The sequence below is a fragment of the Saccopteryx leptura genome, chromosome 1, assembly GCF_036850995.1.
Source record: "Saccopteryx leptura isolate mSacLep1 chromosome 1, mSacLep1_pri_phased_curated, whole genome shotgun sequence".
NCBI classification, from domain to species: Eukaryota; Metazoa; Chordata; class Mammalia; order Chiroptera; family Emballonuridae; genus Saccopteryx; species Saccopteryx leptura.
This window is the reverse complement of record NC_089503.1, coordinates 346,188,985-346,477,342: the sequence shown is the minus strand read 5'-3', so window position 1 is coordinate 346,477,342 and position 288,358 is coordinate 346,188,985. Positions and strand designations below refer to the sequence as shown.

The following is a 288,358-nucleotide window of genomic DNA, read 5'->3' as shown; positions in this document are numbered from 1 at the left end:
TTTCCGATATGGATGCCTTTTATTTCTTTGTCTTGTCTGATTGCTCTGGCTAGAACCTCTAGTACCACATTAAATAAGAGTGGAGAGAGTGGACAACCCTGTCTTGTTCCTGATTTAAGGGGGAAAGCCTTCAGTTTAGTGCCATTTAATATGATGTTAGCTGATGGTTTATCATATATGGCCTTTATCATGTTGAGATATTTTCCTTCTATACCCATTTTGTTGAGAGTCTTAAACATAAAATTGTGTTGTATTTTATCGAAAGCCTTTTCTGCGTCTATTAATAAGATCATGTGGTTTTTGTTCTTTGTTTTGTTGATATGGTGTATTACGTTAACCGTTTTACGTATGTTGAACCATCCTTGAGATTCTGGGATGAATCCCACTTGATCATGATGTATTATTTTTTTAATATGTTGTTGTATTCGATTTGCTAGTATTTTGTTTAGTATTTTAGCATCTGTATTCATTAGAGATATTGGTCTGTAGTTTTCTTTTTTTGTGCCATCCTTGCCTGGTTTTGGTATGAGGGTTATGTTGGCCTCATAAAATGTGTTTGGAAGTATTGCTTCTTCTTCAATTTTTTGGAAGACTTTGAGTAGAATAGGAACCAAGTCTTCTTTGGATGTTTGATAAAATTCGCTGGTATAGCCGTCAGGGCCTGGACTTTTATTTTTGGGGAGGTTTTTAATGGTTTTTTCTATTTCTTCTCTACTGATAGGTCTGTTTAGGCTTTCTGCTTCTTCTTGACTCAGTCTAGGAAGGTTGTATTGTTCTAGGAATTTATCCATTTCTTCTAGGTTGTTGAATTTAGTGGCATAAAGTTTTTCATAGTATTCTACAATAATTCTTTGTATATCTACGGTGTACGTGGTGATTTCTCCTCTTTCATTTTGGATTTTGTTTATATGAGTTCTTTCTCTTTTTTCCTTGGTAAGTCTTGCCAAGGGTTTGTCAATTTTGTTGATCTTTTCAAAGAACCAGCTCCTTGTTCTATTAATTTTTTCTATAGTTTTTCTGTTCTCTAATTCATTTATTTCTGCTCTGATTTTTATTATCTCCTTTCTTCGGCTGGTTTTGGTTTGTCTTTGTTCTTCTTTTTCTAGTTCCTTAAGGTGGGAAGTTAAGTGGTTCACTTGGGCTCTCTCTTGTTTGTTCATATATGCCTGAAGTGATATGAACTTCCCTCTTATCACTGCTTTTGCTGCATCCCATAGATTCTGATATGTTGTATTGTCATTTTCATTAGTCTGTATATATCTTTTGATCTCTGCACTTATTTCTTCTTTGACCCATTCATTTTTTAAAAGTATGTTGTTTAGTTTCCACATTTTTGTGGGATTTTTTTCCTCTTTTTTGCAGTTGAATTCTAGTTTCAAGGCTTTATGATCAGAAAAGATGCTTGGTACAACTTCAATTTTTCTGAATTTGCTGATGTTGTTTTTGTGGCCCAACATATGGTCAATTCTTGAGAATGATCCATGTACACTGGAGAAAAATGTATACTCAGTCACTTTGGGATGAAATGTCCTGTAGATGTCTATCATATCCAGGTGCTCTAGTGTTTTGTTTAAGGCCACTATGTCTTTGTTGATTCTCTGTTTGGATGACCGATCTAGAGCCGTCAGCAGTGTATTGAGGTCTCCAAGTATGATTGTGTTTTTGTCAGTTTTTGTTTTAAGATCAATAAGTAGCTGTCTTATATATTTTGATGCTCCTTGGTTTGGTGCATATATATTAAGAATTGTTATGTCTTCTTGATTCAGTGTCCCCTTAGCCATTATGAAATGGCCATTTTTGTCTCTGAGTACTTTTCCTGTCTTGTAGTCAGCATTATCCGATATGAGTATTGCTACACCTGCTTTTTTTTGGATGTTATTTGCTTGGAGTATTGTTTTCCAACCTTTCACTTTGAATTTGTTTTTATCCTTGTTACTTAGATGAGTTTCCTGTAGGCAGCATACAGTTGGATTTTCTTTTTTAATCCATTCTGCTACTCTGTGCCTTTTTATTGGTGAGTTTAATCCGTTTACACTTAGTGTAATTATTGATACTTGTGAGTTCCCTATTGCCATTTTATATCTTGCTTTCTGTTAGTTTTGTGTCTTGTTTGATCCTTCTCTTTCGTTTTTCTATCTTTTGTTTTTATTTGGTTGTATTCCATACATCTTTCCTCTGTTGCTATCTTTTTTATCTCATGTGCTTCCGTGGTGGTTTTTTCAATGGTGGTTACCTTTGAGTAATGAAAAGGGTCCCTACCCTGTTCATTGTAGCGAACTATTTTGTGAGTACTTTTGCACTCCATCGTCCTTTGCTACTGTTAATCTCCATCTTCTCCCTCTCTTTCTTTTTGTTGTTGTCACAGTTTAAATTTGGTTTTATTGTGTTCTTCTTGGAGCTTTTACTTGTGGCTCTGTTTTTTTTTTTGTTGTTCTTTGTATCTGATTGGAGAACCCCCTTTAGTAATTCCTGGAGTGGGGGTTTTCTGATGATAAATTCCCTCATCATTTCTGTATCTGTGAATGTTTTTATTTCTCCCTCATATTTGAAGGATTGCTTTGATGGGTATAGTATTCTTGGCTGAAAGTTCCTCTCTTTCAGGACTTTATATATTGGGGTCCACTCTCTTCTAGCTTGTAGAGTTTCTGCTGAGAAATCTGATGATAATCTAATGGGCCTTCCTTTATATGTTGTATTCTTCTTTTCCCTGGCTGCCTTGAGAATTTTTTCTTTGCTGTTGGTTTGTGTCAATTTCATTATGATATGCCTTGGAGTAGGTTTGTTGGGGTTAAGAAAACTCGGAGTTCTGTTTGCTTCTTGAACTTGAGGCTTTAGTTCTTTCCACAGGCTTGGGAAGTTCTCATCTATTATTTGTTTGAGTATGTTCTCCATTCCATTTTCTCCCTCTTCTCCCTCTGATATACCTATTATTCTTATGTTATTCTTTTTGATGGAGTCAGATAATTCCTGTAGGGCTATCTCATTTTTTTAAATTTTTGAGTCTCTTTCTTCTTCTCTCTGTTGTGCCTCAAGTTGCTTGTCTTCTATTTCACTAATCCTCTCTTCTATCTGACCTGTTCTATTAGCTAAGCTTGTTACTTCGTTTTTCAGCTCGTGAATTGAGTTTTTCATCTCTGTTTGATTTGTTTTTATAGTTTCAATTTCCTTGGACATATATTCTTTGTGTTCATTGAGTTGTTTTCTGAGCTCCCTAAATTGTCTTTCTGTGTTTTCTTGTATATCTCGGAGGATTTTTAGGATTTCTATCTTGAATTCTCTGTCATTTAGCTCCAAGGTTTCCAATATATTAAATTTTTTCTCCATAGATTTTTCCTCATCTAGCTGTGTTACCTCTCTTTCTTTTGTATCCATGATATTCGATTTTCTCTTCCTTAATGGCATCTGAGGGTGGTTTTGTTGATAGTATTAATGAGATTTAATAAAGAATAAAAAGTTTAAAAAAATAATAAAAAAATAAAAAATCAAAAAGTTTTTTTTTTTTTAATTAATAATGAAATAAAGAAAAATAAAATAAAAATTTTTTAAAAAGGAAATTATTCCCCCCCTCCTTTTTTCCTCTCCTCTCCTCTCCCCTCTTTCTTGAGAAAATCTTGTGGTGAACTGTGAATTATAACAAACAATGCCTGTGATGGAGGGCCTGAATTTGGGAAAAGTAATAAAGGGGCAAAAAAAAAAAAAAAAAAAAGGAAAAAAAAAAGAAAAACGAAAAAAAAAAAAAGAAAAAAAAGAAAAAAAAAAGAGCGTATGGACCCACAAAAAGCAAATAAGGAAAAAATTTGGGTCAAGAATAAAATGATTTGCTTTTAAGTGTTGGTTGTCTAAGAGATATGATGAGAGGAATAAGAGGAAAATGGAAAAATGGGGGGACAAATTAAAAAATTACTATTGTATTTAGTGGAACAAGAACTAGATAAAATGGAGAGCCAGGGATGGGAGCACTGCTAGTGAGTTAAAAAGGTGAAGTAAAAACCCCCCAAAATGCCACAAACATAAGTTTGAGTCCCAGATAAGATAATTTGTTTGTTATTGAGGTTTGAATGAGAGGAGATGTAAAGGAGAAAGGAAGAAACTAATATAGAGGGAGAAAAGAAAGAGAGAGAGAGAAAAAAAGAGGGAACCACTAAAAGAAGAAAAAAGAAAGGAGAGAGAGAGAGAGAGAGAGTTAAGGGTTTTGGAGTGCAACCCTCATAGAGAGAAAGGAAGAGAAGAGAAAAGATAATGGGAGATGTAACACTTATGGGTAGTGTAATTCAAGGAGAGGAGAGAGTAAGACTGGCAGAGAGTTAATCGGCCAAATTGGAGGGGGGAAAAAAAGTATCAAGAATGAAGATAAGAGAAACAAACGAACAAATATAATAAAATGGGATAGGTTATAAAGTCTGCATATTATTCTTGATTTTGAGAGGTTATCTTCTTGCTTTTTCTTTTCTCTCCCTCTTCCTGGTCGGTGACTCTGTACCCCGGGTTCTGCCCCTTTGGCACGCTCAGGTAGAGGTTTGCAGTTGATAAGTCTCTATGGCAATGTCATGTATTGTGCTTTAGTCTCGTTGGCAGTCGAGGCTCCGACAGTGAGAGAGTCCGTGTTCCTTCCTCAATTAGTAGCCTGATAATCCAGCTATGGGGTTGCTGCTGCCTCTGCCTGGATAGTAAGAGGTTCAAAGAGCTGGCAACTCCCCACTCTATTTCCACTCAGCACAGGGCTCTGGGTAAGGCTCAGTCAGTCAGAGCTGCTAGCATAATCAGGCGAGCTTTCCGCCCACTCATAGACCTCTGGCTCTGTCTGCCACTCTGTCCGGTAACATAGGCGGGCGCCCACTTCCAGGGCGCTTGGAGGAAACTCTCACTCACTGGCTGCGCGCGCAGACCAGGATATCCGGCCAGCAGTCTCACGCTCTGAGTGAAACCCCCAACCGCAGGGAAAAGTTGTAGCATTGGAATTGAGTCTCGCTCCGTCCCCGTGCGCGGCTTTTGCAAGGCGCTGGGGCGGCCCGAGATTCTGCTTTGGCCCACACAAAGGCCCCTGACTCTGCCCCTCTGTGCGATAACACGGGCGCGCACTGCCGAGGCACTCGGAGGAATCTCTCATTCACTATCTGCGCGCGCAAACCAGGATATGAGGCCGGCCGCGTTTTCCTCTGAGTGAAAGCCCTTACAGCACGGAAAATCTCCACCGTTGGAATTAGTTCTCCCTCCCGTGCGTGGCTTTCCCAGGGCACTGGGGCTGCCCAGAGACTCTGCCCTCGGCCCACAGAAAGGCCTCTGAACCTGCCTCTCCGTGGGGTAACATGGGCACCCACTCTCGGGGCCTAGGAAGAAATCTCTCGCCCACTAACTGCGCACCGACCAGGGTAAAATGGCTGCCCCGCTTGTCTTTCTTTGTTTGGGTTTGGCGCGAGTGTTAGCTTGTATTGCCCGGGTTGCCACAGGATCAGTTTTTCCTTGGCTTGGATCTCTGTGCCACAGCCTGGTTCGGCCGTTTGTGCCACGGCCTGGATCTATTCACCCCCTTTGCCCGCCTCAGTTTCTATATTCACAGTTACCAGAGAAAGCCGCCCTGTTTAGGTTAGTGAGGAAGGCGGAGCATTTCTTACTCCCTATTTCCTTCGGGGTTTGGTTATATATTTAGCCAATTTTTTTTTTTTTTTCATTTTTCTGAAGCTGGAAACGGGGAGAGACAGTCAGACAGACTCCCGCATGCGCCCGACCGGGATCCACCCGGCACGCCCACCATGGGGCGACGCTCTGCCCACCAGGGGGCGATGCTCTGCCCATCCTGGGCGTTGCCATATTGCGACCAGAGCCACTCTAGCGCCTGGGGCAGAGGCCACAGAGCCATCCCCAGCGCCCGGGCCATCTTTGCTCCAATGGAGCCTTGGCTGTGGGAGGGGAAGAGAGAGACAGAGAGGAAAGTGCGGCGGAGGGGTGGAGAAGCAAATGGGCGCTTCTCCTGTGTGCCCTGGCCAGGAATATTTAGCCAATTTTTCACTCAACCATACCTTTGGGTGTATTGCGAAGCATCTGGAGGCTCCAAGTATAGGTTTTTCTGTTTCTGGTTGAAGATCTTGTTGAGTTTTGGGGGAGATTTATCGGTATCGCTTCCTACCCCGCCATTACTCTGACGTCATCCTAAAACACATTTAAATCAATGACTTCATTATGATTTTAGAAATGACTAGGTCACCATTGAAAAAAATACTAATATGGCAGAGGAAGTTAATGAGGGTGGAAAAAATAACATTACTATGAGTTGGTAATTGTTGAAACTGGGTAAAGATGGTACATGGGTGTACACTGTGGATATTCTATTTATTCTTGTATATATCTTAAATTTTCAAAATAAAATGTTAAAAGAATTTAATTTTTCCCCTGAAAGTACTTTCAAAAGTTTCTAAAGAAAAATTTGTAGTAAAGAATGTTGAAAGCAACAACAAAAAATGGCATGAAAGATAAGAATCCTGGTTCCAATGCTGTTATACTTAAATCAGAGTTAAATAATCAGAAGTAAGAGAGGCAATGGGTTTATTATTCTAAACATGATGCCAGCAGGAACAAGGCAGGGGTGCCCCTTTTCATCACTCTTATTCAATATAGTTCTAGAAGTCCTAGCCAGAGCAATCATACAAAAAGTAAAATAAAAGGCATCCAAATTGGGGAAAAAAAGATATAAAACTGTCATTATTTGCTGATGACATGATACTATACATAGAAAACCCTAAAGTCTCAATCAAAAACTACTTGACCTGATAAATGAATTCAGCAAGGTGGCAAAATATACAATCAATATTCAGAAATCAGTGGCCTTTTTATACACCAACAATAAATTGTCAGAAACAGAAATTAAGGAAACAATCTCCTTTACTCTTGCAACAACAACAAAAAAGTAAGGTATGTAGGAATAAATTTAACCAAGGAGATAAAACACCTATACTCAGAAAATTGTAAGACATTGAAAAAAGGAACTGAAAGCATATATCATGTTCATGGATAGGAAAAACTATTATTAAAATATATATCTATACCACCCAAAGCAATCTATAGATTCAACACAATTCCTATTAAAATACCAATGGCATTCTTTAAAGATAAAGAACAAATATTCCAAAAATTTATATGGAACCAAAAAAGAACCCAAACAGCCTCAGCAATCTTGAAATTAAGAACAAAGTGGGAGGTATCACACTTCTTGATCTCAAGTTATACTACAAGGCCATTGTAATCAAAACAGCTTGATACTGGCATAAGAACAGGCATACAGATCAATGGAACAGAACAGAGAACCCAGAAATAAACCCACACCTTTACAGTCAATTGATATTTGACAATGGAGGCAAGAGTATATATGGAGTAGAGACAGTCTCCTTAATACATGGTGTTAGAAAGATTGCACAGGTACATGCCAAAAAAGGAAACAAGACCACCAACTTACACCATTCATGAAAACAAAGTCAAAGTGAATAAAATCTTAAATGTATGTCATGAAACCATAAAAATATTGGAAGAAAACATAGAAATCTCTCTGATATGCCTAGTAGCAATATTTTTGCCAATATATCCCCATGGGCAAGTGAAATAAAGGACAAAATAAACAAATGGGACTGTATCAAAATAAAAAGCTTTTGTACAGCTAAAGACACCATTAACAAAATAAAAAGACTACCCTCACAATGGGAGAACATATTTGCCAATACATCTTGTAAGCAATTAATAACCAAAACTTACAAAGAACTTCTAAAACTCAACACCAGGAAAATTAAAAAATGGGCAGAGGAACTAAACAGACACTTCACTAAAGAGGACATACAGATTGCCAATAGGTATATGAAAAAATGTTCAGCATCACTAATTATTAGAGAAATGCAAATTAATACCACAATGAAATACCACCTCACACCTGTCAGAATGGCGCTCATTAACAAATTAACACACAAGTGCTGGTGAGGGTGTGGAATAGAAGGGAAACCTGCATTGCTAGTGGGAATGCAGACTGGTGCAGCCACTGTGGAAAGCAGGATGGTATTTCCTCAAAAAATTAAAAATGGAACTGCCTTTGACCCAGTTATCCCACTTTTAGGAATATATCCTAAAAATCCCAAAACACTGATTCAAAAGAAGAAATGCACCCCCATGTTTATGGCAGCATTGTCGACAATAGCCAAGATTTGAAACAGCCCAAGTATCCATCAGTGGACAAGTGGAAGAAAAAATGCGGTACATATAGACAATGGAATACATGGCCATAAAAAAGGTGTGATGGCATGGATGAACCAGGATTTTATTATGCTAAGTGAAATAAGCCAGGCAGAAAAAGACAAATATCATTTGACCTAGTTTATATGTGAAATCTAATCAACATGGTGAGCTGAGGAACAAAATAGAGGCAGAGGCAGGGTCATAGAAAACAGGGTCAGCTCTCAGAGGGAAGGGAGATAAGGGGACTGGATCAGAGAAGGTGAAGGGATTATATAGCTTTGGGTTTATTTTGAGCTATTATGTTCCATTGATCTATATGTCTGTTTTTATGCCAGCACCATGCTGTTTTGATTACCATGGCACTGTAGTATGTTTGATATCAGGTAGTGTGATATTTCTTTTTTTTTTTTTTTTTTTTTTTTTTTTCATTTTTCTGAAGCTGGAAACGGGGAGAGACAGTCAGACAGACTCCCGCATGCGCCCGACCGGGATCCACCCGGCACGCCCACCATGGGGCGACGCTCTGCCCACCAGGGGGCGATGCTCTGCCCATCCTGGGCGTCGCCATATTGCGACCAGAGCCACTCTAGCGCCTGGGGCAGAGGCCACAGAGCCATCCCCAGCGCCCGGGCCATCTTTGCTCCAATGGAGCCTTGGCTGCGGGAGGGGAAGAGAGAGACAGAGAGGAAAGTGCGGCGGAGGGGTGGAGAAGCAAATGGGCGCTTCTCCTGTGTGCCCTGGCCGGGAATCGAACCCGGGTCCTCCGCACGCTAGGCCGACGCTCTACCGCTGAGCCAACCGGCCAGGGCGTGTGATATTTCTGTGTTCATCTTTCTCAAGATTGCTGTGACTATTCAGTGTCTTCTGAGGTTCTGTATAAATTTTTTTTTTTTCATTTTTCTGAAGCTGGAAACGGGGAGAGACAGTCAGACAGACTCCCGCATGCGCCCGACCGGGATCCACCCGGAACGCCCACCAGGGGGCGATGCTCTGCCCATCCTGGGCATCGCCATGTTGTGACCAGAGCCACTCTAGCGCCTGAGGCAGAGGCCACAGAGCCATCCCCAGCGCCCGGGCCATCTTTGCTCCAATGGAGCCTTGGCTGAGGGAGGGGAAGAGAGAGACAGAGAGGAAAGCGCGGCGGAGGGGTGGAGAAGCAAATGGGCGCTTCTCCTGTGTGCCCTGGCCGGGAATCGAACCCGGGTCCTCCGCACGCTAGGCCGACGCTCTACCGCTGAGCCAACCGGCCAGGGCTCTGTATAAATTTTTGGAATATTTGTTCTAGCTTTGTGAAATATGCTATTGGTGTCTTGATAGGAATTGCATTGAATCTATAGATTGCTTTGGGTAGTATGGACATTTAATGATGTTAATTCTTCCTATCCATGAGCACAGTACATGCTTCCACTTACTTGTATCTTCTGATTTCTATCTTTAGTGTCTTATAATTTCCCAAGTACTGGTCTTTTATGTCCTTGGTTAATTTTATTCCTAGGTATTTTATTCTTTTTGAAGCAATTGTAAAAGGGACTGTTTTCTTAGTTTCATTTTTTGATAGTTAATTATTGGTATATAAAAATAAAACTAATTTTTAATGTTTTTAACCTGCTACTTTACTGAATTCATTTATCAGTTCTAGTAGATTTTGGGGGAATCTTTAGGTTCTCTCTGCAGTAGCATGTATCTGCAAATAATGACAGTTTTACCTCTTCCTTTCCAATTTGGGTGTCTTTTATTTCTTCTTCGTATCTAATTGCTGTGGTTAGGATTTCCAGTACTATATTGAATGAGAGTGGTGAAAGTGGATATCCCTCTCTTGTTTCTGAGAATATATTCTTTTTAACATTGACCATAGCACAATAGACCTAGAATTTAGGTATCTAGAATTGGCAGCTAAGGATATGATTACATATTTCATGCTCTATGAATAAATATGATAACTCTACATTAAAACTTTGAAGAGTTGGGGCAAACAACAATGAAAGTTCTATTGCTATGTCTTCTGGCTATCAAGGTTTTTCAGTATTGTCTGTCAGGAGACTCTGTGCAATCCACTCCTCCGTGTTTCAAGGGGCCAACTTCCAAGGGACCCAAAGCAAAACCAGGGAAGGAGTCACCCAAAGTAGTACTAAAGTTTTAGAACAGTGAACCAGTATTTTCATCCTATTTAAGTGCTTATCTTGATAATAAAAAAGCTACATTTCTGAGCAATTATATTACCTTAATTTTTACATATCTGTATTATTCTTGTTAAAGCCAATGAAGATACAAAAACATGATTAAAGAATTGAATTTTTATCTGTTGTAATAATTTATATAACATTTTCTTATAAAAAGTAACTTAAACATATTATTAATCTACCTAAAAGGGAAGGCAATTTTATCCAACAGGCAAAAGAGCTATAGTGCTCAAAGTAAAAGTTGACTTAATACAAAACCTTTATAACTTTCTTACACAAAACTTTGTTTTCCTAGTCACTTCAGAGAGAGAAAGAGAGAGAGACAGATACTAATTTAAAAGCAGAGGTTTCTATTATGTTAAGCATGGCTGTAATAATATAACAACATCAAGGGTGCTTTTTTTTATTTTTTTATTTTTCTGAAGTTAGAAATGGGGAGGCAGTCAAACAGACCACCGTATGCGCCCAACCGAGATCCATCGGGCATGCCCACCAGGGGGCAATGCTCTGCCTATCTGGGGCGTTGCTCTATTGCAACCAGGGCCATTCTAGTGCCTGAGACAGAGGCCATGGAGCCATCCTCAGCGCCCGGGCCAATTTTGCTCCAATGGAGCCTTGGCTGCGGAAGCGGAAGAGAGAGACAGAGAGGAAGGAGAGGGGGAGGGGTGGAGAAGCAGATGGGTGCTTCTCCTGTGTGCCCTGGCCGGAAATCGAACCTGGGACTCCTGCACACCAGGCCAATGCTCTACCACTGAGCCAATCGGCCAGGGCTTTTAAAGTCAGAATCACGTAATAGCTCTACAGTCTTTAAAATATCATTACTATAATTATAGAATGTGAAATTTTAATAAGTGTAATTTCTTGGTAAATCTTCCAAAATTAAAACATTGCAAAATCTATTCTAAGTCATCTAATGAGCCAACTACTAGATAGGCTAATAGCTACAACAAAGTTAAAAGCCAGGGAACACCTCCCCAAAGTGATGGCTTTGCTTTTGAATAGTTATTCTAAGTCCCATCACTCTTCTATCAGAAATAAAAGAGTTGAGCCAGTCCTCTATTTCCAATTTGTGACCATAAAGGAATGTTATTTACATTAAGAGAAAGCTTAGGCCCTGGCCAGTTGGCTCAGTGGTAGAGCATTGTCCTGGCGTGCAGGAGTCCTGGGTTCAATTCCTGGCCAGGGCACACAGGAGAAGTGCCCATCTGCTTCTCCACCCCTCCCCCTCTTCTTCCTCTCTGCCTCTCTCTTCCCCTCCCGCAGCCAAGGCTCAATTGGAGCAAAGATGGCCAGGGCGCTGAGGATGGCTCTATGGCCTCTGCCTCAGGCGCTAGAATGGCTCTGGTTGCAACAGAGCGATGCCCCAGATGGGCAGAGCATCGCCCCCTGGTGGGCATGCCAGGTGGATCCCAGTCGGGCGCCTGTGGGAGTCTATCTGACTGCCTCCCTGTTTCCAACTTCAGAAAAATACAAAAAAAAAAAAAGAGAGAGAGAGAGAGAAAATTTAGTCTTCAGTACTCCGCAGTGTGGTGGGTAAGTGGTATAGTGGAGAAATGGCAGTGAAGAAGTGGGATTACTGGATCAAATGTTAGTTGTATATTTAATAACTTCAATAATGGCTGTACTAATTTACATTTCCTATAACAATGCCATCTAACTTTTTTTTTTTTTTTTTTTTTTTTTTTACAGGGACAGGGAGAGAGTCAGAGAGAGGGACAGACAGGGACAAGCAGGAACGGAGAGAGATGAAAAGCATCAATCATCAGTTTTTCGTTGAGACACCTTAGTTTTCATTGATTGCCTTCTCATATGTGCCTTGACCGTGGGCCTTCAGCAGACCGAGTAACCCCTTGCTCGAGCCAGCGACCTTGCGTCCAAGCTGATGAGCTTGTGCTCAAACCAGATGAGCCCGCGCTCAAGCTGGCGACCTCAGGGTCTGGAACCTGGATCCTCTGCATCCCAGTCCGACGCTCTATCCACTGCGCCATTGTCTGGTCAGGCCATCTAACTTTAATATATAGTTATGATTGTAATACAAATAAGCACTGGAAAATCATATACAACATGAACACTATATATATTTGTTTTTTTGACTGAGACAGAGAGAGGGACAGATAGGGACAGACAGACTGGGAGAGAGATGTGAAGCATCAATTCTTCGTTGCAGCACCTTAGTTGTTCAGTAATTGCTTTCTCATATTTGCCTTAGCCAGGGGACTATAGCAGATTGAGTGATCCCTTGGTCAAGCCAGTGACCTTGGTTTTCAAGCCAGTGACCTTTGGGCTCAAGCTAGTGACCAGGGGGTCATGTTTATGATCCCACACTCAAGCTAGCCACCCCGTGCTCAAGCTGGTGAGCCTGTGCTCAAGCTGGCGAGCCTGTGCTCAAGCTGGCAACCTCTGGGTTTTGAACCTGGGTCCTCTGTATCCCAGTCTGACGCTCTATCCACTGCACCACTACCTGGTCAGGCAACAATATACTTTTTAAGTGACATCATGTTAAACATGACTTAATCTCTTTTCTTTTATCATTTAACAATCTGTATGTGTTATATATAGCTTTATTTTTCCTTTTATCATCAGATTTGTATATGTTACTTCCCCCCACCTGAATTTTCCTCAATTTGCCTTATATATCTAATCTTTCTATAATAGAAGAAAACAAAGTAATTACCTCTTTCTTAAAACCCTATCTTTTCTAACCATCAAATGTATCTCTGGTTTCTCTAGTATTAAATTTTCTTTTGGTGCTTTGAATATCAAAGACATCATTTCTTTTTCAAAAAATTACATTTGAATAATCCATTTTCTCTCAACCTTGCAACATATTATTTCCCTCCTAGGCGTGACTGCCTGTCATCTTTAAAGTAACCATACTATTCAAATGTTGTTTTCTATGATAAATCCAATGTCTTTGAACTAAACTCTGGTTTTCATTTTATATACTAGAAAATGACTTTCCATGCTTTCACTAAAACAAGAATAGATGTGCATTTCAGTATGCATTAATGGGTTTCTAAAAGTCTGTATTTTATACAATGAAATTAAATTTCCTTTGAAAACAGAGACCAGGAGTAATTAGTTTTTCTTGAAGAAAAAAGTAAGCTTTTTATTGCTATCTTAGATTTTTGTGGTAACTGTATTTTAGACTCTTGCATGTCCCCCCATAGCACATGAGATCATAGTATTAGTTTTCCTGTGAGTTAAAAATATTTTAGTATAAATTTATAAATGTTGAATATATAATTATATAAATATTGACCATACCCTTTGATGACTTTCACTAAAAACCTTCTATATACAAGTCTGCAATGAAGGGTCTGCATCTCCAGATAAATGATACCTCATAAGTAAAATGTTCATCTCCTGAACCTGGTGATGTGAACTTTTGCCCTCCCATGTCTACTCTTCCAGAACTGTAACAGTAATGCTATCCTCCTTCACAAAGAAAATGTGGCAAATGACGTTGAAGATATTTTTTTCTGAAGAGATGATATGTCTTTTATGGTTTGTCCAGTCCTGAGGTGTTCAATATAGCAGACATTATAAAAATGTGGTTATTTAACACATGGAATTTAGGCTAGTCTAAATCAAAATGTGCTGTCAATGTGAGGTACACACTGATTTCAAGAATCAGCATAAAAAATTCAAGCAATATTGATTACATGTTGAAATCATTTTTTTTTTTTTTGTATTTTTCTGAAGTTGGAAACGGGGAGGCAGTCAGACAGACTCCCACAAGCGCCCGACCGGGATCCACCCGGCATGCCCACCAGGGGGCGATGCTCTGCCCATCTGGGCCGTTGCTCTGTTGCATCCAGAGCCATTCTAGCACCTGAGGCAGAGGCCACAGAGCCATCCTCAGCGCCCGGGCCATCCTTGCTCCAATGGAGCCTCGGCTGTGGGAGGGGAAGAGAGAGACAGAGAGGAAGGAGAGGGGGAGGGGTGGAGAAGCAGATGGACGCCTCTCCTGTGTGCCCTGGCCGGGAATCGAACCCAGGACTTCCGCACGCCAGGCCGATGCTCTACCACTGAGCCAACCGGCCAGGGCCTGAAATAATATTTTGAATGTACAGGGTAGGACAAAAGTTAGGTTGTAAGTATGTGAAACAGTTTATTCTTGAATTATTATTTATTAATTATAATATCACAGTACAAATAATTGCAAATCTACTTTTGCCACACCCTGTAGTAGGTTAAATAATAAATTATTAAAATGAATTTCTTCTGGGTACTTTTTAAACTTTTATTAATGTAACTACTACTAGAAAATTTTAAGTTATGTTTGTGGCTCCCAAACATACTATTTTTTTTTTTTGTATATTTCCAAAGTGAAAAGCGGGGTGGGGGGGCAGGAGGCGGCAGACAGACTCCTGCATGTGCCTGACTGGGACCCACCCGGGCATTGCTCTGCTGCAGCCAGAGCCATCCTAGCACCTGAGGTGGAGGCCATGGAGCCATCCTCAGTGCCCAGGCCAACTTTGCTCCAATGGAGCCTTGGCTGCGGGAGGGGAAGGTGGAGAAGTAGATGGGTACTTCTCTTGTGTGTCCTGGACAGGAATCAAACCCAGGACTTCCACACACTGGGTGACACTCTACCACTGAGCCAACTGGCCAGGGCCTCCCATACAATTTCTATTGAACAACACTGGTCTAGTTTCTCTTCTGGGGCCTAAATGTAAAAATTATCGGTGTGCCTGACCAGGCAGTAGCACAGTGGGATGCAGAGGACCCAGGTTTGAAACGCTGAGGTCACTGGCTTGAGCGCAGGCTCATCCGGCTTGAGCGTAGGCTCACCAGCTTGAGCACGGGGTCGCTGGCTTGAACGTGGGATCATAGACATGACCCCATGGTTCTTGGCTTGAACCCAAAGGTTGCTTGCTGGCTTGAAGCCCAAGGTCGCTGGCTTGAGCCCAAGGTCACTGGCTTGAGCAAAGGGTCACTCACTCTGCTGTAGCCCCCCGGTCAAGGCACATATGAAAAAGCAATCAATGAAGAACTAAGGTGCTGCAATGAAGAATTGATGCTTCTCATCTCTCTCCCTTCCTGTCTGTCCCTCTCTCTGACTTTGTCTCTGTCAAAATAAAAATTGTAGGTGTAAAACATGATTTAAGTTATAATGATACAGAATAAATTTAATAGACCAACAAAAATATTAAATATGTGATGTCAAAATCTACAACTGGATATTAACTAGACATTGTGGTGATCATTTTGCTATAGTCATATCACATTCTATTGTGCTTCACTTTCTTGTGCTTCACAGATGTTGCATTTTTTACAAATTAAAGGCAAGACCCTCCACCAGCAAAAAGATTATGGCTCACTTTATTGTGATTCTCACTTTACTGAGGCGGTCTGGGACCATATTGACAATATCATCGAGGTATGTCTATAGACACAAATATCAAATCATTATGTTGTACACCTAAACCAAGATAATGTTATATCACAGTAACAAAAATATATAGCTAAAAGAATTAACCATCCACACCTCCAAAGAATCTGAGAGGTAACAATGGGTCTAACTATAAAACTAGTAGCGAGACCTCTGTCCTGAGAACTTAGGTCCTATCACTCTGGTCACTTCTAGCAATGCCTGGATGTTTACTTGTAAATGATAATGGCGATGATAACTGTCATTTATTCAACACTAAGTTATCTCAGACACTTTAGAAAGATTCCTCATGCAATCTTTATAATAATCCTAAAGGTGTATTAATCAAGGTAGGCTAACTGCTAAAACAAACACCTGCCAAGTTTCAGATTACGAAAATAGATGTTACATCTTGCTTATATTTGATGGAGGTGGCAAAGGAGTGGCAGCAGGCTCTTCTCCACACTCCCTCTTAGAGTTCTTATCTTTCTTATAACCCTGGAGTCCTTTCCAGTCAGCCCGAAAATGGGAAAAACGAGACATTAGCGCCCATGGCGGATATTTATGGGTCAAGCCAGGAAGTAGCACACTTTATTTCCACAGCATTCCATCGCCAGAACTCAGCCATGCACATACAAATCTACAAGGGAGGCTGAAAATACATAGTTTGTGCCCCCAAATAAAAAAAAACTGAAACATTGTAATTATTAGCAATCTCTGTAACAGGTACATATTATTATATTTATTTTACAGATGAGAAAACTGAGTCTCAGAAGTATTAAAATTAAATCCCCAAAATAAGATCTAGAAAATGACATTCAACCACAAGTCTATAGGAACTCAAAGCCTATTCTTTCTAGGTAACACTGCAGAACTCACTGGGATTGTCACCATGTCAGTATGTAACCTCAGTGGGAGGATTAAGCAAATGGTCAGTAGTTGACAAGGAACTGTCTGTCCTCTTCTGCCATTACAGAAGCGTAAGGTTGGGGAAATCTGTTTAGACCATAAAAATTTCACTTTGCATCATTAAAGAATATGTCAATATGACTTGAGATACATTTTCAACAAACAAAAAACATAGAACCAAAGAGGTGTGTTATTTCACTGCTGAAATGACATAGCGAAATACATAAATCCCCAGGATATCCCATAAATAATTATGGTCCAACAGGATTTAAATGAGAACCCCAAAGATGAATTGTTTTGAAGGCTAGAATAATCTACTTATCCAGAATCCAAAGACACCCAGAATACCTTAGTAATTATATTTATTCTATAGTGCTATTAAATAGTAATTCTTGCTTGTATTGGTGAGCCTAAACCACTCTAGATTATGCAATTTCATCTGTAGTATCAAAGAGAGATTTTATTATGTTTAGTTTAATCTTATCATTAAGAATCATATTGCCTGACAGGGTGGTGGCACAGTGGATAGAGCGTCGGGCTGGGATGTGGAGGACCCAGGTTCGAGACCCCGAGGTTGCCAGCTTGAGCGCGGGTTCATCTGGTTTGAGCAAAGCTCACCAGCTGAGAACCAAGGTCGCTGGCTCGAGCAAGGGATTACTTGGTCTGCTGCAGCCCCACGGTCAAGGCACATATAAGAAAACAATCGGCCCTGGCCGGTTGGCTCAGAAGTAGAGCGTCGGCCTGGCGTGCAGGAGTTCCAGGTTTGATTCCCGGCCAGGGCACACAGGAGAAGCGCCCATCTGCTTCTCCACCCCTCCCCCTCTCCTCCTTCTCTGTCTCTCTCTTCCCCTCCCGCAGCCAAGGCTCCATTGGAGTAAAGATGGCCAGGGCGCTGGGGATGGCTCTGTGGCCTCTGCCTCAGGCGCTAGAATGGCTCTGGATGCAACAGAGCGACGCCCCAGAGGGGCAGAACATCGCCCCCTGGTGGGCATGCCGGGTGGGTCCCGGTCAGGCGCATGTAGGAGTCTGTCTGACTGCCTCCCCGTTTCCAGCTTCGGAAAAATGAAAGAAAAAAAAAATTAAAAAAGAAAACAATCAATGAACAACTAAGGTGTCACAACAAAAAACTAATTATTGATGCTTCTCATCTCTCTCCGTTTCTGTCTGTTCCTGTCTATCCCTCTCTCTGACTCTCTCTCTGTGACTGTAAGAAAAAAAAAAAAAGAAAAAAAAAAAGAATCATATTGGCCCTGGCCAGTTGGCTCATTGGATAGAGCATCAGCCCAGCGTATTGACTTCCCGGGTTTGATCCCCAGCCAGGGCACACATGAGAATCGACCATCTGCTTCACTCATCGTCTCTCTCCCTTTTATTTTCCTCTTCTCCTCTTGCAGCCAGTGGCTCAATGATTCAAGCATCAGCCCTTAGACAAGAGTTGCCAGGTGGATCCCGGTCGGGTTGCATGCAGGAGTCTGTCTCACTATCTCCCCTCCTCTCACTTAAAAAAAATACTTTCACCTGGGTATAGTAAAATGCATTTATAAAAAAAGAGAGACTCATATTATAAAATAATTCATTTAAGGTTTATAATTCATGTAGGCTACTTATGTTAAACCAGCCACATTGTTCAAATATTTAGAACCATTTCATAAATTGATTGCAAATATGAAGTGATTAAGATGAAAATGGAGCATTTTCTTCACAGGTAGATAACTAGTGAGCTGTCTATGAAGTGTAAATAAAATTGTTAGGTGGGTGTGGAAATCATTAGGCTAATTTGGCTATAAATGAGATATAAATCAAGGCACATCAAAAGATTAGTTAGGCTAAAAATGCTGGAAGATCTCATAAGAAACTTTGAAGTTCACAGACTTGAAACTTTGATACAAAAGACTACCTTAGGTTCTCAGTTGCTGATGCAAAGGAACACATTTCTTTAGGTGGACATTGAATTATGCAGTTGGTTAGGGTGGGAAAGTCTGGAAGCCAACAGGCAGGAAAGCTGTCTAGAAAGATGTTAACGTGGTAGTAAAAAAGGTAGATCCAATTATGCTAGTCATTTGCTGTTTTTTTTCTATTTTTGTACGCACTGTATCTCAGTAACAATTTCATATCTTATTAGTATTCCTGACTCTACTGAATTCTATGAACATATATATATATATATATATATATATATATATATATATATATATATATATATATATATATAGTTCTGAGAGAGTACTGTCTTGTTTGTTTTTTTTCAGTTCTATTGCCATTGTCAGAATGCCATATTCAGAATGTTAGATAAACCTGAATCTCCTTGGGTTAATCTTTTACTGGTCTCACAATATATGATATTTTCTAAGCTTAATGTGACTTAAGCATATTTTCTACAAGTTTGGGCTGGGGGAGGGGAGATTACATGTCTTAACTTCATCATCATGAGGACGTGATCTGAGTTAAACCTTTTCCTATAATATGTACTCTCCTTAACTGGGTGAATGGTGTTTTCAGGTAAGTAGTTTTTCTCCATGGTCGATTAGGTACCATATAAAAATTCTCATCCATCAGAGCTGTCCTACTACTACCTGACTCCGAGATAATCCTCAAAGCCAAGGCTGTCTCAGCTCCAAAAGTGATGCAGGATGAAACAAGATGATTGAGGTTGAGGACTTACTTAAGTTTCTACTATGAAGTGTCAGGTATGGTGCTGCATACCTTCAAACAAGCCCACAGTTGTCCTGTAAATGCAGTCATCTGATTTGTCAACTGGAATCTCATCCTCTCTTTGAGAAAGGCTCCTATGAGAAATTCCATTGCCCTAATCCTGTGCACTTTCTAATGGTAAATTGTTGCTTCTATTTCTGCTGACCTCTTATATCACGTCTCAACTCTTGCAGATGCTTGATTCTTCTTGTTTTATACTCAGGTTCTTTCCTTGATTTCCCCCAAACCATATAGATAATGCAATGCTCTGAGTTATTGCACTGCTAAAATGCCAACAATTAACCCTTGGAATAGTACAAATGTTCATGTACATCCTTGTGCCTCCTGACCATCCAGAGTATGATCGTACAAAAATTTTTATTTTAAAAATGTGTAAGGCAACATTTAAAAAAGGCAAATGTATGTTCTTCTTGTTCCCATAAATTGGTTATCAAACAAACATGATTTTAAGTTAATAAAACTGGAACTGGAACTAATTTTATTTTTTGAAAAAACAACTCACTCCCGGGGGTCAGTGAGCATGAAAAAAATTAACTATTCAAAGGGTTAAAATTTTTAAATTAGATGTCTATGGTCTTTAAAGTTCTTGGTTATATGCCACCAGGGAATTTTTTTATCCTTCTCCACAAAATCCAGCCTGTTTTCTGTTATACGGCCTTTTCCCTAAGCCCATCCTTGTCTTTCATCCTGGCATTCCTCCTCCTACATCTATTCACACGTCTTTGTGCATAGCTCCTTAGTGCTTTGTATTGCAGTCTCCTTCAGACCTCACTCTCAAGGCCTCACTGTCCACACTCATGAAAATTTATCAAGGCATTTTTCTAAATGAAGATGGTTCTCTTGGTACAGCTATATTTTCTGAAATAGCTATATATATATATTGTGGACAAGTCCTGCCGGGGGTGAGGACGACGGAGATACAAAGACCCGACTCCGAGGACCAGGTTCAGTGACGCAGATCCAATTTATTCAAGAAGTAAGTTAGCTTATATACACAGGTTCAGCCTATAGGGTGTTACAGCGTGTCCTTCATAGCCAATGGCTGAAAAGATCAGGGAGCTGCGTGGTTGGCGCTAAGTCACTTCCTTATAGCGGCAAGCTTCCTTCCTGGGTATGCCCAGGAGGGTTCTGGGAGCTGGAGTATTCTCACAGCATTGCATCAGCCACAGCTGCTAGGAATGCGCCCTGTGCTCCACTCACAATATATAATTTATCTATAGGTATAATATATGTATTTATTTTAAAAAATAAAGACAACTAAGCCTCAAAGATAAATATCACAGCTCACATATCTTGACAATGAATATCATTTTACTTGAAATACCTGTCTTATTAACACACAATGATTTTTTTTTAGTTTAATTAACCCTTTGAGTTGTGAGTTTTTTCCATGCTCACTGACCCCCAGGAGTGAGGGTTTTTTTTTTTTTCAAAAAAATGAAATTAGTTCCAGGTACAGTTTTATTAACTTAAAATTATGTTTGTTTGATAACCAATTTATGGAAACAAGAAGAACATATATTTGCCTTTTTTTAATGTTTCCTTATACATTTTTAAAATAAAAATTTTTGTACGATCATACTGTGGATGGTCAGGAGGCACGAGGATGTACATGAATGTTCGTACTGCTCAAAGGGTTAATAAGCTATATTGTAGAGTAATTCTGGGCACCCAGCAAAATGGAGTAAAAAGAGTTTCCATATACCTTCAAACACAACTTCTCCTACTTTTGACACCCAGCACCACAGTGGTAAATTAGTTATAATTAATGAACCAACCTACTTTGACACATCATAATCACAAAAAGTTCATAGTTTTCATTAGGGTTCACTCTTGGTTTTGTGTATGTTATGTATTTGTACCATTTTGCATTCCCATGAATAATGACTGAGAATTCCTGTTGCTCCACATTCTTATCAGCATTTGGTGTTGTCAGAGTTTGGGATTTTGGCCATTCTAATACATGTGTAGAGGTATCTTGTTTTTTAATTTGCAGCTGCCTCAGGACATATAATGCTGAACATCTTTACATATGTTTACGTATCATCTGTATATCAGCTTTGCTCAATTTATTTATGCAGATAATACCGGTTTTTAAAATAAAGCATTTGTAACATTCATCATTTTGTACTGACACTGCTTTTAAAATTAACAAGAGGTTCCTCCAGTTCTCTCCTCTTCCAAATAAGAAAATTGAGTTGGTAGAAGTGAAAATTTAATCCATGAAGGTAGCTACAAATTTAGAGAGAGAAGCAGGCTGAGGACTGAGTCAGTCAGGGGAAAGGAGAAGTCAGTGAAACATGCAGTAAAAAGTGACCGGAGAGAAGGAAGGAGAATAAGAATAGAGTGTCATAAGAGCCAAAGGAGGCCAGAAGTGATCAGATGTATCATTTGTTCATTCGCACTGAGGAAGAGGTTTGGCAGCAGCAATGGGCCTGCATGTAGTCAAATAATCATTGATCACTGGGAGGCAGCAGGGCACAACGAAAAGAGCATTGCACTGCCACTGCCCCACAACCTGGGCACATAACTATAAAAACTTCTGGTCCATTCTAGTTTGTTCATCTGTAAAATGAGGCTATGTTTCTTCTAGCTTTCAAATTCCGTGCGTTCTTTCCCATGGTATTTCCTCTTTTATTTTAGCATAATTTTGAATATCATCATTTTTCTCTGACAGTTTCTATAATTTATTTAGCATCTACCTCACTGCTCCCTGTTAGATTTCTAATGATTGATCATTTAACCAAGATATTATAAGGATTTATAAAAGATAGCTAATAAAATATTTGTAAGAGGAAAAACAATTTATGTAAGTAGCCTTTTCTTATCTGAAACAACTTCATAATAATGTAGTATAAACTACCATTTCTTCTGGATAACTCAATAAATTAAATTAGATTTCCCCTTTAAGTCACTGATGTATCTGCAATGTCCTATGAGCTTGGATACTACTAGAATTTGAAATTAAATAATTTTTGAAGGTTAAAAGATCTATTGGCAAAGCTACCTCTAATCCACTGCTTTCAAAGGGAATTAATATCAAGAAGCAGTCTTTACTCCAGTGAGAGTTTTAGAGCTTAAATTTACAAACGAGCTGTCAAATATTTCTTACTCTCTTGGATACAAATAGTGTAAACTCTGTTAAGATTACAACTAAGAATTTTGTTACTATTTACTTTAATAGCATCATTTATAAAAATATTACTTCCCCCCTAATTGAAAGAGACATCCAGTGCTTTGCCTAAGTAATTAAAATGTAAGTAGTTATATTACGCAGCCAAACATGTGAAAGTTAAGACTGCTGCTCACAAACATTAAGGGATATTTTATCACTTCATAATCATTTTTTTTTTTTTTGTATTTTTCTGAAGCTGGAAATGGGGAAAGACAGTCAGACAGACTCCTGCATGCGCCCGACCGGGATCCACCTGGCGCGCCCACCAGGGGCGATGCTTTGCCCCTCCGGGGCGTCGCTCTGCCGCGACCAGAGCCACTCTAGCGCCTGGGGCAGAGGCCAAGGAGCCATCCCCAGCGCCTGGGCCATCTTTGCTCCAATGGAACCTCGGCTGCGGGAGGGGAAGAGAGAGACAGAGAGGAAGGAGGGGGTGGGGTGGAGAAGCAAATGGGCGCTTCTCCTATGTGCCCTGGCCAGGAATCGAACCCGGGTCCCCCGCACGCCAGGCCGACGCTCTACCGCTGAGCCAACCAGCCAGGGCCCACTTCATAATCATTTTGAAATATCCCCTAATGTTTGTGAGCAGTATATAAGCCAGATAATGTGAAAGGAAACCAGTGATGTGAAATGGACTGGGGATAAAATTAGTGAAAAAATATTTAAACCAAATTTTACCTGAAATATTAAAATGTCCAAGAGGTCAGTCAAGTATGTACACAGAGTCAGATGGTTTCCAATCCAGAAGCAAAATATAGGTCAGTCCTGCCTAACAACGAGATGATATAGTGGGAGGCAACCTCATTTTTATTTTTCCTCAGGGTAGAAATGTACTTGAGAATATTTTTTCTGGACTAATTTGTAACTTTCAAGGTGAAGATATAATCATTAGGCTCTGAAACTGCGTAAGTTGGCCCAGGGAAACAAGCAAATAAACCTGGCAGAAGTCCCCATACACACTACACTCCATTATACCCACTATCCTGTTCTACCTGCATCATAAAATAAACATCTGTAACCCAAAGAAAGTAAAAACAAACCTGGAAATAATGAAAAAAGACAAGATGATCTATTTCCAGTGTCTGGGGTATTTGTGAGGTAAGGTAGGATCTCATCTCCATTTCTGGAAACCCTGAATCCAGTTACTTTTTCAAACAACAACAATCTCACTTCAGACAATATTAACAAATATTTACCTCTTCCTACTTTTGCTAGTCATACAGTCATCATTTAACCCTTTGTTAACCAGTTCCCAAAGAAACAATTTTTTGAAGGTCACTAATATTCAATAAACAAATCTCCATTCTTTGTTTGTTTGTTTTTTAAGTGAGAGGAAAAGAAATAGACTCTCACATGCACCCTGACCGGGATCTACCTGGCAACCCCCGTCTGGGGCCAATGCTCGAATCAACTGAGATATTTTTAGCACCTGAGGCTGATGCTGCGACCAGGTGTGCTATCCTCAGCACCTAGGGCAATGCTTGAACTAATTGAGCCACTGACTGAGAGAGAGGAAGAGGGAGAGAAGGAGACGAAAGGGAAGAGAAGCAAGTAGTCGCTTCTTTTGTGTGCCCTGACCAGGAACCGAACCCAGGACATCCATATGCTGGGCCAATACTCTATCCACTGAGCCAGCCAGCCAGCCAGGGTCATCTCCATTTTTAAATGTTTTGTCTGTATCATTTGATGTTATTACTTTTACTTTTCCCTTTTTCAAAAACTTTATTTACATCTTGTGATTTCACAACATTGTGCTATTTTAATCTTCCTCCTCCCCTTGAGCCTTCTTTTCTGCCTCTGATTTCTTTGTTTACTTATACATATTTCCATAGGTAAACAACAAAGTCTAAAGCAATTCATTATCTCTAGCCTCTTTTTGTACAAGTCAAAGGACCTTAATAGTGTTTAGCCAAATGCAATGAATGTCTCCTCTCCTTAGTTATAAATGTCTAGAATTTTTTGTTTCAGTTTTTATTTACTCACTCATACAATTTTCATAAGTAGTTAAAATTCTGGACATGTGTTATCATTTCTGTGGTTATTGTTATTTCTCCTATACCATTGTAAGTCCTACTGGACTTACTATTATAATATTAGAGGCATACACTTTGAAAGTATTTTAGTAAGAGTCTGTAGGTCCCTTAAGTCTTTGTATGTGTGAAAATCTATTTTCCCCTCATTGTTGAGGGACAGTTAAATACCTACTTCTAGGTTATTTTTTTTCCCTTAGCACTTGGAATATATTGTGCCATTCTCTTTTGAAAAATTTTTGAGATATTTGGAATTGCCCATAAGATGGGGTCCTGTCAGATACCCCAAGTCATAGAGACAGATAGCCCAAATCCATCAAAATGTGAAAACAGTACATCTGAAACACCAAGTGGTGGGTAAACAAGTGCTTTTTCAGTTTGCTCACTTGTATTGGGACAGTGCCATGTACTAGTCTATGGAAGACTGTGGGTGCCTCGGGGCGGCAGATTGGAAATTGTAGATTGCCTCCCTGCATGGGAGGGACCCCTGTTTGCTAAACGTTGTTTTTTTTCCCCCCAGCCTGTTTTATGGGAGAGTCTGGAGAGTGAGTCCCGGAACTGGAGACCGAGGCTGGACGTGGGAGCCCTGATTTCCATCCGACATGTTTGGCGGAGGAGTGCTAAGGTTGGTGCAGGCCTGTTTGTCCTGTGAGTCCGTTGGGAGTTGGGGCTTTGAGAACCCTAAGTGAGAAGGAAGCGGCCTTCCCTTCCGGTTTGCTCATCCGCAGTTAGGAGACTTTATTAAGGGGGATGACCCACCATTTCTGGCTCCACAGTTCCTTTATCATTTACCCAAATCCAATGAGAACCTGCATCTGCATGGCCATGGAGGTGATAGCCACTGGCCTTACACCAAGCACGCACAAGATAAGAGAACGTAAGCAAGCTGCATGAGCAGGTAACCAAGACTCCCGTGCCACCCACCAAGGCTGCACAACACCATTCTCAGCTCACACCTATAGTTATATAGGGGTTCTTGATAAACAGCTAAGGGAAGAGAAAAAAGCCTGCGCTTTTATGGATAGGTTTATGAATGCGTTGGCCGGATAAGCAGGTTCCACTTGGAAATGGACTGCAGGTTCCACTTGGAAGTGGTCTGCAGCTTCATGACAGTATCACTCAGTGTCCTTGAATGACCATGGAAAGCAAAATTGTCTCAAAGGGTGAAGCTTTGAGCTGTGCACCTAATGATCCACTCTGCTGGGAGCTCTACAAATTCCTTAAGGCTGAAAGTTATGCAAGAGAGCTGGAATTCTCTTTCTCTATCATCCACTATTTTCAGTCAAATATTCTCAATTTTAAGATAACAAAAAACTGAGTCAAACTACGTATGCAAAAAAAAAAAAAAAGGATAGAATTTTATAGTGAGGATACCAACATTTTTAAAAACTGCAAGGCAGAAATGAAAGCAGGCCTAAGGAAATTTCCAGAAATGAGAGATTGGAGTTACATCCGGACTCCTATCTCATCTCTGTTCCTCTCTGAATGTATGTATGATTCCTCTCTCATTTTCCCTCCTTCTCTCTGTACACTAATATTTCCTGCTTCTCCACTAGAAATCAAAACAAGAAATATTATTTTATCTCAAATTATAAATATGAAATTTTTTAATGTTTTGAAACTAAAGTACCATAGTAATTTTTAGGTAACGGTAAACATCAAAATATAGACAAAATTACTTTAACCCAGTGATGTCAATAAAGGAGAGTACCATCTGATTTAGTTGAATTACCTTATTAGAAAAGAAAAATGGTAGAGAAGAAACTACTTGAGGATTAGCAGATGGCTTTTTCAGGCTTCTTTTGTAAGAATAGTCCTCTTTTAAAAAATTATTCAAGATTTCTTTTTTTTTTTTTTTTGAGGGACAGGAGGGCTTGATGTTTTTACATAATTAGTGGTAAGAAGAAAACCTACCTAATGGGGTCAGTGGGTTGAGGGTTGTGTTGTTCTCTCAAGAAAAGGGAAGAGACAAGATTAAGCCATACAGGCCAGCAACATCCACGTTGAACTCCAATTAAATCTCTCCAGTTCGTAGTCAAGGCCAATACAGTTCCAGGGACTTCAGAAAACAATTCCCGAGACTTGAAAACCCTGCCAAAGCCTTAGCTACTATTACCATCAGCTAGCCATTATTTGCAAGCACTTTCTAACGTCACTGCAAACGTGCGTTATCAACGTGGCTTTTCAGACGCCGAAAATGAGATGCGAGGACTCAAACTCCCGAAAATGAAACAGGCAAAAAACAATTCATCCCAACAGAAATCTCTCGCGAACCATGGCCCTGGCGCACCTGAGGAAGGTGTGCCAAGGCGGAACAGGGAGTCAGAGAAGACAGGGCTGCAGAAGCTGAGACACCCGCGTAGGGAACCGGACACACAGCGAAGCCCCGCCGCGCCGCCCGCCCCGCACGCAGCTCCGCGGAGCCACGAGGACGGTGGGCGCGGAAAGGCAGAGCGCGCTGAGAGGGAGGCCGCGGAGAAACCTTACTAACGCATCCGGAGGCCGTGAGATACAAGAGTTAAAAAACAAAACAAAACTGTAAACAACCCGTTCTGCCAACAGCGTGTAAAGACTACGTGGCAAAAAAAAAACCCCTCCAGGGAAGCTCCGGGACCTCCAGCTCCATCCCGGCATCCTTTGCGCCGCGTCGGAGAAAGCCCGGGCGCGCAGTGGCCCCTTCGGCCGCCGTCCGCTCGGAGTTGCTATGGTAACCCAGTCGCCTGCGTGATGTCGTTGCAACAGGCCTCTCAGTCTCGGGTGTTCGTGGAACTGGTTCCCTGGGCTGACCGGGGCCGGGAGAACAGTCAGGTCTCAGGCGGAGACACGTTGCTGGGACCCCGCCGGCCTCTCTGCTCAGCACAGGCCCAGTCTTCGACCCGCGAGGTGCACGTCAGCGGCAGCGCGGAGGTGTCTGCGAGCCCCGACCGGGCGCAGGTAACGGTGCGGGTGAGCAGCACCAAGGAGGCGGCGGTGGAGGCCAAGAAGAGTGTTTGCCGCCGCCTGGACTACATCACACAGAGCCTCCAGCAGCAGGGTCTGCAGGTGAGAGCTCCGTGCGGGAGGAACCTGGAGCCGGATCGCAAACCCGGGCCGCAGAGGCTCTGGCCTCCGAGGCGTCTGGAGCAGGGTGGCGGGGTAGAGGGTCTTGAGCAGCTGAGACACCTTTTGCTCAACGGCACTTCAGGGTGCCGGAGCCTGGCAGAGGGAAGGAAGCCTTGGCCCAGCCCTCTTCTAGAAAGATGAAAGTGATTATTGGTCGCAGTGACTTGTAAAATAAGCTAATGCAAATCGAGCAGGTAGGTGTTTATAGGCGATGTTAGCTGAAGTAATTTTGTTTTTAACCTTGAAATGAAGAGCTCTTAAACTTGAAACATTAGGTATAAATGATTGCCTGAGTAGAGTGCTATACACTAATAATTTTTTGTTTTAATATTGCACCATGCAATTGACAGGTGAAAAAGCATGGCTGGTTTCTTCACAGCTACGTAAAGTTTTGCCTGGAATGGCTCTTCAGTATTTTTGCAGACAGTAAGGGGGAGTCGGGGGTGGGGATTGAAGACTTCAAATTTTTCTCCAAATTTTTATTTTTATTTTGTATTTTTCTGAAGTGAGAAGCAGGGAGGCAGAGAGACAGACTCCCGCATGTGCCCAACTGGGATCCATCCAGCAAACTCATCAGGGGGCGATGCTCCATTGCAGCCGGAGCCATTCTAGCGCCTGAGGCGGAGGCCATGGAGCCATCCTCAGGCCTGGGCCATCTTTGCTCCAATGGAGCCTTGGCTGCGGGAGGGGAAGAGAGAGACAGAGGAAGGGGGGGGGAAGGGGGGGAGAAGCAGATGGGTGCGTCTCCTGTGTGCCCTTGCCGGGAATCGAACCCGGGACTTCCACGCACCGGCCAACGCTCTACCACTGAGCAAACCAGACAAGGCCTCTCCAAATATTTAATATTTAACTTCTGAAAAGTTAAGCCATTATATTGTAGATGCTGCATATATTGAATACCTCTGCTTACTAGAGATGTCCATGAAACAAATCACTAAATAAATCCAACCTTAAGCCTCCTTCTAAGAAAAGAACTTTAAAAATGAACCAGCCTTATTTAATCCATGCAACAGCCCTGTTAGGGAGGTTTTAATATCCTCATTTTCCAGATGTAAAGAGGTTAAATAATGACTATTGCTCTGAACTTCAGCCAGCGTAATATTTGAACTCCTGTATTCCTGAAAGCAAAATACAGGTTGCTTCCCACTATGCCAGGCTCCAGATAATTATAATGAAAGAAAATCAGAAATCAGAATGGGTCAGCTATCTCAGTTTTTTCATTTTATAAAATGGAACTCTAAATGCCAGAGTTGTGATTTATCTAGAGTAATGCTGTTTAAGAAAGTACTTTTAGTTTATTGTTAGAAATAACACCCCCTCAAGTCTTTAAGGAGGAAATATATTTGTACTGCATTTAAAAATATAGATATTTTAAAAGTCATTTGGAAAAGATGTCTCTAAATTTTATAGTTTAGAAGAATTCAAATGCTAATTAAAATAATGTGAATAAAGTTAGTTTAATATGTGTAATATGTGGAAAAATATTTCTTCAGAAAAACTGCTGGCAGGGCTGCAGTCTTGTTTGAATAATATTACTAATTTTTAAATTAGTTACATAAAATGTATACTACCTTACATGACTGTAACTTCTAAAATGTAATACAAAATGAATTACTTTGTCCAGATTACAGTTAAGATTACATTAAGATTCAGTGTTCAAGGCAAGACATGCAAAGATTAGTAATCTCCCAATTACCTATGCTAGTCATGTAGATTTGTTCAAAAGGAATTGCAGAAAATCATTTATATTACTTTGCAGGACATACTATAATGGGTCTTCATAAAGTCTTTATTCGTTTTGAACTGTGGACTCTTGGGTTTATAAACATCATTCCCCTGTTTAAAGGGCTCTTCATATTCCAAACTCCTTTGCTTTATAGATGGAGCCGAACTCTTATCACTTCCTGTCATCTCTCTCCCCCCTGGTTGACTAGCTGATTCTTTTTTTTTTTTTATAAATAAATTTTTATTTTAATGGGATGACATCAATAAATCAGGGTACATATATTCAAAGAAAACATTTCCAGGTTATCTTGTCATTTAGTTCTATTGCATATCCATCACCCAAAGAGAGATCGCCCTCTGTCACCCTCTATCCAGTTTTCTTTGTACTGTACCCCCTCTCTCTTCTTCCCTCTCCCCACCCCCCGTAACCACCACACTCCTGTCCATGTCTCTTAGTCTCGCTTTTATGTCCCACCAATGTATGGAATCCTGCAGTTCTTGTTTTTTTCTGATTCACTTATGTCACTCCACATAATGTTATCAAGATTCCACCATTCTGCTGTAAGTGATTCGATGTCATCATTTCTTCTAGCTGAATAGTATACCATGGTGTATATGTGTCCCATCTTCTTTATCCAGTCTTCTGGGTTTTTTTTTTACAGTGATTAAGAGCCTTTAAGCAAACTCTTGGCCAATACAGCAAGAATCCATAAAAGAGTAGCGTCCTTAACATGTTCACCAAGTCCAAGTTGGCCCCATCACCATGCCAAATCCCTGAAAAATGCAACCCAACCACAGTTCAGTCTGTTAGGAGCTGTCACAGGGAGCAGGAGTCCAGGAAAAGTCCGCATGGCACTGGAATTGTTGTCACCATTCTATACTTTGCAGCTCATGTCCAAGTCCCAATGACTGCTGCTTCTAGCTGGTAATGATTCAGGTAGACTGGAAAAGCCATCTACAGCATGTGTGGAGATGGAGCTTCTGTTCTCCTCTGCCTGGAAAGATGAGACCAGGTTGCTTTTCCCTGGAGCTCTGCGACTGTGGCATGGTAAAGAGAACCTTGGGGGACACTAAGCTGGGTGGCAAAGGTAGATTCATAATAGAAGTTGGCAAAAGGGGAAAAGAGAGCTCTAAATTAGGAGTAGGTCCCAGCCTGAAATATGAGTGGGGCATTGAGGTAGGAGGGATAAAGGAAACATTATATATTAAGCAAAGCAGCAGAAAAGAGGACTATCAGCACCCACAACAGAGATCTTTGAAGGAAGAATAAAAAACCTGACTATTCAGGCAAAACATAGTTAAGTGGCCCTTGTGCAAATGAGATCAGTTTACCTGCTTCTTGGAAGAAATACCCTAGGTTCGTCCACATCTTTTCTTTTTTCTTTTAAGAACTAGCCCAAGTTGCCTGACCAGACTGTGACGCAGTGAGGGGAGCATTGACCTAGGTCCTAGAATGCTAAGGACCCAGGTTTGAAACCCCAAGGTTGCCAGCTTGAGCGTAAGCTCTTCCAGCTTTAGCACAGGCTCATCAGCTTGAGTGCAGGGTTGCCGGCTTGAGCCTGGGATCATAGACATGACCCCATGGTTCCTGGCTTGAGCAAGGGGTCACTGGCTCGGTTGGAGCCCCTTGACTCAATGCATGTATGAGAAAGCATTCATTAACAACTAAGGTGCTGCAACTATGAGTTGATACTTTTCACCTCTCTTCCTTTCTGTCCCGCCCTCCCTCTCTCTCTTTTTTTAAATAAAGAACTAGCCCAAGTTCACTTCCTTGGCATTCCTTTCCTAGCATAACTCTAGTCCCTGTCATGCCACACTTCACGCCCCACTTTTTTTTCCCTTAAGTGAGAGGTGAGGAGGCAGAGAGACAGACTCCTTCCTGTATGTGCCCCAACCATGATCCACCCTGCAAGCCCCCTATGTGGCAATGCTCTGCCTATCTGGGGCTGTTGCTCAGCAGTCGAGCCATTTTAGCGCCTGAGGTGAGGCCATGGTGCCATCCTCAGCACCCAGGGCCAACTTGCTGGAATGAGCCATGTTTGTGGGAAGGGAGGAGAGAGAGAGAGAGAGAGAAAGAGAAAGAGAAGGGGGAGGGGTGGAGAAGCAGATGGTCGCTTCTCCTGTGTGCCCTGATTGGGTATTGAACCTGGGACATCCACATACCTGGCAGACACTCTACCACTGAGCCAACTGACGAGGCCAACACCCAGATCTTAGTTCTAAATACCAAATTCAAACAAAAGATAGCTTCTTGGAGAAAGGGCTGGGCAGGGAAACTGCAACATGAGCTTGTACATTTGTATCAGAAGGTAAGGAAGTGCTTAAAAAAGAATCGGGATATGTCAGAGTGAAATCATCCTGAAAGAATTCCCTGTAGCCAAAGCTAGAACAATTTGAGCAACAAAATGAATAATGTAGTATTTATTGAGTGAATGTTGGCTGGACTTAGTGACTTGCCTTCAATGAAGAAAGCATGGAAAGAGAAAAACAGTTAACTTCACAGTGGTGGAACCTGGCAGTCACTACCTTAACCAAGTGCTCAAGGGGTAATGTCATGTGCATATCATTTTCCACACGACATCTATGACAAGGGCACTTCAATTCTGTGGTATTCTTTCCTAAAACTTCCTATAACCCTGAATTGATCGTGAGAAAACCATAATACAAACCCAAATTGAGGAACATCCTGCAAAATAACTGACCAAAACTTTCAAGGTCATAAAAAAACAAAAGAATACTGAGAAACTATCGTAGAGCAGAAGAGGGTAAGGAGACAATGCAGTGTATCATAAATTGGATCCTGGAATAGTAAAAGAGCATTAATAGAAAAATAGCTGAAATCCAAATAAAGTTTGGAGTTTAGGTAATGCTAATGTTTCAGTGTTCGTTTTGTAGTTCTGACAGATGTGTCATGGTAATATAAGACAATAACATCAGAGAACTCTGAAACCAAGGTGTACAGGAACTCTGTGTATTATAGTGACTTTTTTTCTGTAAATTTAAAATTATTATTAAATTTTAAAAAATTATTAAAAGATTACAGAACAGCATGTAGAATGTAATTTCATTTATGAAAAAGCCCATACATAGACCTAGATATATTTATGTGCATGGATAGATGATTCAGTAAAATGTTCATTAAAGTACTAACAGTAATGGAATTTGTATGTATTGTTTCTTCTTTGTTTTTTCTCTAATATTAGATTTTCTTTAATTGGCAACACTTTTAAATGTAACAATAAAGGATACTTTCTTTCCAATTACCTTTCCTAAAATAATTTTTCTGATTTTTTCAGTCAGAAGTTTTATATGTAGGAACTGAAGTGGGGAAAAAAATGAAAAAAGAGATGAAAAAAATAGAAGATATGTTTATATGTCATAAATAATATTGACAGAAAAGTTTCATGTTAAAATGAAGAAAGCTGAGTACAGGAAATATATACAGCACTGCTTCTTTTAAACTTATTATTTCTAAATTTTCTACACTCAGCAGTTACTACCTTTATTATAAAACATGCATAAATATTTTCATGAGTGTGACCGACATCAGAACTATAATTGGAACTTCAAATCTTCAAGTTAAAGCTTTTGCAAATTCTCCTGGATAACAGAAACTGCTTGAACTTAATTTATAGCTTAAAATGCAGATGCAGTTAAGTCCCCTACAAAAGATTTTAAAATTAAATCATTATTGGACATAATCTTTATATTTTTTTAGCATATATTTTGAAGGGTACAGAAATTTTGTAAAATATAAGTTCTGCCTATTCCTAAAGATGAAAGTAGGTAAAGAGTTCATTTCACTAAATTTTAAAAACATTTGAAAAGTAAATAACATTTTTATTAGAATTGTGTATCCGTATTTACCCAGAGGCTCAGAAAGAATATTTTCTAAAAACAAACTGATCTGGGTCCCATATTTTAAGAAACTTTTATATCATAACAGTATAGCAAATACATTTGCTTAGTACCTTCTCTGTGTTAGGAACTTAATATACAACTTGCCATTAAATCCTCAAAACAATTCAATGTAGTATATACATGGTATTAATAAATGCAAAAACTAAGGCTCAAAAATGTTGAATAACTTGCCCAAAGTTGCACTCTATAGGTATTCAGTAAATTTGTATTAAATTATTTGTAAATTAAACATTTAAAATTTTTTAACACTTTTATACCATTCAGAATGTTTTGCATACGTATAATTTTTTTTTTTTTTTGTATTTTTCTGAAGCTGGAAGCGGGGAGGCAGTCAGACAGACTCCCGCATGTGCCCAACCGGGATCCACCCACCATGCCCACCAGGGCTGATGCTCTGCCCATCTGGGGCGTCGCTCTGTTGCAACCAGAGCCATTCTAGCGCCTGAGGCAGAGGCCATGGAGCCATCCTCAGTGCCTGGGCAAACTTTGCTTCAATGGAGCCTTGGCTGCGGGAGGGGAAGAGAGACAGAGAGGAAGGAGAGGGGGAGGGGTGGAGAAGCAGATGGGCGCTTCTCTGTGTGCCCTGGCCAGGATCGAACCCTGGACTCCTGCACACCAGGCTGACGCTCTACCACTGAGCCAACTGGCCACGGCCCATATAATTCTTTATATATGTACCAACCTAAGTTCATACTTTTTATACAAACTAATGTAAATATTGCTTCAAATGGAATTAAGATAAAAAATTTTAGCAACAATTTGTAGACTTCTGAATTTGTTACTTTTAGGGAAGTTTTAAAACAGCAATCAAACCAGTTCTTTCTGCATACTTTGTCATTCTGATTTTAATAGGTTGAAGTTTACTTCTCTTTAAAGTAATTCCACTTAGTAGCCAAACATTTAGTAATTATACCCTTGTACTTTCTGTTTCAGGCAGAAAACGTAACTGTGACAAAGGATTTTAGAAGAGTGGAAAATGCTTATCACATGGAGGCAGAGGTATGTACTTACTTTAACAAATAATTGGAAACAGCATGACTTTGTGGGGACAACTTGCATTTATTTTTATTCTTGAATTGAAATGTATAGAAGTGCTTCTCATGGTATTGACAAAAAATTATTTTCCTGAATATTATTTTTAGTGTTACATATCTGTGAGCTTTTAAAATAAATTAATGAGATGTATTTAAGTTGTTTTGAAATGGAATAAAAATATCAAGGGGGGTGTAGCAGTTAATTGCCACCTGTATAAAATTTTAGTAATATTATCATTACATAGTGAGCAGAAAACACTACAGGGGAGAAATTTCTTCTTAGATAAAAAGCATGTTAATGAAGTCATAACAAAGGATCGAAACACTTTAAAACATTCTTTTCGCAATGCAATTGACTATAAAATTAAAAAGAACAAAATAGTACATTAAGAAGAACAAAATATTTTTGTGCCTAACCAAGCAGTGGTGCAGTGGTTAGAGTGTCAGACTGGGACACGGAGGACCCAGGTTTGAAACCTCTAGGTTGCCTGCTTGAGTGTGGGCTCACCAGCTTGAGTGCAGAGTTGCTGGCTTGAGCATGGGATCATAAACATGACCCCATGGTCTCTGGCTTGAGCCCAATGGTCACTGGCTTGAATCCCAACATCGCTGACTTAAGCCCAGGGACACTGGCTTGAGCAAGGGGTCACTTACTCTACTGTGGCCTCCCCGGTCAAGGCACATATGAGAAAGCAATCAATGAACAACTAAGATGCTGCAACGAAGAGTTGATCCTTCTCATCTCTCTCCCTTCCTGTCTCTCTGTCCCTCTCTCAGACTCTTTCTCTGTCTCTGTCAAAAAAATAGCCCTGGCCGGTTGGCTTAGTGGTAGAGCATCGGCCTGGCGTGCAGGAGTCCCGGGTTCGATTCCCGGCCAGGGCACACAGGAGAAGTGCCCATCTGCTTCTCCACCCCTCCCCCTCTCCTTCCTCTCTGTCTCTCTCTTCCCCTCCCGCAGCCGAGGCTCCACTGGAGCAAAGATGGCCCGGGTGCTGGGGATGGCTCCTCGGCCTCTGCCCCAGGCACTAGAGTGGCTCTGGTTGCAACAGAGCGACACCCCGGAGGGGCAGAGCATCGCCCCCTGGTGGGCAGAGCCTCGCCCCCTGGTGGGCGTGCCAGGTGGATCCCGGTCGGGCGCATGTGGGAGTCTCTCTGACTGTCTCTCCCCGTTTCCGGCTTCAGAAAAATACTGAAAAAAATAAAAAATAATAAAAAGAACAAAATATTTTTGTATACTCAATTAATGACAACATTTAGTTCCTACAACTGCCTATACTTTTTACTTATCTTTAAAGATTTTATGACCAGGATTTTGTGAGATCAGAGTATGTAATAGTTGTGGTTAGGCTACAGGACTGCTGTCTGTTTCTGATTCCGAACATCTTGGGGTATGTGCTTGGTCCATGCTACTGCCTTGCCACAGGCAACAAGGATGGGCTAGAGTGGAATTTTGTTTAGCTATTCAGAGAATCTTTGTCTTTAGAGGTGGAAAATACCTCAAGAAATAACTTAGTCATACCTTCAGGCAGATAATTATTATTTTTCTATTCTTAAGAGTGTGACTTTAGGCTCAGACTTATCAAGGATCTTAGTACAAGAATTAGAATGGAATATATTAGAAACATGGCTCCTTACATCTGAGATAGTAATGTGCACAATATACTGTTGCCCCAATAATTACTCTAGCAGTTTTGTGATTTCTCCACTTAAAATTTAACTCTCACAAGGAATTTAAAAAATCACTCATGATTTTAGGGATTCTTTTGACAAAAGTTACTTTGCATTTTAGTGGAGACATAAAAGTACCTTTCAAAACAGGATGAAGAGCAGACTGGTAAGATTTCGTATAATAAAAGTCAAAAGCTGGGAGTTGTCCAGCATTTCTCCAGTGGCTATTACCATTTAGTAGTAGTGAACATAGAGAGGATCCGGTTATCTTAATGAGATTTATTGTGAGGGAGCACCAGGAAGGAAAGGGGAAAAGGAACCATCCCAGCAAACACCCAGCAAGGCTTCATGGGACACTGGAATGTTTTTCAGACTGAGCCGTAGTAGAGACTGACGCTCCAGGTACAGAAAGTGTTAGAGCTACTTGTTTTATTATAAGACATGACTAAGTGAGGACTTGGCTAAACTCTGTTCATCTTCTGCTGTACTTACCTTTTTAACATCTTGTATTCAGATTTCTTGAGAGAATCTGATTATATTTTGTGTAAGGCTCCGTGGTAGATAGAACTCATATCACACAATCCAGTACATGATTGCCCTTAGGTCAGCGTCAGCAGTCAGTAGAGATCAGGATGCTGGGCTCACAAGGTAAAGAACAATGTATGGCTTTATGGCTGTGGGTGTAGGGAACACTGAAACCTAATGTTTTACACATACCAGTATTCTCATGAACAGTTAAATGTATAGAATAAGATTAGACGGTAGAACGTTACTTTTTATGTAATATCAGAAATTTTCATCATGAAAGGCACTTTAAAGATTCTATATCTAACCTTCCACTTACCATTGCTACTTTTTCTTCTTTTAAAGATAAGTGTATTAAAAGTTAGAAATTATTTAAGTGACTTCTTTAGGGGTAGATAAGTGGTGGTTATGTGTGGGGAAGAGACTTGTATTAAAGTGTTGGCTTTGTAGTTTCTGTATCTGTAGTCCTACTTTTCATGTTAATTTATCATCATAATCTCAGTGTTAGAAGGGATTATAAAAGCCTGGGATATAACAGACATTCAGTAAATGTCTTTTGAATAGAAAAATTAGTATTATCTAATCTTTTTTTTAACTCTTCATTTTTGTTGTGGAATATATTATACATAAATAGGCATGAATATAAAAGACCCATTCCATTTTTAGACATCTAATTAATAAAGAATTTTCTGACATTAAACCAGGATTGACTCAAATATCTTTATTGTTGTTTTAGAGAGAAAGACAGGAAGGAAAAGCCATAAGCATCATTCATAGTTGCATCACTTTAGTTGTTCATTGATTGCTTCTCATACATGCCTTGACCAGGGGGCTCCAGCTGAGCCAGTGTCCCCTTCCTAAGGACAGATCTTGGGCTTCAAGCCAGTGATCTTTAGGCTCAAGCCAGTAACCATGGGATCATGTCTATGACCCTGCGCTCAAGCCAGCAACCTTGCACTCAAGCTGGCTAGCCTGCGCTCAAGCTGGATGAGCTCATGATAAAGCCAGCGACCTTGGGGTTTCAAACCTGGGACCTCAGCATTATCCACTGTGCCACCACTAGTCAGGGCAATAGACATATTTTAATAATAGTGTACCTCTCCAAAAACAAAGTAAGGCTAATACTTCTTCCTTGAAGTACACACATGAAGTTCAGTGTTTTATTGATGCTACTTTTTTCTTCTCCAGGGTAACAGTCTCCAGTTTCTTTGGTCATTTCTTATATGACAAACTCTTTCTTTAGTTAACCAATTTCTTCCTAAAGTATCTACAACTAGAGTGTCTTAATTGTGATTTACCCTCTCTATATTAGACAAAGATAATTATCTTCCTTCTTCTGGAATGTTTATTTCTAATAACACAAAAGACTGAATTAACTTTTTGGCACTTGCATCACACTGTTTCCTTCTATTGGGATTACAGTCATAATAATTACAACTAAAAAAGTGTCTTGGCCCTGGCCGGTTGGCTCAGTGATAGAGCGTCGGCCTGGCATGCGGAAGTCCCGGGTTCGATTCCCGGCCAGGGCACACAGGAGAGGCGCCCATTTGCTTCTCCACCCCCCCCTCCTTCCTCTCTGTCTCTCTCTTCCCCTCCCACAGCCGAGGCTCCATTGGAGCAAAGATAGCCCGGGCGCTGGGGATGGCTCCTTGGCCTCTGCCCCAGGCGCTGGAGTGGCTCTGGTCACGACAGAGTGGCGCCCCGGAAAGGCAGAGCATCGCCCCCTGGTGGGCAGAGCGTTGCCCCCTGGTGGGCGTGCCGGGTGGATCCCGGTCAGGCGCATGCGGGAGTCTGTCTGACTGTCTCTCCCCATTTCTAGCTTCAGAAAAATGCAAAGAATAAATAAATAAATAAATAAATAAATAAATAAATAAATAAAAATAAAAAAGTGTCTTTCTCATATGCTGCTTTTTTTTAAGTAAGAAGAGGGGAGACAGAGACAGACCTCTGCATGTGCCCCAACTGGGACCCACCTGGCAACCCTCTCTTGGGGCTAAAGCTCAAATCAACCAAGGTATTTTTAGTGCATTAGGCTGATGCTAGGACCAACCAAGCTATTCTCAGTGCCTGGGGACGATGCTTGAACAGTCAAGCCACTGGCTGAAAGAGGGGAAAAGAAAAAGAAGGGGGAAGAGGGTGGGGAAGAGAAGCACATGGCTGCCTCCTATGCGTGCTCTGACCGGGGATCATACCTGGATGTCCACATGTCATGCTGGCACTCCATCCACTGAGCCAACTGGCCAGGGCCTTATGCTGCTTTTAAATCATATCTCTCCTACCTTATACTTTGTTATTGCTGTTTCAAAATGAAGTATAAGATTTTACATTTATCTCTGGAAGATTTGACCTATTAGATTTGATCTATATATCCAACCTATTAGTATTTTTTTATCTTGATTTTATCAAGCAGTGTTTATTTTTAGTGCTACCAGCTTTATATCACCTGCTAATTTGATCATCAGTGTCCCATCTATGTAATCAATTAAAATGTTGAGTAGCATTAATCAACTATGACCCTAAGCAACAGTGTTGCCATGAAAACTGTATTTCAGTATATCCTAAGACTTGTCTAAATATCTAGGAAAATGATAAAGCCCCTATGGCTATAATATTTCCCTGGTAACTGACCATCTAGGAAGTCAAGTTTAGTATATCATGGCTTATTTTTAATGATCTCAAATTTGAATGCACAATATATTGCTTTTGGATAGAAATGATTTGGCAGTGGTTCAGAAGGTAGAGATTAGAAGAAGAGTATTATAGAATTGGTAAATTTCACTCTCAGGAATAAAAGCAAAGTTAGAAGTCAGATGGGTTTTCTACTTAATATCTTAGCAAAAAATTTTTTTTAGTAATTAGAGTCTGAATATACAATTCCAAGGACCTGACAAGATTTTAGTCTTAAATTCTTGTGTCCTTATTTTGTTATTTCTTGAAGACCTACCTGGAGGACTATTAGAATAAGAAAGCTCTGTATACTTTTCTTCAGAGACAGGAACAAGGAAGCCAGGGAGACTTAAGAAGGAAGAAAAAGAATAGGTTGTGGCAATACCAAAGACAAAAGAAACATGCAAAGTGCTTGAGGCCTATATGGTAAGGGAGCAAAATGAACCAAAAGGCCCTATTTTCTTTCTCATAGAAATCTTTTTTGTTTTCCTTATTTTAAAATACCCTGTTCTAGACTCTTGCCTGTGATTGAAAGTTACCTAGTCCACTAGACTGTAGTTTGTTCAGTTTTATCTGCTTACATTATTTAGAAATTAGAACTACACTTAATTTTAGTTTATGTTACTTTAGTTATGTTACTTAGTTTATATTACTTTAAGGTAATATAGATTAGCAATAATAGTTCAGAAGTCTCATCTGCAGAACATTTTAATAGCTGAGATTTGCTTTATCCAGGAGATGAATTCATTAAAAGCACTTAAAATTTCACCTATTTTGGAATTGTTTCTTCTTTAGCACTGAAATGCTAAACTGTTGGGGATTCTTCTTGACCAAAGATGTGAAGCATTTATATGATATTAACCTCTTTTGTAATTTAACCCTTTGAATAGTGAGTTTTCTGTTAACCCTTTGAGTGAGGACGTACATCGGGGGTCGGGAACCTATGGCTGGCGAGCCAGATGTGGCTCTTTTGATGGCCGCATCTGGCTCGCAGAAAAATCTTTAATAAAAAAATAATAACGTTAAAAATAGAAAACATTCTCATGTATTACAATCCATTCATTTCCTACCGCTCATATTCATGGTGTGGGTGGCTGGAGCCAATCACAGCTGTCCTCTGGGACAATACCAAATTTTTATTGGATAATGCGTAACGTACACGGGTCATTGTATGGCTCTCACGGAATTACATTTTAAAATATGTGGCGTTCATGGCTCTCTCAGCCAAAAAGTTTCCCGACCCCTGATGTACATGAGCGTTCGTACTACTCAAAGGGTTAATATAGGTAATATGTGAATATATATGTGTGTATATGTAATCAACACTATTTTACTTTGATGAAACATACAATGTAGACTTTGAATATAATACATTAATTTATCCTCAAAATATTATCTTTTGATGATATCAATTATTAGTTATGGTAAAAAAAATGTTTATCCATCATTTCTCTCTCTTTAAAAATTGTGATGTAACATGTCTGTTCTTTAGATAAGTGACTGCCTCATTCTATGTCTGTAAGCAAGGTGGCTACTCCAGTTCCCACTATCATACTATAATTGTATCCCACCCAGTAGAAAAGAAGAAAAGAAAGGGAGCATAAGCCCATTCCTTTTAAGGGCTTGACCCATCACTGCTGGCTTACAGATGGCTACCTTCTCACTGTGTCCTTACATGGTGGATGCAAGCAAACTCCCTGGTATCTCTCCTTATATAGACACTAATCCTGTTGCATCAGAGCCCAACTCTTAATAACTGCATTTAACCTTAATTTCCTCCAGAAAGGCCCAATCTCCAAATAGTCACATTGGGATTTCAACATGTGAATTTTGGGGAGATACAAATATTTAGTCCATAACACCAATTAGTATTCTCTGTCAAACCAACCCATTCAGGAATTAGATCTAGAATGTTGGTTTCATTGGCCCCCATTATACTGAATCATAGAGCTCTTGGTCATATAGACCCATAATAAATAATTAGACTTAATATATCTCAAGAACAACCTATGTTCTAGGTTGGAAAACATTGGAAGTTCTACATTGCAAAGTAAGTCACCAGTAGCAAGAATGACAAGATATTTGTGTTAAATGTTATAATTTATTGAGGAAATTTGTGGCATCTTTAACTCAAATTCAAGTCAAAGTTTTTACTTATTATTTTCAGAAATAGACATCATGAAGTCCAATTTTTGTTTATTTTTTCTGTGACAGAGAAGGACAGATAGAGACAGACAGACAGGAAGGGAGAGAGATGAGAAGTATCAATACTTTATTATGGCATGTTAGTTGTTCACTGATTGCTTTCTCATATGTGCCTTGACCATGGGCTACAGCAGGCTGAGTGACCCCTTGCTCAAGCCAGCGACCTTGGGCGCAAACTGGTGAGTCTTGCTCAAAGCAGATGAGCCTGCGCTTAAGCTGGCAACCTTGGGGTTTCAAACCTGGATCCTCCACGTCCCAGTCTGATGCTTTATCCACTGCGCTACCACCTGGTCAGGCCAATTTTTATCTTATATTCAGCTCTCCCATTATTTCTCTGTGTGTGTGTGTGTGTGTGTGTTTTCTGAAGTGAGAAGCAGGGAGGTGGAGAGACAGATTCCTGCATGCACCTGATCAGGATCCACCCGGAAAACCCACGAGGGGGCATGCTCTGTCCATCTGGGCTGTTGCTCTGTTGCAACTGGAGCCATTCCAGCGCCTGAGGTGGAGGCCATGGAGCCATCCTCAGCACCCGGGCCAACTTTGTTGCAACCAATAGAGCCTTGGTTGCAGGATGGAAAGAGAGAGATAGAGAGGAAGGAGACGGGGAAGGGTGGAGAAGCAGATGGGTGCCTCTCCTGTGTGCTCCGGCTGGGAATCAAACACCGGGCCAATGCTCTACCACTGAACCAGCCGGCAGGGCCTCTTCCATTATTTCTAATCTATTGGATAAAAAACGGAATGTTAACAATTTAGTAAAACTTATTAGTGTAATTTTTATTATTTTTGTTTTAAGATATCCATTACACTAGACAAAATACTTTTTAAAAATCAAATTGGCCCTGGCTGGTTGGCTCAGTTGTAGAGCATCAGCCTGGCATGTGAATGTCTAGGTTTCATTCCCAGTCAGGGCACACAGGAATAGCGACCATCTGCTTCTCCACCCCTTCTCTGTCTCCTCCTCTCCCGCAGCCATGGCTCTGTTGGAGCAAGTTGGCCCTGGGCACTGAGGATGGCTCCATGGCCTCCCTCAGGTGCTGAAATGGCTCAGTTGCGATGCAGTGGAGCAATGCCCCATATGGGTAGAGCATTGCCCAGTAGGGAGCTTGCTAGGTGGATCCTGGCTGGGGTGCATGTGGGCATCTTGTCTCTCTGCCTCCCTGCTTCTCACTTAAGGAAAAAAAAATTAAATTGATTTCAAGGGCACATGTATAGTAAGGAATTGCTTTTGTTGATACGTAGAACCTAAATGCTCAGTCACTTTGTAATCTGCATGTAGAGACAGCCTTTGCATTCTTAAATTTAGTTACCTTCCAGATTCCACAGAGGCACTGTAAAGCTTGCCATGTTGCATTATCTGTGAGGGACAAGACCAAGAATCAAATGGATCCAAGAGGAGAAGCTTCCATCTCTACTTCCTCTTTAAAAAAAAACCTCTCTTCTTCAGGAATTAGTTATAGATTCAATATTGCAGCAAAAGAAAGAGGATTTTTCCATATTTAAACAATGTAAATACGGAAAACTATAATATTGTCTATATTTCTTATTAGAGCTTTGAGTTTTAACCAGGAAAGAAGTGCAAATTTGGAAACTACCTGGAGGTAAAAAACTTGCAACCTGGGTGAACAGGAGAATTTGATTTTGACTAACAGAAAAGTTTAGCAATATATTTTTAAATACTATAAGATTTCTTTTCAAAAGATGCACCATATTTACCCTTCCACCTAAAACAACCAAAATATAGTGGTTCTCAAAAGAGTGAACACCAGGCAATGAATAAAAAGAAAACAAGAACCCTAAAATTGTCCTACTTCACTGTCTTAAGAGAGTATCCAGGCCACTGCACAGGGAAGGGAATCTAGAGAGTCTTGCAAATTCCTTGTGTGGAGGAAATGGAACTGAGAGCCCACAGAAGACAGCTAGAGTTTGTAGGATAGTGTACTACAGAATAGAAAGCTATACAGAGAAAGATATTTAGAGGACTACAGAGAGCCCCCCTGAAGTACTAAGTAAAATACTGATTGGCACATGTATATGAGGAAATGAGAAGAGGTTAAAAGAAGAACCACCCCCAAAATTAGAGAACAGGGTATAGGGCTCATACAAGACTGAGGCAGGGCACTAGCCAGACTAGAAAATCTCATGATTCATGGGACATGCGGAAGAGTATACAGAAAGGTCTTGCCTCATAAAGGAGATATAATTAGCCCTAGACGAAACAGTACTCTAATCCCATCTAACAAATCTTAAAAGCAAAATCAAAGTGATCACTTTTCAAGTAACTTAACTGACTTCTAGAACCAATAAAGAATATTTATAGAAATACAAAAATTTCAATACCTAGTAAAGTTAAATCCACAAGGATTACCTGGCATGCAGAATAGCAGAGAATAAAGCTCATGAGGAGAAAAGTCGATTCAAACCAACCCAGAACTAATATGCATATTAAATTAACAAACAAGATCATTAAAGTTATAACTGTATCTCATATGTTCAAAAGTTAAGTAGAGACATGGAAGGTATTAAAAAACCGACACTGAATTGCTTGCGAAGAAAATTACAATGTTTAACGTGAAAAATATAGCGGAGAGTGTTAAAATTAGACATAACTCAAGACAAGCTTAGTGAACTTAAAGACATAGGAATAAGAACTATTCAAAATGAAACACAGAAAGAAAAGACATGAAAACTAATCAAAGAGCTCTGAGACAACTTCAAGTGGCCTAATATAGATATAATTGGAGTTCCAGTGGAGAAGAGAATGGGGGATAAAAATATTGAATAATAATGGCCCCAGAATTTCTAAACTTGATGCCAATTATAAACTCACAAATCCAAGAAGTTCAAATAATCCTAAGTACAAATATACAGAAATTATACCAATGCTTATTATAACAGATTGCTCAAGATGAGTGCTAAATCTTAAAACAACTAAAGGAAAAAGATAATTATGTACAAAGGAGCAAATTTAAGATGACAGACTTGTCATCAAAAACAATGCAAGCATTAAGGCAGGTAGAGCAACATCTTTAAAGTACTAAAAGAAAAGAAAAAAACCTGTCAACTTATATCCAGGAAAAATATTGCTCAGTATCAAAGGCCAATCAAAGACTTTCAGAAAGCTGAAAGAATTTATTTCTTGTAGACATGCACTATAAGAAATGTTAAATGTAGTCTTTTTAGGAATAAGGATATGATACCAGAAAGGAACAGATGAAAGGAACAGAAGAGCACTACAAATGGTAACTACACAGATAAATATGTATTTCTTATATCATGTCTATATCTCTATAAAAAGGTAATTGGCTCTTTAAATAAACATGATGAACTGTAGGGATTAGAACATATGTAAAAGAAAATTATAATAGTAATAACATGAAGGTCAAGAAGAGAGGAGCAAAAGTATAATATTGTAAGGTTCTTATATATTCATTGGTATATCTCTTGAAATTAGATTGTGATAAATTAAACATATTTACTATTAAACCCCAAAGCAAATACTAAAATAATAAGAAAAGAAACTAAGCCAATGAAGGATGTCTAATAGAATAAAAATATACTAAATCCAAATAAAGGCTGAAAATGAGAAAAAAGGACACAAAGAAAATATGAGATAAACAGAAAATAAGTAGCAAGATCAGAGGTTTAAACTGAACCATTATCAATAATTACATTAAATATAAATGTTCTAAATACCTCCATTAAAAGGCAGCTGTTTCAGATTGTATTAAAAAAAAAACCTCACCTATAAGATGCCTGCGACACAAGTATACTTTACATAAGAAAACAATACGTTAATGACAAATGTATTTTATCTACAAAGACACCAGTTGTTTAAAAGTAATGGAAGACTTTCAGTTTCCTATTGTGCATGTAAGGAGCTTGAAAGTCCCCTCTGCCCTAACAAATAAAAAGTGGAACAAACTGAAAAGAAACAACTCTTCTAGGATCCATAAAAGAGGTGATGATACAGGGCATATCAGGGCCCCTAAAATTAGAGAGACAGACAGACACAGTGAGTCATGGCTTTCCAGAGCAGAGTCTCACAACAGAAACCACAAATGGAAACAGTGCCCAGGTAGGAAAATTTGAACTCTAATTAACAAATTCCTGGATGCTCAGTGTGGACAACCCTGAGAAGTAAAATTCTAGGGGACCTAGTCATAGAGGGGGGATTTACCTCTAATGAGCTCAATCAGGTTCTTATAGTAAATATTGGCAAAAACTTCCCTAGTATATCTGGCAGAGGGAGGGAAAAAGGAACCATTTTGAAATATGACAGAGTATAGTGTTTTAACATCTACCCTCAGAAGAAACTAGTTAACCAGAGCTTAACTACCCTAAAGGAGGGGGAAACACCCAACTCCAGCCCACTCTGCCCTTTCTGTAAGACAGGAGAAATAAAAACTAACAAACACAGTAAAGTTCACAGTCTGGAGACATTGGCTCACTAAAAAACTAAGACCAAATCAATGAACAACGGAACACTTCCTCTCCCTCCATACCTCACCACCACATTATTAAAGGCCTATTTACAGTAGTTCCTTTTTACCCAGTACCTCATGTCTAGCTATCAAGAAAAAATTATAATGAATATCAAAAAGCAAATAATACAATTTGAAAAGACAGAACAAACATCAGAACTAGACATGGCAAGGATGTTGGTATTACCAGACTAAGAATTTAACACACATGATTAATATGCTAAGAGCTGTAATGGATAAGTGGATACTGTGCAAGAACAGATGGACAATGTAAGCAGAGAGATTGAAATTTTAAGAAAGGACCAAAAAAAAAAAATTTGTGTGTGTATGTACACACACACACACACACACACACACACACTAGAGATCAAAAACACTGTAATAGAAATTAAGAATGCCTCTGATGGGCTTTTTTAGCAGACTACACGCAACGTAAAAATCTGTAGACTTACGGGTATTTCAATAGAAACCTCAAAAACTGAAAAGCAAAGAAAACAAAAACTGGAAAAAAAAAAACCCAGAACACAGTGTATCCTAGACCTGGGGGCAACTAAAGAAAGTAAAAAAGGAACAGAAAAAATAGTTGAAACAATAATGACTAAGAATTTTCCCAACTCAATGCCAGACACCAATCCATAGAGCCAGAAATTTCCAAAAGTACCAACCAGGATAAATGCCCAAAAAAACTACAGCTAGGCATATTATTTCCAAACTACAGAAAATCACAGATAAAGAAAAAATCCTCAAAAAAATAAGAAAATAAATACCTTACCTATAGAGGAATAAAGACAAGAATTATATTTGACTTCTCAGAAATCATGTAAGAAGAGAATGGAGTTAAAAAACCCATTCCTAGATTTCTCTACTCTGAAATTATCCTTAAAAAGTGGAGGAGAAGGGAACCCCTTCTCAGATCAAAAAAAATTTTTTGAGGGAATTTGTTGCCATTAGGCCTGCCCACCAACAAAAGTGAAGAGAAATTATTTAAAGAGAAGGAAAATAATATATATATGGATCTACATAAAGAGAGGAAGAGCATCAAAGAAGGAATAAGTGAAGGTAAAATAAAATTCATATTCTTAATTGATCTAACAGATAACGTTCAAAATAATATCAACAGTATAGTCAACTATGCTTGTGTATATTTCTATATATACTTACATATGAATAATAGTAATGATAAAAGAAGTAAGAAGGAGGAGTTAGGATTATTTTATTATTATAAGGTACTCTCAGTACCTGTTAAATTGTACAGTGTTATTTTTTTTATTGATTTTAATTTATGTTTACATAGATTCTAGTGTTGCCCCAAATGCATCTCCCTCCCCCGTATTCCCCTCAACATCTCCCTTGCCCCTCTCTCCATAACGCCCTCCCCCCTTCCCTTCAGGTTTATCCCATTCTATCATCCCCTTTCCCTCTGACCTCTTTTCCTCTAGTCCCTTTGATCTCTCCTCTGTCTTAATTCTTTTCTCAGTTCACATTGTTCATTAGATTCCTCAAATGAGTGAGGTCATAGGATATTTTTCTTTCTCTGCCTGGCTTATTTTACTTAACATAATAGTTTCCAGGTCCATCCATGTTGTCGCAAAAGGTAAGATTTCCTTCTTTTTCATGGCCCCATAGTATTCCATTGTATATATATATGTACCACTGCTTTTTAATCCACTCGTCCTCTGTCGGACACTTGGGCTATTTCCAGATCTTTGCTATTGTCAACAATGCTGCCATAAACATGGGGGTTGCATTTCTCTTTTTCAAACAGTGCTATGGTGTTCTTGGGTATATTCCAAAAATTGGGATAGCTGGGTCAAAAGGCAGTTCGATTTATAATTTTTTGAGGAATCTCCATACTGTTTTCCACACTGGCAGCACGAGTCTGCATTCCCACCAGCAGTGCAGGAGGGTTCCCTTTTCTCCACATCTTTGCCAACACTTATTCTGTGTTGTTTTGTTGATGAGCGCCATTCTGACTGGCGTGAAGTGATATCTCATTGTGGTTTTAATTTGCATTTCTCTTATGAATAGTGATGTTGAGCATTTTTTCATATGCCTGTTGGCAATCAGTATGTCCTCCTTGGAGAAGTGTCTATGCATTTCTTTTGCCCATTTTTTGATTGGATTGTTTATCTTCCTGGTGTTGCGTTTTACAAGTTCATTGCAAATCTTGGTTATTAACCCCTTATCAGACATACTGTCGAATATGTTCTCCCATTGTGTAGTTTCTTTTTATTCTGTTCTTATAGTCTATAGCTGTGCAAAAACATTTTAGTTTGATATAGTCCCATTTGTTTATCCCGTCTTTTATTTCCCTTGCCTGTGGAGACAAATCAGCAAATATATTGCTGTGAGGGATGTCAGAAAGCTTACTGCCTATGTTTTCTTCTAAGCTGCTTATGGTTTCATGCCTCACATTTAAATCTTTTATTCATTTTGAGTTTATTTTTGTGAATGGTGTAAGTTGGTGGTCTAGTTTCATATTTTTGCAGGTACCTGTCCAATTTTCCCAACACCGTTATTTAAAGAGGCTGTTTTTACTCCATTGTATGCTCTTACCTCTGTCAAATATCAGTTGTCCATAAAGGTGTGTATTTATTTCTGGGTTCTCTGTTCTATTCCATTGATCTATATACCTGTTGTTATGTCAATACTAGGCTGTTTTGAGTACAATGGCCTTGTAGTATAACTTGATGTCAGGAAATGTGATACCCCCCACTTTATTCTTTCTTTTCAAGATTACTGAGTCTATTCATGTTCTATTTTGGTTCCATATGAATTTTTGGAGTATGTGTTCTATATGTTTGAAGTATGTCATTGGTATTTTAATTGGTATTGCATTGAATTTATAAATTGCTTTGGGTTATATAGACATTTTAATGATGTTTATTCTTCTAAACCATGAGCACTGTATATGCTTCCACTTGTTTGTATCTTCCTTGATTTCTTTTATCAATGTTTTATAATTTTCTGAATACAAGTCTTTAATCTCCTTGGTTAAATTTACTTCTAGGTACTTTTATATTTTTGGTTGCAATAGTGAAGGGATTGTTTCCTTAATTTCTATTTCTGACACTTCATTGCTGGTGTATAAAAATGCCTCTAATTTCTAAGTATTAACTTTATATCCTTCCACCTTGCTGAATTCATTTATCAGGTCCAGTAGTTTTTTGACTGAGACTTTAGGGTTTTCTATAAACAATATCATAATCATCTGCAAATAATGATAGTTTTCCTTCTTTTTTTCCAATTTGAATGCCTTTTATTTCTTCTTCTTGTCTGATTGCTGTGGCTAGGTCTTCCAGGAATATGTTGAATAAGAGTGGTGAAAGGGGGCACCCCTGCCTTGTTCCTGATCTTAAGGGGATTGCTTTTAATTTTTGTCCATTGAGTATGATGTAGGCTATGGGTTGGTCATAGATGGCCTTTATCATATTTGAGGTATGTTCCCTGTATTCCCACTTTGCTGAGAGTTTTGATCATGAATGGGTGCTGGATTTTATCAAATATTTTTTCTGCATCTATTGAAATTATCATATGGTTTTTCTCCTTACTTTTGTTTATATGATGAATCACATACATTGATTTGCAAAAATTTACCAGCCTTGCCTCCCCCGAATAAATCCCACTTGATCATGGTGTATGATTTTTTTCATATATTGCTGGATCCGGTTTGCTAATATTTTGTTGAGGATTTTAGCATCTAGATTCATCAGGGATATTGACCTATAATTTTCTTTCTTTGTGTTGTCTTTGCCTGGTTTTGGAATCAGAATTATGCTCGCCTCATAAAAGGAGCTTGGAAGTCTTCCTTCCTCTTGAATTTTTTGAAATAGCTTGAGAAGGATAGGAGTTCTTCTTTGAATCTTTGGTAGAATTCACTTGTGAAGCCATCGGGCCCCGGGCTTTTGTTTGTTGGGAGTCTTTTGATAACTGTTTCGATCTCATTTGTTGTAATCGGTCTGTTTAGGTTTTCTGATTCTTCCAAATTGATTTTTAAAAGATTATATGTTTCAAGGAATTTGTCCATTTCATCTAGGTTGTCTAATTTTTTCGCATACAGTTCTTTATAGTATTTTCTTACAATCCTTTGTATTTTGTTGTGTCAGTTGTTATTTCTCCACTTTCATTTCTAATTTTATTTATTTGAGTCCTCTCTCTTTTTTTCTTGGTGAGTCTTGTTAAAGGTTTATCGATCTTGTTTACCTTTTCAGAGAACCAGCTCCTAGTTTCATTGATCCTCTGTATTGTTTTTTTAGCCTCTATGTCATTTATTTCCACTCTGATCTTTATTATTTCCTTCCTTTTACTACCTCTGGGCTTTACTTGCTGTTCTTTTTCTAGTTCTTTTAGATGCAGCGTTAAGTTGTTTATTTGAGCTTTTTCTATCTTCTTAAGGTATGCGTGTAATGCTATGAACTTCCCTCTCAGTACTGCTTTTCCTGTGTCCCATAAATTTTGAGTTGTATGCTCATTATCATTCCCTTCTAGGAATTTTTTTATTTCTTCTTTGATCTCATTGTTAACCCATTCGTTATTTAATAACATGCTATTTAGTTTCCAAGTGTTTGAGTACTTCTCAGTTTTTCTGTTGTCATTGACTTCTAGTTTCATGCCACTGTGATCAGAGAAAATGCTTGATATGATTTCAATCTTCTTAAATTTGTTGAGACTGCTTTTGTGCCCTAACATATGGTCAATCCTAGAGAATGTACCATGAGCACTTGAAAAGAATGTATATTGTGCTGCTCTAGGGTAAAAGGTTCTCAAGATATCTATTAACTCAAGTTGATCTAGTGTGTCCTTTAAGTCTGCTGTTTCTTTGTTAATTTTCTTTCTTGAGGACCTATCTAGGGATGTTAGTGGGGTATTGAAATCTCCTACTATTATAGTATTGCTGTTGATCTTGCCCTTTATATCCATCAAAATCTGCTTTATATATTTACAGGCTTCTATATTAGGTGCATAGATATTTTTAATGGTTATATCTTCCTGTTGGATTGCTCCCTTTATCATTATTTAGTGATCTTCTTTATCTCTTACTATAGCCTTTGTTTTAATGTCTATTTTCTCTGATATAAGTATTGCTACTCCAGCTTTTTTTTCATTTCCATTAGCATGAAATATTTTTTTCCTTCCTTTTACCTTCAATCTATATGCATCTTTTGTTTTAAGGTGTGTCTCTTGAGACAGCATATGTATGGGTCCTGTTTTCTTATCCACGCTGCCACCCTGTGTCTTTGGATTGGATTTAATCCATTTACATTTAAGGTTATTATTGATATCCAGTTTTTTATTGTCATTTTATTCTTCAAAGCTGTATTCCTCTTTTGCTATATTCTTTTCCCACTTTGATCTGTTTACAACAGGCCCCTTAGCATTTCTTGCAGCATTGGTTTGGTTGTAATGAATTCCTTGAGCTTTTTTTTGTCTGGGAAGCTTTTTATTTCTCTTTTAATATTAAATGATAGCCTTGCTGGATAAAGTAGTCTTGGTTGTAGGCACTTGTTCTGTGTTACTTTGAATATTTCTTTTCATTCCCTCTGCCCTCAAGTGTTCCTGTTGAGAAGTCTGATGTCATCCTTATGGCGGCTCCTTTGTAGCTGATAGCCTTTTTTTCTAGCAGCTTTTAATATTTTCTCTTTATCGCTTAACTTTGGTATTTTAATTATAATGTGTCTTGGTGTAGGTTTCTTTGGGTTTCTCTTTAATGGAGTTCTCTGTGCTTCTTGAACTTTTGAGACTTTTTCCTGCCTCAGTTGAGGGAAGTTTTCAGCTATGATTTGATTGAACAAAGTCTCTATCCCTTGTTCTTTTTCTTCTTCTTCAGGAACCCCTATGATGCGGATGTTATTTCTCTTCCATGTTGTCACAGAACTCTTTTAGAGTTTCCTCAGACTGTTTGAGTCTCTTTTTTTTTTTTTCTGCTCTGCTTCCATGCCTTCATTTATCTTGTCCTATAACTCGCTGATTCGATCCTCAGCTTCATCCATCCTGCTTTTAATTCCTTCCGTTGTGGTCTTCATTTCTGATATTGTATTTGTCATTTCTGACTGACTCTTTTTTTAATATTTCAATGTCCTTTTTTATACTTGCTATCTCTTTATTTAGGTGTTCATAATGACCATCTATTGTTGTTCTAAGATCTTTAAGCATTCTAACAATCGTTATTTTAAACTCTGCATCCAGTAATTTGGTTATATCTGACTCATTCAGGTCCTTTTCTGGGATTTCTCTTGATTCATTTGGGTTGCATTTATCTGCCTTCCCATTTTGTCTGTGTACAAGAAGGGTGTGGCCCCTGGAGTCCAATGGTTGTGGCATCTGTGTTCCCTAGGTGTGGTCTGTCTGGAGGCCAGCCACCCCCTCTACCGCTGCCTTGGGCGTTCTCATATGGGCGTTGCTGGCACCGGTGCACTGAGGCTGTGGCTGTGGTTTCCGCTCCTCCCTGGGATGGTCTGTGTTCACGTGCCTGGGTCTACAAGCCTCGGCTGACTTCAGCCTTCACCCCACCCCTATGGGTGGGGTTGTGCGCTGCACCCAGGGCCGCTAGCCTCTGCACTGAGGGCACAGGTGAGCAACTTTGCTCAGCTGCGGGTCTCTGCCCCATTCTTGGGCTTTCGCCCCACTACTGCAGGTGGAGGCAACTTGCTTCTTGGGCAGCAAGCCTAGCCTCTGTGGGCCGGGAAGGGTTGCGCACCCATGCTCAGTCATGGGTCTCTGCCTGTTTCCAGGCTTATGTCCCAATCCTATGGGCAAGCCGGCTCATGCTTTGGGCTGCAAGCCATGGCTCCACGTGCTGGGTGGTGTTGTGTGCCCGCGCTTGGTCTGGGGTCTCTGTCCCATTCCCGGGCTTTCACTTTCCCCTGCAAGCAGGATTGCAGGCGGGCCCACAGCCTGGCTTTACGTTTTTCGTGCCTCCCCCCGCCCCTGCCAGGTGAGACTGAGCTCATGTTGGGTCTCAGTCGTGGCCAGCCCTGCTTCCGCCCTCACCCACGGGACTGCGCTTCCAGCCTGCTGCTACCCACCCTTCAGTGAGCCCTCAGCAGTGTGGGTGGGGGCTCTGCAGCTCAGTCCCTAGCACTCAATACTGTTTTCCTGTAGGCTCCCTTCTTCTAAGCAACTCTGCTCTGAGTGTCGTGGGAGAGCTTGTTTGGCTGGTATCCTGCTTCCCTTTGCTGGTATTGCTGGTTCTAAGGGAAATATTCACTTCAGATTTGGGGAGTGACTCAGCCCAGGTGTTAGGGTGGCTGTCCCTCAATGTGTTTCTCCCTGTGTCTCCTAGATTACACTCTCTTCCTGCTACTCTGGTCCTCTTATCTCTCCCCATCCCCTGGAGCCCGGGAGAGTGGTTGTGAAAGAGGTTTTTCTGCACTATTCCTTTAAGAACAGTCCTGGGTCTGAGAAATCTGTCTTTCTCATAAACAGTATCTTGACTTGTTTCGCAGCTATATACTGTCCATACTCCTCTTCCTGGCTCTGGGGCTGCAGGCTGGGGCTTTGTTCCTTGGGCTCAGGACCCTCTCCTATCTGCTAACCCCGCTTCCTGCCATATGGGGCTGCCGTTCTCTCTGGGGAGCTGGGCAGCCCTCTCTGTGTTTCTGCTTTTCCTACTTGTTTCAGTGTGGTTTTTTCAGTGATATTTGGTTGAAGAGTCCTCTTAGTTTAGTGCAAAGTTGGTTTTTCCAGATGATGGTTCTTAAAATTAAGTTATAATCCGCATTGGTTCTGGGAGGTAGAAGTTCTTACGTCCGCCTATTCCATCACCATCTTGCCGTCCCCTGTATAGTGTTATTTAAAAGTGGACTTGGATTAGCTGTAAATAAATGTATACTGAAAACTTGAGCAACTACTAAAAAAATGTCTGTTTAAAAAAGAAGACATAATACTGATATGCTAAGAGAGAAAAGAAAGTCATAAAATGCTCACTTAAAATCAAATAGGTGCCTAAGCCGGTTGGCTCAGTGGTAGAGCATGAGTCCGGAGTGTGTATGTTCCGGGTTCAGTTTCCACCCAGAGCACACAGGAGAAGCGCCCATCTGCTTCTCCACTCTTCCCCCTCTTCTTTCTCTCTATCTTTCTCTTTCCCTCCTTCAGCCAAGGCTCCATTGGAGGAAAGTTGGCCCAGGCACCGACATTGGCTCCATGGCCTCCAACTCAGGTGCTGCAGTGGCTCCAGTGGCAACAGAGTAACACCCTAGATTTGAAGAGCATCTCCTCCTAGTGGGCTTGCCAGGTGGATCCCAGTCAGGCACATGTGGAAGTCTGTCTGCCTCCCCACTTCTCACTTAAGAAAAATACAAAAAAAAAATTACAAAAGGCAATTTCTAGAAAACAATAAGGAATATGGTGGATATTAATCCAAATATCAGTAATATTTTGAATATCATGTTCAAAATGCACCAGTTAAAAGAGAGATTATCAGAATAAATCAAAAAGCAAGTCCCAGCTATACTGTGTATAAAATATAGACACTTTAAATATAAAAACATATATATGTGTGTGTGTGTGTGTATATATATATGTATATATATAAAATAAATACATAGAGAAAAGTATACCATGCTAACACTATTCAAAAGAAAGCTAGAGTCTATATTAATTTCAGACAGCAGATTTTATAGTTAGGAAAGTTATTAGGGATAAAGAAAGGCATTACATAAATGATAAAGGGGCAATTCTCCAAGAGACGTAAAAATCCTTAATTTGTATTTACCTGACAACAGCTTGTCAAACTATATGAGGTAAAAACTACGTAACAGATCTGAAAGGAGAAATAGATGAATGCACTATCATTGTTGGAGACTCCATCCCACACTCTGAAATGGACAAATCCAACAGCAGAAAATCAACAAGGATGTAGCTGAACTCAACAATACCATCAGTTATCTGGATATAATGGATATTTATAGACTACTTCCTCCAAAAACAGCACATGTCTTCTCAAGCCCCCATGGAACATTCACCAAGATAGAAAATATTCTAGGCCAAAACACAACCTTAACAAATTTAAAAGGGTAAAACTCATAATGTCTGCTCTCAGACCACAGTGGAATTAACCTAGAAATCAATAACAGATAATTGGAAAATACATGGAGATTAAACAACACACTTCTAAATAACACATGAGTCAAAGAAATCTCAAGAGAAATTTTAAAATATTTGAAACTAAGTGAAAATGAAAATACAATTTCTTAAAATTTGTGGGATGCAGTAAAAGCAGTACTTACAGTGAAATTTTAACATTGAATGCATATATTTAAAAGAAAAATCTAAAACTGGTACTCTTAAGTTTTCACCTTAGAAAACTAGAAAAAGAAGAGCAAATTAAATACAAAGAAGAAGAAAATAAGCATTAAAGCAGAAATCAATTAAATTGAAACAGGAAATCAGTAATCAGTGAAAGCAAAAGCTAGATCTTTGAGAAGATCAATAAACTTCTAGACAAGGTAACTACAGAGAGAGAGTGAGAGAGAGAGAACAGATAAATTACTAATACCGGAACTGAAAAGGGAGACATCACTATAGTTCCTATGGAAATAAGGATAAGAAAACTACAGACCAATATCTCTTGTGAACACAGAAGCAAAAATGCTCAAAAAAAAAAATTATTTCCTGTATATCTGCCATTAACAAGTAGAATTTGAAATTAGAAAACACAATTTTCTATAGCACCCAAAACCATTGACAGGTATAAATCTGACAACATATGTACAAGATCTATATGAGGAAACTATAAAACTCTGATGAACTAAATCAGAGAAAAACTATATAAATGGCCATATATTCCATGTTCATGCTTAGGAAGACTCAAAATTGTCAAGATGTCAGTTATTCCCAACTACATATAGAGGTTCAATGAAACCCCAATCAGAATCCCAGCAAATTATTTTGGGGATATGGGAAAAATGATTCAAGTTATATGGAGAGGCAAAAGACCCAGAATAGCCAACACACTATTGAAGAAGAACTAAATTGGAGGATTGACAACACCTGACTTCAAGATTTACTATAAAGCTACAAAAATCAAGATGGGATAGTGTTTGAAGAATACACAAATTATCAATGGACAAGAGATAGACTCCCATGTAGTCAAATGATTTTTGAGAAAGGAACAAAGGGAGTATAATGGGGCAAATAGTCTTTTCAACAACTGGACATCTACATACAAAAAATAAAATCTAGATATAGACCTTATATGCTTCAAAAAATTAACTCAAAATGCATGAGAGAGCTAATAGTAAAACATAAAACTATAAAATTCCTAGAAGATAACATAGGAGAAAACCTAGATGACTTTGAGTATCACAGTGATTTTAGATATAGCACCAAAGGTGTGATCCATGAAAGAAATAATTGATAAGCCAGACTTCTAGCATAATTAAAAACTTCTACTCTGTGAAAGACAATGTCAAGAGAATGGTAAGACAAGCCACAGACTGGGAGAAAATATTTGCAAGACACTTATTTTAAAGGACTGTTATCCAAAAATATAAAGAACTCTTAAACTCAACAATAAGAAAATAAACAACCCAATATAAAAATGAACCAAAGACCTTAACATATCTCACTAAAAAAAGATATATAAGATAACAGGTAAGCATATGAAAAGATGTTCCACATCATGTTATTAAGCAATTGCAAATTAAAACAACTATGAAATGCCACTACACACCTATTAGAATGGCTAAAATCTGGAAAACTGACAACATGAAATGTGAAACAACAGGAACTCTCATTTATTCCTGGTAGGAATGCAAAATGGTACAGCTACTGTAGAAGACAAAGGTTATTATAAAACTGAACATACTCCTATGATCTGACCCAGCAAACTCCTTGGTATTTACCCTAAAGGAGTTGAAAGTTTATGTTCACATAGAAACCTGCACACAGATATTTATAGCGTCTTTATTCATAATTGTCAAACTTTGAAAGCAACTATGAAGCCAATAGCCACAGCCACCATCACAGCAGCCTGGCCCATGCAGGTTTGCATTGGATTCGGACAGTTGGTAAAGAAACAATGGAGCCAAAAACTGGTGGGCCATCATCTTTAATCCTAGCTTGCACCTGGCGGGCAAGTAAAACACACACTGGGCTCCAAAACCCACTCATTCAGTGCTCACAAAGCTACTGACTTTATCCGAGTTTCCTAGAATCAAAGGTTTCTAGCTCACCAGACTTATTCACCTCTGTTCCCCATCTCCTTCCTTCTCCCTGCACAAACTCTGCCCAAACTGGCTTCTCACTCAATACTCCGCCATCTTGGCTGCTTCTCCTGGCCTCTCCACATGGCCTTTCTCTGCTTTCTGCTGTCTCCTCTAATGCTAATCTCAGGAACTAAGAGAGCAAGTTCCTGTTCTGCACCCATTTTATAGTGTAGAAATCAAAACCTTTAATCCAATATACAGAATAAGGAAGTCTCTGATACAAAGTCACTTATCTGAGGCATAATTGGATTGTACCAACCCACATCAAAAAGGGTGGGAAAGGTTTAGTCCTAAAACCAAGCCCCAGGCTACAAGGATCCTGCTTGCCCACAACCCACTCCCAACACACATTAATATCACCTGGGCGACAGGCTTCCATGTGGGCAGTGCCATCTTTAACAAAGTGAGTATAATATATTTTATCTGCCCAACAGCAACCAAGATGTCCTTCAGTGAGTGAGTGGATAAACTGTGGTATATCCAGAAAATAAAATATTATTCAGCACTAAATAGAAATCCCCTCTCAAGTCATAAAAACAAGGAGGAATCTTAAATGCCTATTACTAAATGAAAGATGTAATTTGAAAAGTCTACATACTGTATGGTTCTAACTATATGACATTCTGGGAAAGACAAAACTTTAGGTCAGGAGCTACCAGGGGTTAAGAGGAAGGTGGTATGAATTGGGGGAGCAAGAGGAACTTTAGGGCAGTGAAAATACTCTGTGTGATACTGTTGGGCAGATAAAATATGTTATGCTCACTTTGTTAAAGATGGTGCTGCCCACATGAGGCCGTTGCCCAGGTGATATTAATGTGTGTTGGGGGCAGGCGGTGGGCAGGCAGAATCCTTGTAGCCTGGGGCTTGGTTTTGGGATTAAGCCTTTCCCACCCCTTTTGATGTGGGGTGGTACAATCCAATCATGCCTCAGAGAAGTGACTTTGTAGTAGAGACTTCCCTATTTTGTATATTGGATTAAAGGTTTGGATTTCTACACTAGGGGCAGAATGAGAGCTTGCTCTCTTGGTTCCTGGGATGATTAGCATGAGAGAGCAGAGGGAGCAGAGCAGAGAGCAGCGGAAAGAGGCCATGTGGCCAGGAGAAGCAGCCAAGATGGCGGAGTGCTGAGTGAGATGCCAGTTTGTGCAGAGTTTGTATCTGGGATAAGGAAGGAGTTGGGGAACTGAGGAGAATAAGGCTGGTGAGCTAGAAACCTTTGATTCTAGGAAACTCGGATAAGTCAGTAGCTTTGTGAGCACTGAATGTGAGTGGGTTTTGGAGCCCAGTGTGTGTTTTTACTTGCCCGCCGGGTGCAAGCTATCAATAGAATTAAAGATGACAGCCCATCAGTTCTTGGCTCCGTTGTTTCTTTACCAACTGTCCGAATCCAATACGAACCTGCATGGGCCAGGCTGCTGTGATAGTGGCCCTGGCTGTGCCTCCTGGCTTTACAGATACTATAATGATAGATACATTTGTCCAAACACACTGAAAATAAAGCACCAAGAGGGAACCCTAATGTATTCTATAGACTAGGGGTCCCCAAACTTTTTACACAGGGGGCCAGTTCACTGTCCCTCAGACCTCTGGAGGGCTGGACTATAAAAAAACTATGAACAAATCCCTATGCACACTGCACATATCTTATTTTAAAGTAAAAAAACAAAACGGGAACAAATACAATATTTAAAATAAAGAACAAGTAAATTTAAATCAACAAACTGACCAGTATTTCAATGGGAACTATGCTCCTCTCACTGACCACCAATGAAAGAGGTGCCCTTTCCGGAAGTGCGGTGGGGGCCGGATAAATGGCCTCAGGGGGCCGCATGCGGCCCGCGGGCTGTAGTTTGGGGACCCCTGCTATAAACATTGGGTCATTATGATGTGTCAATGTAGGTGCATGTGAAGAATGTGATTATGGTGGTGGTGTGTCCTGGAGACAGTGACTACTCAGAGACCAGATGGAGTGCACTGAGGGACCTAGGGGAGACTGCCTCACAATCCCCTACACAGGTTTTATGAGAATAGCCCAGACCCCCAGTTCTTAAGGGTATTTATTGATACACACAAAAATAGAAGCACAGATGAGAATGAGGAAGTCAAGAAGGGGAACTCCTTTGGAGCAGACAAAAGGGCAAGGGAAGTATATAAAAGTATATATACTTTAGAGATATCTGCCCCTCCTACTGATTAATCAAGATTGCTAATTCTGTCCCTGTTGTGCTGTGTTCAGCACAACATACAGTATATGCTATCAGTGATGCCACTGTGGCTTTTGCCTCAGGGCACTGAATTGTGTCCCTCCCTGTTCTGTGTTCCTATTCAGGGCCTCTCCAGAGGTGGTGGGGTGGGGGAGGTGCTGTGTATGTGTGAGAGCAGAAGCTATATGGAACTGCTCTAAAAATAAAGTTTAAAAAACAGATCACTAAGTGTACCAATAAAGAAAAAGGAGGAGAGAGCAAGACTCATGGACACAGAGAACACTGTAGTTGCCAGGGATGGGGGACGTGGACAGTTCAGCGGTAATAAATGGTGATGGATGAAGACTTGACTTGAGGGTGGGAGGTGGGCACACAATACAGTGTACAAATGATATGTTGTAGAATTGCTGCCCTAGAACCTGCATAATTATGTTAACCAGTGTCATTCCAATAAATTCAATGAAAAAAAAAAAAACAGTTTTCAGGGGCTGGGATGGGAGGAGCACAAAGGAATTGGGGAAGACTGATGGGATTCATAATAATGGTGACATTACTTAATGCATCTGTCACAATGCATTGAACATATACTAAAAAGAGTGTATTTAAGTTATATCTTAATAAGCCTGACTTTAAAAAAAATAGGAAGATAGACATACCAGGCTAATCTGAATCAAAGGAAAGCTGGAGTGGCATTGATAGTATTAGACAAAGTAGATTTCAAAGCAAAAACATTACCACAGATAAAGACGATTTTATAGTAAATGAAGCCAATCAAGAGAACATAACTCTAAACTTATATACATCTAATATCATAGTTTCAAAATACTAAAGTCAAAATGATAGAACTGACGAGAAATAAATAAGTCTACAGTTTTAGTTGAAGCTTTTGGTACTCAGTTCTTAAAAATGAAACAGCAAATCAGTACAATTATAAAATATTTAAATAACACTACTAACCAATATAACCAATTTCACCTGCTTGACACTCAATTCTAACAACAGCAGACGACACATTCCTTTTAAGCACACATGGGACATTTGCCAAGGTAGACTATATTCTGGGTCATGATACAAATCTTGATAAATTCAAAAGTATTTAAATCATACAAAATAAATTCTCTGACCACAGTATACTTTAATTTGAAATCCAGTAACAAAGATCTCAGAAAAATACCCTAAATGTTTGTAATTTAAGTAACATACTTCTCAGTATTCCATGGGTCAAAAGAAAAATTGAAAGAGAAATTAGTGCATAAATACAAGGGGAAAATAATGCCAATTTTATACAAACCTTTCCAGAAATGAAAAAGAGGGAATACTTAACACATAATTTGGGGCTAGAAGATAATAAAACCAAAAAGAAGAAACAAAAAACATTACCAGCAAAAAAAAAAAAATGCAGACAATATTCATTGTAAACATATGTGCAAAAACTATCAACAAAACTTAAGCAAATGAAATCTAGTTATAATCATTCAGGAGTGCCTTGACAAACAAGTTTCATTCATTTCATGGCCGAGCTCGTGACTCAGTTTGCTTTTGTGTCAAATTGAATTTTCTCATTTAAATTAATGGGAATGCAATTAATCTGTTTTGGCCCCCAAACACCACACGAATTTTTTGTTTATATGCTTTTTAATAAAATGTACTTTATAAATAACATATATCTATATATATATATATGCACATACTAAGAGAGAATGTAAAGAAATAAACTGGTTTATGACATGTATTTACCTTCAAGGTCAGGCAAAGATGCTGGCGGAGGGGGAGGAGACTGGCGGAGGAGGTTTTCCTTTCGTGTGCTATCACTTAACATAACTTACTCTCTACACACAACGCTACATTTAATTGCAAAATTTACTACGTATGATATGTAACTTGACCACTAAACTTAATTGCTATTTTTTTACTTTGCTTAATCATCATCATTTTCTTCACTGACTTTTGGCCCCACTTTCCTCACTTTTACTTAGAGGTGGTTTCAGCAAAATCCTTTCCATGAAAGTTTGTTTCTTCCTCCCTTTCAGAATGTTCGGCAGGCCATCTAGTGGAGTGTGGCGGAAGCTCATGCTTAAAATATCTGCTCATGACTTAAAGCAAAAAATCCCATGAGAATATAGTGATTGCTCATCTCTCAAATTGCTCGTGATTTAAAGTGCTTGTGTGTCAAGGTACCACTGTATAAATTATAATATAAAATGTAATATAAATTATATTACATAATATATAATCATATATATGAAATCCAGATATTCTGTTCACAAAAATTAGGGGATATTTTATAGCTTCATATCCATTTTGAATATCCCCTAATTTTTGTGAGCAGTATATATGAAAAAGAATAGCCACGTTTGGTTTATTCCAAGAATGAAAGGTTGGTTTAACATTAAAATATTGGCCAACCTAATTTGCCACATTAATAAAATAAAAAAGAAACACCGTATGATCATCTCAGTAGATGCAGAAAAAGCATTTAACAAAAATCCAACATCTATTCCTAATAAAAATTTTCAGCAAACTAGGAATAGTAGGGAACTTCCTCAAACTGAGAAAGGAAATCTGTGAAAAATCTACAGCTAACATCATATTTAATGGTGAAAAAACACTGAATGCTTTGTGCCTAAAATCAGGAACAAGACAAACATATCTACTCTTATGACTTGTATTCAGCATTGCACTTGAAGTTTTCTAACTAAAGCTTTTAGGCAAGAAAATGAAATAAAGGCATCCAGACTGGAAATGAGAAGTAAACTGTCTTTATTCATATACAACATGACTATCTTTGTAGAAAATCTGATGGAACCTACAAAGAAAAAAGCTGTTAGAATTAACAAACTGCAAAAAATATAAAATACCTAAAGATTTTAAAAATGTGAAAGAGCTGTACACTAGAAGTTTCAAATCATTGCTAAGAGAAATTAAAGAAGACCTAAGTAAATGGAGAAAAGTACCTTGTTTGTGGTTTGGAAGTTTCAATATCATTAAGATATCAGTTCTTCTTTAAGTGGTCTACTATGTATAGAGATTCATTGCAATCCCAGTCAGCTTTTTTAAAACATAGAAATTAACAAACTCATTATAAAATACGTGATTTACTTAGTATTGAAACCAGACAGAACATTAGTCTTCGCTAGATAACACTTATGATTAAAAGCAACTGTTCTCCTCATACACTGTTGGTGGGAATGTAAAGTAGTACAACCACTATGGAGGAAAGTATGGTGGTTCCTCAAAAAACTGCAAATAGAACTACCTTATGACCCAGCAATCCCTCTACTAGGTATATACCCCAAAACCCCAGAATCATTGATACGTAAAGACACATGTAGCCCCATGTTCATAGCAGCACTGTTCACAGTGGCCAAGACATGGAAACAACCAAAAAGCCCTTCAATAGAAGACTGGATAAAGAAGATGTGGCACATATACACTATGGAATACTACTCAGCCATAAGAAATGATGACATTAGATCATTTATAGCAAAATGGTGGGATCTTGATAACATTATACGGAGTGAAATAAGTAAATCAGAAAAAAACAAGAACTACATGATTCCATACATTGGTGGAACATAAAAACAAGACTAAGAGACATGGACAAGAGTGTGGTGGTTACCAGGGGTGGGGGGAGGGAGGACGCAGGAGGGAGGGAGGGAGAGATTTAGGGGGAGGGGGAGGGGCACAGAGAAAACTAGATAGAGGGTGACAGAGGACAATCTGACTCTGGGCGAGGGGTATGCAACATAATTTAATGAGAAGATAACCTAGACATGTTTTCTTTGAATATATGTACCCTGAATTATTAATGTCATCCCATTAACATTAATAAAAATTTATTAAAAAAAAAAAAAAAAAAAAGCAACTGTTCTGCTTTGTACAAGATGACTCAGAAGGTCTCCTCACTCTCTCTCTATCTTTGCTACTCCAGCCACCCCCAGTACCTGTACTTGAGTTTTACATACTGAGTTTCCTTAGAAGAAAGATGCAGTCTGCTCCCACATATTTAAAGGCAGAGGATATAAGGAAATAGATGAGTTTCCACATATAGACCTGAAAATAACCACTGTAAAAAGAAACATATACCTCATTGACAGCAGCAAAATATAATTACTGCTAATTGGGAAGTTAATGGCATAGATTTGACTGAGGAGTCATGAAAACTATCAGTTAGAATTCAGCCAAATAATAAAGTCGAAGGGAAAACCGCCAATTCTCCTTCATTAAAAAAAGAGTTTCTGACTGGTTTAAAATGTATTTTAAAATACTAAAGTTAATATAAGATGAATTATAACATTCATAAGCAAAAATTTAATAATAATTTAGTTATAAGAATCAAGTAGGCTTTTCATATCTGTTACATACTATAAAATGACCTTATTGTAATGTGGCTTTACTTTTTTAATTCACATTTAGAAAATTTTTTGAAATAATGTATCAGGCATGAAAATAATTTCAAGTGTTATTTCATTTACAGGTATGCATTACATTTACTGAATTTGGAAAAATGCAAAATATCTGTAACTTTCTTGTTGAAAAGCTAGACAGCTATGTTGTCATCAGCCAGCCCCAATACTATCATACTCCCGGTTCAGTTGAGAATCTTCGGTAAGCATATCTTTAACTAAATTATCAATTAATTAAACTATTGAGTGTTACAGTTCATTGAACAGCATATTAATCATCTCTGCATTTAATTCTAAGACGACGAGCCTGTCTTGTTGCTGTTGAGAATGCATGGCGCAAAGCTCAAGAAGTGTGCAACCTCGTTGGCCAGACTCTAGGAAAACCTTTATTAATCAAAGAAGAAGAAACGAAAGAATGGGAAGGCCAAAGAGATGATCACCAGTCATCCAGACTCTCAAGTTCATTAACTGTACAACAGAAAATCAAAAGTGCAACAATACATGCTGCTTCAAAAGTATTTATAACTTTTGAAGTAAAGGGAAAAGAGAAGAGAAACAAACATCTCTGAAATTCCAACCAGAATATATTGTGTTTGTATCTTTTTGTCTATTTTTATACTTTTTATAACATTTGCTTTTGTCCTGAATATATATATATATATCTCACAGAAATTAGAGGATATTTTATAGCTTCATATTCATTTTGAACTATTCCCTAATTTTTGTGAGCAGTATATATTGTATAGGATATAAAGTGTTTCTCCCAAAAAAATCAGTAAATCCTTGAATATGGTCCTACAGAATACTTACGTTTACTTTCTGTTTTTAAAACCTTATTGTAGGAAATACTCCTTGGAAATAAATACATTATGTGCACAATTGTATACTAAATTTGTATTAGTACATGTATAAGTAACATTTATATTTCTATTATAGGAAGAAATATTGACACAGTTATCAGCATGATTGTTAACATTAATAGAAGCAATGAAAAGCAAAACATAACTTTTGGTTAAAGGGTAAGGAAGTATATTATGAAAATATTTTGATGCCAGAAATAAAAGATAATATATAGACCAGACCCTCTTCAGCAGGGCTTCTCTGATCATACCAATAATCTCCAATACAAATATAATGCAAGCCACATACGTATTTTTAAATTTCCTAGTAGACACATTTTTAAAAAGTAAGAAATAAAAATCAGTTGAAACTAATTTTAATATTTTATTTAACAGTATATCTAAAATATATATTATCATTTCAGCATATTATCGTTTCAGCATATAATCAGTATTTTTAAAATAATGGGTATTTTATATTCATTTTTATACTAAATCTTCAAAACCCACTATATATCTTATAGCACATCTCAATTCAGATGCTAAATTTTCATCAGAAATACTTGATCTGTAGTTAAGTTTCCTAAAATTCAGGTGAAAGAATATATTCATACACCCAAGTTGTTCCAAATATGCCTAAAAGATCTAGTAACTAGATCAACTATCTGCTTTTTTTTTAATTAAATTTTTTTTTTTTTTTTTTTTTTTTTACAGAGACAGAGAGAGAGTCAGAGAGAGGGATAGATAGGGACAGACAGACAGGAACGAAGAGATGAGAAGCATCAATCATCAGTCCCTCGTTGCGCATTGCAATACCTGAGTTGTTCATTGATTGCTTTCTCACATGCGCCTTGACCGTGGGCCTTCAGCAGACCGAGCAACCCCTTGCTGGAGCCAGCAACCTTGGGTTCAAGCTGGTGAGCTTTTGCTCAAACCAGATGAGCCCACGCTCAATCTGGCGACCTCGGGGTCTCGAACCTGGGTCCTCCACATCCCAGTCCAACGCTCTATCCACTGCGCCACCGCCTGGTCAGGCTAATTAAAAATTTTTTTGAAAAATTTAAATTCACCTGACCCGTAGCACAGTAGATAGAGGTTCGACCTGGAATGTTGAGGCCTGAGGTTGCTGGTTTGAAACTCCTTAGGCTTGCTTGGTCAAGGCACACATGAGAAGCATGTACAGGGGTCCTCTGGTCATGAGAGTTTTGACATACAACATTTTGAGTTTACAACACTCCCGTAAAAACTTTAAAAAATTGAGACATGAGTGTTTAGGCTTACACCATTAGTGTCGTACTGACGGACTAATGTGGGCAAACTAGTGATACTATGGTTGTGTACAGCGAAAGAATATGCTGTAATGAGGGAGTTGGAGTCCCCAGTACACTTACCTACACCATTTTAGACTGTTAAAAGTGCAAGTGTTCCGTTTGTGTTGCTTTGGCGACTTTTTGGCCCTTATCATGGCTCCTAAATGAAAGAACCTTCAGATGGTAGTGCTTCAAAGAAGAGGAAAGCCATCATGATGTCACAGAGCTACTGGCATCACATGGAAAGGAGCTGTCTGCTGAGGACCTCATTCAGCTGGAGAAGCAGCTAATTAAAGAGGAAGAGATAGAAACCCCAGAACCCAAGAGATTTACTACCAAGGGTTTGGCAGAAGGTTTTTCTATGGTAGAGGATGGGTTGGCAAAATTTTAGGCTGAGAACCCCAGGGATGACAGATTCAGTAATGTCCACAGAGCTGTTATGGGTGTCTTGCAATGTTATAGGCATATTTTGGAGGAGGAGTTATCAACCTTTCAGACTAGCCTGGAACAATTCTTTAAGAAGGTAGAGAGGCCTCAACAGGTCCTCTACCCTGTGCATCAGCTGCTTCTCAAAATGAAACACCTGTAGTACAGGTAGAATCATCTCCAGCGTCTCCTGCATGTTCCTTGGGCAATCCTGATTCACCTGACCCAGTATCTCCAGCACCTTCTGCAGGTTTTCCTGCTTCTCCAGCTTCCTCCTCCCAATAGGTCACTCTCTCCCACCTTGCAATGCCCCTTCCAGTATGCAAGCCAACTACAGGAAGACAGGTAAGGAATTTTTCCACTCCTTTTTTGTTATTTTTTCTGTTAATACAGTACAGTGTACAGTAGAGCATATTTATGTCCTTTTCCTTTTTCTGTGGCTTACTGTTTTATGTTTTAGATCATGTTTTTACAACTGTGTTAGGATAGGTAAGTGACTCAGGCTAGGGTATGTTTTGACTTACACCAACATTTGGGTTACGTCACTAGTAGAAATATAACTACATCATAACCCGAGGACCTGCTATAGTGTGAGTTACACTTCCTGTTCCTTCTACTCACCTGTTCTCTCTCTCTCCTTTCTCTAAAGTAAATAAATAAAATCTTTAAAATAATTTATTTTAATTCAGGTCCTTGGATTTACTAGTCACATTGCAAGTACTCAAAAGCCTTAAGTGGCTAATGGCCACCAGGTTGACAGTGTAGGGTTACACACTGAGATAATACTGATCCTTAAGGTTATTCGAGATGTAATAGCACGCACATGTCATTGCCATTGCATTACACATTTTCCACTTAGGCTTTCCACTCCCCACCATACAGCTAAAGCTCCTTAGACATATCTTGATACTTATATGCCAATATTTCTTCCCTACAACATATCCCACTCACCTTTCATATATAGTTTCTAACCCCACCTTCTGTAAATTGCACTGCAAGTTTTATCGATCTCTTCTGTAGTGTCCTTGGCAGGAGAGAATGTGGAAGCTAAGATGAAAAGTTTAAGAATCTGACACCACTACGTTCAAATTCTGACTTTAGTCCTAGAGCGTAAGCTCCTGTAGATCTTGTCTTTCTTGTTCATAGCCGCATTCTCAGATCCAGCATACTGTCACGGCCAAGACAGAATGAGCTCTCAAATATTTACTGAGCAAATTTACCAGCTGTGTAAACTTGGTCAGGCACTTTAATCTCTTTAAGCTCCCCTTTCCTTACCAATGAAATTAAACTAATACTGCTATTATAAGATTAAAGTTGATAAATACAAGATCATGAAAATAATGCCTAGTATATACAAGAGTCACTCACTAAATGGTAACCATTATATCAGCTGCATTCTCTTTGTTGTCAACCCAATTAAAAGTTGGCTTTTCTAAGTCTAACATTAAGTTGAATTTCCAATCATATTAGAAATAAAGTTAGGTGAAAATCAGTTCAAGATATGTTGAATTTTGATTTTAAAAAATTATATCTTAGCTTTTATTTATCTGGCTGGGTATAAAAGTGCAACTGGTGTTGTACATCGAGAAAAAAATTTTTTTTATGTTCAATAAAAATTTAATCGTGGGTAGATTTTTCTTAGCCATGGCTTCATTATATTTTTGGTTCCGTCTTATTTGGTAAAGAAGATTATTAACATCACAAAAATAAACTAATTTTATGTCCTTATCAAACACTTTTTAGAATTTAAAGGAATTTTTAAAGATGTTGCTTCAAAAAATATCTGTAGTATGGACAGTTGTTCAACTCTATAGAGCAGCTGAGAAAAGAAATTATTCAAAGATTGGACTGGTTTTGTATGAGGTCCTGTGTACTAAGGGTGTCTCAAATTTTGTGAACAGTTGATAGGAATTTAATTTCTGACAAATGGCAAACACTGGATCCTCATGATGAATTACTGAGGGAAACTGTGCCACACAGCCTACTAGAATAAAACTATGCTGAACTTAATCCTAGCAAAGTTCCTTTCTTCTGAACCTCCTTTTTAAACATATTTTTCCAGAAAGCAGCAAATTATAATTGCTGTTTTCTGAAAGAAAAAATATTGTAACTAGGGTATAATCAAACAGAACCACTATATTCTATACTGATAAAATTTAGGATTCTATTCAATTACATGCTAAATTGCATTTTGTAGTAGCAATTTACCTTACTTTTATCAGTATTCTTATTTGACAGGTTAATTAGAATTCAATGTAAATAAATAAAACCTGGAAAAATAATTTGTAACTTAAGATGCTAAACCTCATATCCCGTAATTGTTTTTGTCCGCCCTGGGAATGTAGGTCATGGATATTCCAATTCTGTCAGACTTGATGACAGGAATTTGATTGTAAGGAATTCTCACTGGCCTAAAGAAATAAAAACGTGAATTATGAAGTCAAAAGTGGGAGTTAATATCTATTACCTATATTACAAAATCATATGAGAGGCAAATGCTTTATTATTCACTCCAGGAAAAAACCTTATATGGATTACAGTCAACCTTGAACAACATGTTTCAATAGTGCAGGTCCACTTATACGTGGATTTTTTTTTTCCAATAAATACCTGTACTGTTTTCACACAGCAGTTGGGAATCCACAGATGTGGAGAGGATATGCCATTTTATATAGGGGACCTGAGCATTCTCAGGAATCCTGGGACCAATCCTCAGTGGATACTGAGGGACAACTGAGTTCTGGGGGGACTCAAAAGTTATATGTGGATTTTCACTGTGTGGTGGAGGGTGGGGGTTTTCCTAACCCCCACCCTGTTCAAAGGTCAACTGAAGTTTAATTAAAATAACAAATATACTGTTTTTTATACATATTGTATTTCAGTCAAATAGCTTCTATTCATAATCTAATGTGGCCTATATTACTTTAACATAGTCGGTTATAGAATTCACAGTGGCTAATCCAACTCAAACACTGCTCTCAGGATGAGGTAATAATTTCCAAGAGGGATTATTTGTACTATTTTATTAAAAGAATAACACCCCTGTTTATAGGGAGGATATTTCTGTTCTAGCCACTTTTCTGGAGCTCTGCCTTCAACATCCCAACAAATACTCCCAGATAGTCTCGTTGCTTATGGATGGTCCCAGCTCAAAATGAACAAATGCTGGCTTTGGGTTTCAAATGCAAAATGGCTCTATTACAACAGAGAGAAAACAAACTAAGCAAAATCTTATATATTATTTGCTACATAGGATTGAAGATTTATCAGGGTTTCATATGCTCAGTACAATGAATAAGAGACAATAGTAAACCAAAACTAAAATCAGTTTATACACTAAGAGATGAAAATCCCAGATGGCAGGTGAAAGTGCTAATCTAAATAATCATGGAAAAGGTTAGCGATTCCTGAATTTTAAAAAAATCCTTTAAGTACCACATTACTTATCATCTGATGGTGGTGGTGGTGGTGGTGTGTGTGTCTATTTTTTTAATATAGAGGTTTTATCACTTATCCTCTGCTCCCTCCCAATTTTTTGCAAAGATCAAAAACAGGTAAATAGCTCCAATACTTTCATACATACATCCATTTTACTGATCACATTAATACATCCTGATTATTATTTTTTAAGCAAGAGAAACAGGAAAGAAGAGAGATGAGAAGCATCAACTTATAGTTGCAGCATTTTAGTTGTTTATTGATTGCTTTCTCATAAGTGCCTTGACCAGGGGGCCCCAGCTAAGCCAGTGGCCCCTTGCTCAAGCCAGTGACCTTGGGGTTCAAGCCAGTGACCATGGGGCCACTCTGTGATCCCATGCTCAAGCTGGCAACCCCACCCTTGTACATTGAGAAGGAGGAAAACTTTTAGGAAAGGAAAGCAGGCACATAACACAATGCCTTAAAGTTAGCACATCCATCTCTTTCCCTGAAATGTGAAGACTTGAACATAGCTTCTCTCAGCAAATTCACTGAATATAAATATATGTATAACAGTGGGTTTGTTTTATAAAGTCAATCAAGGATCCCTTGAATGAAAGCATAATTTAAAAGACTTGTATATATATGCTTTTTTCCACTTTCTGCTTCCAAGACAAAATACCAGGCTTTGAAGGCTTGAAAAATGCAGTTGAATTCCACAACTTTAAATGTGAACATCACTGGTGAGTTCATCATTTCACTGTCTAGGAGAAGGGCTTAAAAACTTATCATTTACTCCAGTAACATACAGAGGCAGAGATCAAGTCCAGATGGAAGGAGAGCCAAACCTACCAATTACTTAACATATAATAACAAATTACAACTTGTAGGGCTTATTTGGATCATGACTCAAAACTCAAAAACTTTCCAGAGCAGGAGACTGACTAGATGATTGATAATATTTCTAAATATTTGCTATTTTTTCATAATATGATTAAAAATGGCATCTTTCCAGTACAGTATGCCGTCTTTGATAAGTATTGTACAATAGAACAATGAAGACTTCGGTGGGTTACAAAGGATGACGAGCAGAGACTGAAAGGCAAGCCCAACCAAGATGTCCAAGCCTTGATTGACATTTATGAGTGATACTAAAGATAAGACTTAGGCGTTTCAGGGGAGAGAGAGGGTATGCTCGAGTATAATAGAAACGGAGTTGCTAGTTAGAAGAGCAGTGCAAGATCTACCGAGGGGAAGAGGGCATGTTTGGGTGGTGAGGGTGTGATGTGGTCACAAGAGAAATGAGTAAAACATGCTGCATAAAAGAGTGATAGATAATCAAGAATAGACTAGAAGTTTACCATGTGGCTACCACGGTCCTGGGCATTATGAATAATCAACAGGAAAACAAATCCCACAACTTAGTTCAAAATCAGTTTCAGAACAGAACCACCTGAGTAAATTATTCATAAAAAGTACAATAGCTTGATGATAACATTCAGGAGAAAAATCCATTTCTGGTAGAGTCAGCAGTAACTGAAAAATTATAAATATACAAATGTAAACCTAAAGTGTGTAATAGCTACAAAAACACCTAAAGAAATTGAAGAACAACAGGTAGTAACAAAGAGAGGAAACACGACTTTAACCAAAAAAAGAAAGGTGCAGCTGCTAAAACAAATCAAATCCAAACTAATCATGGTGAGTAAAAAACACTTGTTCTCCCCCTGGCCCAAAAAGAAGCAATAAATTATACATGTGACCTTCTTCCTCAACCCAAAATACCTAAAATAACACAAGGAAAAGGAGAAGCGGCGCCCTCGCCCTGGTTCCTCCTCAAGCCCGTTATCTGTCAGAAAGTCCGGGTGCTGAGGCACCTCGCCGGGCCTGCGCGGTTCCGGGGTCTCAACTCACACGCAGCTACCCGAATCTGCCTCCTGTTAAAGCCGGGATCGGGCGGGCGCGCAGGGACCGAGCCCCAGGAGGAGGAAGCGCAGTGGGTGCCGCGGCGGAGCCTCTCGGGGATGGGGAGGTGGATGGTCGAGGACCCAATCCTGACCCAGAGGCAGCACAGTCCACTGGGGCGCCCCTCGCTGGGTCTGTGCAGTCAGGTGCCCAAACCCGCTCCTCACCTCGGGGTAGGGTGCGGACGGCGGCTAGGAGAACAGCGGAGGCGAGAATCGCTCCCTGTTGCTGCGCAAGGGCCTGGTCTCTCCGTGCCCCCGCCCGGTCCTGGTCCCCAGCGCTCGGCGTGGTCTTCGCTGCTGGGTGCGCACTGCGTACAGGGAACACCCGCGCGCGCTCTGCCGGGCTGTCAACGCCGCTAAGGCACGGCGCGCACCGCGCGGGGGCCTGAGCCGCACGTTGTCGGCCTGGGGCACTTCAGACTCTCCCAGCTCTAGACAGAATCCACCGTAGTTCACCCAGAGCTTCATCTGTTGCTGTGAACCCCCCACCCCCATCCCTAGGCATGGCATTTTTCTTTGCCCACCGTTGGTGCCAAGGCTCAGAATGGCCTTCTGACCCGCATCACTTACTCTCATAGCGCCAAGGGCTCTAAATTTAACCACTTTCCCCCTTTCCTCTCAGGCCCCTACTCGGTTCCTAATTTTTCCTGAGACCAGGCTACCAGCCACCACTACGTAGGATTCAGCCACCCCACTTCTGGGTATGTAGCCAAAGGAAATTAGAGTAGTATTTCAAAACACTATCTGATTATCACAAACCCATGCCGGGAGGCAGTGGCCTAACTTAAACGCGACTCGGATCGTGTTCTTCTCAGTTTAAAACGTTTTAGTGGCTTCTGATAGCCAGCAGCTTGGAGGCCAACCTTCTCCGAGTAGTTTAAGGCCCCCTCAAGATCCGGCCCCAGTGCCCTCCTCAGTTTCATCCCTCTTCGCGTGCTCCAGGAGAATTGAACAGACTCCCTCCTCTGGGATATTCCTCACTCCCATTGCCTCCCTGGTTTGTCTAATTTACTCGCCTTTTGAATCAAAAACAGCTCTGACATCACATCCTCCAAGATGGCCATTTAGGCTGAGTTAGATCACCCTCTTGGGGATATTCAGAGCACCTGCATGTTTCTCTCCATTGTATTGTAGCAAGGATCTACTCCAGCTATGCAGTTACCTGTCGACTCCAGCTGTGTAGATTTTTCCTATTTTCCTACCATACTCCCAGCAGTTTATTACCTGCGTTTTCCGTACCGGGGTTAAGCAGGCGTCACGAATTATTTAATACAACTAACCTATGAAGCAGCTTCGTTTAGCCTCATCATATACATGCGGTATTGGCTAAGAGAACTTAAAAATTTTCATTTCTCATGGCTAGGACGAAGGAAATTCGGGCATCTATAATTTTAAAAATTCACAAGCCAGTTGTTTCCTGTGGACAGTCAGGATTGAGAACCGATGCTCTTTTCGGGCAAGGGGCCATGTATTTCATCTCTAAACCTAGTACAGTGATGGGGACGTAATAGGTGTTTGTGAAATGAGGTTTTATTTGACCCTACACAAGTGGTTTTCAACCGCCAGTCCGCGGTCCCTGGAAGATGTTGACTGAAGATTATAGACAGGTGGCTGGCTCTTTTGCAGACTAACACGAAATTTCTGGCGGGCGGTTGAAACCCCTGCTCTACATCACATGAGAAGTCATACTATTCAGGAATCATAAATGCCACCCCCTCCTTTTTAAAAAGATGTGCAGAGATCCAGAAAACTAAGAGAGAGAGAGAGAGAGAGAGAGTTTTTCTGATGTGAGAAGCAGGGAGGCAGAGAGAAAGACTCCAGCATGCGCCCCACCAGGATCCACCCAGCATGCCCATTGGGGGCGATGCTCTGCCCATCTGGGGAGTTGCTCGGATACAACCTGAACCATTCTAGTGCTTGAGGCAGAGGCCATGGAGCCGTCTCAGCACTCAGGCCAAGTTTGCTCCAATGGAGCCTTGTCCGCGGGAGGGGAAGAGAGAGACAGGAAGGAGAGGGGGAAGGGTGGAGAAGCAAATGGGTGCTTTTCCTGTGTGCCCTGGCCAGGAATCGAACCTGGGACTTCCACATGCCAGGCCAACACTCTACCGCTGAGCAAACTGGCCAGGGCCCTAAGAGACTTAATAGTTCATAAATGGCGGTGCCATGGTTGAAGACTAGGGTTATCTGACTTCTTCCATGCTCTTTTCATCATTGTAGCTTTTTCTGGGACAGCCTCCAAAAGGACGATTTCCTTTTGATTCTTCATGGAAAACTTGAGTGAAAACAGATTCATTTTCACATCTGACCAGATTTAGATTATCTGTAATACCAGATTACAGAGTAGAGAGGGACAAGGTAGGAGGTCCTGCTGAAAAATAAAGAGGAATAGCAAATAAACTGTGCAACATTGCTATTTTGATGTGTATTCTCAAGAGGAATTGCCAGAATTAAGGTAGTTATCCTGACATCATTCCAGGCCATCTGGACTATTATATCAAGTATTTATGCCAAGCCACTAGTCTGAAGGATTTTTAAGTAAAGTAGTAAGAGCCTGACCAGGCGGTGGCACAGTGGATAGAGTGAAGGACTGGGACGTGAAGGACCCAGGTTTGAAACCCCAAGGTCGCCAGCTTGAGCGAGGGGTCGCTGGCTTGAGTGTGGGATCATAGACATGACCCCATGGTTGCTGGCTTGAGCAAGGGGTCACTCACTCTGCTGTAGCCCCCCAGTCAAGGCACATACGCGAAAGCAATCACTGAATGACTATGGAGCTGCAACAAAGAATTGATGCTTCTCATCTCTCTCCCTTCCTGCCTGTCTGTCCCTATCTGTCCCTCTGATTCGGTCTCCGTAAAAAAAAAAAAGGGGCGGGGGGAGAGTAACATGATCAGAATTGGGTTTACTGATTGAAAACACACACAGACACGGATGCGTTTTCAAAAGCCAACACAGGAAATGATGTCCATACTAGGATTGTTCATAATAGCAAAAGGCTGGAAACAACCAGTGTCTACTGGAAGCAGAAGGTGGAAACAGAATGGATAGATTACGATATGTTAACACAATAAATATTATACAGAAGTGAATCATACCTTGTGTAAAATCATGAATCTCAAAAATATTACAAGATTGTTGTATAAAACCACTGTCAAATAGTATGCCCCCCAAAATAAAAGATATTAGATAGCACTCAGGATCCATTTTGTTACAGAGAAATATGATGTCCATGTTTACACTTGCATACAATATATACTTATTTCACAAATATTTGAGTGTTTACAATTCACAAGGTATCTAAAAGCACATGTACACATGTTAAGTAAGCACATTATACAAGTGGTATAAAATGGACTGTGAAAGCATACTTGATGGCACAATTATTGACATGATTTCATCTTTATCATCTTTAAAGTACAGTTTAGCAAGATGGAGGTTTCTTAAAAAATTAAAAATGAAACTATCATACAATTCAGCTATTCCACTTCTGGGTTTATATAAAAGAAATGAAATTAGTATCTCAGAGATATCTCTACTCTCATATTCATTGCAGAATTATTCACAATAGCCAATACGTGGAAACAAGCTAAGTGTCCATCTCAGGATGAATGCATTAAAAAAAAAGTGGTACCTACATCCACTGGGATATTTAGCTATTAAAAAAAGAAACTCTGCCGTTTGTGACAACATGGGTGAATCTGGAGAACAATAGACTAAGAGAAATAGACCAGAGAGAGAAGGACAAATATTGTATGATTTCACTTATATGTAGAATCTAACAAAGTTGAATTCATGGAACCAGACAGAACAGAGATTTCCAGGGACTGGTGGGGGAGGAGGAGAATAGGGAAAAGTTGGTTAAGGCAGCCAACCCCCGGGCCACAGACTGGTACCAGTCCACAGAGAAAGAATAAATAACTTACATTATTTTCGTTTTATTTATATAAGGTCTACTGGAAAGTTCAGTCCGTTTTTGGAATAAAACAAAATACAAATTTTTCTTACCGTCCATAAACTTTATTAAATAATATAATTGCCATTATTATTGATTTCTTGCCAGTGTGAGGGCAATTTGTATATCCCATTTTTGAAAAATGTTTTATCTTTTGATGCGAAAAACTGAACCAGTGCTTGTTTGATATCTTCTTCATTTTTGAATTTTTTGCCCTTCAAATAGTTTTGTAAGGACAAAAACAAGTGATAGTCGGTATTATTCCTTGACCAAACACTTTCAATAAATTTCTACATGCTTCTGTAGCATTTCTTCCTTGTTGAAATTCGTATACAATAGTGGCGTAAATGAACTTTATCAGTAGCCATGGGTACACTATCACTTCACACATAAGACTAATGTGAATCAACTTTGTTTTAGTTAATTTCTACATCAGTATGTATACATTAAGTGATAAAAATAGGCACACATGCGCCAAATAAACGTGCTTACATGTTAAAACTTGTGATAGAAACGGACAGAACTTTCCGGTAGACCTTATATTTAAGTCTGAAGGATGTTTTATTTTATTTTATTTTTTGTATTTTTCTGAAGCTGGAAACGGGGAGACAGACAGACTCCTGCATGCGCCCGACCGGGATCCACTCGGCACGCCCACCAGGGGGGCGACGCTCTGCCCACCAGGGGGCGATGCTCTGCCCCTCAGGGCGTCGCTCTGCTGCGACCAGAGCCACTCTAGCGCCTGGGGCATCTTTACTCCAATGGAGCCTCGCTGTGGGAGGGGAAGAGAGAGAGACAGAGAGGAAGGAGAGGGGGAGGGGTAGAGAAGCAGATGGGCGCTTCTCCTGTGTGCCCTGGCCGGGAATTGAACCCGGGACTTCTGCACGCCAGGCCAACGCTCTACCACTGAGCCAACTGGCCAGGGCCTGATGTTTTATTTTTAAAAAATGACCAGATTCCCTCTGTTACATCTGTCTAAGACTTACTCTTGACGCTTGTCTTGGTCACGTGATACATTTATCCATCCCACCTTAAAGGCCAGTCCGTGAAAATATTTTCTGACATTAAACCAGTCTATGGCCCCAAAAAAGGTTGGGAACCACTGGCTTAAAGGGTACAAACTCATTTATGAGATGAGTAAGTCCTGGGCTCTAATGAATGGCATAGTGATTATATCTAATAATACTGCATCGTGTACTTGAAATTTACTAAGAGAGATCTTCAGTGTTCCTACCACACCAAAAAGAAAAATAAAACGTAACTGGGTGAGGTGATGAAGGTATGAATTAACTTGATTGTGATAATCTTTTCAAATGTATATATCAAACCATATATTATACAACTTAAATACATACAATTTCTATTTGTCAATTATACCTTAATAAGTCTGGGAGGAAAATAAGCATTTTACAAAAAGTGATAAGAACTAATTGATATATACTCTAGTAATAGTTCAACAATTTCTGTTAAAGAAGTAAAAAAATGACACTTCTTAGATTTCTTGGAAAATACTGGTATTAGATAAAATAGGAAATAAAAAATAGAAGCAAATAAGAAGTTAGCAAATAGGTAATATAATCTTGTTTTCTGACACTTTCTAGCTGCTTTTTAGTAACCACGAGATAACAGCATTTAGAATCTGCATTTGTAATTGCATTATACTAAGCCAAAATGCTTTACTTACGTTTCAAAATTTCATTTGTAATATAGATCATACTAACCATTCCTCTAAATTGAAAAAATACTTGCTTTAGCTAGGGATTAACAAACTAATACATTTATTAACTAACTCTAGGCAATTTTAACAATTTGCAAGAGAACATGGAAAATTTTTCTTAAAATCCAAGAAAAAGAGTGTCTCTTAAACTGCCTTTCAACTTACAAGAATTATGGAAAGGTTAACACAGAGGGTAACTTCTTTTAGTCTTGACTAAAATGAATCTTAATTTTTAAGATAAGCCATTATCTGAGTTTTGGTACCTAACACATTAAAACATATAAGCTTTTGCACATCAAGGTTTTTGGTTAGACAGGTATCCAAATAGTCTCCCATGTAATATCTTCCTTCCAAACATTTCGGTCTGTCTGCTGCTTGCCCCATCTGTCTTCCCTTGATTTTAGGCAGCTGTGGCTTGTATATTTGCCTTTAAATGCTTTGGCAAACCCCACCCAGGGGACCACTTCAGCACTGAGAAGGTTTGGAGATAGAAGAGTGAAACAAAGGAAAGCCACAGAGCTGATCCCTCAAGGAGCCACTAAACAGGTCAAACTACAATTCTTTTACAACAAAGCCCATATGGTTCCCTACTAGGAATGCAAGCTGCCATCTTCAAGGTCCCTGCTGCTTTGCCAGAGTGGGGAATGGTGGGTAAGCCAAAGCACCACAACTCTTACTGAAACTCAGCAGCTTTTTTCATTAAACAGTCATTCCCCTGGTTATTTTCCATGAGATTCCAGAATTCTGAAAAAGTTGATTATGACATTTTGCCAGTTTAGTAGAGGGCTGGAGTTTTGAAATTCCCTATGCCACCATTTTTAGTGGCATAACTTCTCTAGCAATCTTAACATTAATATTAAATTATAAATACCTACCTTCTCAAATTCTCTTTGGTTCTGGATGAATGGACATATCCAGAGGGCCACTGGAAAATCACAAACTCTAGTACTTTTGATTGGTAGTAAACAAATATTTCAACTCACAATTTATAGATCTAAGGATTCAGAAGATCTCCCACTTACTATAATCAGGCCATGGCCACAAGATATAGCTTGCCTTGGAAGCTATAGAGTCAATGGCATATTTTCTTTAGGACTAAATAGAAAAGCCAAGATTGAATCATGAATACAGAGGACAGAAAACAAATTAGAAATAATCATAGGCTACTTAAATTGAACTGGACTCTGAAAATTATCTAATCAACATGTTTTTTACTTTACAGATGAGGAGAGTGAAGCTCAGAGATGACTCAATTCCAAGCTCCATTCATTGCACTGTGCTGCCAACATGTCTAGCTCTTTAGGCAGAAAAGGTATCTCACTGAATCCTTTGTGCTATTATTTTCCCAAACAAAACCAAAAAGTCATCACTATATGGTAAATGTGTTAAGTGAGAAAATATTACAAATGCAAGGTATTATACTGCAAGGAACAGAAGTTTTGTACTTTAATGTCTTTAAATAACAGAGAAACTTAGAACATAAAGTTGATGTTACTACTAAAAATAAACAAGAAAAAGTGGTTGCTGAAAATGGAATTTTTCTTGGCTGGTTCTTTAAGTATATCCTGCATAGTATTATCAGTCTACTTTTGAAAGAAACGTATTCACCAATGTTTTACCTGCTTTCCTCAACTTAGAAATTTATTTTATACAGTCATTTAAATAAAACTTCTTAGGAAAAAACGGTCATTAATAGCACGAAAATCACAGATCATCCCCCCACACTTGCTTACTCTGATTTTCATTAATTACACCTTTATGTACTCCTTATACTGAGTTGGGGTTCTCATAAAGTCAAGAAAAACGTATGCCTATCAGAACAAATTCCTAGGAAAACAACAATAGTTTTATAAATCTCACTTCACAAAACTGCTTAATAAGAAACTTTTTCATTGTTCCTCTATTTAATTTTTCCCCCTTCAGTTTTTCTCCACACTTTTGGGAAAATACTTATATGAACTGTTCCTTTTAAGTACACTGCTCACAAAAATTAGGGGATATTTCAAAATAAATATGAAGCAATAAAAAAGCATTTGATTTCTTTTCATTAAACAACATCAGAAAAGCAAATGACAGGTCAAAGAAAGTTTGATTATCCAAATGAGATGCAAAACCAACTTTTATTTCATTGGTGAAAATGCACTGTACAAAAGGCTGCAAGTACTGGATGAAGTATCTGCATGTTCCCTAATCACTTAACTTTTGTGAACAGAAATATCTAGCCTGATCAGGTAGGTGGTGGCACAGGGGACAGAGCAGTGGACTGGAACGCACAGGACGCAGGTCCAAGGCCCTGAGATCACAAGGTTGTGTGTGGGCTCACCAGCTTGAGTGCAGGGTTGCTGGCTTGAGCGTAGGATCATAGATATGACCCTATGGTCACTGGCTTGAGCCCAAAAGTTGCTGGCTTGAAGCCCAGGTTGCTTGGCTTGAGCCCAAGGTCACCGGGTTTAGCAAGGGGTCACTCACTCTGCTGTAGCTCCCCAGTCAATGCACAAACGAGAAGGCAATCAACAAACAATTAAGGTGCTGCAATGAATAAATGATACTTCTCATTTCTCTCCCTCCTTCCTGTCTGTCTGTTCTTATCTGTCCCTCTCTCTGTCTCTGTCACAAAAATAAAATCTGAATATCAAAGTATTTTATCACCTACTACAGTAATTTGCATAGTGGCAAATCAATAAAATTATTTCATTAAGTGTACACACTAAAAGGCAAATTATTTACATTTGCAAACAATTTATTTTTAACCTTCACATATTTTGGAATTAAAGTACATTAGGATGTCCCCAATCCTTTGACTAGTAATTACAACACTTTGCTAAGTAGACAGGGCATCAGAAACGTTAATATACCATCATTTCCCTAATAGCTTCTTTGGTATAGTGCCGGCTGAAATTATGTAGTGAGTGCTTCATGTTAGCAAAAAAGAAAAAAAAATCCAAATAATAAATCATGAGACTCTACAAAATAGTTTAGAAAAACAAGTTTTCTATTTATTTAAAAATAAGTTTGTAGTTACTACATTGCAGGGACAGGAATTCTTACACATACATTCTAGTTTGTATAAAAGGATTCAAAGAATTATGCATCAAAACTAACATAGAAAGTGTCCACATAACAGTAAAGAAAGGTCCAATCAATATGTACAAAAAGAAAGGGCACTGCTATTCTGGTGTGAGACTGCCATTTATAACATGATTCTCCAGGTTTCTGGAAGGAAAATAACAAAACTCTCAATAAAGCTAAATAATTTGTCTTTAAACTCTGTTACTTATTACATACAACAGATTTGCTTGTGTTGAACATTGTTTTCTGTACAAAATAAGCATAATTTTAATTTGAAAATGTGTCAGTTTCAACTTTAACCCTCTAGGTCAGTTACTTTTTAAAAATTGAACTACATTCTTCTACATGTCTAAATATTGCGTGACAGGATTTAAGTTTTCTAAAAAATCTTTAATAAGACCCCATGTCTTGCAGTTTTAATATGGTCCAAAAATGTAACTTTGTATTTTGTCTCAATTTATAGTTTATCATTGTGATGAATCAACACGCACAATCTTAAAAGTAACTAGCATACACATGTGCATCCTGCACCATATATGTGTACTATATATCACCTCAAACCCATTCTTTTTAATTTTTAGTTCCTTATATGAAGAAACTCATAGCCACCCACTGTCTATGTATTTGGTTTGTGCCACATAAGATTAATTTCCTGATGATTTTATCTGCATTAAAAAGTATTTCAACACAGAGCTATCAAAATTAAAAATAAGTATGTATTTGTAGCTCATTATAGTTTCTAACTTTTACTGCAGTGCATACGAAGTTCATCTCTGGAGCGTCAACAGTGGTACTTACAGGATTCTGACTCAATTTGACCTCTTCTTGGGTACTGTATTTACTACAAAATGACTTCATTTGGAGTGATTAGCTCAATATAATTAATAACAGAAATAGTTTCTTAGTAAATGTAGTACTTAGTTCAAATCACTTGGAACTCTGGGGAAGTGAGAAGTGCAAGGAGAAGAGAGAGTTTAAGGTTTATTTTTCCAATTTTAATAGGAAATTAATTCTCAACTAAATATAACTAAACCATTTCTCAACCTATTATATAAAAACTACTTTCTATGAATGGGAGTAAGTCACAGAACATAAAAGTACTTCCTCTATTATGACTTTTAAAATCATATATTTCCTGCATATAAGAACACATACAGCCCTTTACATACTCAAGTATCTTGGTCCTTTCTGTCAGTAAGTTTTAGGTGAACAAAAACATTCAGAATAATAATTTGGTTTCTTTAGACAGAAAACTGAAAATCAAATTGTCTCCAGTTAACATTTGATAAAGATATATAAATATGTATAAAATGGAATGCCTGAATTATGGTAAACACTATTAACTGGATAAACTAATTTATATTACAAATTTTATTTTAAAACAATGTAAATGTTGCTAATATCACATAAGCAAAAAATGTTACTTGAATATATCTGTTAAAATGTCTAATTAACCTGATGCACTGCAGATAAAGAAGAAGTCTAGACGTTAATACATACATGCCACATGAGGATTGGCCGATCAGTGCATCTTATATAATCCATTTTCAAGTGATACAAAATTTAGCCAAATTCATGTCTGAGATGTGACCCAATGAAGCTCACAAATATTCTATACAGTTATTTTAATTAAATTTAAGGAGTACGACAGATTCATGATAATAAAATGTTCTTCAAATTTGTGAAGCTGTGCTATATAAAAAAAGAAGAAACAATGGAAACAAACCCAACAAACTTTTAGTACATAAATATATGCAGAAAATAGTCCAATGCCGTAGAGCAGATGACAAAAGGTAATTGTTTTAAGAAAGTTTACCTCTATTGCCCTGTTGTGAGACTATCATTACACTAAATGTTTAAACTGCTCATTTGCAATGTTTTATAATTGTTGAAGATTTGATTGAAACTTGAGAACGTTGGAGTGAAGAGAGAGATTAGGGTTAGGTACTAAAAAACACATAAATTGCTTTACAATGTCCATGCACGTAATAGATATTTCCAAAATTTTCAGTAACCTTGAGTTTTTATAATTGCTCACCTAAGACAACTGCCAACATTCCCTTATGCTTACAAACAGTCATACATACATGGAGTCACTGTCTCAAAGAAGATATTTTCCAAGTGGTCAAACAAAACAAAAACATGGTGAAGACTCAAATTTCTCAATTCAACTTCTGCAATATATAGAAGCTAAATTATAAAAATATAAAATCTAAATATATCTGAGATTACTAATACATTTTTAAATGTTTCAATTACAAATAATCTCATCCAAGTCACTTTTGCTTTACTAAGAAACCAGTGTCTAATAATGTCCAAATAAGGTCATAAATATACAGTGTTTTTAGAACAGGAGTAATACATTTACTTGTTGCAGGTAAAATGGTAAATACTCATCTCTCTGCTCTAGAGTTAGAACTAATCCATACACCATACTAGAGGTATATTCCACCCTAAAACTGTGTACGAGCTTCCTTTTTCTGTACACACTTTAAACTGTACACATATTTTTTACAAAAATGGATTTATATCTATAATTTTTTTCTAACAATGCAGATAACATCAGGAAATTACATGTTTCAAATAGATTGCCTTCAAAAGCAACAATTACTTCAATGACAAATTTCAAACATATACACTATTATTTTCAATAATGATGTAACTGAAAGACTCATTTTACTATACAACCAAGCCATCCATTTCTGCATTATGAAGAGTTCAGCTACTGAATTTTAATTATATAGTAAATATATCTGTTAGAAAAAAATAAATATACAAAAAACCTGAAAAATTTGAAATTACTTTTCAACTGCAAAATCACAGCAATCCAGTTAAGATCTGGAAAATGGTTTACTTAATTTCACAGGATTTCTGTACAAATTTAGTTACAAATGATTTAAAAAGCCCAAATCCACTGCTTTCCATTCTTCTTCAAGACAATTAAATGACAGCTAACATTTATCCCTACCAGAATTAAGAAATAATTATGTAATGTATTTTGCCAAGGTTCAACTTAAAGACTTTATTTTTCTACATCAGTGTTATACTGATATTTTTTTTAATGTAGTATCTAAAAATTTTGGTTACATTTTTGTACCATACCAGTCCTTGGAAAATACTACATTCTTTCAATTTTTAAAAAAAATGGACAATAATTTTTAAACAATTGAAATGGTATTTATGTTGGTTTTTAAGGTATAAAATAAGTAACTGTACCATAAACAAATAAATAACTGCTTTCCTTTTCCATAGCAGTACATATAGCAATACATTCTCCTAAGTCATATAATTATCATTTACAATAGACAACTTAATTTTACTAAATGCACAAAAATAATAGAATACAAGGCACAATCATTAAATGGAATTCTTTAGGGTGTATACTGACATACCAGCATGATAAGGATACCGTAAAAAGTGCAGAAAAAACACAATGTGCAATGAGACCACTGTATAAAACATGATTGCATAAAAAGTGATTTGGCCTATTTTAACCTTTAATAATTGAAAATAACAAATCTTCCCCTTAAAATTAAACTATAAAGTATGACATTTTAAAATTATTTGTATTCTATCACTATCTAAAAAATCCTGAAAAAAAGAATTTATACCTGGGTAATAGTATATAAGTATGTGTTTGTATATATATTTAATTATACCCATTTATCAATATATACACATACACACACAGACACATTTCTTTGTAAGTCATTTTAGCCTATTAGATATGTCTAAAGTTTAGAAATGACATTAATCCAGATCAATAAGTAAACATCAAATCCCATACCTTTCCTGTATTTTCCTTGAATCCTTTAACCACTTAAACACTTTATCTAAAACATCTCTGTCAAAGGACCCACCAGTGCATTACTTTCCACTATTAGTTCCAAAAAAAAGATACATCTCAGCATAACTCTTTAATAAGTTGCTCTTTAGAATATATACCTTTCCACCACTGAAAAGTGTATGCTGTCCTGACAGTCAAAAACAGGCTTTCTACTGCACTGATTCTCAGTCTTTGGCACAATAAACAGAGATCAAGTGATTGATATAAGAATCAAGGTCTGAAAAATTAGACAGTCAAATGTTTTCCAATGTGGATATGTTTCCTTTCCATCAGTACATTTTCTCTTACGTTTGGCAGAAATGGAATACAGCAAAGCCTTCTCTAGGTTCTTTGTAAATGAACATTATATAATTAAAACTAAACTCTTCAGGGTATCAAATTGCAGGAATTTTCTATTTATCTTTAAAAGGAAACATTTCTTAATTTACTGCTGTTCTGGTATCATGTCTTCCTAGGGGACATAACTTCTCTATCATAGAAATGTACCTGGCTTGGTCAAAAATAATTCATTTTAACATGAAATGCTCTATCACTAGGAATATTATGCTCCTTAAAAATGTAGCAGAACCATCTTTTTCAGAAATAAACTAGAAATTCATTATAGGTCCTAATTTCTTTTTTTTCAAACAGTGAATGAAATGAATGTTGAAATGCATAACCTATCTAAGGGTAATAAATAGCAAACATTTAAAATATATATGTATATATTTATATATATATTCATTTAAAGAAGAAGTGTCTTGTAAGTTTGTTTCCTTTTTTTGCAAATCAAATCATAACATTCCCTAATCCATCACAGCAGCAAGGAAGCAGAAGAGCCTTACTTAGTTCTACGTATTCCTTAACTGTACTTGCTTTATGATTCTGAAGTAAAATAGTTTGGTACAAGTTACCAACCAATTAAATTAGCTTTTGCTTTTTCAGTCAACTTTCGGACTCGTCCTCTGCTAGAAGTTCCAAAAGTCAAAGAGGTGTCTTCAAACAACAGCTGCCTTTGCTCCTCCTCGGAATCATCCTCATTATAGAAAGCTGTCCTTCGACCTTGGTTTCTAGTTCTCATGTGGGGTTCAGAGCCTTTAAGTTCCTCAAACTCTTCTTCCTTATCCATAGGATCATCTGTCTTTTTTCGGTTACTTCTCCTTAGCATTTTAACACTTGTAGGAACTATGAGATCTGAGTCTAGTTTTTGGGTCATCTTCCTTTTGGGTTTTCTGCCTCCACGACTCTTTTTCTGTAACAAATCCTCTTTTACAGCATTAGTTTCAGGAATAAAATTGCATGTTGAAGAAGGAACTACTTCATCTCTGATAGGATGCATATTATCTTGCTCTGCATTTTCTGGCTTCGCATACTGAAGCCTTTTGGGTTTTCTACCCCTTTTCTTGTGTATAAGTTCACCACTATTAGTATTAATTTCTACCTTAGGTTTCCTTCCAGGTCCCCTCTTTGCAAGTTTAGGCGGCTGCCCTCCATGGCCATTTACTTGAATGCTTCCTGGTACAAGAGCATTATTCTTACAATCTGTTAAAATGGAACAACAGCACACTTAATATATGGAATTGCATTGCTTTTTTATTTAACCCTCAAACTAATCAGTAAGACCACTGCTATACTTATATATAACATAATCCTAGTGATTTTTTTTACTAACATAAGAAAAAGGACCGACAAAAGGCTAACAGGTTAATGATATTAGGCATACCTCAATTTATTGTACTTCACTTCATTGAGCTTCGCAGATATTGCTTTTAAAACAAAACAAAACAAAAAAACTGAAGGTCTGCATCAAGAAAGTCTATCAGCACCATTTTTCCAACAGGCTCAGATGATGGTGAGCATTTTTTTAAGCAACAAAGTACTTTTAAATTAAGGTATTTACAGTATTTTCTTTAGACATAATGCTATTGCACACTTAATAGACTACAGCATATTATAAACACAACTTATATCCACTGGGGAACCAAAATATTCATGTGATTTGCTTTATTGCCATATTAGCTTTGTTGAGTTGATCTGGAACCAAACCTGTAGTATCTCCAAAGTATGACTATATTTGTGCTACCAGTACCATGATTAAAATCCCACAGTAACAAACTCCATGATAAGGGTCATCATGCTTTTTAAATATTTTTAAGTGAGAGAAAGAAAGATAGAAAAGGAGAGAGATAAGAAATATCAACTCGTTGTGGCACTTTTATTGTTCACTGATTGCTTTCCTACAGGTTCCCTGACCGGGAGGAGAAGGAGGGCTCAAGCCAGCAACCTCAGGGCTTCAAAGCTGGGTCCTCAGTGTCCTAGGTCAGTGGTCGGCAAACTCATTAGTCAACAGAGCCAAATATCAATAGTACAACGATTGAAATTTCTTTTGAGAACTAAATTATTTTTTCTTTTGATAGAGACAGAGGGAAGAGAGAGAGAGGGACAGAGAGAGACAGGCAGGCAGAAAGGGAGATGAGAAGCATCAATTTTTCCTTGCAACACCTTAGTTGTTCATTGATTGCTTTCCCTTATGTGCCTTGACCATGGGGCTACAGCAGACCGAGTAACCCCTTGCTCAAGCCAGCGACCTTAGGTTCAAGCTGGTGAGCTTTGCTCAAACCAGATAAGCCTGCACTCAAGCTGGTGAGCTCGAGGTCTTGAACCTGGGTCCTTCGCATCCGAGTCTGATGCTCTATCCACTGCACCACTGTCTGGTCAGGTGAGAGAAAAATTTTTGAACTTAAACTATATATATAGGTAGGTACATTCCTTATCGAGGTAGCGCCTGCATGTGGTATTTTGTGGAAGAGCCACACTCAAGGGGCCAAAGAGCCGCATGTGGATCGTGAGCCGCAGTTTGCTAACGAAGGTCCTAGGTCAATGCTATCTATATTCATTGAGCAACCGCCTGGTCAGACCCATCATGCTTTATTAAAAAAAAAAAAAAGATAATTGAGGAAATCAAATTTTAAATATGTAGTATCTGAAGATCATGATGAACTGCTTTTGTGTGGTGTGAAAAAAAAATTCTATTACCCTTTCTGATGAAGAAAAAAAGATGACACACATGTACTACTACTAACTTTTTTGTGCCAAAATTCTGAAGTTTTTTGTTTGGTTGTGGTATGTGATCTGCAATCCAGTATTTTAAAGGAAATTGATAAAAAGATGGAAACTGCTTTTAAAAAGAATGCTTCTTCATAATGGTATTTTTTGCCATGGGTTCATATTTATGAGTTATACTTCATAAATATGAAGAAAAAGACCCAGCAACAGAGGGAGAAGCCAAAGCCCTAATTTCCTGACCCCAAAAGTACAAATGTTTTTCTTTAGTGTTTTTCTATAATGGGGGATGCATGGGCATGGGAGAAATGTACATGTATATATGTGTGTATAAAGTAGTTAAGCACTTTCTAACAAACAGTTAACACTTAACCTGCCTGAGAATTCTGTGTATTTTTTCATTTATTTTCTGTTAAGACTGACAAAGGTTCTAAATATCCAAGTCCACATACCCACTAGAAAAGTTCTACAGATTCCGTTCAAGGATTCCTGGAACTCCCTGAAATGGTCCAAATTTTGTGTGGATATGCCTATGTGCATTTTCTAGCAAAAAGACTACAGGTTTCATCCATTCCACAAAGTAATATATAACCTAAAATGGTTAAGAACTAATGCAGCTCTCTTAAAAAGGAATTCAAGGACTTAAATAAAAAAACCACTGACCTGGACCTGCGCTGCCCTGGTATTTGCTAACCATATGGCTATGGATACTTAAACTGTACCTATGCAACTGATGAACTAAATTTTTAATGAAATTTAAATGTAAAAACATAAGCAGTATACTTTTTGATTAACTTTAAATAATTTGAGTAATGATTACATTTTGAAATGGTAATATTTTGGGTATGATAAAATATATTATTAAAATGAGTAATTTCACCTTGTTCATTGTTACTAACAGAGAGATCACTTCTAGACAATTTAGAATTACATATCTGGATTATATTTTTACTGGACAGCACTGCTCTTGATTCTAGTAATTTTGTATCAATATTATATAAGTCACCATTAATGAGTCACTTAATAGCTAATTGTGTTTCTATACTGGTACTCTTATGTATTTGTAATATTAGAAAATTATAAATCAAATTGACTATTGGATTTCCTCTACGCATTGTAATGCTAGTACCAATTCATTATATACATTTAATTTCTCTAGGATTCAGGAGTGACAAAAGTAAGGCTAATATATTATTTAATACTTTTAATTAAGTTCAGAAAAGAAGAAAATGTTTAAAACACTGATACACAAAGTCACTTGCTTATTTCTTGAAATACTTATTGTCTACTATATGGAGGTGATTTAAAAATGAATAAACATAAAATTTTGCTTCTTCTAGAGAGACATATAAAAAAAGAATTCTATCAACAGTTTAAGTGCCAAAGGCGGCAAGAACATTGAAGATGAAATGGTTTAGATACAACTGGAAGTCATGATTCAAAATGCGTATTGTTGAGGGATCTGCTGCCAACAAGCTATAATAGTTTGAATATATCAGAGTGTATTTATAACACTGACTTTCACTTTTCAAACATAATGCTTTACAACGAAAATCTGCAGATGAAAGAAACTGGATGAATAACTGTAAAAGGCCAAAAGTTGTATACTAGAATATAGGCTCTCGCTGTAGACAACCTTGATGAATTATTTAGTGAAGGTTGATGTGTGTTGAATTTTATCATGTAGTAAGAACTAATTTTTCTAAACAACTGAAGACTACCCTGGTCTGGTAGCTCAATTGGTTAGAGCATCATCCCAACATGCTAAAGTTGCAGGTTCGAACCCAGGTCAGGGAACAAGTAAGAGTCAACCCATGAATGCATAAATAAGTGGAATAACAAATTAATGTTACTGTCTCCCTCTCCCTCTCTAAAAATTAATTTAAAAATTTTTTAAAAAGCAAAAACTGGCATACAGGTTAACTAAATCTAATTTAAACTTCTTTGATATAATTTTTAGGTTTTTGTCATAATGAAGTAAAAACTCATTTATACCCTTAAAAATCTTTGATTCTATAATTTGTTTTCATTTCCACATAAAGTTTCTTGGCCTTCCAAAATTTAATAATAGTTTGCTTTTTGACACAAAGCTGCAAATCAATTGTCTCACTAAATTTATCAACTAATGCAGAATGTGACTTAAATGAACAAACTAAACAGCTGATATATGTGCTAACTCCAACGATAGCATCATTTTTAAGAAAGACCTACTGTATCTTGAAAATACAAATAACACCTTACCTTGCTCAATGACAGTTGATGACTTTGAAAAAGAGGATGTCTTTGAGAGTACAGATGATTTCATTTTACGTTTGACTGGCTTTTCCTTATCCAAGTTTTCCTTTGCAGAATTATTCCTAGTGCCATGACTAAAATTGGATTGACCAGGACTTGAAAGAGTATTCAAGGTTTTGGAATGTTTCACAGAATTCTCTAGAACTAAAACAAACACACAAAGAAACATTAAAAACTAAGAGTTATTTAACCTAAAAACAAGCAAGAAGCCTGGGATTATTGCTAACTATAATTGCTTGAATTGGCCAAAAGAACAAAACCTGGGAGATGTGTAAAGCTTCTTTAGGAAATCTTTTAAAATGGGAAAAAGGCAAAAACAAACTCTTAATTTTAGACCTTTTAGAAACTGTCCAGTCACTTCAAGATTATGAAGGCCAACTCTTGGCAAACTGCTAGCAAGTCTGGATACTAGGACTCAAATATTGGTAGTTTGGGTCAGAGTTACCATTTTTAAAGCATTATACACTGACATTCCCTAACCTCATTTTTCTTTTTCTTGTTAAAAACAGTTTTTTATAAGAAAAACCAACAGAGTCTGCTAGAATTTACTAAAATCTAGTATATTTCATTTGGCAAAATAGAAGCTTAAATTAAAAATAAAAATCATTCTACATATTTCAATTTAGAAACTGTAACCGGTTCTTACTTGTTTTCCCCGGCACTGCAGATGTATTAGCTTTCGATATAAAAGTCTTTGCTGCTGAGGAAGTAGATGGTTGCTCAGCAGTAACTGGATCTACAACCACTCGGTTACTTCTGGTTCGAACTACAGAACTGGATTCTGTTTTACCGTTTATCTGAGCAGCATTATGCCTAGGTGGTATTAATCGTGTAGGTGTTGAGAATGGAGAGGTAGAGATATCTGACTTAAGTTGGGGTTTTATGATCCTTTTTTTCCTTTCAGGGCTGTAAATAAAATAGTATCATTAGTTATTCTTATAGCTCTATGATAATGAATAAAACAGTTTTACAAATACTACTGGATTCAAAATTTGCTATTATGAAATATGTTAAAATATGAGATTTGTAGTGGATTTCATATGGAATATTTAGTGAAGGATCGCCATAATACTATAGTTATACATGACAGAAAGCATGATGCCATCACTATCCTAAAAATGCTGTTTTACTGTATAGATTTAGCAGTTTGAATTTAAGCACTTACACTAGTATAGCTTTAGTTAAAAGATTAAAAATCCTCCACATCATAGGAACTCGCATGTCAAATATATCATTCTGCAATATAGGGAATAGTAAAGGACGTATTAAAAAACACCGAGTTCTATCATTTAGATGACAGTTATAGATCAGCTGATACTATTTAAAAGAAATCAAATACCTTGATGCAACACTACTGGAAAGAGAGCTGCTTCTGTTTCTTTTCTTCCTCCTTTTGGTTACTGTATTTCTTTTATGGAAACGAAGAGCAGATTTATAATCTGATAAAACTGAACTGATGTGTTCTTCAAAGAAAGCAGACAGGCGCAAACTCATGCTGTAAATCTATGATAAGAAAAAACTGTTTAAACATTTCTCAAAAGAAAATGCCTATTCCGTAAATATTAACGTATAGTTTATCTTCCTCGCCCATAGTTTTTAGAACTTAAACTTTGCTTTTTCCCAATCTCTTTTAATGAAGAGTAAAATTGGAGCATTTTTACAATTACTTTTGTATTTAGACTGGGCAATTTCCAAGCATTGAGATTCTTAAAGAAAAGCCCTGGTATAAATCCAGGGAGCTCATATAGACAAAACTTCTGTAAACTGTCCTAGTGAAAGTATTCCTGAGGGTTTGAACCAATTTTCCATTGCTGCCTAGAACTAGCCATGTATTCTCGCTCATTTCATTTGCACATCTGACCCTTTTGTGATGTCTTGTCTGGCCAAACACAGGTCAATTCAATTTTTACTCAGAGTTGCAAAAGTTAAGCCCACATAGCTCTAATATATACCAAGACAATATGTACATCTCGTATCTATTCAAGAAAAGTAATCTCTAAACATCAGTGATATCAGTGTTATTTCACAAAAGGAACAAAGAAGAAGTAAATTCCTTCTTCCACTAGGATACCATTAAAATGTAAAAAGTCAATCAATTTTGCTCTAAGTTTTAAATAAAAATGAAACTTTCTAATAATTTCATTTAGCTTAAACATAAAAGAAAACAATTTAAATGTATACCCTTGATCTTTTGCTCGGTGTATATGCTTTAGAATTACTAAAAATAAGCCTGACATCTTTACATAACTCCATTGGTGACTCATAATTCCCGGCCTCTAATGTTTCTCTAACGGTAGCAAAATCCATTGGAGTGTCAATGATGTCTCTGTAGTCCTAAGAGAGGAAAAATAGGTGGTATTATTATCATTACTACTGTAGGTGTTATGTGGCAGCACAGGGATTCACATATAATTTCTGTGATGAACAGAATTCCTAGAACTATTAACAATCATTCTTTTTTTTTTCATCAAGGCTCCCTTTTCTCTAATAATTTTTTTCATGCCTTCTCCCTTATCTTGTATTCAATAAAGGATGTTTCTCATTCAAGCACCTAGTAAGTCTGCCTTTTTTCTCCCCTTGTGGAAGAGTTAAATGGTGGAGTTGTGTTGAAATATAGGTACTTAACTATTGAAAAAAATCTCAGCTCTATAACTACAAGTTTTATGTAAAAAAACCCAAGCTTGATGCTACCTATAAATTCTAAAGGCTGTTTATTCACTGAAATATAATCATAAGCTACTACAGGTCAGGCCTGAACCATCTTTAAATATGATCAAATGTTTTCTCATAAACAGGATTAATGCCACTTACAAATAGAAAGTTTTATTTCTTCCTTAACAATCTGCATACCTTTAACTTCCTTTCTTGTCTTATTCCACTAGCTAAAATTTGCAGTACTACTATATATAGAATAGCAGTAAAAATGAACATGATTGCCTTATTACCAATCTTAGAGGGAAAACATTCATTTTTTTCATGATTAAGCATGAAGTTGGCTGTAGGTTATACATGTATAATAAATGTTTCTTTATCAAGTTGTGGAAATTCATTTTTACTTCCAGTTTTCTGTCTATTTGGCACCCATTCATCACAGGGCCAATTATATTAACTATTATTTTCTTATTTTCTGTATTACTGATGCTCTGGCGTGTGTGTGTGTGTGTGTGTGTGTGTGTGTGTGTGTGTGTGTGTGTGTGTGTTGGGGGGAGGGGCTTAGAGACCATAGAAGACACTGCCCTTCCCAGGGTTAGCCAATTCTTAGAGAAAGCAAAGGGCTGCGCTGGGAACATGTTTTTATACGGAAAATAACCACTTCAGTTATCTAACTCTTTATGTCCTACTGGGATTACTCCAAGTAGCCAATCCTATACTGTCTACGCTGCCCTGCTTTGTCTCTCTCCTAGAAACCCCAAGAAAGTGTTTGGCCTGGCCTAGCGTGCGGAGGACCCGGGTTCGATTCCCGGCCAGGGCACATAGGAGAAGCACCCATTTGCTTCTCCACCCCTCCGCCGCGCTTTCCTCTCTGTCTCTCTCTTCCCCTCCTGCAGCCAAGGCTCCATTGGAGCAAAGATGGCCCGGGCGCTGGGGATGGCTCTGTGGCCTCTGCCTCAGGCGCTAAAGTGGCTCTGGTTGCAACATGGTGCCGCCCAGGATGGGCAGATTATCGCCCCCTGGTGGACAGAGCATCGCCCCATGGTGGACGTGCTGGGTGGATCCCGGTCAGGCGCATGCGGGAGTCTGTCTGACTGTCTCTCACCGTTTCCAGCTTCAGAAAAATGAGAAAAAAAAAAAGAAAAAAAAAAAAAAAGAAAGTGTTTGGCCTAAGTGTGTCCCTTGCTCCTACATTCTGCCACCTGATCAAAACACGGTGATTTCTTATGGTGCTAAGTGGCATTCATTGGGTGATCCGCTCCCTAGAACCTGAGAGTGTAATAAACTTCTTTCCAAGTTTTGTTCTTGTGTGTGTGTGTGTGTGTGTGTGTGTGTGTGTGTGTGTGTGTGTATTTTTCTGAAGTTGGAAACAGGGAGACAGTCAGACAGACTCCTGCATGCGCCCAACTGGGATCCACCAGGTATACCCACCAGGGGGCGATGGCTCAACCCATCTGGGGCATTGCTCTGTTGCAAACACAGCCATTCTAGCGCCTGAGGCAGAGGCCATAGAGCCATCCTCAGCGCCTGGGCCAACTTTGCTTCAATGGAGCCTTGGCTGTGGGAGGGGAAGAGAGAGACAGAGAGGAAGGAGAGGGGGAGGGGTGGAGAAGCAGATGGGTGCTTCTCCTGTGTGCCCTGGCCGGGAATCAAACCCGGGACTCCTGCACGCCAGGCCGACGCTCTACCACTGAGCCAACCGGCCAGGGCCCAAGCTTTGTTCTTATTTTCTCCTGTCACCATGCTGACTTTACCATACTATTTTATCCAACATGTACATATATTTGAGACAATTCACTTTGTCAAATACTTTTTCCACATTGATAAGATCATGTGACTTTCCTCCTTTAATATGAATTACATTGATTGATTATTGAATACTGAACCAGTTTTCAACCCTGGGAAAAAACCCACTTGGTCATGGTATAAAATAGTTTTTACATTATTGCTTAATTCTAATTTGCTGATATTTTATTAAGATTTATAAATTTTTTCTTTTATACTGTTTTTGTCTAGTTATGGTTATCAGCGTAACAGTGGCTTCATAAATTGAAGTGTTCTTGCCTTGGCCAGTTGGCTCAGTGGATAGAGCATTGGCCCAGTGCCAATGTCCCAGGTTTGATCCTGGGTCAGGGCACACATGAGAAGAGACCATTTGCTTCTCCTCCCCTCCCTCTCTCCCTACTCTCCCTATTTCCATCTCACAGCCAGTGGATTGACTGGCTGGAGTGACGGCCGTGGGCGCTGAGAATTACTCAGTTGGGCCGAGCGTCAGCCTCAGGCGCTGAAGATAGCTCAGTTATTGAAGCATCAGTCCAAGATGGGGCTGCTAGATGGATCCCAGTTGGGTCATGTGGGAATCTGTCTATCTCCCCCCTCCTCTTACAAAATAAAATATAATAAACAAATAAATTGAAGGGTTCTCTTCACCACCTGTGGAAGAGATTGTGTAAAATTTGTTTTGTTTTGGGTTTTTTGAGAGAGAGAGGGAGAGACAGGGAGACAAGAAAGGAATATGGGAAACATCAGCTCATAGTTTCTTCACTTTAGTTGTTCACTGATTGCTTCTCATACATTCCTTGACCTGGGGACTCCAGCCAAGCCACTTATCCCTTGCTAAAGCCAGTGACATCAGGCTTCAAGCCAGAGACCTTTGGGCTCAAGCTGGATGAGCCTGCACTCAAGCTGGTGACCTTGGAGTTTAGAACCTGGGACCACCCTATTCCAGGTCAATGCTCTATTCACTGCACCACCTCTAATCAGGCTTATGTTAAACCTTTAAATGTTTGGTAGAAGTCTCCAGTGAAGATACCTGGATTTAAGAGATTTCTTTTTTGAAAGCTGTCATTGCAAATTAAATTTCCTTACTAGTTACAGAGCTATTCAAATGATCCATTCAGTCAGATGAATTATGGCAGTTTGTACTTTGAAAACTGGACCATTCCATCTAGAATGTTAAATTTATGTGTGGAGTTGTTTGTAGTGTTCCTTTCTTATCCTTTTGATGTCTGCAGGGTCTGTAGTGATATCCCCTACTGCATTCCTGGTATTACTAATTTGTGTCTTTTCTCTTTTTAGTTTCTAAATCTTAAGAGTTTTGTCAATTTTGATGTTTTCAAAGTACCAGTTTCTGGTTTTATGAAATTTCTTTATTCTTCTGTTTTCAGTTTCATGGATTTCTGCTATTAATATTTCCTTTCTTCTGCTCCCTTTTGGTTAATTTTATCCTTCTTTTTCTAGGTTCTTGAGGGAAGAGCTTGGATTATTGATTTGATACTTTCTTCTTCTGATGGACTATTTAGTGTTATATATTTCCCTGCATTGCTTTAATTGTGTCCTATAAATTTTGATATATTGTTATTCATTTTCATTAAAGTCAATGTATTTTTCTATTTCATATAAATCTTTGAACCATGAATTATTTAGAAGTATACTGTGCTTAGAGATTTTATTACTTTTCTTGCTGATTTCTTGTTTGACTACACTATGATTGAAAGACACTGTATGATTTCAATTATATCTGTCATTTTATTATTTGATTTGTTGTTTTTTACTTTTTTCCAATCCTGTGGGTCACCTGAACAAATTTTAGAATTCCATTTGATTTCTCTATAATGTTCATGAGTCTCTCTATATATATTGTATAAGAGATTGTTCCCAAATATTTTATTAATATGTACATAATTATCAAAATATATCAGTGTCAACATTATACCAGTTTAAGTGTATAGAAACCTCACCTATCCTTATTTTTTAAAATCATATCTGATTCTTTCCTCTGTTCTTTTCAGTGAGCTTTTATCTTACTTACTGTTTTATAGTTCTACTTTCCTTTCATCTCATTTTTTTTGAGACTTCCGTGGTACGAGTCTAAACTAAATCTCAAACTGGATCTTTTTAAAATTTTGTGTTTTAGTGGGCCTACTCTGACCCCACACTTTGGGCTAAAAGGGGGCACTACCTTGTTACTCACAGGTTGGGATGGAAGTCCAGGTTTTATTCAGCCTCCACTTGATGATTGAGGATTGAGGGGGTAGCTCCTTGAAACTGCTAGAAGGGATAGGGAGTTCAAGCTCCTTACCAGGCTTCCAATGATACGGGGCAGGGTGGAAGGGAGTACCTTTGTTACTGCATGAGCTCCAATGACACTATGGGTGGCCTTGTTATCACTGATCAGTAAGTGCAAGTCCTGACTCTCCACTGGGATTCCGGCTGATACCACCCAGTGAGGTAGGGCAGTGTTACCTCATTACTGCCAACTGCGGGTAGAAGTCTCTAGGCTGGTATTTGGGAAGCATGGAGATAGATGGCTTTCCACTGGCCTTTCCAAGCGGTAAAGGGGTAAGGCCACAGTTTTTTTCTATGGTATTGATTGAAATAAAGCAGCTACTATCTGTCAGTTTTTTGTGTTGCTAGGCTGCCCCTTTCCTAGTCCACTGGTTAGGAAGAGCAGGCTTTTCTGGTGGTATATATGGCATTTCTAGATTGTCAGTTTCTCCAGTATACAGAGTTGAATATATAAGGCAAAAAGCATGCACTACTTAGCCTGTCTCTCTTCTTTCTACCTTTTGGTCTTCCACTAATAAGGAATTTAATTTCTGTAAATGGCCAAGTTATTTATACCAAATTTGGTACATGAGATAGACTAGTACACTGTTTTTACTAAAATCAAAATATTAGTAAAAGGTACTAAGACTTAATTTATTGTGTGACTTTATAAAGTAATTCTGAAGTCACTTATAGGTGAGACATTTCAAAATTTATTTTGCTCTATATATCAAACAGATCATGAGAACATGTATGAAATACGAAATAAACTAAACCATAAAAAATCACAATTTAAAAAGCAAACTGTCATGAATAAGATACTAAGCAAAACAGGTAAAGAAAATATTTTCAAAATACTTACTGGATATTCAAGGAGATCTACTGGCTGGCGGAAAGGCTCAGAATCTTCACATTGAAATATGAGATTTAACAGTTCTTGACATTGTTTCTTCCATGCTTGAATATCATAAGACTGAGCTCTGTTACGTAATCTTCTTCTAGGCTGATGGTCCTAAAATAGAAATGTTCAAAATATTAATAAAAGAACACAAATTCTGTATTTTTAATGTAGTCTTAGAATAATTAGGTAATATACAGTAACTATATAATAGAAAATATCATTCACTTAGTTCTAAAAACTATGCATTTTGTGTGGGAACTTATTTGGAAGTAAAAATCTGTCTTTAAAAACAAAACAAGTGCCTGACTTGTGGTGGCGCAGTGGATAAAGCGTCGACCTGGAACGCTGAGGTCGCCGGTTCGAAACCCTGGGCTTGCTCAGTCAAGGCACATATGGGAGTTGATGCTTCCTGCTCCTCCCCCTCCTCTCTCTCCCCCCTTCTCTAAAATGAATAAATAAAATCTTTAAAAAAAAAAAAAAGTGCTCCAGATACCTTTTAATTCACATCAAGTAGTTCTGCTACAACAAAAAATGCATTACCTTCCTTTTACGAGTAGAAGTTCCTGGCACATCAGCATCTTTCTCTTCTTCCTTTGAAGCAAGAATTTATCAAATTTATTAAACATTCTAAATCTCATTATTACAGCAAACCCTTTGACAACATAGGTTTAAACTGCACTGATTCACTTAATACACAGATTTTTTTCAATACATACATACAATACTGCAACTGTATATTCTTTTATGATTGCCTGAACATTTTTCTTTTCTCTAGTTTACTTTATTGTAAGAATACAGTGAGTAATACATATAACATAGATAATATTTGTTAACAGACTATGTTATCAGTAAGGCTTTTCTGGTCAACAGTAGGCTGTTAGTAATTAAATTTTGGGGGAGTTCAAGTTACACTCTGATTTTGGGGTGCTCAAGGGATCACCATCCTTAACCCCAAAACTGATCAAGTGTCAGCTGTACTCTATAGTTGTCTATATACCAAATTTCTCCTTTAAACTTTAGCAAATCTAAAAAGTTCCTCCTACTCCTACCTTTAAAATTTTTTCTTTATAATCATGAAAAACAAATGGAACCATTTTTAAATTTTCATTAACAGCATTTATCGGAAAACTAAGTGTATGTTTCCTTTTTTATACAGAGTAAGACTAGACCAATGTAATAATTATAATAAAATATTAAATACCTCAGAGTCAGACAAAACTTTCTTCTTCATTGAATTGTAGAGTGGAATTAAGTTATAGCAAGTCTGATCCCTAAATAACAAGGAAATGTTAGCACATGAGATATTCATGATAGTTTTCCTTTAAATCTGTTACTAGAGCCCGGTTTTAAAATAAAACCTAAAGCTGGAGGCTTCTCTCATAAGTTGATGCCACCTCTGACCATGCCCCTCCACCTTACATGGAGCCTCTTCTCTAGCCTACTTCATTATACCAAACCCAATTCAATTTTGACCTACCTACAGGTTTTGCTTAGGTCATTGCTGTGCCTGGGATGCCTTGTTTCATTACTCAGTATACAAGGGGAAACTTATGTATCTATCTTCCAATTCCTTCTTTCTTTCATTCTTAAGTCCCTAAAATTTTGCCCTTAGTTATCTCTTGACATTATAACTCTCAGCCCTGATAATGTTTATTTCTGCAGTATACAGATAACACATAAAATTAAACTAAAAACTTTGTAGATAGTATTACAAGCTATTTTTACCAGGTTTTATAAAGAGACCTCTGAGGATAACAAACTCTTGATTATCAGTTTTACTGAAAAGAAGCAAAAGCATTACAACAATAGCCCCTAAACATCTTGCAAGGCAATAGATTCTTTAGAGAATAAGGTAGAGAAAGGGCGTAAAGTTTATCTTACTAATTTTCTCTAGTTTTTATGTTGTAATTACCTGCATTCCATAACAAAAAAATAAACTAATGCCAAGGAAAGGGACCCTAATATTATGTTGTGTAAGAGAATAAAGCTGGAGAGGTTCAAAAAAGCCTCAGTAATTCCTTCATGTAAAAACAACACTGATAGCAGCTGAATATTTAAATTATGAAATACATTGTGTCTTCTTAACAAGAAATAATTATCTAATATAAAGAACCTTAATATGATTCATTCCTCCAGCTTCAATTTAGAAGGCTCAATTCATTCTATGATTACAAAAAATCCATAAGACAAGGAAATAAAAGTGCAGCTGCCTTAAAAACATTAGTTATGGGAATCAATGAATGAGGAAGTAAATGTGACTTTAAAGAAGAATCATCTTCCAAGTTAAATTTACTCTCCTGCAGGACTCCTTAAATACTTGTTTATAAACTTGATAGAGGCACTATATAATGTTAAAATGAAAGATTCTCAAATCAAATAGCAGATGTTCATTTACTATGAAAATCAAACAAGTTAATCTCTAAAAGACTCAGTTTCCTTAACTATAAATTACAAATAATCTCTCCCACATGTAAGATTATTTGGCTTAGAAGAACAGTTTTAGTAAAACATTACATGTTCAATAAATGCTTATTATTATCATCGTCCAACAACTGGATTTAGAAAAGGATATCTGTTTGCTTATGTAAACTGTAGAACATAACTCTTAAGAGTCTATAATTAATATTAGCCAATGAACTAAATACTACTTTGACAGACATTATATGCTTCATATTCTGAATGGAGCTATGTATATAGCACAGCACTTCATATTGTGTATATAAAAATGATTGTCTTTTACATTTGACATGTTACAATACTGTCATTAATTATTACAATTATAATTTAGTGTGGGAAAACAACTCACTTTATAAAATGTAGAAGAAGATCAGTCACAAACTTAGCAGATTTTACAATAGGGCTTCCAGGTTCATTAAATGTTCGTGTATTATGCTCTATATATCGAACTTCCCACATTAGGGAAGAAACCCTCCTTTAAACAAAGCACAGAAGTATTAACTTCATTATATTTAGAAATACAGGCACAAAATTTAAAACCAAGATATTGTGACTTTTCAAATTAGTCTTAAATCAAGTAAAAAACTCATACCGTAAAACTTTATTTTCAAAAAATTATAACCTTTTGTGTAAGGGAAGAAAAGTGAGGCAACATTATGGATCTGCACAGAATGTCTGGATTAGACCATAAACAGGTGCTTCTCAGGGAGAGAGACAGTGTATAGGGAGAATAGCAGAAGAGAAATAAAGTTTTTACTTTTAACTTTACATATTCCTGTCAGACAGTATCATTTTTGACAATAAGCATATCTGTTATTTATGTAAAAAGGAAGCAATTTTAATCTAATTATATTACTGGTAATTAAATGGCATGTAAAAATGACAAGCTGACAGCCTGCCTATGAGATATAAAAATATAAAACCATGGTAACTATGTTAGTTTACCAGAAAGGTAAGTAAATAAAAATTATTTTTTAATACTCAATTACCAATATTAGAATAAATGTTGGTGTTGTAAAAGAAAAATCCAAAGACGATTTCTAAAATATTATCCAGTATGTGGTCCTACTTAAAATGAAGAAAGAAACACTCATAAAATCTTATTGATGCATAAATAAGAATACAATTATATAAAATAATAAAAATTGGTAATTCTGGGTACAGAAATACTTCTGTGCATTTAAAATAATATTCATAAGGCTCATTCTAATAATAGAACCACAAGCATCTTCAGGATACCCTATAGAAAACTGCAGGTAAAATAAGACATTAAATTAACAGCAGGGCAAACTGACAGTTGAATAAAAGGCTAAAAAAAGTAGTAGCAAAGAGGAAAACCAGAAACTGTTAAGAAGTCTGAAGCCAATCAGTAAAGGAGAAGCAAAAAAGCTTGAAACAGTGAAACAGCACTTGGAAGCACCATTGTATAAAATAAGAACATAACCTGGGTTTGTAACCATTATCAGAGAAGTATGCAGTTCCTAATTTATGTAAGAATTGTATCCCAAAAGATTTTTCTTAAATTGGTTATGAAACTAGGCTAAGGTCAAAAATCTTATTGCTGTAATGTACCTTAGCAATTATCATATCATATTCAGCAGTATTTCTATGGAAAAGTATATTTACAACAACAGTGGGAGATGTCATAACTTTATCTTTCTAGCTGAAGTCCAAAAACTGTGGTGTAAGAATAATCCTTTCTGTTACCCTCCATGTATTTTTCCATCCCTGAAGCACTAGATATAACTCCCAAGGTTTAGAAGGACAGGGGTCTAGGAGAAAGAAGGATCGAGTTAATAATTTCCTCTCCATTTATTCTGTTAAAACTTCTGACAGAGTTGAAAAAGATTTAAAGAAGTGTGCTGCAAGGGTAAAATAGCTGGGAGCATAGTATCAGTGATTTCCTCCTCTATGCTTCTGACAAATATCAATGAAGCAACAGCAGAACCACCTAACAAGACCAGAAAAATTGTCAGGACCCCCAGTCTAATATCTTAGTTTTCTTATTCTGGTGGTTCTTAATGAGGGGTGATTCTGGCCATTTGGCAATATCTGGAAACGTTTTTGGTTTTAGAACTAGGGCTGCTTTTGGCACCTAAAGGATAGAGGACAGCCCCAAATGCCAGTAATGATTTTACTGAGAAACCCTACTCTTATCAGTAAGGAATAAAGTGTTTTCAGGGCCCTGATAGCAAAGAACCAAATCAGATTTATACTTAAAATAGCAAAAAGAATGGAAGGCACTAATTTTATTTAGAAAAATATGAATATAAAATGTGAATAAGAACTTTCCTAAGTTCAATAAATTAAAATGTAAAGAACTACAGTAATATAAAATTGAACATACAAAGTTTTAATGCCATGTTATGTGAATTAAAATGTTACCCTGTTTAGCAAAAGTCATTAAAAAAAGAAGAAATGTTCAAATATAATTTCATTATGTAAAAACTAGACTTAAACTCACTTTTTGACAAGATATTTTAAGGAATAAACCTATAAAGCCTGTCTGAGATTAGAACTTAATAGTTATTGAAATTGTTAACTAGAGAAATTGTTAACTAGAAGATGATGATGCATATAAATTAAAATTGTATCTTAAAAAAATTCTAGGTATATATCAAACTGACCTATAACTATGAAAAATATCCTGTTTTCCTAATTTCATTTCATAAGCATTCATAAACTGAATATAGGAAAAACAATTTTTATATTGTTCTATAAAAAATAAAAAATATTTCAATTTGATATCCTGAAGAAAATGAAATACTTTGGCTTGCTTTATAAAATACAGTAAGAAGATAGCGAGCAGCAGCCTGTTTTAGCCATTAGGAAAATCTGTATCTAGGAATCGTATTCTAAGGGTAGTCCACAAGACCAGTGCCAGCAACAATGCTAGTAACTTTTTAGAAATGCAGTCTCAGGTATTATGCTAAACCTATGCAACCAGATTCTGCATTTTAACAAAATCCCCAGGTGATTTTTATGTACATAAAAGTTTAATAAATACTACTGTAGGAGATAAATAAATGGGTGAAAGGATAATTTAGCTTTCTGTTGGTAGTGGTCACAGCAAACAGTTCTAACCTGTAAAACCTGTTTTCCAGTCTCTGTTTAATTGTACTTAAGTCTGTCGGATATGCCACGACAGTGCAGTACATGGGATAGGCTTGCAGATCCACAGGGGCTACAAATGGTGAAGCAATATCTAAAACAAATGAGACAAATATGTTTATAATTTTTGTATTGCTTAAAATCCTTCATTGACAATTCTTGAATTAAGACTTAAGTTTCGATCCACATAACCATTAGTCTTCCATTGTCTTTTCATAGAAAACAGTTTGGCTAACCTAGTAAAAGTCTCGTTTTTTATTATGTATACATTTACACTGCAAAATTCTAGAAATATTTGTTATTCATAGACTGCTTAGAAGAAAAAATATAATACATATCTGACTTAAGAATATAAACATGCCTCTGATTAAAACCTGGCCATGCCTGACTCGATGTTTTTGACAGTAATTCTATCAGTAACACTATAATACATTGCATTCAAATGTTGAAACCTTTGACTTTCTCTAAGCTTATCACGTAAAACTGTGAAATATTAGGCAAGCAGAAAAAACAGATCCAGAAGTCTTTGACTCAGTTACTGACCCAATGGCACATAATAAACTGATAAAAATCTAGTAACTAAAGTCACTCTTCGTTTTCTTTTTTTTCACTCATTTACACAGTATGACAACTTCATATCCTAAAATATTACTATAATTTTTTTTTTTTTTTTTTGGTGAGTGGAGGGGAGATATGACTCCCACATGTGCCCCATCTGGGGCCAATGCTCAAATCAACCGAGCTATCCTCAGCACCTGGGACCAATGCTCAAACCAGTAGAGCCAATGGCTGCGAGAGGAGAAGAGATAAGGGGGAGAAAGAAAGAGAAGCAGATGGTCCTGTTTCATGTGTGCCCTGATTGGGGACTGAACCGGGATGTCCGTACACCAGGCCAACAGTCTCTCCACTGAGCCAACCAGCCAGGACCAATAATTACTTAAGATATACTGCTCACAAAAATTAGAGGATATTTCAAAATGAATATGAAGTGGTATGATATCCCCTAATTTTTGTGAGCTGTGTATATTTATGAGACACATTTTATGAAGTGTTAGTATTTTATAAAATACTTTAGAAGAAAGTATTGTCCAATATGTGTCTCCTGTGTCTTTAGCTCTTCCTATTCATGTACATGGCTCCCTGGACTCTTTAAAACTGTTTCCTTACTGAAAGAGGTGGTTGCTACGAGGCATCACACTAGTTTAGAGGTACTTCGGATAAACTGTGATCATTGTTTTTCTCTAAATGAGGCAAAGCAAGTCATACACCATTTCTCTCCTCCCCTTACAAATATTCTCTTATACTGTATATGTATTCAAGGCTAGGGAAAAATTCAGCTTTCAGCCATTCTCTCCCAATTTACATCATACCAGCTTGAACATATAAAAGGTTTTGAAATTGGATTCTGGAGGAAGCAGATTGTTCAGAAGCACCCCTGGCATTGCTGGGAGCCCTCATTCTAAATTCAACTAGAGCAACCCTATTTATAACTGTTTTAGATACCTGACTCCAATGGAAGAACTAATTTTTTTAAATTCCACTTAGAAATGTTTGAAAGCCACTGACTTAATGATATTACGAAAGAATATTTTGTTTGAATTATAATACATATTTTTCCTCCCTTTTGGCTTCTGCCAGCTTTTTCTGGACAGATATGCTACTATTATCATTTACCTAGTGTCATCAACTGGTTTATTCCTGCAACAATTCTTTCACATTCTTCATCCCTGGGACTGGAACCCCATTCTCCATCAAGCGGTTTATATATCAATGATCTGCATTCGACATCAGTTAAAGGAACACTGGTACCTAATTCTTCAGGAAATACAGCTGAAATAGAAAGAAATGCATATTTTGTGAAAATATGTAGTAATTTCCTAATATTTAGGTGATCTTTAGAAAGTAGAGTAGATGTCATAAAAGTAAATTATAATTTTATAAAGATTTGGTAAGTATATTCTTTATTTTCATTAAAGAAAAGTATGTTTCAAGGGTCAATGAAACAAATTATTTTCAAAACATCATAATTACTTAAAATTATAAAAACAATTCTCATATTTTTTTACCTTACCAAAACTTGCTTTCACCAGTTACAGAAGTAGAGTATTTCTATAAAATGATATAAGTATAAATGGTTTCTAATCATTTCATAATTTAATGTCCATATACTTTGTTAAAACATACACAAGGTACCACTTTTGAACTAAAGTGGTATTTTCTATAATACTTCAAACGTCTAAATTTTTTAAAACAAAGGAACAGAGAGAATTATGAATACTGATGGGTGATACTTATGCTTACTGCTCTTAAATGATGAAGGTATGCTTTCTGTATGCATGCCTGAATCTTTGTGAGAATCTTTAACTGAATCTTTACAAGAATGAATCGTTAGGGGTTAGTGATGACATAAATCTACAAATCTGCCAAGTAACTTTTTCTTTAAACTAGACTTACAGTGTAAAAAAAAAAAAAAAAAAAAGCCAAGTTGTTTTTTGTTGTTTTGTTTTGTTTTTGTGGTGTTGACAGGGACAGAGAGAGAGGAACAGATAGATAGGTATAGAAAGAATGGAAAGAGATGAGAAGCAGCAATTCTTTGTTGCGGCATCTTAGTTGTTCATTGATTGCTTTCTCATATATGCCTTGACCGTGGGGCTACAAGAGAGCGAGTGACCCCTTGCTCAAGCCAGCGACCCTGCACTCAAGCTGGCGACCTCGAAGCTTCATACCTGGGACCTCTGGGTCCCAGTCCAAAGCTCTATGCACTGTACCACTGCCTGGTCAGGCGCCACTAATTTTTTTTTAAGATTTTATTTGATTTTTAGGGGAAAAGAAAGGAGGGTGGAGACAGGGAGAGAGAAAGAAGGGGGAGAAGGGAAGAAGCAGAAAGCACCAACTCATAGTAGTTGCTTCCTGTATGTGCCTTGACTGGGCAAGCCCAGGGGTTCGAACAAACTGGCAACCTCAGTGCTCTAGGTCAATGCTTTACCCACTGCTTCACCACAAGTCAGGCAACATGCTACTGTGTATTTGTGTACAAAATTTTCCTCCTCATAAAATGCAATTAAACTTAATGGATGCATTATATATATGTATCCAAATAGATAATAGAAACAAAGTTCAACCCCTCCACATACAGATAGATATATTTAGGTAGGAAACAAATAGTAATTTAATGCCACAAATTCATTTCAAGAAATATGCCAGACATCACAAAAAATTACCTTCATTTCTCTCATATTCATAATAGTGACATATGACTTCAAACTTAAACTTTTAAACAAGAAAAATAAAAACAGAATATAAGCCATGTAATGTGGTTTTAAATTGAATAAGATACTTTAAAGGTTTAAATAGCTCTATTCTAGCAGTGAGATGAAAATACTCTATTGATATTAAAATTTGCTTTTACTTTTCCACTGATTTGAAAAAGAGATAGAAAGGCAGAGGAAGAAAGAGGGAGATTTAAGAGATAAAAAGAGACAGAGAGAGAGAGAGAAGAGAAGCATCAACTCGTTCCACTTATTTCCATTTAATTATGCACTCACTGGCTGATTCTTGTATGTGCCCTACCCAGGATCCAACCCACAACCTGGAATTAATTTTTTAAAGTGATAATATCTAGAAAAAACTAGTGCTGAACAATAGCAGCATGACTACTTAAAAATGGTTATTTCTACTATGTCACAAGCAAATTGTTTCCTTTTGTTTTTTAAAATCTTTACCTTACCTGATAGTAAAAATAATATTCTTCTTAAAAAATCAAACAATACAGAATTAGTTTACATAATTTCAAAGGCTTAATCCTAAGAATCTGGTTTTGAGACTTTAAGGAACTTGCCAAGATGGCATAGACAGAAGATGGCAGAGCTATGCTGTGTCTCACTCAAAAGTTTTAACCTAAGTATTCTGTTAGAGTTATAAAAATATCTTTTCTCGTAAGCGTTCACCTTTCTAGGAGTAGATAATAATTACATAAACAACTTCATATTTTGCTGTAATCAATTAATTTAAATCTTCCCTGTTAAGACTATAAATTCCAGTGGGCAAGGATCATGTCTATCTTGTGTTCACAGCTATGCCTCTAAAATCCAGGTCAATAGTTAATGTGCAATAAATATTTATGAATGAATATTTTCTAATTAATCTTCCTAACAACCCTATGCAATACCAAGTTAGCAAATCAGATTTCTTATTTAAGAAATTATTCTATAATATACATACAAAAAGACTATCATACACTTACCATTATTAGGTATAAGCTCCATATCCCAAGGACTCATCTTTTCAGTATCACCATTATCCCAGCTTAAAGGAAGAAAAATGCTGTTATTAAAAAATCTAAATACTGTAATGCATTTTTAAACAAAATCGAATCATAAAAATAATTGCTTCAGTGTTTCCAAGAAGTATCTCTATCACTTTACTAATAGATAGGAAAAACATTCAAAGCAAGTCAGGCTGGACAAGAATACACCAAATACTTCCTTACCAAACGTTATAGCACTGAAACAAACTATCAGGGTATTCAGGTTGAAGAGGTTCCTGGCTTTCAATTGTTCCAAACCACCAGGCATCATCTATGACTGATCTGAAACGGTCCCCTGGACAAGAATAAAAGCCATCTCATTATTCTGAAATGTAAAGCTGCTGCTGTTGCTCCTTTTTCCCAAAGTATAACTTTAAGATACTTACACTACCTGTAGGATTCCAGAAGTTATACCTAAAAAGTGACCTACATTCTTCAACAATCAAGACTCCAGCCTAAAAACAAAATCAAAGCAAACAAAAATCCAAACTTCCTTCCTTCATCTCAATTATCCTTAACCTTTAATACTCACACAAATACTTTCCCTTTCCTATAGATACAAAATAAATTAAAAAAAAACTTTGTAAAATAAACTCACTCTTTGAGTCTTTTTCCTTCCTTATCCAATTGCATTCAGCTATTGTCATGCTACAGAAACTACTTTCCCCGAATATTATTATAGTAAGTTCAGGTTCTCTCTCTGTCATATGACAACTATCAACCACTCTTCCTTTTGCCACATTTACCCCTTCCCTTGGCTTTCATTATACTCACTGACTTTTCTCCTGAAGAGCATAGGTTAGTGTCTGAAAGATTTGAGTTCAAATACATTTTCATGTGATTGAACAAGTGAGTATTTAAGTTCTAATTTTTTACCAGAAAAAATATAAAAAATGAATTAAAAATTTAATCTCTTAAGTTTTAAATTGTATGCCCTTTCTGAGTAGCATGATAAAACCTTGTGACATCCCACGCCTTACTGCTTGGGAGGTGAATCATCCCTTTCTCTTCTATATTTACACTGTAAACTGTAAACACTACCCATGTTAGTGTCGATAGTAGTTGGCTTGCACATGTGTGCATACACACACACACACACACACACACGCACACATACACACTGGTGCAGGGATAGAGAGCACATTCACTTTTATTAGTGTGTTGTTTAATTGTTCTATTTTATTATGTATTGTTGTTAATCTCTTACTATGTCTAATTTATAAATTAATCTTTATCATAGTATGTGTGTACAGGAAAAAAGTATATATAAAGTCCCATACTATCTACAGTTTCAAGCATCCACTGGGAGGTCTTGAAACATATCCTTTGTGGACAAAGGGTCACCACTATTGTTATCTTCAGTAATAAATGACTAAGAAGTACTAACTTTAGAAGAGATATTAATCTCTAAAACTGGGGTGGGGTAGGGGCCTATAAAATCCAAATGAAAAAATTCTGATGTACATCCATTTGAAATATCTCTTTGATTTCTCCAATGCTTGCCATATTTCTTCGTTTAGTTGTTATCAGCCCATTTCTGGAATATTTGTGGACATAAATATTTGTTCTACAATTTATTGGCAGATGCATTCCTTAAAAAAATAAAATTTATTGTATCAAGTAACAGATGCACATAATTTTTAAAAATTAAATGCACAAAATTATAATCAAAACCAATAAAAAAGTTTACCTATTTCTTCCTGAAATTTATCTATAAATTTCCAAATAATGAGTATAGAGCTATTTCTTCACTCATCAATTTTAGATGCTAAGTACTGATCTCTAGACATACAATTGTATATTAAAAGGTATGTGTATTTTATCTAATCCATATTCAGTTTTCCTTTACCATGACTATGTATTTTATCTAATCCATATTCAGTTTTCCTTTACCATGACTATGTAAATACTGTTTGCTACTAAGCCAACTTGCACACAATTACTTTCATGAATTATTTTGTATAATTGTTTCCTTTTCTTTAATAGTTTTCTTTGCATTTATACTTGTCTTCCCACATTCTCTAAAAGCTCAAACTATAAAACACTCTCCATTATCTTGGTTTACTACCTTATTTTGTGGAACACATCTTTCAAAACTTCTAGAGAAATGATACATAATTTGTTTTCTCCCATGATCTCAATCTTGGTAACCTGTATTTTCCAAATTTTTCTTTTTAAAGAATACATGTAAATTTCTAAGTTTACTAAGCCCAAACAAGACAAATCATCATGCCTAAATGGCACTGGAGTAGAGATGGAGTGATATATCAATTAATGTCCCTTTCCAAACCACATGATGATGATGATGGTGTGTGTGTGTGTGTGTGTGTGTGTGTGTGTGTGTGTGTGTACAACTCCCTATAAGATGACAAAGAGTGGCCATTCAAAAATTTTTAAAAGGCCCTGGCTGGTTGGCTCAGTGGTAGAGCATCGCCCCCCCTTCCTCTCTCCCTCCCTCTTCCCTCCTTCCTTCTTCTTCCTCCTCCTCCTCCCCTCCTGCAGCCATGTTAGAGCAAGTTGGCCTGGGGCACTGAGGATGACTCCATGGCCTCTGCCTCAGGTGCTAAAATAAATGGCACTGGTTGCAACAGAGCAAGGGCCCCAAATGGGCAGAGCATCGCCCCCTAGTGGGCTTGCCGGGTGGATCTCGGTTGGGGCCCATGAGGGAGTCTGTTTCTGCCTCCCCTCTTCTCACTAAATAAAAAAAATAAAAAAATAAAATTTTAAAGAAATACTCTAATGAACAGCACAGCCATTTGTACATAAATTAATGCACCTTAAATGCCTGGAAACTTAAGGATTTTAAAATTTGAGTTTTTATTACAATATTAATTTTTAAAGATCATAACAGAGTTAAACAAACAAAAAATGTCAGTTTAGCTTTAGTCCCACTAAAAATTATTAGACATTTTGAACTACAATACTTCTTTTGCTTTAATTTTGAAATATTAATATTTTTGGATAAAAATTTAAATCAACACATAAAATAGCTAAAGAAATAATTATAAACAATCTTGCAACAGTTAAGAAATGTATTGCATAGAATTTCAGCATCAACTAGTTATTTTCATTCTTAAAAAAAAAAAAAAACTTAAAGAATACCTGACACAATACTGTATTTTGCTATCAATATTCCCAGAAATGGCAAGACAATTTCTGATTATCTTTTCCTACATCATGAAAAATATTAAGTCACTTATAAGACTAAACAAACGCCTATGATTTCTAAATTCACCCACCTATATTCCACCGCCTGTATTTTGCGTCATCAAACTGTTGTCTCAAGACTAGGAAATCTATAACATCAGGCATATCATGGTATCTAATTACAAACAGAAATAAACTGATTAGGTCACATACCTAAAAATATCTAAGAGAAGTTCAAATTTATCTGAATCTTGAAAAACAATCTAAAATACTAAAAAACCATTGTCTCTTTATACAGTCCTTACTTCATGGTAAATGATCCACCAGTTAGTTTACCAGTATCAGGATCTAGAAAAGCAAGTTTAAGGCAGCAAAGGGTAGGCAATCCCACTTCATACTTTATGCCAACTATTTTCATCAGTTCTTGTTCCTGAGGAAGATAGAGAAAATAAGAAACCATCTTCTTCACAAAATAAATAAAATACACTGCTAAACATAACTGAGAAAGCATTTCTTCATTTCAATCTTAATCTAGGTAACTACTCTGTGCATATGTCAAAATTCATTGAGGTATATATACTTAAGATCTGTGTATTATATAGTATGCAAATTTCAATTTTAAATAGTAAAGAAAAAAAAACTTTACTGAAATAAGAGTTTTCTAACACTCAGATGTCTAGACCTCTAAGTAATTTTGAACTACTACTGATAAATCTAGAAATATTTACCAAATTTACAAATATGGAGTTTACCTTAGATGTTAATGTTGTCTAATTTTCACTATGTCTTGTATCCAACTTTTAAACTACCGGAGTATACAAATTCAGTCAACTTTGTGTTTATTTTTATTTCTTTTTTATTAAGTGAGAGGCAGGGAGACAGACTCCCACATACACCCTGACCGGAATCCACCTAGCAAGCCCCCTATAGGGCAATGCTCTGCTCAGCTGGAGCCACTGCTCTGTTGCTTGGCAATCAAGCTATTTCAGTACTTGAAGCAAGGCCATGGAGCCTCCCCACTGCCTGGGTCCAAACTACTAGAACCATTTGAGCCATGGCTATAGGAGGGGAAAAGGGGGAGGAGAGGGAAGAGCGGGAGAAGAGGGTAGGAGAGGGAAGGAAAGGGGAGAAGAGGCAAGGGAGGAAGGAAGGAGGGAGAGAGGAAGAGAAGGAGGAGGGAGAGAAAGAGGGAAGGGGGGTGGAGAAGCAGATAGTCACTTCTCCTGTGTGTCCTAACCAGGAATTGACACTGGGACTTCCACATGGGGCCGATGCTCTACCGCTGAGCTAACCAGCCAGAACCACTCTTGTGTTTCTTATGTTAACACCCTCTACTTAAGATTGCTTCAGTTAAAAAAGGTATTTTCATAATACAGTTTCTTGTACTAAAACTATTAACTATAATTTTCTCTGTATTCCATAATTATATATTTTTGATTTATTTAAATAATAAACACCATACCCGTAATTCCATTTTATGCCATGGCTGTTTTTTAGGATTGATACTATAAATTTTATTTTTCCGGGCCATTTCAACATATGCTTCATGTCCTTGTCGGAAATAATAAACCTATAAAGTAATACATATAGTCACAATTTTATAATTTGAATATGTTTCCTTTAACCTAATATGCAAGAATTTAACATCCTTTGAACTAAAAGTCTTGAAATATTTTAATTTTTTTCCTTCTTTCCTCAAGTTTTTCTGTCAATCATAACTAAAGTTTTCAAAATAACATTTTAGTTATAGACTAAGAGGTTTAAGAACAGTTGTTTCTTGGTTTCACCACTTTAGTTTTGGATTCAAAATGAGTTAAGCTATTTTATATAACAGAGTAAGTAGGGCATCATGATTAGTTTATTGTTCCCTTCCTTTTGTAGCAAGTAGTTTATACATATGCAGAACCTGAAAGTGAAAAATGTATCCTCTCATATATTTTATCCTTATTAAAACAGCAAAGCATCTAATATGTTGATTTTACAAAGGTCCAATTTGAATGACTCCTTACTACCATCCTGAAGAACTGGTATTTAAACACAGTGATTTGATACAAGTATTCTTCTCATTACTAAAAAACAGAGCTTGTTAAGAAAAACAGTATTAAGAATTTTTTAATGTTATTAAATTTTTAGTAACATTTTGGGACATTCATTATTCTGCATACCTTCATTATATTCATTGATATCATTATTCAGTTTTCTGAAACTTAATATGAAGGAATGGCGCTGATAAATGAGGACTTACCTGTTTAGGCGCTAACAATGAAAAAGACTAATTTCTGAAAGAAAATTATTCAATAAGCAACTACACGCTTTCTGACCATCTTGAAATAATATATTAAATAAAATATAATCAAGCATTTTCTTGATTCAGCAGGATCTCTTAGGATCTATCATTGTATTAATGACAACAATGCGGTAATGTTCTGCTCTTCAAGACTTCTTAGGCAAATAGAATCTCTTCATGAATTACTTCAGACTGTTAGTTACTTTTGCATTATAAAGTTTTTGTTTTCCTTCTTTTATTGTAAACCACCACCTGCCACTTTCTATATGTGATTAGTGTGCTTGGCTAAAGAAGCCAGTATTAATTCCTGATTTCTTACTGCTCGGCTACTGGATACCAGCTAACCCCGTCTCTTAACATTATGCATAAAGAAAGGAGATATGAACCCCTGAGTGGGAAATACTGATCTAAGATCTTATATTTTCATTTCATAGCCCAAAACTATATAGTCAAGTGGCAGCCAATCACATTTTCTTAAAAATAAGGTATTTCTTTTTTTAAGTGAGGGGGGGGGATAGAGAGACAGATTCCTGTATGTGCCCCAACAGGGATATCCCCGCAACCCAGTCTAGGGCTGATGTCTGAATTAACTGAGCTATCCTCAACACTTGAGGCCCAACCAAGCTATCATCAGCACGTAGGGCCAATGCTCGAGCCAACCTTGCGACTGGCTGCAAGAGAGAAAGAGAGAGAGGAAGAGGAGGGGGAGGGAAAGAGAAGTAGATGGTTGCTTCTCCTGTGTGCCCTGACCAGGGATCAAATCTGGGATGTCCTCACACCAGGTCAATCCTCCATCCATTGAACCAACCAGCCAGGGCCCAAAATAAAATATTTCTTTTTCTATTATAATAAAATTTTTACAGTTCAGAGAAATAAGTTATGAAAATTGTAAGTATTTAGGCCCTGGCTGGTTGGCTCAGTGGTAGAGCATCAGCCTGGTGTGCAGGAGTCCCGGGTTCGATTCCTGGCCAGGGCACACAGAAGAAGCGCCCATCTGCTTCTCTACCCCACCTCTCCTTCCTCTCTGTCTCTCTCTTCCCCTCTCGCAGCCAAGACTCCATTGGAGCAAAGTTGGCCCAGGCGCTGAGGATGGCTCTATGGCCTCTGCCTCAGATGCTAGAATGGCTCTGGTTGCAACAGTGACGCCCCAGATGGGCAGAGCATCGCCCCCTGGTGGGCGTGCCGGTGGATCCCAGTCAGGCACATGCGTGAGTCTGTCTGACTGCCTCCCCATTTCCAACTTCAGAAAAATACAAAAAAAAAAAAAAAAGGAAAATTGTAAGTATTTAAATGAAACACTTATGAAATAAAATTAAATGAAAGCAAAGTGCTGAATTTCTTTGCCTTTTTTTTTTTTTTTTTTTGCGAAAGTGATTGATCAAGAGAGGGACAGAGCTAGAAAGGGAGAGAAATGAGAAGCATCAAATTTGTTATTGTAGTACTTCAGTTCTTCATTGATTGCTTTCTCATATGTTCCTTGACCAAGGGGCTCCAGGTGAGCCAGTGACCCCTTGCTCAAGCCAGTGACCTTTGGGCTCAAGCTGGTGAACACAGGGTCATGTCAATGATCCCATGCTCAAGCCAGCAACTTCAGGGTTTCAAGCTCGGTTCCTCAGCATCCTAGGTCAACACTCTATCCACTGTACCACTGTCTGGTCAGGCAAATTCCATTTTCCTTTAATATGCTATACACATTTAAGTCTTAAGCTAAGAAAAGTATATTTAATTTATAAAAGAAAAATTGGCAATAAAGTCCTATTATTAAAAATAGTTTTTTAAATGCCGAAAAATTTCATGTCTATACTTAATTTGCAATTGCAATATTAATAGCAGCTTCAAAAAAAGATTGTTTCCCTCATTTTTGTATTTTTCAAACATAGCTACAAACATCCAGAATGACATACTTTATGAAACCACTGAAATCTTCTAAAGTTCTGTTTCTAGGGCTATAAAAATGTTTAGTTATTTGAAAGAAATAAAAGATGTTTTTAAAAGTTTAAAAGTACCTCATCACCCATCTGTGGTACAAATGGACACCTTCGGGGAAGAGTATCTGTAATCCATGTTGAAGGCAACCATTCTTCTAACGTCAATCCATTTTCCGTTAGTTCTCCTACAGCCAACCTCTAAGGTTTAAAACATTTAAAGTAGTAAGATCATAAAAGCACTCATCTACAATCTGTCTTTTAAAATTGGTACAATATATATTCTTTAGCTATCAAAAATCTACTCTGGAAAGATGGCTGTATAGTATTCAATCTCTCCAAATCATTGCATTAAAAAAAAAAAAAAAAAAAAAACTAGATAAGCCAAAACCCTACAGACAACATTCACAACAAAACTAAGTGACAAGATAGTCCCACATATACCAAAGTATAAGCTGAGTGCAGTCTCTCATCTGCTCAAAATGCTATCAATTTTATAAACTTTCTTTGTAACAAAGCAAAGTATATTTAAGGGTTTTGTTTTTAACTTCTAGTAACACTGTGTTAGTAACAACTAAAGAATGGGTTGATTAGTACAGGACACAGAAGCTGTTTCCATGGCTGGGTACAATTTTTCTACATAGGCCAAAAATAATCCTCTCCCCTTTTTTTGTATTTTTCTAAAGTCAGAAGCAGGGAGACAGAGAGAGTCCCACATATGCCTGACCATGATCCACCCGGCATGCCCAATAGGGGGCGATGCTCCATTGCAACCAGAGCCATTCTAGCGCCTGAGGTGGAGGCCGTGGAGCCATCCTTAGCACCTGGGCCAACTTTGCTCCAATGGAGCCTTGGCTGTGGGAGGAGAAGGGACAGACAGAGAGAAACAAGAGGGGGAAGGATGGAGAATTAGATGGGAGCCTCTCCTGTGTGCCCTGGCTGGGAATCAAACCCGGGTCCTCCACATGCTGGGCTGATGCTCTACCACTGAGCTAGCCGGCCAGGGCTCCTCTCTTCTTTTTAAGGTAGCCACTTTATAATCTTGGCTCACAATTAGCTTCTAAGAAAAAGTTTTTCTTCAGATTTTTTCCAAACAAAATGTTAAGCCAGGTCCTTTACTTTTTAATTTTTGTGGATAAATATAAAACTAGGCCTCTGAAAAAAACCTTTTAACTTTGTTGGTCACCCACAAGTGACTATCATGGTCTGGGTGTTACAACCTTCACCTTAGGGAAAATGGACTTCTAAGAGCCTTTGAAACCTTGTATTATTTATAAACAGAGAAAATTCATGTAATGATTAAATATGTTTTGGTTCAATGTTTATACAGTATATGATTCTAAATTTTATTCTTTTGTGATTTTTAAAAAGGAAGGCAGTCATGGAGCTCATGTTAAGCTTACTAATAGAAGCAATACCATAATAGGGTATCATAGAACACTATTTCCAACAGGTATTGCTACAGCTGCTAGTCAATTATCCATTTTTCTATTTATTAACATCTTCCTGTTTCTCTGTCAAACACATCAGGAGCACTCTCCTTTTGGAGAGAGGGAAAGACTGGCATTTACTACATGTGACATGGGTCTATTGGAGAATTTCAGTCAGAGTGTGATCAGATATGACTTTCATTTTTAAAGGATAACTCAGAGTGCAACAAGTTAGAAAGGAACACTTAGAAAGTTAAGTTTTGTATGTGTAAGATTTGCAATATTAAGTAAGTCAGATAATACTTGAATAGGCATTTTATCCACAAAATGTTACTGTGAAGCCACTTTTAGTTTGTACTGAGTACGTCACAGAGTTAGAGCCACAGATTTTATCAGTTTTATATATATTGAGGTTTTAAGTTAAAGTTTTGAAAAAGGTGTTCTTGGACTTAATAAAGGAAAAGAATGTAAAAGTCTGAAAATTATTAATTTCAGCCTCAGTATGAACTATCAATTACACTAAGCAAGTATTTCCCCTCAGAAGGAAAATCCTGTTGGTTTGAATAACAACTCTATAAGAAGCCAGGTAAGTTGGCTATTAACTAGGAACAAAATAACACTGTTAAGACTCTGTGGCATAGCCAAGAATCATTATGATAATAAATCTTATTCTCACAGTGTAAATCTCTAAAGTTCAAAACTGGCTTGAGATTAAAAAAAATTTTTTTTTAATCTTATTAGCCAGATACATGGCCAAATAAGTTTGCTATTACCAATCTAGCACATAAAATAATGGGTCCGTATACACTTATCATCACTGACAAGAAAGAAAACTGTGGACAAAAGCATATTATTCTTGGTAAATCCTTCCCAAAGAAAAGGAGGTTACAAGAAGAATAGTAGGTAGTATAATCCAAATTAAAGTAATTCATAATTATGAAGCTGAAACAAGTAAGAGCTTAACTGAGACAGATAAAATAAACACTTAAAACAAATGCATTCTTAAAAGTGACAAAACTCTCTGGGGACAGAAACCCTTTAAGGTCTCCCTAGTATTTAATTCTACAAACAACAATTATATTTAATTCTAACCATTGTTGGTGGTTAAAAAACCACCACCACCAACAACAACAAAAAAACTACAGCTTTTTGGGGAATAGAAAACATGTCCCTTGTATTTCACTCACTTTACAGCCTCTTGCATTTCATTTACTGTAATGTTAAACAGCTCTTATTTTTAAGGAATTCCAACTTCTTAAGATCTGAGAGATCTTATTTCCATATACTTATCTCTTACTTTCTCCGACCTGTCTCAAGTTATATAGTAATTTATACTATAAATATACAGTAATCAAACCAATACTACTACTGACCTAAGGATTGTCTAATTATGCCTCACACACTGTATAAATTAATAAAGGCTGTTACAAAAGTAGTATCCTACTTTAGATTCTATCTGCTTTGTGTTCAACTATAACAAGTTCTGCTGTTCTTATTCCAGGTGATGTTCCCCTTGTGCACTCTATATATTTCAGCAATAAATATAAGGATGGTTAAAAAGTAAAGGCATTTTAAAGACTAATAAACTGTCTAGTTTGTAGCACTATTTTTTAAATATACATAAATCTCACTGGGTTGTCAAAAAATATCTGCTCATGTTATAAGACTAAATGCTCCAGATTTATAATATAATTGATTCTACAAGGAAACTCTCACATTTAAAACTTGAATAAACTAAGTATATTTTGGTATACAGTAAGTCCTCACTATTGTCAACAGGTTCTCTGACTTATAACAAAGTCGAAATGACATGTAACAAAACCAATTTACAAGAGATAATTAATATAAAGAGTTAAGTTCCTATAGCATCACGTCAACATTACTGCAAAAGAACAATGGATGAAACAGCATTATTGGAGGACCTGCTGTACTTTTTACGACTGTATACTTCCAAGTTGTTTTCTATTACTATTTGCTGGTATAACTCAACAATGTTAACGTTCATCAACTCACGTTTAAAGTGTGTGCTCTGTTTTCTTAAGAAAACATTAATTTATATTAAAAAAAAATCAACCTTCTGTTTTCTTTCTTTGGGCTTCTTTTTCTTTGGTGATATTGGTCCATCCTTTTCTTCATTTACTTTCTTCCTTTCCTTTTTAATCTGCTTTTGCTTCTGTTTTTCAGATTCTTCTTCTTCATCTGAGCTGCTTTCTGCTTTCTTGGTTTTATGCTTAGGAATTTTCTTTGGTGGCTGTAGATTAATTCCGGCATCTGCTGTCCAGTCAGAATAATCACTGGAGTAGTCACTAGAAAAGAAGAAAAAAAAATTAAGTATATACACAAAATATACATTAAGACTTTGTTTGCCTGACCAGGTAGTGGCACAGTGGATAGAGCATAGACCAGGGACACTGAGGACTCAGGTTCGAAACCCCAAGGTCATTAGCTTGAGTGCAGGGTCACTGGCTTGAAGCCCAAGGTAACTAGCTAGAGCGAGGGGTCACTGGCTCAGCTGGAGTACCCCAATCAAGGCATGTATGAACAACTAAAGTGACACAACTATGACTTGATGCTTCTCATAACTCTCCCTTCCTTTCTGTCTTTCTCTCTCACTAACAAAGACTTTGTTTTATAAATATTCATAAGATTATAATAAAGAGAAATGACTGAATAATACATATTAATGTACTAAAAATATTTCCCTTTCAACTCATCATGTTCTAAACAGTTTCTTAAAACTCTATGGGCCTATCTTACTCAAATATCTAAAAGAAAATTTAAGATAAATAAGGTCACAGTTTTAACTGAAACAAATTTATGTGCCTTCTAAGATTTTAGTCAAAAATTGATTTATGAGTGCTTCCTCTTCTTCTCCTGTTTTTTTTTTTTAAGTGAGAGGAAGGGAGGTAGACAGTTTCCTGCATCTGCCTCGATCAGGATCCACCCAGCAACCCCAGTCTAAGGCCAATGATTGAACCAACCAAACTATCTTCAGCACCCTAGGCCGATACTCGAACCAACAGAGTCACAGGCTGTAAGAAGGAGAGAAGGGGGGTGGGGGGAGGTGAAGAAAAGCAGATGGTCATTTCTTATGTGTGCCCTGAATAGAGACTGAACCGGGGATGTCCACACACAGGGCCGATGCTCTATCCACTAAGCCAGCCGGACAGGGCCAGTTTACGAATGCTCCTTATGTTCAAAGTATTGTGGGGCATACAAAAATAAGAAACAGAGTCATCTTTCTCAATTCTAGCAATGGTAGAAAGATATACCTGAACACCACAGGAGTAATCAAGAATGAGAAGAGGAGGTACAGAGATTCTTTTTCTGAGAGATGAGAGCTCCTGATATGGAGAAATCCAATGCTCTCACAGACGTTGAATATTGAACTGGCAGGGTCAGATGTATTCTTGCCCAGTGGGAAGGCCGTGCTTGTAAAATATACTTAGCATTTACATATATCTTATTCTTCAAAGCATACCATGATTCAGAGAACTCCAAGCCTTATTATTTTATGTATCACTCACTACCAACTATGTTTGCCCTTTCTTTTCAGTTTATCTTTAATAGACCTAATTACTTAACTGATGTTGCAAAATAATTAATCCAGTTACCTTTGTTTCTGTTTCAATTTTAGTACATGAAAATATTACTCGATTTTACAGTTTTGCAAATATAAATGCCTTAAGTCTAAATTATACTTTATTAAAATCAATAATTACTTGCCCAGACTTACTGATGTACATACCTCACTCTTCTAAGAAAATTCCTTGTAAGTCCTAAAAAGACAGAATTTTCTGCAGTTTTATTCCACTACCACCACCTCTACCCTTGGCCCAATGTATTTTATAGGCATTTAGCTCTTATTTCCCCAAGAATAATCACCAAAATTCAAATAATAACTAGATTTCTAGTATAATTTCATGACTTCAATTTTAAAATTTTAAATAATTTTAGAGAACTTAAATTTAAAAAATTTCAGACACTATTCTGGATGCATAGGAATGAATCTACAGAACATCTATCCAAGAATAGACTGTCTTCACTTAAGAGCATTTAATCACACTTATTCCAGCCATGGTCCCTGCAAATAGCACCTGACTGGTGCTACTCTCTGGAGCACTCAGCACTCCTAGAAAATCTTCTCCTGCCAGCCTAGACCTAACTATAAGCCAGATAACCCATGTTTTTTTTACAACACTGCCTGCAACTGCTAAAGCCAAAAAAGGTTTTTATTCATTGCCCTGTTTCAAATGCAGAAAACTACCAGATGTAACCGTGGGCACTTGCACACCACAATTGGAAATGACTGTTGTGAAAATAAGAAAGCCCCAGATTCTAACAATGATATAAGGAATTCTTACACCCTCACCTCATGGTTTCTTCAGTAGTTTTATTTTAAAAGCTACCACTCTCAGAAAGTAAGTACAAGGCATTAACCATAATTACCATTTCCAAAAGCTTATACTCCTCCTTGCTACTAAGGCCTTTGTACAAGGTCAGCCAAGAACATCAGCCCTGTAGCAATAATGTGAACTACTAGTATAAGGAGCTGAAAAACTCCTCACTTACATGGTCAAATGGGAGGGGGATAACAGGAAAAAGAGACCCTAGCTGGTTGCTCAGTGGATAGAGCTGTGGCCTGGCATATGGACATCCCAGGTTCGACTCCTGGTCAGGGCACACAGAAGCAACCATGTGCTTCTCCCCCACACCTCATCTCTCCTCCTTTTCTCTCTCTTCCCTTCCCACGGCCAGTGGATCAATTATTTCCAGTGTGGACCCAGGTGCTAAAGACAGCACCAAATGGAGCACATCAGGCTCAGAGGTAAAAAATAGCTGGGTATTCAAGCATCAGTCCCTGATGGGGTTGCTGGGTAGATCCTGGTCACAGCACATTCAGGAGTCCATCTCACTACCTCCCCCCCTCACCTAAAAAATTAAAATAATAAAAAATAAAATAAAAACATAAAAAAAGAAAGTTTATTCTCATTGCTAGAAAAAATATTAATAGCATTCAACAAATCCGTGGTCTCATTACTTTCATAATTTAATGCTCAAATATTTCTCAAAACCAGCAATGAAGCTAACTTATACTTCACTATTAAAATAACAACATGTAACAATAAAAAAACAAATAGGAAGACCCTGGCCGGTTGGCTCAGCGGTAGAGCGTCGGCCTGGCATGCGGGGGACCCAGGTTCGATTCCCAGCCAGGGCACATAGGAGAAGCGCCCATTTGCTTCTCCACCCCCACCCCCCTTCCTCTCTGTCTCTCTCTTCCCCTCCCGCAGCCAAGGCTCCATTGGAGCAAAGATGGCCCGGGCGCTGGGGATGGCTCCTTGGCCTCTGCCCCAGGCGCTAGAGTGGCTCTGGTCGCGGCAGAGCGACGCCCGGAGAGGCAGAGCATCGCCCCCTGGTGGGCAGAGCGTCGCCTGTGGTGGGCGAGCCGGGTGAATCCCGGTCGGGCGCATGCGGGAGTCTGTCTGACTGTCTCTCCCCGTTTCCAGCTTCAAGAAAGATATAAAAAAAATAAAATAAATAAATAAAAAAAATAGGAAGATAAAGTTAAAAGCATCATTTTACAGATCTTGTTGCAATAACCAATTTTTTTTTCCTACTAGAGAAAACGTAAAAAAAAAAACCAAATTTTTGGACAACTACAAAAAAATCTCTGGAGGAGAAGCAACTTTTAATTTAAAGAAACTTTAAAAAAATGTTACTGGTAAGAAAGAACCTTCAGCTTTTTAAAGAGTTTATATTACATTTGGAGAAATAAAAATTCATCAAATTACCTAGAACTGCCATCACTGTGCCATGCTCTTTCTTCTTCTTCAGAGGTTCCACCACTGACAGCAACAACTTCAGCTTCCTGTGATATATTGGATATATATTTTTATTATGCAATTTCATAAAGTAGCATTCTATGATTGCAGAAAATATTAGTATTATCTAATGTTACCAATCAAATTAGGATATTTAAATTAAAACCTGGCCCTGGCCAGTAGGCTCAGTGGTAGAATGTCAGCCTGGCATGTGGCTATCCTGGGTTCAATTCCCAGTCAGGGTACACAGGAGAAACAACTATCTCAACCATCTGCTTCTCCACCCTTCCCCCTTCTCCCTGTTCTCTCTCCCACTCCATCAGTCATGGTAGGACTGCTTAGAGCACATTGGCCCCGGGCACTGAGGATGGCTCTGTGGAGCCTCCACCTCAGGTGTTAAAAAAAGCTCAGTTGCAAGCATGGCCACAGATGGGCAAAAAGCATCAGCCCCAGATGGGGGCTGCCGGGTGGATCCCAGTCAGGGCACATGCAGGAGTCTGTTTCTATCTCCCCTCCTCTCACTTGGAAAAGAAAAATAAACAAATATATTAATTAATAAATTAAAACCTGAATACTAGTTGCAAAATGCAGGCCTTATATATATTTTTTATATAAAAACTTATTCAATGTATTTAGTAATTATTAAATGTGTCCAAACTTAAATTTATCTAAAGATATACTACTTAACTACTATTGGATTCAGGGTAACCTCTTAGATAACATACAGGGTGAGGCAAAAGTAGGTTTACAGTTGTTCATATGGAAAATAAAACAATATAAATAATAATATAAGAATAAACTCTGTTTCAAGTGCTCACAACTATAAACCTACTTCTGCCGCATCCTGTACTGTATTCTGCTTGTTGTTTTTCAGAAGCCTCATGCAACAACTTATCTTCTAGATTGGACATCAAATTCTATAACTGACATGAAAATCAATTTTTACCTCTTGGGCCTTTGTTAAAATTTGGGGAGCTTAAAATTAAAAACTTTTATATTATATTATTATTTTTAAAATAGTTTTCGCTTACAAAAAAAGAAAAAACTACTCCAGCTCTGGTATTATTTTAACCAAATGATAGAAAATGAAAATCGGCCCTGGCCGGTTGATTCAGCGGTAGAGCATCGGCCTGGCGTGCGGGGGACCCGGGTTCGATTCCTGGCCAGGGCACATAGGAGAAGCGCCCATTTGCTTCTCCACCCCCCCCCCCCTCCTTCCTCTCTGTCTCTTCCCCTCCCGCAGCCAAGGCTCCCATTGGAGCAAAGATGGCCCGGGCGCTGGGGATGGCTCCTTGGCCTCTGCCCCAGGTGCTAGAGTGGCTCTGGCCCGGGCACTGGGGGTGGCTCCTTGGCCTCTGCCCCAGGTGCTAGAGTGGCTCTGGTCGCGGCAGAGTGACGCCCCAGAGGGGCAAAGCATCGCCCCCTGGTGGGCAGAGCTTTGCCCCTGGTGGGCATGCCAGGTGGAACCCAGTCGGGCGCATGCGGGAGTCTGTCTGACTGTCTCTCCCCGTTTCCAGCTTCAGAAAAATACAAAAAAAAAAAAAAAAAAGAAAATGAAAATCTACCCAAATACTGTTTTTTTAAATCTCTGTAATATAACCAAAAAAATCTAAACAAATGATCTGATTACTCTCACCTTTAGTATATTACTTCTTTAAAGAGGGAGAGTAAAGAAACACACTGCTAAATACAAAATAGTCACTATATGGAAGTACAAATATTTGAACCCAAAAGACAAGGATTTTTTTTTTTTCTTTCATTTTTCTGAAGCTGGAAACAGGGAGAGACAGTCAGACAGACTCCCGCATGCGCCCGACCGGGATCCGCCCGACCGGGATCCACCCGGCACGCCCACCATGGGGCGACGCTCTGCCCACCAGGGGGCGATGCTCTGCCCATCCTGGGCGTCGCCATGTTGCGACCAGAGCCACTCTAGCGCCTGAGGCAGAGGCCACAGAGCCATCCCCAGCGCCTGGGCCATCTTTGCTCCAATGGAGCCTTGGCTGCGGGAGGGGAAGAGAGAGACAGAGAGGAAAGCGCGGCGGAGGGGTGGAGAAGCAAATGGGCGCTTCTCCTGTGTGCCCTGGCGGGGAATCGAACCCGGGTCCTCCGCACGCTAGGCCGACGCTCTACCGCTGAGCCAACCGGACAGGGCGACAAGGATTTTTTTCCCATTAAATAATACACTGTGCCCAAGGTAATATTCTGGTCTCAATATATTTCTTTAGAAATGTATTTAACTGCTCTAAAAGGATGGTAAAGCATAAACAAATTAGTTTGAAAACAAATGAAGAATTGAGTAAATTTTTCTTATGTAACAAATGTACTTGAAAATACCTGTTTCATATAAGCTAAATCATATTTAAAGTATTTTCTAAAAATATTTAAAGAATCATACTATAGGTCTTCCAAAAATAAACATTTTAAGGCAAATAATTCGTCTACATGTATGTTATGTTTTGTATGCATATCTAAATTGTCATATGTCAAGTTTATGTAATTAGTAAATTTGGTCTTTTTACCAGACTGGACATATCATTTTGACCTGGCCATACTAAGACCTAAAGCCACCAGACACTAACTTTTAAATTATGGTTAGAATACTATCAGTTTGAGTTAATACTACCCTGTCAATAGAAAATATATTCAGAGAATTTCCATACATGTATGACATTATAAAATACAACAAAGCTTTAAAAATGTACAGTAGTCAACCATAGAGTCTTTGACCTAACTGTGGGGAGGGAGTAAAAGAATGAGAGAGGGGAGATTGTTGTAGGTGCCGAATAAGATTAATTTGTGCTTACAAACTGATTACCTTTGCTGAAAGAATAGTTAATTTAGTAGGAAAAATTATATTTATGGAAATATTTATACATAAGGAATACTTTAAATATTGCATTCAGAAAACTAACAATATAGCAGTGCAGAGATTAAAAACTAACCAAATTTGTTAAATGCCTATTAGTCAAATATTATAGTTAAGAATAGAGCTTCATGGTACCATTTAAAAAGCTTGGCTTTAGAGTAAAAGGAACTCGAGTTTAATCCCTGCTCTACCATATAAATTAGGTAAATGTGTAATCTAAACATCTTGGAGCCTCAGATCCCTCATATATATAAAATGGTAATAATTCATACAAATTTATTTTGTACATCTGAGATTATATGTGCCAAGCCCAGAATATATATAGTAGGTCTTCAGTAATTGGAAGCTAGAAATATAATTTCAGGATCTGAAAATACCGTATTTCAGCTATACCTGTAAATATGTCAATAAATGATAAAAATCATTATTAAAAAACAAAAATGAAAATAGAAACTTATTAATGTGTTGAGATCTTACATCTGAAGAGCTAGTGCCATTTTCTATCTCTTCCGTAGGTCTAGGAATCTCTTCCAATGCAGATCTTGTACGATAACTGTGTTGATTTGCCTGCTGCTTTTTGGATTCTCCAAGATCCAGGAAATGTTCATGTGCATGATTCTGGAAAAACAGTAAATTTATTTACAGTATGCTTGAAGAGCTAGCTTTTTACTTTAACAGTTGTACTTATTATTTCTTTTGTTTTTTTTCCTGAAGTTGAGAAGCAGGGAGGCAGAGAGACAGACTCCCACATGTACCTGACCAGGATAGGATCCACCTGGCTTGCCCACTAGAGGGTGTTGCTCCACTGCAACTGGAGCCATTTTGCGCCTGGTGGGGAGTAAAAGTTGTATTTCTTAACTCTAGCCTGACCAGGCAGTGGTGCAGTGGATAATACATCAAACTGGGACGCAGAGGACCAAGGCTCGAAACCCCAAGGTTGCCTGCTTGAGTGTGGGCTAACCAGCTTGAGCGTGGGATCATAGACATAACCCCATGGTAATTGGCTTGAGCAAGGGGTCACTCGCTCTGCGATGTTCCTCCCCCAACCCCCCCCACAAGGCTCACATGAACAACTAAGGAAACAAAAAAGCCGCAAAGAAGAATTGATGCTTCTCAGCTCTCTCCCTTCCTGTCTGTCCCTCCCCCTCTGTCTCTATGTCACAAGAGTTCTGAGATGTTCTTCTACCGTTTCATTAAGATAGAGTGGCAGGTACTAGGGATAATAAACATTTAGCCTCTTGAGCTTTCTGGCCAGACTTGGGTGACTTTGCCAGCTGTAACAGCCTTACTGTCCACTGCTTTTTTTTTTTTTTTTACTGATTTAAACCCACAACTATATATCTCATGTTACAAAAAGCAAAACGACCCAGATGATAGTCAAAGAAGCTTTCAACACATGGTCTTGCCAGGAACCATATCAACAATAGTTGCACCAATAAATCTCAAGAATTTGGGAGCCATTTCCAACTTTTTCCCAGGAAGGCAACCAATCCTCTATAGTTCAGCAAACTTCAAAGCAATGTCAGCTGTGTGACAATCCAGCACAGATGCATAGCCAGCACTGATTTAGCTTGGATGGTTCAGGATAATAAACTGAGCCATGAAACCACCTGATTTCATTGGTGGGTTATTTTGCTGCCACAAACCACATTAGTACCAAAAGCATCTTTAACACATTCTTAATATTGAAGCCCAATTGATCTCAGGAAGAACTTCACTAAACGTTTCGTGATGCATTTCAACAGACTTTATTTCATTATAGAAGTTTGTAGAGCAAAGGTGACCACCATGCTGAGTTTAAAAACACTAGCTCTTGCATGACACGAAACAGTACCAATACAATCAATTTTGTAGATACCCTAGGATGGATGAATTGATTGCAGGATGCAAACCAGAGCTTCAAGCAACATGGTTCCACCAGCATTGTCATCTTTACAGATAACTTTCCTTCCCCTGAATCAACTGTTAGTATTAGCCCTTGGCTCCACTATGTGGTCACCATTCTAAACAAAAATTAGCACATGTGATACTGTGTAGAGGTTGTAGCCAATTTTCTTAATCTAGGTTCTGATTCCTTGATGTTTTTTTTGTACGTCTTATGGCTGTATAATGGCTCAGTGGAGTCCACTTTGTTAACATTTTATGTTAATTTTAAGATGATTTTTTTTTCTCTTAAGAAACTTTCAGAATATTGTTTTAGCTGTTTTCAAATCTCACAATAATGTCCTGTTTGGAACATTCACCAGAGGTTAATTCTAGGAAATGCCTTTTCTTTTTTTCCCCCCTGAGAGAGAGAAGCATCAATTCTTCATTGTGGCACCTTAGTTGTTCCTTGATTGCATTCTCATATGTGCCTTGACGGGGGTGGGGTGAGAGGTAGAGGCTACAACAGAGCCAGCGACCCCTTGCTCAAGCCAGCAATCCTGGGCTCAAAACAGCAACCTTGGGCTTCAAGCCAGCAATCTTTAAGCTCAAAGTAGTGACCATGAGGCCATGTGTATGATATCATACTTAAGCCAATGACTCCACACTCAAGCTGGTGAGCCCGTGCTCAAGCTGGATGAGCCCGTGCTCAAGCTGGCAACCTTGGGGTTTTGAACCTGGGTCCTCTGTGGCCCAGGCTGATACTCTATCCACACTGTGCAACCACCTGGTTAGACCTGGTTCATTATTTTTAAAACTCTTTCCTTCCTCTGAATATTTTCGCCTCTTTGCAGACTCTTACTAAATAATACTGCAATACTACTTCTAATCTCACAAACTCTATATACATATTACATAAATGTTTTTTACATTTCCCTCATTCTCTCCATTAGTTTATATGTTATTGATACACTTGGAGGGAGTTTTTCAACTTGACTTTCCAGCTTACCAACTCATTTTCCAGTGTTTTATATTCTCTTATTCAACCTGTCCACTGAGTTCTCAATTTGTTTCATTACAATTACCTCTAATAGAAAAACATCATCAAAACTGCTTGTTACATCAAGTTTCCAATATCCCCGCCCAGCTCTCTGAGAATATACTATTTTGAACATGTTTTGTGCATTCCATTAGTTTCCATATATACAGCATATAAGTTTGTTTGTATTTTGGCTCCCCACCCACCTCTGACTTCACTGTTAGGTAGTAATGTAGCACTGGGGAAAGAGAGAAGAAAAACACTAAAAATCTAGGTCTAGCTTTGTACTTCTAAAAAATGATTCTGGATGTGTAAGAGGGGGTGTGCATCTCAACACCTATAAAAATTGCAACCTGAATTCAACCATTCATATTCCTCCACCCACCATCACACTCCCTACAACCAGCCTGGTCACCGAAACTTTTCTGTACTTCAGCCCTACCTTACTGGGGCAGCTATTAGTAATGGCCAAGAGAAAATAAAAAACATTTTCATACAGTACAAGCATACAAGATTTACTCCATACAGATTCTAAAAGAAATACTACATGATTTGGTAATTTTATAAAAATTTAGGAAATATGCAATGGTATAAAAAAGAAAATTGTTCAACTATAATCTCAAATTTTGACTAATCCTTTGTTGAGAAAGTAATACACTGCTGCTTTCGTTTAACGTCAATATATTTACCTACTGAATTCTACTTCATTAAAAATTGTTATTCTATTGTTAAAGCTTTATAAACAATTTTATATTTCTTTAGGATAAATTTAAAGTCAAAGAACAAACATTTTTAATGCTTCAAATAATGTAGTCAAGGAAAACTTTGTCAACCAATATCTCTTCTCCTTTCTTCCATAAAAATCAAAACTTCTTTGTCAAAATTTCATGCGACTAAATTCCAGCCAACAGGCTACCTGGCACAATGCTGCAGAGCAATGACTTCAAAGAACCTTCCTCAGTAGAGCATATGTGCCCTCTGCACCTTCCTCACTGACTTGATTCTCCATCCTACAGCCTTAAATGAGGATGCTGACATCTTCAGGCATAAGGTCAAATTCACACACAAAAGGAGCAGAAAAATTAAAGAAATTCAGTTCTCAACATTGAGGATATCATACCAGGTCTGGACCTATTGAGGCTTTTATATCAAAGAGGAATATACATCCATGTTGTTAAAGCCACTGTAATTTAGGGACCAAAGCTACTGCCCAAAACCAACTTTATAACTGCTTTCTAAACAGTTTCTATATTAATTTGTACTTCCCACCTGCATAGTAAGTATCCTCTATTATTAAAATAAAAAATTGCAACTGTAAAATGAAAGATGACCTCTAATAATTTGTACATCTGTGATTGTCAGTAGCCTAGTATACATGCTTTCAAACCATTCTCTGTTCTTATAAAATTTGAAAAACAGAAATAAAGTCATACTAGAAACATTACTGTTCTACTTGCTTTTTACACTTAACAATAATATATCATGAGCATTTCTCCAAGATAATGGAGTAAACTCTAACTCATTTCTTCAAAAATGCTGTATAATAAATACCCCAAGGGCAAATACAGATGTCATGACATGCTACCTTTCTTCCACTAATGAACACTAAGGTTATTCCAATTTTGTAACCAGGGACACTATGAATAACTGTGACACAGCACTTTTCTTTCTAAAAATGTCTTTGAAGTAGCACTATTAAGATACAAAGTTGCATGTATCTGTTTAATAGATAATACCTTATTCTATTCATAAAAGTTGTAGCAATACAACTTACAATCATTATGTGAGTTTATGTTTCCATATTCTTGGATTCTGAGCAAAGGATACAGAAAAGAATATGCTTTCTAGCCACCATTAAAAAAAAAATAACCCCCACCCACCCACCACCAACAACCAACCAATAAACTCCCCAAAACAAAAAATTATTTGATTATAATAACAGGTATTATGTGGGGGGTCCTAAATATCCCAGGGCATGCATGACACCCTTAATAAAAGAAAGCACAAAATGGCAAAGGATTACTTGAGTCCTTTAAAGGGAAGAGTCACAGAACTGAAAATAAATTTCTAGAAAAATAGAATTTAGTTTTAAAAAACCCAAAAGAGGAAGAAGCACAAAGCTGGGTCAAAAATCCCAGCTTTGTTTTATATAGTTTTCCTCAACTTCAGATTCTAAGGCTCTGAAGCTTTCATGCTAATGGATTTAAAAATATATATATATATATATGTATGTATATATAACAGAATTGATAATTGTGACTCCTTGGCACTTAAGCAGGTAAGTATGTAGCTCTCCCAGATTATTACACGACAAACAAAATTACTGGATTCAACTTTTTTCAGATTAAGATGACAGAGAAACCAACAGGGCAAACTAGTAGAGACAATTTACCTATTAATGGAGAAAATAAGCACTATAATTTATAGCAGCACAGTTGACTTTAATTATCTACAAAACAAATAGGTGCAAAACAGCAAAAAAAACCCAAAAAACAAGAGTGTTTTACAGTATGAAACCAATGACAGAACTAAAAAAGATCTTGCTTAGAAGTCTGATATAGCCTGACCAGGCAGTGGCGCAGTGGATAGAGCATTGATTGGACTGGGACGTGCAGGAACCAGGTTCAAGACCTCGAAATCGCCAGCTTGAGCGCAGGCTCATCTCATTTGAGCAAGGTTCACCAGCTGAGCCCAAGGTCGCTGGCTTGAGCAAGAAGTCACTAGGTCTGCTGTAGCCCCCCGGTCAGATCACATATGAGAAAGCAATCAATGAACAACTAAGGTACCACAACGAAGAATTGATGCTTCTCATCTCTCTTCCTTTCCTGTCTGTCTGTCCTTATCTGTCCCCCTCTCTCTCCTTGTCTCTGTCACACACACACAAAAAAATTCTGATACAATTTATTAGATTTAACAGGCATATAAAAATTGGCATTTGGAGAAATGTATTCTAGAGGACAAGAAATATAAAATAAAAATTTTTTAAATGGTATAATAGATAACACAAAGAGGTAATCATGGAGTAACTATATTAATTTTACTTCATTAATTAAATATCCTATTTACAATGTTGACATTTTTGTTTACAAAAGGGTTTTTAAATGGTCATTATACTTATGAAGCAAGTATTACACATCAAAAACAATTACTATTTACCTTTGAGACAGTGGGTATTTTACTCTCTTTTGGAGCAGTGAAGTGTTTTCTTTTCTCTTCTGACCTGTAAGTCTTTATTTCTTCTTCTCCCTTTGCAGTTCTCCACTCTTCTTGCCTACTGAAAGAGAATTAAAAGCCACTCAGGTTAATTTAGAAATTTTATAACTTATTTATCACTTAAAAAGATATCAGGTGTCAGGAGGAAATGCTACTCTTAAATTTTTTCTTTACAGATGGAGACATGTGATAAAGATTTCTGAGTTTAAATTCATAGATTATATGCTCTGGACATCTGGCATTAAATGACTGAAACATTGTAAAGGCAGACTTTGACTACTTGAACTTGATACTATCAGTTCTGATATGTTATTTGGCAAACCAAGTTTGAGGTTCTGGGAACATCATTATATTCCTGAGATAACTGCTCTCATGGTTAGAAATTGGATTTATTTTGAAAATTATTACACCAGAGTAGGGTTTATGCTGTGCTATACTTATGTGCTGTATAAAAGGCTAGAATCTTTAAAAAAAAAAAAAAAAAGGCACAAGAGAACCCTCAAGTTAAATTAATGTAACTCCTAAAGCCCCGAAAGGCAGGACAGGCTTCATTTACGGAAAAACTTCAACTCTATCCAGAAATCAAGCTGTAATTGAGCAACAGAAAAAGTTGAGTAACATTAATTGTGAAATATAATTTCATGAAACCTGAACTTGTAGGGACAAGAGAATTTTAATTTTTTACAATTTTCAAGTTTTTGAATGGCAAAGATATTTAATCTTAGAACTCTTAATTTTTCCAGATTTATTCCAGTGAGGAGTTAATATTCAAATTTGGAACATCTATATAAGTTAGACATTTTTTTACTAGAGTATATTATTGTCATTTTACTTAATTGCAAAAATCTCTACTGCAGTAGACCATAATTCTGAATGGAAAACAAAATGAGTTAATTTAAATCTTATGAAAAGAATGGCCTTGACTTATTTTTTTGTTATTTCTTAACAATTTATTTGTTTTTTTAAACATTAATTGTAGATTCATATATAGTTAAAAAAATAACAGAGAAGATTCCATATAGCCCTTACTCAGCTTTTCCCAATGGCAATATCCTGCAAAACTATATAGTACAATATCACAACCTGAATGTTGACAAAAATACTCAAAGTTTCCCAAATTTATTTTTTCTAATCATGTTTACTCCTATTCAAGTTTATCACGTTTAGGTTTATGTATCCAACACCCTAGTCAAGATACAGAATATTTCTATCACCACAAAGATCCCGTGTAGTGCCCATTTATTTATTATAACCATCTGTATCTCCTCCACCTCAGCCGTTCCTCCCAACAATGTTTAGCAATCACGAATATATTCTCTATACTTCTGTCATTTCAATAGCCCATATATGAAATAATACAGTGTGTCACATCTGATATTGACTTTGCACTCAGTGTAATTCCCTCAAGATTCATTCCAGTGCTTCTATCAATAGGTTGTTTCTTTCTCATACCTGAATAGCAGTAGTATTTCATGGTGGGAATAACCCACAATTTGTTTAACCACACACCCACCGAAGAGTATCTGGGCTGTTTCTAGGTGTGAACGTAAATTTTAATTTCTTTGGCAAAACTGTTAACTGCATATTTAGATTTTAAAGTACAAAACTACTTTCCAGAGTAGCAACAAACACCGTTTTTACATTCCCATCAAAAATACATAAGTGATCCTCAGTTTCTCTAAATTCTATTCAGCAGGTGGTGATGTCACTGTATTATAGCCATTCTGATAAACACAAATTATTTAATTTGGGTTTTAATTTGCATTCCCCTAATAGCTAATGATATTCAATATATTTTCATGTGCTTATTTGCCATTTGTATATCCTTTTTGATGAAATGCCTATTCATGCCTTTGTCCATTTTCTGACAAAACTGTTTTCTTTACTGTTGATTTGAGAGTTCTTTTTATATTATAAATATTAATCCTCTGTTGGCTATATATTTGGATTTGATTTTAACTAACAAACTGGTCTGACCCATTTAAGGGACATCTAACAGCAAATTTTAAACTGCTTACACCGAATGGTATATCCCAGTAAGATTCTCTAAAAAATACTAAGTATTAAGAGCAAAGCTCGGAGAAGACAAGATGGCGCTGGAGTAGGTGGACATACCAACATCCACCTCCCAGAACCAAAGTGGATTACAAACTAATTTTAAGAACCATATCTGGAAAAACCAACTTTGGGCTAAACTAAGAGGACTCTTCAACCAAGGAACACTGAAGAAGCCACACCGAGACTGGTAGGAAAAGTGGAAACGCGGAGAGGGCTGCCCAGCTCCCTGGAGCGAATGGCAGCTGGGAGAGACTCGCGTGGTGGGAAGTGAGTTTAGCAGGGAGTGGAGGGTCCTGAGTCCCAGGAACAAAGCCCCAGCCTGCAGCCCCAGAGCCCAGAAGAGGCCTAAGGACAGTATTTAGCTGGAAACAAGACAGGATACTGTTTGTGAGAAAGTCTGATTTCTCAGACCCAGAATTCTTTTAAAGGGACCACGCAGAACACCTCTCTCACAACTACTCACCCGGGGCTCCGGGGGACGGGGAGAAAGGAGAATACTGGAGTAGCAGGAAGAGAGTGTAATCCAGGAGGCACAGGGAGAAACATTTTGAGAGACAGCCACCCTAACCTCTGGGTCCAGTCACTCCCCAAATCTGAAGTGAATACTTCCCCCGGAAACAGCAATACCAGCAAAGGGAAGCAGGACGCCAGCCAAACAAGCTCTCCCGCATCACTGAGAGCAGAGTTGCTTAAAAGGAGGGAGCTTTCGGGGCTACAGTAGTGAGTGTTAGGGTCTGAGCTGCAGCGCCCGCACCCACACCGCTGAGGGCTCGCCAGAGGGCAGACAGCAGCAGGATGCGAAGGCGCGGTTCTGTCAGCAGGAGCGGAAGCCTGCTGGCCGCCACTGGGCTCACGTGTGAGCTCAGTCTTGCCTGGCTGGGGAGGGGGGGGTGTGCAGAAGCAGTCAAGCGCAGCAGCCGGCACCTTGTAATCCAGCCTGTGGGAGAAGGGCGGGAACCCCGGAAGGGGTGGAGACCAGCCCTTGAGCAAGGGCGCAGGAGCACAGCCTTGCCCTGCCCGGCGGAACCCAGGCTTGTGGCCTGACTTGGGAGTCGGCTCCTCCCGCAGGGGTGGAGCCAAAAGCCCAGACAGGCGGAGTTCCGCTACTGGGCTAAGCGTGGGTACGCAGTCCTGCCCAGCCAGTGGAGCCAAGGCTAGCAGTCATTCCATGAGCAGGCTCCTCCTGCAAGGGTGGGGCGAAAGTCCGGAAACAGGCAGAGACCCGCAGCTGAGCAAAGGTGCTCACCAGTGCCTCAGGGCCAAGCAAAACGCCACATGGGGGCGGGGCAAAGGCCAAGGCCAACAAGGCTTGTGCACCCGAGCACGTGAGCACAGCCACTCCCGTGAAGGAGAGGTGGAAAAACAGCAACAGCCCCAGTGGGCAGACACTGGCAACGCCCAAACCGAAAAGCCCTAGGCAGCAACAGAAGATGGGGTGGCGGGCCTGCAGACAGACCATACCTAGAGAACAGGCCATACCCAGTGGACTCCAGGGGCCAACACCTTTCATTACACAGAGAAAATGCGGAGGCAGAGAAATGCAACACAAATGAAACAAGAGAAATCCCCAGAAAAGGACGTAAATGAATCAGATATAACCAAATTACCAGATGCAGAGTTTAAAATAACGATTGTTAGGATGCTCAAAGATATTAGAACAACAATAGATGGTCATTATGAACACCTAAATAAAGAGATAGCAAATATAAAAAAGGACATTGAAATAATAAAAAAGAATCAGTCAGAAATGACAAATACAATATCTGAAATAAAGAACACAATAGAAGGATGGATGGAGCGAAGAATCAAATCAGCGAGTTAGAGGACATGATAAATAAAGGCACGGAAGCACACAGAAAAAAGAAAAGAGAATCAAAAGATCTGAGGAAACTCTAAGAGAGCTCTGCGACACGAAGAGAAATAACATCCACATCATAGGGGTTCCTGAAGAAGAAGAGAAAGAACAAGGGATAGAGACTTTGTTCAAGCATATCATAGCTGAAAACTTCCCTCAGTTAAGGCAGGAAAACATCTCACATGTTCAGAAAACACAGAGAACTCCATTAAGGAGAAACCCAAAGAAATCAACACCAAGACACATCATAATTAAAATACCAAAGCTAAGTGATAAAGAGAAAATATTAAAAGCTGCTAGAGAAAAAAAGACTATCACCTACAAAGGAGCCTCCATAAGGATGACTTCTGACTTCTCAACAGAAACACTTGAGGCCAGAAGGGAATGGCAAGAAATATTCAAAGTAATGCAGAACAAGAGCCTACAACCAAGACTACTTTATCCAGCAAGGCTATCGTTTAAAATTGAAGGAGAAATAAAAAGCTTTACAGACAAAAAAAAAAAACTCAAGGAATTCACTACAACCAAACCAAGGCAGCAAAAAATGCTAAGGGACCTGTTGTAAACAGATCAAAGGAGAAAAAGAACATAGCAAAAGAGGAATACAGTTTTAAAGAAAAAAATGGCAATAAACAATTACATATCAATAATAACCTTAAATGTAAATTGACTAAATGATCCAATCAAAAGACATACGGTAGCTGCATGGATAAGAAAACAGGACCCATACATATGCTGTCTACAAGAGACACACCTTAAATCAAAAGATGCACATAGACGGAAGATAAAGGGATGGAAAAAAATATTTCACGCAAATGGAAATGAAAATAAAAAGCTGGGGTAGCAATACTTATATCAGACAAAATGGACTTTAAAACAAAGGCTATAGTTAGAGATAACGAAGGTCACTACATAATGATAAAGGGAGCAATCCAAAAGGAAGATATAACCGTTATAAATATCTACGTACCTAATATAGGAGCACCTAAATATATAAAGCAGACTTCGATGGATTTAAAGGGCGAGATCAACAGCAATACTATAATAGTAGGGATTTCAACACCCCATTAACATCATTAGATAGATCCTCAAGAAAGAAAATTAACAAAGAAACAGCAGACTTAAAGGACATATTAGATCAACTCGATTTAATAGATATCTTCAGAACCTTTCACCCTAAAACAGCACAAGATACATTCTTTTCAAGCATTCATGGTACATTCTCTAGAATAGACCACATGTTAGGGCACAAAAGCGGTCTCAACAAATTTAAGAAGATTGAAAACATATCGAGCACTTTCTCTGATCACAATGGCATGAAACTAGAAATCATCCACAACAGAAAAACTGAAAAACACTCAAACACTTGGAAACTAAATACCATGTTATTAAATAACGAATGGGTAAACAATGAGATCAAAGAAGAAATTAAAAAATTCCTAGAAACAAACGATAATGAGGATACATCAACTCAAAATTTATGGGACACAGCAAAAGCAGTCCTGAGAGGGAAGTTTATAGCATTACAGGCATACCTCAAGAAGCTAGAAAAGGCTCAAATAAACAACTTGACCCTACATCTAAAATAACTAGAAAAAGAACAGCAAGTAAAGCCCAGAGCTAGTAGAAGGAAGGAAATAATAAAGATCAGAGCAGAAATAAATGACATAGAGACTAAAGAAACAATACAGAGGATCAATGAAACCAGGAGCTGGTTCTTTTAAAAGGTAAACAAGATCAATGAACCTTTAACCAGACTCACCAAGAAACAAAGAGAGAGGACTCAAAATAAATAAAATTAGACACGAGAGTGGAGAAATAACAACTGACACAACAGAAATACAAAATATTGTAAGAAGATACTATGAAGAACGGTACGCCAAAAAACTAGACAATCTAGATGAAATGCACAAATTCCTTGAAACATACAATCTTCCAAAAATTAATCTGGAAGAATCAGAAAACCTAAACAGACCAATCACAACAAATGAGATTGAAACAGTTATCAAAACACTCCCAAAAAAGAAAAGTCCTGGGCCTGATGGCTTCACAAGCGAATTCTACCAAATATTCAAAGAAGAACGAACTCCTATCATTCTCAAGCTATTTCAAAAAAATCAAGAGGAAGGAAGACTTCCAAGCTCCTTTTATGAGTCAAGCATAATTCTGATTCCAAAACCAGGCAAAGACAACACAAAAAAAGAAAATTATAGGCCAATATCCCAATATTTATCAGGGGATGAATTTATATGCAAAAATCCTCAACAAAATAATAGCAAACCGGATCCAGCAATATATGAAAAAAATCATACACCATGATCAAGTGGGATTTATTCTTGGGAGACAAGGCTGGTACAATATTCGCAAATCAATGTGATTCATCACATAAACAAAAGGAAGGAGAAAAACCACATGATAATTTCAATAGATGCAGAAAAAGCATTTGATAAAATGCAGCACCCTTCATTATCAAAACTCTCAGCAAAGTGGGAATACAGGCAACATACCTCAACATGATAAAGGCCATCTATGACAAACCCACAGCCAATATCATACTCAATGGGCAAAAATTAAAAGCAATACCCTTAAGATCAGGAAGAAGGCAGGGGTGCCCCCTTTCACCACTCTTATTCAACATATTCCTGGAAGTCCTAGCCAAAGCATTCAGACAAGAAAAAGAAATAAAAGGCATCCAAATTGGAAAAGAAGTAAAACTATCATTATTTGCAGATGATATGATATTCTATATAAAAAATCCTAAAGTTGCAGTAAAAAAACTACTAGACCTGATAAATGAATTCAGCAAGGTGGCAGGATATAAAATCAATACTCAGAAATCAGAGGCATTTTTATATACTAACAATGAACCGTCAGAAAGAGAAATTAAGAAATCAATCCCCTTTATCATTGCAACCAAAAAAATAAAGTACCTAGAAATAAATTTAACCAGGGAGATTAAAGACTTGTACTCGGAAACATTATAAAACATTGATAAAAGAAATCAGGGAAGATACAAACAAGTGGAGGCATATTCTGTGCTCATGGTTAGGAAGAATAAACATCATTAAAATGTCTATATTACCGAAAGCAATTTATAAATTCAATGCAATACCAATTAAAATACCAATGACTTACTTCAAAGATATAGAACACATATTCCAAAAATTTATATGGAACCAAAAGAGAACACGAATTGCCTCAGCAATCTTGAAAAGGAAGAATAAAGCGGGAGGTATCACACTTCTGCATATCAAGTTATATTATAAGGCCATTGTACTCAAAACAGCCTGGAACTGGCATAAGAACAGGCATATAGGTCAATGGAACAGAACTGAGAACCCAGAAATAAACCCACACTTTTCTGGACAACTGATATTTAACAAAGGAGGTAAGAGCATACATTGGAGTAAAGACAGCCTCCTCAACAAATGGTGTTGGGAAAATTGGTCAGTAACCTGCAAAAAAAATGAAACTAGACCACCAACTTACACCATTCACAAAAATAAACTCAAAATGGATAAAAGACTTAAATATAAGCCGTAAAACCATAAGCATTTTAGAAGAAAACATAGGCAGTAAGCTCTCTGACATCTCTCACAGCAATATATTTGCTGATTTGTCTTCACAGGCAAGTGAAATAAAAGACAGGATAAACAAATGGGACTGTATCAAACTAAAAAGCTTCTGCACAGCTAAAGACAATAAGAACAGAATAAAAAGACAAACTACACAATGGAAGAATATATTTGACAATGCGTCCGATAAGGGTTTAATAACCAAAATTTATAAAGAACTTGTAAAACTTAATACCAGGAAGACAAACAATCCAATCCAAAAATGGGCAAAAGAAATGAATAGACACTTCTCCAAAGAGGACATACAGATGGCCAATAGGCATATGAAAAAATGCTCAACATCACTAATTATTAGAGAAATGCAAATTAAAACCACAATGAGATATCACCTCACACCAGTCAGAATCACGCTCATCAATAAAAAAAACCCAGAATAAGTGCTGGCGAGGATGTGGAGAAAAGGGAACCCTCCTGCACTGCTGGTGGGAATGCAGACTGGTGCAGCCACTATGGAAAACAGTATGGAGATTCCTCAAGAAATTAAAAATGGAACTGCCTTTTGACCCAGCTATACCACTGTTAGGAATATACCCCCAAAACACCATAGCACTGTTTGAAAAGAAGAAATGCACCCCCATGTTTATGGCAGCATTGTTCACAATAGCAGAGATCTGGAAACAGCCCAATTGGCCATCAGAGGACGAGTGGATTAAAAAGCTTTGGTATAGGCCCTGGCCAGTTGGCTCAGTGGTAGAGCGTTGGCCTGGCGTGCAGAAGTCCTGGGTTCGATTCCTGGCCAGGGCACACAGGAGAAGTGCCCATTTGTTTCTCCATCCCCTCTCCTTCCTCTCTGTCTCTCTCTTCCCCTTCCGCAGCCGAGGCTCCATTGGAGCAAACATGGCCTGGGCGCTGGGGATGGCTCCTTGGCCTTTGCCCCAGGCGCTAGAGTGGCTCTGGTCGCAACAGAGCGACGCCCCGGAGGGGCAGAGCATCGCCCCCTGGTGGGCAGAGCATTGCCCCCTGGTGGGCGTGCCGGTGGATCCCAGTCAGGAGCATGCGGTAGTCTGTCTGACTGTCTCTCCCCATTTCCAGCTTCAGAAAAATACAAAAAAAAAAAAAAAAAAAAGCTTTGGTATATATATACTATGGAATACTACTCAGCCATAAGAAACGATGACATCAGATCTTTTACAACAACATGGATGGACCTTGATAACATTATACTTAGCGTAAGTAAATCAGAAAAAACTAGGAACTATATGATTCCATACATAAGTGGGACATAAAAATGAGACTCAGAGACATGTACAACAGTGTTGGGGGTACAGGGTGGGGGGGTGGAGAGAGAGGGGTTTGGGGGAGAGGAGGGGCACAAAGAAAACCAGTTAGAAGGTGACGGAAGACAATTTTATGAATGTCACTCCATCAAAATTAATAAAAAAAAGATAGATAATTACAAAAAAAAAAAATCCCCGACCTCACGGAGCTTATATCATTTACAGATAGAGATGGACAATAAACACAAGAAAGTCACATTAAAAAAAAAAAAAAGAGCAAAGCTCCAACAAGGTCAAATATCCTTTGAAATAATGGCCACAGTCATGCTTGACCATAGATCAATGGTTAAGCCCACCCCTCCACCCCAGAAGAAAAAGAGATTAAAAGGAGAAGGATATCTGGAGAGAAACAAACAGTTCCAATTCTTCATGTTTCCTTCCATGTGCTGGTATCTCCATCAACTAGTAACCTATACCTGGCCTCTTTTCACCTGTTACTCATTTTTCTCCAGGAGAGGAGAAGTTACCATAACTAATCGTGAAAGGAAAAATCAGCTTAGTAATATATTTTAAATGATCTACATTTTAAAGAACGAAACCAACTGCTTCTCCATGGGGAAAATTACAGTAGCCCAATGTTACCTGTGTTTGGAGTTTGGTATTAAGATTGTACACTTTCATTCAGGAAAAAGCCACATGTTCACAGCTGTATCAATAACAAAAAGTAATATTCTGATTATCTTATTTGTGTTTTCAATTATTTCAGAACTACTGTTAAAAAAAAAAAAGGAGTGTTATTTATTGCACCCCTTCAAACCCTAATATTAGAATTAAAAAGTAGACAAGAATCCAACTAAAAATAAACTGAGATCTAATTTTCATTAAAAACATCTGGGTATATTTTCCATCAGATAAAGTTGTTGTTTAAATTTATACTCTAGGTGTGTATTTAATCCTACCCTAACACAAATTTGAAGTGTTGTCCAATCAAAAAGCATAATCTATATAACCATTCAAATTCAAAATTATTTACTTATTTTAACCAAAGATGCACCTCGACTTACGATGTCCCAATAACCCCATCATCGTAAGTTAATTCTGGAGTTAGAAAATGCTTAGTAAACCTAAATTACCCAACATCATAGGTTAGCCTACGCTATCTTTAACTCAACTGACTGTCAATGCCAAGCCATCATTATGAGCAACTTATTTACCACATATCGCTAGCCCAAGAAAAGATCAAAATTCAAATCTTAATTAAGGGTTTCTACTGAATGCAAATCACTTTCATACCATTGTAAACTCAAAAAAATTTTGAGAACCGTCTGTACATAATTACTATTATCTTTTGAGTTTAAGAATTAGAAAATCCTAAAATCAAATTTCCATTATAACAGTACAGTAGTATAATATGCAATGACTATCCTTTGGTTTAGATGGACCACATTCAAGAATATTTCATTACTGAAAAATTAAAAGGACCTGCCTGACCAGGCAGTGGTGCAGTGGATAGAGCATTGGTCTGGAATCCAGAGGACCTAGGTTAGAGACCCAGAGGTCGCCAGCTTGAGCGCGGGCTCATCTGGCTTAAGCAAAAAGCTCACCAGCACCAGCTTAGACCCAAAGTTGCTGGCTCGAGCAAGGGGTTCCTCGGTCCACTGAAGGCCCGCGGTCAAGGCACATATGAGAAAGCAATCAATAAAAAACTAAGGTGTTGCAACAAAAAACTGATGATTGATGCTTCTCATCTCTCTCCATTCCTGTCTGTCCCTATCTATCCCTCTCTTGACTCTCTCTCTGTCCCTGAAAGGAAAAAAAAAAAAATTAAAAGGACCTGAAGACAAAGTTCCTCATAGCATGAACCTCAAAAATAAGGTTATATCAAATCAATACTTTTTAATTTATCCATATATATTTAAATATAAAAAGAATCATTTAAATATATAAATTATTTATAGAATGTATTACCAAAAAATACCTTTTACAATGCCTCTGAATGAGAAAAATTCATAAAAAACTTAATTGTAACAAACTTCTACAGCGTTTTAAGCTAGAGTTAATTAAGACAAGTTAAGATTTAATATGCTACTCAATAAATTTCATATGTGGTCAATTCAAATTTATTATTTCCCCCCATTCACTTTAACTTATTCTCCCTTCATATCCTTTACATGAATCTTCTAGAAAGGAACATATATATAAATTTTATTTTTCTCCTGTCATGAATAGTTTAAAAATACTAGTTATTCAGATAAATTTAAAATAAATCACAAGGTTGAAAAGGCACTATGAAGACCACAACTGAAAATGAACCCAAAGTGATACGAAAACAGTAAAAATTAGAGCAGAACTAAATAAAATAGAGAACAAAAAAAGTATATAAAAAATAAATACAACAAAGAGCTGATTCTTTGAAAAGATCAATAAAATTGAAAAACCTCTGGCTAAACTCACTAAGGAAAAAAAGAGGACGGACTCATAAAAACAAAATCCAAAATAAAAGAGGAGAAATTACCAGACATCAATTATACAAAGAATCATAGTGGAATATTATGAAAGATTATATGCCACCAAATTCAACAACCTAGAGAAAATAGATAAATTCCTGGAACTATACAATCTTCCTAGACTGACTGTAAAACCTAACAGACCTGCCTGACCAGGTGGTGGTGCAGTGGAGCGTCGGACTGGGATGTGGAGGACCAAGGTTTGAAACCCTGAGGTTGACAGCTTGAGTGCAGGCTCATCTGGTTTGAGCAGGCTCACCACTTGAGCCCAAGGTCACTGGCTCGAGCAAGGGGTCACTCAGTCTACTGTAGCCTCCTGGTCAAAGCACATTTGAGAAATCAATCAATGAACAGCTAAGGAGCTGAAACAAAGAATTGATGTTTCTCATCTCTCTCCCTTCCTGTCTGTCTGTCTCTATCTGTCCCTCTCTCTCTCTCTCTCTCTCTCTCTGTCTCTGCCACCAAAATAAAAAAAAATCTAATACACCTAAAAGCAGGAAGAAAATAGAAACAACCATCAAAAACTTCCCCCCAAATAAAACCAGAACCAGAAGGTTACACTAGTGAATTCTACCAAACACTCAGAAATATTTGGTATAGTACCTATCCTTCTCAGTCTCTCAAAATACAAAAGAAGAAGCAAAACTCCCTAACATATTTATGAGGCCAACATGACCTCAATACCAAAACCTGGCAAGGACAACTCACTCACCCCACCAAACAAAAATAAACAAAAAAAAACTACACAACAAATATCTCTAAAGGCCCTGGCCTGTTGGCTCAGCAGAAGAGTGTCAGCCGGGTATGTGGAAGTCTTTGGTTCGATTCCTGGAGAGGGCACACAGGAGAAGCATCCATCAGTTTCTTCACCCTTCCCTGTCCATCCTCTCTGTCTCTCTCTTCCCCTCCTGCAGCCAGGGCTCCATTGGAGCAAAGTTGGCCCAGGCACTGAGGATGGCTCCATGGCCTCCGCCTCAGGCACTAGAATGGCTCCGGTTGCAATGGAGCAATGCCCCAGATGGGCAGAGCACCACCCCTTAGTGGACATGCTGGATGGATCCCGGTCAGGCGCATGCAGGAGTCAGTCTCTCTGCCTCCCTGCTTCTAACTTTGAAAAAATACAAAACAAAACAAAAAAATCTCTAAAGACTACACATTCAAAAATCATAATCAAATACTAGCAAAATCAAATACAACATATTAAAAAAATAATACGTCACAACAAGTGGGATTCATTCCAGGAGCACAAAGATAGTCCAGCATAGGTAAACCAATCAATGTGATACACCATATCAACAAAACAAAGAACAAAAATCATATGAACCTATCAAAAGAAGCAGAAAAGACATTTGTTTAGATACAACATCCTCTATGTTTAAAACAATAAAATGGGTATAGAAGAAAAGTACCTCAATAAAATAAAGGATATATATGACAAATCATCAGCTAATATACTAAACAATAAAAAATGAAGGCTTTCCCTCTAAATCAGGAACAAGACAAGGCTACCCAGTCTCTCCACTCCTATTAAACATAGCTTATTGGGATAGAGAAGTAAAGGTATCACTATTTTCAGATGACATAATCCTGTATATAGAAAACCTCAAAGACTCAACCAAAGAATTATTAGAAACAATAAACCAATACAATTCCAGCATAACCAGGCGGTTGCACAGTGGATAGAGAGTCGAACTGGGATGCAGAGGACCCAGGTTCGAGACCCCGAGGTCGTCAGCTTGAGCGCGGGCTCATATGGTTTGAGGAAAAGCCCACCAGCTTGAACCCAAGGTCGCTGGCTCCAGCAAGGGGCTACTCAGTCTGCTAAAGGCCTGCGGTCAAGGCACATATGAGAAAGCAATCAATGAACAACTAAGGTGTTGCAACGCGCAATGAAAAACTAATGATTGATGCTTCTCATCTCTCTCCGTTCCTGTCTGTCTGTCCCTGTCTATCCCTCTCTATGACTCACTCTCTGTCTCTGTAAAAAAAAAAAAAAAAAACCAATACAATTCCAAGATGGCAAAAAAGTAGGAGGATGTTCCAACTGCCACCTCCCAGGACCAAACTGGATTACAATTTAAGAACAATCATCTGGCCAACCTTAGACTAAATGAAGAAGAGTACCGTATTTCCCCATGTATAAGATGCACCTTAATTTTGGGGATCAATTTTTGAAACAACAATATGTATTACATAAAGTTATTTAACTCAAGTTTTCTTCATCATAAAATTCATACAACTCTTCATCACTGTCAAAACTCCCATCCATTAGCTTGTCCTCGTGTGTCTGATGACAAATCACTGTCTTCAACAATGAGAGCAAAAACAAGCACAAAAAAGCACGAAATGCAAGTAAATACCCAAGGATCATAGAATAAGCCACATCAAGACTGGTAGGAAGGCCAGAGATACAGAAAGGGTAGTCCCACTCCCAGGAATGGGTGGCAGCAGAGGGTCTGGAAGGACTCTCACTGCAGAGGCTCACGTTGAGAGGGGAGGGCCCTAAGCCTCAGGTCAGGCACCCCAGATTAGAGCACCAGAGCCTAAAAGAGGTGCCCACATAGCAACTGGCTATGAAAAGAGTTGAGGTTTCGATCTGCCAGAAAGAGAGGGGAGCTCTGGGAGAATGAGACGCCATCTTCAAGTGTCCACACAGAAAATCTCATTCACAGCCACTTACCAAACCTCCGCCACAGGAAAGGCTGAGAAGACTAGAGTTGCAGGAGGGGAGTGTGAGGTTGGTGGTCCAATGAGAGACACTGGGGGATTCTCCAATACTGCAGTTTCCATCTTTCTTAGGTGGAGCAGTCCACTCTGTGGGGCATCAGCCAGGGGGAAAACAATCATCCTACCCTCAGGAAATTCTCTTTCCCCACCCTATGGAGACTAAGCCATCCAGAGAAGTCAGCCAGGAAGCAAGGAGTGTTTCAGAGATGCAGTTTTCCAGCATTGAGACCAGAACACCTCCTACACAAAGAGACTCTGCCTAGACGAGTGGTTCTCAAACTTTTTGAAGTCAGGGCGCATTTAAAATTCTACAAATAGCCCTGGCCGGTTGGCTCAGCGGTAGAGCGTCGGCCTAGCGTGCGGAGGACCCGGGTTCGATTCCCGGCCAGGGCACACAGGAGAAGCGTCCATTTGCTTCTCCACCCCTCCGCCGCGCTTTCCTCTCTGTCTCTCTCTTCCCCTCCCGCAGCCAAGGCTCCATTGGAGCAAAAGATGGCCCGGGCGCTGGGGATGGCTCTGTGGCCTCTGCCCCAGGCGCTAGAGTGGCTCTGGTCGCGGCAGAGCGACGCCCTGGAGGGGCAGAGCATCGCCCCCTGGTGGGCAGAGCGTCGCCCCCTGGTGGGCGTGCCGGGTGGATCCCGGTCGGGCACATGCGGGAGTCTGTCTGACTGTCTCTCCCTGTTTCCAGCTTCAGAAAAATGAAAAGAAAAAAAAAATAAATAAATAAATAAATAAATAAAATTCTACAAATAATTGTAGGAGCACTATATACAAATTTCTAAGAAATATGTTATAATAATTAAGTCAAATATTAAAGAAAAAAATATAAAATCCAAGTGTGCTTCTATGGTAATTAAACGAAATAAATATGACAAAATAAATTAACTAAGATTAAAAAACATTTTTTGAGTTATGCTTTTTAGAATTTGTAAAAAAGAGGGGTTAAAAAATAAATAAAATGACAAAAAGTTATTTTTTTATATATATAGTTACATTTTTAGTAAGATTTAGTAAATTCGGCAGGTCCCGGTGCAAATGTGTTAAGTTGTTTTATTGTTGTGTTAATAAGACATGAGCCTGATGTGTCCTAGAGATTTCTTCAATGTTTGGGCATATATTTGAAAGGCAAACTTTCATTTCCTCATCAATACACTGAAGAATTCCTCTCTTTTTACTCTTAGTTGTGTTGAATGCAGAAATCCCCCACCATATATAACTCTTAACTTTACACCAAACAAAGGATAGAAAAAACTTGCCTCCAGTCTTTCTGGGGAACATGGGGGGTAGTGTAAACAATCCAGCACCACAGCTTAATAGCCTTTTGCAACCTAATCAGGCAAGTGAGGTGGGGGGTTGGACAGACCATCAGCTTACAGCCAATTCTCCATACCTCTGTCCCCCTAAAATCTAAACTTCAAAAACCCTGTTGGTTTTTTGGTCCCCAACAGGTACATATTTCTTTGGAATACCATAGGGCACACCTGGAAATCTTTTAGGGTGCACCAGTGCACCCTGGCGCACACTTTGAGAACCACTGGCCTAGACTATGATTGGTGCTTCCATCCTATGGGAGACTCAGTAGAAACTGTCCAGACTGCTGGCAGACCACATCTCTGGGCTTCAGAGGCCACACCCACCAGACTCCTGATGGTCACACCCAACTGAGGCTTGTGAAAAAAGTCTGGACAGAATGACACATCCAGTAGAGGGGTAGAAGGACACACCCAACACTATTTCTAATCCCTGAATTGCTTTAGGCTTTGGAATCTAATCTACCAGAGGCTTTATTTCACTAGCCAAGTACAATAAACATAGAGCAGACAGAGGCTGTAGGAGGTAGGCTAGGGGAAACTTGGCCTTTTGCTCACCTTTACCCAAGGGCAGTGTGGGTAAAAGCCAGCCTAGGTGTGCGGCTTGGTATTTCCACGTGCACCTGGGCTCAGCAGTGGCAGCCACTAACTCTGGATTGCTTGTAGCTCCAACAAGATTGCTGACGACCAGTGACAGGCAGAGTCCCCACTGGTCTGTACGGGGTTCCATGAGGGGTTCCCTTCAGGGAGGCCAAAGGCAAACAGACCCAGAGACCAACTATGGAGAGCATTGGTTCAAGACCTAACAACCCTTGCTGGCAGCCTGTCCTAAGAAAGGGTTCATCGGACACCTGGCCCAGATTAGGTGAGCTCCACTTTCTGTGATTAGCACAAGCAGAGTGGCTTGCAGGGGTTGAGCTTCACAGTCAACAAACCAGGTTCTGGATATCCTGTCCCACTGGGCTAGGTTTCATAAGGGGAAGGGAGAGAAGATTAGAGCAGAGATATTCAAGGTGTGGATCCTGTGGAGCCTACTGTTTGGTCCGGTTGATGGGCTTAGCCACATTCTGGGGGGGCACAGTCAGTCCCAGAGGAAGACTCTCTCAATCCTCCTCCTCCCTGACATAAGGGGCTCCCCAGCTGGAAGAACTTCAGCAGAGGTGACTGTCAGTTCCACTCAATCTGAACCTACTGCTACCACACTGGGGAGAAAATAGAATTGGAGTAATTTGGTGTTGGACAGACAACACCAAACTCAATGGCCAAAAATTAAAAGCAATTTTAAGATCAGGAACAAGACGAGGTGCCCCCTTTCACAATTCTTATTCAACATAGTTCTGGAAGTTCTAGCCACAGCAATAAGTGTCTGAGGGATTAGGCTCTGAAGTATGGGCCACTTTCCCCATACTGAGCTCCTGACTAAGAGACCTCTGAAGTAGGGGATCCCGCTAACGTTGTATTCCCAACCACAGCTGCCCAAACCCATCAAGCTTGCAAGCTGTAGAGGGGTTGGTAAGGTAAGGCCAGTCTGATCCTACACTATAGTCTTTCTACAGAAGACTCTGTGGGAAGACTCGCAGCTGCAAGAGGAGGAGGAGAAGCTGAAAAGTGGAGGTTGGTGCTTTTACGAAGCTGCTGTTATATCTAAGCAGGAGAAAGCTGATCCTCATATACAGTTTGGGCCATCCTACACTACCCAGACACAGAAAACACAGACACAAATGGAAAACAGAGCAGTAGCTCCAGACAGCTAGCCTATGAACATTACAAACAACTGCTGACACCAACCCCAAAAGACCCAGAAACAACACAACCTGTAGTGGGTGGCAGACTGCACCAATGTTAGAATCACCTATTTACACAAGTAGAACGCCCAAAAGAGGAGTCCAGCAGGCATCAGACACTGCAGAGAATATGCCCAACAAGACAGACTCTTCAGTGTCTAATACACATGGATCAAGGTTGACCTTTAGAGCCAGCCAGCCTGAAGGGATAATGGTACCCACAAAAGGACCACAGCATTCAATATTCAAATACAAAAGGAGGGTAAATACTACCCTCAAGAAGCATTCCTAGAGCAAAGAACTCAGGTAGACTGGAAGTCAGTACCACGGAACCCATCGTCTTCAAAAAGACACTACAACAAATTTCAAAGTCAGAATAGTGCTACCTAATATAGAGACAAAATGAGAAAAGAAATATGACCCAAAGAAATCAACAAGAGGAGTCCCCAGAAAAATACCTAAATGAAATGGAAGAAACCAAAGCTATCAGACATAGAGTTTAAAACAATGGTTACTAGGATGCTCAACAATCTTATAGCAGCAATGGATGATCACAAAGAGAACTTAAAAGAGACACCAAGCATCAAAAAGGACATTGAAATCATAAAAAGGAAATCAGTCAGGAATGGCAAATATAGTATTAGAAATGAAGACTGCACTAGGAGGAGTCAACAGCAGGCTGGATGTAGGGAAAGATCAAATCAGGTTTAGAGGACAAGATAAATATAAGCACAGAAGCAGAGCAGCAAAAAGAAAAGAGAATGAAAAAAGACTGAGGAATCTCTAAAAGACCCGTGGAACAACATGAAGAGACACAACATTGGTATCATACAAGTTCCTGAAAGAGAATGAACAAGGGATAGAGAACCTGTTTGAAGAAATCACAGCTGAAAATTTCACTAAATTGATGAAGGAAGAAGTCACACGAGTTCAAGAAGCACTGAGAGTTCAATTAAAGATGAACTCAAAGATGTCTACATCAAGACACATTATAATTAAAATGTCAATGTTAGGAGACAAAGAAAAAATACTAAAAGCTGTAAGAGAAAACCAGTTAATTACCTACAGAGGAGACCCCATAAGGATAACATCTGACTTCTCAACAGAAACACTTGAGGACAGAGGTGAACGGCAAGAAATATTCAAAGTGATACAAAACAAGAATCTACAAGCAAGACTATTCTGTACAGCAAAGTTATCATTTAAACTGAAGGAGAAATAGAAAGCCTCCCAGATAAAAACAGGCTCAAGGAGTTAATTACAACCAAACCTGTACAGCAAGAAATATTAAATGGATTGTTATAAAAAAAAAAGAAACAGAAAAAAATTGTAGATTTAAAGAAAAAATGGCAATAAATAAGTACATACCACAAATTTAAGAAGATTAAACACTCCAATAAAAAGAAATAGGGTAGCTGCATAGCTAAGAAAACAAGACCTGTATATGTGCTGTTTACAAGAAACCCACCTCAGAACAAAAGATACATACATGTAAGACTGAAAATGAAGGGATAAAAAAATATATTTCATGCAAAAAAAAAAAAAAAGGCTGGGGTAGCAATACAGCTACCCTATATATCTGACAAAACAGCCTTTAAAACAAGGGCTATATAAGAGACAAAGAAAGTCATTACATAATGATAAAGGGAGCAAGCTAAAAGGAGGATATAACCATTATAAATATTCATGCACCCAATATAGGAGCACCTAAATATATTGATGGACATAAAGAGTGAAATAGACAGCAATACTATAAAAATAGGGGATTTTAATACCCCCACTAACATCAATGGATAGATCTTCCAGATAGAAAATTAACAAAGAAACAGTGGCCTTCTACACCACACTAGATCAACTGGTTTAAATTAATATTTTTGGAACCTTTCACCCCAAAGCAGCAGAATATACATTCTTTTCAAGTGTTCATAGTACATTTTCTAGGGTAGACCACATGTTAGGACACAAAACAAGTCTCAAAAAATTTAAGAAGATTGAAATCATATCAAGCAATTTCTCTGATCGCAATAGCATAAAACTAGAAATCAACTACAATAGAAAAACTGAAAAAACATTCAAATACTTGGGAGGCTAAATAGCATGTTATTAAATAATGAATGGGTTAACAATGAGATCGAGACTGACCAGGCAGTAGTGCAGTGGATAGACCGTTGGACTGAGAAGCAGAGGACCCAGGTTTTAAACTCTGAGGCTGGCAACTTGAGTACAGACTCACCAGCTTGAGTATGGGTTGCTGGATTGAGCATGGGATCATAGACATGACCCCATGGTCGCTGGTTTAAGCAATGGATCACTGGCTCTGCTGTAACCCTCTGGTCAAGGCACGTATGAGAAAGCAATCAATGAACAACTAAAGGGCTGCAACAAACAGCTGCAATAAAGAACTGATGCTACTCATCTCTCCCTGTTTGTCCCTATCTGTCCCTCTAGCTGTCTATTTCACACACAAAAAAATTCCTTAAATGAAAATAAACATACATCAACTCAAAATCCATGGGACACAGCAAAAGGACTTGTGAGAGGGAAGTTCATAGCATTACAGGCATACCTGAAGAAGAAAAAGCTCAAATAAACAACCTAACCTAAAAGAACTGGAAAAAGAATAAGAAGTTAAGCCCAGAGAAAGTGAAAGAAAGAAAGAAAATAATAAATATCAGAGCAGAAACAAATGTCAGAGAGGCTAAAAAACAATGACCATTGAAACCAACAGCTGGTTGTTTTGAAAAGGTAAATAAGACTCCTGAAGAAAAAGAGAGGACCCAAATAAATAAAATTAGAAATGAAAGTGGAAAACTAACAACTGACACTGCAGAAATAAAAAGGATTGTAAGAAAATACAATGAAGATATAAATGCCAAAAAATTGGACAACCTAGGTAAAATGGATAAATGCCTAGGAACATACAATCTTCCAAAACTCAATCTGGAAGAATCAGAAAACCTAAACAGATCGATTACAACAAATGAAATGAAAATAGTTATCAAAAACACTCTAGCGTCGGCCTAGCGTGCGGAGGACCCGGGTTTGATTCCCGGCCAGGGCACACAGGAGAAGCGCCCATTTGCTTCTCCACCCCTCCGCCGCGCTTTCCCTCTCTGTCCCTCTCTTCCCCTCCCGCAGCCAAGGCTCCATTGGAGCAAAGATGGCCCGGGCGCTGGGGATGGCTCTGTGGCCTCTGCCCCAGGCGCTAGAGTGGCTCTGGTCGCAACATGGCGACGCCCAGGATGGGCAGAGCATCGCCCCCTGGTGGGCAGAGCGTCGCCCCTGGTGGGCGTGCCGGGTGGATCCCGGTCGGGCGCATGCGGGAGTCTGTCTGACTGTCTCTCCCTGTTTCCAGCTTCAGAAAAATGAAAAGAAAAAAGAAAAAAAAAAAAAAAAACACTCTAAGCCAGTGGTCAGCAAACTCATTAGTCAACAGAGCCAAATATCAACAGTACCAACGATTGATATTTCTTTTGAGAGCCAAATTTTTTAAACTTAAACTATATAGGTAGGTACATTGTTATTAACTTATTTAGGGTACTCATAGACTGACCTTTGCTAATCATTAGGTATTTTGTGGAAAAGCCACACTCAAAGGGCCAAAGAGCCGCATGTGGCTCATGAGCCATGGTTTACCGACCACTGCTCTAAGCAAACAAAAGTCCTGAACCGAATGCCTTCACAGGCAAATTTTACCAAACATTCAAGAACTATATATCTATACTTCTCAAGCTATTCCAAAAAATTCAAGAGGAGGGAAGACTTCCAACTCATTTTATGAGGCAAGCATTATCCTCATTTCAAAACCAGGTAAAAACACTACAAAGAAAGAAAACTATAGGACAACATCCCTGATGAACATAGATGCTAAAATTCTGAACAAAATATTAGCAAACCAGATCCAGCAATACATTAAAAAGATCATACATCATGATAAAGCAGGATTTATTTCAGGGAGGCAAGGCTGGTACAATATTTGCAAATCAATAAATGTGATTCATCACATAAACAAAATAAAGGTTAGCAATCACTTGATTATATCAACAGATGCAGAAAAAGCATTTGATAAAATCCATTTATGATCAAAATTCTGAGCAAAGTGGAAATACAGGAAACATACCTCAACATGATAAAGACCATAAAAGACAAACCGACAGCCAACACCAAACTCAATGGCCAAAGATCAGGAACAAGACAGGGTGCCCCCTTTCACGATTCTTATTCAACATAGTTCTGGAAGTTCTAGCCATAGCAATAAGACAATAAGAAGAAATAAAAGGCATCCAAATTAAAAAAGAAGTAAAACTGTCCTTATTTGCTGATGACATGATACTGTATAAAAAAAAAACCTAAAGTCTCAGCCAACAAACTACTAGACCAACCTGACCTGTGGTGGCCCAGGGATAAAGCATTGACCTGGAAGGCTGAGGTCGCTTATTTGAGACCCTGGGCTTGCCCAGGCAAGGCACATACGAGAAGCAAGTTGATGCTTTCCATTCCACCTGCCATCCTTTCTCCCTCTCTCACCTCTCTGAAATCAACAGTTAAATCTTAAAACACACACACACACACACACACACACACACACACACACACACACACACACTAGAGCTGATAAATGAATTCGGCATGATGGCAGGGTATAAAATCAATATTCAGAAATCAGTGGCAATTTCACACACCACCAATAAACTGTCAGAAACAAAAATTAACAAAACAATCCCCTTCACTCATGCAACAAGAACAAAAAAATTAAGTACCTAGGAATAAGTTTAACCAAGGAGGTAAAACACTTGAATTCAGAAAATCATAAGACATTGAAAAAATAAATTGAGGATGATACAAATGGAAGCATATACCGTGTTCTTGGATAGGAATAATTAACATCATTAAAATATCTATAACACGCAAAGCAATCGATAGATTCAATGCAATTACTATTAAAATACCACCGGTGTACTTCACAGATCTAGAACAAACATTCTAAAATTTTATATGGAACCAAAAAAGAACCCAAATAGCCTTGGCAATCTTGATAATGAAGAACAAAGTAGAAGACATCACAATTCCTGATATCAAGTTATACTACAAGGCCATAGTAATCAAAACAGCTTGATACTGGCTTAAGAACAGATATATAGGTTAGTGGCACAGAACAGAGAATCCAGAAATAAACCGACACCCTTATGGTTGATATTTGAGAAAAGAGGAAAGAGTATACAATGGATTAAAGACAGTCTCTTTAATAAATTGTGTTGGGGAAAACTGGACAGATACATGCAAAAAAATGAAACTAGACCACCAACTTACATCATTCACAGAAACAAACTCAAATTGGAAAACAGACTTAAATAAGTTGTGAAACCATAAAAACCTTGGAAGAAAACAGGAAACACTCTAATATAGCTCATAGGATCACTTTCATGATATATCTCAACAAGCAAGTGAAATTAAAGACAGAGAAACATATTGAACTCTATCAAATTCAAAAGCTTTTACACAGCAAAAGACACTATAAACAAAATAAAACAACAACCCACTCAATGCGAGAACATATTCTCTGATACATCTCATAAGGGATAAATTTCCAAAATTTATAAAGTACTACTAAAACTCAACAATAGAAAAATAAACAATCTAATTTTTCATATGGCCAATTGGCATATGAAAAAATGTTCAACACACAAGGGCTGGCAGGATGTGGAGAAAAGGAAACCCTGCTGCACTGCTGGTGGGAATACAGATTGCGCAGCCCCTGTGAAAAACAGTATGGTGTTTTCTCAAAACATTAAAAATGTAACTGCCTTTTGACCCAGCTATCCCACTTTTCGAAATATACTCTAAGAATCCCAAAACATTGATTCAAAGTTAGATATGAAACCCCATGTTTATTTCAGCATTGTTTACAATAGCCAAGATCTGGAAACAGCCCAAGTATCTGACAGTAGACAAGTGGATAAACGTACACACAATGGAATACTACGTGGCCATGAAAAAGAAGGAAATCTTACCTTTTGCGGTTGGCAGGGATGGACCTGGAGATTATTATGCTAAGTGAAATAAGCCAGACAGAGAATGACAAATATGAAATCATCTCACTTATATGTGGAATCTAATGAACACGATGAACTGAGGAATGGAATTGAGGCAGAGACGGAGTCACACAAAGCAGAGGGACAGCTGTCAAAGGGAAGAGGGATGAGGGGATGGTACCAGAGAAGGTGAAGGGATTAGCCCAATTATATATATGTAACACAAAGATACAGGTAACAGGACAGCACGTCTCAGAGGGAAGAAGAGGAATGGAGGTAGGGGGAGGGAGGACAATAGGGGGTAGGTTGCTGGGTGTGGAGAATGTTATATTGAATGGGACACTTGAAACCATGTTAACACAATAAATTAAAAAAATTAATAAAACTTTTTAAAAATTATTAAAAACCAATAAATCAATACAATAAAGTTGCCAGATATAAAATCAATAACAAGTCTACTGCTTTCCTTTCCCCCCCTTTTTTTCTGTGACACTGAAAGAGACAGAGAGAGGGACAGACAGAGAGGAAAGGAGAGAGATAAGAAACATCAAGTCTTTGTTGTGGCTCTTTGTTGCAGCTCCTTAGTTGTTCACTAATTGCTTTCTCATATGTGCCTTGACCGAGGTCTGCAGCAGAGCAAGTGACCCTTTGTGCTCAAGCCGGATGAGCCTGTGCACAAGCCAGCAACCTTGGGGTTTCGCACCTGGGTCCTCTACGTCCCATTCCGACGCTCTATCCACTGTGCCACCACCTGGTCAGGCTCTTCTGCTTTCCTAAAAACAAATCCTTTTACAATTGCAACAAAAAAAATAAAATACCTAGGAATAAACTTAAAGTATGTGAAGGACCTAAATACTGAAAACTACAAAGCATTATTCAAGGAAATTAAAAAAGACACAATGAAATAGCAAAAATATTCCATGTTCACAGATGAAAAGATTCAACATAGTAAAAATAGTCATATTACCCCAATCAATATACAAATTTAATTTAATCCCCATTGAAATCCCAAAGTCATTTTTAAAGAAATAGAACAAAAATAATATATAACAGGTTTTGTATAGAACTATAAAAAACTCCAAAGAGCCAAAGCAATCCTGAGAAGAATGAAGTCAGAGGTATCATACTACCTGATTTCAAATTAAACTACAGAAGCACAATAATTAAAACAGCATGGTATATGGCAGAAAAATAGACATAATAAAGACCAATGGAACAGAATTGAGAGCCCAGAAATAAAACCACAATATATGGACAAATCATCTTTGACAAAGGAGCCGAAAGCACACAATAGAAAAAGAAAGCCACTTCAATAAAAGATGTTGGGAAAATTGGAAAGCACATGCAAAAGAATGAAACTTGACTACAGTTTGTCCCTTGCACAAAAACTAATTCAAAATGGACCAAAGACCTACATAGAAAATCTGAAACAATAAACCACATAAAAGAAAACATAGGTACTAAACTTATAGACCTTTGCTTAGAGAACATTTTATGAATTTGACCCTAAAGGCAGGGGAAATAAAGACAACAATAAACGAATGGGACTGTATCAAACTAAAAAGCTTCTGCACAGCAAAAGAAACTAACAACAAAGCAAATAGGAAGCCAACTAAAGGGAAGATGATATTCACAAACAATAGCTCCGATAAGGGGTTAATATCCAAAATATATAAAGAACTCACAAAGTTCAGCAACAAACAAGTAAACAATCCAATTAAAAAATGGGGAGAGGGCTTGAATGAGCATTTCTCTCAAGAGGACATACAAATGGCTAAAAGGTATATGAAAAGATGCTCATCTTCACTAGCTATTCAAGAAATGCAAATCAAAACTACAATGAGATACCACCTCAAACCTGTTAGATTAGCTATTATCAACAAGACAGGTAATAACAAGTGCTGGAGAGGATGTGGAGAAAAAGGAACCCTCATTCACTGCTGGTGGGAATGTAAATTAGTACAGTCATTATGGCCTGACCAGGTGGTGGCGCGGTGGATAGTGTCGGACTGGGATGCAGAGGACCCAGGTTCGAGACCCCGAGGTCGCCAGCTTGAGCGTGGGCTCATCTGGTTTGAGCACAAGCCCACCAGCTTGAACCCAAGGTCGCTGGCTCCAGCAAGGGGTTACTCAGTCTGCTGAAGGCTCGCAGTCAAGGCACATATGAGAAAGCAATCAATGAACAAAGGTGTTGCAACGTGCAACGAAAAACTAATGATTGATGCTTCTCATCTCTCTCCGTTCCTGTCTGTCTGTCCCTGTCTATCCCTCTCTGACTCACTCTCTGTCTCTGTAAAAAAATAAATAAAATTAAAAAAAAATTAGTACAGCCATTATGGAAGAAAGTATGGTGGTTCCTCAAAATATTAAGAATAGAACTATCATATGACTCAGCAATCCCTCTACTGGGTATCTACCCAAAAATATTCTAATAAAACATTGGTACATAAAGACACATACACCCCCATGTTCATGACAGCATTATTCACAGTGGTCAAGACATGGAAACAACCGAAGTGCCTCTAGATAGAGGACTAAATATAGAAAATATGTTATGGTACATATTATATATACGATGGAATACTACGCAGCCACAAGAAATGATGACATATTGCCATTTATGACAACATGAATGGACCTTGAGAACATTATAATCAGTAAAATAAGTAAATTAGAAAAAGTTAAGAACTGTATAACTTCACACATAGGTGAGATATAAAACTGACTCATGGACAGATAAAAGTGACGTGGTTACGGGGGGGGGCATAGGGGAGGTGGTGAGAGGAAGGGTGTAAAGAGGGACAAATATAAGGTGACGGAAACTGATTTGACTTTGGGTGATGGGTATACAGCATAATCAACAGTTCAAATGCTATAGAAATATTTACATGAAATCTATGTACTCTTATTGATCAATGTCACCTCATTAAATTTAGTTTCCTAAATGAAATTTAAAAGTGAAAAAAAGAAAGAAAATGAACACAAACTACTGCGGTACATAAAAATTCACAACACCACCTACCTGGCTACCCCGGCTGAAAGCTCAGGTACTACCACCCTTCGACTCCAAGCTACAAGATCCCGCTCTGTGGCTATTTCACTTCTTGGTGCATTGCTGTGCATTTGCCGTACTCCTTCAATCTGTCCACTACGCCTTAGCCCTACATTTGGTGGTGAATGGACCTCTGAGGTGGAGCTTACAGAACCTAAGTGAAAAATACAGTAAGTTCTGTTCAGAGACATTCTACATTAGCCTTTAACAGAAAAAAAATCTATTCATACTATCTTCCACATGAAATTTCATGTTGTGGAAAATAAAACATGGTTATTTAGTTCATCAGTTATGTTAATGAATCATAACTATTGACTGCTAAGACCCAAAGATGTAAAATAATTACTATAAAATAATGCTTATCATATATTTTGGACAAAAATATTTAAAAAGCAGATATAGACAAACCCAAGGATATTTATGGTTCATAAATGTGCCTTAACTTTGCTTTTCAATCTCTCCCTCTCCCCCTTCCGCAGCCAGTGGCTGGAGATTGGTTCAAGCTTTGGCCTTAGAAAGGGGATGCCAGGTGGATCCAGGTTGGGATACATGTGGGAATCTGTTTCACTATCACCCCTCCTCTCACATAAAAAATAATAATAATAATAAATACAACAAAGGTGATCAGATGTTTGAGAATCTGGCATTGAATACATTTTATATATTACTAAATAAATTTATTGTAAAGGTTTTCTAAGTTCTACATGTTTATTATGAAAAATGGAAATATATGTATTAAAACCCATTACATATAGTATGAAACTTTATATTAATTTTCTTAAAGTCATTAAATATTTTTCAAACATAACCATTTTGGCACCTAATATTTCATTTTATAAATGTACAATAACTGCTGGAGGTTTGGACTATTTCAGTTTTTTAATGTTTCCCTTAAAAAAATCACATCTTACCTCTACTTAAGCGACTGGTATTACTAATACCTGCTTCACCAGAACGTCTCAGGTCTTGTTCCTGTTGTAGTCTCTGAATCATGCTGTCCAGTGGGCTGATCTCCTGATTTGCTTGCTGACTTAAAACTTGGTTCAATCCTACATAATAATACACAAAACGCTAAGGCTACTTTAGTTGACTACTCAAACCATTTCACTCATTTACCTCACTTTGAGTGTAGAAGTAAATGTAAAATTTGCTTGAATAAAAGCCCTAAAATGGTCAATTATAAATGATGGGACTAAATGGAAACATGTCCCCTTAATTTTAATTTATTAAAAACAAAAATGATGATGATACCTGAGGATTCATCATGATATTCAGGCACTCACAAAATCATTACAATGACTCAGGTGTGCATGATTAACTCCAATTTGCAGGCGAAAAAACCAAAGTAACTACTTAAAATCATATAAAAGTAGGATTCATCTTAGCTCATAGTGCTTTTTTTTTTTCATTTGCTTTTTGAAGGCAAATCTGGTATCTACTTTCTCAAAAAATCTTTAGTGCTTAATTTATCCAACAAATTCTTCAGTGTCTATGATATACCAAAGAATTGAGGATCCAATGGTGAGTAAGATATATCAAGGTCCCAGACCTTCAGGAAGCTAATGATCTAATAGGGAAATTGAACAATAAACCAATACATAAGTACAAATTGTAAAAATGTTAAAATAAAGATGATAAGAGAAAACGGAGAAGAAAGAGAGAGAGGAGTTACCTATGGTGAGTCACAAAAATCAAAGTAGTCCTCCGAGAAGGCAGCTACTGAGTTTATAATTAAAGAATTAGTAATCCATGCAAAAAGGATTACTCCATTATGCAAGGAGCTACAATAAGAACATTCCAGAGAGAAAGCTAAGAGTTGATACAAAAACTGAAGTAAAGAAGAACTTAGTGTGTTTTAATCCACTCTGCTTTTCCAACATCAACTCTCATCTGTACCAGTCATATGGGACTACCTGACTCTGCCTCTCGTAATAGGATAAACACCTTTATACTTTGGAGCTTTTGACCACAATACCTCCACTTCAAGTATACACGTGATAAACAATAACTTATCTTTCAAGCACCAACTAAAATGGCATCTCCGTGACATTTCATCAGTTAAATCATTCCAGACTATCCCTGAAAAAACTAGTTGCCCCTCTTTCGTCAAATAATATGCACATGTCTGAGTTTACCCCAATATAAAAAGGAAGCCCAATAGTTAGTTCCTCAAAAGCATGAACTGTCTTATTTATCTTAATATTCTAATTCTAAGTCTAGCACAAATTTAGGCATATGAATATGTTCAATCCTGCTGAATTAATAACAAATGTTTTTAAGTATTATGAGATATAAGAAAACACTGATAAGACAGTTTAGAAGGTAGCAATTAATATGGGGAGTGTGAATACAGAAGAGAAGATTTGATGAGATCAAACTTTTAGAATGAGCTGGTAAACGATACAAAAGATATTCTACAATATAGAAATATAGTAGTAAAAAAAAGTACAGTAATGAAGGTATGGAAAAGGTAAAAGAAAAATATGTGCATTAAGCACATAATGTTATAAAGTAAAACTAAAATTCCATGGAATGAAATAACTTGTCTTAGATCACAAAACTAGAAAGTAGTAAAAGTAGACAGAGATAAAAGTTAAAATGCCAGCATACTTCTTTCCTGGTATGTTGCTAGGCAAAACATCTCATGTGTGAACAGTGTTGAGTAATTTGATATAGCTCAAGTTTACAACTATGAAAACACATTTAGAGAATATTGTTTAGTGTAACTATAACCAAACTGTATTCAAGCCAATTTATTAATACAATAGCTGTTGTCTAAGGAATTTCCAAAAATAAATTATAAATCTAGATTTGCAAATAGAAATATAGTGAGAAATAATGCTGTTTTTTTTCAATAAGTATTCATCTTTTGTTCTATTTTTGTACTTGACAGGTCTTAATCAAAGAAATGATATTTATCCTAGATTCTATGACCTAAAATGCTTAAAAATCTGTGGTTTTCTTTGAAGCCATAATTATTGCTATGGGTTCTTTTGTGGCCCTGTACTAGTAAAGACAGTGTCTATTTTATTTTCAAAGTCAAGTCTACTTTTTACTCTAAGGTCAACTTAGTATAAAGAAAGAACAATGGACTGGGAGTCCAGCTGGGTTTGAATCCCTGTGATTCCATGTACTTTAACTTAAACAAGATATAATGTTGTTTTCATTTTCTAAACTTTTAGGATTGGGATACAATAGATGTAAGGATTAAATGAGATTATTTATAAAAGCCCTTTATAAACTGTTAAGTGAAGGAAAAAAGTAATAATGACATTAAGTAGCACTAATATTTTAATAAGTGAGCCCATTTTCACGTACCTAAAATCCCAAACTAAGTATCTACAGTGTTCACAAAAATTAGGGGATATTTTATCGCTTCATATTCGTATTCATTTTGAAATATCCCCTAATTTTTGAGAGCAGTATATTTTGAGACCTGGGCAAGATCTGATTCTTGCCAGTTTCTCCTCCAAGAGAATCAAGATGTTTATCTTAATTTCAGTTCTATGACTAAAACTTCTCTAATAATTGGGACTTCTCTAATCCTAATGTCTGCCTAGACTTCTTGAATACTACCTGTTCTTAGATTCTTTGAGTCCATGCTGTGTCCATGTACTGAGGCATTTTAATTTCACATACTCCAGATATTCAGGTCTGTTGGACTGTACTACTCTCTACAAGTAGCAGCAGGGACTATTCCTTTAATGCTTCTCCTCACCCTCCATCCTGAGTGGGCATGTCTAGTTCCAAGAGCAGCCCTTCCTATCCAATATGTCCATCTTCATGGCAATTTCATGCCCAATCCTTTAAGAAAAATAAGAAGCGGGTTCTCTATAATGCAGTGGAATTGGCTTTTCTGTGCTGCTTACACAATAAATTCATTATTTTAAAGTTACTCATTCTATTATACCCCATTTGTGTCCTTTAATTCTACTTGTCTATTATACTAGAGTCAAAACTTAAAATATTTTCATAAACATTTCAGTTGTCTAAAATATAACAGAAAGATTCATAATTTCAAAACTGGCTTAACCTTCCTTATAGAGTCTATTATTTTCACTTAATAGTGCTACATTTCTTGTCAAAAGGGTCAAAGAAAGTATCTGTAGACTTTGTTCCCATTTAAACTTCCATTCAATTCCATGACTCATTTGACATTCACTCTTCATTACTTCACTAAAATAGCTCTCAACACTTTTCATTACTACCTTATAGTCTTTTGTTGGGTATGCAACATAATTGAACGACAAGATAACCTGGACTTGTTACCTTTGAATATATGTATCCTGATTTATTGATGTCACCCCATTAAAAAAAATAAAATTATTAAAAAAAAAAAAAAAAAAGTTGATCACTTTTTAAAACAATCTTCAATGTGAATAGGCTATTTAGTGTTAGTCTCTCTCTCTCTTATATCACACTATAATCCCCTTAATAAAATTTATCACAATTAACTATGTATCTGTTTATAACTGTATTAATATAACTACTCCATGAAAGAACACATTCGTTTAATAGCTTAGCAGGTGTCGGGGATGAAAAATATTCTCAGTATATGTTGCTGAAAGAATAAATTGACTCATCTCATATCAAACATAGGAACTTATACTACTAGCCCCCAGAGATTAGAAATAGATATAGACCAAATTATTGCTTTAAATCTTCAATGTTTCTTAACAATCTTGTAATACTTAAGCATTATCCAAAAAACTTTAGATGTACTGAAAATCATTTTACTTCTCATTAGTTTAAATAATTGAAAAAAAAGTGTTATCCAATTAACAATTTTATAAAACTTCAGTAGGAAGAAAAAAATTTGGTTTTCTATAAAAATGAGCATTTACCTGAGGAAGTGACTCCCATCTGAGGGATGAGCTGCTCCTCCCTGCAATTTTCACGACCAGGAACTAATCTCTGATATCTTGATGGATGAGGATTACCATCAACATCAACCAAAAAAGGTGGAGGCATGAGATGAGGTGCTTGCTGAGTCTGTTCATCTAACACAAAATTGTTGGCATCACGAATAAGGGGCCGATAATCACTATGAAAGAACATCTGATCTGCTATCTGTGAAAGTAAAATATCATAAAAGATTGCAAAAACAAAAATTTATCACTACAAATTTCTACAAGAAGGCAAACATTTTAACATAAATCACGATATTGAGCAACATTATAAAAGAATATTCTTTTCTTGAATTAATTGTAAATAAATCTTCATTTTCTACATTAAATTTTATGACCAGAAGAGTAGCTGCTTTGAATTTCCCCTGGAACAAGAGATTATACACATAAAAAATAGGTTATATAATCTCAAATTACATGATAAAATCAAATCTAGGCATAAATCACCCAGTGGTGTTATTACTTACACAGAGCCACCACAGTCATGTTATTTTTTAGCATTTTGCAGAGCAAAATCATTTAATGAATTTATTCTTTGAATTAAACTCTTTAATGATATCACTTATATAATTTAAGAAAATCATTAAGTATATAGTAAACATGGCTCATATTAATATAAAAATTTAACAATCCAATTTTCCAAGAGTTAATAAAAATTTTTCTGAAATGTGAGATATAAAATTATTAATATGAACTCATCTATAACTTCAAAATTTTATTGGTTAACTTGGAATTTCTTAAACCATGAGCTATGCCATTTTTTGTACCACTCTAATGTAAATAATTTAAGTCTTTTAGTCACTAATCATAGCCTTTAACATTTAAAACATTAACTACCATCAGTATACCATACCTTTTTTGGGACCCACAGGAAAGCCACAGATTTGTACCCAGATAAATGCATGTTATCCATATAAATAAAATATTTTACATAATTTCAGAATCCCTTTATATATACTGCCCATTCTCCACTTGTATGCTCCAATGCAATCTGGATTCTTATAGCAAGCTGATTAAATATAAAATTATTCCTTCTAAAATATACAGATATTAATACTTATTTAAATAAGACCTAATTATCTAATGCCTATTATAGAAGAGATATTTAAACATTGCTGTCTTCACCCTCCTCTCCAAAACATGTCTGCAGACTATTTGAAATATGATTCCTCTATATGTAGAAATAGTCTTCAAATATACTAAAAGCATAAAAAATTCTCACCCATGCTCCCCTCCAAAATACAACAAATAAACATCCAGAGATTTAAAAAATAATAAGGAGAAGATATCTTCTCATTATACACTACCTTGTCATATTTGCTACTGGAGCCAAAGCCAAAAATTAAAAGATGTCCATGAGAGTCTGTACATGCAAAATGCTGACCATCAGGAGAGCATTTGCAGTCAAATACTGCACCATGTCCTTGGCCTTCAATCTGAAATGTATTTAACCAGCAATCAGAAAATTGCCATTAAAAATAAAGAACCGGTCACTATTGTTACTAGAATTTTATGATGATATAAGCATACATCCTAATGAAGTGAAGAAGTTTAACAACAAAACAGTAACAAAATTTGTGAATATTGACAAAAAGTGCCAGATTAATAGCTTTAAAAACAAATTAATAAAAAAACAAATTGTTCTATTTATCCATAGACCAGAAACAATTCAGGAAATAAAACATCAGTCTCCCCCACCCATAGCATTCTGCTTCATGTCTTTAACCCAGATTTAAAATATAATTGCACCTTACATTCCATTCATTTCCATTTAATCAAGCCCTTTTGGCAAAGGCTGACAATGTGTAGTAACTGTAGCTTTTTATTTTTATTTTTTGGGTAACTGTTGGATATAGTAGCCAGAGATCACTGCTCACAAGACACTTTTTTTGCCTGTTAGTAATAAATTCCCTTGATGGTCTGACTCATATTTTAAATGGTGAATTTCAAAGGTTAAAGAAAAGGTTTTTTTTACCTGATAACTGTTTTCTGTTTTCCAGTTCCATTAATCCAGAACGAATGGGTTTCTCCCTGCAACCTGTCAATCAAACAGAGGTGGCCAATCACCACTCTGAATTTTTTTGCTCTCATTGCTTCTTCAGACTATGTTCCAGTTGAAAACTTCATTAGCAGTGTTCTGAAAGAGGTAAAAATTCTACCCTATCTAAAGCACATCTAGGGACTGAATTTCAGAAAAAAATTAAAATAGGGAGTTAACTCCCTAACAAATAACAACTAAGGATGATTTTAAACAAATGCGACTGGATTTCTGGATTAGCAGAATCGGAACACACACACATTATCAGGTAAGAAATACCTCCTCTCTGTTCCGGTATCCACTGATCTAGAACAAATTGAATTTTATTAGTAATATCCCAATATCCCAGGAAATGCTTGGAAAAAAGAGAAGTGGTAATTTTCTTTCTTTATTGTTAAAAATATGCCATAAAGATGAATGTGCACTTCACCAAATCCAGAAGTGAAAATCAAATTTAGAAGAATAACTGATTTCTCAAGAAAAGTTTATTTACATTTTGGTCAAAAGAGAAAACATCACTTTAAAAGGGTTCTCCTTAATACATTTAGATACCACAAATGGAATTGCCTCACAAAAAGAAAGCAAATAAATAAATAAATAAATAAATACATGACAACTATTTTCTCCTTTAGCTTGCTGAAAAGAAAGAATGAGCCTACTGGTGTTCATTAGTGATAATAATGGAAGAGAAGAATACCTTTCCTGAAAATTTAACCATATGAAAGAAAATTTGTGAATTTATCTAATGGCCACTATACTTGAAGATTTACCGTAAAAGCAAGAAAATGAATCCTAAGTGAAACGCAATCAAGGAAGTTGGAGGGTAAGACAGCAGAAGAAGGAAACATATCCAAGTCCTTTAAGACTATTCAAAAATGATAAAGAACAACTGTTTCTCCAGAGTAATATAAAGGCACTGGTAGCTATAAAACTTACTATTTGCCAAAATTGAAAGATTACAAGTAGAAATGTTAGAATTCAAGTCTCTATTTTTATGTTTTCCAGGCAAATAAAAATTTAAATGAACTGTTATAAATAAATAACTGCATCTACAAAGTTTACCTCTAAATAGAATTCTACATGAAACATTCAAGATAAAAAAATCAAAACTGCCTTGGCTATTTGTTGCTAAATGTTTTATTATTTATCTTAGTTCACTAACTTTTAAAAAAAGAGAAAACAAAAAAACAACTACATTATAAATACACTCTGACAAAATAAATGCTTCCAGTACTGTAATATTATTTTAAGTCTAAAATTACAATTCTAAGGATAGAGAATTGAGAAAGAGATCTGAAAGAAGTCTGGCTGAGCAATGCCAAAGGACATCTGACAGACATTCATAAACATGGTATCCAGTTTGGGTTTTTTTTTGGCAGGGTGTTCTGATATGAGAATTAACTCCATCCTCATGCTATCTACCAATATTGCCACATTTACAGTTAGCAGATCTCTTTACAAAATATCTGGGAGACATGTAACTTTAAAAGCTCTAAAGAAGCAAAGAAAAAAATAGCAATCCTATTGAAGATCACTACAATTCCTATGTAACACATGCCATAGCGAAGATGGCAGGATGGTAGCAATTTTCTTTGTATAAGGCATCTGCTTAAATTCAAAATGACTTTTATATAGGAAAAATGAAAGTATATTTCAATAAAATCAGAAAATAGGAAAAATACATTAAAATGTATTTGGTTTAACTTTATTCATTATAGAAGGCATTAAAATAATCTGTATTACTCATGAACCAATCAGAAAAAATGCCATGACCTTATTAATTAAAATGACAAATTTATCTTTGGTAATGGCTCCTTAGACAATCAACACCCAAAACTAAATATTGCAGACAAGGCTTTTCAGGGATACAAAACAGGAAAATATTTTACTTTCCCTATATATTAAATATACTCTGCTGTTATTATTTATGCTATAGTTCGCTAAGTGAACCAAAAAAAGTTGAATATTTCTCAAAAAGAATTTCATCTTCTTATACCAGGGTCAAAGTATTGTAAGAATTTTCAAAAAAAAAAAATGTAATGTACTGATTGAACATGTATGTGTAACTATGTGTAATAGATATCCTATCTATCTATATTAATGTTAAGACTATCATTAAGTTAAATATACTGCTTAACAAGCATAGAAATCACTATAAATTTAATATTGTATATATCAGGGGTCTCAAACTCGCGGCCCGCCCACCAATTTTGTGCGGCCCACAGACTAATCAAACTTCGTGGATTATTAGTCTGCGGGCCAGTCTGCGGCCGCACAAAATTGGTGGGCGGGCCGTGAGTTTGAGACCCCTGGATTTAATGCTAGTAGTATTGCAGCTTTAGCAAATTTAAAAAAAGAAATTTTGAAAATAACTAAATTATAGATGAATTATTCCTCTAATAAAATCAAGTATGTTTGCTAAACACTAAGATAGAAATAAAAACCACCTAATAAAACTCATACACATTAAACCAGAATAAAAGCTGAGAAAACACAAAAGACAGTATTTATGAATCAGTGCAAAAATTTCAAGAATAGGAGTTAAATGAAAATATAAAAATATATTAAGCAATTATTATAAAGAAGTTAGTGTTTCATTTTTTGTTTTTGTTTTTAAAGCAAAAGATGAAAGAACCAGATAGGTTAAAATAATGACTTCTTGTGTAAGAAAATTCTCACACTAAAGAATGTTGAAAATATAACCAAGAAATGATAATGACAGAATTGTCATATTTAAGAAGAATATTAGTACCTCTTCAAGGCAGAATAATATCCACAACTTCCTATATAATTTTTTTAAGTGAAAAGATAATTAATTAAAGGAGAATGAGGCTTACGACCCAAGAGACCTTTCCTCTATTAATGAGCAAATCACCTAGTTTCTATGTGAAATAACAGGAATAAGTTAAATGATCATTAGAGTCCGATCCAGTTCTAAAATCTTTACATCTGATATTTAGGAAGGCTTTTTGGAAGAACTGGACTATTCTGGAAGTAAGGCATGCTAAAAGCACTAGAAAAAAGACTAAATTATATGGTCCAAATTATATCAATCATGAAGAAACAGATACAGCTCAATACAGGAAGAATGTACTCCTAAAGGAGTAGAATACAAATCAGGAAGGTGAAAAATGAGAGCTTTCATCCTGTTATGGAATTATTCTAAATTGATGATCAGTGTCAATTTTTTTTTTTTTGGTCTCATTCATATTTTTAAATATACCACTGACTACAAGGTAGCACCTTACCTAGAAAATACAATTTAAAATTATGAGTCATTTAAAATACCCTAATAATTTTATGCGGTAGACTCAGAAAGTCCTTCTCTTTATATAAAGAACCTGTAGTTTATCAACACAGGGGAAAATAAATTAAGAATGTACACTAGATACTGGAGACAGTCATTGTCATACCTATGATTAAAATGCTAAGACAACCATCTAATCATTACAATAGTTACAGTGTAAATAAAGAATATTTAAGGGGAGCTATCTCCACTTCAATAGTCCAGGTATCATCAAACTACTTTAAAGTATCACTGCTAAATGAATCTTTCCTTTAATATTGAAAATTCTTTATAGTAACATTATTACATACTAATTAAGTATAGCTATTTAAAATAAGTGGTGCCAAGATAAATAAATTTACCTAAAAAAGGAAACTCCTGTAAGTGGCTTGATAAAACCACTAGGCTATATAAATGATTTTGAATTATCAGCTCTAATTTTCATAAAAAATATATTACCAAAATAAATGACTCATCTTCAAATTTAACAGCATTTTTGTTTACCATATTCTGATTTCTCTGAGAGCCCCAATACTATTAAGCAAGTCCTCCTTAAACTCTATTCTCTTCCTTTGGTCTCTCTGACATGGTGTCTTACACTCTAGAGCAGGGGTCTCAAACTTGCTGCCCGCCGAACAATTTTGTGCAGCCCGCAGACTAATCCACGAAGTTCAAAATATTTTGGATAAAATTAAGTAAGTCTAGGGGCCTACTTGTATTTTTCATTTCTCTAGCATCCTAGCTAGATATTAGCTTAGTTAACAGCAGTTGTGATGCGAACTACAGTTTCTGGTCGTTTTGTGACACTGAGTAAACTGCATGTACGATTGTGCTTGTTGTACTGATTTTTTTTTTGTTTTCAACTGCAGTGAGAAAAGCGTTGCGTAACAGTTGCCTTTTGTAGACCTAGTGCGGCCCGCCGAATGGCTGTGATCTTGCTCTGCGGCCCATATGCTGAGTTGAGTTTGTGACCCCTGCTCTAGAGAGTGTGATCTCTTCGACATCCTGCTAAATATGACTATTTCTAACACTTTAGTTTTAAGACCTCTACATTGCCACAATGAGGTAAACACTATTCTACATGGAAGACTAACATTTCTTGCTCTTTACTCCTAGCCTATGTATTTTATCTCCAAGTGCTTGCTGGCCATTCCCACATAGACAGTCCAATAATACTATGTCAAATAACCTTATAAAAATAAACTTAGAAATTAGTTTTTCTTCACATCTTTCATATTTCCATTAATATCAATGTTATCAAAATCACTTAGGCTTAATACGCTCAAAAAATTTATTAAGTCTATCAATCTCCAGCCCTAGTCCTTCTAGCAGTCACAAAACACCAAGTCCTGTATATTTCTATTTCTTTCTTTCACAAACTTCCTACTACCTAGTCATATAATTTTTCGTTATGTTTTCACTAATGACAGTAGTCCCTCCTCCCACCACAACCTGAAATGTTATCTAATTTCATACCTGAAATACTACTACTGGTTTTCAAATTATTTTTAAGTTTCCGGAATATAAATATAACTTACCAAAAATCCCCACTATAATAATTATTCTTTATGCTCACACATACACAAAAAAATGAAGCTATCAAACAATCTGCCTCAATGTCACACTTTTTATTTTTAAGCCATTTTTCAAAATCTATTCCAGACAAATTTTGTAACCTGCTGCTCTATTTCTAACTTGGTTACTTATTATACTCCTTTTATTTATAAAATTACCTCTTCTAATGATTCGATTCTTATTTATCTTTCAAGGCATAGTTTAGTTTAAATTCTTCCCCCTTTTCTCATATGCAGGCTACCATTTCAAACAATTTATCAAAACATTTTAGGTATGTTTTATCTCCCTGATTTAACTGCATGCTGGCTAAAAACAAGTACCATGTTTTAGGCTTCCTTATGGTCTCCATATTTTGTGCTCATAAATAAAACAGCACTTTAATATTCCCCAATCAAAATGTCTTCACCTGTGTGTTTACATTATGCATAATTTAAATACTTTCCCTTATAACTACCATATCTCAAACATCCTTGTGGCATCACCTCATAGACCATGTCAAAAATTACAACATAAACATAATTACCCAAATATAGTGTGATAAGCTAGAGACAATTTCTAGAGACAATCTCACAATTCATGGCAACAAATTTTAAGGCAGGATACTAAGATATAGATGAGAATGAGAAAGAATCTAAAGAACCCCAGAAACCTGAAGGGCAGTAGCAATAACTAAAGTTTATAATTGTAAGACTGAAGGCAATTCCTTACCCAGAAAGACTGAAACAAAGACTGGAAGCATCAAAGAATCCTTCTAATAGAATGCTGATAGGACATCTTGTTGGTTGATGACAGATAGGTAATGGAATAGGAAGGAAGAAAGGAAGAAAGAAAGAAAAGGAAACGAAGGAAGGAGGGAAGGAGGGGAGGAAGGAACGAAGGAAGGAAGGGAAGGAGGGAGGGAGAGAAAGAGAGACCTTAAAATCTAGATTCACAAGAGAATACGACATACCTATTTTAAGCTTTTCATTATCCCTTTCCTAGTTATATACAGCTACAATTGTTGTTAACTGAAACATGTTAATGTCAGAAGTATGCAAATGCCAAAATTCTGAGTGGTGGATTGGCAGCCTCTGTTCGTTTGGAACGTTGCAAGGAGAAATTTATTCTGGATTAGTGGACACTGGAACATTTTTTATTTTTAAATCTCAAGTAAAAGAAAGGTTAACAATTATAAAAATAAGGAAAATAAATAAATAAAACTTATTTGGAATTTACCCATACAACAAGAAAAATAAAGCAAAAATCAAATTCAGTAAAATTGCCTTCTAGCAAGACACATTGTACTCTTCACTTAAAATCAGAACCAGACAAAAGGCAACCAGAAAAGAGCTTTGAATAACATGACAGAAACAGACATGTATGTGAGAGAGAGAGAGAGAGTCACAGAAACAGCTAGAATAATAGCTACAGAAAGAGAGAAGAAAAGATAAAGCAAAAGCATCAGACACAGGAGATAAACTAATAAGGAATCTACAAATTCCACTCCAAAAGTCTTTTATTTACCTATCTAATAAATCACCTAGTACTAAGATATTTAAATGTCTCTTTTCCTGTCTTTTCAAATAAATTTAATATTTATTTAAACTTGTAGTTAAAACTTAGCTGTACTATGACAATTTAAGAGAAAAAGGGCTAAAAAACAACTTTGTAAACTTAGAAACATATATGGTGATACAAACTTCTAAACTTGCCTGCCTCTTACAGGGGATGAAAATATGACAAAAGCCCTCAACTTCAGTAGAGAATTTGCTCCCACTTTCAAGTTATCTCTGGGAATAATCTATTTGCCTCTCATTAACTGAGTTTAGAGCCTTTAAACAAGAGTTTAGAACTCTCGTCAAAACAAAGCTATACCTATGTTTACCTCCCGACACTATCAAACAACAATATATGGACTTGCTAAACTATACCTGAACAGTTAAGAATATTCTTAAGATACACCATCTGCCTTCAATAAAATATCTAAATGTACTTTACTTTTACCCTGGATAACAAGTATATAAGGAATGTTCAGCTGGTAACATGAATAATTTCCATTTTTAAGAATGTAGATAAGTAAAACTTAAGGCCTAGAATTTAGGTTTTTCAAAAAAGATAAATTTGTCTTATGTTCATAATATTCTTGACAATATTTTCTTTAGCTTCATTCTTTAGTTCATTAAGAAAAAAAGGTTCAAAGTTTCTACCTTATATTATGCTTTTTCAACAAATGCTTTAAAAAGTTTAAGATTCTTTCATTTTTAGTTAAAGATGAGACAACAAGTCGGAAAGGGAGTGCAATGAATTTATATTGTCTATTCCTTTTCATAGCCAATTGTAACTTGTCAGACACTTTCAGGTAACAAAAAAACCCAACATCCACAACCAACTTCTTTGATTATTCAGATCCTCCATTAAGAACAAAGCTAGCAATAAAAATAATAAAATTGAATCCATCACTTTTTATAGACAATAACACTAGCAAGTTGAGAATCTACTTTAAGATATAGAAATAAAATAAATTAGGAAATTATGTAAGCATACAAGGAACTGAATATCTTTATCTCAATTCTCAATCTCAAATCTTGTTTAAAAATTTGGATGATCCTAAAATAAAGTATAAGATTTCTCCCCCCCCCCCGAAGTTGGAATCAGGGAGGTAGTCAGACAAGACTCCCGCATGTGCCCGACCGGGATCCACCCAGCACGCCCACCAGGGGGCGATGCTCTGCCTATCTGGGGTGTTGCTCTGTTGCAACCAGAGCCATTCTAGCGCCTGAGGCAGAGGCCACAGAGCCATCCTCAGCGCCCAGGCCAACTTTGCTCCAATGGAGCCTTGGCTGTGGGAGGGGAAGAGAGAGACAGAGAGGAAGGAGAGGGGGAGGGGTGGAGAAGCAGATGGGCATTTCTCCTGTGTGCCTTGGTCGGGAATTGAACCCAGGACTCCTGCACGCCAGGCCGACGCTCTACCACTGAGCCAACCGGCCAGGGCCAAGTATAAGATTTTTAAAAGTGTTGTCAGGGATTGCTGCAGAAATAAAAAGAAATTAGAATATTTATCTGAGTCAATATCAGTTCAATATTAAAATATAAGGGCAAAATATTTAAAATTTATTAAGTGTATTAATAAATTTATTTAAATATAATTACTATATATCAAATATAGACATTTAAAAATTTAACTTTTTACCTTTAAAAGGCTTTCTGATGATATAGGATTTTTTACTACTTCTAGAATTTCAAAAAACAATTTTTATTTCTATAACAAATAAAAAAGTACAATGTAATACTGATTAATACAAAATAAGCATTACATGACTTCATTACCTTTTACAAAGGTATAAATTTCCTTTTTCTTTCTTTCTTTTTTTTTTTTTGGTATTTTTCTGAAGTGAGAAGCGGGGAGACAGAGAGACAGACTCCCCGCATGTGCCGGACCGGGATCCACCAGGCAAGCCCAAGAGGGGGCGATGCTTTCCCCATCTGGGGCATTGCTCCATTGCAGCTGGAGCCATTCTAGCACCTGAGGCAGAGGCCATGGAGCCATCTTCAGCGTCTGGGCCAACTTTGCTCCAATGGAGCCCTGGCTGCAGGAGAGGAAGTGAGAGAGGAGAGGGGAAAGGGTAGAGAGGCAGATGGGCACCATTCCTGTGTACCCTGGCTGGGAATCAAACCTGGGATTTCCACAAGCCAGACTGACACTCTACCACTGAGCAAACCAGCCAGGGCCTAAAGATACAAATTTCTTTCTTTTTTTTTATGCCAGAGAGAGACAGAGAGGGACAGACAGGCAGGTGGGGAGAGAGATGAGAAGCATCAATTCTTTGTTGTGGCACCTTAGTTGTTCATTGATTGCTTTTTCATATGTGCCTTGACATGGGGGGGGGGCAGGGGGGTGCTGCAGGGTGGCTACAGCAGACTGGGTTACCCCTTGCTCAAGCTAGCGACCCCGTGCTGAAGCTGGTGAGTCTTGCTCAAACCAGATGAGCCACGCTCAAGCCGGCAACCTCAAGGTTTTGAACCTGGGTCCTCTGCGTCCCAGTCCAATGCTCCATCCACTGCACCACTGCTTGGTCAGGTAGGTATAAATTTCAAATGGAAAATACAAATTTCATTTCAAACTATACTTGATAAAAACTTGTATTTTTAAAAATTTGTATAAAACATTTTTGCTCTTTTAAAGGCACAATTTACATTCCTTATTTTTTGGCTGAATGTTTATTGGTGAATTTATTTATTCATGTTATAAATTTGATTTTAAAACTCACACAAAATATTATCAATTTTAACACTTTATTTAAACTTTCACAGTAACTAGTCCCTCTCTACACAAGGCACAAAAAAATATTTACTAACTTGAATTTGTGATTACTAGTACAATTTAATGTCAGGGATTGAATCTGAACTAGATCAATTTTTACAGTATTTTAGTAACACCAAAGCTTACTTATTAGCTACAGAAAGCTAAATAGTTATAACTACAGCCAAAATTCAACACTCAGGATAATGGGCAGTAAACACAAGTTTCTATTCCTCCTTCAAATTGTTTTTATACTCCTAATGGCAATGCTAGATGCTTTATCTTCCATCTACCCATAGATAAAACAAACAATGGGGAAATAAAGAGAAAAGAGCAAAAACTAGAGCACTTAAACAACAAAATTCAGAGACTGCAGAAAAATCGTCAAGCTAAATTGTATCTCAAAAGACTTACTTATAGTTAATATCATCATGAAAACATTTTCCACTGCACATATCAGTTAACTGGCTAGAGATGAAAGTTAGCTGTGTGTGCAGTAACTACATACAAACTAGCGTTAGCGTTAAGAGCACATTAACAAAGAACAGAAAGCCATGGGTTTAAATCCCAAGTACTCATATTAGTAGCTGTATGACCTACTGGACCTGGGAAAAGCATTTATCTCTGTATAGTTTCTCTACTCGCTGTAACAGTAATAATAAAATCTACCCCTATTACAAGATCTTCCAAAGACCCAAATGAGGTAATACGTAGAAGTACTTTGGAAACGTTAAAATCATTCAAAAAAATCAGAGTATCTTTAGGTTAATAAGATGAAGAGTTGCTCATTTTCTGTATTGTTAAATGCAGAATAAATTTTTAATCCTTTTTAGTTTATTTTTCTCACAGTTTGAAGCGTCTATGGTCACTAAACAATTCTACTTATTATATAAATTTGTTTCTTCTGCCATTTAAAGGCTTTTTACCTTATTCAAAAACAGGGAAAATATCCTTATCTAAAACACTTATTAGTCAATAAATAATTTTTAAGGCAGTAATGTAACTAACCCCTTAGCTAATTTCAAAGAGTAGACAATATAGTATAGGAGATTTCTACTTCTGATTTTTTCACTAATTTCTCATAGTCTAAGAGTTAATCACTTTAATCTCAAGGTGCTACAATTTTTCTATCTACTAATAAATTGAAATATTAGTGGGATCGACTTACCTGATAAATGATTTACATTTATAACAAAGGTCAAAGCAGTATTCAAGTATGAGAAAATTCTCCCTCTAAACACTCTACTAATATATCAATATCCTTTGAAAATATAAAATTACTAATGTCACTTATGTGTAGACGACAAATTGTTTTCTTTTGAAACTATAAAGACAAACTGCGAAATGACCAATTTCCTTATTCAGCCAAGATGTCCCAAAAAGAAGCAAATGAGAAACACAGGATAGAAAAGGTGCTAAAATCTTTCTTTTACCAGCATATTTAAGGATTTGCTTTTTAAAAAAATCTCCTCTGTATATATCACTAAGGAAATCCATCCATCTCTAACAATTGTACCTCAAATAATTTGACAAATCTTCTTTCTTACCTAATTGTACACTAAGGCATATAAAGACAGCTACATTAATTCCTTCATTAATAATGCCTTTTTATCTTCTGTTTATGCGTCCCTCAAATTGTTTCTATTAACAAAATCTTACTATGTAGAAGTAATTTTACTATAATTATCAGTCGTATATATCATTTTCATAGAATTTTTTCACAAACTATTATTTTTCACGAGACTGGTTTGTGAAACAATTATTTTTGCACAATCTAATTCTGACCATACAATTAATTGTACTGTTTTATGATTTATTACCAAAGATTTCAATCCTTAACTTTTAAAAATATCTAAATTTACTAAAATAGTAAAAACACAATTTTCTGTTTGCATTTTTTTGTTGAAAGGTATCACTGATATATAGGAAGTAGAAAAAGGTAACTAAGCAGTAGCATTTAAGGGCATTTCATACAGTGGTTGAAGAGGAATGGAAATACTACAAAATAAGGTTTATGTAATATTAAACCACTGCAATTCAAATACTCAGCAAAAAAACCTCTAAAAATCTATATAAGCAGCAAAATATGAAGGAAACAGTGCTTAATCACAAATGACTATCTAACATACTATACTTCAACTTTATAAAAAGCAAGGCTTCCTGATTCTTTTTCTTTAATTTTTAAATTGGGTAAATTAAATTCTATTGTACTACAGGACTACTGAAGAAATATAATAATAATATATTTATTTACAATTTCTTCTTGTAATTTGCCAAATTTTAGGCTTACATATATATGTGTGTATGTGTGTATATATCTTCATATTTGTTTGTTTCATTGTTAGAACTACTATAAAAACTAGCTTAGTTATCACAATATTCATGTATTGTAATATACACAATTTTTCCTTACAGAAAACTGTAGAATAAGCAACTTTTCGAAACTCAAAGTCAAAATAATGTCTGAACACATTCTTAAATGGATTTCCTTTGTGATATGCAGAGTACCTTGGTCAAGAAGTTCCCAACTCTTTTAATAGCTATAAATAGACTGATAATTACCATATTGAAATAAGATCGAATTTTTACTCCTCTTGCCAGATCCCAGACTATCACGTTTCCATCATGACCAGCAGAAAAGAGAACTCTTGGATCAAATGGGTGTGGCTCAAGAACAAATACTTCATCTTCATGACCCTGAAATATTTTTGAAGTAGCAAAAAATTATAAATATTTCAAAAAGGAAATTCAAACTCCAATATGGGAACATTTCGAGAAACTGAGTTTTAAGAATTACTGAGAGTGGCAAAAATCTTCACTTTTATCAATGACTAATAATGAAGCTCAGCTAATATCATGTCAAAGGTTTTGCTATCATTTGGTAAAACCTAAGACTACAACTGATGCAGCCTTAAATACAAAATAACAGCAAGTATCCATATTTCTAAGCTAAACTCGTTTAACTGCATTTTAAAATTATTTCCAATCTCTGGCCAAGACGTGTTACCCATCTAGCAAGTTAATAGATTTTAGCTAACATAAAACACTTCATTCCTCAATAAAAATATTCCATTCTACAATCAATTATACCAAATAAAAATTTATCTTTTTTCTCACCATCAGGACATGAATTAGTTGACCGGTATAAGAATTCCAAACTTTCAGAGTCATATTATTAACTGCAGTTATAACTGAATTGTCATGTCGATCCCACGCTACCATAGTTACTTTCATCTTTGTGATTTTATCTTCTATTCCTTGAAGGTTTTGGCTGAAAGTGATGGAGGCAGTATTTGTTTACACTGACATTATGACCAGTATGACAAAACCTAAATGTATTTTCATATAATTTATATTTATTAATAGAATTATCACATAACACTTAAGAATAGTTTGAAAATACATACATAGTATATGGCAAAAATCATTGCATTGAGTCAGCAAACCCAGGATTCCACAGCACTCCTAAGCCCTTAAAAATATCTGGACTCAGGAACTCTGTGTTATGTTGCTCTCCATCTTTTACTGTTAATGTCAAACTCTACTAACTGCTTTGCTTTCCCGTACATCTGACACTACTATACACAAATACGAACAGGAAAAAAATGATAAAATACTAAGACCAAAATAACAGTTAAAAGGCATAATATAATTTCTTTAGTCTGGAAAAAAACATTGGATATACCACATCATCCCTGTGACAGATGGAACATTATAATAAGTCTTGCTTTTAATAAACTAGTGAAACTTACAACTATTCTTACAGTACTAGCTTCGTCTTAACAAAACTGACTGAAAAAAATCATAAATGCAGGTCTTTTCATATTCTGCAAAAAATCATTTCATAAAATGGAAACCTTTCATCTCTAGTAGTAACTCTCATCATAAAGCAATCGCTTTTACATAGATTATGATATATATTTTTATAGACTGAGAGCCACAGCAACCTGTTATATAGCATATTTTAAATGATCTATCTATATTTACATATTATTTCAAATTTGATCTCTTACCCTGCGGGACGAGTAGCCATATCCAACAAAATGCTCTTCCATTCTCTTCGTTTAAATTGCCAAATACGTGCTGTACCATCACGACTCCCACTTACAAACCTGCATAAAAGGTGCCCCCCAAGAGAAAAATCACACAAGCTTTACCAAAATGTACTTTCAGAGTCATGTTTTCAAAAATACTCTAAAAGACAGTGATCATGTTTAATTACACAGCATTTTAATACAATAAAAATTAATCAAATATTCATTACAAATCTAAGAACTTCTGAAACAGTATATATAGGCTTTTATAGTTGTATACATACATATTGTAATATGCATGGCTAGGTCTCAAAATAATACTGAAAAAGAGTTTCAAGGCCACTGTTTGCTACCTTAGAAATAGAAATGATATTTTCCAATGGAAAAATACTGACTTTCCTCTCAATGTTACTGACCCTGACTTATTCTAATTAAGGTTCTTAGAAATACCTTTCCTTCTGTTTAAAACAAGAACATGGGAAAAATAGTTCTGCCTCAAATATTTATATTGCAATACATTTCCAATCTCCACGAAAAGTTTCCCTTTACTTTGACATGTAAAAGAAATAGGTAGGTTAGATGAAAGTACTATTAAAAGTGTCCCATCAACTAGCATTATTACAAATAAAACATAAAGATATGTTCACATGTGAAGGCTATATTCAGTATAATTGGTCATCTTTCTTTTAGGTGGTTGATTCATATACAATTCTAATTAAAACCTGATTATAAAGATAATCTTTATTTTGTATGTTTACAATTGAAATTAAATTTAAAAAAATAAACAATTATTTTACCTGTTACTAGTGTTGGAAAACTGGATACTGTCAACTTTGTCCTATATATAGACAGACAAAAAAAAGAATCCTGAAAATAACCTGTTACTCATTTAAATTGTACTCATCTAATTCTTTTCACCAGTACTTACAGTATGAAACTCCAATTCTGATATTTTCTCTGGCTGCCCTGAGCCAAAAAAATAAACCCTAATAATATGATCTGTGCTTCCTGTAGCCAGAAACATTCCACCTGAAGAATAACAGCAAACATTTATGAGAAAAACACGTCAAAATTTCTGAAAATTAGGTAATGCAATGCAAACATCACCACAATATTTACTGAATGATTAACACTTTACTCTAAAACTATTCCTATGTATCCTAACTATGTAATAGATCTAATATGAATTTAATAAAGACGTTTGCTAACACAGTTTTGACTAGGATAAATTTTTCAATTATTTATAGACGTTTTCCACTAAAAGTGATTTCACTAAGATGATGCATAATTCTATGTTAAAATTAAGTCATCTTCATTAGAAAACATGCCTTTTAACTGCTGAAATCATTCTTTTGCCCCATCTCTCATCTGCTAAAATTTTAAAAATTCTTAGGACCAATTCTTTCAGTAAGTTATCTTACAAGTTTAAAATCAAATGACCCTGATCTCCTCTGAACTCTCATTAATTTAAGACTTTGTCATACAGCACATACATTCTACTTTCCATTACAGTGATTTAGATATGTAATTTACTCTCTCCCATGTTGAAAACTTTCCTATATGGCCCGACAGACAGTGAAACAGTGGATAGAGTGTCGGACTGGGACATGGAAGACCCAGTTTCAAAACCCCGAGGTACCCGCGTTGAGCACAGGCTCATCCAGCTTGAACACGAGGTCACTGGCTTGAGCCCCAAAGTCACTGGCTTGAGCAAGAAGTCACTTGCTCTGCTGTAGCACCCCCCCCCCCAAGTCAAGGCACATATGAGAAAGCAGTCAATGAACAATAAGGTGCGACAAGAAAAATTGATGCTTCTTATCTTTCTCCCAGCCTGTCTGTCCCTATCTTTCCCTCTCCTCTCTCTCTATCTCTGTCACAAAAATAAATAAACCAGTCCTGACGTAACAGCATTCACAGTACTTTAAACACATGTATAGTGCCTATATTAATGTCATTACTAGAAGGAAACTGTCTTTAGGAAAGTAACAGTGGAAATCTAGAAATTAAAAATTAAAAATGTTCAGATAGTAAAATGGCAAAAATATTCTTATCATCAGCTTGTAGATACTGATTCTCAGGTACTACTGCTATCTACAAATACAATTGTAAAGTGAAAAGATAAAGTAAAACAGGTAAAGCAATTAAGCAAAAAAAAAAACCACCACAACAACAAGCAAAAAAACCTCACAAACAGTATGATCATTATCAGAGCAAAAGGGGGATAGGAGGTGGTAGAAGCGAGTAAAATGGTGATGGAAGGAGATTCTACTTGGGATAGTGAACAAAAGGTGTATAATACAACTGTATACCTAAAACTGATATAATTTTATTAACCAGTGTTACCCCAAGAGAGTCACGAAAAAAGAAAAAATGATAAAGTAAAACTGGAAATAAATGAGGAAAGAACTGGTACTAGGAACATTAAGTATAAAATCCATTCATGTTTCATTTTATTTCATCAATTCAATTCAAATCTGCAGATCATAATTTTTTTTAAAAGACTCTAATATCCATTCAAAATGCTGCTGCAAAACTCAAACTTTAATCTGAATGTCAGAATTGTTATACAGCTAGTTCTTAAAAAGCAAGTAAGAATTGAGCAAATTAATAAACCTGTATAATTATTAAACTTATTTTACTTAGCTATGAGAAACTTCCAAAGTCCATAAAAAATATAAAGCAAATGTCAAATACCTATCTCCCAGCAAGATAACTACTGAAAGATCTATCCTAAATAGAGTAAAATTTGAAACTATTTATTCTCACCACTAGAGCATTATTATCTTCTTATAGAAAAATATTAGTCATATAAGTATATAAACTAAACTCCAGAAAAGTTCAAATCTTTTTGATTTTCATCCCCTAGAATATGTATAAAAATATAACTTATATTACAATAGAAAATATTTTCCAAAATTTGTGTTCCACTAAAAGCTAACTTTCTATTAAAAAAAAAATCAATGGACATCTGTTTCTCAAAGTTACGTAGTCTGGGAAAGCTGAGATCACGGTGCCAGCATGGGGCAAGGGGGACAAAAACATTGAGCCCATGAGAGTACTGTAAAGTCAAGTCAGGGACCCTCATGGTATCTTTATCATAGAATGTCACATTTTCATTGCCTATGCCTTAACAAATCTATTTTCTCTAACCTATGAAAATTTTGGCATTTAATCAACAGCTATACAAATTCTTTCTCGACTTGGGAGGGACAGCAAGATGGTGATGGAATAGGTAGACATACCAACTTGCACCTCCCAGAATCAAAGTGGATTACAACTTAATTTTAAGAATCATCATCTGGAAAAACCAACTTTGGACTAAACTAAGAGGGCTCTTTAACCAAGGAACACTGAAGAAGCCACACAGAGACTGGTAGGAAAAGCGAAACGAGGAGAGGGCTGCCGAACTCTCCAGAGCGAAAGGCAGCCTGGAGAGACTCACGTGGCAAGAAGTGAGTTTAGCAGAGAGGGGAAGGTCCTGGGCCCAAGCCTGCAGCCCCAGAGCCTTTTTAAAAGAAGTGTATGGACAGTATTTAGCTGCAAAACAAGTCAAGATACTGTTTCTGAGAAAGAGACAAAATTTTCAGACCCAGGATTCTTCTTAAAGGGACTGCGCAGAAAACATCTTTCACAACCACTCACTGAGGGTTCCAGGGGACAGGGAGAGAGAGGAGAGAACCGCAGTAGCAAGAAGAGAGTGTAATCTAGGAGGCACAGGCAGAAACACATACTTTGAGGAACAGCCACCCTAACCCCTGGGCTAAATCATTCCCCAAATCTGAAGTGAGTATTTCCCCTGGAACCAGCAATCCAACAGGAAGATATAATCATTATGAATATCTATGCACCTAATGTAAGAGCACCTAAATATATAAAGCAGACTTTGATAGATATAAAGGACGAGATCAACAGCAATACCATAATAGTAGGCAACTTCAATACCTCACTAACATCACTACATAGATCCTCAAGAAAGAAAATTAACAAAAAAACAGCAGACTTAAAAGGACACACCGTAAACACACCAGCAAAGGGAAGCAGGACACCAGCCAAACAAACTCTTCCGTGGCACTCAGAGCACAGTCGCTTAGGAGGGAGCCTCCAGGAATACAGTATTGACTGCTGAGGTCTGAGCAGCAGCGCCCTCACCCACACTGCTGAGGGCTCGCCAGAGGGCGCAAGTACGCTCCCATGGGCGAAGATGGAAGCCGGCCAGGATGGCCACGACTGAGGTCCAACGTCAGCTCAGTCTCACGCAGCAGGGGCCAAATAGGAACACGAAAGTGGGCTGGCTGGCTGTCTGCCGCCTACAATACCACCCACAGAGGAAAGGTGAAAGCCTGGGAACTGCAGAGACCTGCAGCTGAGCACGGGCACACAGCCCGCTAGACCCGCAGAACCAGGGTTTAAGCCTGACTCACGAGCACAGATCCGCAGGCAGGGGCTGGGCGAAAACCAGGAAACAAACAGAGACTCGCAGCTGAGCAAGCGGTGCCGAGGCTTGCGGTCCAACATGCAAGCACAGCTCTGCCCACGGAGGTGGGGCAAAAGCCCAGAAATAGGCGGAGACCCCAGGCTGAGCAAAGGTGCTCACCCCTGCCCAAGGTGCCAAGCCTTATGGCCCATGGTGCTGTGCACAGCCCCACCAGCAGGGACGGGCGAAAACCTAGGCTTGTAGGTCCAGGCACAGGAACACAGCCCCTCCCCTGGAGGACTGGCAGAAACCACAGCAAGAGTTGAAAGCTGGCCAGACTAATGCCCATTCCCCAACCCCGGAGAGGGTGGCAAGCCTGCAGACAGACCACACCTAGGGAACACAGACACCACACCCATTGGACTCCAGTGGACACACCCTTCTTATACACAGACCAAATGAGAAGGTAGAGAAATGCAACCCAACTGAATCAAGAGAAATCCCCAGAAAGGGACTTGAATGAGTCAAATGTAAGCAAATTACCAGATGCAGAGTTTCAAATAATGATTGTTAGGATACTCAAAGATCTTAGAACAACAATAGATGGTCATAACCACCAACTAAATAAAGAGATAGCAAGTATAAAAAAGGACATTGAAATAATAGAACACAGTAAGTCAGAAATGACAAATACAATATCAGAAATAAAGACCACAATGGAAGAAATTAAAAGCAGGATGGATGAAGCTGAGGATCGCATCAGCAAGTTAGAGGACAAGATAAAGGAAGGGACGGAAGCAGAACAGTAAAAGGAAAAAGACTCAAAAAGTCTGAGGAAACTCTAAGAGACCTATGTGACAACATGAAGAGAAATAAAATCTACATCATAGGGGTTCCTGAAAAAGAAGAGAAAGAAAAAGGGATAGAGACTTTAATCAATCAAATCATACCTTAAAACTTCCCTAAATTGATGCAAGGAAGGGTCTCACAAGTTCAAGAAGCACAGAGAACTCCATTAAAGTGAAACCCAAAGAAATCTACACCAAGACACATCATAATTAAAATACAAAGCTATGTGATAAAGAGAAAATATTAAAAGCTGGCTAGAGAAAAAAAGGCTATCACCTACAAAGGAGCCCCCATAAGGATGACATCAGACATCTCAACAGCAACACTTGAGGCCAGCAGGAAATGGCAACAAATATTCAAAATAATGCAGAACAAGAGCCTATAACCGAGACTACTTTATCATGCAAGACTATCATTTAAAATTGAAGGAGAAATAAAAAGCTTCCCAAACAACAACAAAAAAATATCAAGAAACTCATTACAACCAAACAAATGCTGCAAGAAACGTTAAGGGGCCTGTTGTAAACAGATCAAAAGGGGAAAAGAATATAGCAAAACAAAAAAAAGCTATAAAGAATAAAATGGCAATAAACAACTACATATCAATAACAACCTTAAATGTAAATGGAGGAAATGATCCAATCAGAAGACATAGGGTAGCTGCATGGATAAGAAAACAAGACCCATAAATATGCTGTCTAGAAGAGACACACCATAAAACAAAGGATGCACACAGACTGAAGGTAAAAGGATGGAAAAAAATATTTCATACAAATGGAAATGAAAAAAAAGCTGGGGTAGCAATACTTATATCAGACAAAATGGACTTTAAAACAAAGGCTATAGAAAGAGACAAAGAAGGTCACTACATAATGATAAAGGGAGCAATCCAACAGGAAGATATAATCATTATGAATGTCTACGCACCTAATATAAGAGCACCTAAATATATAAAGCAGACTTTGATAGATATAAAGGGTGAGATCAACAGCAATACCATAATAATAGGTAATTTCAATACCTCACTAACACGACTACATAGATCCTCAAGAAAGAAAATTAACAAAAAAACAGCAGACTTAAAAGGACACACTACATCAACTCGAGTTAAGAGATATCTTCAGAACCTTTCACCCTAAAGCAGCAGAATATACATTCTTTTCAAGTGCTCACGGTACATTCTCTAGAATAGACCACATGGTAGGGCACAAAAGAAGTCTCAACAAATTTAAGAAGACTGAAATCATATCAAACATTTTCTCTGAGCACAGTGGCATAAAATTAGAAATCAACCACAACAGGCCCTGGCCGGTTGGCTCAGCAGTAGAGCGTCGGCCTGGCGTGCGGGGGAACCGGGTTTGATTCCCGGCCAGGGCACATAGGAGAAGCGCCCATTTGCTCTCCACCCCCTCCCTTCCTCTCTGTCTCTCTCTTCCCCTCCCGCAGCCAAGACTCCATTGGAGCAAAGATGGCCCGGGTGCTGGGGATCGCTCCTTGGCCTCTGCCCCAGGCGCTAGAGTGGCTCTGGTCGTGGCAGAGCGACGCCCCAGAGGGGCAGAGCATCGCCCCCTGGTGGGCAGAGTGTCAACTCTGGTGGGCGTGCCGGGTGGAGCCCGGTCGGGCACATGCGGGAGTCTGTCTGACTGTCTCTCCCCATTTCCAGCTTCAGAAAAATACAAAAAGAAATCAACCACAACAGAAAAACTGAAAAATATTCAAACACTTGGAAACTAAATAGCATGTTATTAAATAACGAATAGGTTAATAATGAGATCAAAGAAGAAATAAAAAATTTCCTAGAAACGAATGATAATGAGCATACAACTCCTCAAAATTTATGGAACACAGCAAAAGCAGTACTGAGAGGGAAGTTCATAGCATTACAGGCATACCTTAAGAAGCAAGAAAAAGCTCAAATATACAACTTAACGCTGCATCTAAAAGACTTAGAAAAAGAACAGCAAGTAACGCCCAGAGGTAATAGAAGGAAGGAAATAATAAAGATAAGAGTGGAAATAAATGACATAGAGGCTAAAGAAACAATACAGAGGATCAATGAAACTAGGAGTTGGTTCTTTGAAAAGGTCAACAAGATTGATGAACCTTTAACTAGATTCACCAAGAAAAAAAGAGAGGACTCAAATAAATAAAACTAGAAATGAGAGTGGAGAAATAACAACTGACACAACAGAAATAGAAAGGATTGTAAGAAAATATTATGAAGAACTGTATGCCAAAAAATTAGACAACCTAGATGAAATGGACAAATTCTGTGAAACATATAATCTTTTACAAATCAATCTGGAAGAATCAAAAAATCTAAACAGACTGATTATAACAAAGGAGATCAAAACAGTTATCAAAGAACTCCCAACAAACAAAATCCCGGGGCCTGATGGCTTCACAAGTCAATTCTACCAAATATTCAAAGAAGAACTAATCCTATCCTCCTCAAGCTATTTCAAAAAATTCAAGAGGAAAGGAAGATTTCCAAACTCTTTTTATGAGGCGAGCATAATTCTGATTCCAAAACCAGGCAAAGACAACACAAAGAAAGAAAATTATAGTCCAATATCCCTGATGAATCTAGATGCTAAAATCCTCAACAAAAAATTAGCAAACCGGATTTAGCAATATATGAAAAAAATCATACACCATGATCAAGTGGGATTTATTCTGGGGAGGCAAGGCTGATAGAATATTCACCAATGTGATTCATCACATGAACAAAAGGAAAGAGAAAAACCACATGATAATTTCAACAGATACAGAAAAAGCATTTGATAAAATCCAGCCCCCATTCATGTACAAAACTCTCAGCAAAGTGGGAATATAGAGAACATACCTTAACATGATAAAGGCCATCTATAACAAACCACAGCCAACATCAAACGCAATGGGCAAAAATTAAAAGCAATCCCCTTAAGAACAGGAACATGGCAGGGGTGCCCCATTCACCACACTTATTCAACATAGTCCTGGAAGTCCTAGCCACAGCAATCAGACAAAAAGAAGAAATTTTTATTTTATCCCTCTTTGCAGATGATATGATATTGTATATAGAAAACCCTAAAGTCTCAGTCAAAAAACTACTAGACCTGATAAATGAATTCAGCAAGGTGGCAGGATATAAAATTAATACTCAGAAATCAGAGGCATTTTTATACACCAGCCATGAATTGTCAGAAAGAGAAACTAAGGAAATAATCCCGTCACTATTGCAACAACAAAAAAAATAAAGTACCTAGGAGTAAATTTAACCAAGGAGATTAAAGACTTGTACTCGGAATATTATAAAACATTGATAAAAGAAATCAAGGAAGATACAAACAAGTGGAAGCATATACCGTGCTCATGGTTAGGAAAAATAAACATCATTAAAATGTCTATATTACCCAAAGCAATTTATAAGTTCAATGCGATACTAATTAAAATACCAATGACATACTTCAAAGATATAGAACACATATTACAAAAATTTATATGGAACCAAAAAAGAACACGAATAGCCTCAGCAATATTGAAAAGAAGAATGAAGTGGAAAATCAAATTATACTACACAGCCATTGTACTCAAAACAGCTTGGTACCAGCATAAGAACAGGCATATAGATTAATGGAACAGAACAGAGAACCAGAAATAAACCCACACTTTAATGGACAACTGATATTTGATAAAGGAGATAACAGCATACAATGGAGTCAAGACAGCCTCTTCAACAAACAGTGTTGGGAAAATTGGACAGCTAACTGCAAAAGAGTGAAACTAGACCACCAATTTACACCATTCACAAAAATAAACTGAAAATGGATAAAAGACTTGAATGTAAGTCGTGAAATCACGATCATCTTGGAAGAAAACATAGGCAGTAAGCTCAACGACATTTCTCGCAGCAATATATTTGGTAATTTATCTCCACGGGCAAGGGAAATAAAAGACAGGATAAACAAATGGGACTATATCAAACTAAAAAGCTTTTGCACAGCTAAAGACAATAAAAACAGAATAAAAAGACAAACTACACAATGGGCGAACATATTTGACAATACGTCTGATAAGGGGTTAATAACCAAAATTTATAAAGAACTTCTAAAACTCAACACCAGGAAGACAAGCAATCCAATCAAAAAATGGGCAAAAGAAATGAATAGACACTTCTCCAAAGAGGACATACAGATGGCCAATAGGCATATGAAAAAATGCTCAACATCACTAATCATTAGAGAAAGGCAAATTAAAGCACAATGAGACCTCACACCAGTCAGAATGGCGCTCATCAACAAAACAACACAGAATAAGTGCTGGTGAGGATGTGGAGAAAAGGGAACCCTCCTGCACTGCTGGAGGGAATGTAGACTGGTGCAGCCACTGTGGAAAACAGTATGGAGATTCCTCAAGAAATTAAAAATGGAACCGCCTTTTGACCTAGCTATCCCAGTTTTAGGAATATACCCCAGAATATCATAGCACGGTTTCAAAAGGAGAAATGTATCCCCATGTTTATGGCAGCATTGTTGACAACAGCAAAGATCTGGAAACAGTCTAAGTGTCTGTCAGTGGACGAGTGGATTAAAAAGCTGTGGTACATACATACAATGGAATACTATGAGGCCATGAAAAAGAAGGAAATCTTACCTTTTGTTACAACATGGGTGGACATGGAAACTATTATGTTAAGTGAAATAAGCCAGGCAGAAAAAGAAAAATATCATATGACTTCACTCATTTGAGGAATCCAATGAACAGTGTGAACTGAGGAATGGAATTGAGACAGAGGAGAGATCAAAGGGACTAGAGGAAAAGAGGACAGAGGGTAGGGGGATGATAGGATGGGATAAACCTGAAGGGAAGGGAGCTATAGAGAGGGAGACAAGGGAGATGTTGGGAGGAATATGGGGAAAGGAGGATGCATTCAGGGCAACACTAGAATCTATGTAAACACAATAAATGAAAGACAATAAAAAATTCTTTCTCAACTTTAACACAGAGGTTTTGTGTCTTTACACACAATGTGCATATACTGTATGTGTTAAAAACTTTGGCTCATGGAGTTACATTGCTTTTTACCATTTGCACACAAATTTCTCAGAGCATAGAACTTGATAGGGCAGAGCTTATGTCAAGTATAATGAAAACACGGGTGGGGCAAAAGTACATTTCCAGAAGTGAGTACACTCAACAGTTTATTCTTGTATTATTATTTTATTTTCCACGTGAACAACTGTAAACCTACTTTTGCCCCATCCAGTAATTATATACAGGATAAGAAAAAGATTATAATTACAATTTTAAGCAGAAGATTAGGGAGAAAAAGAAATCTTACCAGCACTAAAAGAAGAACAGATCATTTGAACTCCAGGCCGAGGGCGCTCTGTAAATTTTGTGGGTCTTGGGCTACAATACAAACAAACAAACAAAATAATTAAAAATACCCCAAAGGGAATAGCAACACCAGAAATCTGTTGTTTGAAAAAATAATCAGGGCCCTGGCCGTTTGGCTCAGTGGTAGAGCTTCAGCCTGGCGTGCAGGAGTCCCGGGTCTGATTCCCAGCCAGGGCACACAAGAGAGGTGCCCATCTGCTTCTCCACCCCTCCCCCTCTCCTTCCTCTGTCTCTCTCTTCCCCTCCTGCAGCCAAGGCTCCATTGGAGCAAAGTTGGCCCGGGTGCTGAGAATGGCTCTGTGGCCTCTGCCTCAGGTGCTACAATGGCTCTAGTTGCAACAGAGTGATGCCCCAGATGGGCAGAGCATCGGCCCCTGGTGGGCGCGTCGGGTGGATCCCGGTTGGGCACATGCAGGAGTCTGTCTGACTGCCTCCCCGTTTCCTACTTCAGAAAAATACAAAAAAAAAACAAAAAAAAAAGTCCCTGGACAGCTGGCTCAGTGAATAAGAGCACTGGCCTGGTGCATGGATTTCCCAGGTTCAATTCCCAGTCACGGCACACAAAGGACACAATCACCTGCTTTTCTCCCCCTCCATCTCCCCTTCCTCTCCCACTTCCACTCCCACAGCCAGTGGCTCTAGTCTAGCCATGGCCCTGGGGGCTGAGAATAGCTCGATTAGTCCGAGGGTGTCAGCCTTAGACGCTAAAAAATAGCTTGGTTGATTTGAACATTGACCCCAGACAGGGGATGCCAGGTGGATCCTGGTTGGGACACATGTGGGATTCTGTTTCACTATCTCCCAGAGAGAGAGAGAGAGAGAGAGAGATATCATAAAAGAACAAAACTAGGTAAGAAGCAAAAGGTGGCTCCCTTCCTAAAAACCAGTTTGAAATCATTATGTCATAATCAGTAGGTCTTGTGAAAACCCTAGATACAGATTTTGTAACAGCTGCTGATCACACATAAATATTCCGAAAGCCACTGTCACACCAAGACATGTAGGTAATTAATCAAATTTAAGTTTGTCAGTTTTTTGTTTTGTTTTGTGACAGAAACAGAGAGAGAGAGACACAGAGAGGGACAGACAGGTAGGAAAGAAGAGAGGTTCCTTAGTCTCCTTAATTGTACATTGATTGCTTTCTCATATGTGCCTTTTACCAGGGGCTGCAGCAGAGCGAGTGACCCCTTGCTCAAGCCAGCAACCTTGGGCTCAAGCCAGCGACATCGTGCTCAAGCCAGATGAGCCTACACTCAAGCCAGCAACCTCGAAACTTCGAACCTGGGTCCTCTGTATCCCAATCCAATGCTCTATCCACTGCACCATTGCCTGGTTAGGCAGTTTGTTAGTTTTTTAATAGAGTAGACTATCAGTGCACAAATTACATAAGTAAGTCATTTGTAAACATAAACACACTAGCAAAATATTTTACGTGTTGCTTCTGTGGCATATGTATGCCACCAATAACTAAAGTTTTAGTATCAGACATTGTTAATTAAATATCTCCCCTTGTTTATCTTTTAATGTGACAAAATTTATCTTATAAGACTCCAAAACTAAGAATCTTATATTTATCTTGATAAAAACCTTAAGATTATTTGACTCTAACATCAACTACAATGATCATTCAAAATGGTCTACAGAAAATAGACCGTACTCAACTATATGTACGCTAATTTTATAACTATTTTAGATTATATGTCTCATATTAATACTATTGATATTAAATTTTTAATGTTATAATCAACAATATTTAGAAATAAAATAAGATTTCACACGATACCAGCTCCAATTTATATGTAGTGTATTTGTAATGCTCCAATACAGTGCATTTAAAGACCTACTCAATATACATTTTGATCTAGTTTTTCTCAGCTTAGGAGAAAATTTTAAAAAGAATTAGAGCCTTCTACCTCAACCAGGGTGCACTGTTCAAATTTCACAAGCTATACAGCATTCAAATATAAAGTGGTTTCAGTTTTGTGATCATTTGGTTCAATACCTAGTCAGGGCATGGGCACGTATGAGAAGCAACCAATGAGTGCACAACTATAAGTAAAACAACTAAAAGGCACAACAAATTGATGTTCTCTCTGTCTCTCTCTTCCCTTTCCCCTCTCTCTGTCACTAAGGTCAATTGAAAAATTAAAAAAAAAAAAAGATCGATGAGATAAATGTAGAGTGCTCATTACTAGCCTGACAGGCTATAAGCATTTAATAAAAATTGGATTATCATTATTATTATCATCTGCCTTTTTAAGGATTCTAATTCTCTCCTTACATTTTTTTTTTTGTATTTTTTTTTTTTTTTCCTGAAGCTGGAAACGGGGAGAGACAGTCAGACAGACTGCTGCATGCGCCCGACCGGGATCCACCCGGCACGCTCACCAGGGGCGACGCTCTGCCCACCAGGGGGCGATGCTCTGCCCCTCCGGGGCGTCGCTCTGCCGAGACCAGAGCCACTCTAGCGCCTAGGGCAGAGGCCAAGGAGCCATCCCCAGCGCCCGGGCCATCTTTGCTCCAATGGAGCCTTGGCTGCGGGAGGGGAAGAGAGAGACAGAGGAAGGAGGGGGTGGGGTGGAGAAGCAAATGGGCGCTTCTCCTATGTGCCCTGGCCAGGAATCGAACCCGGGTCACCCGCACGCCAGGCCGATGCTCTACCGCTGAGCCAACCGGCCAGGGCCTCTCCTTACATTTAATCTGTAACACGCTTAGACAGCTTCCTCCTCCTCAGAGATCTCTTGAGGGAGCTTCCGAGGAACCCAGAGACTCAAATATTCACCTAAGAAGCATCTTTACTAGAGGGAGTTGTTACCATATAAATAAACACTATATAAATAGTGAATTTATCAAGACATTTGGTTTTCCAGAACAGGTTTTATTTAGTGATCAAACCAACTCTTTCAATTAATACAGATGGAATTGCTGAAGTTAAAGCATAATAGCTCAATACATTTTTGCTTTTGATTAGTAATGAAAGCCTATTTGATATAAATATAGTAATTAAATCCTGCCAAATTTTTTAGTAGTTATCAACTATTTGTAATACAGAAAATAGGAGTCCCTGTCTCTAAGGAAAATTACTCTTATATTAAACCTGACTCTAATTTAAAAGTTTTTAAGGAACAATTATCATAATAGAAAATACTGCTTATAAATAACTAGAAAAAACCTGTATAGCCAAAAATAGAAAAATCACTAGGCAAAGTATGGAACAACTCCATGGAATACAATACAGTGCAGTTATTGAAATGATTATAAATGGTTATGATAAACTGTTAAGCAAAAAACAGCAGAAAATTATATACATTTCTTTACTTACATCTATATATTTTTTAATTATGTAAAAAATTAAAGTAATGGGTTAATAGGTAATTCTATGTGAAGGTTCTAAAAGAACATTTATATGAAAAAACTCGTTTCTCAAGGACACAGATAAACATTATACTTAGCAATGTAATCCTCAAGAAGCACAAAGAGTTTAATATTGCAAAACAAATGTTTATTCCTATGCTAATCACTTTTTCTTCTCTACAAAGACAATAGAAAAAGATAAAGGCATTCCAATCAGGTCCACAAGAAAGTAAAAAATATTCAAATGAAAAGAATTAACTACTGCTATTGTCCATATATATATCAGCAAAATGTTTCAAATTTTATTTAAATGTCTACAGAAAACCTTTAATATTTTAAATATTAAGAATGCAAACTCAAGTGAGGTCAATCTGTTTTCTCCAAAGAACTGTATCTTTCATCAAAATCTTTTTTTCAAACAAAGTATAGTTTGTTTTATTACATTACTCAAACTACCATGGCCTCCTAATGGCCTGCCACAAGAGGCACTCTCTAAGAATCTTCATACAAGAGCAACATCATACACAAATTATTTTATTAAATAACTTAATTTGCATTGGTAATTTACAAATGAAAGTAATAATTATTGAGATTGACTTTCTATTCTGAGAGCACAGAGATGGCCATTTCAATACTGTATAAACACTGGATGTACTACTTCCCCATTCACAGACTAAGTATAAAGTAAACAGAGCACTTCCTGTCCCCACTACATCCACTTGACAGGTCTCATGGCATAGACAACACAGGACCAATGGGCAAGAAAGTGTTCTAGTCCTGACTTTTTGTCAACTTTCAAAAACTGTTTCAACTATGGAAAAGTCACTTAACCTTTCTTTGCCTCAGTGTCCTTAATCAAAAGATAATATTGTCCAGTCATCTTGTTTTGATAAACCAAAATAATTTAAATGAAAGTACAAATGCAAAAACCTCCAAGAGGAGGTACATTTCTACCTACCCTAATGTAGTTTAGTGAAAATTTAATGATTCTGTTTTTCTAAATTTCCTTAGACCTATAATAAAATCTAAAGTGTATAAGATACAGTTACAGAAACAATTACAATTGTTCTAAAGAAAAGCCTTAGGATTGCTAAGATTATCTTCTCAGCGCCAGAAGGAGCTACTCAAATACTGTAAAACTAGGGAACATAGATAGAGAAACAAATGATAAGACAGGTATATTCTGAAGCAGAGAGCTAGGGCTAGGATAATGATGAGAGAAAAAAGACACAAACATGTTAACATGAGAAAACTTTCTCTGAAGCATGAAAAGCAAAGCATAAAAATGAAAGAGGTCAAGGAGAGCCAAAATTATTTTCTATAATTTACTCAAGGAGAAAAGTAAATTTATTCCTTCTGTCAACTACTTTTTAACTTTTGAAATTTCAACCATTAGACACATTTATGCTTATAAAGTTACATCTGTGAAATAAAAGAACTGACTTTATTTTAAGGGTTCCAGCATCCCACAGCCAAAAGCAAATAGTGCCATCTGCCCCAGTAGAAGATAGGTATCTCTTTGAGCCACTGCACAATGGTGAGAACTGAAAAACAATCGAAGAAAAAAAGTATCTTTACAAGAGTGACACAGTCCAAATAACAAACCCTTTTTTTTTTACCATACAAATAGCAACAAGAGAATTAGAAAACTCCCAGAATTGAAAAGTCATGATTATCAAGTTAAAGCCATCTATTTATAAAGAAAGCAGAAATATTTCTTTTTAGTAAGCTTTACAGAGTAAATTTTAAAAGTGACTTGCTAAAATTTACTTCAAATTATAATAAAAAAGGATGTTACAAGGATTGAAACTACCTGTAGTGACGTTATGGATGCACTGTGGCCCTGAAGAACAGCCAAAGGTGCACATGTTCGAAGACACCAGACTCGAATCATTTTATCACAACTTCCAGCTGCTATCATGGTATTCTCATAGTTTACAGCCATATCTGATATTTCAGCAGCATGTCCTCTTAAAGTAGCTAATAATCTCCCATCATCTGTTGCCCAGATTTTCACAAGACAGTCATCAGAACCCTTGAAATAAAAATAAATATAAATAGAACTATAAATTTTAATTCAAAATCTTAATAGATAAATAAATCATAGCTTTATGTCCTCAATTTCCCATCATTGATCTTCAGCTAAACAAAAACTCACCCAAAGCCAGTTATAAGAATAAATTTTATCTGTATGAAACCAATAAAAAATATGTAAATTACTTGTTTACTCTGCAATAGCAAAAAAAGCTCTGGAAGAAAATGTAAAAGATACACTGTATTCTATAATACCTATATTTACAAATAAACATTTCAATTTCACATAGCCAAAGCAGAGATTAGAATTTACAGACATTATTTTTATTTATTTTTTATTCTCTAATTTTTCTTATTCATTTTATAGCTTGTACTCTATTCCCAATCTCTCCCTATATCCTTTTTCATTATTAAAGTTTTAAATATACAAAAAAGTAGATTATAATTAACCCCATATATTCATTTCCCAGATTCAAAATTTACCAACAGATTGCAATGGCTGCATATATTAAAATTCTTTATAACCTCCCAATCTAATTTTTTTTTTAAATTACCACTGTCTTACATTCCTCAGAGGACCTACAAAAGCAAATGATATAAACAAGTTGTCTGCTTCACACTGACAAGTTTATATATATATACATACACACACACGCATAAATGATCACACACAATTAATAGGACATGTTAAATGTTCTACCTTAAACCAGACTCTACCAACACTACCCAGAATGCTCTCAATTAACTATAAAACCAGCTCTTCACATTGAGCTTTGAAGCAAATTAAATGCATAACCAAACACGAAAGACTGGTAATAAAATTTAACTGGTAAATTATCCACATTAAAATCAGGTATTCTCATCATGTTCACTTAATCTCAGGCTTTTCATTTATAAAATAAGGAGGTTAAATTGCATGATCTCTAACTTTCCCTAACCTTTAAAATTTGGTAATTTACGCATATGCTTATCTATTTGTCATGTGATTCAATGTACCCAAAACACTGGAGATACAAAGACACAGTATTCCTGTTCTTATGAATAAAAGCAGGAATATACAGAATCCCTCACCATATCACTGTTCACTTTTCACAGTCTCACTGTAACGTGGATTTTTAAATTGTATATACATAATTTTTTATTGCAGATTTTAAAGCTATATCGTGGGATTTTGCAGTATATAGGTATTTTTATATATTTTAAAATTATCTTTGCAATAAAATAAGCAAAGTAAGTGTGGGAAAAGCTTACAATAGTGTGGAGAGGGTTTATAAAGCCTTAAAAATATATATAAATAATAAAATAAAAGGTCGCTGCTTCACGGATTTTCACCTATTGCGGGGGGTTCTGGAACCTATCCTCCTGAGATAGACAAGGGACCACTGAATGCAGTAATATGTCCTAAGTGCTATATAGATGAGATCTAAAGGGAGCAGCCTGTTTTTCCTGAGAGGTCAAGTAGTGAGATTTGAAAGGGAAACCAGAAGCAGTGAAGCTTAGTCTTATGCATGAAGAAAGAAAAGTAGTGTACTAGGCTTTGAGTACAGACTCCAGGATCAAATGTCTGGGTTCCTGACCTGCTATGACTACTTTCTAGATGCTTAACCTTGGGCAAGTTACACATTATTCCTGTGTCTCAGATTTCTTCTTCTTTTTTAGGCAAAAGGGGGAGAGAGAGGAGAAGCGTCAACTCATGGTAGTGGCACTTTAGTTGTCCATTGATTGCTTTCTCGTATGTGCCTTGACCAGGAGACTCCAGCTGAGCCAGCGACCTCTTGCTCATGTCTATGATCACACACTCAAACCAGTGACCCTGAGGTTTCGAATCTGGGTCCTCAGTGCTCCAGGCCGACGCTCTATCCACTGCACCACTACCTAGTCAGGCTCGGTTTTGTTATTTGTACCTAAATTATAGGACTGTTGCAAAAACTATAAAGAAATAAAGATGGAGTGTCTGGTACATAGTGAAAGCTATATATGGATTATCTACCTGAATTGCTTTTGTGGGTGGTAGTATTCTTATTATTCTAATATTATTATTAGTTTAAAATACAAATATTCCATATAGCAGCTAGAGAGAAAAGTATGATCAGAGGCATGAATATGTGACTGTGGGTACTTTAGGAAACTGTGTATTAAGAAATACGGTATAAAATAGGGATCACGTTAACCTTATTACACAGGTAGGTGAGTGTCAGGAGGTTTTTCAAAGATCATCCTGGACATCGGTGTAAATTAGACTAGAAAGTAAAAAATCTGGTTGAAAGTTATCATAGTATACAGGCAGGAGAGAATGAGTGTAGCCACCTGTGATCTAAAATCAGCCCCTGGTGACTTTCCACCACTAAAACTTAACAGAAAGACCTACTATATTCCTACTGAGTTCATTATTTAGTAACTTCATCAATTTAATATTACTTTATAATTGTGCTCTATTTAGACAATTAAAAAAAGTACCCCAACACCAAAAATAACTATGCACATTTTCACTGAGTGTGCATTATCCCAATTAACCTCCCTCCCTCCATTAAATTACAGGAGAGAAATCTTTGAATGCCCTTTCAGGGAAATAAATAAAATATAAGGTCGCTGCTTCACGGATTTTCACCTATTGCGGGGGGTTCTGGAACCTATCCTCCTGAGATAGACAAGGGACCTCTCTCTTCACTGTTCTCTCTTCCATGATACTAGAGTAGCGTGCTATCTCCCCTCTCAGCCTTGCTCCCCAGAACTGGTAGAATTTCAAACAAAACTCTAAAGTATCCTTAAATAATTTCTATTCCATGCATCATTCACTGTAATCATTAAGTAATTTCTAAAATTTTTCCATTGATTTTGAGAGAGAGAAAGGGAGGGAGGCAAGGGGTGCATGAGGGAGAGGGGCTAAGGCATGAGGGGGAGCAGTAACTTAGTATTTTATTTTGATTTTAAAATTAATTTCAAATAAGTATTTTCAATTTCACACCTATCTAGCTCATGGATTTCTTAAAGCATGTGGTTAAAATAGTACACTGACCATGTCTTGTCTGCTTAAAATTCTTCTGTAGTTACTTCACCAGGTAAAATCCAAACTCCTTAACAATTAAACACTTTTTTTAATTGTCTAAATAGAGCAATTGAAAAGGGGGGGAAAGAAGCATCAACTTGCTGCTCCGCTTAGTTGTACCATTTAGCTGTGCACTCTGATTGCTTCTTGTAGGCGCCCTGCAGACAGGGGATCGAACCTTTGACCTAGGTACTTCAGGACAATGTTCTATCCATAGAGCAACCCGGCCAAGGTCATAAAATTTTTTTTTTATGGGATGTGAAACTACAGATAATCTGACAAATTCAGCGAAGTTATTTTAAAATGACTATCAGAAATATAAATGCACTGAATACATCAAATGACTGAAAAGGAAAGCAGAAGAAAAATTAAATTTACTGGGAAAACATTTTATAAAGCACTATCAATGAGTTTACGTTTTCTTTTTTTTTTTTTTTTTCTTTTTCTTTTTACAGAGAGAGAGAGTCAGAGAGAGGGATAGACAGGGACAGACAGACAGGAATGGAGATATGAGAAGCATCAATCATTAGTTTTTCGTTGCGCATTACAACACCTTAGTTGTTCATTGATTGCTTTCTCATATGTGCCTTGACCACAGGCCTATCAGCAGACCGAGTAACCCCTTGCTCAAGCCAGTGACCTTGGGTCCAACCTGGTGAGCTTTTGCTCAAGCCAGATGAGCCCATGCTCAAGCTGGCCACCTCGGGGTCTCGAACCTGGGTCCTCGGCATCCCAGTCTGACGCTCTATCCACTGCGCCACCGCCTGGTCAGGCTAAATGAGTTTAAATCAAATGTGAAAAGCCAAAATTCTTCTTAAAAGACCAAACTGTAAAGCAGAATTTTTGAAGAGATGAACTTTCTTTCCACAAACCTACTGCAAATGTTAGTAAGGTCAATAATAAACCAGAGATTAGAACGTTATAGTCTTTCAATCAAAATGTTAAACAAAGAGTTATGGACATTAAAATAAAAGCAATGTTATGTTAATGGTGAAAGAGATGATAGTAGTATGGTGATGATTACCAAAGGGAAAGGGGGATAAGAAGTAGTAGAAGGTATGGAGGGGATAAGCGGTAATGGAAAGAGACTTGACTTGAAGTGGTAAACACACAATACAATATACAGGTGATATATTATAGAACTGAACACCTGAAACCTATGTAATTTTATTAACCAACGTCATCTCAATAAATTCAATAAAAAAGAAGAAAAAAGGGGATGAGATCAACTAAATAAGCATGAGGTTGGCCTTGGCTAGGAGGGATACAAAGGCTTCCAAGATGCATGAAGGCCAATAAAGGTATAGTAGAGGCAGCGATTTTAAAGTAAATAATAAAGAAATTAGATGATTCTAACAGTAGCAAATAAAACAAGTATCTGAGGGTTACTCCCTAAATGACGGGGAGGAGGAGGGTAAAATGAAAACAGCAAGCTCAAAAAAGGAAAGTTTAGAAACATAAAAGAGACCCTGGCCAGTTAGCTCAGTAGATACAGCGCTGGCCTGGGTGTATAGACACCCTGAGGTTCGATTCCCAGTCAGAGCACACAAGAGAAGCAATCATCTGCTTTTCTTCCCTTCTGTCTTCCCCTTCTTTTTCTCTCCCCATCTCACAGCCAGGGACTCAACAGGTCCCAATGTCAGCCTAAGGCGCTGTGGATAGCGTGGTTGATTCAAGCACCAGCCCCAGACGGGTTGCTGGGTGGATCCTGGTCAGGGTGCATGTGGGAGTCTGTCTCACTATCTCTCCTCCTCTCACTTTAAAAGAAAAAAAGAAAAGAAAAATACGAAGAATTATTTGAGTAATAAAAGTAAAAAATAAAATCTGTGAGCAACAGTGAAAGTCCTGATAAAATTAGCATGATTCTATTAAAACCTCAGCTGGCCAAATTTCCCAGCAAAGTTCCAGGACCTAGTAGAAAACAAAGTAGTCATTTTTCAGGAACACTTAGATATTGCTGCTAGGATTGCGGGTTGACATGAAGTAAATTAAGTTGGGAGTATAAAGTATAGTGGAAAAACAAGAAATTCAGCTGAAAAGATTTATCTGAGGAGGATAATAAATAGAGTACTTTAAAAATGCCTGTTAAGGAGTTTGGATTTTACCTGGTGAGGTAACTACAGAAGAATTTTAAGCAGACAAGACATGGTCAATGTACTATTTTAGCCATATGCTTTAAGAAATCCATGAGCTAGATAGGTGTGAAATTGAAAATACTTATTTGAAATTAATTTTAAAATCAAAATAAAATACTAAGTTACTGTTTAATGCCAAACAGATAGCAATAGATCATCAGTGTCACTTTTCAATGATGTAAAACCCTTGTAATTACTGTGAAAGTGTGCTCATTAATGTTACCATCTGTGTCAAACCTGGCATAAACTGAAAAAAATTGCAACAATAAGAATGTGTCCTTTTTTTTTTTTTTTGAGCGAGATTGAGAGACAGGAAAGGAGAGAGATGAGAAGCATCAATTCTTTCTCATATGTGCCTTGACCAGGGGGTCTCTAGCTGAGCTAGTGACCCTTGCTCAAGCCAGCGATCTTGGGCTTCATGCCAGTGACACCTGGGCTCAATCCCAAACTCAAGCCAGTGATCCCTCACTCAAGCCAGCAACCTGGGGTTTCGAATCTAGGTTCTCAGCATCCCAGGCCCATATGCTCTATCCACTGCGCCACCGCCTGGTCAAACAAGAATGTGTACTTTCAGTTTACTTAAATCCCCAAACAAAATTTGACAGCAAATTTAGTGGTTTTTGTTCTTGCTGTTTTTAATGTCAAGACATCTTGTCAACACAAAGACAAAGCCAAGGAAACTAATAAAAGTACATTTTCTCTATCCTCAAATAAAAACAGTGTGGATATTTGTAAAAAGGCCTGGTCAGAAAAGGTGGGACTTAAACCATAAATTTGCCTAATCATGGGAATTTAATTTGAGTACCCTGTAAGTTTGCTTATTCCACTACCACAACTAAAGAAGCCAAGCACACAATGATGAAATCCTGTGCCTTTAAGACAATCAATATACTTCTTAAAACAGAGAGAAAAAACTAAACACCTCCTCCAGAATCACTGTTATTTCTTTTAATATTTTTAAGGAAACTATGCAGATGGTAGCACCAATGACCTTTTACTTCTATCCAAAAGAAGTTCCTATTTTGTGAATCTCTTTTAGAAACTGCAAAGTTTCTTCAAAATAAAGTTTGAGGCAAAATTCAGATAAAAATGACCACTGACATTCTTTATAGACAGAGCTTAGGCAATGTCTAGTACAAATCTGACTTTAGTGAGTCTGGTAAAGAAAAGTTCCTCAGGTCTCTGTGACATGGCTTTCTACTTTGTCATACACTTGGGTATTAAAATTCTCCTTAAAATCTACGAAAAAACCGTCCTACCTATTTATATGAAATAACTTCAGATACAGGGCTTTGAATCACTTAAATTCTATGCAAAGACTAAAGTAGAACCTGAAGTGTATACCCTCAAAATTTAATAGTTTCTGGAAGGTAAATTTTAAAAGGTTTAACTGATTTATTTATTTATTTATATGTTTGCTTAGTTAAACTAAACACTAGAAAATTAGAGGTGACAACAATGTGAACTGGTCAATGAAAAGTACAGGACGGAGCAGTAAATAAAAAATGTTTGACTTCTACAAGCAGAAAACTAAACACATTTGGAAACAGTACAGCAGGTAACATCTGCTCAGGTGACCTTAAAATTAAAAAATAGATCTGTAAACTTTTCCCTGCTAAGAGAAGCATCAATAGTGAAGACCCAATGATGACTACTTTGACATGAAGCTAGAAAAAATTAGGTAAATCTAAACTTTATCTTGGAGAATTTGGTGCCCCTTGGCAGAAGCAACAAAGAAAATTCTAATTTCTCTATTACTACATAGCTTTGTAAGTCATATTTCACTTCTTGGTATCATTAGAACAAACAGAATTAAATGCTTAAAATGCCACGTATTCTGCAATGTCATTTTCTTATTTCAGCTAAAAAGTATCCTGCTCTTTAGGTAACTAAAAATTGTTTATAATTTAAATTTAGTTCAGTGTGTTTTTCAAGAAAAGACCACTGGTTTTCTTTCTTATCAATCTATCAGACCTGTTTCATTGCCTCACAAATTATCCTAAACTTCAGTGTCAACCATTTCAGCACATGTTCAATTTTCTTATTCCCTGTCCACCTAAAACATAAATGACTAACCTTGTATCAGTCTAATCATCACTTGCTCTGATCCTGATCCTAGGATGCCAAGTAAGTACAATTATAGACAAGATAAGCATACTAAATCTGTAACATTTGCATATTTATGAATCCTCTATTTACTAGGAAGGCTAAAGCTAAATTAGCAATCTTCCCCCCCCCCCCCAGGGACAGAGAGAGAGAGAGTCAGAGAGAGGGATAGATAGGGACAACAGACAGGAACGGAGAGATGAGAAGCATCAATCAATCAATCATTAGTTTTTCATTGTGCACTGCAACACCTTAGTTGTTCATTGACTGCCCTCTCATATGTGCCTTGACCGGGGACCTTCAGCAGACCGAGTAACTCCTTGCTGGAGCCAGCGACCTTGGGTCCAAGCTGGTGAGCTTTTTGCTCAAGCCAGATTAGCCCGCGCTCAAGCTGGCAACCTCGGGGTCTTGAACCTGGGTCCTTCCGCATCCCAGTCCGACGCTCTATCCACTGCGCCACCGCCTGGTCAGACGCAATCTTTTTTTTTTTTAATCCCTAACTAGTCTCTACTCATCACTCTTTTACCTATTACCAGGCTTTATCACTCATGTCTAGAACTCAGTCCCATTTCCTAATCAAAATTCTCAGCAGATAAAATATATCACATTGACAAATAGGGTCTGTTCATTGTGAACCTAATTAACTAGATTCTTTTTTTTTTAATTATTTACTCATTTTCAGAGAGAGAGAGAGAGAGAGAGATCATGTGAGGAGGAGCAGGAAGCATCAACTCCCATATGTGCCTTGACCAGGCAAGCCCAGGGTTTTGAACCAGCGACCTAGTTAGTGTTCCAACTCGACACTTGATCCACTGCGCCACCACAGGTCTCTTAACTATCTTTCTAAATAATCAAAATAAGCTGCTCTTTATACATCCCATCTTCATCTATTTATTCATCCTCATTATATCCTCCTTAAAGATAATTGCAAGGTCCTGGCCGGTTGACTCAGCAGAGAGTGTCAGCCCAGCATGTGGAAGTCCCTGGTTCAAGTCCCGAGTTCAACTCCCGGTCAGGGCACACAAGAGATGCGACCATCTGCTTCTCCACCCTTCCTCCTCTCCCTTTTCTCTATCTCTTTCTTTGCCTCCAGCAGCTAATGCTCCACTGGAGCAAGTTGGCCTGGGCACTGAGGATGGCACTATGATCCCACCTCAGGCGCTAAAAACAGCTCTGGTTGCAACAAAGCAACGCCCCAGATGGGCAGAGCATCACACACTAATGGGCTTGCTGGGTAGATGGATCCCGGTCAGGCACATGTGGGAGTCTGTCCCTCTGCCTCCCCAATTCTCACTTAATACAAAAAAAAGAAAGAAAAGAAAAGAAAAAAAGACTTTGGTATTAAGCAGCTCATAACTTAATAGACATCTAAACAAATTTACTGCAAAATACAGTATCATGGAAATATGAAGTTCAATGGTAGTATTCTACATTCAGAAAACAGCCTTTTTTCATCATCAAGCTTTCTGGAGTGTAAGTCTATATCATGTCTTTTCAGTTTTTCAATTCCTAATCCCTCCTCAGTTCATTGCAAACTCAGGTTTACCCTTAATACTAAAATTATTTATTTATCTATCTATCTAGTTATTTATTTATTTTGGCCAAGGTCATTAATGGGCTTACCAAATCCAAAAGATGCTTTTCAGTTCTAATTTTACTTTAGGTTTCCGTCTTTCATGAAATACGAATCCTTTGGTTGTTAAGACATCACTTTTTTTTACTGTTTCTCTGACCTTTTAGGCAGCTTTTTCAGTCTCAGTTACTGAGATTCCCTTCCTTGTTTTTGGCCTGCTTTAAAAAGTAAAGTTTCAGCCTTCTTTTGTTATGTACATATGAGGTAATATAGTCAATTTCCATATACAATGATTCCCAAGAATCAGTGGTCCGCAAACCCTGGCTGAGAGCCACACGCTGCTCTTTGGCCCCTTGAGTGTGGCTCTTCCACAAAATACCACGTGTGGGCGCTACCTCGATAAGGCATGTACCTACCTATATAATTTAAGTTAAAAAAATTTGGATCTCAAAAGAAATTTCAATCGTTGTACTGTTGATATTTGGCTTTGTTGACTAATGAGTTTGCCGACCACTGCCCAAGATGAATCTTCTAGCCCAGATCTTTCTCTCCTGAGATTCTATCTTTAGAACATTTCTACTTGGCTAGCTACATGAATATTTCAAATTCAACGTTTCCTACCTTTACAACTTCTCCAAGTAAATCCCTAACCTATCGTGACAGGACTTTCTAACCAGTCATACAAGTTAAACACATGTCTCCTACACCATTCTCTCTTAAATTATTCCTATATTCAAATGAATCTCTTAAATCCTATAGATTCTGTTCTTAATCTGTTAATTCCATCCCTATTCCCACCGTGGCTCTGTTCAAGCCCTGATGATTTCTTTCATGGATCACTGCCAGAACCAATTTCTCTGTATACAGACTTAGTTTCAATCCATCTAACTGAGGAATCCAAAGGGGCCATCTAAAGAAATTCTACCTACTCTTCTGTCTGCATCTGTCATTTTCTCTCCATTACGTTCAGGAAAAAAAAACAATCCTTCATGTCACAAAAGGATATTGATAATTTTGTCTCCCACCAACATCTCTAGCTCTTGCTTAGTAATGATCCACATTAATTCTTTGCCACACCCAATAATACATATTGAACATCACACTCTCCCAAAGTTTATAATGCTTTTCCCTTGCCTAACCTGTGTTGACCTAATGAATAAAGTGTCAACCTGGAATGCTGAGGTCACCAGTTTGAAACCCCAGGCTTGCCTGGTCAAGGCACATAGGAGAAGCAACCATTACAATTTGATGCTTCCCGCTCCTCACCCCTCATTCTCTCCTTTCTCAAAAACAAAACAAAAAAAATCTATAAATCTAATACCTTTCCGTAAATCTGCAGCATCTAGCTCAACTCAGCTGAAGTGTCAATTCCCTAATAAGTTTCTTACCATCTCTACTACACACTGGACTAGGTACCTCTGTCCTATGATACCTCAGTATCTTGTGCAGCCTCTCTCTTATTATACTAATATTGTCTGTTGACCACCTGTGAAGTCTTCAGAGATGGTTACTATGTGTTTCATTTCTATATCCTAAGTGGTTTAGAAGAACAGTGTTTGGCTCCTAAAAGACTCAAGTTTGTTAAAAGAATGTATAACCTCATAGTCTTTATTATAACTTATAGCATTTGTGGAAATATTTTATGCTCTTTTGCCTTAATTTGAAGAGATACATTTTGTTTCTGAAAGAAAAGGGGGAGGAGATGAGCTTTTTATATGGTCAACATACTTTTGTATTTTGAGTTAATGGCTTACTACTGAGAATTCATTAGTTCTACTTTTCTTTACTTAATATTACTTGAGGCAAAGATTCGAAAACCAAGTAAAAATAATTTAAAAACTAAAAAAAAGAATTAGAAATAAAACTGACTTGGAAATTACACTACCTCTCTCCCTGGGTTCTTTTCATCTATTGGGAAGCATCTATTATTTAAAAGATTCTAGTACAAAATACTGGTAGACTTTCCTAATACAGAATTTCACTTATCAATTACAATTATTTCAATTTAAATCTAGTATAGTGCTTATAAATAAGATTTTAGTTGGATAAGGAAATGGATATTTATTTAAATCTACCTACATAATTAATATCAGCAGGTAAAATTTAATGACTAAAACCATATATGTTGTTCAGTATTATTGATATGTATTTCATGTAATCCCACAAAACTCCTGTGGGTTGATACTATTAATCTTATTCCCCTTCACTTTTTTTTAATATATGAACACTGGCAATTAAAGAGGTGAGGTCATCTGTCCCAGCTGCACTCTAGGAAGCTGTAAAATTGTGAGTCAGACTAATGCCAAGCTGATGCTCTTAACCACAGTGCTAACTGCCTCTACTTGTTCCTATTCAGAAAAGACTCAAGAGAATGAAAAAAGCTTTCATGATATAGCTACACAAAACCCTTAGTAATAAATGTGCAAGGTCGTAAGATATCAAACACATAAATAGGAAATTCTAGTTGGTCTGTTACTGAATTGTTATTCCAATAAATAACAGTGTGCTCTCTCTGACTGGAATCTTTCATTCATCAATCATGATCTATCCTAAAGCCTTATCCTATCAGCTTTCAAAATGAATTTTCAAAACATTAGTCAATTGGTTAGTGTGTTTCCAGAAGAGGAGGAACAACCAGCAAGCCATCTACTTGACAAAGTTTTATGAACAGTGAACACATATTTACAATACCTGCCACTTGAGGAGATAATCATAAAAATACAAGAAATTTTGGTATAACAGTACTTCCATATCTTTGTACCTTTCATTCATAAGGAAACATTTTGGAATCTGTAACTACAAATCACCAATAAAAAATTACAAATGAGATTTACTTTGGTATAATTAGCAAATTATGTCAAATATGCAAAACATCAACATCTTGACACTTTCAGTGAGACCATATAAAACAATACAGTGATCATTTTTTCCCTTTATTTATACACGTCTTTAATAAAGGAAAATCATCTGAAAACAGCTTCCTCACATATTGTTCCTGTTCCTCCAATCCAATTCTCTTAAGTAGGAATTACACTGTTAGAACAGGGGCTGCAAATTTTTCCCGTACAGGGCCAGAAAGTAATTATCTTAGACACTGCAGTCATAACTATCAAACTCTGCTATAGTGCAAAAGCAACCACAGACACTATATAAACAACTAAGCATGTCTATGTTTGAATAAAATTTTATTTCTAAAAACAGGTGGCAAGCAAATTTAGACTCATAGTAGTAGTTTGCTAACTGCTGGTTCAGAGTAGGACTCTTCCAACTCTGTACCTACCACTCTAACTAAACTTATGAGATAACAAAAGCATTACTATTTCACTCCATTTCTTCTAAAAACATTCTAGATTATGGATTTAATTCAAATCAAAATACATACAATGCTTCATAAAACTCAACAACCAAATGCCATCACTATTATCTTTAATTTTTTTGAAATTTATTGATTTTTTTAGATTTTATTTATTCATTTTAGATAGAAGAATAAAAGAGAGAGAAAAAAGTGGGGGAGCAGGAGGCATCAACTCCCATATGTGCTTTGACCAGGCAAGCCCAGGGTTTCTCGAAACAGCGACCTCAGTGTTCCAGGTGGATATCATCTTTAAAGAAAGAATTCCTACAAGGTACTTTACGAACATTAAAAATTAAGTTTATTTATTTATTATAAAACAATGCAATGACATAACTTTATACTCACCAAAATGAAGTACAAATACAATGAAATGCTTCTCTCATTATTTCAGTTTACTATGAAACTGAAATATAGTATATTAGAGTAGAAATGAAAAGTCTACTTTATGCTTGGGAACTGAATTTACATATAAGTATATTGAACTTGAAAAAGATAAATGTAATTTTCCACTACCACTGGGGAGTAAATTATTGTGGTAGGTAATAAAATACTTTAGCAAATATATACACCTGTTCTTCATTGTGAAAATAATGTCAGAAAATTTTTAAAATTTCACTCTTATGTTGCTCCATAGAAAACAAAGGAGATAAAGGTAAAAGAGAAGAATACAATGGTAGGAGATGACCTACAAATGCCTGAAGTGGAATAGAACCAGAAAAAGGATACATCTAAAAATCCTTCCTACATCCTGCTATTTAGCTGTTTTGCAGATGACTGGCTATACAAGTAGAGAAGAATTAGATATAAATAAATCTCAGTTTGGAAGTATGTTTACTTAAAAGAAAAATTTATAATTGTCAGAACTGTGTAAAATCCACAGCTGTTCTCTTCAAAGACAGATATAGAAATTTCTATTTTGATTTTCGTTTGCTATTTTCTTATTTTAAAAGAAATTAAGAATCTTGTGAATAAATGTTCCACCTTAAGCTCAAAAAAAGTATTTAATTATACAATTACAAAAATACAACCTTAAAAGTGTGACCTTTAGTGGATATAATAGTTAAAATGCCTAAAAATAAGTTGAAATATTTCCAAAAGTAATTTTTTCACTAAAACTGAAAAGCTCCATTCAACAAGTTAAAAGAAACAGAAATAAATAAACCCAAAGAGCCTATTTGAATTCAACATCATTTACATTAAAGAAAGAGGTGTTAAGGAGAAAAAGTAATAAGCAAACCACATTCGCCATGCTCAGAATTTTTTCTAACACTATTGTAAAGGAGAATTACCCACAGAATAGCAAATAGTCTTCTACAAATAATATCAATAGACACATTTAGTAATTTCCTCTAATATGCTTCACACACTCTGGAAATGTCCTTGGTTTAGAATTAAGTTATGTGGCATTTTACAAAATTTCAAATTGCATATCAGATATAATGCTGAGAATTACTTATCCATGAGGTAGGGCTATAATATAGCTGTAACTGTGATATAACATGTCTTTCAGGAATTTTCCAAACTTGGATTAAGTCTAGCCTTAAGTAAAGTCTTCTGTTTGCTAAATCATCTGAATTCCCAATTTCTCATTAAAAGAAAAAACAAAGGTTTTATCTGAAGTTCAACTATAAGCAATGTTTCTTCAATTCCACAAAAAGATATTTTAAAATTTACTTACAGTAAATATCCGTCTGCCAGTCCTATCAAAAGTTACACAGTACACAGATGACAAGTGTCCAAGAATTCGTTTATGCATTTTCATGTGCTGATATACTGCAGTTGGAACAAGTCGCTCAAGCCTGTATTTTCCATTCAGTCTCCTTGAAAACAAAGTATCCGCTACCAAGAAAGGGAAAAATATGTATAATTCAGAAGTTATTTTTCTTAATTATCACCTTTTAAGAATACACACATTCTAATTTCTCAAAAATAAAGGTGCTTTCTAATGTTAATAGCTTCTAGTTAAAAGAATCCAAAATAGTTAATAAAAACTATTTCACCTATAAGGCACTTTTATCCTCATTTTACAAAGAAGGAAATTCAGATAAATGACCTAACAGTCACAAAGTAAATATAGAATAAAGTTAGGATTTAAATTCAGACTTGTTTACTCTCTGGCTTGTGCTCTGAAAAATCAAAATCACTTTATATTATGTTATTTCTCTAAAAGGCCCCTATAAGATAGGTTTTCTTATAAAAGCAGTTAAACTAGATCCAGTAATTTTTAGTTTTTATCATCCAACAATTCCTGAACACACTAAATCTATATGCAAATGACTTTTAAAAAAACTTGCAACAAGTGAAATAGGAATAATTCATTGCATTATTTTAAAAAATACAAAATAAACTGGGGCTTTTGCCAACAACTGTGTAATGATTCCTTCTTTAAATCTATTCACTTTTAAGAATATTTTTATTTAGAAAATTAAATTTAACAGGGTAACATTGATCAATACGAGTATACAGGTTTCAGGTAAACATTTCTATAACATTTGAACTGTTGATTATATTGTATACCCACCACCTAAAATCAAATCGTTTTCATCACCTTATATTTGTCCTTCTTTACACCCTTCCCCCTACTTTTCCTCCCCACCCCTCTCCCTGATAACCACTTCACTTTTATTTGTGTTCATGAGTCTGTTTTACATTCCACCTATGTGTGAAATCATACAGTTCTTAGCTTTTCTGACTTACTTATTTCACTCACTTTCTTTTTTCAACTCACCATTTTAAACATTTTCCAAGATATGACTGAAAATTATATTTTACTCCAAAGCCTGATGGGCTGAATCCAACCCAAAATGTTCTCTTCCATCTAAATTATGATTGTACTTATCTTCCATACTGATAATTATGAATAAAGATAGTATTCAATAAACATATGCTGCCTAGACAGCAGGCAGATTATCACCTAGAGATTATCTTTTAACACAAGGCTTTTTTCTGACTGCCATCTAGTAAGCACTAGATGGATAGTAAGTGCTCTAGTTTCTCAGTTGAATTTAGTCCCAAAGATAATTAAATATGTATACAAAATGCTATTTAACCCAGATTTAGAGCATAGCAATTGTCTTAAAATTGATGAATTACAAATATCTTATCTATAAAGTACAGAATATCAGTATTTATTGTCTTATCCACATACAATAATTGTCTGAATATTTAAGATGTTTGTATATTTGAAAGCAAAAATAAAAGTCTTGAGGACTGGTGAATAGATATGTAGAAGAATGTTTTACAGGTTCTAAGCAATAATAGAAATAATTATATTATGTTTATATGTTCTTTTACTACATCAGTCACTTTCTATCCTAATAGATATATCTCTTGACTGTTAGCATGTAAGTTCTATGCAAAAATCTATCTCAACATCTAAGAATATTTAAGATAAACTTTAACAATTGTAAATTAGCATATTTAGGCTTCAGCTGGCTGCACAATAACTTAACAGTGATTCCTTAAGTTTCTAATAAGATGACACATTTTTCCTTCTGCAAAGAAATGGCCTGGTAAAAGACATCCTTCAGTGCTTTGGCTCCAAACTGGTTTAGAACAGGAGACACAAAACCACAGACATCAACTGTTCTTCCAAACAGGAATGCAAATGATCTTATCCAAACACTAAGAATCAATGATCTTTCAGGCTTACCTGTCTATTCTGTAAGAAAATAAGTGGTGATGTGTTATCAAGACATAGTTTATTTCCCTCCATCCAAAATTTAACAAAATTCTCAAAATGTCAAATTTTACTAAAACATTTAACACTGTTCAGTTATAAAATATGACTGTTGAAGGTAACTACAATATCAAAACTATTATTTTAATGATCATCAAGCACTTGATTATGTGTCGGAATTTTTTAAATGAATTTGTTATAAAGATCATATAGAAAATCAGAGTTGATGAAGTATTTTCTAAGTAAAAAATACTCCCCTTAAGTAAAGAAGAAAACAATTTACTGCTGTCTTAAACCCAGTTTTTACTGAATCTACCTAAACTAGGATTAAATCTTCATTTTCATTTTGGGAATTGAAAAATAAAGAAAACCTATCTTTAGGGGGAACGAGGGGGGTAGGAGGAGATATATTCGGTGGGACACTTGAATCTATGTAAACACAAATTAAAATCATAAAAAATAATAATAAACAATAATGCAAGAAAAAGATAAAAAATAAAAAAATAAAAAGAAACACATCAAGAGAAACTACTGACACAAAGCAATGGGGTGAGGGGTGCATAAGGAGGTCTAGGAGCCTCTTCAATAATAAATATGGGCCAATAGCTTCTGACAGCTAATCATCTCTTAATGGGGCTTGCCCTTTGGCCTGCATGTTTCTAAGAGATTAAAATGTTTGCAGAAAAAAAAGAAGAATATGCTTTTAAAATGTTACTTTTCAATCAAGTTTTCTTTTCAATCAAGTTTTCAAGTAAAACTTTCCAGAAATGTAACCTTAAGCACAATATATTTATAGTTAACCTTATATTCCACACTACTCTTTGTTAGTTAGCTTCACTACCAATTAACTATTGACTATCTACAACAACGACTGTATCATAAGGGAGAAGGTACCTAGACAAGTCTTTGCTCTCAAATTACAAACTTGTGCAACAGTACTAAAAGATTTGACCTCTACAGAGAAAGCAGTATATAGAGTTCCCCAGGTAAAAAGTTGGCAATTCAAACTTGATACAGGGAGTTGGAAAATATATAAATTATTGTTCAACAGTTCAAGTGTAACTTGAAGAGGCTGAATTTAAAGAAGGCCTGACCATACTGAGGTAGAGGATTTACACCAAGATAGAGAGAATGTTCTAGACTCCCACTTAGTATACTCACATTTTATTTTACTATCAATTTGCATGTCTATCGCCCTTACCAGACCTTAAGTACCTGTACTTTAAAGACAGAAATTCTGTCTTATTCATATTTCCCACAATCGAGTATACAGCCTTTTAAATAAAAAAGTGTATAAATGAATCTTAGTTAATAAGATATACAAGATGATTCAACTTATTCCATAGTTTTATGGCAGAAAGGCAAATGGCAATTATTCACTTCTAAATAAATTCTTAATAGACTAATTGGATTTGAGTGAAAAAGGAAATGTCTCTTGGATTATAGAAACTCCTTAAATTTTATTAAACTAGAACATCAATTTTCTAAATGAGCATGGTTAAACAGATATAAGAGGTCACAAAGAATTAAGTTCTTTATATGACATTAAAATAGTTTAACCTTAAATCAAAAAGCATATATGGCTTTGGTTTAAAAGTACATTTATTTTCTTAAGTATGGTGTCGGGAAATATTCTTAAATTAAGTCTGCCAAAGCAAATCTCTATCTTCTTCACTTGGAAAATGCTCTCACCATCCAGGGCCAGTTAAAATGCCACTTTCTCTAGTAAGACTGTAGTAAAATTACAAAAGCAATCTAACTGGACACCTTGCAACATTACTCCTCTGCTTAAAACTGCAATGCTCTTGATTAGAGTAACACCAAATTTCTTATCCATCAGTCTACCAAGGCCCTGCATAATCTTGTCTCCCATCACCTCTCTGACCTTCCCTGCTACTCCCTCTAACCCCCAATTTGGTCTGCTTAAACCACTCTAACCTGCCCATTCTTCTAACATATCAGACATATTCCCAATTTAGGGTCACTGGCTATTTCCTTTGGCTAGAATACTCCCACATATGACTAATTCCTTGACTGTCTTCAAGTCTTTTCTCATGTCTGGCAACAAGGTCTAACCTGCCTGACCAGGTCGTGGTGTGGTGGATAGATAGAGCGTTGACCTAGAATGCTTAGGACCCAAGTTCAAAACCCCAACGTCACCGGCTTGAGCACAGGCTCACCAGCTTAAGCATGGGATCATAGACATGACCCCACCCCATGGTCGCTGGCTTGCGCCCAAAGGACCTTGCTTGAAGCCCAAGGTTGCTGGCTTAAGCAAGGGACCACTGGCTCAACTGGCACCCCCCAGTCAAGGCATGTATGAGAAGTAATCAATGGAACCTAAGGTGCCGCAACTACGAGTTGGTAATTCTCATCTCTCTCCCTTCCTGTCGGTCTGTCTCTCTCTTGCTACACACACACACATACACAGCCTAACCTGATCAGTGCACTGAAAACTGCAACCTGTTTTCTACCACCACCACCACCACTCATAACTCCTAATTACCTTTTATGTAGCTCTATTATTTTTCTTTTCCCATTATTTATCACCTGATGCTATACACTTATTTGCTTATTATGTTCACTATTTCCTGCCTCCCCTAATATAGCATAAAAAGCTCCCTATGGGCAGGATTTCTGTCTGTTTTGCTCTTTGATTAGCCTAAGAGCTGACAGTGGTAGCTGGCATTTAGTAGATAATCAATACATATTTGGTGAATTTAATGAATAAATTACATGTTAATAAAACAATGAGGTTTAGGAATAAAACAAAAATGAAGAATTTCTTTATTGTACAGAGTATAAATGCAAAACATCTCAAAACAGTACTTCATTTCAAATGCCCTGCAAAATGTATTTAATTTGGAGGGAAAGGAAGAAGTCAACATATTTACTCAATGTTCTGAGTAAACAGACCAGTAAATGAAATATACATTTCAGAAATCACTGCTATAGATTTGAAGTATCAAGCTCTTTAGAGTCTGAAAAGAGGCCCTGACCGGATGCCTCAGCAGTAGAGTGTAGGCCTGGCGTGTGGAAGTCCGGGTTCAATTCTCAGTCAGGACATACAGAAGAGCATCCATCTGCTTCTCCCTTGCCCCACAGCCATGGCTCAAACTTTGAAGCAAAGGTGTCCCCACCTCCCCCTGCAGGGAGAATGGCTCCATGGCCTCGCCCCAGGCTCTAGAAGGGCTCTGTTGCTAAGCAATTTGAAGCAGCAGCCCAGACCAGCAGAGCATCCCCTGGTAGGGGACTTGCTAGGTGGATAGGGGGTGTGTGTGCATGCAGGAGTCTGTCTCTGCCTCCCCAGATCTCAATTTAAAAAAAAAAAAATCTGAAGAGAGAAAAGAACAGGGATAAGTGCCTTTTGTAGCGAATCGTTCAAAACAGTCTTTGACGTAAGTTTATCTGTACACCTGTCTCCAGTATTAATTACTAGGAATAAAAAAAAGCCCCATGATTTCTTCACATTAGATACAACTGTGTACATATCTAACCAGTGGGTTATTATCTGTTATTTCTCAAGGTACTAGGATGATAAATCAAATTCCCCCACAAGTCACTTTGTCCTTATTCACACTCTTTTTCAAGAATGGATGTATTTTTCTAATCATAATAAAGTGCATACATACTCAATGCAGAAAATGAAAGCGTAAAAAGGAAAAATCCGTACTTCTATCCCTAGAGCAATCACTTTTTAAATTTGGCAAATGTTTCCCTCTTAAATAGCATTTTAACAGTTATGCTGTTTTTCTTGGTGAAATAAGAACAAGGCTTTAAGTTCTATATACTTAAGTTCAAATCTGACATTGTGGTTGACTTCAACAAGTTTCACTTGATTCTAATTACTCCAGTTATATTTCTAGGAACATTTTCTACAATATACTTTGCTCTCATATTATATATTTTTTTCACATCTCATGATTTCAAAACTTTTACACAGTCAACTCTATCAATATTTACTCCTTTCATTTGTAAATTCTTCTACTGCTTTAATATGATGAGTCCACCTGCCTGCCAAGAGTACAATAAACATCCACTTACACATTTTTATTTTTGTGATTTAAATTTCGAACTCCTTGGTATATCTAGAATTTTTGTATATATTATTAGGCAAGTCTCCAAAATTTGAAAGGAAGACTTTTCTCTCCTAAATGATCAACCACTTGTTTCAGCATTTTCATTTACTAATCCTACTCTATTCATTCCATTAAATTGTGATTTAATCATCTTATATACATATTTCTGTACCAGGTCACTAACAACATGTCAATTTATATGCCAATACCAAAATCTTAATTTTATACTTGATAATGCTTTAATATTTATCCAGCTATCATGTGTCAATTTTGAGGAAAAAAATTGAGTATCACTGAAAGAAAAAAATTTGTTTTAAGTAAAAGGAGGAGAGATAGATGGGACTCCAGCATGCATCCCAACCGGATCCCATCTAGCAACCCATCCAGCAACCCCATCTGGGGCAGGTGCTCTAATCAACCAAATTATCCTCCACGCTGGAGGCCAATGCTTGAACCAACCAAACTATTCTAGAGCCTGGGGCCAACCACTGAACCAATCAAGCCACTGACTGTGAGGGGAGAAGAGAGAGCGAAGTCAAAGAGGGAGGGGAGGAGAAGCAGACAATCACTTCTCATATAAACTGACATCTTTCTATCCAGGAACATGATGCTTTCTTTCTATACCTGGCAACAAGATTTCAATGCAGATGACTATAGAAAAAGATATAAAGTTACCCTTAGTTTTTCTCACTACACCAATCTGTACCATTTGAAACAAGTTTCCTGGAGGAAAAAATGGGTAGCTGCCAGAAAGGAGTATCTGAATAAATGTAGTAACTACATTTTTTAGGACAAGAAAAATACATAATAAAATCTCTGCAAATAAGAAAGAACTGAAGAAAAGTCTTGTAACATGGACAAGGACACATGCTGTAACTGCAAGATCAAAATTAACTAGTGTTTTAAATGAGTTATAAAAAAACTCAATTACTATGAATTAATATTAACAATATATTATATAATGTCTACTCCAGGGTAGGAGAGCCATTCCCCCATAATAATCAGAACTGAAGGGTCTTAGAACAAGTGCTTACAACTTCTAGGAACTCAAAAATGCAAAAGCTCTGGTGACAGCAGATCCCAAACCTGAAAACTAATTCTTGTGTTATGTGTTAAAGAATTAGATGAGTAGACAAAGAAAAGATAAAATATGTAACTCAGAAGGTATCTCAGTACAACTTAGCTTCTTTTCTGAAACAAGGATCGAAAAAGAGGTACTCAGGTCAGCAACTTCATCAATATTTTACCAAAAGATTATTATAACTAATTTTTATTAAATTCATTTTTATACTATATTAACTAATTTTATTGTTATTCTAGTTAAAGAAGAGACCTGAGCCCTGGCTGGTTGGCTCAGTGGTAGAGCGTCGGCCTGGCGTGCGGGGGACCCGGGTTCGATTCCCGGCCAGGGCACATAGGAGAAGCACCCATTTGCTTCTCCACCCCATCCCCCCTTCCTCTCTCTCTCTTCCCCTCCTGCAGCCAAGGCTCCATTGGAGCAAAGATGGCCCGGGCACTGGGGATGGCTCCGTGGCCTCTGCCCCAGGCGCTAGAGTGGCTCTGGTCGCAACAGAGCGACGCCCTGGAGGGGCAGAACATCGCCCCCTGGTGGGCACATGCGGGAGTCTGTCTGACTGTCTCTCCCGTTTCCAGCTTCAGAAAAATACAAAAAAAAAAAAAAAGAAGAAGAGACCTGAAATGCTCCTAGAGTTCCTGAAAATAAAATGCAGAAGTAGGTATAACTTATAATCAATAACCACATAAACAATTCCTAAAGTACAAAAGAGTAAATTCGAGATAAATAGTAGCTAGGTTTCATTTTAATCTCCACAATCAGTGTTAATAAAGGCTTTCTAAATGTAAGATCAATAACTTATAACTTCAAAACAAGAGTCTGGAAACCTATAAAACTAAATTTGGGTCAACTACAAAAAAAATACTGGTAAACATATAAGCTAGATCACATAAAAATAAATTCCAAACTGATTTACCCTTTAGATGGGCTAGTGCTTCCAGGACATCCCCTACAGATTCTCAAGACCCTTGTAAAAAGTGGCATGGTATTTGAATATAACCTATACATATGGTCCTGTATAATTTGTCTCTGTATTATATGATACTTAATATAGTATAAATGCTATGGAAATAGTTATATTATTTAATAAATAATATCAAAAAAAGTGTGTTTCATATTGAGTACATGTTTAGTATAGATGCAACCATTCTAAACCTAACTACACAGCACATATCAGCAACAATGTAACATTATTTCCCAGGGAAATGAAGGACAGACTATAGTTTTCCCAACAAAATAATGCTATATCCATAACCAGGCATTAAGAAGGCAATTTCTAAATAAAAAAAAAAATAACCTTCAAAGTTCATTCAAGTGCAGTATTATGTTGTTTATGTATATGATGTTAGTGATTTCAGAATTTCTATCAAACAAATATATTGTGTGGTACAGGTATTTGATAAGGCATAAAATTTTATTCACTTTATAGAACCACAAAATATTCGAATGAAAAGGAGATATATGACTACAGGGATCAAAAAATAGCTATAAAATTCACTAAAGAGAAGTTACGATAAAGCCAGGAGTCAAATACCTTGAAAAAAAATGACTATGAAGAAGAGAAGCCTGCAGGGCTTAGAACTAGAGGGAGGTTCTTACTAGAAAGACTCCAAGGATCTGACAGTAGAGAAAAGTATATCTGATCCAATTAACAAAGTGGGTAAATGTCAAAATACAATATACAATGTGAGGAGGAAAAAGGCTATAGAACATTACTATAATGTGTAGTCGATTTGAAAAATGATAGTATTTACTGAGTGCTTTACTATATGCCAAGCACTATTCAAGGAACTTTACATATGCTCTCATTTAATCTTCGCCCATCTTTTAAGATAGCACTACTATTACCCCCAATAAGGGAAAATTCTTTATTAACAAGAAAACTGAAGGACAAAATGTAACTTTCCCAGAACTGAAGCCCAGGTTTGAATTCAGACAGTTTGATTCCAAAGCATGCATTCTAGATAGACAAATATTACCAAAGAAACGTCCCAAACTATTAATAGCAGATAACCAGTGAAAGTGACTGATACAAACTGTTCTCTATTTTCAAAGTTTTCTCCATTGAGCATATATTCATTGATTTTTTAATTAAAGTATAACTCAATCTACCACAAGGAACTCTAGAGAGACATTAAAAATCTAAATTGTTTAAACAGATTAACTTAAATTCTTAAATTCAAAGAGTGAGAAAAACAGGCCCACAAATAAAGATACAAGTAATTTATTTAATCATAGAAAGAAAACAATAAAGATTATGTACATTAAAGTACCTGAAGGTATATTGTACTACAGAGAATAACCACTGCCAATTTGACAATGGATTCAACAACATGCTACAAAGAACTCACATCTGGTTTGATTTGATAGCCATAAAATAATACAAACGACCATAAATTTTATTTATAAGTTTTGTTTCTAGTACATCAAAGACAGTTTAGGTTCAATTTTACTTGGAAAGGAATCGTATAAGGACCTTTTCACATTTAATTCACTATAGAGACAGAACTGAAAAGTCTGCCACAATATTTCTGAAGTTACCAGCCAGACAGAATCTGGAGAATAATTTAACACAGGTTGGTTTATTGCTACAGCACAATCTGGTCTCTATATTATCTTGCACCAATAACAAGACAAACAAATAACCATCAACTGTAACTATAATAAAAGTCCCAACTTTAAAGTGAAAAGGGGTGGCAACATTAAAATTATATATAGTCCTGTAATAAGCTTTTTGTCCACAAAAATAAAAAGCAAAACAGCATGGAAGAGTGAAAGGAAATAATCACCTAGACAACAAACACAATCTCCATGAGAGCTTCTCTCATTTTACTACTGTAACTAATGTAATTACTATGCATAGTTATCCTCCAAATCTTTACAGTCAATTTTGATGTCTAGTTGTACCTCCTGTTTGAAAGACACTAAGTTTTTAAGATTTAGCATACCACAAAGATAAATGATGTCTGAAAAGAACACAAATACTAACTGAAATAAAAGACAGAAAACAATAATTGCAAGAGTTAGGCAAAAAATATACTGAACCAAGTACATAACAAGCACTAAAAACAAAACAAAATTACTAGGATTATAATTTACTAAACTTGTATAATTATTTGATTTGTATTATTCTGCTTCTCTTTTCTATTTTGTAAACTAGTATGATATCACTTAAAAGAAAAAATAATACAATGTTTCCAGTTTTAAGTATTTTATATAGCTTATAGTTCTTTTAATAAAAATTTATTTTTAAAAGCTATATAATTTTATGTCAAATATTTTAATCATTCAATTTTGAGTCAACACACATTTATAGAGTACTTAAGGGATATAACAGTAAAATAAAAGACAAAGCACTTACCCTCTTGGAGATTGCAGTCTAGCAGGAAAGACATATGAAACAAGAACTGACAATAGTTAAGCATCATAAAAAGTATAGAAAAGTTCTGAAATACATACTGCAGGGTCCTAAACATTTGAGGGTGGGTATCAAGGAGTCAGGGTAGACTTCTCTGAAAAACGGACATTTAAGCTGAAAGAGATCAGCCATTTTTGACTGAAAAAATGAACAACAAAGATCGTTGGTGGGAGGGAAACATATTCTAGGTTGAAGAAAGACATGTGCAATGGTCCGAAACTGGCAAGAGCATAGCATTCCAGCAACCTAAGGAAGTTGCGTATAGTTTGCAGAAAGATCACAGAAGGGCAAGTGTCAAGAAAAGACTGAGAAGATAGAGGGCACAGTACAGAGTACTTTCTAAGGTATGGTCAGAAATTCTGGACTATTTCCTAAGGACAGTAAGTTGATGACTTTCAGTTACAAAAATGTAAATAATATAGTAAGACAGCTTTGAGGTAACTGCAGATTTATCTCTTGACTGCAATAAGACTAGATGAGAAGGCATATAAATAAAAGCAAAAGCTGATTTTACAAACTAAGAGATTTCTAAAAAAATAATAATTCATTTCAGAAAAACATTTATCAGTTTGCCAACAAGATTCTTAAAGCTTTTTCAAGGAACCAAACATTTTTTCTCAAATTTAAGAATTTATCTGGCAAGATACAAACTTGAAAGACTAGCCTGACCTGTGGTGGCACAGTGGATAAAGCATGGACCTGGAACACTGAGGTCACCGGTTCGAAACCCTGGGCTTGCCTGGTCAAAGCACATATGGGAGTTGATGCTTCCAACTCCTCCCCCCCCCACCCCTCTATCTCTCTATCCATCTCTCTCTCCTCTCTAAAATGAATAAAATCTTAAAAATAAATAAACAAACTTGAAAGACTGTATCAAGTTATTTTTAGAATTCAGATTCTGAACCAAAAGTGTCCTACACCGAAATCAATATGGGCACACTTCATTTTATTATGCTTTGCTTTACTATGTTTTAAATATTGCAATTTTTACAAACTGATGAAGAGACCTTCAACAGCAAAAAAGATTATGACTTGCTTTATTGAGACAGCCACTTTATTGCAGTAGTCTGAAACTAAACTTTCACTATCTCCAAGGTGTGCCTATAAATGGATATATATGGTACAATACTAAAGCATAGAGAATTTCAGAAAAGGCAAAATGATGCTATATAAACCCATGAGATCAGAAACAAAATAACTAGGGATATAACTGAATTTTAGTTACTACCTCAATTAAGTTTGTTTCCTGCCCTGGCTGGGTAGCTCAGTTGATTAGAGCATCATCCTGATATGCTAAGGTTGCAGGTTCAATCCCTGGTCAGGGCAGATACAAGAATCAACTAATGAATGCATAAATGAGTGGAACAACAAATCAATGTTTCTCTTTCTTCCTCCCTCTCTCTCTCTAAAAAAATCAACTAACATATAAACCTTTTTAAAGTTTCTTTCTCTTTAATCAAAGGGGAGGTATTTTTCAGAGTTATTATGAAAAGCAAATGAAACAATACTATCTTCTATATTGACTGTCTCGAAACAATCAAATCCTTATATCTTATAAAAGTAAATCTCACTGAACAAAGTTTTACTTTTTGTGGCTCTCCTCTCTAAAATGAATGAATAAAATCTTTAAAAAAAAAGAAAAAGAAAGAAAAGAAAGAAGGGAGGGAGGGAAAGAGAGAGGGAAGGAGGAAGGGAGGGAGGGAAAGAGAGAGGGAGGGATGAATGGAGGCCTGACCTGTGCTGGCACAGTGGATAAAGTGTTGATCTGGAATGCTGAGGTTACCGGTTCGAAACCCTGAACTTGCCTGGTCAAGGCACAAATGGGAGTTGATGCTTCCTGCAACCCTCCTCCTCTCTAAAATGAATAAATAAAATCTTTAAGAAACTATTTTTTGTGGGAGATAATTTTTCCCTATAATCTTCCTAAAGGAGCTGAACAAATTACTGATTGTTTTTATAAATATCTATTCAGGCTGATCACAAACTTCCCACTTGCAACATGTCTAGAAGGTGTTCCACCCTTAACTTCAAAGGTTCCATGAAGAAATTCAAAATAAAAAGTCAAAACCTTCATGAAGAAAGTATGTTCATTTCCTTAACTTACAGAGATATGAAACTCAACATCAAACCCAATCAATCTGGAAGAATATGTGACACAAACTAAAAGAGAAAATAGCTAAAGCTTTCTAATTTTTACTGAATTGCCTGTAAGATACATCACATGGTTTGTGTAGGGAGGTAGGAATACCTCAAAACAAATTTCATGTTATTTAAAAAATAAAATAGAACAAAGCTAAAAAATCAACAGTTTAAACTCACCTAAGGAAACTGTTATTCTTCAAACTGTCTCCCCCTTTATGGTCAATCATAATTGGAAAGAAATTTAAGCAAAAGGAAAAATATAAATAATAATGTCTTTTATATATTTGGTACTTTGGCAATAATTAACATTAGCTTTATTTCCCTTAAAAATAAAAAACACAAATACATCTTGAAAGTCTCTCATAGCTAACTGTTCTTACAAAATAGAAAAGGAGTGTACCTGGGATGTAAAGAGAAAAGAGTTAAAAAAACAAAACCCCCTGCAATGGAAACAAATATAATTCTGAACTTTTCTTGTCCCACCTAGTTCATTAATTACCTACTGCCTCTTCATTTAGTATTTACTAATGCTGAGGAGTTGGGTCTATAAAAAGAAGCAACTCTATCCTCCAGGCCCTAGTAGTAGAGGAGAAAAGTAGTACAGGAGACATTGAAGGATAAAGTCTGTATTGAGGCAGAAAAGGTATAAAACTAAATTTAGAATACCAGGGAAACAATAAATGAACAGAAAAGAAAACACAGAATATTATAACCTTATAATTTACTGAATAATATGTCAAATGTTAATTATATATATTAAATCTTACAGACTGATAATAACATACAACAATCTAATTAGTAAGAAATACAGACACGAGGCAAAATAAACTCTGCAACTTCAGAGAGATCCTAGCACAGTGTCATATGTTAAGAAATTACCAATTATATATAACAGTTATATATAACAGTGAGAATAAGAAGGGAAAGAACTTTCTCTTCAAAAAATTTTACTAGCAAAATAATTCATTAAATGGTTACAGAAAAAACAGGCAGAGGATGATTTCTTATCATCTATTTTGTGCCTTACTTTGCTATCTCATTTAGCTTAAAAATAAACAGATTTGATAGGTAGTATCTGCATTTTACAGATAAAGAAGGTGAGAGGCTGAAAAATAATTTGCCTAAAGGCACACATCTACACTAAAATAGAGTTAAGATGTATAACTTAATTTTAAGTGAATCTTTATGGCCCATTGTTCAGACTAGTTTTCCCAAAGAGAACTATAAAGGTAGACAAGATCTAAGGCTTCTTGTAATGCACAGGCTTGTTAGCATTAACTAGATGTTTGTGTAGTAAAGCTATTTTTCAAGGCAAAGCAGTTGCCTCAGCACATCATTAACAATGAGGTTCTCCAAGGCTGCTTTATCCCCACCCACCCAGCCTGAAGCCTTGCAGAAGCAACAAATAAAACAAAGATACTGAAATAACTAGGCAAAACAACAAAAACAGATATAACCTAGAGATAAAAGCTTTACTTTGCTAATATAGTAAATGTAAAAATAAAAAGGAAAAAGAAATAGGAAAAACAAACACAAGGTGAATCACGAGATCACTTTACTGCAATCGTTTTCACAAGATAAATACACATTAAACTAATCTCAAATTTTAACTTTAAAAATAGCTTTAATGTATCTAAATCTCTTCTGTACTGATCTCCCCCAATCCAGGCCATTTACTACTGAAATAGGGTTTATCCACAAGTGTGGGCAAATACAAAGTAAATTATATCTGAAAACAGACATAATGTAGGTAAGAAAGTTGCATAAAGGACAACAACAGAGATTCGTAATGTTTACTTTGGAAGAAATCGTTATTAAAGGGGGTTTTAGAGGGCTGGAAAGCAGATGACCCTTGAATACCAGTTCCAATTTTTCACAATTTACATCATGTACTAGGAAGTACAAAGTAATCAGGACAGGATTTATAAGCAAACAATGAAATACAACAAGATGAGAAAGTACTGAGATAAATTCAAGAGTTGTTTCTTAAATTGTACAGATCTGGGTTCTAATATTCCAAGTGTAATAAATCAACTGATAACCTATTTTACTAATAAATCTTAATTTTAAAAAAATCAGTTTCTGGATTTTTCCTTACCCCAAAGCTTTCCTTGGACCAAATTCTCTCTCTTCTTCCAACTGTCTATTCTATATTTTTACCCTTACCCACTTCCGAACTTTCCTTGTCTCACCCCAATTCATCAATTATATAGACTACCTACTGCCTCTTCATTTAATATTTATTAATGCTGAGGAACTGATCTATAAAGAGCAATAAAACATAACCTCTTTCCTCCAGGTCCTAACAGTACAAAAAACAAAGGTAAATAAATAGCTACAACTATGTAATAAAAGCTATACTAGGGCTAACTACAGGCACTTAATTCTACCCAGCGACATTTAAATTTTAAAGGATGACTGAACAAACGTTCATAGAACAGACTAAAAAGACATACTGCGGAGAGAAATAAAACATACATAAGAGGCAAAGGGATGAAAGAGTTTAGCTGAGAACTGCCAAAGAGTTGTACAAAGCTAGAGCACAAAGTACAGGTTAACAAAAGTAGGAGAAAGTGAGTTTTGTGGTCACATTATAGGCCTGAGACTATTCAAAGTCACCAGGGGAAAGGAGGCATGATATGAATACATTTGCATTTTAGAACATTTAGAGCAGTTGTTTTTCAACTGGAAGCAATTTTATACCAGGGACATTTGGGAATGTATGGAGATATTTTTGGTTGTCAACTGTGAGAAGGTATAGTGACAAGTGGTTTGCTACTACCCTTTACTGGATAGGAGTTATGGATGCTGATCAACACCCTACAATGCACAGAACAAAGAATTATCTGGCCCAAAATGTAAACAGTATCAAGGATAAGAAAACCCTGATTTAGAAACCCCAGTAGAGCTAAATCCTATGATACAGCAATAAGACTGGAGACAGGAAATTAGGTAGCCTATAAGTTCTAGGAGAACAGAGGCCACGTCCATGTTCACCCTTGCAACTCCAAAAAATACACACATCATCGCCCACTGAAAGATATAAGGTAATGATGTAAGCTCCAGACATGGAAGTACCCAAGAACTGAAATGTTGCTGTTGCAATGGTAATGAAAATCAGATTCAAGACATTAGAACAGAGTACAAGGGGTCCTCAGGTTACGACATAGTTCTGTTCCTACGACAGTGATGTAACCCAAATTTTGGTGTAAGTAGAAACATACCCTAGTCTAGGTCACTTACCTATCCTAACAATTGTAAAATCATAATCTAGAACAGAAAAACACAACTAAGCCAAAATGGCGTAGATAAGTGTACTAGGGGACGCCAACTCCTTCACTTAATATTCCATGTTACTGTTTATTGTTCCACGGCACGCAACCAAATAGTTCGCCATTCTCCCACGTAGTCTGAAAGTACAACTCTAACAGAGTAAGCCAAAACATTCACGTTTCAGTTTTTTCAAGTTCTTATAGGAGTTAATGTCATAAACTTGAAACATGGAATGTCAAGAATGTGGTAACCTGAGGAACCCCTGTATATAGATATTATTTACAAAATACATACAAGAAATGAATAAGAGGTCTAAAATAAAATGTCTCCTAGGCTTAGAGTAAGTTTCCAAGGGTCAAAAGTTCTATTTTAGACATTCTGAAGTTTGACACAACTGTGAGATATCCAAAGAGAGAGGTCCAATAGTTTGTATATAATTTGGAAAAAACCTAAGAAAGGACAATACAATTTATCACCACATTGATCTTAAATGATCATCTAAGTAACAGAAGTTCAGTGAAAATGAATAAACCCTAAGTGCAAAATGGTATAGTGGAATGATAATCCTGGAACAGAAAAATGTAATTAATGGGAAAATTTGGTGAGATATGAATAGTCTGGTGCTTAGTTAATAATAACATAGCAATGTTGGTTTAGTAGTTTATCTGTTTAACTTTTTGGTAAATGATTTCTTATTCCAAAATTAATTAAAAGTATACTTAAAAAAAAAACCCTGCTATATCCCAAATGTATTAACATTTAAATACTTGAATTTATATTAAACATTTAAGTCTATATTTTAGGAAAAGCTAAAATACTAAGGCTTTTTCTAACTAGTTTGAAGGATATGGAGTCCAGGCCTAATTTAAGGGCCTAATAAGGTAAAAGGGATGAATCTAGGTGGCATTTCAAGAAGACGACCTCTCAATTTTCCTTCTTTAAAATTTTAAAGGAAAAAAAACTGTGCACTATGCTTTATAAAAAAATAACAGAACTCTTTGTTTTCCACCCTTATAATTATTCTGTATTATGATAGTCATTCATTAAATCAACCTAAATAATATACATTATTATTATTATTATTATTACATAGTAAACCAATGATTTTCAACCTATTTCATCTCATGGCACAAATAAACTGCTAAAATTCTGCAGCACACCAAAAAATACATTTTTTGCCAATCTGACAAAAAAAATAGGTATAATTTTTATTTGATTTACAAAAACAGTAATAATAACAACCTACCCTTTTCTTACAAAGTATCTTTTTAAAAAGTCAGGTGCCTAACCTGACCAGGTCATGGCACAGCGGATACAGCGTCAACCCTGGGATGCGGAAAAGCCAGGTTTGAAACCCCCAGGTCACCAGCTTCAGCACACGGTCAATGGCCTGAGTAAGGGGTCACTGGCTTGACTGGAACCCCCCAGTCAGGCATGTATGAGACGCAATCAATAAACAACTAAAGTGACAGAACTATGAGTTGATGCTTCTTATCTGTCTCTCTACTTGTCTCTTTCTCTTTCTCACTAAAAACAAAACGAACAAAAAAATGAGGTGCTTATATGTATATAAAAACATTTATGATACTGTGAATTAACCAATGAGGACCCTGGCTGGTTGGCTCAGCAGGAGAGTATTGCTTCAGCGTGTGGATGCTCCAGGTTCAATTCCTGGTCAGAACACACATGAGATGTGACCATCTGCTTCTCCACCCCCAAATCCCCCTTCTCCCTCTCTCTTTCTAACCCCCTCCTGCAGCCATGGCTTGACTGATTTGAGCACATTGGCCCTGGGCACTGAGGATGGCTCTGTCAAGTCTCCACCTCAGGCACTAAAAATAGCTGGGTTGCGAGCATGGCCCTAAGTGGGAAGCATTGGCCCCAGACAGGGTGGATCCACGGTCAGGGTGCATCCCCCTCTTCTCACTTAAAAAAAAAAATTTAACAAATGTGATGCAACCTTATTATGCTACCTGACCAGTAAAATGCAACTCTATTATATGACCTACATATTTGTTATTCAAGACATGGCATTCATACTGGATAGCTCTTGCTGTGTTGGCTGTTGTCATTTTTTTATTTGACAATCTAAAGGAAAAGAGGTCAGTGCCCCTGACTAAATAATCAGGTAGTGCATATTTTAAAAAACTTTGTGGCACACCTGTTGAACATGAATGTAGCAAAGAATTTTTTGTAAAAATAAAATACCAATGAACTATAATTAGTCTACATTACGTACAATATACACAATCCATAATTACATATTACAACTTCTTCACTATTAAGATCACTGATAAAAGAAAAAAAATCCGATAGTATTTTTCTCTGAGTGCTAGTGTACATAATATGAAATTCTCTGATTTCACAATAACTAAAAACATTTTTACTTTCAAAAGCTTTTTACCAAGAGGGTATTGGTTATGAACTTGAACAACTCACCAATGCTGGGTGGGCTACCATAGTTAATTGGTGACTCAGGTGGTCTTCCACAATGCAATGCAGCCAGAGCAGATCCTTTCCACACAACATGCTTGCAGCCTATTAAACACACATATTTTTATGGAGACAAAGATAAGACAAATAGTAAAAAAGAAGTGTCTAAAACCTATTAAAACTTTTTCATACTTTTGTTTGTGCGTAGCAAGGACTGTCTGCCAGCTCCTAATAAAGTTTGTACTCCAGGAACACTTTGTGGAATTTCTTGTTCAAGAAGAGGTCCTAATCGATGACATATTTGCAGCAAGTGATCAGGGGCTAAATGTCTGTAGTACTTCACCTAATATATAAAAGACATAAAATATTTGTTAAAAAAATGACATAATTCTTTACAGTAAATAAAATGTATTTTTAAAAATATAGTAATTCGTTCTAGCTAGTTAATATTCCTTTTTTTTTTTTTTTTTGTATTTTTCTGAAGCTGGAAACGGGGAGAGACAGCCAGACAGACTCCCACATGCGCCCGACCGGGATCCACCCGGCACGCCCACTAGGGGCGAGGCTCTGCCCACCAGGGGGCGATGCTCTGCCCCTCCGGGGCGTCGCTCTGCCGCAACCAGAGCCACTCTAGCGCCTGGGGCAGAGGCCAAGGAGCCATCCCCAGCGCCCGGGCCATCTTTGCTCCAATGGAGCCTTGGCTGCGGGAGGGGAAGAGTGAGACAGAGAGGAAGGAGAGGGGGAGGGGTAGAGAAGCAAATGGGCGCTTCTCCTATGTGCCCTGGCCGGAAATTGAATCCGGGTCCCCTGCACGCCAGGCCGACGCTCTACCGCTGAGCCAACCGGCCAGGGCCTAATATTCCATTTTAATAGGAGAAAAGTTCAGGTTTTTTCTGTGGAATTATTTGACGCACAGAACAGAATAGCTACCCAACCATCATTTAATCCACAAAGGAGGAAAATACTGAACAATTCATGTAAACTAAACATAGCAAGTTATAAATTAACAGATGCCAATCAAGTCAAATATTGAACGATGAAAAACATATAGCATTATAACCTAAAATATTATGTTTCAATTTAATATTTAAATTTTCAAAAACTTCAGCCTGATCTGTGGTGGCGCTGTGGAGAAAGTGTCCACCTGGAATGCTGAGGTTGCCAATTCAAACCCCAGGGCTTGGCTGGTCAATGCACATACAGGAAGCAACTGCTATGAGTTGATACTTCCCACTTTCCCCCCCCCTCTCTCTTTCTCCCTTTTTCTCCTCTCTCTAAAAATCAATAAATCTAAAATAATTTTTAAAAATTTAAAAGAAAAACTATTAAAATTTGCCTAAAATAAAATTTAAAAGTATCTAAAATATTTATAGGGTTTCTTCCAGTTCAAAAACTTCAAAAAAAAATCATCAAACTATAAAATACAAGTGTTTTGCATCCCTGATATTAAAAGTTTCTCCAGAATAATTAAGGATTAAAAAAAGCTTGATACTTCATGTTATTACAAAATTTAGAAACATATGCTGAGTTTAAAATTTACCTAAACCTAAAAGAAAGAAAGGCCAAATTCTAACTATTAAAATATTATGAGTATAAAATAAATCAACCTACTAGAAAAGTATGCGCACTTTTGGAATAATTTTGAAATACTGCTTAACTTATGGTATCATTTGAAAATGTTATAAAATGCTAATATTTTTATCATTTATCCTAAAGTCTTTTTAGTAATAGACAATATTTGCATAATATTCTAAAGAGAATTAAGTTAAAAAAGATGAAATTTACTCTTCTTTCACTTTATATTTAGGTTATCAAGTTACTAAAATTTTGCACGGTAGTACTACCTAAATAATACTCTAGTTCAGCTGTTCTCAAAGGTGTTCTGGAAACCCCTGAGGGTCTCTCAGGTAAAAATTACAAATACTAAGACATCATTCACTGTTTTACTCAGAGTATATTGTGTTTTCCGGAGGCCACATGGCATGCGATGTTACAAAAGAATGAATGCAGAAGCAGACAAGAATCTGTCTCTATTAAACCAGACATTAAATGTTCTCAAAAATGTTTTTTAAAAAAATGACATTAGTCTCAAATTTGTTTTGAAGTAATTATATTATAAAAAAATTATGTTAACATGAAATGAATTTAAAAATTTAAATAAATATTTTAGAATTTGTTTTAATTTTTAAACTACAAATACGAGATTATAATACACATAAACAAAGAAATTTTAGTAATTCTTATTAATATAAGGGGTTTTCTAAGGCCAAGAAGTTTGAGAGTTGCTACTCAAGTTCATCTAGTAATGGCAACTTTAGTATGAATTCCATATAAGACTGGTTTGGGGGAGAAGAGGGGTTAAATCATTTCATTCTGTCTTATAGTACCTGTTATATTTTAATTGCTACAGACCATGTATGATGTCTAAAAATTTAGCTGATAGTTGCCCTTCTCAGCTGAAGCTAATTAAGAGGAACTTTATTCTTCCTCATAATACACTCCTGGTCTGGAGACAGCATGAAGCCATTTTGTCACACTTTGATAGTAAAATTTAAAGCTATAGAGAGTCTGGTATACAGTGGATGGTCAATATGTACTGACAGAATGAATACTTTTGGAAAAGAGGTTCTAATACAAGTTATATATAATGCATCTCTGCTTCAGAGATTCACAAAGCACAGTAACATTAAAGCATCTGAAAAATCTTGACATAAAACTAATTTTGCTTAATGCACAATTTCCCAAACTCAGTTAGCTATAGATTCCCTTTTTCCTTAATATCATCTTGACTGAAAACATATTTTTTCAAATATCTGCTTCAGTATGATTAGCTAAATATAAAAAGAAAATATACCAAAATAAGAACCTTTACAATTGTATTTATACTTTCCTCTAATCTTTCCAAATTTGCCTAAAATAAAATTTAAAAGTATCTAAAATATTTATAGGGTCTCTTCCAGTTCTAAACTTGTCTATGATAATTATTCTAATGTACTTTTTTTAAATTGATCTGAATTCCTCATAAAAATTTTACTTTAACAAGAAAGTTCATTACTTATTAATGTTAATTATACAATAATCCTATTTTACAGTCCTCTTGCAAAATATATTTTAGGTAATGAACCTGAAAATCCTTATGCAGAATTTCATCTTTTAATAAAATATTATGTATCCACTTTTTCCAACTAAATCTTTCCTTGATGATTTAGTATGTTAAAATTTTTACTTCTTCGTCTTCTTTTTTAAGTGAGAGGCAAGGAGGCAGACTCCTGCATGTGCCCTGACCAGGATCCACCAGACAAGCCCTCTCTGAGGTGATGCTCTGCCCATCTGGATTACTGCTCCACTGCTCGGCAACCAAGCTATTTTAGTGCCTGAAGTGGAAGCCATGGAGACATCCTCAGTGCCCAGGGCCAACTTGCTCGAACCATTCAAGCTATAGCTGCAGGAGGAGGAGAGAGAGAGAAAGAGAGAGAGATTGGGGAGGAATGGGGAGGAGTGGAGAAGCAGAAGGACACTTCTCCTGTGTGCCCTGACCAGAAATTGAACCTGGGATTTCCACACTCCAGTCCAAAGCTCTATCGTTAAGCCAACAACCAGGGCCAATATATTACAATTTTTCAAAATCAACTTTCATTTTAAAGTTAGAAGAGCTACTTTCAGTTCTTAAAACTCCTCATGCTTTCTGGTTTTTAAATCTTTGGACAAGATGATCCCTCTGCTTAAAATCTATTCTTTACCCACTCACCTCCACATCGCATTCTCTTTCATATCTCAGCCTATACCTTACTGTCTTATAAGATGTTTGTTACACCACCGCTGCCCCCTCTTGTGTTTCCATAGCACATAATATTCCTTCCTAAATGTTCCTTTATGCCCCAACCCCCAGTTTGTAGTACTTATCTTTAAAATATTTTGATACCCGATTTCAGTGAGACTCTAATGACAGTTATAATCCTCTCTCCCTAGCTTCAAAAATACACACATATAGACTCTACCACAATCGTGCTGATTTAGGGATTCCTAAAACCCCTGGCACTACACTAAAATTGTCAACTTATCGGTCCATGTCCTGCATAAGACATGGAATTAGATCTTGTTTACCTGTCAAATCCACTACCTAAAAGCAGGACTTACAACTGCATGCTTAATAAATTGTTAAATAAACGAACATATAAAAATATACAGAAAGCACTGACTTCTCTTCTAGAAGGCCTTTAAATACTGAAGTTCCTTATGGTCCAAGATCCCAGGAACCAGTTTTATAATCTCATTGCTTCACACTTTACTCTAGCCTTGGAAAATGCATCTCTTTCAGGTCCCAACGTCTCTTCAATTCAACACATGTAAAAATAAACTCATAAGCCTCATGCCAAACCCCATGTTACCTTAGCAATGGCAACACCATAAATTCAGCCTCAAAGCAAGAAGTCAATCTTTTTTACACTGACCATTCTTCTCTCCCACCCCATTCCCAATATCCAAGCAGTTTCACCAAATCCAACTGATTTTTCCTTCCTATCCTTAAATCCATTCACCTCTCTTCACCACAGTAACAGCCCAACTTCAAATCATCTTTGCAATAAACTCCCATCTTTCCCACGTCCACTTATGCCCTCTGCCTGACTCAAATCTATTCTTTATTTGCTTCAGAATGCTCTTTCCAAAACACGTATCTGGTCAAGTCATCTGTACCTAAAACCACCGGAGTCTTTCCTTGTTCTTTAAAGACTCAAATTCTTAACATGGTCTACAAATCCTGAAATGCATTCCTGGTCCGTTCCTATTTCTCTGCTTTCTCTGGAACATTCCCAACCCTACACCCCCTTTTTACATTTAGACATACTGGTCTTTTTTCGGGTTTTTTACCTGCACTCTCTTCTGTCAGGCTTTTCCGATATGATGCATTCAGCATTTTCCCACATCCCCTTGCCCACAAAATTCTTCTATGTGCTTCAAATCTTCCCTCCAATGTAACTTTGTTTTCTTTACCCTATTTAGTGTAAGGGTGTCATCTTGGGTGCACACACTCAATGACTCTTCCTTAAATCATGTACCAATTTATGTTATATTAAAAATGTAATGATTTAATGCTTTTCTTCTCAAGTGAACCATAAACTATTAAGAGAACAGAAACCGTATTTCCGTTATATCCAACAGTGACTATCACACAAACAGTACATATTTTAAAAAGTAAATAAAAATGATCTATGATCTTTTGCTACTGTCTTTCTAAACTATCCTTCAAGAATATTAATCCTTGTCACTATGATCAATATTTAAAATGTAAGAACAAAAAAACAAAACTTTAATTAAAATAGCTCATTTATGGCCCTGGCCATAAAGTGTAAAGCAATGAGATTATAAAACTGGTTCCTGGGATCTTGGACCATAAGGAACTTCAGTATTTAAAGGCCTTCTAGAAGAGAAGTCAGTGCTTTCTGTATATTTTTATGTGTTCATTTATTTAACAACTTATTAAGCATGCAGTTTTAAGTCCTGCTTTTAGATAGTGGATTTGACAGGTAAACAAGATCTAATTCCATGTCTTATGCAGGACATGGACCCATAAGCTGGCCAGCTGTCTCACTGATAGAGCACTGGTTCAGTGTGTGAAGGTCCTGTGTTCGATTCCTGGTCAGGGGCACACAGAAGCACCCAACTGCTTCTCCACCCCTCTCTCTTTCTCTCTCTCTCTTTCCCCTCCCACAGCCAGAGCTCAATTGGTTCAAGTGTATCAGCCCCAGGAGCTGAGGATGGCTCCATGGAGCCTCTGCTTCAGGTGCTAAAAAGTAAGCTCAGTTGCAAGTATAGCCCCATATGGACAGAGCATCAGCCCCAGATGGAGGTTGCCTGGTGGATCCTAATCAGGGCACATGCAGGAGTCTCTCTCTATCTCCCATCCTCTCACTTGGGAAAGAAGAAAAAAATTCCTCGTTTATGAATATACATATTTTTACATTAGTAAGAGTCCCTGTCTTTAATAGTAAGCTTTTTAGTTTCAATAAACTTTTACTTACTCTATTTCCCCATGTATAAGATGCACCCTTTTACAAAAAAATTTGGGGAACTTCAAATGCCACAGATGGAACTGAGGACAAGGCAATATATAAAGACAGTAATTCGTCATCAGACACAGATGAGGACAAGCTAGTGCATGGCAGTTTTGACAGTAAGGAGAAGTTGTATGAATATTATGATGAATAAAACTTGAGTTCAATAACTTCATGTGATACATCTTATTTTCTAATTTTGGGCCCCAAAATTAAGGTGCGTCTCATATATGGGAGCATCTTATACATGGGGAAATACAGTATATACCAATATACAATTTAAAAGAAAACTTGAAATGATGTTCTAAAAAAATCCCTGGCCCTGGCCGGTTGGCTCAGCGGTAGAGCATCCACCTGGCATGTGTAAGTCCCGGGTTCAATTCCTCGCCAGGGCACACAGGAGAAGTGTTCATCTGCTTCTCTACCCTTCCCTCTCTCCTTTCTCTTTATCTCTTTCTTCCCCTCCCACAGTCAAGGCTCCACTGGAGCAAAGTTGGCCCAGGCGCTGAGGATGGGAGGCCCCATGGCTTCTGCCTCAGGCACTAGAATGGCTCCAGTTGCAGCAGAGCAACGGCCCAGAGGGGCCGAGCATCACCCCCTGGTAGGCATGCCGGGTAGATCACGGTCGGGCGCATATGGGAGTCTGTCTGCCTGCCTCCCCCACTTCTCACTTCGAAAAAATACAAAAATAAACAAGTAAATGAAATTTAAAAATCCCTTATCTAAAATATCTATATTTGAATTATTTATACACTATTATTTAGGGGGAAAATGTTGACATTCTCAGTTCTAATACTTCTCATGACCAGAGTTGCTTTCAAGCCCTTAACAGATGCAACATAAAAAGTATGACCAAATTACATAGTTAAGTGTGATAAATACTAACAGAGTGTACACATATTGACTGCAAATTAAATACCAGCCTTTGTGTCATAACTTTTACATGTAAAAGGCTCAGTTAATTATTTTAACAACCCTAAGAGGAATGAACTATTACTATTCCCATTAATAAAAGAAATTATGATGCAAAAATATAAAACAACTTTGAAAAGTCACCCACATTTAGCAGAATAGAGATGAGTCAAACCAAGGCAGTCTAAGTTCAGAGCCCACATTCATACTGACCAGCCCTAAAGTACCAATTGCCTCAAACACATGTATATATCACTGTGCAAGCAAGCTATAAGAGACATTTTGAATATTTTTCAACAGACATTAAACTGAGTCAAAACAAGAAATGTTTGAAAGTTCACTCACTACTAAATAAATTAGCACAAAGCGTAAATTCCTACAGGTAAAGGGGACCACTTCAAAATCTATGGATAAGGTTCAAAATGGTGGCAGAGCAGGTGAAAACTACACTTGTCGCCTTTCAAGACCAAACTGGAATTAAAACTAAATTATAGAACAATCATCTTGAATAATCAACTGAAAACTGACGAGAAGTATTATAACCAAGGATTTACAGAAGCCACATATCAAGACTGGTAGGAAGAGCAGAGACAAAAAGGGAGTTCCTTCTGAAAAGCATGGGGTCTAAACCCTAAACCGTTCCCCAAACCAGAGCACCAGAGCCAGGAAGAAACACTCAAATAACATCTAGGTGTGAAAAGCAACAAGGTTTCTGTCTACCAGAGAGAGATGGTAGTCCACCTGAGACACAGGCACACTCTTAAAACTTGAACGCACAAAATTTTCTTCGAAGCCATTCACCCTAAGCTCCAATTAAGGAGGACATAATGAACTAGTCATGAGGAGAGGATGGGGGTTGTGGCACTGGGGAAGGAGCTGAAGTAACAAAGCCAGGATCTCATTACTAAGTCATTGTCCCATACCACAGATGCCATCTTTCTTGGGTAGAGCCTTCATCTCTAACCTGCATCAGCCTGGGGTAAAGCAACAGCCCCCATCATATGGACTCTCTGACCCCACCCTGTGGAGCTTACAACCTGCTGAGGAGTATAGCCAGAGGATCTTTCAGTGACTGAGGCTAAAAGGGAGCAGGCAAGCAGAGGCAGATCTAGGGAAGCTTTGGGACTTTTGCTGACCAGCCCCTATGCCTGATGCTGGTAAAAGCCAGACTTGATGAGCAGCTTAGTCCTTCCCACGTGTACCCAGGCCCAGCAGAAGCAGCCACAAACTATGGACTACTTTTAGCTCCAAACAGGTTGCCAAAGACCACTCACAGGCATTGTCTTACATTGGCCTGCACCAGAATCCCTCCAAAGAGGCCCAGAACTAACAAACCTAGTGGCCAGCTTCAGACAACATCAGAGCAGGATCCAGTAAGTCATAAGTAGCATATCCAAAGGGGTATCTCAGCAGGCACCAGAACCTGCTGAAGCAAATTCTGCTTTGTGAGAACTGCATCTGTACAGCAACTCACATACCATGGCCGGGTTAAGCTTCAGTCCACCAACCTAAGGGTGGATCCCACGCAAAAACGGGCCAATAGCAATCAAGACTCGATTACGACAGGAGGGCCCACATAATCCACACAAAGGACATTCCTGGAGCAACCACCTCAGATAATCAAGGAACTACACCACTGAATCCCACAGGATACCTACTACATTAAGCCACATAACCAAGCCTGGGAGTCACAGATCTATCTGTACAGAGAAACAAACACAAAGAGGGCAGCCAAAGGTCCCAAATACAAGAATAGTAAAAATCTCCAGGAAAAGACCTAAATAAAATGGAGGTAAGCAATTTATCACATATAAAGTTCAAGGTAATGATTATAAGGATGCTCAAGAGCATGAAAAAGGACAAAGAAACCATAAAAATGGACCAATCAAAAATGAATGGTCTGACCTGTGGTGGCATAGTAGATAAAGCACTGACCCGGAACCCTGAGGTCGCTGGTTTGGAACGCTGAGCTTGCCCAGTAAATGCACATATGGGAAGCAACTACAATGAGTTTTCCACTTCTCACCCCCCTCCCCTCTCTAAATACCACTAAACAAAATTTTAAAAAAAATGAAGAATGCAATATCTGACATCAAGAATATATTGGAAGGAATGAACAGTAGATTGGAAGAAGCAGAGGACTGAATCAGCAATTTGGAAGACAGGGTAGAAAAAACACAATCAAAGCAGAAATAAATTTAACAAAATGAGGACAGTTTAAGGAACCTTTGGGGCAACATGAAGCATAACGCCATCCACATCACAGGGATAACAGAAGGAGAAAAGAGCAAGAGATCAAGAACCTATTTTAAGAAATAATGACAAAAAAGTTCACTAACCTGGTGAAGGAAAATGCAGAGTCCCAAACAAGATAAATCCAAAGAGGCACACACCAAGACACATCATAATAAAAATGGAAAGGCTAAAGATAAAGAGAGAATCTTAAAAGCTGCAAAAGAAAAACAGCTACCTACGAGGGAGCTCCCATAATACTGTCAGTTGATTTCTTAATTCTCAGACCAGAAGGGATTGGCATGAAATACAGTATTCAAAGTGATGAAAAGGACCTACTACCAAGACTACTTTACCCAGCAAGGCTATCACTTAAAATTGAAGAAATAAAGAGCTCCCCAGACAAGAAAAAGTTAAAGGAGTTTGTTACCACCAAATCAGCATTACAAGAAATGTTAAAGGGTGTAGATGAAGGAAGGAGGGAGTGAGAACCAAAAGGAACACAGTTAAAAGAATCAAATGGCACTAAATACGTACCTATGGATATTAATTTAAATGTAAATGGTTGCTCCAATCAAAAGACAAAGGATAGTTGAAAACAAGACCCATACATAAGCTGTCTACAAGAGAACCAACTCAGAATGAAATATACACACACTACAAGTAAAGGGATGGAAAAAGACATTTCATGCAAGTGAATATTAAAAAAAAAAAGCTGGGGTAGCAATACTTATATCTGATAAAACAGACTTTAAAACAAAGGCTATATAGTAAGAAACAAAGAACTACTATACATAATAATGAAGGGATCAGTCCAATAAGAGAATATAATCCTTGTAAACATTTCTGTACCAAATATAAACACACCTAAATATTATATGTAAAGAAAATCTTGATGCATATGCAGGAAGAGACTGATAGTAATACAGTCACAGTAGGGGATTTTAACACCCCACTGACATCAATGGACAGATCGTCCAAATAGAAAATCAACAGGGAAACGGTAACCTTAAATGACACACTAGATTAGCTGGATTTAATTGCTATCTTCAGAATACTTCACCCGAAAGCAGCTGAATATATATATTCTTTTCAAGTGTACATAGAACACTTTCTATGACATGCTAGGAAACAAAACAAGTCTCAATAAATTTAAGATTAATATCATACCAAGCATCTTCACTGACCATAACAATATGAAACTAGAACTCAAGCTCGCTCGCTCTCTCCCTCTCTCTCTCTCTCTCTCACACACACACACACACAAATAATGGAGGCTAAATAACATGTTATTAAACAATAAATAGGTCAACAATGAGATCAAGGAACAAATAAAAAGATACCTTGAAACAAATGAAGAACACAACAAACCAGTATCTATGAGACACAGCAAAAGCTGTTCTAGGAAGGAAATTCACAGCATTATAGGCCTACCACATAAAACAAGAAAAATATCAAAAGAACAATCTAAAATTACACTTCACAGAACTTGAAAAGAACAACAAAGCTCTAAGGGAGTAGAAAAAGAAAATGATAAAGATCAAAAATAAATAGTCTAAAAAAATACAAAGTATCAATAAAACCAGAGCTGGTTCTTTGAAAAGATAAACAGCACTGAAAAACCCTTAACCAGACTCATCAAGAAAAAGAGAGGATTCAAATAAATAAAATCAGAGATGAAAGAGGAAGAGTAACTACACCAAAGAAATACAAATGATTTTAAGAAAATATTAGAAATACTATATGCCAACAAATTGGACAATCTAGACAAAATAAGTAAATTCTTAGAAAACATAATCTTCCAAATCTGAATCAGGAAGAATCAGAGAATCCAGACAAATTACAACGACCAAAACTGAAGCAGAAATAAAAAAACTACTACCAAAAGTCCTGGATTGGATGGCATTCAAAGAACTAACACCTATCCTTCCTCAAACTATTCCAAAAATTCCAAGGGCAGAAGACTTCCAAGCTCATTTTACTGGGCCAGCATTATCCTAATTCTAAAACCAGATAAAGACACTACAACAAAAACTATAGGCCAATTTCCCTGATAAACATAGATGCTAAAATTCTTAACAAAATATTAGCAAACTGGATACAGCAGTACCTTCAGATGATCATATACCATAATCAAGCATGATTTATCCCAGGGATGCAAAGTTTGTACAATATTAGCAAATCAACTAATGTAATACATCACATAAACAAAATGAAGGATAAAAAGTACATGATGGTATCAATGGATGTAGAAAAAGCATTTAATAAAATCCACCATATATTTATGATAAAAACTTCAGCAAAGTGGGAATAGAGGAAACATACCTCAACATAATAAAGGCTGTATGTGACAAACCCACAGACATCATATTCAATAGACAAAAACCACAACTGTTACCCTTTAAGATCAATAACAACACAGGTATGCCCACTTTCACCACTCCTACTCATAGTTCTAGAAGTCTTAGAACAGCAATAAGAAGAAACAAAAGGCATATAAATGAAAAGGAAGAGCCTGACTAGGAGGTGGCACAGTGGAGATAAGAGCATCGACCTGGGATGCCAAGGACCCAGTTTTGAAACCCAGAGGTCGCTGGCTTGAGCACGGGCTCATCTAGCTTGAGCATGGGATCATACTACACATGACCCCATGGTTGCTGGCTTAAGTCCAAAGGTCACTGGCTCCACTGGAGCCCCCAGTCTCAAGACACATCTAAGAAAGCAATCAATGAACAAGTAAAGTGCTGCAACGAAGAATTGATGCTTCTCATCTTTTTCCTTTCCTGTCTGTCTCTCTCACTGTCTAAAATATAAAAAATAAATAAAAAATGGAAAATAACATGTTATGTTATTTTGATGACATGTTACTGTATACAGAGAAGATTAATTTTCCACCAAAAAAACCCTGGAACTGATCAATGAATTCAGTAAAGCAGCAGGATGTAAAATAAATATCCAGAAATCAGTTTTATCTTTATATACCAATAATGAACTATCACAGAAAGGGAAATCAAGAATACAATACTATTCATAATTGCTTAATAAAAAAAAAAAGAAAGAAAAAAACTAGATTTAATCAATCACATTCAAGACTTGTACTTAAAAAAATTATAAGACACTGAAGCAAAAAAAACTGAAGAAGATACAAGTAAATGGAAGCACATACCTTGTTCATGAATAGGAAGAATTAACAGTGTTAAAATGTCCATACTACCTAAATATAACACACTCAGGCAATCTAGAGATTCAATACAATTCCTATCAAGATACCAATGGCGTATTTCACAGAACTAGAACAAATATTCCAAAAATTTACATTGAAACAAAAATGAGCCTGAATAGCTAGCTATATAGCAATCCTGAGAAAGAACAAATTTGAAGGAATCATGCTACCTTACATCAAACTATACTTATACTACAAAGCCATAGTAATCAAGCATGTCACTGGCACAAACACAGATATAGAGATCAATGGAACAGAAAACACAGCCCCAAAATAAACCCACGCCTTTATGTCAATTAATATTTGACAAAGAAGACAAAAACAGACAATGTGGTAAAGACACTCTATTCAAGAAATGATGTGGAAAAATTGGACATACATGCAAAAATAAATGAAACTAGAGCACCTTCTTGCACCATGACACAAGAATAAACTCAAAATGAATGAAAGATTTAAAAAGACTCAAAACCATAAAAATTCTAGAAGAAAACATTAGCAGTAAAATCTTGGACATTTCACATAGCAATGTTTTTCTCTGATATACCTCCTCAGGCAAGGGAAACAAAAGAAAAAATAAACAATGGGACTACATTAAAGGTTTTGAACAGTAAAGGAAACTATTAACAAAATGAAAAGTCAATCCACTGAATGGGAGAACATAGCAGCCAATACATCTTGATAAGGGGTTAATATCCAAATGCATAAAGAACTTATAAGACATCAAAAACACAAAAAATCCAATTAAAAAAATGAACAACAGACCTGAACAGACACTTCTCCAAAGAGGACAGAGACATGAAAAAAATGTTCAATATCACTAATCATCAGAGAAATGTAAATTAAAACCAATGAGATATCAACTGTAAGAATGGCTGAAAGATAGCCTGTCAGAATGGCTATCATCAATAAATCAACAAACAACTGCTGGCAAGAATGTGAAGAAAAGGGAACCCTTATAAACTGTTGGTGAAAATGCAGACTGATGCAGCCACTGTGGAAAGCAGTATGGAGTTATCTCAAAAAATTAAAAGTGCAACAGCTAACTCCACTTCTGGGAATTTATCCGAAGCAATCCAGTCAAACACTAATTTAAAAGAATATCTGTACCCCTATATTCATTGCGGTGTTATTTACAACTGTAAAAATTTGGAAGCCCCCCCCCCAAGTGCCCATCGTTAGCTGAGTGGATAAAAAAAAGCTGTGGTACATTTACACAATGGAATACTACTCAGCTATAAAAAAGGAAACCTTACCCTTTACAACAGCATGAATGGACCTTAAGAGCCTTATGCTAAGTGAAATAAGCCAGTCAGAGAAAGACAAGTTCCATATGATTTCACTCATATGTGGAATCTAACAAACAAAATTAGCTAATTATAGCAAAACAGACTCAGATAGAAAGCAGGCTGACATCTGTGGGGGGGGGGGGGTGGCATGAAGGGATTGAACAAAATGAAACAGAAAAATCTCATGAACAAAAACAACAGTGTTGCTGACTGCTGGGGGAGGGGTGTGGAGGGAGGTGCAAAAAGGTATAGGGGGATAAATAAATGTTGGACAGAAACTTGACTTGGTTTTGTGATCACACGATACCGCGCACAAATTTGTTGTGTAAAAATGAATATAAAAATAAATTGGATAGAATATAAAACTACTACAATGATATATATACCACTAAAACGCTTTCCCCCAAAATGGCTAAAGGAAATCAATGTGATCAAACCTACTGTATTCAATATTTCTAAGATTAAAATCATAAACTCTTTTTTTTTTTTTTGTACCTTTCTGAAGTTGGAAACAGAGGCAGTCAGACAGACTCCCGCACGCACCCAACCAGGATCCACAAGGCACACCTACCAGGGGGCAATGCTCTGCCCATCTGGGGCGTTGCTCTGCTGCGACCAGAGCCATTCCAGCGCCTGAGGCAGAGGCCACAGAGCCATCCTCAGCGCCCGGGCCAACTTTGCTCCAATGGAGCCTTGGCTTCGGGAAGGGAAGAGAGAGACAGAGAGGAAGGAGAGGGGGAGGGGTGGAGAAGCAGATGGGCACTTCTCCTGTGTGCCCTGGCCGGGAATAGAACCCAGGACTCCTGCACACCAGGCTGATGCTCTACCGATCAGCCAGGGCCTAAACTCTTAATTTAATGTTAGAAGATACAGATTACACTAAAGGGTTAATACTGTAAAATTTATTATTAAAAAATAATTTTTGAAATGCACATTTATCAGTAGTCTCCACTTTTTTAAATCCATACTCCTAACATTGCATCCCCACTAAGATGCAAAAGTCTGCTTTATGGATGGAAACCTTGCTGCTACCTCAGTTTTACTCCTAGACCAGTGGACTAGCCAGAGCTTTTTCAAAATTCTCATATCCCTGCCCCCACTTCCAATACCAACTGAGAATCATCCAAATAGTAACAAGAATCTTTGGTTAAATGTCCATAATGGTTAAAATCTGAATTAAACAAAAGTATCTTTTTTGTAAATATGTATGTTACATTGGCTAAAGAGGAGTTCAGCAAACACTTTCTGTACAGGGTCAAATGGTTAATACTATATTTTAGGCTTTAGGGGCTCCTCCTATCTGTCACATATATATGGATTTAAAAACTTTTTAACTCTGGCCAGTTGGCTCAGTGGTAGAGCGTCAACCCGGTGTGTGCATGTTCAGGGTTCGATCCCCATTCAGGGCACACAGGAGAAACGCCCATCTGCTGCTCCACCCCTCCCCCTCTTGCTTTTCTCTCTCTCTCTCTCTCTCTCTCCTCTTCCTGCAGCCATGGCTCCATTACAGCAAGTTGGACCTGGGCTGAAGATGGCTCCATGGCCTCTGCCTATGGAGCAACATCCCAGATGGGCAGAGCATCAGACCCTTAGCAGGCTTGCCAGATGGATTCCGGTCTGGGCGCATGCAGGAGTCTCTGTCTCCCCCACTTTCACTGAATTAAAAAAAAAAAGAAAAAGAAAAAACCTCTCTTTAAAAAAGTATTAACTTTAGGTCAGAAGCTTTGCAAAAACAGTTCTTCTGCACAATTTACCTATGTCCGCCATAGTATAGTCACCCAAATCCAAAGAAAGATCCTTGATTCTAGCAACTTTTCCAGCAGCAGGGGTAACACAATTCTGTAAAAATCAACTGTTCATGCCTTCTCCATCTTAGCCCAAATCACCAATCTGTATCACTCCTTTCTCAGTCTACATATAAAAAATACTTTATACTTATCAATTACAACTTGAACAACAGGATCATCTTTAAAAAATATAAATTGTAGCAAGGACAGATCAAGAAAAGAAACATCTGAGTGGTTTTATTCTCCTGCATCTTTGACTAAACGAACCTGCTTCTGCTTGGTATGCTACTTCATATAAACAGACAAATACTCTCATTGTCCATGGAAGATATTGTTAAAATGTAGATGTATAGAAAATATATAGAACCTACAAGCCACCACATTCCATCAGACATACTGTCATTAAGAACTTCTTGGCCCTGGCCGGTTGGCTCAGCGGTAGAGCGTCGGCCTGGCGTGCAGGAGTCCCGGGTTAGATTCCCGGCCAGGGCACACAGGAGAGGCGCCCATTTGCTTCTCCACCCCACCCCCTCTCCGTCTCTCTCTTCCCCTCCCGCAGCGAGGCTCCAATGGAGCAAAGATGGCCCGGCGCTGGAGATGGCTCTGTGGCCTCTGCCTCAGGCGCTAGAATGGCTCTGGACACAACAGAGCGACACCCCAGAGGGGCAAAGGATCGCCCCCTGGTGGGCATGCCGGGTGGATCCCGGTCGGTCGAGCGCATGTGGGAGTCTGTCTGGCTGTCTCTCCCCGTTTCCAGCTTCAGAAAAATGAAAAAAAAAAAAAAAAAAAAAAAAAACAACTTCTCTAAGCCCTAGCCGGTTGGCTCAGTGGTAGAGCGTCGGCCTGGTGTGCAAGAGTCCCAGGTTCGATTCCCGGCCAGCGCACACAGGAGAAGCGCCCATCTGCTTCTCCACCCTTCCCCCTCTCCTTGCTCTCTGTCTCTCTCTTCCCCTCCCGCAGCCAAGGCTCCATTGGAGCAAAGTTGGCCCCTTGCCGAGGAAGGCTCCATGGCCTCTGCCTCAGGCGCTAGAATGGCTCTGGTTGCAACACAGCAGAACCTCAGATGGGCGGAGCATCGCTCCCTGGTGAGCATGCCCGGTGGGCATGCCGGGTGGACCCGGTCGGCCGCATGTGGGTGTCTGTCTGACTGCCTCCGTTTCAAACTTCATAAAAATACAAAAAAAATAAATAAATAGGCCCTGGCCGGTTGGCTCAGTGGTAGAGCGTCGGCCTGGCGTGCAGAAGTCCAGGTTCGATTCCCGGCCAGGGCACACAGAAGCACCCATCTGCTTCTCCACCCCTCCCCCTCTCCTTCCTCTCTCTCTTTTCCCCTCCAGCAGCGAGGCTCCATTGGAGCAAAGATGGCCTGGGCACTGGGGATGGCTCCTTGGCCTCTGCCCCAGGCACTGGAGTGGCTCTGGTCTCAACAGAGCGATGCCCCAGAGGAGCAGAACATCGCCCCCTGGTGGGCAGAGCGTCGCCCCCTGGTGGGCGTGCCGGGTGGATCCCGGTCGGGCGCATGTGGGGGAGTCTGACTGTCTCTCCCCGTTTCCAGCTTCAGAAAAATATAAAATAAATAAATAAATAAATAAATAAATAAATAAAACTTCTCTATTCAAATTTTAAAGAAAAGGTCTGCAGTTTAAGGGCTCTAAAGTCAAGCTACCCAAATTTAAGCTTGCAACGGAGTGTGGGAAAAACATTTACTCCAACTCTCAATGTCCTCATCTGTAAGACTGGGACTAGAAGAGTCACCACCTTAGGAAGGTAGTCAAGAGTACCTGACATAAGAGTTGGCTGTTACTTTAATAATACTCCACATTACATATCGTATTTCACCACGTATAACACACATTTTTTTTTTAATTTCGGGTCTAAAAACTGGGTGCATCTTAACAAAGGTTGTGGCATTTCAAATACCATAGATAGAACTAAGGACAAGGCAATTTATGAAGACAGTGATTCGTCATCAGACACACAAGCTAATGGATGGGAGTTTTGACAGTGATGAGGAGTTGTATGAATTTTATGATGAATAAAACTTGAGTTCAATAACTTCATGTAATACATTCTTTTTCAAATTTCGCGCCCCAAAATTAAAGTGCATCTTAAACATGGGAGTGTCTTATACATGAAAAAATGTGGTACTACATATTCACCTTTCGTGTTGAAAAAATTTTTTCTAGACCTGAACAGGGAAAAAGGTAGGTTATTTTTTAAAAGACTTTTTTCCAAGTGAGATTAGATCAATATATCTATATTAACTTCAATTACTTGACTCACCTATAAGACCTAAATGCCAGTCCTTCCTCTAGTATATAATTAAGTCCCTATGAAAATAAGATCCACCTAATGATTTGCATTTGTATGATCTAGCCTCTTCATTTCTAGAAAACCTAACTGGTTCTAAAAAAAGTCAGGTTATCAGATTATCTCATCTATTTTCTGTTTTTCAGACTAGTTGCTTCTCTCTACAATTCTGAGTACTAAAAGGTCAGCTTAATGAAATATGGTTCCTATTTTTATGACATTTTTAAAAAATCATAAATTTAAAAAAACCTATTTGCTATTTAATTGCTATATAGGTCAATTATTAAAACACAGCCCCTAAATTTCTCTAAACTTTTAAATTTATAATTATTCTCTTACCATTTTACAAAGTATATGTTAAATTATATGTACCTATAATCTTTAAGGCAAGTTTACCTTTTTCTCTGAATACTTCTACTAACAGCATTTTCACATGGACAAATATATGGAATAATTTGTGCCAAGTATTCTCCAAATGTATTTTTCTTCACAAACAAATAAGGTTAAGTACTCTCTCCATATCACAGGTGAAGAAAATTGAAGTCCAAAGGTTACATAGTGTGTCCAAGGTCATACATTTAGAAAGGAGAAATAGTAATCAAACCCCGATCTCCTGAATCCAAGTTAACTTACTTTCCTTACAGTTTCCTTCTCAAAATTTTAGTCCCACTCCAGTCACATAGGTTTTATGATTATAAACTTACTAGAACCATATAACCATTTTTCAAGTCCAATCTTCTAACTCTCAGAAGGACTGAGAGGACATGTCTTTGATTTCTTTGTAATTAGAAATATAATAAAATTAGTATATAATCTTATTAGGTGTCAAAATTAATCTTGGTGGTCTATTTACTCTTAATTGTGAATAAACATGGTAGAAAGACTGTGTCTTATATTCACAATTTAGTCAACCACCCAAGAATGTATTTACAATTATCAATACAAATAAGTCATTTAGAGAAAATGCAATACTGCTCTTCCAAATTTTATTCATCACAATCTATGTTCTGCTTAAAAAAAAAAAAAAAAATACTCCATCCAAATTAAGGTTTCCACAAACCACAAAGAACACTCTATAAAAATTAATCTTAAACACAACAAAACTTAATTTTAAAATAATACATTTTAAACTTTTATTTTTAAACCAAGTCATATTGGCTAAGCAAAATTTGTGCAATAAATCCTCTTTAAAACATTTACTTAGGCCTGAGCAGGGGTGGTGCACTGGACAGAGCATCGACCTGGAACGCTGAGGTCCGCAGTTCAAAACTCTTGAGGTCACCAGCTTGAGTGCGGGATCATTTACGTGATCCCAAGGTCGCTGGCTTGAACAGGGGTCACTGGTTCAGCTTGAGCCACCCCAGTCAAGGCATGTATGAGAATCAATGAGCAACTAAAGTGAAGTAACTATGATGCTTCTCATCTCTCTTCCCCTTGTTCTCCCTTCCTGTCTCTTAATAAAAAAAAAATTTTTTTAAACCCACTTACTTGGTGTATAATTTAAAACACAAATATATAATTCTGTTGAAAAAGTTATTGTATATTAATTTAAAGATGAAAAATTCTTAAACTGTTTATGCTTAAGATACAAAAGTAAATAATCTTAAGAAAATGACCAGTTTCATTTTTAACATTTGTTTTAAACAATGTACTCAAAATATTAACACCTAACATACAATGGCAGTGAAGTTGTATCAGAAAATGCATATTTTTCCAAGTTGCCTAGAATTTACTATTTCCACACCTCAAAACTAAACCAGAACCAAGCTACATGAGTAAAGATAAGTATTTTTTGTATTTATGTTATAACCTCTGTGAAGACAGACTATGTGCCTCTTAGCTATGACAGAGACCAAATGGGTCATGCCACCATGACAAAAGGCCATCTGGAATCCAGAATAGGTTCTTTATGTATGTACTTGCTTTGTAGAAGGCTGCCACCATTCATGCTATAATGAATAACCTTAGCCTCATACTACAAATCTCATTTCTCTTATAATTTACTTTTAATTTAAGTAGTTGTATCAGACCATGTTGCTACCTAATTTTTCTGAGTATCAATTTCTCATCCAAACATCCTTTTCCTTATGTGATCCCTGCTGCGTTTCTGTGTGTGTGTAACTAAAGGTAGATCTGCTTTAAACCTGATCACTGCCTTCTCTGTCACTTAAAATATTTCACTGTTATCTTAATTTTCATTTTTCAATACCCTGAATTCTCAAGTTTCATGAAGAAAAAAAGTACTCATTTCCATCTGTTATTAAATACTTACTCTATATTCTACATTTAAAACTTTCAAAATAATTTATTAATTTTCAAATTAGTTGTTTCATAAACATAGCATCTCACAAACAAAAAAAAACCCTGATCATTACACATTTTAAGCTTATTTCTAAAATTTTAAATTTGCTTCCTATTATAATAGCCTTTATCACTTTAAATATAATTATGGAAGAAACTTAAATATCCAAAAATTTTACTGTTAATAATTTTCTCTAATACACTCATTTTAATGACTTTCTTGAAGTTAATGAAAAGGACATTAAAATAGGAAGTGATTCTAAATGGGTAGGCTTAGTATAACTGCTACTCTGCTTAGTAGTATAGACACTTCTATGAATTTGAAAATTTATATGAAGAAACTACTAGGCAAGAATAAAATTAATGTTGGTATTACTTGTCCATAGTAAGTTAGGTAAAATACAATTTTACTTCTTACAATTCTGTAGTGACATGACAGATAACCACAAACTTTGAGGAAAAGTATGGCTACAGTGAGAGAAGCTGTTTCTAGATATAAGAAAAAATCTTGTGGTTATCTGATAAATTCTGAGTGGATTAAAAAATTGACATTCATAGAATTTATTTAATCTAATATTAATTTAAGACTTAATTCATAAAAGTCTAATACTATTAAACCTTTTAAAAATACATATATCATTAAACCAGATTGGCAAAACAAGAAAAAACATCTCTGACAATTTCAAAAAAGAATACAAACTCTTGTGATGGTTTTAAATTACCCAACTCTTTGGACAGGAGGAGCCAGAAGAAACAGCCAGGCTTCCTTCACATATTCCTAAATGTCACCTGATCATTACCAAAAGAAAAAAGCTTCATATATCCTCAAATCAATTCTGGATATTTCAACCACCCAAATACTTCATGTCAATAGTTCCACAAAATAGTCATAGTTAGAATCACCATTCAGACCATCAAAACTTTTCTAGATGTCTACACAACATGCTTTAAAAGTTATTTTTGGTATTTACACTTTTTCTTTGTATCTTAGGCTTAATCATTTCCCCTGTGAATCTAAAAGTAATTATACTAATAGAATCTTCTGAAGTTTTAGAGTGCCTTTTTTATATTCAAAAAGTTACACAGACTTGTTTCTGAAATAAAAATGCTTTTCTTAAACTTTAATACATTATAAAGCTATAATTGGAACAACCTTTACTACATCTTCTAAAGATCTACTAACAGCAAACACAAACCCTTACTTAATACCTGACTTGTGCCAATACTTATCACTCACAGAATCTTACAAAGTAGAAGCTATTAGCAGCCCATTTCACAGAATGGGAAACAGACTCCTACAATACCACTCTGACCCACAGCAATCATCTAACACATCACTGTGTAGTTAGAAAAAAGATAATCAACTTCCTCTTTATAGAACGCCTATTCAAGGATATTACAATTTTAGCAAGTATTAATTTCATTTTTAAATGTCTGTAAATGCCTCACTTAAAAAAATAATCATATAAATACCAACAGAAGAGCCTTAACATCCAATATTTTATTCACTATAATGATTATGATACATTAAAGCCCTGTTTTAAAAGCTAAAAAGCAAAGCTTACTATTTCTCTGACACTCTACTAAAAAAAAAAAGGAAATGTAAACTCTACATTTACTTTATATACCACAACCCACCCCATGTTATACTGGTTAAGGTTTGAAAAGTATTATATTATTTTTAATATAGAATAGTCATCCCTGATACAAAAATATTTGAAGTGTTACATATTTTTCGCTAAAACACGTCTCCTACGCTTTATAATTTAACTTTCACATTAATCAGCACACTCTAAATACATACATACGTAAGATACACACCTAAGTAACTCCTATTCATGGTTTCCATTCATTTCTGAATTTCAGACCACCAGTTATTTATGAAAATACTTAAACCATAGTGAAAATTATAATGTAAAGAAATGGTCTACAATTTGGTTAGTGTCTCAAAAATCTTCATCCTTGTAAGGAGAAGTCACACTACAACCTAAGAATGGCACTATCAAGTGTTCATAAAATTTTAACGTCTGCATTTCTAAATATTACTTTTCTGTGTTTTGGATACTCAAACTCCAAAAGGAAAGAGTTACACTCTTAGAACAGTGTATTGCTATTTCTAGTTCAAAATCAGATTTTCAAAATAAAAACCCTTTTAATTCATTTATTTCAGGAATGAGATAACTGGGGCCCACAGAAATTCCATGACTTGCCCGAAATAACCTTCAGGTTAACTGCTGGCAAGGCTAAGATTACAGCCCACATCTCTCCTGATTCCCAATCCTTTCACTTAAATGAAAAGAGTCTTAATAAAGTGAAATCATTTTAAGAAAAGCAAATACCACTAAAACAATAAAATAAGAATTTTATCATTTTAAAATGCCTTATAAGCAGGAAATGAGATCAGAGTCCCAAATTTGGGAAAATGCATAAAAATTCAGCCTCAGGATATCATAATTATGCACTCAACACTAATTAAAGTGAGTCCTAGGAAGTGAAAGTCAACAAGCCAACTAATTTCACTATGTAAACTAAGAAATAAACAAATAATTGTCTAATCATTTGTATTTTTGTATTCTATATAAAGTTTGCCTGGATCCATTAAAAAAATAAAATAAAATAAAATAAAATAAAAGGTCTTCTGATAAAATCTTTTAAACAACATCACGTCTGCCCTGGCCGGATAGCTCAGCTGGTTAGAGCATTGGTCAGAAGTGCAGAGGCTGCCCGTTCGATCTCCAATCAGGGTCCATACAGAAGCAAATCCATGTCCTGTCTCTCTTTCACTCTCCTTTCCTCTCTAACATCAATAAATAAATAAAATTTTAAAGAAAAATAAAAACCTTAGGTTTTAAAAAATATAAACTGATCAAACATATACCACGGAGCAAAAAAATAAATATAAACTAACTCCTTATCAAAATATTTTAAATCTTAAGGTAGATGGAAATAATCAGTTTTGCAATGCCTTCATCAATCACACTTAAAATAAATGCATCATAATCTGTTAACTTTTTAAACTGCTCATAAAACTGTACTTTCCCTCCCCTTGGTCAAAACTCAATCACTGTGATTTTGTCTGCAGGCTGACTGCTGATGTCTATCTATGCCTATTTCTAAGCTCATAAATATATGTACTACATCCCATCCCAAACAGATGTAATTTGAGATTTTTCTAGAAACTTCAATCAGACATATGAATTCTTCCATTTAAAATATTATTCAGGCCCTGGCCGGTTGGCTCAGCGGTAGAGCGTCGGCCTAGCGTGCGGAGGACCCGGGTTCGATTCCCAGCCAGGGCACATAGGAGAAGCGCCCATTTGCTTCTCCACCCCTCCGCCGTGCTTTCCTCTCTGTCTCTCTCTTCCCCTCCCGCAGCCAAGGCTCCATTGGAGCAAGGATGGCCCGGGCGCTGGGCATGGCTCTGTGGCCTCTGCCTCAGGCGCTAGAGTGGCTCTGGTCGCAATATGGCGACGCCCAGGATGGGCAGAGCATCGCCCCCTGGGGGGCAGAGCACCGCCCCTGGTGGGCGTGCCGGGTGGATCCCGGTCGGGCGCATGCGGGAGTCTGTCTGACTGTCTCTCCCTGTTTCCAGCTTCAGAAAAATGAAAAAAAAAAAAAAAAAAATATTATTCAATGATCAGCAATGTCGCAACAAATTTCCAGGTAAAGGTAGACACTACTAAAACCACAAGTTATTATTTTGGTCTCACTCACCAAAACACTCTTCAAACTAATTAAAGTTAAATAAAAGCAATACGATAAGAAACAAAGTTAAACATGTTTAAGTCATAAGAATAAATTAAGACAACAGAGAATACTGTACAAGATTTTGCATGTTTTCATTTAAGATAAAAAAACTTCCAGATCCTACTAGTAAACAAAAAAGTGCTTAGATAGCTGGTGTCTCAAAATGTTTTTAAAGCTAACTACATCTCATTTAAAAAGCTGAAGTTAAACCGAATACCCAGCTACCTAGATATACAGTTGGATGGATATGATGGCACCTTGAATGATGCACTATATCCAATAGATACAGTGAGCAATGCTGAATGAATAAAAAGGGAAAAGGAGCCAGAGAACTCTGAATTCTGAGAATTCTTAACTCTCCTGAGTTTGCCAACATGACTGCTGAGGTATAAAGGTGAAAACACTCCAAGAAATACTTCCATACTAAATAGGTGGACTCTGATAACACACCAAAGACAACACTGTTTATCATGTCTTAAGTCTTGAGAAAAAGACCAGGAATATAAATTCATTTTATTAATATTGGAGATGAGAAATCCTGTCAGAAAATTTTAAAAAATCAACACTGGTACTGAATAAAATGATATTCCTACAAGGATTAGACATTTCCATTATTTGACCAGATACCATTATCAACTTCATTTAAACGTAACATTACCAACTGTCTCCAGAAATATCCAGAAATCTTCAATGACCTGCGGTTTGTGAGGTTTTTGTAAGAAGCAGATAGGTTTTATAAAATCTGACCAATTCTTAAAAATATAAAATTATAATCCAATTTTTTCAAATGACAAGGAAAACACAGAAATCCACTTGATATGTTGTCAAGTATTTATAACTAAAATTTAAATACTGCAATTACTGAATTTTAATTGGCTTCAAACTCTATTCAAGTTAGCCAAGTACTGAATGAAACTAACCTAAATCACTACTTGAAAACTGTTTAGTCTCCATTAAATTTATTAAACCTAAGTACCCTTGCTTATCTCAACAGCTATGAGCACTTATCAACAACCTCTATTAAATCAGTAAGAGATTTAGAGGCATGTTAAATATTCGACATCTATATGAAACAAAAGCCATCGTATCGTGCCTTCACCTCACACAGGACTTCGTTTCTAAGCTAGCTTTGAACTTCTTAATCGTTTCAGAAGTCATTAACTATATATATCACAGTATCAGCTGCAAATATCTCAGAAAATAAACACACTGCATAGATTTCAAATGCTTGATTTGCCCTGTTGTAGTGCTTTAACTGCCACACACACACACACAAACAACCTAAATAACAGTTTAGATGAACATGGAAAACCTAACTCCCAGATACAAATACCTTACACTTTTCCATTCACAATACTCAAGTGATAGGTCCACATTCAAAAGTCAATTTCGACAAATTACTAAAATATTCACCTTGAAAACCCACAAGATTAAGTAGTAAGTATTATCAAGCTTTTTAACAAAATATATCCCAAGATAAAATGAAAAACTTTTACTAGCCAAATTCCATCCTAAGTAAATATGAATAAAAATCAAAACTCTTCAGTGGCCTCCAATTAACAGTTTTTAATTGAGCAAAGGGCATTACACAAGAATTAGCAAAATCAGAAAAAGCCTATTAAACTGCCTTCTAGTCCAAGCTTTAAACTCCTGTGAAAACATTTTGATAAAGTGCAAGATGTTCTATCTATAGCCAACTAGCATCTCACATCTGAAACTCCCCTACAAAAAAAAAAAAAAACCTACCTCCGAATATAAAGAAAGCAAAAGAAAAAGAAGAGGAAAAAAAACATAACGTCTTGCCATGGCTCCGCTGCGGCTGACTAGCCTGCTTGTGAAATGCTAATGCCACTTCGGAGCAGTTAGTCACCAGCTATTGTGTGCGGCTGGAGAAAGCCGAGCCGACCGCGCGTGCAGAGCAAGCGAGCGAGCGAGCGCGCCCTCCTCCCTCGCGCCGCTCCCGCCGCCGCCGCCGCCGCCGCCTCGCGCGCCCCCGCGGCCGCACGGACGCGCGCGCCGGCCCCTCCTCCTCCGGCCTTGCACTGCACAACACTCATGACGTATCTTTATTTCTAGCACATTAACAAAATATCACAAATAAATTGTCGGCAGCCCCTGCGGCCCCAGGGTGCAGGTCCCCCCGGCCACCGCCCCCCGCAGGCCCCGCGCCGGCCCCCCAAAGCTCCCCGAGGCCTTTGGAGCTTTCACGTTCTGGGGCCAAGTTTTTGTCTCTGTAAAAAATTGCGGGAAATTCAATTTTTATTCGACTCGGGGAAAAGTTTCTTTGCTCCGCGACGTGAATGTCTCACCAGATTCTGATAGGTCCTGGGATGCTCCTTCCCGGTCCAGTCGGTGCGCCGGGGCAGCAGCTGCGGGGAGAGGGCGCCCCGTGAGCCGGGCCCCCGGCCCCAGCCCGCCCGCTCCCCTCCCCCGCCCGCCCGCCCCGCGCCCCGCCGGGGACCCCGAGCCCCGCGCCCCACGCCCCAGCGGCGGCGGCAGCGCGGGCGCCGCGGCCCTGGGGCGGCCGCGCGGCGGGAGGACGCGGCGGGCCGCCGCCGCCCTTACCTCCTTCTCGGCCACCTCGCGGATCAGCACCTGCAACAACAAAGCGGGGAGAGCTGAGCCCCGCGCCCCGGGCCGTGGCCCCGCCGCCGCCGCCGCCGCCGCCGCCCTCCCCCACGCCCGCGAGCGCCGAGTGCCGGCCCGGCCCGCGCCACGCGCCGTCCTACCTGAGCCGCCTGCTGACAGGGTCCATCTTCCAGGAACCGAGCGATGAGGAAGTAGAGCTCTGCGCGGGAGAGAGGGACGGGGAGACACAGGCTGAGCGGCCGGCGGCGGGGGGCGGGGGACCGCGAGCGGAATCGCCCGGTGCCAGCGGCCCCGGCAGCCCTCCGACTTACCCGATCGCAGCTCCGAGAGGCCTTTCCTCTCACAAGACATGTTTATGGGTCACTTCAGGGCCGCTGGCGGGATACCCCGCCGCCAAAGGGAAGCGGGGATGGTGCCGCCGCCTGCCCTATAGCTGTCACTGTGTGTTCACGAGCCGAGCCTCCGCTCCACCATTCAAGCAACGGCGGCGGAGGCGGAGGAGGAGGAGGAGGAAACAACAACTCTCAGGCAGCGGCTACAGCCGCCGCCTCCGCCGTGGATCCCTCCGCCGCAGAAAAGAGTCCGCCGCCTTCCTGGCCCCGGGCTCGACTCCGTCCTCGGCCCGCGCCCCCGCCCCCCACCCCGGCTCAAAAAAAAGGAGTGCCTCCGACCCTGCGCCGCCAGCACCCCCGCACTCGGCGCGGTGAGACCCCCGCCCACTCCTCCCGGGCCGAAGGTGCGAGTTATTTATTTATTTCCAGTTGGAGAAGATGTCGGAGCCGCAGCCGGGGGTTGGCTGGGAGGCGCTTTCTCTGTGGAGGCCGACCGCGGGAGGGAGGGAGGGGGCCGGGGACTACTCCGCGGAGGGATCTGACGCACGGAGCCGCAGCACAGCTCTATTCAGTGGCTCTGGCTAGGGCTGAGATGGAAGTTAGTTTCTATGTAGCAGAAATAGGAAACAAATGAAGCAAAACTGCCCAAAGAGAGGAAATGCCCCGAGGATGGGTCCTACTCTCACGCGCGCACACAGACACACACGCAGAGAGCACTCTCACGCTGGGCAAAATCGAGATCGCGCTACCCTGCCCGAGTTGAAAGATAGTGTTTGGTTTCTGTCTCTTGCCATGTGCATGTGTATAAATGCTGCGGATTGGCATCTGTGTAAGTCTTGTCCTGCGTTATTTCTGCAGCCTATGCGAAGTGTTGTGTAATTTATTGGAGTGCTTTATATTGCAATAGAGGTTCGGGCGATTTTTGTTAAGCAGTCGCGTCTGCTAGCCCGTTATTTGCTGAAGCCACCTATGCATATATTTTTTATTTCTGCCATTGCCTTAAGCGTACATTTTTCAAATGTTTTTTATTGTTATATGGGCAAACCGAACTCGTGATCGGTACTTCAGATACTCTTTTTCCTCATTACAAAAAGGCTAGTGAGGGCTAATTAGGAATTTGGGATTAAAGAACCTTAAAGCTTTTTTTTTTAAGTGTTTACCAGAAGGAATAATGCAAACATAAAAGAAAGGAAAGAACGCTAATATTTATCCTAACTGGTCTGGAGGTAATTTAGTGACAAATCAATAGCCTACCGAAGGATATTGGAAGAGTATACTACACTTTAGCCAGGGTTTTTAGTGATTAAATTTGAATTATCTATGTATCTTGTAGTTGACTTCGTCATGCTAATTAATGGCTTCTAATTTGAGGTGTAAACCATTCCTGTTTACAGTTAATCATGGGAGACTTCTTGAAAACTGAGAAAAAAGGAAAAAATTAATCTTTCGTAAATTAATATGTAATTACCGGTTTTATATGCTAAATCATACATCTCCGTTTTGTGATGAGGACAAGGGCCTTGTTTGTTTAAAATAAAAAACGAATGTGGGTGAAATTAATGGACACAATGGAAAAAAGCCATTTGTTAGAAAACAAGGACATTAGGTGATATTTATCTCCAGATGATTTAAGCACTTTTCAAAAAGACTTGAGAGTTGAATTTTTTTAAATGATTGCATTTGAAAGGGAATTGGGATACTCGTTCTTTTGTTAGCATTTAACAAAAGATTCTCCTTAAAAATTTTAGATTATAAACTGCATTTTATGGATACAGTCTAAAAAGGTTATTTTGGGGGAAAAGACCAACAAGCTGTATTGTGGTTTTCTAGATTGTTTCCTCAAGCCTTGTACCCTCCTAGCTCCTTAACATTCCTAGTGGGAAATACTTGCTGCAACTGCCTTGGGCTGCACTGCAAGACTGCATCGGTGTGATGTCCTATCCTAAAACATTCAGAAATTACCACACATGTGATGAAGAAGAAAAAGAGCCTAAACCTCCTTGGAATAATACAATGTAAAATTGCCTTTTATAACAATCTTAATCAAATAAAATAAAAAAAAAGAGAAGTTACCATGACTTGTCCCATTGCAGCTTAATTATCAGAGAAACTTGTTTATTGAAATGGCTGTCCTTCAAATGTTGAAAATATTTGCATTTTTAAAGACAGTAATTCCAACTATTATAAGTAAAGTAGCTTGCTTCTAGGTGGTTAGGTTTGAAAAGACACATATCTAATATGCCTTTATGCAATTCTATTTATTTCTATGATGTTCTATACTTTATCTTTTCTTTTTTAAAACTATTATATTCTCCAAATAATTGTAATATTTTAAATTATGATGATATTCTTCAAATAAACATATTTTAAGAACTGAGGATTATAGTTAAAATCCTGTGGCTTTGAAGTGTTTGTATTAGTCTGATTCTTCCTAATAGATGTTCTATCCTTGCAAAGGAAAATAAACCAAATTATGACATGGAATATAAAATTACCCTGGGTAAAGTTTTCCATATATATTTTGTGACTGTTATGTAAACACAAAAAGCTAGTGCGATTATCTCATGAATGTTTTTCATTTAGAAGTTACAAAAGCTTTTCCTAAGTATGCTACTATACGTAGATCCTAAATTTTTAAAGAAAATTTCCCTTCTAAGTTTTCTGAATATGATGTTCCTGTCATTTTGACTACCCTTTGACAATGTTTATAGTTTCTTTTTCAAAGATTTAATTTGAAGATGGCTGTCGTCCTGCTTTTGAACTAATTTATAACTATCAGTCTATTTTAAGAAAATGTATCTTAACTCCTAAATAAAACTTCTCTTCAGCCAATAAAACTATTTGTTTTTAACAGTGGATGTTAAATTGAACTTTACTAAGTCTTTTAAATGTAATACTCCTTATAACATTTGAATTTCTTTAAACATAAAACACATTTCTGCATTCTGGCATCATCTGTTAAATATACGGTTTATTGAGTCATTTATTGTGCACGTGTACACAAAATGTCTATACATGTCAAAAAGAAAATCTTACTTTGTAGTCCTTTTAGTTCTCAAGGCAGTTGCACTTGCAATTCTTTTCTTAGCCTTCTCTTTTGCATATAAGGATAGTTCAGATTCCATCTACAGTATATACCTATTTGTTTATTTTAACTTTTTCATGTACTTCAAAAATAAAATGTCAGTTTAAAAAGATATTCATGCCTTTTATATAAGAAGACTAACAAAAGTCATAAAAGGTTGGAAAGCCAATGATCAATGTTTTTAATGTAATCATCTCAGGAGAATTAAAAACTTTTTTTTCAAATGTGAAAATTCAAGAAAATTTTCTCTGATATTTATCACTTGATTTCACTTGACATCACATAAAAACATGATCAGCATTTAACAGAAAGTATGTCTTGATTGTGGTAAGTTATTCTAAAGAAATAATCAAATGCTGCCATTCCAGTTCTTTCTAGAACAAGGTGGCATAGTATTTATAAATAAAGGATTCCAACACATTTATGAAATTTGGTTTGCTTTCCCTAGTATGAAATAATACATAGCTCAAGAAAATCGCTGCATAAACTTTTTGAAATTATATATTAAATCTTGTTTTTATTTTGATATTATGTTTTTTTTATAAAGTATAGAAATGAAAAAAATAGAAAACACTCTTCTTCAAAAATAAAAATATCTTCTTTAATATTCATCTCTCCTGAAAATAAAATACAACCGTCAGAAGAATCTTGTGTTATACACCCCAGTCCCCCTTCTGGATTGCTCCCCAACATGTTATTTTTCTGTCCATGTCTCTCTCACTTTCTCTCAGTACACACATTCTTCTTTCTTCACTAAGCTTGAATATATATCAAATTTGAAGCATATGAGCAGATATAATATTTGGCTGCTACAGAACGAATAGAGATAACCAACTTTAGTAAAACCAAATTGTAATTTAACGATTTGTATTATCTCCCCTATACTGTATCAGTGAAATATATTGAGAAAGCTTTTCACTTAAATTAGAGCACAATTCCTTTTAATCTAACAAAAATTATGGGGTTACCAACAATCAAATAATCCCTTACTTATTTAAATATTATTAGTAATTTACCACTCAATGTTTTTTTTCTCCAAATTAAGTAATCCTATTAGTTTAGTTTTTTTTCATGTTTTAGTTTGCACAAGAAAGACAAACTTTATAGACTTATTTATGTTTTATTTTTAATATCACTTCATGATTTAATAGTACAATTACAAAGGTTAATGGAGAAAAACAATTGCAGAATATATTCCCCCAAGATTTGGAGCAACACAGTGGACAAAGTGGGAGAAACTGTCCCAGATGGCAGGAAACTCAAGGGAGAAGTCTGTAGGCATGGTCTATCAGATGAGATGTCTGATGCATCAAGAGTGAGCTGGACTGAACAGAGAACAGTGGAAGAAGAGAAGACAGACTCGGACTGGTGGGAAGGATGCAGAGTCTTTGAAAGTTGCTAGTAATATATTAATTAAAGCATGCTATTACCAATGTGATTTTAAGATAGAATCTGATGACAGGAGTTATGGAGTCACTTGCCTTAACATGTACCCAGATCCATAAACTCTAAGAACCCCAAAGAAGAAGAATTATTCATCTTCTTCTGACAGGGGAGGGGAGGTTTATCTGACAGGTTAGTGAGGAATCTCTACATAATAAAAAAACACTCAGAATCAAGGCACCAAAGTAGACACTATTGATGGGGAAAGAATAGCTGTTTAAAAGAACAAGATCTGACCACCAGAGTGCCCACAAGTCTGACTTATGACTCAAATAGCAGAATAAGACATATATGAAAGTAAGATCCAACTCAAAATTGAGTAAAAAACCTTAGATTTAAACTGACTTTGTAATAAAAAATTGTTTTCCCATTTTCTGAATTCTTATAGGAAGGTCTGTTTAATTTACTGCCTTATTTTATAAATTGCCTATATTTTTCCTCTTTTATTTTATAAAGTTAGCAAAGATTATCTTGATTTATGCCTCTGTTACTTTATTCCCTTTGACGAGTGTAGTCATGTGTTTGTTGAAATAGTGGTTAGCTAACTAGCCCAAACAAAGAATGAGTTCTATTATACAGTTACAAAATTTAAAATAATGTTGAGAGCAAGTAGATCTTTTGACTGGGATGTGTATGTTGAAAATTTAACAAAGGCTTTTAATTTGGTTTTGAGCTTACACTCGCAAATCCCATTGCATTCATAATTCATGCTTACATTTGAGTGCATAAAAATATAGATGTGGAGAAATGGTTATAGTGGATATTTTTAATGCTCATCAGAACTTACCAACTGATAATAATTTATGGAAAATAATATAGCCTTTAAATGAGATCTACTGGTAAGAACATATATGTTATTTTCTCTCAACAGTTAGCAGAAGTAATGTCACTGAACATTGTTCAAGAACATCTTATGAATGTTGAGTAAGCTATATCATGTGAGAAGGAAGAAATATATTGCCTTTTTGTCTTGGCATCCTCACCCCTCTGGTTTGCACATGTTACACTTTATTATTTATTTGTCATTTGGTGTTTTCTGAGGTTTTTTTTGGTAAATATATTGTGGGTCAAATAAGTTTGCAAATATGATGTATATGTTTGCTCACTTAAAGTTTGCATTGGGTTTGGGGGACAGGCTATAAGCAGGCCGGGTCATTATAGCCCAAGGCTTAGTTTTAAGACTAAACTTTTCCCCACACCCTTGACTGTTGCATGATAGGGGGTGGTGCATGAGGAATCCCATTATGCCTCAGATAAGTGACTGTGTATCAGAGACTTCCTTGTTTGTCTATTGGATTAAAGGTTTTGATTTCTATAATATAAAATGGAGCAGAGGAGCCCATGCTGGAGAGGAGAGCAGAAAAAGGCCACGTGGAGGAGAGGAGAAGCAGCCGAGATGGTGAAGTGCTGAAGGAGAAGCCAGTTTGTGCAGAGAGAAGGAGATGGGGACAGAGGTGAATAAGGCTGGTGAGGTAGAAACTTTGATTCTAGGAAACTTGAATAAGTCAGTGGCTTTCAGAGCCCAAATGGAAAGGGAAGTGTTTTCCCACTGTGTGTATTTCTCACCCATCGGGTGCGAGCTAGGATTAAAGGTAATGGCCCACCAGTTCTTGGCTCCGTTGTTTCATAATCGTCTGTCCGAATCAAATGCGAACCTGCGGTGGCCATGCGGCTGTGATGGTGGCCGTGGCTACTGGCTTTACATGTATGTATAAGATTTTCATCTTTCCTTGATAATCCAAATTTTCAGATTTTTCAATCTACAAATTTCCTTGTCTTCCATCACTGAAACTTTAGTTTCCAATGGTAAACCAAATATGGGAATTAAGATATATAATTAATTTGGACAGATTTTTTTTTTTTTTTGGACAGGCCTTAAGAGCTCTAAAAATATAAGGAATCTATTCTTTGTTATTTTATAGTTGAGACAGCCACACATTAAGATCTTCAACATCTCTTATTTCCTGCTCTCCTGGTTATTAGACAAAAGTCAGAGAGACAGTTTACACAACTGATGTGGAAAGAAGGAAAAACAGTTTCTTCCTCCCTCTCCTTTTCCATAAGGATTGAAAAGAAATGCCAAACAGCAAGAATTTTCTGTTTGTGAAACATATATGTACATTTTTGTATTATTAAATTTTTCTTATTTCTTTTTGCCAAAGTCAAGGTAAATATGGCCTCTTTAAGTATTACATTTTGCTGAATTAGAGGAATTACTGATTTTTTTAAAAAAATTATTTTTGGAATAATTAATGCATCTTTCAGACTCTAGTTTATAAAGTTTCCAATGTAATACTGGCTGAAGAGGACTTAATATTGACTCTATAGCCAATAGTTTTGCTTAAATTTACCTCTTTGAGATGTTTAGAATGGGAAGCTCAGTTCATTTTGAGAGCCAGATCCCATCACATATAAAAATACATTTTAAAAATGAATCCTTAATGAACACACAATGGTAAATTTCAGTGGCACAATAAAATACTTTTTTCTAATGCTTATTAACATAGCATTCTTCTATTAGGATAATAATTACAAAGGTCATTTCCCCTTTAAATCAATTAGTTTCTTTTGTGGTCTCTTCTTTTTCCCTGTTGTTATGAAGAGATTATGTTAACATAAATTTAGTTTTTTAATGTTGCCATATTTCCACATGTATAAGATGCACCCTTTTTTGAAAAATTTAGGGTCTAAAAACTGGGTGCATCTTATACAGTGGTTGTATATTTTTTTACTTGCATTTCCCACTTTTTCATTCTTGTTTTTGTGCTTATTGTTGAAGACAGTGATTCGTCATCAGACACAGGTGAGGACAAGCTACTGGATGGGAGTTTTGACAGTGATGAGGAGTTTTATGAATTCTATGATGAATAAAACTTGAGTTCACTTTATGTAATACATTTTTATTCAAATTTCGGGCCCCAAAATTAAGGTGCATTTTATACATAGGAGCGTCTTATACATGGAGAAATACAATAATCAGAAAAAAAAATAAGTCTGTTACAAGTTCTGGTGACTTGTACTACTTCTATGAATCTATGTTTCTTTTTCCTGGGCAAAATCATATGAGTTAACATAAGGCCCTAAACTCGGTCTTTATATCTGACCCTTGTCTCCATATGCCATTTCTACTTCTCTTTTATCAGCATTGTAGCATTTTAACTTTCTCTCTGTGCATCAGCTGAAGAACCACCATTTAAACACTGGCTTTCAGTTTGACACTCATATGTGCAATATCATGTTCAACACATGGAGATACCTAACTCACCACAGGCTGATGCTAGATGAGAGCTAATCCAAAGCAGCTGAGACCTCTCTATACCTGGAAAGCAAAGGTTGCCAGTGATAGCCTGGCTGGTCTCCAGAAAGTATCAATTATTAAAACCTAACTTTATTTAGGAGCAATAACTTAGTTTATTGAATGGACTGCAAGAGATATGAATCAATGGCTATGTATAACTTTTAACTTTCACTATGAAAAGAATTTATATTCCTCAAATGGAATATATATATGTATATTTGTAAAATATACAAATTTTGTACTAAAATCTATATATATTACATATATATTCATATTTGTGAAATGGAAAAGATCTTTTATATATGTATATATAACAGATTTTAGTGCAAAATGTATATATTTTACAAATGTAAGCAGGAATAAATTTTACCAAGTTATTTTTAGTAACTAGAAAATAACAAAAAATCTTGTAAAGTAATCAATTGAGTGTGAAAGAGATTAATGTGGAAACATCATTTTAAAAAATTAAACAACTAACTTCTAACAGGTACAATTCTATAATATAAACTATGAGGAGGTTTAAATCAAGAAGTTCTCTAGCCAAAATTAGATCAAAAACTTACAAACCTAGAAATCAAGTTTACATTGACTCCAAAAATTTTATAGTATCCAAGGTTTTACTTTAGTTTATTTTAAAGTTACAAACATATTATCAATTTTAAAATGTTTAACTCTTTTTAACTAAGATATTTATGTTTCAACCCATTAGTATTTGGAATCTAGAAATCAGGTCACTTTAACTCAGAAGCAATTTTTAAAGCCTCCTTATTATGGAAAATAACAAATGTGGGGAAACAGCTATGTTAGGCTTGCTCACTGGTTTACCTGCTGCAAGCACTTTGCACGATTAGTAGCATATGGCAGAAAGCCACATGTGTGTCTCTATTAAAAGTGATGGGTGCTTTCCCTTGATGGTGATTCTCCCAGATCACTCTCCCACCACTGCAAGGTGCGGTTCCATGATTCGCTTGGCAGCCACAATGTGGGGCAGTTTTTTTTGATCCCTTATCTTCCACTGGAAGAGAAGTTTTCCTTTGTTTATTTGCTCCCCCGTCTCCACAAACCTGCAATAAACAGGTAATGGCCCAACACTTTCCGGTCTGCAGTTCCTTTCTCGTCTGCCCAGATTTAATGTGAAAGTGCCTGGCTTCTACTACCACCAACATACATCTGGTGTAGTTGGCAGGATTCGGATCAGATCAGTATGGAACCCCTGACACCCTTGAAGAGTCGGATAGAGGAGTGGCCATTGTTCTCTAGCATATGGTTGTCTGTGGCTGTCCAGTTGGAGGCCATGGGCCGGGTGTTTTTTACAGCCTTGCAAGAAGAAAAGGAAAGCTTTATGCAAAAGGCTACATGAGGTCAAAAGCTCTAGGATGAGCTGTAGACAGCTCCAACAATGCCAAGAACTGGAATGAGTTCTAGAGACGGAGGCCGGCCACTTTTGAGAACTCCAATCGCACTTGGAATTGGAACAGTCTGTTGAGCGGGAGATATGGGTCTGAGAGTTGCAGTTTGCTCTAGAAGCCAAACATTGGCAGCAACAGTTGTTACAGAAACAACTGTGGGTTCAAGAGCTTGAGTTTCAGCTTCAGGCCAAGAGCCAGCAGTTGAAAGAGCCGAAGCAGTTACTGAAGAAGCAGCAGCATTTGTGATAGTGGAGTGGCTCTGAGTCAATAGTAGGCATTTCCAACTCCTCCTCTTCTGAGCAGGAGGAGGTTTGGGCCTGAAACTGTCATCCACAGACTCAGAGCCCAGCCAGTGGTCACCCATAAGGTAAAAACCCAGCAGCCAGGAGTGCCTCAGGGGCAGGCACAGAGCCCTTCACAAGTAGTGGAACACTCTGTGGTCCAATCCTACACCCAGACAGAGTTGATGGAGTTGGGGGAGAAATTCAGGCAGAAACCCACCAAGTCCCTGGCAGCTTGGATGCTGTGGTTGTGAGACATAGGGGTGGATGGCATCATGCTCTCTGGAACAGAGATGGAGAATTTGGCTGCCATTACCACACTCCTCTTTGAGGCAGCGTCTTCAGAACTATCTTCACAACCCAGGAAACCTTTACTATTAGAATGGGTGGTGGCTGTCATTTGTACAGTCTGGCAGAATGCTGGAGACTTGCTGGAGGCAGTGAGTTGGAGGCCGTCATATACTGAGCTGCAATAGGTCCTCCAGGAACTAGAGATGAAGAATGCTCTTTCAACTTAAGTTCCCGTGGGCTAGATGAGGAAGGGTTCATGGCAGGGATGAGGGATCTTATTCTCTGTAGTACCCCATCAGCCCTTTTTGGGTCACTAGTGGCTATCTTGAGCCCCTGTGTGGGGCAGCCCATCAAGGCAGTTACACAGACAGTGGCAGATTTGGGGGAGCTGGAGACAGCACAAAATCATAAGGCTGGGCAGGCTGCTGCCCGTGCTGCCCCCACTGACTAACAGGAGAAACGGGCCTGTAAAGGTTGCCTGAACACAGATGTAGGTAGATTTGATTGTGGCTGGGGCAGAGAGGCAGAAATCAGATGACAAATCTAATATAGTTCTTTTGGCACTTTGGACAGCAGGGCGGCATCCCTCCTTAAAGGCCAATGTCTTCAGTGGACATGGCCCTGGTCTGTATAGGACCCCACCTATGATGGGTGGCTTTGTTCGCCCCATGGGGTAAGGGCCTAGTTGTGGGCCTCCAATTAACTCCTTGGGCAACCAGCACCTGACCACCTAAGATAGAAGTGTATTATCCCTTGAGTGCTCAGGGAGACAGAATTATAAAGGGCACCTTTGTAATTTCCTTATGGCCGATAATGAGTTCTCCCATTTTATTACACATGGAACCTGCAGATCCTGGTGTACAGGCCAATAAGGTTTTGTACACCCCCCTGGTATGGTGTCTGATACCTGCTACTATGCTGTCTGTGGACTAAACTCTGGCTTGTATGCTACCAGAAGGGAAAGAGCTACCTCTCTTGGTGCTGCTGACAACTCTCTCTTTTCACCCATATCCTACTAGATAGACATTGTAAACCAGGCCTCGCATGCCCCGGTGAGGAGACCCAGGAAGTGGGACAGCAAATGGAGGACCACCTCCAAGGATGGTAGGCATCTTTAGCAGCAGGCTGGTACACCATCTTTATTGTCATATAACTTGAGTTTTTGTAATTCTGTTGCTATAGTCTGTACTGTTTCTATTTATGTAATGTACCACACTCCTTTCATCATGGAAGACACCTGTTGCGTAGATTGTGAGGTGAGCAACCCTAAAGGGGTGGAATGTGGGGTTTCCCAGCTGCAAGCACTTTGCACGATTACTGTGTGAGCACATAGCATAAAGCCATGTGTGTGTCTCTATGAAAAGCTGTGGGTGCTTTCCCTTGGTGGCGATTCTCCCAGATTGCTCTCCTGCCACTGCAAGGTGCGGTTCCTTTATTCTCTCTGCCACCACCGTGAGGGGTGGTGTTCCTGATCCCTTGCCCACCAATGTGAAAAGCAGTTTTCCTCTGTTTATCTGTTTACCCATCTCTCCAAGCCTCCAATAAATGGGTAATGGCCCAATGCTTTCTATCTGCACAGTTCCTCTATTGTCTGCCCAAATTTAATGTGAACCTGCCTAGCCTCGACCACCAGCATCACATCAAACATTAAAAAAATAAAGAAAATAGAAATATGATCCCCCAGTACTAGAGTCTCAGTATTCATTATTATCCACATTTGGTCAATCATATTTTATCTATGCTTCCAGCCATCCCATTTTTTTGCTGTAATGTTTTAAATAAAATCTCATTACCCCTGTAAATAATTTGGTACGTAGTCCACAAGCGAATTCTAATGAGCTTAGTTCTATCATTGATTGATTCATTCATCTATTTACTTCCTCATTTATTAAATATTCTCAAGCATCTACCATATTCTAGACACTGTTTTAAGCCCTAGAAATTGATTGGCTGGACAAGAACATTGAGATCCTTTCTAGAAAGTTCTCTTATGCTTGGAAGTGTAAAACTGCTAACAAATCAGATTATATCACTCAACTACTTAAACTTCCATCATTGATGCTTCATGAACTCTTGAACATGTTCGTATGACATATGAGATCTGTTAAAATCTACCCCCCACAATCTCTTCATACTCAACTTTACCCACTTGAGCAGAAGAAGCTAAACTTCTCCTATATGAAAATAGTCATCCAAATATGCCTTTCTTTTATTTTCTGCACATCCTGGTCTCTTTATCTGGATACTTCATCTCAAAATCAGACCAATTCTTGTACAGTTTTCAAGATATGACCTAATCATCGCTTCTTTGAGAAAGCCTGTGTGCCTCCCCTAACAAACAGCTAGGTGTTCACCCTCTGTATTTTCAGAACCCTTTCATATGCCTCAACTGGAGCACAGCTTTCAGGTATGTTATAATTCTGTATTGTTCTGATTCACTAGTACTTTTCCTTTAGGAAAATCCTTAGGATGGTCTCTTCATTTTAGGTTTCTATATTTCTAGTATATGCAACAATTTAGAACATACAAGAGGCCCTTAATAAATTCAGGGTTTCTTTTTCCCTTGGAATATGTTTATTAAAGAAACTACGGTCATTTCTGAGTTATGTTAGGGTGGTTCCTAACAATGACCCCAGTTTGCCATAATTTTGCAGGGCTAGCTGAGGCACATGGAACCATTGATACTTATCTTATTAAAAGGAAGGAAACAAAGTATATGTTGCATTTGAAGAAACACTAGAATATCATGTAACATTTGGTTATCAGCTTTGTCCTTTCAGACACTTCATTATAGCATTATTTAAATATAAAATGAAGGAATGCTATGGTAACTAAAAGGTCACAGAATACCAAAATAATGACAAAAAAAAAAGAAGCCTAACCTAAAGTGAATGACATCAAATCTGCTTTTTCCTTCTTTGCCACTTTAACATCTTTTTAAGTACGTACACATTTTCTTACATGTCTTTTACCTCTGTCTTATATCTAGTGCTCTAAAGAATCAGAAAGAAAATAAACATATATGTAAATAGGAGATCAAATAAATGGAATGGTGTATTAGCCCCTGTGGGAAATAAAAAAGAATGTCTGGGTCATTACATCTGTACTTATGAAGATTCCTCACATAGGAATACAGAATTTTATAGCTGAAAAGGACCCTACAAATAATCTAGTCCAGGGGTCAGGGACCTTTTTTGGCTGAGAGAGCCATGAATGCCACATATTTTAAAATGTTATTCCGTGAGAGCCATACAACAACCCGTGTTTACGCATTATCCAATAAAAATTTGGTGTTGTCCTAGAGGACAGCTGTGATTGGCTCCAGCCACCCACAACCATGAACATGAGTGGTAGGAAATGAATGGATTGTAATACATGAGAATGTTTTATATTTTTAACATTATTATTTTTTTTATTAAAGATTTGTCTGCGAGCCAGATGCAGCCATCAAAAGAACCACATCTGGCTCGCGAGCCATAGGTTCCTGACCCCTGATCTAGTCCAAATCCCCTTACAAAGAGGTTAAATGATTTGTCCAAATTCACACCCTGCTTTTAAAATTTCAATCAACTTTGCAATCTTTTCTGAGGTTGTTGGTGAAAGTTTAGGGCAACTGAATAGCTAAAAGATAATAATTTAATATAATGGAGTCAACATGATTTCTGTACAAGAAATTATGGGGTTTTTTTGTTTCACTAGACTTGTTTGAGGAGACAGATAAACACAACTAAGGAGATTTGGGGAAAAAAATTATATTTAAACTTTCAAAAGTTTTTTGACAAGTTCTTAATATTAGACAATTTATTTAAATATTTCCCATAAGAAATTGGCTTGGAAAGAAACAAGGAGAAACTTGAGTAGTTATTAAAGTACATAGATAAAAAAAATCTAAATCCTAATTCTGTTTTTTTACTAAGCGTCCTTGAGAAAACTATTTCACATCACTTATCATCATTTCCCCACAAATAATATAGGCATAGTGGTTTTACTTAACTCACCAAACTACTGCGAGGTGTGAATGAAATAATACTGTTAGTGGCCCTGGCCTGTTGACTCAGTGGATAGAGTGTCCTCCTGATGTATAGACATCCGGATTTGACATTCCCAGGCAGGGTACACAGGAGAAGCAACCATCTACTTCTCCTCTCTCTCTTTTCTCTCCCTCTTCCTTTTCTGCAGACAGTGGGTAGTAAGCCAGTGATAGTAAGCTTGTATGGGAAGAAAAATGCCAAGTCAGTAATATCAAGTGGCAAGATCCAAAGATGAACTGCTAGACAAGGAATCTATCATTATTTTAGGTTATTCCCTATAAAACATTGTTTTAGGTTTTGTGCCAAAAACTAATGCAAGTGTTACAAGGAAGAGTATTGGAAATATAAAGCATTATCCTGTGATATTGTACATTATTAGCATTAGAAATATTTCTCTGCTGCTTATGATGTTGAGCACCTTTTCATATGCTTATATGCCATCTACATATTTTCTTTGGTCGTATGTCTGTTAAGTTCTTTGGCTTATTTTTTAATTAGGTTGTTTTCTTGTTGATTTTTAAGTTATTTGTATATTTTGGGTAAAAATATTTTATCACATCTGTGTTTTGTAAATATTGTCAACCATGTCTTGTCTTCTACTTCTCTTGACATTGTCTTTCATAGAGTAGAATTTTTAATCATAATAAAGTCCAGCTTATCAATTATTTCTTTCATGGATTATGCCTTCGTATCTAAAAAGTCATTGCCATACCAAAGTCATCTTGATTTTCTCTATGTTATCTTCTAGAAGCTTTATGGTTTTGCATTTAACATTTAGTCATTCAATTTGAGTTCATTTTTGTGAAGGTGGAAAATATGTGTCTACATTTATTTTATTTATTTATTTGCACATCGATGTCCAGTTGTTCCAGACTATCTTTGTTACATTGTATTGCTTTTTCTTTTTTGTCAAAGATCAGCAGACTATGTTTATGGAGATCTATTTCTGGGCTCACTATTCTGTTTCATTGATCTATTTTATCTATTCATTCATCAATACCACACCATCTTGGTTACTGTAGCTTTATATTAAATATTGAAGGTTAGTAGTATCCATTCCTCAGCTCTGTTCTTGTCCTTCAATATTCTGTTTTCTATTCTAGGTCTTTTATCTCTCTATATATAAATTTTAAAATCTGTCAATAGTCACAAAATAACTGCTGGGATTTCTACTAGGATTACATTGAATCTATAGATCAAGTTGGGAAATACTGACATCTTGACAATATTTAATCTTCCTATCCATGAATATTGAAATCTCTCCATTTCTTTTTTAGTTCTTTGACTTTGTTCATCAGTTTTGTAGCTTTTCTCATATAGATCATGTACCATATTTTTCCATGTACAAGATGCACCCTTTTTCGAAAAATTTGGGGTCTAAAAACTTGGTGCATCTTATACAGTGATAGTAGGTTTTTTTAGTTGCATTTTCCACTTTTTTGTGCTTGTTGTCTTTGTGCTCATTGTTTCGTGCTTGTTACCAGTACATTACAGTAGGTTACATTTTGCCCAGAAATGGCTCAGAAAAGATTTTCATACAGTGCTGAATTCAAGTTAAAAGTAATCTGGTTTGCAAAAATGAATGGAAATTGTGCTGCTGAACTTAAGTTTGGTCCTCCTACAACTGAGAAATCAATCTGAGACTGGCTATGGGAAGAAGAAACCCTACTGAAAATGCCAGAGTAGAAGAAGGCCATGAGAGGCAAGTCAGCAAAATGACTTGATTTAGAGAGGGAATTAAATATATGGATTGAAGAGCAAAGGGCACCTGGATTTCCTGTGTCCACAAAGATGGTTCAGCATGAGGCAAAAAGATTTGCTGATGAAAAAGAAGTTACTGATTTTAAAGGAGGACACAATTGGTGCTTCAGTTTCATGAAATGGGATGGACTAAGCATGCATACACACACCAGACTTGCTCAAAAGATGCCTGAACGCTATGAGCAGAAGGTCCTTGAATTTCATTGTTTTGTCATTCAATGTCAGAAGACACATCAGTTTGAGTTGGGACAGACTACAAATATGGACAAAGTCCTCCTTCTTTGATGTCCCAAGTAACAAAACTGTTGATAAGAAGGGGGTGAAAATGGTAACTGTGAAGAGAAATGGACATGAAAAGAGTGATTATACAGTTGTTCTAGCTTGTTGTGCTGATGGAACCAAGTTGCCTCCTATGCTGATTTTCAAAGGCAAAACAATGCCAAAAGAAGACATTCCTTGAGGAGTGATTGTCCACATTCATGACAAGGGTTGGATGGATCAGGATGTGATGAAGATCTGGTTTGAGAAAGTTTGGAGAAGGAGACCATGTGGGCTCTTACACAAACCTAACCTATTGGTGCTTGACCAGTTCAGGGCACACAGAACAACAACAACAAAAAAACATAAAGAAGGTTTCTGCAGAGCAAAAAACAAAATTTGCTGTCACACCTGGAAGCTTGACATCCCAGGTCCAACCATTTGATGTTAGCATTAACAAACCTTTCAAAGCTGCCATGAGAGATGAATGGAACCAATGGATAAAGTCTTCTGGGAACAATTTGACAGCAGGAAGAGTAAAGAAACCAACTATAGGAGAAGTTTGTACCTGAGTGAAAAGATCCTGGGAGAATATCAAGATTGAGATTATTGTCAAGTCATTTAAGAAGTGTGGCATTTCAAATGCCATAGATGGAACTGAGGATGAGGCAATATATGAAGACAGTGATTCGTCATCAGACACAGATGAGGACAAGCTAATGGATGGAAGTTTTGACAGTGATGAGGAGTTGTATGAATTTTTTTTTTTTTTCATTTTTCTGAAGCTGGAAACAGGGAGAGACAGTCAGACAGACTCCCGCATGCGCCCGACCAGGATCCACCCGGCACTCCCACCATGGGGCGACACTCTGCCCACCAGGGGGCGATGCTCTGCCCATCCTGGGCGTCGCCATGTTGCGACCAGAGCCACTCTAGCGCCTGAGGCAGAGGCCACAGAGCCATCCCCAGAGCCCGGGCCATCTTTGCTCCAATGGAGCCTTGGCTGCGGGAAGGGAAGAGAGAGACAGAGAGGAAAGCGCGGAGGAGGGGTGGAGAAGCAAATGGGCGCTTCTCCTGTGTGCCCTGGCCGGGAATCGAACCAGGGTCCTCCGCACGCTAGGCTGACGCTCTACCGCTGAGCCAACCGGCCAGGGCCTGGAGTTGTATGAATTTTATGATGAGTAAAACTTGAGTTAAATAACTTTAATGCTTTTTTTTTTTTTTTCAAATTTTGGGCCCCAAAGTTAAGGTGCATCTTATACATGGGGAAATATGGTATATATTCTGTTAATTTATACCTACATATTTTATGTTTTGGGGTGCAATGAAAATTATATTGTTTTTAATCTTAAAACTCATTTGTTTGTTCATTGCTAGGAAACAAGAAATAATACTTCCTTGAAGTTATTTGCATCTATGTTCATGAGAGATATTGGTCCCTAGCTTTTTTGTGTGTGATGTTTTTCTCTGGTTTTGGTGTTAGGGTAATGCTGTCCTGATAGAATGAATTAAGAAGTAGTCTTTCTACTTCTAGTCTCTGAAAGAGATTGTAGAACATTGATAAAATATGGTTGGTAGAGTTCACCAGTGAACCCATCTGGGCCTGGTGTTTTCTGTTTTGGAAGGTTGTTAATTACAGTTGCAATTTCTTTACTAGATATAGGCCTGCTCAGCTTGTCTATTTCTTGCATGAGTTTTGGCAAGTTGTGTCTTTCATGGAATTGATCCATTTTATCTAGTTTGGCAAATTTGTAGGCCTAAAGTTATTCATAGTATTGTATTATTCTTTTTTCTCATAAGAAATAATTTATTTTCATTAAAATTTGATATTAGAAAGCTGATGATGAAAGGCCGCTGTGGCTCTGTGCTGGTATTCCTCATCCCTGCCCCCAGAAGCACTGGCATCGTCTCTGCCCCTGTGCCCAAGAAATTGCTAATGATGGCCGGTATCAACGACTGCTATACCTCTGCTAAGGGCTGCACTGCTACTCTGGGCAACTTTGCCAAGGCCACCTTTGATGCCATCTCCAAGACCTACAGCTCACCCCTGACCTCTGGAAAGAGACTGTGTTCACTAAGTCTCCCTATCAGGAATTCAATGACTATTGTGTAAAGACCCACACCCAAGTTTCTGTGCAGAGGACCCAGGCTCCCGCTGTGGCCACCACATAATTTTATATAAGGACAATAAAGTGAATTGCACCTGTTTAAAAAAAAAAAAAAGCTGATGGTGATACTTTTAATTTTGAGGGAAGAAATTTTAAACAAATTTAAGCATTTTAGTAATTTCCCCAAAAGAAGATTTTCCACAACAACAACAACAACAAAATGGTGGAATACTAGGTATAGATAATCCACTAAAAAGAAAAGTCAGTCTAGGCAGCAAGTTTATTTTTTCTCTCAAGAGTGCTTAATAAAGATATAATTTCAATATATCTTTCTTTTGTTCCTTGATTTTTAGACAAATTTATCTCTTGAATAATTATGTGTTTATTATCAACAGCCACTTGTGCCTGCTTGAAATATAAAGACCAGCAATGCACACAGCAGAAGGACTGATGCCAATGAAATTATTTTAATGTCCATAGGCTCTCTAGGGATATCCCCTCTATTATTTCTTGTCCTAGTATTTGTGTCCTACCTCTTTTTTTTCTTTGCTGTCTGGTTAGAAGTTTACCAATTTCATTGATCTTTTCATAAAACAGCTTCTGGTTTTGTTGATTTTCTCTATTAATCTCCTGATTTTTGGTTTCTTTTATTTCTACTGCAATTCTTATTATTTCTTTTTCTGCTTATTTTGAATTTAATTCGCTCTACTTTTTCTAGTTTCCTAAGGTAGAAACCTAGATGGTTGATTTTAGCTTGTTTTTCTGCTAATATATACATTTAATGCTGTAAATTTCCCTCTAAGCACTACTTACACTGTATCTCATAAGTTTTGATAAGTTGTGTTTTCAATTTCATTAAGTTAAAAATATTTTTTAATTTCCTTAAAATTTCTTCTTTGACACATATGTTATTTAGGACTTTGTTGTTTAATCTCCACGTTTCAATACTTTTCAGATATCTTTCTATTACTGATTACTAGTTTAATTCCACTGAGGTCTTAGAGCAGACATTGTTTAATTTCTATTGTTTTAAATTCTTAAGGTGTGTTTTATGGTCCAGAATGTGTTTTATCTTGGTGAATGTTCAATATAAGCTGGAGAAGAATGCTTATTCTGCTGTTGTTAGATAAAGTGGTCTACTGATGTCATTTATATCCAGCTGTTGGTGTTGTCGAGTTTACCCATGTCCCTCTGATTTTCTGCCTGCTGGATATGTCCATTTCTGATAGAGGGGTGTTGAAGTCTCCAACTACAATAGTGGATATATCTATTTCTTCTCAAAGTTCTAGCAGGTTCCTAGATGTTTTTGGAGCACTGACTGCTTTATCATTATGTAATGCCCATCTCTATCGCTGATAACTTTTCTTGCTTTTATGTCTTCTTTGTCTGATATTAATACAGCTACTCTCATTTTCTTTTAATTAGTGTTAGTATAGTATATTGGCTTTTAAATATGATTGAATGGTACCTTGTCATTTTAATTTGCATTTCCCTAAAGACTGATGATTTTGACCATCATTTCATGTACCTATTTGCTATCACTATATCTTTATTTTCGTAAACGTCTGTTGAAATCTTTTGGTCCTTTTTATAATTGTGTTATTTATTAATATCTGAGATGTGATTTTTTAAAACTATCCGGATAGAGTAGCAGTAGCGCCGGCTCGCCGTGCGGAGGTTCTCCCAGCGTTGTTGTTTCTCCAGCGGCGGCAGTTCTCACTACAGCGCCAGGACGAGTCTGGTTCGCGTCCGACCTCGGAGACCTCTCTCATCTCACTCGGCTGCGGGCAATCGGGCTGAAGCGACTGAGTCTGCCATGGAGAAAACTTTAGAAACTGTTCCTTTGGAGAGGAAAAAGAGAGAAAAGGAACAGTTCCGTAAGCTCTTTATTGGTGGCTTGAGCTTTGAAACCACAGAAGAAAGTTTGAGGAACTGCTACGAGCAATGGGAGAAACTTACAGACTGCGTGGTAATGAGAGATCCTGCAAGAAAAAGATCAAGAGGATTTGGTTTCGTAACTTTTTCATCCATGGCTGAGGTTGATGCCGCCATGGCAGCAAGACCTCATTCAATTGATGGAAGAGTGGTTGAGCCAAAACGTGCTGTTGCAAGAGAGGAATCTGGAAAGCCGGGAGCTCATGTAACTGTGAAGAAGCTTTTTGTTGGTGGGATTAAAGAAGATACTGAGGAACATCATCTTAGAAATTACTTCGAGGAATATGGAAAAATTGATACCATTGAGATAATTACTGATAGGCAGTCTGGAAAGAAAAGAGGCTTTGGATTTGTTACTTTTGATGACCATGATCCTGTGGATAAGATTGTGTTGCAGAAATACCATATAATCAATGGCCACAATGCTGAAGTAAGAAAGGCTTTGTCTAGACAAGAAATGCAGGAAGTTCAAAGTTCTAGAAGTGATCGACCTGGAAATGCTGAGGTCGCTGGTTCGAAATCCTGGGCTTGCCTGGTCAGGACACATATGGGAGTTGATGCTTTCTGCTCCTCTCTCCTTCTCTCTCTCTTTCTCTTTCTCTATCCCTCTCTCTCTCCTCTCTAAAAATGAATAAATAAATTAAAAATAATTAAAAAAGTTCTAGAAGTGGAAGAGGAGGCAACTTTGGGTTTGGAAATTCTCGTGGTAGTGGTGGAAATTTTGGACCAGGACCAGGAAGTAACTTTAGAGGAGAATCTGACAGCTATGGAAGTGGTGGTGGATTTGGAGATGGCTATAATGGGTATGGAGGAGGACCTGGAGGTGGCAATTTTGGAGGTAGCCCTGGTTATGGAGGAGGAAGAGGAGGATATGGTGGTGGAGGACCTGGATATGGCAACCAGGGTGGGGGCTACGGAAGTGGTTATGACAACTATGGAGGAGGAAATTATGGGAGTGGAAATTATAATGATTTTGGAAATTATAACCAGCAACCTTATAACTATGGTCCAATGAAAAGTGGAAATTTTGCTGGTAGCAGGAACATGGGGGAACCATATGATAGAGGCAACTATGGTCCTGGAGGAAGTGGAGGAAGTGGGGGTTATGGAGGGAGAAGCCGATACTGAGCTTCTTCCTATTGCCATAGGCTTCTCTGTATAAATAGGAAAGGATGAGAGCCCAGAGGTAACAGAACAGCTTCAGGTTATCGAAGTAACAATGTTAAGGAAACTCTTATCTCGGTCATGCATAAGTATCAGTGATACGGCAGAAGACACCAGAGCAGGTACAGAGCACCATTTTGTGAATGGATTGGATTATTTAATAACATTACCTTACAGTGGGGGAAGGACTGTAAAAAAAATGTCTTTGAGAAAATTTCTTAGCTTTTTAATTGTTGTTTATTTCTAGTGGTCTTTGTAAGAGTGTAGAAGCATTCCGTCTTTGATTATGTTAAATTTGTAAGTTTCAGGTGACATGTGAAACCTTTTTTAAGATTTTTCTCAAAGTTTTGAAAAGCTATTAGCTAGGATCCTGGTGTAATAAGACATAATGTTTTTCCTTTAAAAAATTTAAGTACGTGTGTAGAGTTAAGAAGCTGTTGTACATTTATGATTTAATAAAATAATTCTAAAGGGAAAAAAACCCATCTGGATAGAAATTCTTTTTTCTTTTTTTCTTTTTTTTTTTAGCAAGAGAGACAGAGTGAGGGACAGAGAAGGACAGACAGACAGGAAGGGGGAGAGATGAGAAGCATCAATTCTTTGTTGCCATACCTTAGTTGTTCTTGTTCATTGAATCCTTCTCATATGTGCCTTGACCAGAGGGCTTCAGCAGAATCAGTGACCCCTTGCTCAAGCCAGCGATCTTTGGGCTCAAGCCTGCGACCCTGGGGTCATGTCTATGATGCCACGCTAAAGCCAGTAACCCCATGCTGAAGCTGGCTACCTTAGAGTTTCAAACCTGGGTCCTCTGCATCCCAAGCCAACACTCTATTCACTGCGTTACTGCCTGGTCAGGCTAGATAGAAATTCTTTATCAGATAGTATGATTATTTGCAACTGTTTTCACCCAGTCTGTGGCTTATATGTTCATATAATAACTTTTACTTTTTTATTTCTCATCATTCTCTTAGTGTCTTTTAAAGAGCATTTTTCAATTTGGAAGCCAATTTATCAGGGTTTTTTGTTTTGTTTTATTAACCATGCTTTTAGTATGTCTACAAAGCCTTAGCCTAACCCAAGATTTTCTAATATATTTTCTAGAAATTTTATAGTTTTAGGTTTTACATTAAATTCTATAATTCATTTTGAGTTAATTTTTGTACATGATATGACATACGAATCAAAATTAATTTTTTGTGTGTATGTGCATCCAAATTTTCTAGTATCATTTGTTGGAAAGATAATCCTTTTCCACTGAATTGTCATTGCTTCTTTGTCAAAAATTATTTTACTATTTCCAATTTTTCATTGCTAGTATACAGAAAAAATAAATTTTGTATGATGCACTTTTATGCTTCAAACTCACTAAACTCTCGTAGTTTTGACATCTTTTATTTGTTTCCACATAGTTTTTCCTATAGGAAAATCATGTTTCCTGTGAATAAAGGCAGTGTTACTCTCTTTCCGATGTCCAAACATTTTATTTCTAACCTCCAGTAAAATGTTGAGTAGAGCTGGTGAAAGCAGACATACTTGCCTTGTTGCTGACATTAGGGAAAAAGCATTAAAAAGACTTAATCTTTCACCATTAAGTTTGATATTAGCTCTGGGCTTTCCATAAATGCCCTGTATCACATTAAGGAAATTCCCTTTTTTTAGTTTGCTGAGAGTTGTAATCAGGTATGGATATGGATTTTGTTCAATCTTTTTCTGCACTAGTTGAGATGATGCCATAGTTTTCCTATTTAATTTATTACTATGATGAAGTACAATGATAGATTTCCAGATGCTAAACCTACCTTGCATTCCTGAGATAAACCCGACTTGGAGTTTATTTTTTTATTTAAATGGCTGAAATTTTGTTAAAATATTTTTTTCATCTATGTAAATGAAAAATATTAGTCTGTAGTTTTTGTCTTGTATAGTCTTGGTCTGGTTTTGTTATCTGATTAAAGTTAGTCTCATAGAATGAGTTGGGAAGTTTTTTTTTTTCTGGCAAAGTTTTTATAAGATTGTTACCTCCTTTAAACATTTGGGCAGAATTCACCAATGGAGCCATCTGGACCTAGAGTTGTTCTCTGTAGAAATATTTTTAGCTAGGAACTTAATTTCTTTAATAAATATATTAACATTAAAATGATGCATTTTCTTGGGTGAGCTTTGTTAGTGTGGGTAGGATATCTCTGTTTACACAATTTCCTCCTGTGTGCCCTGAAAACTCTAGCAGCCTTGGCCTCTCTGGCTTCCAACTATGCTTCTGGAACTTAGGGAGACTTCCTAGTCCCCATCTGGTTGCCTCCATTCTACACCACAATCTAGAACCTGATTCCAGGCATACACTGGGGCAATTTGTGTGCTCATCTCATCTGTTTTTTGTTTCTTAGATCACTATCATTTATTTCCTGATGTGAAATTTCTTGAAAACCAATGATTTATATATTTTATTCAGGTTTTTTGTGTGTGAACTAAAAATATTTTTTATTTTTTTTTATTTTCCTTTTTTGTATATTTCTGAAGTGAGAAGTGGGGAGGCAGGCAGACAAATTCCCTCATGTGCCTGACTGGAACCCACCAGGCATGCCCATCAGGGGGTGATGCTCTGCCCATGTGGGGTGTTGCTCCATTGTAACCAGAGCCATTCTAGCACCCGAGGTGGAGGCCATGGAGCCATCCTCAGCTCCCAGGCCAACTTTGCTCCAGTGGAGCCATGGCTGCGGGACAGGAAGAGAGAGAGAGAGGAAGGAGAGAGGGAAGGGTGGAGAAGAAGATGGGCACCTCTCCTGTGTGCCCTGGCCAGTAATCAAACCTGGGACTTCCACACACCGGGCTGACGCTCTACCACTGAGCCAACTGGCCAGGGCCCATATTTTATTCAGTTTTTTATTTGTTTCAGGCAGGGAAGTAAATCTAGTCTGTTATCTTGGCTGGAAGCAGAAATTTTTCAACTTATAAAATGTTTGTCTCACCCAGATTTAACTAGCTTATCTCTCTTACATAATGCTTATTTTTAAGTAATATTTTAGACTCTGACACTCTAAATAAATGTGACTTTTCCCCAAGGGGGAAAAATGCTTTTTAAAAAAAATTTTATGTTACTCTAGGGATGAGTATATATATTTTTTCTTGAAGATGCTTATGGAAAAAAATGCTTTTCACTCTTGTATTTATCTTGGTGCTTGACTCATATAATTTTCACCTATCAACTTCATAAAATGTCTTCAGTGTAAGCTATTGATATTAATTTGACAGTGAGACTTTGTATGATGAATGCATTCTCTAATTGTAAAAAAAAAAAAAATCTAAGCAAGAGATTTAACTGCTATTCCTAATTCTTCTTCACCATTGCACTAACCTCAGAAAGCTTAAAAACCAACCATATTCTCTTTTGTGTTCTTTTCTTTTCTTTGTTTCCCACCAAAGTTAGTTGGAATGTCATAACAATATAACAACATATTTTTTAACCATTTAAAAGATAAACATATAAATGAGCTTATGGTTACTTATGTAAAACATGCATTTGTCTACTAAATCTACCATAAAATCAAGAGATAAAATTTGAACATTAGACAAATTTAAGTTTGATTTATTCGGGGCTATCAGTGACGACAGACTGACTAGTATTTAGGGCTTCTTTATTCCTTTTGTATGCCGGGCTTTACTAGTGGCGGACAAATCTCCTCTGCTGTTTTCTCCTCCAGCGAGCATTATACCTACTCATGGGTGAGAATATCATATCACAAAAGTTATGTAGACTTCCAGAGCTCCGGAATCTGCGAACATCTTGATATTGTATGCAGATGTTTGTGTGTTTATATTTTTTTGTACATAAAATCCATAACTTTCATTTGGTATTCAAGGAGAGTTTTTATATATTAAGATTCCTCCATCTAGTCCCATTACAGAGTAGAACAACAGAAAAACCATACCTAGTCAAAGTACTATAAAATGACACTTCCATAAAATTATCCTCTGAGGATAAATAAGAATCTGGATCACTCAGGCTTCAGAGTGGACATTTTTGGCCTAATAATCTCCTGCCATGTTCTAAATTGTAGTTGGTGGGTTAACATCAGGATAATCAACCCTTTTGGTCTCTTAAAAAATACAACTTTTATATCTGGTTTTAATTTTTTTTTCTTATTAAAAAAATAACTAAATACATATTTAGGTGAAGCTTCTGTTTAAGGCTGGAACTGACTTAAAAAGATAAAATTGTTTACCCATATGGTCAATTTTTATTTTTTTATTTAATTTTTTTTTAGCAAGAGAGGGAGAGACAGCAAGACAGAGACAGAGACAGACAGACAGGAATGGAGAGACATGAGAAGCACCAACTTGTAATTGTGTTACTTTTTAGTTGTTCATTGATTGCTTCTTATACCTTCCTTGGCTGGGGGGCTCCAGCTGAGCCAGTGATACCCTCCCTCAAGCCAGCAACCTTGGGCTTTAAGCCAGCGACCATGGAATCATGTCTACTTGATCAACTTTTAAAGTGAAAGCAATGAGGTGTTAATTTACCAATGTCTATGCTAAATCATAAAGTCAGTTTGATAAGATTAATTGCATTATATATCAAGATGAGTGATTTTTTAAAATCACATTATTCTTTCCCACAGTAAATCATTTCTTGGCTACTTTCCTCTTTCTAGTCTAGCAACACTAGATCTCAGGATGTAGGTTGGTCATTTTAATCATTATATAATAATTCACTCTATCATGATTTTTATATGAGAAGTGTTATTATTTCCATGTCATTTCTAACAAACCAGAACCTCCAAAACAGCTTATGTTCATGAACAAGTCCACCTTCTTATTTTTCAATAGTGTTTATTAAGTAAGCACTATCTTTTGTTCTAATGCTCCCTTTAGTTTCATTTTTGATACCTGAGGATGTTTCTTTGGTAAAAAAAAATGGTAACAGTGAAGTCATTCTTTAAAAACATTCCATCATCCATTCATATCTTTTGTTTTTCATGCCATGTCTCAGACTCAACTTATACTTAGCTCTCCCTTTGCTAGTTTCCCATTTTGGTTTTTTTAATTCAAGAGGTAAGCAGTGTATATTTTAAAAAGCAGTTCACCCATAGTAACAGAGTAAGTAATATACTAAAATAAAATATATTTCAAAAAGGGAGGTGCTTTTTTTAACACTAAAGCATTTTACTGCAATATTATTTGAAGATATATCTTAATTGCTAATTATCTAATACAATAAATAAAGCTAGACATTCTAAGTTTTTCTAAAATCTCTGGGGTATTTTTTTTTTTTTTTTTTGCTAAGAACCACTTTTTTTTAAGTGTAATTAGTAAATACTGATTTTTAAAAACATCATCATTTTTAAAATGAAAACTCATTCTTTTATGTATTCTTCCTAAAGTTATTAATTTAAATCATTATTTCTCTATGTCCATTGTACTCATTGTGTTGGTGAAGTATTTTTCTCTCTGAAATAAAATGAACATTTATGTATGCAATATTGATATAAAATGTCAAGGTTCAGATAGAAGGCTAAATTTAATAGCAGCGATTGTAATCTCAAGAGTAGTATATGATTATAAGAAGTGCTTTTAATGTGCTTTCTTAATTTATGAGCCATAATAACAATGATAAAGATGATAAAGTTTGGTGAGGCTTGCACGTGGTTTCCTTTGAACAACGATGGGCAATTGGTGGCACAAATGGCCAAAGCGACAAGTAGCAATATTATAGCATGATATGAGGACTATTTTAAGATTCATCCCTGTGGAAATTTAAACAGATCAAAGGAACAGAATCTGATCTGTTAGTATCAAGCTACAATACTCCACACTGCTTTTTACTAAGGTCTTGATAAACAAAAGTATTTGATTACTTTTGAAAAATTAAGCATCTTTACATAATGAAATTTTGCTTTACTAAAGGTTATATTGACATTAAAATATTGTGACACAACTATTTATAAAACAGGACTATCAAATATCCAAAATTCTATCTGTTCTTGGTATAGAACACAAATTCTAAATAGGTTACTGAATTCAATTAAATGAATGTATCTAAAATAAAAAGTCCCAATACTGTTTCAACTCTGAACTAAATAAACCCCACCTAAATATTCTCAGCCAGATTAATTGATACCGAAAGAAAACAAAGGGCATCAAAGGACCAGTACATGGCTGGCTATGTTTACTATATAATTTGCCTTACTCATGATCCTGCCATCTCAGTTATCACTAGCCTCAAAGCATAGTTTTCAATTTTTTTCAAAACAAGTTTATTAAACATTTTAAAGCTGGAGATTTCTTCTTGTTTCAATTCCAATCAATTCCCAATCTCTCTGAGAGTTAAAAGAATTCCTAAAGTGGCAGTAAAACTCATTTAATCATCACCAGTTGTTTTGAATAGACTTCCTGATGAAACTTCTCATAAAAACTTTAAAACCTTTTCCTACCAAAGATAATTTTTAAAAATATGGTAGGTGAAACTTACAAAACTAACAATATGCAACTTGTAATCACATCCTGGAAAGTATAGAGGATGAAAAATTAAAATTATTTGGTAAACAATTCAATTGGACCTGGAGTATTTAACCCAAACATATTTTTTTAAACCCATGTATATGAAAAACAGATATTCAAGTCACTAGCAATCTGTTAGGAGTACAGAAAAAATTCATGGATCCCTCAATTATAAGTTGCCAGCAATATTGAAACACCGCATTCATTTTGCAGTAGCTTTCAAGGATAAAAACCATATTAAATTAAGGTATTAGTTTTAATTTTGCAACAGTATAATTCTTTTATCTATATCATTATGTTTGTGTGTGTGTGTGTGTGTGTCTTTAGCAGATCAGGATTTGAGAGTAAATCTACATGTCTGACATCTAAGAATCTGCTTTATTTATGTTAGTTAGGCTATTTTTAATTACAGAAAATACATAGTGACCCATTGCATTCATAGTTTGTGCTCAAACCTTGACATTTTTAACATCATAAGTCTTGAGAGGAGACTTTCTAGATATATTGAAGAATACCAGTGTTTTTCCTTGCACTTTCTATTTGAGTAAAATCACAGGATTTTTGTTTTGTTTGTAAATTAAAAATTACTTTTCTTAAAAGCCAGCTGGAAGCTTTTGACAGACAGATATTCAATGCTTTAATGAAAGGCTTTCACTTCACATAAACGAGATTCTCATTTAATTTAAAATTCAACAGCAAATAACAAAGTTGAACAGACTCCTTCTAAATACAGGTTTGCACATGCGCAGGCAATGACAACATATTCTCTCCTCCCCAGCCCCCATTGCTGGCAGGCTTTTTCCTTTTAAAGAAAATATCACTCTAAAATATATTCCAACTCTATTGACACATTGAATGTGAAGAGAAGACTGGAGTTTGAGAAAATAAAGTATGCTTCAACTTCTTTCTTTTCTATTTTGTATTTAAGTCTGATATGTTTCTGTCACACTATTGAATATTACAGCCATAGCAGCACATTGAAACCATTCAAGACTCAAAGCAAAGCTAAAGTGAGCAACAATTACAACAAAATTAATGGCAAGCGTGTAATAATGTCTCACAATGCCTATAAAAGCAGAGACAGTTATCAGACAGTTCTTTGGTTGTTCTTTCAATACTGTTGCTGATGCCTTGACTGTGTAGTCTTTAATACTCACTAGGTAGAGTTCTTGAATCTTCCCTTCTACATGATTTTTTCTTGTTGCCAGCTTAATGTTACTTTCATGAGGCTGCTTACTCCTGTACACTTTCTCATTTGACCTACTCAGCTCAGCATCCTATCTGACAGACATCACCTTAAATATGTAAATCTTAGTTGCAGCAGGTATAAATTAGCTGGAGAGAGAGAGAGAGAGAGAGAGAGAGAGAGAGAGAGATTTTACCATATTAAGGCAAAAGAAGAATTAAATTGGTTCATGTAATCAAAGTATAGCACGACCAAACCATAAGTAAATCAGTAATCACTGAGTCTCAGGAAACTCTGGACAGATCCTGGACCAATATTAATTATGTGGATGAAAAGAGGGCATTTTCTTGAAGAGGGTGTGAATCAGAAACTTTTAGATGTATCCTGAAATGTGTAAAATCAAGTTTACACATTGTTTATAATTTGTGAAGACTCTGTAACACTCAAGATGGGGAAATCTGGTATACAAGTACTGTGGTGGTTATGTTTAATAAAATAAAGTATTGCAATAGTGGATCATTGGCACATTCAAAAATTTTGTTCTCTAATACCAACTTTTACAGGTTTAAAAAGTCATTAGATTTGCAAAAGTTGCATTGATATTAAAATATTTCTTTCTTAATTCTGTGGTCATTTGCTCTATCTTTTAGTGTTTCAAGACCCACAAATAGAAGGAAGCACAGATATCTAATGCCTGTTTTCTCTTGCCTATAGTCTATTAATATTTTGAGACTGATTGTATAATATAAAGAAAAACAAAAGTGTCAGAGCAAATACGATTCCTAATTTTCTAATTTTGTTAATGAATGTCTAAAAAACAAGAGCAAGATGTTGCTCCAGGTGGAACAGGAAGGAAAACAAACTATAACAGAAAGGAAAATATTTTCAAGAAGAATAAACTGGTGGCATGGAGCAGAGAAGCAAGGAAAAATTATTTTGGAGCAACTTTTAAAGTCAGATATATTTAAATAATCAAAACAAAGAGAACATGAAAATCAAAGTTTATAGAGTTTGTTACACCTTAACCAGTGTTCACATCAAACTTATTATTATCCCTGTTTAGTCACATGGCTGCCGGTGGCAGAGCTAGAGTCTGAATTGAAGTCCTCTGGCAACAAATTACTATTCTTTCTCTTACTCTATTCTGTTGTTTACATGCTTGAAGTTAAGCATGCTTCCTACATGCTTAGAATCCTAAATCCTACCTCCAGCACTTATTAGCTCAGTGACCTCAGGAAAGTTATTTTAATTTCTTTGCACTTCACATGACTCAGCTATGCAATGAGAATTTTGACATCTTTCCTGTCATTACTAAGTTGTTGGAAAATCAATTAAGACAGTGTTTTGTAACAAGAATATTTATGCATATAAGGGATTGTTATTATTAAAATGCATAAAGAAAAAAGTTGATGCAATTTCCCAGAACCTAGTTATTATCTTTAAGTACTCATGGTAACAATAGTTGGAAATAATTTCTTTCTCAATTAGGCATATGTTGGGCCATTGTGGAATTAGTATTTCATCTACTTTGTGTTTCCTCACCTCAAGGATGCTGCGAAGTGAAAAAGTTCAGAGTAGTTTAATATGATTAAAGTAGTGAATAAATAAGACCCATGAGAACAGGTAGAAGGAGTTGGAATTAATTAGTTTGGAGACAATAACTGTCTCCTAATACATGAGACATTATCATAAGAAAGATGTAGACCAACTTGTATGCATATCTCTGAGAAAAGACTTGAAAGTAACTGTGAAAATACAGAACAGACATAAGAAGGATTGTTTGTTAAATATTAAAGCAGGCTATTAAAAAAAAGATGTAGAGTCTCCTTTGTTGATGTCTTTTCCAAAGAAAAATAGACACAAATCAGTTTGGTATGGTCAGGGAAAAGGTATACTTGCAATCAGAAACTAGAAAAACTAAATTATTATCTTTCAGCTCTCAAGAATTCTACAGGTCTCTGGTCAATTGCCCTGATTAATCATAAAATAGGTAGCTGCAATTTTTTTCTAATCATCCTTATACAAATATGCAGACTATGTGAATTTGTGACCATCTTATAATATACCTAATTTTATTTTATTTTATTTTATTTAACTTTTTTTTAGAGGAGGGTATGATAAATGCAGAGATTGAGTTAAAGTCTTTGGTTCATGATCCATTGTTATTATTGATCTGAACAAGTCCCCAAAACAATTTTAAATGTATTTCCTGCCATTATCACATTCCTCACTTTCATCCTCCCCTTCCCAACAAGTAACTGCTCTAATGTGTTTGATGTGTATTCTTAAGCTTAAAATGTACCTTTGGACATATGTAATGTCATTTTGCATGTGTATATTTATTACATACATATATCTCGTTTTTTATTGTTTCCATGAAGCCTTTATTTTAAGCTCTACATTGTTTCTAACTACTGTGTCATGTTTAGTAGTGTGCATCCACATCCTTTTCCTTCTTCTTCTAGGGGTAGGCAGTGAAATTGTTTCTAATTCCCTGCTTCCACCATCAATGTTCTGAAAAGGATATTCTCTTACATGGTTCTTTTTGTAAGGGTTCTCTTTCTGCCTTTTTCTTTAGGAGTGCAATTGGATAATCACACATAATTGGTATCATTACTTTGTCAGATTGTTTTCCAAAATGGCAACATCCATGCATAAAGGAGTTCTTGTTTCCCCATCAACACTTAACATTATTGAACTGGGCAATTTTTTCCTATCTGATGGGTGTAAAGTAATACCTCATAGTTGATTTCCTTCTTTACTTACTGAGATAATTTAGTTGTTATTTATTCCTATATTTTTTCAACTTTCTATAGTTTTTCATCTTTTTGATTCCAGGAGTTCCTTTTATAGTATAGATATTTCCCTTTATTCCATTTTTATCTACTCCATTGAGCTATTTGTCTATTACAACTGACATTTGAATTGGGATTATAGTGAATTTATAGAATAATTCAGGAATAGTTGACATCTTTACACTAAGTCACTCCATCTATATGCTAAATCTTCATTCATTCAGATCTTCTTTAATGTTATTTAGTAGAGTTTTAAATTTTCTCCCTAGTGGATTAAAGTATTAATGACATTTCATCTAATACATAGTTATCTCTCTACAGGTTGGTATTATTAACCAACTTAACGTACATTTTCAATATTAGCCTTGTTTATGCTATTTATGTCTGTAGTGATATAAACTCCTCAAAACAAGGTCCATTTGAACTGATCTGTGCAGTGTTTACACAGCTACATGGAAAGATAGACATTGATATGTACTTTTGATTAAATGATTTCTTATTTGTTCTCTTATAAAATGGCTCAAACAAAATGATAAATTCTAAGACAATTATTTTTATAATAAGTAATTGCTGAGTCAATAATAATAGAACAATGTAGCAGGATAATCTAGTACCTTATTTATATATTAAAATTTTTATTGACTTCCCTGGTAAGCTATCATGTGTTCTTGTACGGTCTGTAGATCACTGTGATCCCAAGACCTTTTCAGGTCTGTGAGATAAGAAAATATTCACAAATTTTCTAAGATGTCATTTGCTTTCTTCACTCTGTTGCCATTTGCACTGATAGCACAAAAGCAATTGTGGGTAAAACTGCCAGTGTCTTAGCATGAATCAAGGCTTTAGCACCAAACTATACCAAGAGTCATGTGTTCTTCACTTGCAACCACTCGTAGTAAAAAAACAATAACACCAGTTTTATTTATTAAGGATCTCTTTGCTGAGGCAATACAATTATTAATTGTTTTAGCTCTAACTCTTGAATATATCTTTTTAATGTTTTGTGATAAAATGGAAAGTATGCATACTGAAGTACAATGGTCATCTTGAGGAAAAGCACTTTTGCCATTACTTGAAAACTGAATTAGCCACATTTTTTCCATTATTAATTGAAAGAATTACTGGCTGACAAACTGTAATTATCAGACTTGGTATTTGACAGCATTTTCTCAAAAATGGAAAAAAGTGAGTATTTCATTTCAAAAGAGACAAAAGAAACAATAGTTGGTGCCAATAAGAAGTAAAGCTTCCAAATGAAAATTAGAATTTTTGAAATTTTTTATCTTCTACCGTGAGTTTGACAGCTTCCTAATACATAAGAACTTTTCTGATGAGATCAGAAGAAATGTGATTTATTTTTGACATTGTATAATAAAACATGTCAACATTTGAAAAATCTACATCAACAAGTTGCCAAATGGCCAATGCGTACAATTACAAAATCATATGTAGGCAAGAGATTCATTCAAATTTCAAAGTAGAATTTTAATGCACAGTGGAAGTGTTAATTGATAGTGTTTAAGATTCCACATTGCATTTAACCTTTAAGGAACCGCCACTTGTTGAGTTTTAGTATAATATCAAAGAGGATATACACAAGTATTTGAAAAGTCTGTAAAATATTTTTTCTTTTCCATCTATGTGTCAGTGTGAGGACTGATTTTCTTCATATAGTTCAACCAAAACAAAATGTTACAACAGAAACAGAAAAGAAAATCCAGATGTCTTCTCTTAAATCAGACATTATAGATATTGGCAAAAATGAAGAACAATATCATCCTTACTATTTCTTATTTTGGAAAATATATTTTTATAACATTATTAATAATATGTAATAGGCTTATTGTTTTAAATAAAAGAATACATAAATATATTCTAAATTTCTCAGTATTAATTTTTGATAGTAGATACTAACAGACATAACTCACGTATACAAAAGTTTTTGGGGATCCTTAATGACTTTTAAGAGTGTAAATTTCCTGAGATAGTATGTTTGAGAACCACTGTTCTAGGACTTGGAAGGTGACTGAGGGAGATAAAGTCCCTGCCTTTGTTAATGCTGAGGTACTGAGGTGAACAAATACATGAAGATAAGTTCAGATTGTGTAAGTCTCTAAGAGAAATCAGATGATGTGATGCAAAGTGCATGTGTAAAAATGTTTTAAATACTAAGCTCATGGAAGTCTTCTCTAAGGAAGTTACAGTTTGATCTGAGACTTAAAAAATGAGTAAAAGTGACCAATTAAAGAGCCAGGAGAAGAACATTCCAGGCAGAAGGAGTGAGAATTTCATCAGTTTGAGACAAAAAGTGTTCGCACGTTTGAAAACTAGAGGAGAGGCCAGGATGGCTAGAGTAGAATGGTCATCAGAGAAAGCAGTCCTAGAAGAGGTTGGAGAAATAGGCAAAGGAGCAAGGGCCTTGGCGGCCACCATTTGAATTAAAACAGAAATTCAGGGTGAAGCCACTGAAGGTTGTAGTAGGGACTATATTATTTGACTAAGAGGTTGGAAGCTGACTATGACTGCTGTGTAGAGGATGCATTGCTGGGTAGTAAGAATTGAGGCAGGGGTGCCTGACCAGGCGGTGGTGCAGTGGATAGAGCATCAGACTGGGATGCAGAGGACTCAGGTTCGAGACCCCGAGGTCACCAGCTTGAGCACGGGCTCATCTGGTTTGAGCAAAGCTCACCAGCTTGGACCCAAGGTCGCTGGCTTGAGCAAGGGGTTACTCAGTATGCTGTAGCCCCACGGTCAAGGCACATATGAGAAAGCAATCAACGAACAACTAAGGTGTCACAACGAAAAACTAATGTTTGATGCTTCTCATCTATCTTTGTTCTTATCTGTCTGTCCCTATCTATCCCTCTCTCTGTCTCTGTAAAAAAAAAAAAAAAAAAAAAAAAAAAAAAGAATTGAGGCAGGGAGACCAATTAGCCAAAACACTGGCAACAAGAGGCAAGTGACTACATCAAAGTGCTGGCCACGAAGATTGAGAAAAGGTGATAGATTTCAGATATATGTTGGAGGTAACAGAATCTACTGATAGGATGGTGTAGGGAATGAAGTAAGGGAGCAATCTAAGATGATTTCTAGGTTGTTGGATGGATTGAGTAACCAAGTGATTGAGAGTGCACTAACTGAGATGACCTGTCTCTATATAATCACCAAATTGCCACACTTTCGCTTCCTTGCACCTCTCCATTAAATTTGCCAGGCAAACCCCCAAACCTGGTCAAATCTAAATCTCCACTGACTCCTCACTTGCACCTGAGCACTGAAACATGGAGGGAGAAAACTCACATGCCCAAGCTAACTGATCTTTCTTTATGACTTCAAACTTCAAGTAGGACTTTGCCCTGCCATGCAATCTTAACCATAATTTCCCAGTTGATTTGCCTTTCTACTCTCTGAGATAACTATTTTACATGTTCTTCTCTCTCCTTTAACCTCCAACACCTGTCCGTTATCCATTTTCTCAGTTAATAATGGCCTGCTTCCTATTTCAATAAAAAATGAGCTTCCACATCTCTAGCTACATCTGTCAATTCACTGCAAACTGAGCCTTTTGCCTTTCCCTCCATTGTAATAAATGAACTCCTTAGAGCATCATCTTCATCTGAACTCCGGCTCCCCTCTTTCTTGCCTACTTGTGAATGCTGCTCCAACAGATAACTCCTGTCTTTCCTGAGTCATCTAGTCAGCATCTGCAGCACTAGAGTTCAGCTTTCATTTCCTTTATTCCACTGAAATTGTCCTGTCAAGATTATCGATGATCCTCACAGTGTTTATCTAATCATCATTTCTCAGACTTCATCTTGTTCACCTTTTTAGCAGCATTTAACAGAGTCAATCACTCCCTTCTTAAAAATACCTCTTCACTCTTCCTCTGGGCACTACCTTCTCTTGGTTTTCCTGTCTCACGAGCAACGCTTTCCTCAGTCTCCTCAGTGAGGTCTTCCTAATCTTCCCAATCAGTAAATTTTAGAAACCCTCCCATCCTCGAGATCTTAATCGTTGAAACTCTTTTCTTCCCCTCCCACAACTAATAACTCAGTTGGTGCAAACATGGCCCCAGATGCTGAGGATAGCTCAGTTGGTTCAAGTGTGTCAACCTCAGGCACTAAAAATAGCTCAGTACTCAAGCATCAGCCCAGATGGGGTTGCTGGGTGGATCCCAATTGGGGCACATGTGGGAGTCTGCTTTACTATCTCTCCTTCTCTCACCTAAAAAAAAAAAAAAAAGAAAAAGAAAAAGGAAGCAATCAGTAAGCGCATAACTAAATGGAACAACTAAGTAAGTGGAACGAGTTGATGCTTCTTTCTCTTTCCCTTGCTTCCCCCTCTCCATTTCTTCTATTGCTTCTCACCACATATATTGCCACCATTCTAGGTTAGGTCATCGTCATCTCATGCTTATTTACTCCTAACTGGTGTCTCTGCTTCTGTCTTCATCTCCCTGCAGAGTATTATACAGCAGCCAGAGTGATTATTTAAAACATAGTTTTAATAATGTGTTTAAAATCTTCCAAGTTCTTCCCATTTCATTCTAAATAAAAAAATCAAAATCCTACCATCACTTCCAATAAGTGATGAGGCCCTTTGCCACCTTTCTAACTTCCTTTTCTAACAGTCTTCCCTTATGGTGCCACCTCTCAACTCCACATCAGCAACACTAGACTCCTTGCTGTTTTTTGAACACATTAAACACACTCCTACT

General features: G+C 37.2%; 3 protein-coding genes across 5 annotated transcripts; 2 read left to right on the top strand and 1 right to left on the bottom strand.

Annotated features, from left to right (window-relative positions):
* Positions 1-26,864: 26,864 nt before the first annotated feature.
* IRAK1BP1 (interleukin 1 receptor associated kinase 1 binding protein 1) lies at positions 26,865-64,895 on the top strand. Its single transcript, XM_066361357.1, has 4 exons — positions 26,865-27,633; positions 34,273-34,338; positions 63,808-63,938; positions 64,035-64,895. Exons 1-4 carry the CDS (start codon positions 27,319-27,321, stop codon positions 64,303-64,305), a joined length of 783 nt encoding a protein of 260 aa, XP_066217454.1. The 5' UTR covers positions 26,865-27,318; the 3' UTR covers positions 64,306-64,895.
* An 18,738-nt stretch (positions 64,896-83,633) lies between these two features.
* On the bottom strand, positions 83,634-252,317 carry PHIP (pleckstrin homology domain interacting protein). Of its 2 annotated transcripts, none has more exons than XM_066358978.1 (40): positions 252,081-252,317; positions 251,910-251,968; positions 251,746-251,775; positions 251,490-251,549; positions 225,522-225,672; positions 225,336-225,434; positions 206,909-207,069; positions 192,795-193,016; positions 192,425-192,525; positions 187,569-187,639; positions 177,911-178,011; positions 177,780-177,820; positions 176,962-177,060; positions 176,066-176,219; positions 175,511-175,645; positions 163,078-163,206; positions 161,708-161,933; positions 157,775-157,912; positions 156,834-157,017; positions 130,630-130,744; positions 125,049-125,189; positions 121,673-121,749; positions 117,952-118,183; positions 114,529-114,648; positions 111,698-111,805; positions 110,541-110,665; positions 110,328-110,410; positions 107,272-107,383; positions 107,026-107,087; positions 104,457-104,612; positions 102,756-102,876; positions 100,021-100,146; positions 98,416-98,485; positions 97,755-97,805; positions 97,176-97,325; positions 91,796-91,948; positions 90,954-91,117; positions 90,261-90,520; positions 89,561-89,758; positions 83,634-85,798 (listed from the first exon to the last, which is right to left on the bottom strand). In XM_066358978.1, exons 1-40 carry the CDS (start codon positions 252,118-252,120, stop codon positions 85,167-85,169), a joined length of 5,457 nt encoding a protein of 1,818 aa, XP_066215075.1. In that variant the 5' UTR covers positions 252,121-252,317; the 3' UTR covers positions 83,634-85,166. The 2 variants fall into 2 exon arrangements, with proteins under 2 accessions (XP_066215075.1, XP_066215074.1); XM_066358977.1 differs by having other exon boundaries at positions 130,630-130,747; positions 252,081-252,315.
* A 19,411-nt stretch (positions 252,318-271,728) lies between these two features.
* LOC136389518 (heterogeneous nuclear ribonucleoproteins A2/B1-like) lies at positions 271,729-273,129 on the top strand. Of its 2 annotated transcripts, none has more exons than XM_066361354.1 (2): positions 271,729-272,471; positions 272,657-273,129. In XM_066361354.1, the coding sequence occupies exons 1-2, from the start codon at positions 271,883-271,885 to the stop codon at positions 273,127-273,129; spliced, it is 1,062 nt and encodes a 353-aa protein (XP_066217451.1). In that variant the 5' UTR covers positions 271,729-271,882. The 2 variants fall into 2 exon arrangements, with proteins under 2 accessions (XP_066217451.1, XP_066217453.1); XM_066361356.1 differs by having other exon boundaries at positions 271,729-272,501; positions 272,660-273,129.
* The last annotated feature ends 15,229 nt before the right edge of the window (positions 273,130-288,358 follow it).

What these genes read in the sequence shown, in the direction of transcription:
- IRAK1BP1 (XM_066361357.1), top strand. Translation starts at nt 27,319, where the DNA reads ATGTCGTTGCAACAGGCCTCTCAGTCTCGGGTGTTCGTGGAACTGGTT. An exon ending in CTTATCACATGGAGGCAGAG is followed by an intron (nt 34,339 to 63,807) that starts GTATGTACTTAC and finishes TTTCATTTACAG; the next exon opens with GTATGCATTACATTTACTGA. An exon ending in GGTTCAGTTGAGAATCTTCG is followed by an intron (nt 63,939 to 64,034) that starts GTAAGCATATCT and finishes TTTAATTCTAAG; the next exon opens with ACGACGAGCCTGTCTTGTTG.
- PHIP (XM_066358977.1), bottom strand. Translation starts at nt 252,120, where the DNA reads ATGTCTTGTGAGAGGAAAGGCCTCTCGGAGCTGCGATCGG. An exon ending in TGGTAGCCCACCCAGCATTG is followed by an intron (nt 207,070 to 225,335) that starts GTGAGTTGTTCA and finishes CTTTCTTGGTAG; the next exon opens with CGGATACTTTGTTTTCAAGG. An exon ending in TTTTCCAACACTAGTAACAG is followed by an intron (nt 177,061 to 177,779) that starts GTAAAATAATTG and finishes CCTTTTATGCAG; the next exon opens with GTTTGTAAGTGGGAGTCGTG.
- LOC136389518 (XM_066361356.1), top strand. Translation starts at nt 271,883, where the DNA reads ATGGAGAAAACTTTAGAAACTGTTCCTTTGGAGAGGAAAAAGAGAGAA. An exon ending in AAGTGATCGACCTGGAAATG is followed by an intron (nt 272,502 to 272,659) that starts CTGAGGTCGCTG and finishes ATAATTAAAAAA; the next exon opens with GTTCTAGAAGTGGAAGAGGA.